Raw genomic sequence first — 240,531 nt, 5'->3', positions numbered from 1 at the left:
CCCAATAGGCATTTATATATTATGATGTTCCAACAATCATAGGCATCATAAAAAAAATTAATTCTGGATACAGCTGAGGAATAATTAAGCACGTACGGTAAAATTGTATGTATGAACATTTGAAAGCTTAAAGTCGATGTCTCAAATAGACTTAATGCGGAGAAGGTGAAAACACATTCCATTGTAATCTCCAACAACCAGGTTTCTTAAGGAAGCTGTTGATCATCAAACTAGGGAATAATTAATTCAATGAAGAAATCGCTAATTCATGGCCGGCCAGTTTTCTAGTTTTGTGCTCAGGTAAATTTCTTTCAAATTTACATGTGCTTAAAAATTATTGTTACCTTCATTATGTTCATGTTGGAAGCTGTGTGCAAGAGAACTTTTTTCTTGAGGAAGCATATAAAGATAACTGTGCGTTAATATCTAATATGGTGATATTATTTTGACCGCTGAGGCACAACCTAGCTAGCATTAGAGTTCACAAGACAGTTTGTCAACTTGAGCCAGCTTGAAATTAACCTCAAAATTTCACGAAACCCAAGTGGTTTTTGTTAGTTTTGTAAACCCTGGCTAACAGAACTATTGTTGATTCACCATAATTTTGTTGGGTATGTTCTATCTCCGAGTACAAGCAATTAAGACGGACACGTGCACTAACTACAACACATATCGTAGGTGCGTTTAGAACACACCTAACGACATTGGAGGCATGGCCTCATGTACGACAGTGGATCATAGTATAAAACACCGGATCGGGGATCAACCCGTCCCAGCCACCAGTTTACCGGTTCACCGATCGAACCGCCGAGTCACCTGTGAAACTGGCCGTTTTTACTTATTAATATTATATTTGATTTGTACTATTTTTAATGCACACCAGCACAAATTGGTGAAAATATGTATAAATAAACCAATATATTTATTATTACGTAGCCACAACATAAAAAAAATGTAGTGTGGTAACATAATAAATTCATGATACTATGCTGCCATTGGACAACCATTGGACAAGTAAAAAATTGGTTTTATTCTAAAAAAACCAGCACCGGTTCGCCAGTTCAAAAATAACGCATGGTTCAGTTTTTTACTGGTTCGATGGTAGGGACGGTCTTTAAGCATAACCGAGCCATCAAAGTCACCGGTTTGGGTTTTTTTCCGGTTCAACTGTCGGCCTGATTCGGTTTTTTGCACTATGGTGTGAATGCATCCTTAGGTTACCACTAAACACACTTACGTGTGTATGTACTAACTTTGAACCGGGTGGATAGGTTCCATCCCAAGGGTCCTAGCTCAGCTCCCAATTATGCCAGAGTAAGTAAATTTCCCGAGCAATTTTACCATCTTTGAGAAGGTATCACTATTTTATATGTAAAATTTGGTATCTCTTGGTATCTTAGATACTAGAAGGTATCAAATTTTATATAGAAAACCGTGGTACCTTATGGTACCTCCTCAAGTATAGGAAAAATGCTCTAATTTTCCTATTTACAATTTTCTCTCTCTAATAATTAACTATCATATGAAAACTAACATTGGCGCATATTAATAGAGTACACAATGTATGCCCTTTGAGTCATTGGCTTTGTCGTCCAAACGTAGCTTGGGGGCACTTGTTATTTTTATACTAATATATTCATTCATGAAATATACTAAAATTTTGTTTTACATCATTAATATATACCAAGGTGTAGAGATAAAAACAATACCTAAACTTTATTTTACTTCTTGCTAAATAAAATATATCCACAATCAAGTATTTTACAAACTATTCACTTAGCAATGTTTTTGGCATGTGTGCCCGAATATGATTCAATGTCCTTTCCCTTTCAATTGATTACATGTTTCAAGTACATGCATGTTTGAATTGGTTCCTTTCCAACTTAACAGTGACTTGTACAACTCAAAACGCGGTCAAGGCAAGCCGCAAATCAACCACTTTAGGCGCGGCAAATATTAGGATTAATTGCAAGTATTTGACTGCACTATGGTATGCATGCAACTGTGCCAGCATCATGCAAAAAACTGTGTAAGCTAAACCTTTGAATTGAAAATTTTAACCGGCAGAGACAGTTAGGTCAAGAATCATTAGGCCCTAGGAATATTTTATATGATTATCCTAGGAACTTATACAGGGCATTCCTACCTAATCTTTGCTTACTTACCAGGGTGCTGTCTCCAAAGTTCAGTGTTTTATTGGCTTTTCAGGAGAAAGAACTACAAAGCTATTTGCTTTGCCAGCAGAAGTCTCGCTCTGATTGATTGCTTATTCTTTGCTTGAAATAGACCGTACCTCATCTGGCTACATAATTCTAGTTCAAACTGGTAAATTAAGAAGCGGATAATTATTCTGATTGAACGCATTTTTCAGTAGCCATAGGCCTATAGGCAGTTAGCTAGTTGCAAGCGTGGAGAGACATTTGCATTATTTCGGTACCATAAAGTGTACTAGCTTTCGAAAACACACTAATGATTTGGTGTAATAAAATAACTAGTAATTCATGGATAGAACTCTTATTTCTATCTCATCAGTAGTTTACTAGTCAATGTTGGAAAACATATTACAATGAAAAAAACATAATTTTAAATCTACAAATTATCCATGGCCAACAAGCTAGCAATCAAACGATGAGGAATATTGTGGGATATGGATTCTAATCTCGAGCTCGAGGGAACATTCCTTTAGTTTTGTCTGTTGTCTAAATAATTATATTTTTTTAAAAAATAAAGATTAATATCTGACATGTCACTTCAGAAGCATTCGAGTTATAACACAAAGAACAATTACCTCTAATTAGTGTCCGTCTATTCATAGTCATTCTTATGTTTTTTTATAACTTGTAGGAGTCAAATCTAATTTATCTCGTCAAATTTTTCGACAAAAATTTAGATAGCATACAAAAAACGAGGAAATATCGTCTCAATGATTTAAAAGATTTTTCCCGTTGTGTACATATGTCTATTTGGGATTTGAGCTTATCACGAAAGGATAATACATATAATATTCCAAAAGAAACAAAAAGAATAACGTTTTGCATTCCAACTCTTCTTTCTGCAGTGGAAAATAAAATAGGAGAGGTGGTGTGGTTCAGCATGCATATATGTGTGCATCCAACAATTTGCTCATCTCTCCATCCACTCTCCCTCTCTCGTCTAATCCTAACAGTGCAAGGGTGACAAATTGTTCAGTCAAACACGCTTCATGTAGGAGAGAATCTAAAGATCAGTGGGCACTATTTCTCTCTCTCACCTCCATAGAAAAAGAAGGAAGCTTTGACAGATTGCCCTGACCTTTTGGTGTGTAACTACACTACACAACACTTGTCTTTCTTCTCTTCTTCATCTCCCCCCTTTTAGTTAATTTCTCCCCCCAAGAAGCTAATTAAGCCTCATGATCTTCTCCCCTACAAGTACTTTTCAGTCTTGATTAGGGGCAGTTGCATGCATGCCCTCAAAAATTCCCTTCATATGATTGCCACAGGTCATTATAAAAGTGAACATATATACTACCACTGAACTCAAGCAGCTATCCCCACCAATAATAACTTAATTCATCTCTCTTTCTGTGCATGAAGCAAGCTAGGCCATTGCCATCTATCTATCTATCTATCTCCTCTTCCCATAGTTGATAGTCTCTTCTTGCCTTGTACTTCTCTCTAAATCTCCTAGCTGCCTGCATCCCTTTTCTTCCCTAATCTGCTAGACAGTTGAGAGTACTTAAGGCAGCTAGTCAGCTAGTAGTGGTACACATGGCTATATATATGCTTGTATGAGTTGCACCCTCCAAGGGGATCATATCATCTCACCCACACCAACTGAGACCAACATTTATAGAAGATAGATAAGCTAGCTGCAGCTGCAAAGGTAGACAGCAATGTCGCAGAGGAGAGGTGCAGGGCCCATGGGAGGCTTGGGAGCTGCTGCTGCTGCTGCTTCTGCAGTGATGAGCAAGCAGCAGCAGCAGCAGCTGGAGGCAGATGAGATGATGGAGCTGAGGAGAGGGCCCTGGACCCTGGAGGAAGACAACCTGCTCATGAACTACATTGCTTGCCATGGCGAAGGCCGCTGGAATCTCCTCGCCCGCTGCTCCGGTGAGTCCATCTCGATCTGCGTCACCTCCACTGCTTCAATCATCCAGGTGACCAAGTAGAGTTTAACTGATCATGTGAGTTAATCAATTAGGGTTGAAGAGGACGGGGAAGAGCTGCAGGCTAAGATGGCTCAACTACCTGAAGCCGGACATAAAGCGCGGGAATCTGACGCCGGAGGAGCAGCTGCTCATTCTCGAGCTCCATTCCAAGTGGGGAAACAGGTACGCACAATTATACATCGATATGTTGCAGATTTTGCATGAACAATCGGTTGATTGATCGATCAATCAATCAATCAGGTGGTCGAGGATAGCGCAGCACCTGCCGGGGAGGACGGACAACGAGATCAAGAACTACTGGAGGACGAGGGTGCAGAAGCAGGCGCGGCAACTCAAGGTGGACGCCAACAGCACCGTCTTCCGCGACGCCGTCCGCTGCTACTGGATGCCTCGCCTCCTCGAGAAGATGGCCTCCACCACCGTGCACCAAGCAGCTGCTTCTGCTGCCGACCCGCCGCCGCCGCCGCCGCTCCACCACCACCTCGCCGCCATGGCGGCCTCCTCCTCCTCGCCGTTCGACACCCACCTGCAGCACGCAGACACGTGCGGCGGCGGCGGCGGCGTCCCGCCCAACGTGTACCACCACCACGTACAGGTACACCCCATCGACCCGAGCCCGAGCACGTCGACGTCGGCCGGCTCGACGGCCGCGCTCCCGCCGGTGCCCTGCTTCTCCGAACTGAGATGGGACCAGCTACAGTCCTCCGGCGAGTTGGACGGCGCCGCTGGCGTGTTCGACTCGGCGCTGGGAAGCCTCGGCCTCGACGGGCTGGACCTGGGTAGTCCGGCCGAGTACTACTCCGACTCGACGCTCCTCGACTACCTCAACTCCAGCTGCACCGGCAGCGCCATGATGACGATGATGACGGCCTCAGGCCATGGCGGCGGCTACAACTACTGCGGTGGCGCCATGGACGGCGACCACCACGGCGGGTCGACGTGGAGGGCCGACGAACTGTGCCAGGCGGCCAGAAAGCTCGGCGAGTGGGGAGGAGGAATCTAGTAGCTAAGGTAGCTACGTAATCCATGCTTAGCTGTAGCTAAAGAAAGGCTAAGTGGATGGATGGATCATGGATAGATGGTAGTACGTTGCTTCTTGTGATGTCTCTCCATTAAAGCAAGCGAGATAGATAGATAGATAGATGATGATCATGATCATGCCGTCACATTAGTTAATGGAGCTAGCTGATCCATCATATCGATCGATCAACATACTAGTGATCTATATCGATTGATCAAAACCAACTAAAAGTATATGAGCGGTGATCGATGATCCGATCGAGCATATATTATTATTGATGCTGTTTAAAACTTATTAGCTAGAGCTAGCTTCTTGTAGTAGTAGTAGTAGTTGTTGTTGTTGATCGATGGTGCATGTAACTATTGTTACTTTTGTTAATGTAATTGCGTACCTACGTGTGTGTTCTTTCTTTCTTTCTGTGATCCTTTTTTCTACTTAATTTGTTTGGTTCAATTAGTTTGTGAAAGAGATCGATCAATCTTTGTGCTAGCTATATATGTGTATGGATTGATCGAAGGAGAGGTCGTTGTCTCCAAGTGATCTAGATCGTTTTATGTTGGTGGGGTTGTGTACGTGGTGGGTGCTTTGCTTTGCTGCAATTACATCTGGAGATGGGAACAATATGGGTCAGAATCATGCTTGGTGTGTGTGAGATCGATCGAGTGTCTCTTTTGCGTGCTAGCTTTTCTCTTGCAAGGGAAAGTCGGCAATGACATGTCGCTTTGAGATGCATGGCTTCTCTCAATCTATCTATATGTATGTATATATGTGGTTGACAATAAAACTCTAATTGCCTTACGCAATTTAGAAAAATTAATAATATAGAAATTAAATGTGATCACTGCTGGTTTGTAACTTACAAACACTGCATATATGCCCCAAATTAAGCCAATATATGTGGTTTGCTATCGCAAGTTGCCACACTATATAGACATTCAGAAGTATGGGTTGGTGGTACAATTTTAGGTACATTCTTTCCATATATATCTTTTAACAAATGAATATGAGTTCAGTTACTCCCATCGATTTTCGGTCCTAAAAATATGCAATTTTAGACATGGAAATGACTTTTAAAATGAAACTTTGATCATTAATTTATATTTATAAAACATTTACAAACATAAATATTTTTAATGAATATAAAACATGATTTTTAGACATCTAATCTAAATATTATTTTCAAATATATATTATCAATCTGGCAAATTTTGATTATAGCTTAATTTTAGTGCGTACTTATTGAGATAATACTTTGTTAATTAGAGAATGAGTTGCCTTTCGAATTTGATCGAGTTTGTTGCTACATATAACCTAGGATATAGTTATTTAATGATCTATATATTCCAATCATGTTTCTTTATGGGAAAAATTGCCAGTCGTACTCTAGATCAATGGAAAACGACGATGGATGTAACATATCGTCACATCAAATCTAACGGGCCAGAGAGGGAACAATTTTACAATCATGGATATCTCATCCAATATTTCTCCTCAAATATATGTTGTATATTTATATGGATAGAGAAAGGTGGAGGAAGAAGAAAATGGCAGTAGCTAGAGATGATTATTGGAGCTGGATATTATTCCAACTTGAAAATTGGCTTTGATAAGACTCATGGAGCTTTCAAGAGCACTGTGCTAGTAGACTTCCTCTTAAAGGAAGTGGGACATGGCATTTGATAGAGAATATAATGGCGAGAAAAAAAAACAATAAAAGCGTTGTGATAGACTGGGAAAAGGAAGAGCGCTGATAGGTCCATACTAATTTAAGGGAGATTCTTTTTTCCTCTCCAGGACTTAACTATATATGTGAATTGATCAGAACACGTGTCAGAAAATTAATCTAATTATGTGGGGATCAGATAATTTGAAGGGCATGAAATATAATTTTTATTTTATAAATTTTAGAATCCATGCATACATATGTCTCTGTGAGAGAGAGAGAGAGAGAGAGAGAGTGCCTGCTAATGTACAATATTGATATTTTTCTAACATTATTTTTGTGTGTCAATGCACACATCATATTATAAATAAAGTGTCACATTAATTAATAGGTATGATATTTCAGAAAGTGGCTAGCTCATTTTCGTGACAAATTAATTGATGGAAAGAAAGACCTAATTAAGTTATATACGGTGCAATGAAACATAATTATGTTATTTGCAACGGAACTCAGCTGATCTGTAATGGGGGCATGAAAAAGCTAGGTAAGCCAACATGCTTTGTAATATCAGTTTAAGTGGCACTACTTTGGAAATGGACATTATATTCTGCGTGAATATGTTTAGGGGAGCCATGTGTCAGCTGACAGTAGGAGTAGGTAGTCGAAGATTCATAACTTTATGCATGACCCCACATGTCAGTTGGTGGGTGATGACATATTTATTGCTTATCACCACCAGAAGTCTTTTAAAGGAGTATAAATATACTGTAATAATTGATGCCAATGCTAGACTATCCTAGCTTAATTATTAGGTATACAAGTTATATATTCTTAGTTGTCAAACTTAAATTCTTATATTCCATCTATTATAATATTAAAAGATATCCACGTTGGCCAAAACTGCAACATCTCAAGATCATATCACTAAAAATACTAAAAATAGTTTGATGTATTTTTACTGCTGCTTGTTACTTAAAAGCACATAAATTTGAGGTTAAGGTTACACCTCAAAAATTAACGACCATATTAATGGTCCACGGGATATATAGAGGCCCTACTCTTTAGTCTTTAACGTTAGTATATAATTAATCTGATCCATCGGATTCCAACAAGGCCTCCATGCATATATATCTGTACGTAGAGACGAGCACTGACAAGATTTTGTTCTGCAAACAGTGGTGAGTTTGCATGCGCTACAACCGTAGGATGTAATGTGTGCATGCATGCATACCTCCAAACACATATATGTTGTTCATCTGATATATGGTAGGCGAGAGAGAGAGAGAGTACGTATCTGTTTGGTAGCTATAACTAGCTTCTCATAGAATCCACAAAAATCAAAACTCTTCTAAACAACACTCAGTTTATGAGAATATAAAGTTACAAAACCAAAAAAATAAACTAGAAATAAAAAAAAGCAAAAAAACACAGAATTTTTTTTCGAGTATGGCTTTTCTGTCCCTGCTTCTTATAATCTTAAGCTTCTCAACCGTAACAACAAATAGAGCTTCTGGCCTGCTGCAAGCTGATCAATCAGCTGCTGGCTGGCTAGCTGACCTGATCTGACAAACACAGAAATATTCCGCCCATGCATCAACTCTCCATGCACGTAACTTTCGTCCTGCAACTGTTTGCAGAATGGACGGAGCTTAGAGGCTTCAAGGCAGGCCATGTCTCCTTGCCTTGTTCATGTTGACCGACACGGACAAACACACATGTCCAATTTTTGCTGGGCACTGTTGCGTGCTTTTGTGCTAGCTACCTACTCATTCATTGCATAACTACACCGTTTTGCTTTTTTGCACCAGAAAATATTAGCTACTCCCTAGCTAAGTGGTCCCAAGATACAAGAATTTATAGACAGCTAATGGCCCTTAAAAATATACAAAGTTAGAGCAATTTTACAGTTATTTAGAAGTTACAATTAGGTGCAACTTTTTTCTATATAAATTTTGATACCTAAGGTACTAGGAGTTCTAAATTTTACAATAAAATATTGGTATCTCTCGGTATCCACTCAAGGACTATAAAATTATTCATAAAGTTAAATGCAAATGAGTGTGATTGGTTGCGATAAATAAGTAGGCAATAGACAATTTGCTATGCATGCTAAACACTATAAACTTTTTTAACATCCTTAATAAAATATCTCAATGTATCCTATTTTTCAGTGTAAAAATTAGTATGTCGAGTTGCAATGTACCTTGAGTACTAAAATTTTGCACTAAAATTTTTGGTAACTCAAGTTACTCTTCAAATATGGTAAAAAAACACATGTTTTTATATTTGGAACTTAGCCGGTACTGGCCTGACTTGAGGATTTGCTGACCAAATTTTATTACTAATAAACGCAAGCATGCACACAAAATTAACAGAAACTGAGTTTCTCGTGGATATGCATCCTCCACGGATTCACATGTGTGAATGCAAAAGAAAAGGAGGAAGAAACAAAAGGATGTGAAGTAAAAGACGATGGATCAAACATACACACAATAATTTGCAGAATAACTCCTTTTGCATAATGATTAATAGTGCTTCATCAAAGGTAAATTAGGAGGCTATATATAGCTACTGTACTATATTCTATATATACAGTAAGTCTATAGCATGCATGTCTTTGTCCCATGATCGAATAGAAAAGGCAGCTAATTAATTCATTAGTTTTACAAATATAAGCAAACTTGGTTTCTTTTTTGTTTGTATGGATGAGAATAATTATGAAGTCATTGTCATATATCTAATCCATCTTCCAGCCCAATAAAGTCAATTTTTCCAATGAGCACTTACCTGTAAGCAAAGGCAAAAGTAGCTTTGCTAGTGTACTTCCAGTGATGGTGTTGACTTGTTGTTGGGGAGTTGCTAAATTTAGAAACAATAATATACACCAATTCAGCCATTGTAAAATGAAAAAAAAGAGGTAAAATTTTCCACTCATAACAGTAGTCAAATATCTGATTATCATATATGGTCCATCCGATAGTGCCACTGTTCATAGAGAACTCTATACATACGACCATCAAAAACTTCGTGGAGCATTTTGTTCTTAACTTGTATAAACATGCGTACATGGTTTCGTTTATACGTACCTTAATTTACCTTGTAGGGTTCCTCTAAAATTCTATTCAACTTTAACTACTACTCCCTCCGTCGCCTCCACTTTCAAAAACAAAGTTGATGAAATAAATTAGTGGTGAGGGTAGAAAACCAAAATGTCCATTATTAATAAAAAAAATGTAGTACAATGAACATCAAGATAAAAGATAGGTAAGTAGCATCGAAGGAATAAACCTTCTGATTATGTGAACTAAAGGTAAACCTAGGTAAGATGAAGATAGTAAAAATAAAGTATTTTGGATAAAATTAAAGTAGTTTTTTATCGTCCTTAAAAATATCTTGAGTTATCATATTTTTTTTAATGTAAACATTTATTACCTTAAGATGGTATCAGAATTTTGCACTAAATTTTTTTAACATCAAGGTATTTTTTAAAAAAAATGTTTAAAAAGGCTAAATTTAAGGGATAAAACTTCCTAATTTTGCGAACTAAGGATAGGTCCCTATGCCACACACACAGAGCACAAGTTACGCGCACAATGGATTTAACAAATCTATGTCTATTTGAATGTGTGTTAGAGGGTTTAGTCATGGGTACGGCAATGTGGTGTGCGTGTGTATTGGTGTATGTACATATATATTTTTGTGTAATAAAAACTATATATTCAAAACAGAGTGGAGAATTAGCATATTATTAATTAACTATTATCTATAGAACTTGAAACATAGATTGATATAATTTTAAAAGCAACTTTTCTGTATTTTTTATATAAATCACATCGTTAGTTCGAGAATTGTGTGCAGAAAATAAGAGAGTAGAAGTTGGAAAGAGTGGCAAATAATCACTATAACTCAATTTTACCCAATAACAATAAAAATGAACTGCTGAAACTTTGGTGAAGAGAAACAAGTATTTATGAATGTGTTGGAGAACCTCCCTGCAGTGAATTTTTTTAGATTGTGATCTTTTTAAAATCTTATTTCATAAATATACTCTTAATAAATAGTCTAGAAATGGACACTTTACTCGGCACTAGGGTAATTGGTGCCAATGTCGAACATTTCGGCACCCTCACCCCTCATGGCTATCGAGTGCTAATGTAAATGTGGTTGGTACCAAATAGATTGCATAACTTATTTACACATATGCCATCAGGAAAGTCAAAAAGTAAATGAGTTATTTTACAAATAGATCCTCGGCACGCACTTGGCATAAGGACCTATTTTACAATAATTTATTTTATAAATTGGTCCTAGGGACGCTGAAGAAATTGGTACCAAAAATATGTTTGTAAAATAAGTTATTTATAAGTAGATTATGCCAAAAAGATTGGCGATGATCCCTTTATGTTAGCTGCCATGTGGGTGGGTGGAGGTGTTTGGTATCAACATCGTTGGAGCTGAGATATTGGACCTCGAAGCTAATGACTTGGGTGTCGAGAACATTGACATAAGTTTTTTTTAAAAGGTTTATTTGTGAAACATAAAAAAGGGCTAAAGTGGAAAGAAAATACTGCTGCAGTGAGTGGGTGACAAAACGGGGTTACACTGAAATGCCAAATCGGTGAACATAATGCATATACTCTTGTCATATTAACAGTGAACCATCCCATCTGGTCAAGTCAGGACCATATCCAATATCGACCATTCCTTGTCATATTGTTGAGATCGATCGTACCCTTGATTTGAAATGACTCAACTATAAGCCAGTCTGAAAACCCATGTGTGTATCAAAAAGAAAAAGAAAACATCAATCATGGCGGGGCCACATCCCAACTTTTGACGCACCAACTTCACGTATGTAGAGTGTATTCATTATTTATTTCGTTCCAAAATAAAATTCTTTAATATAAATTTTTATTGAATAGATTTGCTTCGGTCCAACAAAAAGTAATAAAAAGTATCTCGAGATACCGGTACCTCGTGATACCAAATCGTTTCTAATCATTCGATCTAACCGTGCACATTTTATTGGACTCATTCTACTCAGCTAGATCCAACGGTGAGAAATAATTTGATATCTCGAGATATTGGTACCTCGAGGTACTTTTTATTAGACCGGAGTATCTCTTTATTAAAATGTAAATGTTGATGGTTATATATATAATACTATTTATCTTATTAATCAGTTTTATTATATCTACACCCAACCTCTCATGCTTGTTTGTCTCTCATTTGTTAAGTGACATTATAGTCTTTTCTTTTCCACCGTAGTCCTTACTTTGGAACCTATAAATTCTTATATTTTAGAAAAGAGTCCATACTTCCATGTTCCAAAATTTATAAATATTTATAGACTACTTATTCTATCGGTCACTTTACATTTAAATTTCTTTTCATTTTTTCCCTACTTAGTCTTACGCCTTCATTCATTTCATATTTATTGATGTAAAATATTTTATTTTAATTTTAATTTGTGCTAAATAACATAAAAATGCTCATGTTCTGAGCATAAGGATTTCTAGTTCCTTAAGCAAAAACCAAGGTAGAGGAAAAATATTTTTTTATTACCTTCAGTGATCAAATTTTAAATTTTTAATTATATAGATTTCTTTCCCCAGCATCTCATTGGCTGAATATGTATGTTTTTTAGCGTCCAAAAACACTTGTATTGTGATACAAAGCTTAAATACTAGGACCACTTACACTCCCTTCGTCACGTAATATAAATGATTTTGGGTCCTCTGGATTGTCCCATAACACTAGTCATTTTGCTAAGCTAGTTGTTTCCCCAATCAATTCTAATTCTAGCTTCTTCTTATGTTACCTCCCAATTAGCATCCTACTTCCAACAATATCTCTTTTAATAAGGGCAACCTCGCCTTTTGCCTCCAACCTTAACTTCTCTAAAAGAAACATCGTAATCCTTTATATTATGAGACACTCAACTATTTTGGAATGGAGGCTCCATCTATCTAGAATTTTTTTTACAAATAGGTCCTCAACGCCAATGATATTGGCATCGTCCTTCTCCTATCAATGACTTAGCCGTCTTGGGGGCCAAGTTTGTCGACATCATCGTCTTTGACGCCGAGACATTGGACCACGGCGCCAATATCATTGGTGCCGAGCTAAAAGATCCAATTTTAGTTGAAGTTTTTTTAGGATCTATTTATGATTAAAGTTTTTTCAAAGGACTACAAGTTAATTAAAAATTCCAGTAGCTCAAGCCAATCCCTCGCATGACCTTCGCAACTCCCTACATTGCAATGTTAATGATCAAGCATGCTTTTGTTTAGCAATATTGAAAAAAAAAATAGAAGAAATAATAGTACAGCATATTACTCAGCATAGCTAAGCCAGTGGAGCTAGCTAGTGATTTGAATTACTCAGCTTGGGCTTATAATTACTACTTCGTCCCAAAAAAAAAGATAATTTCTGGGTTCTGTATATTGAGCGTTTGACTATCCGTTTTATTTGAAAATTTTATTAAACAATTGAAAAAAATAGTCGTACTAATGTACTATTTATGTTTTATCATATAGTAACAATAAAAATATTAATCATAAAAATTTAAATAAGACAAAGAGTAAAAATTCTATAAAAACATGGAAATTTATTTATTTTGGATGGAGTTCGTACAAGCCAGTAAAGAAACAAATTTGAGCTGTGATAATTACTTCTACGGTCCTAAGGATAATGTAAGTCAATGCTAGAGATAAAAAAGAGAATTTAACTGTCCTATGATAGTGTGTGTACTGCAGAGATAGTAACGGCCTAGTCAAATCAAATGACTCTTGGTGATCATCAAGTATACAAGTGTGTGCATGCGTCTGTGTTCACTGAACCTGAGGAACTAATTAAACTAGTAATTAACCTGCATGATGCCACTGATCGATGATGCTGCCATACTGTGGTTGCGAGAAAACATGCTTACTGACTTTTCAATCAGCTTGCATATGCATGGTATTTTTGCACGTTTGTTCCCTAGCTAGCTAGCTTTACAGTGGCTGTTGACTGCTCGCCTAACTTTGAACGTACTACTCCAGATGCGTGCTTTACACAAATTAATTAAAGTAATTTGTACTGGGTAGATTTATTACTTGTTGTGCTCAACAAAAGCTAGCTTCAGTTAAAAGATGCAAGATTTTGTTTTATTAAGCTAATACGTACCCGAGATGCATGCAAGCTTGTATGCCAAGCTCTCAGCTCTAGCTCTGCGTGCTCTCCAGCCCGTCATATGCTAGACATCCGTGACATGATTTCAACTAGATCATGGTAATTAGTTAGTACTATTACCAAAGCTCTGGCTTAGCTACCTTCGTCAAGCTCTGATCATACACTACATTTGAGGTGGCTGCAAACTGATGATGATATGATGCTGATCGCCCATGTACTCTGTATGATCCAGAGAATCAAGATGCATGTCTACAGCTAACTTGTGGTGGTGACCCACTAATTAACCTCTTGATCCATAGAAGTGATCCAAGAAGACATTCTTCTTCCACACATGCTGGAAAACAACAGGGCTGAAATTGAATCACCTGAAACTTTGCTGTCAGGTGAACATCAATACAACATATACACATAGGAGAGTAGCCATCATCCAAAAAAAAAAACACAGAATACCAACCACACACTGAAAGTCCACTACTTGTCCAATGTGAAATGACAATGCATACTTAGATCAAAAGTCCCAGTCTTTTCTTTCCCCTGATGCGGCCTTCACCACCAACTTTGACAGAGAATTAGATATGATATGATCCCAATGCTAGCTAGCCGGCCTCCTCTAACCCAGTGGTGTCAGTAACTATTTAGTATAGTAATAGCAGTAGTAGTGAGTTGACAGGAAGAAAAAGCATGCACACTTGCACAGATTAGACAAGTTAAGTACGTAGATGGCTTAGCTGGTGTTGCTTCGCCCTGCGAAACTCTCTATAGCTTGTGCCTTTGAGTCTGCTTTGACGTACCGCACGGGATTGACGGCTGAATTGGCCCACGTTTTTGCTTTAACAACACGTAGAAAAATAAAGTGGATATCCACTGCTGCTTCGTTCACAAATATGAACACTTAAGTGTATCAATATGGTCTACGATATGCTGTTTTTACTGCTACTATCGACAAAGATATATTGTTTTAAATAGAAAGAATTATATGTTACAATAGTTTGTTTCACAATAAATAAATCTAATAACATCTTTCCAACGTTGTCGATCTTTATATATATTTTTTACTATTGATAATTAAAATTAATCAGGTTTAACTTATGACAAATTTGTCTATATATTCACGGACAGAGTGAGTATTATACTAGCTTGCACCCTTATTTTTTGGTTTATGTTTATACTTATAAGCTAAATTTTAAATTTTAACCTTAAATTATGAGTTAATTTTATGGTTTTTTTTATCAAAGTTTATTTTTCAGCATTAACTTTTAGATCGCTAGGAATACATATATAAAATTTTTATTTATAAAATATTTTTTGTTTATAAATATACCGTTCAATCACTCCCTTGTCAAAGTGTAGCAGCCAGGCCAGTCACTGCAGTGTCCATGTAATTGCTAAACCATAGATGCAGGTACAGAGGGGCCAGCAGGCAGCAGGGCAGTTCAATTTTTTCCCTATACATCCTTTGACGAGGAGGTCAAGACATTCATCGGCACGTGGACGGTTCACGTCCCAATTCTTGACGACGAGGAGGAGATTACGCGTGTAGCCATGGTCTGAATATTTCTGAAGGAAACATGGTGTACAGATGGGATAGGAAGCCAGCGAAACCAGGCAGGACAAAATGGTCAGTGTTTATTGGAATTGACGAGTCGAGATGAGTGGTGACAAGGTGACCATTCTTTTGCAGGTTTGTTTGGCTCTGGCACTGATCGATCCATCGAATTCCAAGAATTTTTTGTAACTTAGTTCCTCTTCGATATTAGTATATTTCAGTTGTTTGATGTTAGTCATCAGCTATGATATTAGTATAATTCAATTGGCCGATCGATAGTTGTCATGTTTTCTGGTTTGAAAAAGAAAAGGAGAATAGGCAATTACAAGTAAATATGGGAGTGTCCTATACTTCTATCTGTCGTTAGACTTGTATTCTATATAGTTTTCTTAATCAAACATGATTTTGAAGTTTGCAGTCTTATCGACCTATAACCTTTCTAATAATTGATTATAGTTTTTTTGAACAAATACCGAAATATGACTCCAAGGGCATATATGCACCCAAACAACCTGTACGTGTGTGTCCACGCTATTAAAGAACCGTTTTCGCTAAGACAAATCAGGCCATGCATGAGAACCAGAAGAAAAGGATCTGCAACTCTGGCGTCCAATCCAGTGTTGTTTGTTTCTTCTCTTCTTGGAAACAAAGGCCAAAAGCCCATTGGGCCTCCTCGAAGTATATATGTAAGGATTAAACAGATTTCACTCAATGAAAGCAACACCCATGGTAAGTAGGAAACAACAAAATGGCCTTGCAAATTGACATGCACCAAGCAATGGTATCCACAATACCAAAGGTCAACACAGACAAGAAAATTTCTCTCAGGTCGTCCAGCCTAGAAGGCAAAGCAAACAATGAAGAGAGACAGTGCATGCAGCACGCCTGTAAATATTTCCAACTATATTTCTGTGTCAGAGAGCAGTTCACATTTTGGTTCTGAACTACAATGTAATGAAATGGCTGAAATTTATTCTGTAATGTAATCCCCTCCACATCAGATAGATTTGAATGGATGAGGATGGATATGGTGTAGACTTCTTTGGAAGAAGAAATAATCAAGAGATGAAGGAACCGGCTTATTCTTTTGTTGACCTATACAGTATAGGGTAACTTTTGCTAACTAATCATATAATTTCACTTTGTATTTTAGCACTGATTTTTTTTTCCTAAAGCAACTGTGTGTGGTACACTTTCAGCGGTCACTAATTAACTGAAGAATCTGCTATTGACCCCAGCCCTGTACAGCAGCATGCACTCAGGACCGGAGGCAGAGAACTTAACCTCGGTGTGTGCAGGAACGAAGAAAACATCACCTTGTTTAGACTTTTCACCTTCTGGCATGGAATCTACCTGAATTTCGCCTTCACCGGCCATCACTAGGTAGACGGATGGACCTGGCACTGGGGATATCACAACCAATTCTCCTGATGGTAGCGAGCAGCAGTCAACTTCAAACTCATCAAACGGAGGGGTATAGCGTCTTACATGCGGCTCCACAGGAACCCCCCGTAAGATTTCTGGAAAGACCTGCAAAAGGGGATTTGATGACCATTTTCACAGCTGAGTTGACTATGGTATTCAGTAAAGGTCACAGAAGCATAGCAAAACAAATGTCAGTGCTGATTTTGTAGCCTGGGATGGCTGATTCTTAGCAGTTTCAAGACTTGGGATAGCATCCTTTCTAAGATCCTTCTTCATGTAATCAACAATAGAAATTTTGCTGTCTCACTTCTTTAACTCACCTGTTTGTATGTTAGCATAGAGCAAAGAGTTTGCACATCTCTGTACTTAGGTGTCAAACCAGCACGAACAACATTATCTGAAGTGGCCATACATTCAATGCATTCCCCAGATAGATATGCATGTGGTTCGTTGGCACCAATGTAAAGTGCTTCACCAGGACTGAGCTTGATATAATTGAAGAAAAATGCTGCTAGAACGCCAACATCTTCTGGATATTGTTTCTCCAGAGACAAAACTAGATTTTCTTTCTCAGTCAAGGTCCTAACCTGAATACAGAAGGACATCATTATCAGTAAAGATAGAATCTCGGCCCTAACAGCTGTATTCATTAAATGCTCTTAAAATACAAAGTTGTGCTTCATATTGTTGTTGGAAAAGGGTTATTTGGCTAGATGATAACTCCTCAGGGAATGTTCTATTTATGGGGATAACAAAACATCAAGTGTTTTATGCTATGTTCAACAAAATGGATTATTTAAGAACAATGATAGCACGCACTGCTCCACATTGTTATTGTCTATAACTAGCCCAAAAGTCCATGCGGATGAACAAAATAAATTAATCATGGAAAACAATGATTGAACAATGGCATTTTGTAAGTTACATTTTAACCCTATGCACTGTGTGGCTACACCATATGTTCAGTTCCACGTTTCTCAGAGGTCTCAATCAAGGAGAATCCATGAAAGCATACTAGATACAGCCTCATAAGCAAGAACAATGCATATGGCATAGTGAAGGTAAAAAAAAGCATCCAAGCCATTTAAGCATCAAGTATTCACTTTAACATCTTGTTAACCACTGTAGCATCTTATTATACGAAAGAACCACCTCATAACTTTCAAGCAGGAGAGGAACTGAACCTAACTTTCATTTGGAAAGATAATGAAGAGACATTTTCATGGCACATGGGGTAAGAATGTAAGATTAGTTAAATGCAAAGAGAAGAACCAAAGAACGAAAAGCCTGTGTTGACATAAAATATAGGGAGGTTCTAATAATTGATGTCATATGAAAATTCAGAAACCCACAACCATTCTAGTTTAGATATTTTTACCTTGCTCTCAGCATCGAGGCGACAGATCAATTTTGCTATTGCTTCAGAAACTGCTTCTTTATTAGCCATCATTAGCTTAGTAAAAGCTGAACAAAGACTAGATTTTACTTCATTGACACCATGGTACTCTTTCACAGACAGAAGCTTGGCAGCATCTTCAGGCCCAACCAGGTCTTCAACTTCAGGCACAGTTCTTAAAACGTCTTTAAGTTCCTTCAAAATTGTATAGTCAGAACATTAATTAACAAAGCAAATTCACACCTGCAGTTATTAAAAAAGAGAGAACTTTTGCTGCCAATGAAATTGTGTAGTCTTAAAAAAGACACGCAGTTTCTGTCAATTAATGAAGTGATTGTGGTAGGCTGTAAGCAGCTATTCGGCTCCCCTACAGCACTCTGTATACTCTGTTCCTGTTGGCATCAAGCATATCTCAAATAAATCCCAGCCAGAACATAATCAGGAAAATAACTAAAGGTGGGTTAAGAACCCAAGATGTATGCCGTCTGAAACTACAATAACAGAAACTTTTGTTTTTTTTCTGAAATAGATAACACATAACTCTTGAGATCAAAAGCTATGGATTATATGACCAGAGTTCCAAATCTCAGAATGCAGACAAATCCTGCAACATTCCAGGAGGCCACTGCCTGATTATTTCCTGTGGACTCTAGTGCAATGCTTCTGATTTCCATTTTATTTGTATTTTCCTTTAATTTTATTCAAGTATCATAGATCTACATACACCAAAGAAAAACTATGCTTCTTGAATTCTTCTGAAACACCACATAAATTCACTAAAGATAGTCATGGTTGGATTCTACTCGGGCATGGTAATGGGACAGGGAGTAGATAAAACGATATAATATATGCTAATATGTTGCCACCAATGCTTTAAGAAATCTTGAAACCATATAAGTGGGTTTCCATGGTGTTGAGTTATGATTTAAATCCCTAGTATGAGAGGCCGACTTCGACAGAGCGAAGCGGAGGCCCGTCTCCGGGAGGCTTGGGCCGTGTGCTCGGGGACACCCAGGGGTGCGGGGGCAGAGCCCCCACGGTACGGACTCTACGAGTTTTAGGGTTTCGCCTTATATATACCTCTTGTAAGCCGTCGTGTGACGTTGTAACCTCATCTCGAAATAGTGAAGATATTTTGCTGGCTGGCGTCCGTGGTTTTTTCTCTCCTACCTTAGGAGGGTTTTCCACGTTAAATCTTGTGTCTTCTGTGATTGATCTACTGTGTTAATCGTTTTTTTGCTTGTCGTTATTCTAACACATGGGGAGTGTCTCTAACCAGCTGACCAGGTCCTACATGGGGATTTGAGGATTTCTCACATGCACGCCTGCTTCCATGGGAAAATTGCCATGCCTAATTCTGGTAAATGGACAGTTAACACTAGGTTGGAACACTGGTTCTGGCCTGACGATAATTTCTTGAATTACCCTTAAATATCTACGCATAACCTACATGCCTGCACTCAAATTCCACATATATTATGACTGCTTCCCAAAAGAAAGAAAGAACAAATTCAACAATCAATTAGAAGGCCAAAATTAAAAGGAACAATAATGAGGAATGTTAATATTATGAATAACAACAAATATGAAGAGTTCAACAAACATGAAATGCAGGAGTTTAAAACTGTACAACAAGCTTTCCTAAAGCTTTCTAAAATGCAATTTATATAGAGAAAATTATCTTTCCAATATTAAAGGATTGTTAATCCAACTATGCTCTCTGAAGAATTTCTTAATCATATGCAACAACATATGAAACATAAATTACGATCTTATGATTTTTTTCATAGCTTCAACTTATAGTCATAACTCATAACTGAACTATATAGTACATATGTGATTTATTATCTCCAATGAATTATCACTGCACTAGATTTGCTCGTATTACCTCCTATGGATTATCAGTGCAATAGATTTGCTCCAACATAGTTCAATTTTATTAGTCCCCAAATTTATCATCATATATAGATTCCTAATAACTGCTGTTTTTTGTATACGAAAGATGCCAAAAAACACCTCCACGTGTATCATAAGATATCATTTCGAAACATAGGTCCTTGGATGAGATGAGTTCCAGATGGACTCCATGACCGCACAGCCATGAAGTCATCGGTTTGACACCCATTCATGCAATGATGAAAACACCTTTTTGTTTTTTTTTTTGGTGGGGGGGGAGGGGGGGGGGGGGGGGGTTGAACCATAGGGAGATAATCCATTTCCTGAACTGCCACCTCAATGCTATGTAGTAACCAAAAAAAGTGGAACGTAGCAGAATGGAGATAATTAGTGCACTCTATGACTTTATTCGATGCAGTATTTTTTTCTGATTTATTTTGTAACTAAAAACCCTATTGCACATTTTAATGCACAAGGTTGTCAATTTAGCACAGCTATTCATTCCACTTGTGACATGAACACGGCATCATGTATTTATTTGTCATGTCCATTAAATACACCGGAACCACTCCTTGTATGAACAAATTTGTCCATGAGAATGAAACCTTCCAATGATCCCAATTTATTCATCAGTTCACTAAAGTCCAATAACCTCGAGAACTCCACTCAATTCGATTTTGGGTGAGGAATTAAAAAATAAGTATATATGTGAGCGACTGTAGCGTAACAATTCATTTGTACATTTGAATGAGTCAAAGTTTACTCAGCCTTTTCAGGTGCATTTGAAACTGAAACTTATTAGGAAAAATTCAAAACACAAACAGTGGCTGATAAAATATGAAAATAGAAATTCCAAATTCCCAAATGAAACCGGCGTGATGGGTGGGGAGTTTTAAGATTCCTAGTTTGAACGCGCACCTCGATACCGGCAAAGCCGCAGAGCGCGCGGAACTCGGTGACGGCGATGGCCATCTCGGGCTTGTGGTTGCCGTCCTTGTAGGTGGCCGGGCGCAGCGCGTGCAGCACCTCGGCGAGGTCCTTGTCCGGGTGCGCCTGGATCGACAACGCCTTGGCCACCGACAGCACCTGCGGCGAAAGTCAGCGGCGTGAGGCCGTCGTAGGAAGAGATAAACGAGTGTTTGACGCGGCAAAAACCCAGATTGGAAGGAGTAAGAAGCAAATGGCGGGCGGGACCCCGTACCTTGAATAGGAACGGGAGGTCGCCTCCCCACCGGGCGGCGACGGCGGGGCCGAGCGCGGCGGGGTTGCGCAACAGCCAGTCCCGGAGGAGGACGACGTCGTCGTCGTCGTCGGCGAGGAGGAGCGTGGAGGGCGCGGAGGGGTGCGTGCCCACCCACAGCTCGGCGTATGGCTGCGCCGGGTCGGCTCCGCCTGCGTCGGAGAGGCGCGCGACGAGGGAGGCGGCCCCGCGGCGGCCCCACTCGTAGTGCTGCACCGCGCAGCGCAGGCGCAGCGGCGGAGGCGGAGGAGGGTCCTCCATTGGAGCGGAGGGGGAGGGTGGCGAGGCGAAGCGCGGGATTTGCGGCGGTTGCGCCTTGGGTTTGGGAATGGTGGAGGTGGAGGTGGAGGTGGAGGAGGAGGGGGTTTGGAGTTTTAAAGGGGAGGGGGGAGGAGGGAGGAAGACGAGGAGTCGGGGGGATGCGGATGCGCGGCGTGGGAAGGAATTGACCGCGCCCGGTCGGATCGCAACGGAAAGCCATGGCGTTGTTGGTTCATGGCCACGCTGTACTCCTGTTCGCTGTAGCTGGTGGGGACGCCTCTCATTTTTTTTTCTCGGAAACACCCCTGTGGTATTGCATATCTATACTATTATATACTGTTATAAAATGATAGTGCCATCACCACCATCTCCGTTAACACCACCATTTAAGTAGGGTATGGTATCAGTTCGCTGTTTTTTTTATTTACGTAGCTCTGCAACTCAATTTTCTAACTATGGTTATGTTTTTGTTTTTAGATGAAATATTTTTTGGTATTTTTAAACACAGTACAACACATATGCAATCTTGTTTTAGTCAATCAAAATATTTTCCAACAAAACTTAATTTTGCTATTTTCGATAACCTGTTGCAACGCACGGGCACTTAGCTATTATATATATAAAGTTGCATGTCATGTGTTTTATTTGTTATAGAAAAAATAATTCATAACAGTGAGGCTTTTTGTCCCAAAAAACAGTTTTTGCTCCAAACAATTAATTAATATTGCCATATTTCTCCCCTTACGATCATGATCATCTTGTATGTTCAACCACTCTCCTTCCATCCCTCTCCCTCCGTTTGTCTTACTTGTTTCATTGAATCCCTATCCCCTTATCTCTCTCCCTCATCGCTCTATATATTTGTTCTCTCCGTCTTATCTCAACGCATACGGATGTTTGTGAGACGACGACATTAATGGATGAGGACACTTTGATGCAGCCATAGAGACGAAGGTGTGTCGACTTATAGTTGTGTTGCAAGAATAACCACTACCATAGTCGTAAAGTATATATTTGGCTCATGAATATCCCTATATTTTTAATATTATTCTTTGTTTGTTAATAATGCTTTCATACATTATCCCCTATTAAATGGCATTAACTAGATAAATTTATGGACAAATGGAGGTATTTATTATCATATATTACCTTTATCCCATAATAAGTGCATTCCTAGAATTTAAATTTGTCCACAAAGAGTGTATTTATGGGTGATAAGTATCCTATCAATCACCTAATAATCAAATCTCTATTCATTTATCACTACCTACCTGTCACTCTATAATCTTATTGTTTAATAAGGCTATTTACGTTTCTTTAACTAATTTATCTCTATGGTGCTAGATATGCATTATATTGAAATGGTTGGAGTAATAAATACGGAGTCTATACATATTAACTAGGGACGTATAACAAATCCATTTTGCTTGCATGTCGATGTCTTCCCTTGGCTTGTTAATGAGAGACAATTTTTTTAGTTTAGTGGTTTCTTCTAGAATAAGTGTGATGGCAAAACATTGTGGCGTAATCAATCAACATCAACATCCTTATAGGACCTTTTCTATGTACTTGATTTCAAATTGATATCCTTACGGGACCAGGCCAACCCGTCCATGCGCGTGCGTGTGATGTGTAAAAACCCAAAAGAAGAGGGGGCTAGTTGTGAATTTGGCTGGATCTAGAGGTTGGAGGGCCCATTTTTATAACGGAACGAACAGAATACGCTTCAACTAGTGCTATGCAACCTCCGAATTTATATGTTTTTATAGAATATTTGACACTTTGTTTTATTTGAAATTTTTTATGATTAATATTTTTATTATTACTGTATGATAAAATATAAATAGTACTGACTATTTTTTTAATTTTTTAATAAATTTTTCGAATAAAACGGATGGTGGACATATAAAACCCAGAAATTATTTTTTTTAGGTACGGAGTAGTATATCGGTAGAATCAGCCGGATTCCACGTATCTCGCTTCCTCCGATCCTCGCCGCAGTCGGATTGGATCGATCACATCGGCGTTTTTTTGGGGGGCCAGGCCAACACCGACCATGGCATGCATATATAATATCCACTCATATTTTATATTCTACTTAATTATATATACTTATAATACGAGACAAAATTTTATTTTTTAACTTTAAATTTAAAATTGATTTTAGATTTTTTTTCACCTATATTTTTTTCTGATCTTTGCTTTTAATCACTAAAAATAATACGTATATAAGAGTTTTAATTATAAAATTAAATAATTTTAGTTTGTTAATATATCGTTTGGAAAAGCCAAATAACCATTACCTCTATCACATCATATATATCTATCTGATCAAGATCAAGATCGATCATATATGCATTGACTTTGCGTGCTTAATTGCATTTTTTGTACGCACGCGTACATATCATGTACCTGCAAGAGAGAGAATAATCAGCTGCATCGATCACTAATTCACTATAGATCGGTGTATCCAATTGCAATTCGAAGACATGAAAGCAGTTCCATAGATAGATAGTTATATCATTTGTTTGACATATAAGTATAAAGCTATCATATCCTTATAATTTTATATCTCAGACGATCTTAATCCGGATAGATAGTTATATCATTTGTCTCCTGACTGCTGATGTAGCAGCAGCAGCAGCAGCAAACACGTCACGTGTAGATTAGCTAGAGATGAATACATCAAGCATGCATGCCACTTGTTTCGCTTTCAGCCTTAATTGGTCCTCTAGCTTTCGATCTTTTATTTACAAACATTTTACACAAAATATATCGTTTACAAGTTTAAAAATATATAATTTGTAAGCTACTTATCTCAAACGCATGCAGCTAGTTAGATATTCATCGATCGGTTATCAAGGGTCCTTCCCTAGCCAGATCTACCCCTTTAATTAGTGTCGGTGACAAACTGTTGATCACCTAGTAGCTATCACTGCTACTGCACATTATTTCTTTTCTTAAAAAGAAAAAATAAACTAACTGCATTCCTGATCGCATGCTAGCTAGCTTGTCGGTGAAAACATATATAGATGCCAGTAAAGCAAGGAACTGCTCGATCTCGTGATAGGTCATACCATATATGCAAGGAAGAAATTGAAGGACAGCACGCATAGTGGGTGCACAACCGCCGCACATTCATGCAGCCTGCATGCACTGTATACTCCTTCCGATTTTTTTTTAAGTTATTGACTTTTTATTTATATTGACTCTTCGTCTTATATAAAATTCTTATTAAAATATACAAAATTATAAATCATACTTAAAGTTATTTTAGTATAATCAAATTATAATAAAATAGTCGATAATTGTATAATTTTTTAATAAGATACAGTGTCAAACGTAGATAAAAAGTCAACGGCGTCAAAAAAAAGTCGGAGGGGTATATATTACGCAAATCCATGGATTGATCGTCTGACGCTCCAATTAACCTAGCTAGCTTGATTCTGAATTTTGACTCCTGCCAAAATTGCTGTAACCCCCCTTCCCAATGCAAAACCTTTTAGTGTTTTATAGATTTGGATACTAATTTATGTAAACATATATTCAAATAATATATATTCATTAATTAATAAATCTAGATTAAGCTAACATATTGTTACAATCATTAATTAATATGAAACAGATGTAATATATGTGTGTGATCTTTTCGTTTTTCGAAGAAAAAATCAAATGATATATTTGCAAATGAAAAACATTCTATGCATAAAAATTTCACATGAGTATTTTTAGTGATGAAAAATAAACAGGGATGAAAAACATCAAAAATCAACTATTTAAGGTTGAAAATCAAATTTTGACTATACTTAAAAATGAAAATATGATTTTGCATTTGGGCTCGGTCGAAGAGACTCGAAGCCATTGCCAATGGATTGGTCGCGCGTACATACGTAATACTAGTAATTCAGTTTCAAGATCTGGATTTAAAGCCTCTGATCTGCATGAATGTCCGTCAATGGCTCAATTGTTGATCAGATCTTGCGTGCGTGTGAATATAAACCCGTTGACGTTCTAATATTAATTGTAAATCCAATAACTTGTGTACAGCACAACCAGAATCTTCAGCGTTAGTTAAAGGTGCTTGCCTGCCCATCGAAAAGCTAATGTTAATTACCTTTTTCAGTCCTACTCAACTCTGTCGTCTCTACTGGTTTTGGACTTGTTTATGGATCCAAACTCAGCTAGCTCTTGCTTTACGTAATGTACTGTAGTTGTTTAATCTAAGAATCTAATATATGGTTCTCCGTTTCTAAAAGGAAATGAAGACTCGGTCTGATTAATCCAGCTCAAGGACGAGGTTTCAGGAGAAGATGGTATGCAACCATGACCCCGTCTTTTCGCTTTTGTTTATACTTACAAATTGAACTTTCAATCTTAAATTTAGAGTTTTGTTTAAAGACTTTTTTATCAAAGTTTATTTTTCAGCTTAACTTTTAGATAATAAGAATAGATATATAAAAAATTTATTCATAAATTATGTTTTTTACATATATGCCAGCTAAGCAATCACCCCTTATATTTGAATGGAAATTAGGATGTCATCATTTGGCTTTCTATGTATTTACAAACGAAAAATAATTTATAAACAAAAATTTTATATGTGTTTTTAACGATCTAAAAGCAAACGTTAAAAAATATACGATAAAAAAATACAAAATCAACTCCAAATTAAAATTTTTAAATTTTAATTTTAACTTATAAGCGTAAACATAATCGAAAAGATGGGACCGTAAGATTTCAAGTCATCAAGTGGCACACTTACAGCATCTTGGAGTCTCTACTAGCTGCCTGATCGTACAACTAGACGAATTAAGCACACTTGAAACGCGAGGTTCTCAAATCTGAATGATTAATTAACTCTAGCTAGCAACAACCTGATGATGTGGGTAACTAAGTGTCATTGTCTTTGAAGCTATAGTATAGCTTCCGATCGATGGCATCTCACGGACCACTCCTTGAGTCCTGATCAGCACCTAGCTAGCTTGATGGATACTGTTCTTCCAGGATTACCTGCCGGCACAGCAATTCTTACAAATGGAATGGATATACATGATCGGTCATGGAGTACACCTCATAAATACTTGTATTTACAATTTGCAAAAGTTATATATATATATATATATATATATATATATATATATATATATATATATATATATATATATATATATATATATATATGACATGGATAATCAATCCAACCTTATCGCATATGTCACCTTCGTACCTCATCCGTCTCATAAAAAATCAACTTCTCTATAAATTTGGACATATATATATATATATATATAAATTGATTTTTTTTCTTTTTTCACAAAAGGAATATGTGCTCGTCAATTACTACGACTGCACCTTTCGTTTTCTCCAAATTCAACTTGATGGTCTCTAGAAAATATAGATACGAGGAAAAGTTTATGTAGAATTGTGCTGATGAACTGATCCATATATGCGGCTCGATCTGTGGATGCGTCACAACAACAACGTGGAAAGCTGTTGCTGCCCATGAGCTGATCGATCGATCCGGACTTCAGAATTCAGTACAGCAGCATATAACCTATCGTTGTAACTTGGGAGATAAATTCATTCCCTGCAGAGAATATTATGCTTGGAACCTAACCATGCAGGAATTATACTGTAGCATCTAAATAATTTCTGCAAATTGCACTGGCAAAACGGCCTAATTTCTAGAAGCTGTACTACTTGCTACAATTAAATACCCTTTGATCTGCGTGTGCAGAGGTCAAAAAATTCAGTTCCTACTTGCTACCGGAGGATTGGCAATCGTTGGCAGTGACAGTTTACTAGTTGCAACATCAGGAGTCATCCCCTCTTTATTTTTATATCATCTAAATAATTATAAAAAATAAAAAAATAAAAATATATTAATATGATATATTTCACTTCATACATATGCAAGTTCAAATATGACATCTACAATTTATAAAAAAATAACAAATTAAACTATAAATAGCATATCTATATTTATAGCAATACTTGTTATTTTCATTATAATATTTAGAATTTAGATTTGACCTTGAATGTTTGTGGAGTGGTATATTTATTATTAATCTATTGTTATATATATTAAAAAATTAACTGTTTAAATAACATGCAATCGATGAAATGATATTTCCTTAAGAGTTTAGAATTGTTTCCCAAATATATGCCATGTCTGGGAACTTAGAAGTTGTTCATCCCTTCTCCATTATTGTCATACTGCAAATTAAGTTACTCCTTGATTAACTATGTGAGCTATATATAGCATATATAAAGATAGCTCGATCTGTATATTACAAGCATGAATTTGTAGCGTTAGGGAGAGAAAAGACACGCACTGACGCACACACACATGTATGTATTCTCACGTAAAGCTATTCTGATTTCTCCCTTAAGCGGAACACAAGCACAGTGGACTCTTCTTGATAATACCAAAGCCCAAGAAGAAAGCACTTGCTTAGTTTAGATACAGGGGCATACAGGTATCGACGTATCATTACATTTCACCGTTCATCTTAAAAATATATATAATTAACTATTTATTTTGTTATAATTTAATTTATTATTATGTAAACTTTAGGTATGACTTATTACTTTTTATATTTGGATAAAATCTTTTAATAAGATAAATGATTAAATATAAACATAAAAGGCGTCACGTAAAAAAATATGAAGGGAGTTTTTTTTTCTAGGAGAAGCTCACATTACACGGGAAGAAGAGGTTAGCAATGTGCTAAGGAAAAGGACCAGGGTGGACTTAGTTTGAGTTATGTGATTAATGGGCCGAGTCAATTACACTTGTGCAGCCTAGATAGAGTCCACTTTGTGCCCAGCCCAGGAATCATGAAGAAATCGGACCACTCCAACAGGCCCACTCCGAGAGATTTTGAGAAGCCAACTGGTGAAGTGGTGAGAATCTAACATACATGTTTTGAGTTTCTAGCTTGTTGTTAATTTAGTTTTTTTTCTTTTAGATCAACATATTTTACGAATCTAGGTAAGAATTTATAATGCTTTGAACAGTTGTAAATTAAGAATTTATAATGCTTTGAAAAGGTTGGAATTTGCTTGTAAAATCTCCCTCGTGATTCCCACACCGATCATCCAAACAGCACAACTAACATCCCCTACCCTTTGAACTTCCATTCCATCGTGACAATTCCCCAAACAAAATACATCAAACTAATTCCTTATTTCATATCACACCACCATTATTTCGATCAAAAATTGCTATTCATCATCCTAAAATGAATCTTTACTCTACCGGCCTTCGGTGGTGAAGGAGATCGAGATGGAGTTCCTGGAGTCGTCCTCGGCAATGCCGCCGAGCGCCGCCTCGGCCCTGGTCGTCGTCGTCGTGGTGGTGGTGCCGGTGCCGGCCGTGGTGGTGGTGGAGGCGGTGGAGGACGCCGTGGTGGTGGCGCTCATCCAGCGGCCGACCCGGCCGTGGATGGCCGGCTTGCCGGGCTTGGGCAGCGTGAAGGAGTCGCTGGAGAGCATGAGGTGGACGCTGTACATGTCCGGGCGGTCGGACACGACGGCCTGGCAGCACAGCAGGCCCAGCTGCACGCACAGCCGCGCCTCGTCGGCGTCCCACTCCGACAGCGCCGTGTCCACGATCTCCATCTGCCTCCCTTCCTCTGACAGCTTCCATGTCTGAAAATTTTCAATTTTTTTCCACAAAATGATTCAGTCACAGCTCACAATCCTCCTGCATGCTGCTGCCACGCGAGTAACTAATAAAGTTCCACATTAATAAGCTTTTCTGAAGCTGGACACGAGAATTAACAAAGCACGTGGGATTTAAACAGTGAAAGTTCATGTCTCGTAAGAGAAAGTAGGCGAAGAAATTAAAATGTGGATGGTTGTGATTGGTTTCGACGAAACGGTCAGTGAAAATTTGCTTTATTCTAGGACAAGCTTTTACCGGTAGAAATTTTGAGATGAAAAGGGAGTATTTCGCTTACGTAATTCAGGAGGTCGGTCTTCTCAGCGTCTTGATGTTTATCGATGTTCTTTCTCCCACTGACGATCTCCAGCACCAGCATCCCAAAGCTGAACACGTCGGTCTTTGTTGACAGGTAGCCGTTCATCGCGTACTCTGGAGCCATATAACCACTGCAAAACCGAATCATCACGCAATTAAGAACACAGATGTTCTTTTGGATGGATCAAGTGAAGCAGCAACGATACGATGGATTGATTATACTTAGAGCTTTTTAAACATAGTTGAAAAATATCTCAAAGTAACATATTTCTCAGTATAAAAATTTAGCATCTTAGGGCACCACGTAACTTGGAGGTATTAGAATCTTACATTGAAAAATTTAGTACCTTTTAAAGATAGTAAAAAACCTCTTATACTTACTATGTGCCGGAAATCCGAAAGGTGTTGACATGCGTGGCGTCCTCGAGGAAGAGCCTCGCCATGCCAAAATCCGAGATCTTTGGGTTCAGCTGTTCGTCTAGGAGCACGTTGCTTGCCTTGATATCTCGGTGGATGATCTTGACAGGGGACTCCTCGTGGAGGTAGAGGAGGCCTCTTGCCAGGCCGAGTATTATCTGGTACCGTTTTGGCCAATCCAGCTGCACGCTCTTCCTCCTGTCTACAAGTATATCAGGTTACTGAGTGTCGTTGTTTTTTCTATGTTTTACTGAATATTGAACTAGTTTTGTTTGTATGGATATACACAGTTGGAGTAAAGTAATAGTGCATGTGAATCTTTCATGTTTAACCTGAAAATTGTACAGAAAATCATTGGTTTTGCAGTTGGTGTCGAATAGTCCTACCCGGATTGTGGAAGTGCAATGAGGTGGAAACACCTTCTACCGCTCTACGGTCCAAAAATTGCTTTATGCATTTTGTTTAAAAAATCCTGGAACATTTCAAACTAAAACAGGTCGATATTTCACGTTAGTGAGCACTCCTTTCTACGCGGTTATCATAAAGACTGGTGCATGACTTTTTTGTCTTTTTTATTTGTATGCAGAGTGCCTTTCAGGTTCAGACAACTGTTAATCCAGCTCAAGAAATGGTCAATGCAACGACATTGCACGGAATACAGCAGTACCGATCTGATGTGATATGTTGAACCTTTGATGTTAAGCAATCTAAGTACTTCTTTTGACACAGTAAAGGTCAGTTAAAACGTCAAGGTAGATTTTATTTTCCTGACATCGACTGAAAAAGAGACATTTTGAAGATTCGGTGCCCTGCCTAATTGACTGAACTACTACGTTTCTGGTATGTAAATATATATGCTTTGCCAAAGCTAACTCACCTTTTTGATCATCTTGAAAGTTGAAACCACCAGGCTACTTTTTTTGACACCGAAAACCAATAGGTTACAAACCATGGAACTGCAATGGTTACTCTCCATTTTGATACTTGAAAGTTTATCTACCAGAAATACTGTTCCAGCTATATGCTAGTCTTTTGCGTATTTTCGAAAAGGAAATATATAAGCACGTATCCATGTAGTTATTTTTAGAAGTACTACCTCTGTTCGTAAATGTTTGACGTCGTTGACTTTTTTATACACGTTTGACTATTCGTCTTATTCAATTTTTTTATCAAATATGTAAAACTATATATATATATACATAAAAGTATATTTAACAATAAATAAAATGATATAAAAGTAATTAATAATTGTGTAAATTTTTTGAATAAGACGAGTAGTCAAACGTATATACAAGAGTCAACGGCGTGAAAATGTTTAGGGACGGGGGAGTATACTATAATATAATACAGGCTATAGTGCACTACAAACTCTCTTGCAATATGGCTTAGCTTCCGAGTTTACACGCTCTGTTATTAATAAGAAAAGTATTGTGAGCTGTAGAGTTATACTACTAGTAAAGAATGACCAAAATGTCAGGTCATTATGCTGACAATGAAACCCCATCCGTAATTCAGAAGCTAGGATATGTCTGATGGCAATTGATAATTGGCAACATGGCATGGAGAGCAGAGAGAGAGAGAGAGAGGGAGGGGTGTGTGAGTCTGACCGAAGAGAATGTGGTCGAGGCTGCCATTGGGGAAGTAAGGGTAGACGAGCATCTTGTGGCCGGCGGAGGCGCAGCATCCCAGCAGGGACACCAGGTTCCGGTGCTGCACCTTCAGCAGCAGCCTCACCTCGTTCAGGAACTCCCGCACGCCCTGCCGCGACTCCAGCGACAGCTTCTTCACCGCGATCTCCTGCCCATTCCCCAGCACGCCCTGATCGAACGGACACACATCCATCGATGATCAGATCGATATGATCCACAGATGCATCTCAAAAAGAGAACAAAAACACAATTGATGCATCATAGTAGTAGTATTAATTTGCTTGTCTGAAAGTATCAGAGTGGTGCAAAAGAAGAGCTTGTTGCAGAGAGTATAAAATATTTCTCCATCAAAGGCGGAAAAAGAATTCCTACGTAGAGGTAGAGTAGACCGCTTGTTAGAGTCGTTTTGGTTGGTGAGAAGGAAAAAGAAAATGACCAAAAATCAGGAGGGAATATGCTTGTTTTGACCAATAATTTTTTACAAAAAAACCATCAAGATTTAATTTGTTCATCTTACGGGATTAGAATTGCGGTTGCAAGAAACAGTACAGCTTGCCTTGTAGACGGGGCCGAATCCGCCGCGGCCGAGGAGGTTGTCGTCGGAGAAGCCAGCGGTGGCGGCCTCCAGCACGGGCAGCTCGATAAAGAGGCTCCACTGCTCCTCCTGCTCCCTCGACGCCGCCGCACCGCCGCCGCCGCCGCCGTTGGCCTCATGATGATCCGCGCCTCCTCCTCTCGTTCTCCTCCTCCTCCTCCTCCTCCCGCACCACCCGCACGACGACGACGGCCACGGCATGGGTGAGCCGAGGATCGAGCTGGGTAGTAGGACAGGAGAGAGACGGCACGAACAGTAATGGCGGCTCCAGCTGCGTGCGACGTTTCAACGCACACGAACGGCCGGCCGGCAGCGGCGGCTTTGCTGCTGCAGGAGACGTGAAGGAGAGTAGCTAAATGTTTAGCCAGGGAAATTTTTTTTTAATGGCACGCTACACGTTTGACGGAATATTGTAACGGATTTTTCACATGAATGGAAAAACTGATTTCATAGTTAGTCTTTAAACCACGCGAGACGAATCTTTTGATCCTAATTAAGCCGTCATTAACACCTATAGGCTACTGTGGTACTTATGGTTAATCATAGGTTAATTAGGCTCAAAAGATTCGTAATATGATTTTTCACATAATTATATAATTAGTTTTTTGTTTCATCTGTATTTAATGCTCTATTTAGGTGTTTAAAGATTTGATGATATTTTTTTTAAAAAAAATTAGGAACTAAACAAATTTCAGCAGCAACCGCGTCTCGTCTCGTCTCCGGATGGGAACAATGGACAACGACTCGTTGCCTTGACTACTACTAGAGTGCTGGCTCCGTTCAAACCGTGATACGTGGCTGGCTCTAACAGTGTGGTCCTTTCTTCGTTATAAAAATATATTTATGTTTAAATATAGATTAACAAGAATTTAGTTCGCAGTATCGTATACTCTCCTCAGTTTTGTTTATTTGATATCGTTGGTTTTTCTATCAACGTTTAACATTTGTGTAAATATACAAAATCATCACTCATGTTTAAAGTACTTTGTTAATAAATCAAACAATAACAAAATAATTAATAATTTTATAATTTTAAATAAAATAAATGATCAAAAATTAAACTTAAAAGTTGACAGTATTAAATAATAAAAATGAGTAGATTGGCTTATTTGTAGCTCTCGCTACTAAGATGGTCTTTGTTTGTTTTTTTAAAACAAATCAGACAATATATCTTCAAACGAAAAATATTCAAAAATTAAAAAAATATATGGATGTTCTTGGTTATTTAAAGTAAAGTTGATAAAAAATCTTAAAATTAAATTTAAACATAGAATTAAAAGCGTAAATTTTGACTTATTAGCCTAATCAAGAGAAAAGAAAAGAAAAAAAAAAGAGACATCCGCTCTCACTGCTTGTTCATCTTTTCACTGGGTGGGTCCGTCTCGACTCCCAGACTTGGACGCACAGACCAGGTCGTCGTCAACTGCCTTACAGTGCTGTGTTTCTCTTGTGATTTGGCCACAAACCGCAGGTGGGAAATTTCCCCCGTACCATTACTCCTCCGACGCTCCACTAGTTGATGATAACCGATGGTAGCGACCCAAGTTGGCCCATTCAGATTACATTAGATTTTCTCAGCCCCATGTGTGTGAAGAGGACCCCGAACGGAAGGAGATTGTGTTTTACTACTCATGCAGGAAAAACACGGCCCAGTCTCATTTATTCGGTGCAGGGAAGGTTTGGCCCCTGAAGAGCTCCTTCTCAAATGGCCCATGAAGTATGCATATTTCGGAAATATAAATGTTGATAAGATCAGAAAGTCTTAACATATAAGAACACGCAATATGTGATATGTCACATGAGCCATAAACGCATGATCCAGTTGTTGGGCTAACTGTGCCCAAATCGACCTTCGCCATCTCCCATTCATGGTAACCTAGCTTAGGCTATGTTCACGATAAGAAAGAGGGGAAGAGGTCGTCGCTGGTATGATTGGTTTCATCCGTAATTTGATTTACTGTGATAGATAACCCAACGCACAAACGATAAGTCGATTACCGAAGTTGGACAGAACAAAAACCGATCGATAAAAAGACCGAGGAAACAGAAACTTCGGCTCGGTTAAGTTGCAGTTTCGGTTCTGTTTTCATATCATTAAAAAAAGAAAATTACAAGGTTATCATTATAATTTTACTAAATTAAAAATATGTCATCCTGGCTCACGTGTCATTAAGATATCAGTGACATATCTCTAACTTTATAAAACCATAATGGCATGGTTCCAATTTCCTTTAAAAAATTACCCACCCTAACCAAGGAGGGAGTTGTTGGGGGCATAGTCAAATAACACTAAGAAAATAGAAAAAAAAACTCAAACACCCGGAGAATATGTTATGATATATATAATACACCAGACTAACTACTAGCTCAAAAAAAATTCATGTCATTAAAAACCAGCATAGAGTTAACTCATAGAATAGTTACACACAAACATATATTATATCATTAATATATGGCCCATCTCTTATATGTCTTTGAAGTTTGTAGTGTAGCTGGTTGTAAATCTGTAGTCCGTTTTTATTTTTTCTTATTTTTTGTCTTGCTCTATGTGAACATAAATATGATATAATATTTTTTAGAGATCGCTTACCTCACTTATTATACTGGTTCTCAGGTCAGATCTCTCGTTATTAATCGATGTATGACAATCAGTGTATTAGTTAAAGCCAAAGGGTACTGCAACACAATAAGCTCGAACACTTAACAGTTAACACAGAGTACATCATTAATTAAACACATAGGCATTAACACAGGGAGCAACATTAATTAAACACATGGGTAAAACACACAAGTAAACAGCAACGCTGGTTGATCGGATACGTGCGTGATCTGGGTCTTATTCGTGGTTGGATCCCATGTCCAGTTGCATGTAGGGGAGACGGAGTACTATGAAATTTTTTATCTTTAAACTTTTTAAATAAATAATTTTATTATTAAATCTCGAAGAAAATATTTTCATCATCTGAATCTTTTTTGCCATGTCACTGACAAAAATAGCTGCATCAGGCTTGTCATGCCACGGCAACTATTTTGCATGACTGTGTTATCTTGTCACGCTAGGAGGGTTATCATGGAAAAAAAGGTTTAGATTATAAAAATATTTTCTTTCGAGACTTAGTAATTAAATTATTTATTAAAAAGTTTAAAAAATAAAAATAATTCGCGTACTAGTGACACTTTGGCCCGGGGGAGCCGTGGTAACTGTCGAGGCACCTGAAGCGGGAAGGGCGCGACGACACCTGCTTGCACTGCACGCACCCGCTGCCGCACTTCGCCACCGTGTCCGTGCAGCTGCACGTCGGCGGCCGCGACCTCGTGCACACCGCCGTGTCGCAGCACTCCCACGGCCTCCTCTTCCCCGGCGACGGCGCCGCCTCCGATGATCCAGTCAGCTCGTCGTCGTCCTCGCCGGAGCAATGCTTCCTGCTGCACCTGGGCCCGGGGTTGGAGCCGACGTACCAGTCGCGGCAGACGAACCGCCGCCTGGGGATGGGACTCGGCACCGGGTCGCACTGCTGGCAGGCGGCGGCGCAGCGGTCGACGAAGTCGTTGCAGCGGAACCTCGGCGGCTGGATCCTCACCGGCGACCGCTCGACGTTGTCGCAGCACTCCCACGGCCGACGGCCATTGTCGTTGATGGATTCCTCGCCCTCACCTTCGACCACCAGCACGTCGGTGGGAAGGAGGATGTTGTCGTCGTCGTCCTCGGCGGCGACGGCGGCGGAGATCCCAGCGAGGAGGAGAGCCCCGAGGAGGGACAGCGCCACAAGGCTGCACCTCTTCATGACCATTAGCGAGTATGCTTAATTAGCTCTAGTTTACGTAGCTAGTACTGTGGTCTGAGCTCAGTTAGCTCGTTTTGTGGGGGTATTTATAGCCTGCCTGGCCATATGCCCATGCATGTTAGAACTAGTCATGTATTAATTAAGCACGAGCGCGAGGAGAAGTTGATCGATCACCAACTTGTCAAGTTGGATGCATATTGAATCGAGGGAGACGCCAGATTAAGGGCGACACAACGTAGCTGATCGAGTTGACAATTGACAATTTCCACATTAATCACGCGTACACACGTACTCTAGCTGAGTTCAGTATGATTGCACTTGCTGGAGAAGTCACTGACACAAGACATGTGGACCTTAAACCGCAAACTAAATAATTTATATTGGGAACATATACTTTTGCCCTAAATTTAGGACAAGAAAGAGAGTTGACTTTAGCAATTCGTAAATATTAATAATTAATAGACTTGAAAACTTGTTGGAAGTATGTTTTATAGTCTAATTTCCCAATTCTATTTTAGGGATCAACTGTAGATGCCTTGTGGAGATGCTCTGGTCCCTATTTTACCATGTCAACATTATCTTAAACAACAACGACCATTGACGAGCCACTCAAGATATGCTACATTATATATGGTTCTCTCTTTATTCTCATCCTTCCATATGCTTGGAAACTGCAATGCCTAAACAGGAACATGGATGAGCTTCACGAGAGGCAGCTTCACGTGCATGCATCTCACGACGATGGCATGTGTGTTTTACCAATAAAAAATATCATATAGCATGGTCATGATGATGAATTGATGATGGTGATCGATCGATGCAACGGCGTTTACTTATCTGCAAATTTGTGGGGGTGACTGATTAATCAGTGTAATTAATTAAGCCCACTTTCTGCAGATGTGGAGCCAAATCCGTCGATGGATAGATCATGCCGATCGAGCAGCACGAGAAGTGCATATATTTAACAACACACTTCCGTTATTTATTTAAAGCTGTTGACTTTTAGATACGAGTTAATATGATCCTTTATTATTTAATAAATTTATATAATTATTGATTATTTTGTTATAATTTGATTTATCGTTAAATTAATTTTAAGTATAATTTATAATTTTTTATACTTACATAAAAGATTTAAATAGGACAAATGATTAAATATAAATTCAAAAATCAACTATGATCAATTAAAAAAATCAGAGGGCATATTAATATTACACAGGTCAGCGCTACGTATACCTGCTCCGTTCGATGCTCCGGCACCTACCGCCGGCCGTCGTGAAGCATGCCGGACGGAGCTGATGCCTGTGGACCCTACAGCCCCGTAAACGCGGACCAGTGATTTGATTGGGCTTTAGTGGGCTTATTAGGCTTGGAAGGAACCGGTTCCATGGGCTGCCTCGCGTGCGGTGCTTCTCGTTCACGGCCTGAGACAGCCCACCTGAATCTCAAAGCCGATGTTACTGGGCCGCAACGGCAGCTTCGGCTTATGTTGTTGGGCCGCCTTGTACATGCGCTGCTCCCAGGATATTTTTTATTTTCCTTTTTAAAGTGTCTACCAAAATACACCATCCATCCGGTCAAACATGTGTATTGTTTAGGATAAAATTTGATTAAACTTATAAAATTTAAACAAATAATTTTATAAAATGTAATGAATTTTTGATATTACGATAAGTACTTTTGCGAGGAATCTACGTGTATTATTTGTCATGTATTTAAACAAAGTTTTTTTAAAAAATTATGGATTATTGCAATTTTAGAATTTTAACCAAAATTACATTAGACGACAAATATTTTGAAACAGTAAAATATTGGGTCCGCCTAGTGATCAAATGTTTGTAAATTTTGATTCCATAATCAAATCCGGTTACTGTTGTTGGACGATAATTTGAAGGCATACACGCAAGTTAAAAAAAACCCCATACATCTCTCCCCTAGTCCCTATGCATTGGGCGCGTGTTTAATAGAAAAAAAATCAAATATTTGACCAATAGCAAAAGTGTAAAATATTTTTTGTTTAGCATATCTAGAGAGGGTATTCTTTGGAACGTGGCATAACGTGAATTTTGCAGTCGACCACCGAGGGCTACAAGAGACCTCGCAAATCGATCTTATTTATTGAACAGTACGGAACAGCAACATCACTAACGATCGAGCAGATAAAACCAAAACCAAAACCAAAACCAAAACAAAAACACACACATGCATGCACGCGCCTACGCCTACCGTGTGGGCAGCAAAGCACCGTCCCTGACTGATCGAGCGGTCACCGTGTGAAGCGCTGCTCGATGCAGCTCTCTTATTCACCTAGCTAGAGTGACACTTGGGCCCCGGGAAGCCGTAGTAGCGGTCGAGGCAGCGGTAGCGCGCGGGGCTCGACTCCACCCGCTCGCACACGCCGCACTCGCCGGAGCACGCACGCCTCCACCTTGTCCAGGCAGCTGCACGTCGGCGGCCACGACCTCGTGCACCGCGCCTCGTCGCAGCAGTTCCACCGCCTCGACCTCATCTTCTCGGTCTCGACGTCGTCGGTGCACTTCGGCCCGGGGCTGGCGCACCAGTCCCGGCAGACGTACCCGCCGCCGCCGTCCCGCAGTCCTTGCAGGCGGCGGCGCAGCGGTCGACCTCGTCCAGGCACCTGTACTTGGGCGGCCAGATCCTGAGCGGCGACTGCTCGAGGTTGTCGCAGCACTCCCACGGTGGAGCCGGCCATTCGCCGCCGTCGCTGGGGAGGCGAATGTTGGTGGCGGCGGCGGCGGAGGATGAGATCCCCGGAGGAGGAGGGCTCCGAGGGAGAGCGTGAGGAGGATACGATTGCCCTTCTCCATGATCGATTGCTTGTTCGTTGCAATGCTTCCCGGTTTGAGTGTGATGCGAGAGTGTGGCTGGCTTTATATATAGCCTCGCCATGAGGACCAAACTGCACGTGTCCACGAGGGATTGAGATTAGATCATGGTAAGAGAGACGTCGGTGCGTGGCTGACAGGTGGGTCCGTCAGTAGTGGGCCCTATGTACCAGCCACCACATCAACGACAGCACAGGAGCCCCGTCACCTGCGTCCACAGCGGGAATTTAATTTATTTTTAAATTTCTTATTTCATTTTACCACTGAACATTCTCGACAATTAATTTTCAAATATGAATATTTTTACAAAGTTAATCATGATTAAATAACGATATCACGTTGGTCTAATTTGTGTGGTAGGGTTATTTCACCGCATAGGTCTTATTGTTGGGTTTTTTTCTGTAAAATATCAAACTACATATTTATAAATGAAAAAATATAAATAAAAAATATATTTTTATTAATAATTTAAAAACAAAGACTGAAAAATAACATATGATTAAAAAACCTTAAAATTCTAAAGATACAATTAAAAATTTATATATTGATATAAATAAAAGAGAAGAGATTCCATTATTTGATCACTTTTAACGGGGTAACCGATGTGACCAAAACATTCAAAGTAAGAATTATGTTTTGCATGGGATTTAGTCTAAAAAATAAAATGGTCCAGAAGTAAAAGAATTAAGAAAACCCCATTCAGCAACGTGGAGTGCATCTGCTTCTGCAGAAGACATGCCTGACCTGACCGGAGCATATCGACAATCAGTATGCAGCGGACACCATCACATGCACGCACGCATTCCGAGGTTGTCTCTCGTGAATCTCATGTCTCCTACTGTTGCCATTTGCCCTTTCAATACATGGAGAAGTCGATCCCATGGATGTAGGAGTAAAAGTCGTGTTTTATTGTTTTTCGTGTTATAATCCGCTAGTGTACGGACAAATCTGGAAAGGGGTTAAACCGACGAGATATTTTTTTTCTTCACATTATACTAATATATTATTTTAAAAAATCAAACAGTCCGTTAACCAATCTTCAAGCTGCACCGTTTCAGTCGTAGTATTCCAATAATCCCTTCCTTTCATACTTTCTAGTCTTGCCTATATTCATATAGATGTATATATAAATATTATATTAATTAATAAATTTAGATAAAACTAGAAAGTATTACAATTCATCAATCGGTGAATTTTGATAAGACTAGAAATTTTCAAGAAATAAAAAAACCAGTTACGGGAAAAGTACTATTCATGATTTATCATATAATAAAATAAAAATATTAATTGTAAAAAATATTCGAATAAGACGAAGAATCAAACATTATATGTAAAAATTAAAAGATTGATTTATTTTGGAACGAAGGGAGTAGATATTTTTACCGATAAATTGCTCCGTATTATTAGTGGTTAACAAGCAGCTAAGCTACAGATCATAATCTGCTGTAGGCAAAACGATGTTGCTAACAATTTTTCAAGCGAGCAGCCAGGTTATGTGAATGATAGACAACACACACGAACTGATTATAACATTATAGCATGCTAGTAATTAATGTTTAGTCACTTCATTTAATTAATCAAGCATTAGTAGCATAGCTAATCAGTAGGCTGCAGCTTAGTTAATTTGCAGGAGGGAGAGGGAGGGGGAGGAGGCCCTTGTCCTGGAAGCTCTTGATGCAGTCGTCGAACATCTGCTGCAGGGAGAGGAATGGCGGGAAGCCGAGGGCCCTGATCTTGGTGGTGTCCATCCTGTGCGCCCTGTCGTCCCCCTTGTGGCCGCTGCACTCCGCCGGCAGCCTGTACTGCGGGTGCCTCTCCCGCAGCGCCTCCACGATCTCCGACCAGTGCGCGACGTGGCACGAGCAGATGAGCCGGCCCGACGCCCTGGGGTCCTCCATGGCCAGCACGTGGGCCAGCACGGCGTCGTCGACGTGCACGAACCCCACCGTGGTGTTGGGGTACCTGGGGAGGTCCCCCCGGAGCAGGGCGAGCACCACCAGCGCCGTGCTGGTCGCCGCCGGGCCGAGGACGGGGCCGACCACGAAGGACGGGTTGACGACGACCATGTCGAGGCCGCGCTCCTTGGCGAGGCGCCACGCCTCCCGCTCCGCCACCGTCTTGGCGTAGGCGTACCAGAGGCCGTGCGCCGCGCAGTAGGCGGCGTCGCTCCAGTGCGACTCGTTCAGCGCCGTCGCCGCGCCGCCGCAGTAGCGGACGCAGGAGCAGGAGGAGGTGAACACCACGCGCCGGGGCCGCGCGCGGGCGCACGACCGCAGCACGTTCGCCGCGCCGCGGACGATCGGCTCCACCAGCCGCTGCCGGACCTCCTCCTCGTCGTCCTGCTTGCTCGGCGGCGCCGCCTTGCCGCCGCCGCCGCCGCCGCTGCCGACAACGACGACGGGGGACGCCGCGTGGAAGACGCCGTCGACGCCGCGGACGGCGTCGTCGAAGCTCCCCTCCACCATCAGGTCGGCCCGGAGCAGCTGCAGCCGCTCGCTGGCGCCCTCCAGCTCCCACAGGAACCCCACCTTGGCTTCATCCTCTGCACCCCATCATCCATTCGCGCGCGTGCTCACATCGTCGTGTTCGATCATTAGCCAGCTGAACGATGCGTCAGTGTTGATTGATTACCTGGGTCTCTGACGGTGGCGCGGACGGTGTGGCCGGCGGCGAGCAGCGCGCGGATGAGGTGCGACGCGATGAACCCCGTCCCGCCGGTCACGCAGTACTCCGGCATCTCTCTCTCTCTCTTCTCTACCTTACCAAATGTTGCAACATGCATAGTTGCATACGCCTCGATCTTTATACATATATGATCATCAGACGTGTAACAGCAATCGAAATGTTAATTGTTTCTTCCTTTTTACAACGAAAGAAATGCTTTGCCGGTTTGAATTAGGTTGGTCATGGCAAGATCGAGGTGTCTCCACTTACAGTTCACTGCCTTCGTTTTTTTTTAGTAAACTAGTTTGCCCGTTGAGAAGGTTACTGTGCATGATGGTGAGATTGAGAATGTAACTACTGAACACCAAACTTCTCTTGGAAAAGAGAGGCAGGCTTCCAACTTGCTTATCATTCATCACCATAATATATCTGATTATCAAATTACACTACAATGCTAGCTAGTACTGCTACTAGCTTGACAGATTGAACAAAATCACCACTTAAACTTGTGCATTTCATTGCTAAAACCTGTGCTTCTGTCCAAGCAACTTAAACTACTGATGTGTGTAGATGTAACTTCAAAATGGTGGCGCCAAAAGAAATTTGGCCTGTATAATATACCATCAGCTATAAGTAAGTAGGATTCCACTGCAGGATCATTTTTGTGGAATATGTACATGACTACAAAATTTGGAGCACTAATCTGCCAGAACTGAATTCTACAATCTTTTAGTTGCACAGCTAAATTGTTAAACTAGTATGCGCTGCTGAATAGGTTGCCTCCCTAGAACCACGAGACTGCACAGGGTATAGTCTAAGAGGTCTTTTAAGATGATCAACTCCTTGCCTTCTAAGAGCATTTGGGTTGACACCTGCCTTATGAGCTGCGATTACTCCAATGGCTTCCCAATAGTTCTGGACATTTAGCTGGTAACAAAAAGGATCAACAGTGCATGATTTCTAAGTGTTTCTTGCATAAGTCAGAAAGAGGGCTTTGTAAAATTGTCGAGATATGTTGCGTACCGCCTCTATATTGAATTTGTCAGGGGTATCATCAAGAACTGTTTCATTTTCCTGAACTGTAATGATTAAGGGCTGCAAAAAAAAACCTATTAATGAGGATAACAAAATCCGAGTGGAAGATGGAACATCACTCATCACTGATACAGAGAGAAAAGGTCTACCTTGTTCTTTCTAGAAGTTTGAGCAAAGGCAATTGTACCATCTCCTCCGCAAGCATCTTTTGGAAGAATCACACTATCAACATCACCAGCCACTATGCAACCATTACCCATGTTTCCGTTCCTCCTCATCACATATTGAGGGGCATTACTTAACCCGGCAAGCACACAGGGTAGAAAGGTATAGCCAATCTGTTCCAGAAAGATCAATGAGGAGTGATACCGGAAAATGATACAAAATTAACGAGCCCTGCTTAATTTGACATAGGACAGTACTGACTGACATACGCTAGGAATGGATGCAAACAGGTTAATTTGTACCAACTCCACCCATCCCAAAATAACTTCATTTTTCACCTATTCCACACATACCAATACAAAGCAAAAAGACTAGAATACCCTCCACTTTATCAAATCCCAATTTCATGTAATTGTCCCTAAGTTTATCTAGTTCCAATGCATTTGATCCTTAATTTCATAAACTGTGATTCAATGATTGTTCTTTCAACTTATTTTGGGACAAACAAGAGTAGGTAAAGATGACCTTATTTTGGAATGGCCGTAGTATAAGAAACCATACATGGCTGTGTGCATCTTAGTTATGCAGATTTTTCAGGACAATTATATAACCTCGATGTAATTTAATGAGTTCAATAAAGCTTCCATCATCTAAAAAATAAGAACCATGCAACTAGCAGATAGTAAACACTTGGAATTAGCCTGATATACAACATTCCATTGTTCTGTCATTACTAAGCATAGCCCTGGTAACTCAGTTATGCACCGGTGTAGTTCAGCAGAAAGAGTGGAAACCTCTTCGGCAGCAGATCTTGGGGACACTGATGGGCTTAGAGCTGGGGGTAACACTGCAGGAGCATGGGCAGCAGGGATCTTGAATTTTTTCACAATTAGGTGGCTTATAATTGCTTCAACTCCTGCCAACAGATCAACTCCCTGCATTGATATGGTATTGAAAGAAAACCAAGATGAGAACGGCGATAACGGAAATGCTGAACAACACTCACAACGATAACCTCAGCATGTCTCCCGTGGTAACTCCAATCAGTTAGTTACATCAATAATTAGAGAGTTTCATCAATATAAACATTTGGACAACAGCTTACATTTAAATGTAGAAGAGGTGTGGTAACAGATATGCCTGACTTTATGTGGAATTTAAGTGAGCGTTTTCATAACTTGCAAGAGCATTTCAGATGGGCCAAACAGTTGAACTTGTAAATCAAAGAGCATCTCAGAACAAACTAAATTAAGAAACTAAGGTGTAAGGTGTTTCTAGAATATTAAATGGCATAATAATCACTAATCTGTTAAGAAAAGTAATAAAGCAGCCAAGCGAACAGACAAGAATTACCTTCCCTTCCCGATAACAATCTGAATCTTCTGGATCATCATCTGGAAAGCGTGCAACGACTGCCACAGCATTCACATCAGAACGGTTCACTAGGGCCTCAACTGCCCTTAGGAGAGAATCAGAGTTACCAACACTCCCTGTAGACTTCCCACATTCCGGATCAAACCATGTCTTGATCTAGACCATAAATGGGCATGATTACTCCTCACTTCCACAGGCACTGAATTATACATTCTTTTTCACTCACAGCGAAGAAAAGGATAAGAGCAGAATGTGCACCTCCAGAGGAGTATCAGTGACAATGTACTCAACTACAGGGAGCCCCAGAGAAGCCCTCGCGGCATCCGCAACCTGCAAGTGGCGGAGTCGAAGCTCCTCCTCGATTCCAGAATCCAACACCAAGCCTACCTAGGTTGAAGCAGCTACAATGTGTCAATGTACCCCCTCTGTTTTTATTCACTTGTCACTGTTAGCCATCACTATTTTAACTGACCATTAACAACTTCTAAACGATCAATTGATGATTAGTGAAAGTTGTACGCTTGTATATCTGTCACATCACATTACTACTATAACATACTTTTAGACATACATAACTTTTTTTACAGAAAAGACAAGCGGTTAAAGTTAACACAATGTGTGAGCAATCTCCAGAGCCACTAACTAGTAGTAGTACCTTGTTCTGATGAACTGGTTGGAGAGCCCAAGATCCTTCTGCGAATCTGTCTAGGGCGTAACCCTCAACGTAGAGCGTGTTGGGCATCGGCCAGTAGAGCATCGCGGCGTTCAGCACCTACGATGAGAAGAGAAGGCAAAACCCTCAACCTTTGAGCAGACAAACAAATCCTAGCGTAGGTACAGATGTACATGTGCAAGTGAAGCTTTGGGAAGATAGTAATGATTACATTGGGGTGGGAGATGACGCAGTCGGCGACGGCAGCGAGGGCGCGCGCCACGGGAAGGGCGTCGCCGGCGAAGCCCCCGACGGCGGCGCCGACTCCGGTGGGGACCACCAGGACGGACGTGTAGGGCCTCGTGAAGCAAGGGGCCCGCGCGCCGGCGGATGAGGCGAGGCAATGAGCACGTGAGCTCCGACGCCGCTGCGGCGGCGGCGGCCGGAGCCGGACGAAGGGACGGGTGAGCTGGAGCGCCATTGCCGCGACGAAACGAGCTCGCGAGCGAGTGAGCTGTGAGCGGGGAGGCGAACGGATAAGGCTGCAACTGGGCCGCCTAATTGGGCCCCACTACAGTGGCTCAATTCTGTTCTGAATCTGAGGCCCATTTCAGCCCATCGGAAACTGGGGCCCACCTGTCATTCTCTCCCTAGAAACCACCAAACCCTTCACTGGTGGAAATGGAAGTCATCCCCTCCGCGGCCACGAGACGAGAAAATTCGCGCGGCCGCTCGCCATGTCGTCGCCGTCGCCGTCGCCGGCGCTGTGCGCCGCCTCCTGCTCCAGCCCGCTCCGCATCGCGTCGCCTGCCGTGCGGTTCCGCCGCTCCGTCGTATCCGCGGCGCGCGCGGCCCCGGCGGTCTCCGACGACCTCGTCCTCCGCATCGCGGAGCAGCTGGAGGACTCGGTCGCGGCCTCCTCCCCGCTCCTCGACCCGGTCCGCTACGCCTCCGCTCTCTCCCTCCTCTCCACGCGCTGGCCCACCCGCCGCTCCAGCGAGGCCTACCGCTTCACCGACATCTCCTACCTCCGTTCCCTCCCCATCTCCCTCCCTTCCCAGGCCCCCGCCGTCGCGCCGCTCGCCTCACCCTACGCCTCCCACGTCCACTTCTCCGATGGTGTCCTCACCTCCTCCTCCGGCGCCCACGTCGCCGCCCTGGCTGACCTCCCCGCTGGCCGCGTCCGGGACCGAGCGGCCGCTGCTCTCGCCGCCTCCGCGGAATTCGCCGACAAGGACCTCTTCTACGACTTCAACGCCGTTGGCGCGAAGGATGTCGCAGTCGTCCACGTGCCTGAGGGGGTCAGTATGGCCGACGACCCGGTTCACATCATGTTCAGTTACAGCGGCTGTGGTGATGGTAGCATGATGATGTCGAACCCAAGGGTTCTGGTTGTGGCGGAGAAGGGGGCGGAGGTGGCCATCATCGAGGAGCATTTTGGGGTGGGAGAAGAGGGGGGTGGATGCTACTGGGCTAACCCGGTGATGGAGATCATTGTGGAGGAGGATGCAAAGGTGGTGCATTCCTATGTGCAGCAGCAGTCGGCTGCGGCTGCGCATACGAAGTGGACCGTCGTACAGCAGGTGGAACTTTCTTGTGCATTTTGCATTACTCTGCTAATTATGAATTCTGGATCGATGTCTTAACCGTGGTAGTTGCTAAGCTTCAATGCGTTTGCTTGTTATGTCAGTTGGACTAAGATAGTGGTGGTGATGATGGGAAAATACAATTTTGGTTCTATTAGGATGATAAATGGTTAGAATTACTCAGTTGATAACTTGATAAGAGTACCAGTCCCATGTTACAATCTATATGTTTCAATAATTTTACCCAATACAATTGTGCAGCTAATAGGGGTGTCATGACATTTTCTCTTTCTCTAGTTGGGTGGGAATATGACAGATCAATGAGGAATCACTTTGCTGACTTTCTAGCTAGAAGCCTGACACACAGAAATAAAGTATAAACCTCCTAAAGTTAATGTAAAAGGGATTCCTAATTGTCAAGGGTGCATTATGCCACTTTGTACTTTGATGTTTCAATTGAATATTTACAACCATGAAACACAGTGAAATAAATCACCCTTGTTTAGAACAACAAGGCACATACAGAATTCATGTGTTAGGTGTATTAGATTTGGACACCACTTGTCATCTAAGCTGGCAATCTGTGGAATCAGAAGGTTTGAGAGCCGCCTGATGCTGCTTCAGTGGCCTATGGGAGTAGACAATACCAAACTGTTCAATCCTAGAAGAGAAAGAATGCGCAATCAAGAAATTGTAGCTGTGGAGGAGCCAGAGATTCATCCTAAAGTGCAGGATGAGAACAATGTGATAGCAAGGAGAGATGATGCGGCAACTTCCCTATAAGTCCTCTGTGGCAGAAATCACATTAACGGACTGTGACTTCCATGAAGGTAGTAGGCAGTGGAAATCCCTCAAGTTCTCACATCCCGTGCTAGTCTGTTGGTTTTCTATGGTGGCAGAATTGTGCTAGGAGAATGTATGTATGGCTGTGGGTTAGGGACACTAAGGTTAGCGGCTAGTTTGGCTGACCCAATTTTACATCTTTGCTACTTTGGCTTTAAATTTCATCAGACAGCATATGATAACTGAACACTACTAATCATTTCACAAAGTTATATTTTGTTACACTCCGGAAGGGACCTGTATTCGTATGTTCAATTCCAGTATAGGAATGTTCCATGCTTGAATGGCTTTGGGATGAAATTGACAAATATGGTATTACCTATTATTCTCATTTCTCAATGATGAAGCTTAAACCAAGTCCTTATTTGAGGAGGAAAAAAACAGTACATTAGTCTTATAGTTTTGTCATTTTTTTTGCAGAATACATCTAGCCACTATGAGTTTGTTGAGGCAAGCATTGGAGCCAGATTAAACAGGCACAATCTCCACATCCAACAATTGGGCCCAGAGACAAACACACAATTGTCGACTTTCCACTTTTCGTGGCAGGATAAGCAGATACACGATCTTCATAGCAAGCTTATACTTGATCACCCAAGAGGTCGTTCACATCATATCCATAGATGCATTGCTTCTGGTAGAGGGAATGGCATATTTGATGGAAATATTAAAGTGAACAGGTATTTTATTAGACTACTCCTGTTGTTGTATTTCAATTGTGTTGTTTTGACAAAAATATTGCTAATCCCTAGCTGTTTTTGAACCAGCAGTGTAGTTATGTAGGTCACCACTTTTTTATTAATTCAATAATAGATTTTCTAACTGCTTAGCATTTAATGGTGGCTGAGTTCTGACACATCCAAAGTTTTTATTGTTTTAGTATTTTTTTTGTTAGGTTAAATGCAGTCAAACCATCTGTATCTATATTCTTTTCATAGGTAGAAATGCAGAGCTGTTAACGTAGCATGTTTCCATATGGGATTAGGAGACTGTGCACAATTATTGTTTGTTTCACCTGTGAGCAGTTTTGGTATTATGATGATGATATTTCATGAAGTTCTGTTTATGCATCCCTGTTTCTGCCTATCCTAAACTCTATGTTTGTCATTGGTTCACAGATATGCACAACAGACTGATGCAGGGCAAGAAACCAAGTGTCTTCTGCTGTCATCGAAGGCGCTTGTTAATGTAAAACCAAACCTTCAGATCATTGCTGATGATGTCAAATGTACGCATGGGGCTGCCATCAGTGGTGAACATGATCCAAATGCGATCTACTTCTTCCGAGCAAGAGGCATCGATGTCAAAACAGCAGCTGATGCCCTGAATTTCGCCTTTGGAGCCCATGTTATAAACCAAATCCCATTTAAACCCATAGAGAAAAAGACATTAGCTTATTTCAAGGAGTTGCTGACTTCCTTGAGACAAAATGACGAATAAGGCCCTCATTAGTATTGTGAAATCAGATCAACAGTTTTTTGGTTGAAGTTAGAAAGATAAAACGAACATTAGAAAATTTTTGGTGAAACACGACGGGAAACAGAGGATTGTTTCGCAATGCTACGAGTTATGCTATTTCAGCCTGTAAAGTCAATTTATTTGTGAACCAACTGTTCATTACATGTTGGATCGAGCATACATGAAGCTTCTGAGGCAGATTTTATATATCTTTGCTAATGGTACATAAGACTGAAGTATCTGTAGAACAATAACCTGTTTAACTTCTGAATGGTGATGGTTTGCAGCACATGAATACGTGGCTGCTGTGTGCTTGAGAATCATTTATGCAGACGTACGAGAAGCTCCCAAGAGTTTGAAATGCAAGCTGGGGTCTTGTTTTTTCACAAGCATTTTTCTGTGCTACGAAAGCACCCAAGATACAGTGTAAGCTTCCAGGTAATTTCATCCCATGGCATCGGAATATGTACACATGGTTGATTCGAAAGTATCGAAACTGTGCATGTATGTGGCTATTATCTTCGTCTTTTCGCTTCTGTTTATATACTTGTATGTTAAAATTTGAATTTTCAATTTTAATTGGAGTTGATTTTAGGGTTATTTCATCAAAGTTTATTTTTTAGTCTTAGCTTTTAGATAACTAAGAATGCATATATAAAATTTTTATTTAGAAATTATTTTTTTATTTGTAAATATGCCATTTATTGTACTGTTGATTTATTAATAAGTACTACGGCTGAATCTGTGACCAATGAGATTTGTTCTCCGTAGATTTAATTTGCTTAATTTAGCCCTAGTCAGAATCAGCAGGGCCACCGAGTAGCTGGGGTGGTTGAGTTTAAAACTAGTACACGATTAAATTAACAGCGTGTACCTATTGTAATGCATGCCTAGTGTAGTGTATACCTTACAGATACGTAGTTTTCGGTTTGCTTGACCTAACGATTAATCTGTGTGCTCCTAGTAAATAGAAATTGATCGAGTCAAGAAACATGGATGGATGCCGAAACCAGCGACATGCACATAGATTCATCGTCCACCATTGCCGACCTTTGGAGTTTGGAGCCATTTTTTCTCTGACGACGTATGTAGTAGACTAGATCGTGCTCGTTTCAAACAACTTGTTTGCCCCTACTAAAATTGTTCACGTGGGTGCATGCGTAGCAGGTGAAAGCCAAGGCAAAACTGCCATGTATTTTTGAAAATTTGTAACCATTTATATAGATATGTCATTGATATCTTATTAATAATATGAAATATATATGAGTCAATGACACATAAATCAGGATGACATATTTTAATTTAGCAAAATTATAATGGCGGCATTGCAATTTTCCTATATTTATTTGTATTCTATCACAAGATTCTGTCACGGCCCTATTATTTCCAGCTTAACGAGCGGAATGGATTGACGGTTATGTTTCTCGAACGTGTAATTTCTTTTAAATTATCCAATTTCTGAAAACTCTGTGTATATGAAATTCATGTGATGTTGTTTTAAATCCGTTTCTTTAATTTTATAATAATTTGTCCACTCATTTATACCTTCGAATAATGATCCCAAATCATTTAATTTAACTATCCAAATAGATCAGCTATTTAGACGTGTGTAAAGATGCATCCACAAATGAGTAAAAATACTGCAATCACTTGATGAATAAAATGTCCTTATTTTTAATTTCAAGTCGCCAAATTGGAAAAATTATGCACCCAATTCTTCATGATTAATTTGACCATTTGTCTTTATCCAGCTTCAGTATGTAATTAGGTAATCGATACTTGTTGGTTGTCTACACCTATATGTGATGCATAGGCAGGACTGTTGTACTCTTTTATTATCAAAACAATTGTTATGAAATCGATCGATCCATTTGTCCTTCCAATGGGGTGTAAACAAGTTGTTATATAAGCAAATGTTCGCAATATACATTTGTATTCTGTGTAGACTAGTTGACTAGTGTACTTGTTTGATTTAGATTATTTAGCAGATTATAACAATGGATTATTGATTTGGCTATAGGGATAAATTGTATATTTTAAGAAATAACCTTAACAAATAAATTTAAAAAATGGTCGGAGTAAATAATCCATTTCTGTAATTAAATAAATAAGCTAAAAATAAACATGGCCCAACATTTTTCTAACTCTAGTTACAAATAAATGGTGTTTCGGAAATCGACAAAGTTATCAACAAACTATTTCCTCCAGTTTGATAACTACTGTCATTTTAAATAACGACATTGTCTTTAAAACTTATATTTAACTATGATTTTCTATTATAATAAATAAAAATAAATTAATGTTTGCGTTATTAAAGTACTTTTAAGGATCACCTACACATATTGTTGTATTATATTTAAACTAAATCTTTTAAAAGTTATTATAGCTAAAGTTCTAAGAGTTTGTCCTTAATATTGTTCAAAACAACAACAATTATTAAACTGGAGGGAGCAGTTTGATTATTACTCCATCCTTTCCAAAATATAAATATTTTTATGCTTCAAGTTTGGTATTCAATCATTCCAAGTGACTAAAATAGAAACTTTTAACACCATAGAAATACTTATATTTTGAAACTGTAATCAGTAGTATAAAACCCATAATAAAAGTATATAATTTTTAGTACTTTCAAACTATTTTCCTGAAAACAGATCTAGCCATACCATTTCCAAAATTTGATCGTAATATTTAAAGAGATAGTTATGGTTAAGCTTAAAGGCATCGATTGCATGCATTCTAAAATGTCACCTATTTGTGGCTGGAGTAGTAGTACATGTAACTAATTTGAGATGATTCAATTTGCTGTCATTAATCTAGTGTCATGGGTCAGTCAGGAGGTGTTACACATTGGTTATAATTGTTTTATTGTAGCAACATGTCCTTTCGCACATTACAAGAAGGGCTAGGAATCTTCTACGCATGAATCTAATTAACCTACTGAAGGACAACACGATCCAAGTGGAACATTGTGCCGAGTACTGAGTGATGCACATGATTTCTCGATTATACCAGGTATATAGATGTACTCCCTCCGTTCTAAAATAAACTAATTTTTTACTTTTTACATATAATTTTTGACTCTTCGTCTTATTAAAAAAAATTTAGATTGATATTTTTGTTTTTATTAGATGATAAATCATATGTGATTGAGAGGTTGCGTTGTTTGCTGAGGAAGATGAGGATATGATCAAGACTCTTATTTAATTTTGTTGTTTCATTTATTTTTTTATAATTTACTGGCTGTAAATCAAAAGAGTAGAGTAGAGACAAAGAAGCTACGTGAAGCTCTGGAATCAAATCGATCTTTTCGCTTCTCCTTACGTGTGTAAGATAAAATTTAAATTTTCAATGATTTTAAAGTTGTTATATCGTAGTTTACTTTTAAACCACTAAGAACACGATATATAAGTTTTATTTGTTAATTTTATTTTCATTTAGAAATATGGGTTTCGTTTGTTTTCCTCCAAACAATTAAAAAAATGACCACCTTAAAAGTAGAACCGTTCGATGATATTTAGCAGTTGATATCACACGGTTGACTCACCTATGGTACAACTTCTAGGATTCGCGTTGATAGTACCCTTTGTCCCAAAATATAAAAATATGTAAGTTTTAAATCTTATGGTACAATATAAGGATTTATAGCACTATTTATAGAATGCTAATCACTTTTCATTTAAATTTATTCATATCTATTCACGTCAGTTGTCACATGCATGCACTACACATCACGATCGATGTGACGATAAAAATGTAATATATGTTTGCCGTACGAGAGGAAATAGAGCCAAGATTAGGACAAATTACAGGTAATCAGTACTGATCAATTAGCTGCTGTATCTCAGTTCAAGTTTTGACCATATATCTCGCAGTCGCAGATCGAGCTTAACATGCAGCGCCATCTCTTATTTAAGTTTAAAATGGGCCGTGTGTAGAAGAAGCTTCTTTAGTTTGCTGTGTTGGCCAAACTCCAGCAAATTAATCAGCCAATTAGCATCATCGATCCGTATGTCACTGACCTGTCAGACCAGTAATTAGCCCTTCACCTTGCTCAAACTAGCAGTAATAACGTCCTATAAATAGCAATCCTCCCAAGAGCATCAGCCGTGTGTCAGCCACACGCGCGCCATTGCTGATCTTAGCTAGCTTGGCTGATCTTTCTTTCCATCTCCTCCATTGATCATCCTCTGCATGCCCCTCTCCAGCTAGCTACTAAGCTAAGGCAAGAAACTGAGATCACAGCTTGATTAAGAAACTGAGTAAGTGTATATTGGCTAATTTGTATCGCTGACCATGGCTGCGTGCGTGCGCGCAGATGGGTCCGAGGGTTCGGCGGCTGGCCGCCGTGTTGCTGTTGGCGGCGGCCGTCGTCGCCGTCACCGCCGGCGCCGCCAGGGACGGACCAGGAAGAAGCAACCAATGGGACGCAGTCATGTCAATGCTTAACTGCAGGAGCGACTCGTTGATCCCTAGCTACATCTGCGGCGTGATTGGCAAGAGCCGCTGGGGCTGGGGCTGGGGCTCGGATGACCCCGACGAGTACACGGCACCGGCGGAGGATCCGTCGCCGGCGGCGGCGCGGCGGTGGCCGGTGATGACGAGCTTGAACCTGAGCAAGTACGTGGACGTGCTGCCGCAGATGCAGAGGATCCAAGGATACAACCTGTGGAACGGCATTCCCGTGCCCACCAGCCTCAACATCGGCATGTACCAAAAGACTTGGGTACGTACGTGTATGCCTTATTTTACTCACTATAATTAAATTTATGGACTAGTGGTGGATAATTGGGCCCGCAGCCCAATCCAGTTTATCTGATAGAGATGTACAATAAAATTTTAAATTTATACTTGTAAATTTAGAAAACCACATATATTTTGATCCAACTATCACAAAACAATGGATTTAAGGACATATATAACTAGAACAGTTTTACCGTCCTTAATAGGTATTGAGAGCTAGGTACAAAAATTTTAGTATAAAATTTGGTACTCCAGTACGTAGGTACAAGAGGTACCAAAATTTTACACTGTAATTTTGGTACTTCCTGGTATCTTCTCAAATACGGTAAAATTGCTCATATAACTAAATACAGATTTGTCATAAAACTGTAGAATTGCTAGTATAGATATCAAAGGTTTTATAGTTCCCTTTTGAGTTTATAATTTACATACATAGCACTGCTTTTTTCTTAAGTTACAACAACATATTGTTTAATAATAGAATTATTGTTAAATCTACAGACTTAATTTGATCTGTAGTTAAATATGTGTTTTTTAATTACATGCCGTTAAATGAATAACTTTGTGATAGTTTGATTAATCTATGATTTTATAAAATCTACTCACTGATATAAATTTAAATTTAAAATGGGATGCTTTCGTGCATGCAGAAATTCCACCGCGACATGCCACCGACGCCGGTATTCGTGTACGGGGAGTCGCCGGAGAAGGCGACGTTCCCGGGGCCGACCATCGTGGCGCGCCAGGGCGTGTGGCTCGACGTCAAGTGGGAGAACCACCTCCCCGATGCCCACATCCTCCCGTGGGACCGCACCGTCCCCACCGCCATCCCCAAGAACGGCGGCGTCCCCACCGTCGTCCACCTCCACGGCGGCGCCCACCCGCCGGAGTATGACGGCAGCGCCTTCGCCTGGTACACCCGCGACTTCAACGAGACGGGCCCTGCGTGGAATCGGACCACCTACCGCTACCCCAACGTGCAGGCGCCGGGCAACCTATGGTACCACGACCACGCCCTCGGTCTCACCCGCGCCAGCCTCCTCGCCGGCCTCCTCGCCGCCTACATCATCGAGAAGCCAGAGATCGAGATCCCCATGAACCTCCCCTCCGGCGAATTCGACCTCCACCTCGTCATCGCCGACCGTGAATTCTACGCCAACGGCTCCATCTTCATGGACACCAAAGGCGTCGTGCCCAACATCCACCCGCAGTGGAACCCGGAGTACTTCGGCATGACCATGACCGTCAACGGAAAGGCATGGCCCTTCCTCAACGTCCAGCGCCGCCGCTATCGCCTCCGCATCCTCAACGCCTGCAATGCGCGCTACCTCGACCTCAGGCTCTCCGACGGCCTCCCCTTCCACGTCATTGCTGCCGACTCCTCCTACCTCTTGGCGCCGGTCACCGTGACCCACCTCGTCCTCTCACCGGCCGAGATCTTCGACGTCATCGTCGACTTCTCCCTCTCGCCAACGGCCACCGAGATCGAGCTGCTCAACTCGGCGCCCTACCCGTACGGGCTGAACGGCACTCCCCCGGACCCGAATCTCGACGGGAAGGTGATGAAGTTCATCGTCGCCCCCTACGCAGCACAGCTCGACGGCACGCCGGACAACTCAACGGTGCCGGAACACGGTGTGCCGTACGCAAACGTGTCGGCGCTCCCACCGACGATGATGACGAGGTACATCGTCCTGTACGAGAACATGACCGCGGACAACAGGACAATGAACCTGTACATCAACGGGCTCCGCCTAGAGGACCCGGTGACGGAGACGCCGAGGTCAGGGACGACGGAGCTGTGGCACGTGATCAACCTCACCAACGACAACCACCCGCTGCACGTCCACCTCGGCACGCTCCAGGCCATCGAGATGAAGGAGCTCGTCGACCCCCTCACCTTCAAGAACTGCATGATCAAGAACAACAACACCGACGCGTGCAACCTCCTCCAGCACGCCGTCGGGGGCACCTTGCCAGTGCCGGAGGAGGAGAAGACGTGGAAGAACGTGGTGAAGGTGCCGCCGAACTTCGTGACGTCGGTGGTGGTGGCGTTCTTGCTCGTGGAGACCAACCAGTTCTACCCCTTCGACGCCACCACTGAGCCTGGTTTCGTCTACCATTGCCACGTAAGCGCCACGTCCTTAATTACTAGAGCTTTTTTATTATCATAAAAAAATATCTCAAGATATCATAGTTTTTGGTATAAAAGTTTAATATCTTGAGATACGATATATATATTTTAAGATGCAAAAATTTTATAATGTATTTGTTAAGGATGATAAAACGTCATAATTATTATTATAATCACATCACGCCTGACATATATACCTAATCCAATTCATTTTGTAATCTGACATGCATGCCTGCAGATCCTGGATCACGAGGACAACGCCATGATCAGGCCACTCAAGCTGAAGAAATGGTGACCACGACACACTAGCTCGACCTACTGTGCCTGGTGATTGATGAGGAAATCAAGATAACTCACCGGCCGGGATAAATTACTCTAACTAAGCCTTTTTCCGTTGGTTTGGAAGTGATGTTGTCCAAATTAAAATTTACTACTCGATCGTGAGGTTGTGCATTTGAGCCGGGTATTTGCTGCTTCTTGTTGGCCATGGCGCTGTGTCCCCATGCGGCGACAGTAGCATTTGTAGTTTATTGTATGTGTGGCATAGTGAACTCTCCACTCCAGCCTTGAATAAAATTTAGGCCGGCGTTCCCACCGCTGGCCTATGCGATTTTCATATAAGGTACTCTTTTTCGTGTTTATTGCGTTGTGCAATCGATTTTTTAAAAGTAAATGATAAGTAAACTTTGAAGAAAGTGAACTAATTATAATAAAGTCTTTTCTAAATTCAAATTTTATACCATAATATAAATATTTATGCACAAATCATATGGTTTCAACCATTCCAGTGACTTCAGAGCCCATCAATGTTTAGAAAGGGGATCTAGTCAATTCAAAATTCAAAAACAAACCACTGAAGTAACTAAAACAGAAACATTTGTCATCTGTGTAATCTATGCTAAACACCCGAACGGAGATCGTAATCGATATTATAAAACCCATAATAAAAGATATAGAAACTTTCAATATTTTCAAACTGTTTTCTGAAAAAAGATCTAGCCATACTGTTTCCAAAATTTGAATCGTAAGATTTGAAAATATAGTTATTGGATAAAGCTTAAAGGCATCGTTGGCGCGCATTCTAAAATGCCACCTATTTGTGGCTGGAGTAGTAGTACATGTAATTAGTTTGAGATGATTCAAATTTACTGTCATTAATCTAGTCTTATGGGCCAGTCAGGACGTGTCAGAGCATCCCCGCGCACATCTATCTCGTCTTTCATCCTAGAAATAGAGGATGAAGATTAAAACTTGAGTTATAACAGGACATCTATTCCATCATTTATTTTTAGATGTAATTCATATTAGAAGAGAAATTCTATATTTAGATGTTCTCTCTCCATCTTCCAAAGAGATATGAAAGATGTCATATATATGGATGATCTGCTGGGATAAAAAAGATCTTTCAAAGCTAAAACTATTTTAGATGATTATCCAAATAAAGATATAGATGACTAAATTTAGATGAGCTGCTATATACGATGGTCCTGCACCATGTTTTATCGTGGCAACATGTACTTTTGCACATTACAAGGAGTGCTAGGAATCTTCTGTGCATGAATCTAAACTACTGAAGGACAACGATCCAAGTGGAACATTGTGCCGAGTCCTGAGTGATGCACATGAGATTTCTCGATTATACCAGGTATATAGATGTATTTATTGGCAGCAGAGGGTGGTTTCATACTCGTGCTTGACATTTTCTAACTTTTAACGTCAAAGTTCTTTCTCGGTTTTCTAGCCTTTTTTTTTCTTTATTCCCAGTTTCATATGTGATGGAGAGGTTGCGTTGTTTGCTGAGGAAGACGATGGTCAAGCCTCTTATTTAATTTTTGTTGTTTCATTTTTTTATAATTTACTGGCCGTACAAACGATTAGAGTAGAGACAGGGAAGCTACGTGGAGCCTCGTAACCTTATCTTTTTCTCTTATACTTATATTTATAAACCAAAATTTAAATTTTAACAAATCTAGAGATAATTTTGAAGTTATTTTCAGTTGTTGCTTTTAAACCGCTAACAACACATATATAAGATTTATTCATTAATTAATTTCCCTTTGCCAATATGAGTTTCATCTTTTTGGTTGATATCACACGGTTGACTCAACTATGGTACATCTAGGATTCACATTAATAGTATGGCGTACCCTTTATCCCAATATGTCCCAAAATATAAGAACTTGTACAGTATAAGGATTTCTAGCACTATTAACGTTAATCACTTTTTATTTAAATTTATTCCTATCTTAACTACGTGGTCTTATATACTTATTCATTAAGGGGCAAGAAAGTATGTTTTTATTAGCCTTAATCTTAGCTAAATAATTTAGAAATGTTTATAGTTTGGGTATTTCTATAGTTTGGGATGGAGTGGGTATAGTGCATGATTTATTACTTTGTTACCGTCAGTTGTCACGTGTATGCACGATCGATGTGACGAGGAAACAGAGCCAAGATTAAGGCAAATTATAAGTATGGGTCCGCCTAACGATCAAATATTTAAAAATTTTAATTCCATCGTTCAAACCCGTTACTACTGTTGAATGATAATCTGAAGACGTGCACATAAGTCAAAAGGCTTATACACGTCCTTCTCTCAGCTCCATACATTACACGCATGTTTGACAGAAAAAATCAAACGTTTGATCCATAACAAAAGTGTATAAGTATTGACCATGTATCTTGCAGTCGCAGAGCTCAACAGCGTCATCTCTTATTTAAGTTTAAAACGGGCCGTGTGTAGAAGAAGCTAGCTAGAATCGGCGACTAGCTAGTTTAGGTTGCTGTGTTGGCCAACCCCAGCAAATTAATGAGCCAATTAGCATCATCGATCGATCCATGACCATGACACTGACCTCTCAATCTCAGACCAGTAATTAGCCCTTCACCTTGCTCAAACATCCTATAAATAGCAGTACCCTCAAGAGCATAGAGCATCAGTCGTGTGCCTCGTGTGTGTCAGCCACACGCGCGCCATTGCTGATCTTAGCTAGCTTGGCTAATCTTTCTTTTCTTTCCATCTCCTCCATTAATCATCCTCTGCATGCCCCTCTCCAGCTAGCTAGCTAAGCTAAGGCAAGAAGCTGAGATCACAGCTTGATTAGATCAGTAAGTGTATTGGTTAATTAATTTGTGTCGCTGATGGCTGCGTGCGTGCAGATGGGTCGGAGGATTCAGCAGCTGGCCGCCGTGTTGCTGTTGGCGGCGGCCGTCGTCGCCGCCGTGGCCGCCGCCAGGGACGAACCAAGAAGAGGCAGCCAATGGGACACGGTGATGTCCATGCTTAACTGCAGGAGCGACTCGTCGTTGATCCCTAGCTACATCTGCAGCGTGATTGGCAAGAGCCGCTGGGGCTGGGGGTCGGATGACCCCGACGAGTACACGGCACCGCCGGCGGCGGAGGAGGATCCGTCGCCGGCGGCGCGGCGGCGGCGGCCGGTGATGACGACGTTGAACCTGACCAAGTACCTGGACCCGCTGCCGCAGATGGCCAGGATCCAAGGGTACGACCTGTGGAACGGCATTATTCCCGTGCCGACCAACCTCACCATCGGCATGTACCAGAAGACTTGGGTACGTATGCCTTAATTACTCACTTAAATTAAATTAGTATGTGCACGTAAGATTCATAGTTAATTACCCGATTATTTACAAGGAAGAAGGATTAATTATATTCCGGCTTAATTCTGCTCGATAGATTTTTTTTTTCACTGGAATCAGAATGACCTGTTCGATGAATAGCAGAATTCTGGCTGTTTCTGAACATGGTTATTCTACGGCGGGCTCTGATTCGGCCTAGTGGTGGATGATTGGGCCGCAGCCCAATCCAGTTTATCTGATAGAAATGTAAAATAAAATTTTAAATTTATACCAGTAAATTTATAAAACTAAAGGTAGTTTGATCAAACTATCGTAAAACTACGAAATTAAGGACATATATAACAATGTATTTTTTTAATTACATGCCGTTAAATGAATAATTTTGTAATAGTTTGATTAAAGTAGCTACGGTTCTATAAAATCTACTCTCAAATATAAATATAAACATAAATTTAAAATGGGACGCTTTTGTGCATGCAGAAATTCCACAGCCAGATGAACGAGACGCCGGTGTTCGTATACGGGCAGTCGCTGGAGACGGCGACGTTCCCAGGGCCGACCATCGTGGCGCGGCAGGGCGTGTGGCTCGACGTCAAGTGGGAGAACCACCTCCCCGACGCCCACATCCTCCCGTGGGACCCCTCCGTACCCGTCGCCAAAGCCACGAAAGGCGGCGTCCCCACCGTCGTCCACCTCCACGGCGGCGCCCACCCGCCGGAGTATGACGGCAGCGCCTTCGCCTGGTTCACCCGTGACTTCAACGAGACGGGCCCAGCGTGGACGCGGACCACCTACCGCTACCCCAACGTGCAGGCGCCGGGCAACCTGTGGTACCACGACCACGCCCTCGGCCTCACCCGCGCCAGCCTCCTCGCCGGTCTCCTCGCCGCCTACATCATCGAGAAGCCAGAGATCGAGATCCCCATGAACCTCCCCTCCGGCGAATTCGACCTCCACCTCGTCATCGCCGACCGCGAATTCTACGAGAATGGCTCCATCTTCATGAACACAACAGGCACGTTGCCCGACATCCACCCGCAGTGGCAGCCGGAGTACTTCGGCATGACCATGACCGTCAACGGCAAGGCATGGCCTTACCTCAACGTCCATCGCCGCCGCTATCGCCTCCGCATCCTCAACGCCTGCAATGCGCGCTACCTCGACATCAGGTTCTCCAACGGCCTCCCCTTCCACGTCATTGCCGCCGACTCCTCCTACCTCTTCGCGCCGGTCACTGTGTCCCACCTCGTCCTCTCACCGGCCGAGATCTTCGACGTCGTCGTCGACTTTTCCCTCGCGCCGACGGCCACCGAGATCGAGCTGCTCAACTCGGCGCCCTACCCGTATGGGCTGAACGGCACCGCCCCAGACCCGAATCTCGATGGCAAGGTGATGAAGTTCAACGTTGCCCCCTACGGACAGCTCGACGACACGCCAGACAACTCCAAGGTGCCAGAACACGGCGTGCCGTACGCAAACGTGTCTGCACTCCCGCCGACGATGATGACGAGGTACATCGTCCTGTACGAGAATATGACCACAGACAACAAGACGATGAATCTGTACATCAACGGGCTCCGCCTAGAGGACCCGGTGACGGAGACGCCAAGGTCGGGGACGACGGAGCTGTGGCACGTGATCAACCTCACCGGTGACAACCACCCGCTGCACGTCCACCTCGGCACGCTCCAGGCCATCCAGATGAGGGAGCTCATCGACCCCCTCACCTTCAAGGACTGCATGATCAAGAACAACAACACGAACACGTGCAACCTCCTCCAGCACGCCGTCGGCGCCACGTTGCCGGTGCCAGAGGAGGAGAAGACGTGGAAGAACGTGGTGAAGGTGCCGCCGAACTTCGTGACGTCGGTGGTGGTGGCGTTCTTGCTCGTGGAGACCAACCAGTTCTACCCCTTCGACGCCACCACCGAGCCAGGGTTCGTCTACCATTGCCACGTAAGTGCCACGTACTTAATTACTAGAGTTTTTTTTATTATCATCAAAAAATACTTCAAGATATTATATTTTTCAGTATAAAAGTTTAGTAACTTGACATACAATGCATACATGTTTAAGATACCGAAATTTTATAAGTATTTTGTAAGGATGATAAAGAATCATAATTATTATCATAATCCCATCACGCCTGACATATATACCTAATCCGATTCATTTTATAATCTGACATGCCTGCAGATCCTGGATCACGAGGACAACGCTATGATCAGGCCACTCAAGCTGACGAAATGGTGACCACGACACACTCGATCTACTGCGCCTGGTGATTGATGAGGAAATCAAGATGACTCACCAGGATAAACTACTCTAATTAAGCCTTTTTCCGTTGGTTTGAAAGTGATGTTGTCCAAATTAAAATTTACCACTCGATTGTCAGGTTGTGCATTTGAGCCGGGTATTTGCTGCTTCTTGTTGGCCATGGCTATCCCCATGCGGCTACAGTAGCATTTGTAGTTTATTGTATGTGTGGCATAGTGAACTCTCCAGCATCAATAAAATTTTGGCCGGCGTTCCCACCGCTAGCCTATAGCGATTTTCATATAAAAGGTACTTTTTTTGTGTGTTTATTGTGTTGCGCAATCGATTTTTTTAAAGTAAATTATAAGTAAACTTTGAAAACTAATCATAACAAAGTTTTTTATTACTATCCTTAAGATATATGTTATTTTAAGATACTAATTTTTATACTATATTTAATATAGTATCTCGAGATAAATTTTTAAGGATGGTAAAATGATCTTATAATAAACTAATCCTCGAAATTTGAAAAAAGAAATAGAGGTAACGCTGTCCATCAGTCGTCGTCGACAATGGTCAACGTTCTGCTTTTCGTAACAGCAGCTGGGCCAACCCTGAAACAATAATCCCACGGGCCTGTCAAGCCCATGTGATTAACCACACCCCCATTTAATTAAGGCCATGCATACAAGAAAAAAAATAGAACGCATTAGAGCAAGTTCAACAATAGTATACCCACATACTACACATACTAGCTCTATTACATCTATAGTCAATCTAATAGCTAATTCATACAGTAGTTATCTATAAAACATATACTACTATATCCTGTTATACACACGTCGTGTCTTGGAATCCGTGCTGTAGTTAGCTACAAATTTATAGCTCATTCTTTATCCTCTCTTATCTTATTAAAATATATTTACAGCCAACTTATAGTCTGCTACTGTACCGCTCTTATATTATATTATTTCGAAGAGTTGTTGCTTCCGAAGACAAAACGATGAATGAGGTCGTCTTCTCTATTGTTATCAAGTCAGTTCAAACAAAAAAAGACATCACTCCGCTTTTTAAATATAGTTATTTTTAGAATAGTGCCAAACCAACACTTTAAACTTTGACTATTATTAATAATAAGAAAAACCAAAACATCAGCCTTTTTATTTACTTCAATTGGTGAAAGTAGCATCTCAAACACCATCTCAAAATCCAATATTAACTATATGTTAAAATAAAGGGAGTATATTAAATTTTGGATCGAGCAAACATAAAGCTTGTAAGTCAGATTATATACTTACGCCGCGTTCGGCGCGAGACTAACTTATCCGCGTAGAGACATAATAATATATTGGTACATAATTAATTAATTTTTAATTAAAAAATATAAAATACATTAATATGGTTTTTAAAGCAACTTTCCTATAGAAAATATTTATAAAAAAAGTTTAGCAGTTCGGAAAGCATGCATGTAAAAAAGAAATGAATCTAAATTAGTAGCACTCCGGCCGAACGCGGCTATTCTATCCCGTAATACAAGGTATTACACTATCTTTTATAATATTTGTACTTAATAAATTTGGGTTCTGTAGTTTTGATGGTTTGCAGCGTGAATATGTATCACACCCCAACCCTAGGAACCCCCCTAGGTCGGGCCTGTGCTCTAGGACATCAAAACTTCCCTCACACAACCAACACACATGTCTTTTCTGCGCACTTTGTCCTCACTCATGCGCACCCGTGAAATGACTTCCCAACCTTGGAGTTCTCTCGAGATAAGCTTCCGGAAAAGAAGTTGCAACTTGTTGGTATGAGTATCAGTATCTATCAAATCCTATTAAGCCTTGGGCTGGGATGTTACACGCATCCAGATCAGGACTGGGATGTGTGCTAATGCAAGAAGGAAAGGTGGTTGCTTACGCCTCTCGTCAGTTGAGACCATATGAGGGTAACTACCCGACTCATGATTTGGAACTAGCAGCTGTGGTGCATGCTCTAAAGATTTGGCGACACTACTTGATCGGTAACAAGTGTGAAGTATATACGGATCATAAGAGTTTAAAGTATATCTTTACACAACCGGATCTGAATCTCCGCCAGCGAAGATGGTTGGAATTGATCAAGGATTATGATTTAAGTATCCATTACCATCCAGGCAAAGCAAATGTAGTTGCAGATGCTTTGAGCCGGAAGAATTACTGCAATGTTACGGTAACAACAGAAGTTTGTGAGCAGTTGCAACAGGAGTTTGAACGACTAAATTTGGGTTTGGTCGAAGAAGGCTTTGTGGCAGCTCTACAAGCACAGCCTACTTTGATGGATCAAGTTCGCCAATCCCAAGCAAATGATCCGGAGATAGCCGAGCTAAAGAAAAACATGCGAGTTGGTAAAGCTCGAGATTTTTCGGAAGATGAACATGGGACAATCTGGATGGGAAACAGGTTGTGCGTACCAGATGACAAGGAGTTAAAGGAGTTGATACTCCAAGAAGCTCATCAAACCCAGTACTCTATTCACCCCGGGAGTACCAAGATGTATCAGGATCACAAGGAAAAGTTTTGGTGGGTCAGTATGAAGAGAGAAATTGCAGAATACGTCGCCTTGTGCGATGTTTGTCAACGAGTCAAAGCAGAACACCAAAGGCCAGCAGGACTATTGCAACCTCTCCAGATTCCAGAATGGAAGTGGGAAGAAATCGGGATGGATTTCATCACTGGTTTACCAAGGACCGCTGCCGGTCATGACTCGATTTGGGTAATTGTTGATCGATTGACAAAGGTCGCTCATTTCATACCAGTTCACACTACCTACTCGGGGAAAAGATTAGCCGAGATTTACTTGGCTAGGATCATGTGTCTACATGGAGTACCTAAGAAGATCGTTTCTGACCGAGAGAGTCAGTTTACTTCAAAGTTTTGGCAGAAGCTACAGGAAGAATTGGGAACCCGACTGAACTTTAGTACGGCTTATCATCCACAGACAGATGGTCAGACAGAGAGGGTAAATCAGATTCTTGAAGATATGCTCAGAGCTTGCGCTCTCGACTTTGGTGGAACGTGGGATAAGAACCTACCGTATGCAGAGTTCTCATACAACAACAGTTATCAAGCCAGTCTGCAGATGGCACCTTTTGAAGCATTGTATGGGCGAAAGTGTCGTACACCCCTCTTCTGGGATCAAACAGGAGAACGCCAAGTTTTTGGGACTGAAGTTCTAAGCTAGGCCGAAGAGAAGGTCAGAATAATCCGTGAAAGGTTGAAAACAGCTCAAACCCGACAGAAGAGTTATGCAGATAATCGTCGAAGGGACCTAGCCTTCGAAGCAGGAGACTATGTGTACCTCCGCGTCACACCTTTGCGAGGAGTGCACCGGTTTCAGACCAAAGGAAAATTGGCACCACGTTTCGTGGGACCATACCGGATAGTGGAACGCAGGGGAGAAGTTGCGTATCAGTTGGAACTCCCCGCTAACATGGCCGGAATCCATGACGTGTTCTATGTGTCGCAGCTCAAGAAGTGTCTCCGTGTGCCTGAGGAACAGACCAACTCTGAGCACATCGATCTGCAGGAAGATCTAACTTATGTGGAGAAGCCAGCACGGATTCTAGAAACCAGTGAAAGGAAGACTCGGAACCGTGTGATCAGATTCTGCAGAGTTCAGTGGAGTCACCACTCAGAAGAAGAAGCGACATGGGAAAGAGAAGATGAGCTCAAGGTCGCCCATCCGCACCTCTTCGCCAGTGCCTCCGAATCTCGGGATCGAGATTCCGTTTAAGGGGGTAGGTTTGTCACACCCGGAGTTTCGTCCTAAGCCTAAATCGTAAAAAGAAATCCGTAAATAACAATTGGCTTAATTAACTCAGGAAAAATCCCTCTAAAAGGAATTAATTCAATTAAATCGAGGCTCGCAAATCGACTAACATGATTTAAATTTAAATTGCAGAAGTATAAAATTTGGCCAAACAAATTAATTTAAAACTCGGCAAAAGTGGGGTTTTCCTTTTTCCCTCCTTTTTCCTTTCTTTTTCCCTTCCTTCTCAAATTGGGCCAAGTCCAATTTTCCTCCCTCTCTTTTTCCTTTTCTTTTTCTTTTTCTTCCCGGGCCGGCCCAGCCGAGCCGGCCCACTCCTCCTCGGCCAGACCAGCCGCGCCGGCCTCTTCCCTCCGCCCGCGCGCGCTCCCACCTGGGCCGCCGCTCGGCCCAGCTCGCCGCGACGCCCGCGCCGCGAGTCCGCGCCGCCTCCCTCCTCTCTCTCGCGCCACTGACAGGTAGGGCCCACCTGTCAGTGACTGCTTCGCCCGCCGCGCCCGCGCCGCGCCGCGTCCGAGCCGGACTCCGCGCCGTCGCCGCAACCGCCGCCGCCGCAACCGCCGCCGCCGAGACCGCGCCGTCGCCGACTCGGTCTCCAACCTCCGCCCGCCCTAGCCGGTGCCGCCACCCTATAAATCCCGAGCCGCCGCGCGCCGTCGCTCACTTTCCGCCGTCCGCCCGAGTCGCCGCCGCGCTGCTGCCTCTCGCCGCTGCCGCGCAACTTCGCCGTCGGACGCCTTCGCCGCTGTCCAGCCGCGTCATCACCTCCGCGCCGCTGTCGCCGACCGGTCGCCATCCTCGTCGTCGCCGGTGAGCGTCCCCACGCCGCGCATTCCTCCGTCGCGCCGTCGCCGTCGCGCCCGGTCGCCTCGCCGCCGCCGATCGATCTCCGCCGCCACCGCCGATCTCCCGCACCCACCCGCGTCGCCACCTCCGCCTCGGTCTCGCTGACCCGCCCGCGCCCTCGCCGCCGCCGGTGAGCACCCGCACCCTCCTCCCCTCTTTCTCCCCCTTTCCGGCCGACCGCCGCCGAGTCGCGCGCCGTCGCCGGACGAGACCGAAGCTCGCCGCTCCCGCCGGCTGCCGTGGTCGTCGTCGCCGACGTCTGGCCGCCGTTGCTTGCGCCCGCGCGTGCCGTGCCGACGCTGCTCGCCAGCCGCCGTCGCCGCTGGTCTGCCGGGTTGCGCCCGTGCGTCGCCGCCCCGGCCGTCGTCGCCGTCGCGCCGTCGCCGTCGCGCCGCCGTCGCCGTGCGCCGCCGCCGCCGCGTCGCCCGCCGCTCCCGCCGGTCGCCGCCGTCCGCCCGAGCCGCGCTCTGCTCTGTTCCTCTCTCGCTGACGAGTGGGCCCCACCCGTCAGTCCCCCCCGCGCCCCTCCTTCCTCTCTCCTCCCGTGGGTCCCGCGTGTCAGTCTCTCCCTCTCCCTCTCTCTCACCGACAGGTGGTTCCCACCTGTCAGTCGTCAGCTTCCTCTCTCCTCGCTGACGTCAGCAGCCCCATTAATTGCGCAATAATTGATTTAGGACTTTTCTGTTTAGCTAAAAACCCAGAAAACTTCTAAAATTCATAAGTAATTCATCTAGTCTCCGTTTAGGTCCATTCAAATTTCATTAAATTCATAAAATTATCAAGAATCCATTAAAAATAGTTTCTTTTGCTGTTTCAGTAGAGTTTGTGCCTGTTTTATTTATTTTTGTGCTCTGTCGCCTAGATTCGGACCCCGCTGAAGAGCCGGTTTACTTCGAGATCGTCGCCGAAGTTCCCCAAGGGCCAGAGCAAGGCAAGTGACACTCATCCTTGAACATATTGAACCCATTATTGCAAATTCCCCGTTTATTTATTTCAAATATGCATTGTTTTAATTAAAGTACTTACTTTATGCTATTTTCGGGTAAACCTTATTATTATGCCGTTGTTTATCCAACTTTATTCATTGCTGGACCAGGGGTAAATTGACTAGAATTAGGCCTAGGTTAATGCTTAGCCATGCTTAGAACAAATAGCTCATGGGATCACATTTAATCATGCTTAGTTCTGAATAGCTCAGATATTGATTCACTACCCGGTTCGGGTTAATGTCAACTAAAATATTGATAATGGTGGGCTGTGGGTGCATGGTTTTGAGAGTCGCACCCATGGTAATTAAGGACCGGTTCACGGGAAACCCTGGAAGTAATTAAGTGCTAACCACATGCCGAAATGGGTAAGGTGGGATTTGGAGCATGACTTCGAACTATTTGACGTACCCAGGCAAGGGTAGGCGTGATGGAGTATGGACGGGCAATCGTGGTGTAACGAAAGCTTCTCCTGCTTCCGGATCTACCAAGGCACAAGAGGGGACTGCCCGACTTGGTGTAAAGGAGGGGGTGAAACCTGAAGTGTGGTGCGATTAAATAGGGAGGGTTGTGTAATGGGTCCTATCACGGTCTCCTTTCCGGTATGACGTGGTGGTATGTCGGCGCACGTTCAAGTGTAGTGGAGTCGTGTCTTGTGGGTACAGTAGTACACCTCTGATCAGAGTATAAACTATTCGAATAGCCGTGCCCACGGTTACGGGCGAACTCCCAGCTTCACTGTGATTAGTAAACCTTTAATAACTTGAGTAATTGGTTTTCACTCGGGACTACTGCAACGTGGTGTAACGTTGAGTAGTGGTTGGGCCTGTTGCAACGTGGTGTAACGTTGAACAGTGTTGTGGTACTTTACAACTGCTTATTTTATTTATGTTTTACTGTTCTTAATTACCTTTATTCTTTAAGCTCTGTTATTTATTTAAACTGCTGTCTTATCGCAACTATCCCTAGCCTGTCCTTGTAGATCCCGTTGCATCATTTATTCTCCCCTTGTCCGTGTTACTTGTTGAGTACGGTGGTTTGTACTCAGCTTTGCTTAACTTTCCCAACCCAGAGCTAGAAGCAGAGTCCGATGGAGGTGCCTCTCTGGAGTGAGCTGTTCCGCCGTCGAAGTGTTGCCTGTGGACTGGAGCCGTACCCGCTGGAGCTAGTCTACCCTTTGTTTTTCTTTCCGCTGCATTTTCGCTAAAATAAGTGTAATTTTCAGTTGTTTCTAAGAACGATGGTTATGTAATTAACATTGTCTTTTTTGTACCCTGGCTGGTCCTGGACAGGGATTTAGTACACAATTAAATTCAGAAATTCGTGTGAGGAATTTCTGGGCGTGACAATATGATCAAGCGCTGCCTTTGTTTTGAGAATGGTTATGCAGGCACATACTACGTATCTATACTAGTGTAAAGATGAGTAGTCGTGGTGGGTGGTAGTGAATCTGTCACCTACTCACTACCAACTCCCTCCTATTTTTTAAAAGAAAAAGTAATTAAGACATATATATCAAACTATTTTTATTAACTCTACTTATTACATGCTAATGATATTTTTTTAATAAAGTTCCGTTGTAACGCATGGGCGATATGCTAGACAAAATTTTTAGAGTTTGGTTCCAAGTAGCAGAATTGCGGCCATGTATAAAATGAGATGCTAACTAGATGAAATTAAGGCACAGCGTCAGCGTCGAATTATGATTGCTTCAACACTAATCAAAACACCGTGTGTCTGTGTTTTTTTTAATTATTCTTTTGATGAATGATGGTAGATTCATTGATCCTGCTTTTGGAGAAATCTTACGAACAACACAGCAATAAATCTTGTGTATATGTGCAGATGCATTGTTCTCTTACTGTTGACATATCACTGATTACTCTGAATAATGAGTCCGTGGCCAATAATTCGCTTTGCACGGTCGACCTTAATTTGCCTACTTCTCTGTCAGATATGTTGATTTTGACATTCTCTTGATCCCAGTCAGAATCAAAAGATAATTTTGGCTAAAGTTTGAACACGTCACTTGAGGATTGAATTGATCAAGTCCTGAAATTAACATGCATCGATCCTACAGTGGTGCGAAACCGGGGAAGTTACACATAGATTCGCCGTCCTCCACTGCCGACCTTTGGAGCACTTCTCTGACGACGTATAGTACGTGTGTAGCTAGCTGTCTGTTTCAAACAAGTTGTTTCCCCTTACTATAAAAAATCGTTCATGTGGGTGCATGCGTAGCAGGTGGCTGGGTTAGAGCAACACCAATGTATATTATCAACATGGGTATTAGCGTGGGACCTAGTAACAGGCGGCAGTAGGAGGAGACCCCATCCACAATGTTTATCTCGGTGAGGGGCAGTAAGGTGGGGTCTACAGGTTAAAAAAAAAATCAGCGCTCAGTTCCTTCGCGCGAGTTCTAGCCAGATCGATCCCCGATTCCTCTCTCGTTGTTTCCACCGGCACAGCAATCTCCTTCTCCGCCGCCGTAAAATCCTCTCCTACTCTGCCACGGTGCCACTGGCCGGCGCCGGCAACCCCTCCGTCCCCACTATCCATCCGGCAATCCGCTCCCCCTCCCCCAAAATCGACGGCACAAACCCCTCCGTCCCTCCACCGATGTCGGGTTCCTCTCCGCCACCCAACCCCGCAATCCCCTCTATCCGACGTCGCAAATCCTTCCTACTCTGCAATCAGGCGACACTTTCCCCTTCATCCATTGCCGCTATCCCCGCTGCCTGACGCTGCAAGCCACCTCCCTTATGGCGGACTGGTGCTTCAGCCCGACCGGAGACTGAGGAGGTCATCTTCTCTGGTGTGTGATCAGCTTGGGCTTCATATCCTCCTGCGGAGATCCGCGACGGAGCTGCAAGAGACCAACTGTAAGGCCAACTAACCCCTATGCTTGTGATTTAAGTAATAGAATAGCGTATGTGGTTGCATGATAAATATTGTACCATGCACCTCTCTTTTGATGTTGCATATGTTCTTTTTTCTAGTTCAGTTTATGAGAATCGGAGTTGCTATAACTATGTGGATAGGTTTTTTGTTTAATCACGGTCGGAGTTGCTATAATTGTGTGGATATATTTTTTTTGTTTAATCACGGACAGTTGTTTTACCGTTTGATCTGTGTTATGGTTCGTGCTTCTATCCAAGTAAAGAACACAACACTAGTTTTCCCCACTTTATAAGAGCCCTGCATATAGCAGTTTAAAACAGGTAGCTACATTAACCTTCTATATCAGGAACATATGTAGCTAGCACTAACCTTTTATGTTCTTGCTAAATATTATGTTGCAGAAAATTTAATTTAACTCTTTTGCCATCCAAAATATATCTATTTGCTATGTTGCCGGCCTGTTAACAGCAACCGACTGTTTTTTTTTCTCAAAAATACAAGCTACATGATGATGAGATATAATTATGTTTAATTCTTGCAACACTAATCGAAAGTAAGCATCGGAGTTCGATTAATCTGAAAACTTCAACAATATTCGATATAGCTAGCGGAGTATATGTTTGTCTGGGCTCTAGCTGATTATCGTTTCTCGATCAGCTAGCTGCAGGGGAGTATACTTGACACCAGTGCATTTGTGTTAGTGTAAGTAAGCCTGTTGCTATGCATCAACGCAGTTGTTTCGTGTTTAATTTTTTTCAGGAAAAAGGAACCACATTTTGCCTCTCTATTGGTAGTTTTGCTCTCCTATTTTCTTCAGGCTACTAGCTGTATACAGAACATATATATAGTTCTTCAGAAATAAAAGGCAATCCATTTTTGTAGGTATTGCAAGATAACTAGTGTACATAGTCCCTATTAGAATACGTATCTGATAAAAAGTAATACATTTGACATACAAATACAAGTACTTCTGGAAGCAAACATTTAGATTCTAAATTGGTAAAGACAAATCAAACTAGTAAAATACAAGGTTGATATGGAACTATTAAAATCTAATCTTATTGTTGCTGACCACTAAATTTCTGCCACACGTGCTCTATCAAATCTCCCTTCAGACGCCGATGTGTTTGTCGGTCATGGATAGCCTTGTTTTGCTCTAAAACCTCTTGAAATCCATATATTGGTCCATGGTCAAGCCCTGTCATTTGAGGAGAATACTGCCCTTGTTCATATGTATTGTCATCCGGTATATCATATGAACCTCTCTCATCCTCAACTATCATGTTGTGCAAAATAATGCATGCATACATTATATCTGCAAGCTCTTCCCTTTCTCAAATACGCGCCGGGTGACGTATGATGGCCCAACGTTTTTGCAAAACCCCAAAGGCTCTTTCCACATCTTTTCTTGCTGATTCTTGACGCTGCGCATATAATTTGTGCTTAGCACTTTGGGGCCTGGTGATTGATTTGGCAAATGCAGCCCACTCCGGATAAATTCCATCAGCTAAATAGTATCCCATGTTATATTGTGTACCATTGATGGTAAACTGAACAAGAGGTGCTCTTCCTTGTATCATTTCAGTGAATAATGGGGACTGGTCCAACACATTAATATCATTGTTTGAACCAGCAGCACCAAAGAAAGCATGCCAAATCCATAAATCTAAAGAAGCAACTGCTTCAAGCATAATAGTGGGTACTCCATAGTCGCCACGTGTGAATTGGCCCTTCCATGCAACTGGACAACTTTGCCATTCCCAATGCATGCAGTCAATACTCCCCAACATCCCAGGAAATCCATGCGCCTCTCCAAATTGAAGTAAACGTTGAATATCCTCTGCGGTAGGCCTGCGCAAATATTGTTCACCAAATAAATGCCGCACACCTTGAACAAAATTTATCATGCACTCCATTGCTGTACTTTCTGCAACCCCAAAGGTCTCATCCATAAGATCAGCCGGTGTACCATATGCCAACATTCGCATGGCAGCGGTGCATTTTTGCAATGGTGATAGACCCACCTTACCAAATGCATCTCGCCTTAGACGAAAATATGGAGACCAAACACCAAGAGCTTGTATAATGCGCAAAAAAATATGCCTTCTCATGCGAAATCTCCTCCGAAACTGATCATCTGTGTACAATGGACTCTCAGAAAAATATTTAGCAAATAATCTGTTGTGGTCCTCTTCATGATCTCTACTAATGTACCTCCTTGTGTAGCCCCCCGGCTGATTAGAGCAACCAGCTAGGTGAGCCATCAATCTCGCTTCAAGTTGAGCTTCCAACCGAGCTTCAAGCTGAGCTTCCATAGGGTCATTAATTTCTTCCCATGTCATATCTTCAAGCTTCTCACTAGTGATGGACTCATCGGAATGACTAGAATTATCTTGTGACTCAGTGGACATCTTTTTTGAAGATGAGTTGCTATGTTGGTAAGAAACTGAAGGAAAGGAAGGGGAATGTTGTCTTCCTGAAGTGCATGTCTTATTTATATATGGTTCATCCTGCTAGCTATGTGTAACATTGATGCATTGCTTTTGCTTCCATTGCAACAGCTAGTTTCCAACAGCTAGATTTTGAACAGCCATGTCTTTCTTTTTGGATGTATTCCAACAGCTAAATTTTAGACAATTGTGTCTTGCTTTTTGGATGTATTCCAACAGCTAGATTTTAAACAACCATGTCTTGCTTTTTGGATGTATTCCAACAGCTAGATTTTAAACAACCATACCTTCCTTTTCTATCTATTCAAACCACCATATTATAAAATGTTGTGCTAATTATTATCAATGTATATTTTTCTGCAGGCTGCTAAAGAAACGATTTGCTGTTGTTATGGGACAAATCAGAGACTACAGAGCAGAAGGTTCAGACATATTATTATTGTGGACAAATATTATCACTTCATATGCCTTCTCACTAGTGAAATATTACATTCATCGTTCACTGAGTTCACAATACAACAATTACTTGCCCTACAAACCTATCACATGTCTAAATATTACTAGCAAGTTAAACTTAATGAAACAGTGACACACTAAGTACTAGGGGTTCAAACATAACTTAGGGATCTTTTATTCTTCTGCAAGTTCTGTAGCTAGCTTTTCGAGGACAGCTTCATGCCTCTTAAGTTTTGCATCACTAAAATTAGCAGTGTCTTTGTCCAACAACTTTAAATATGTCTGATACTTCTCTATCCTAGTTTGTTCCTTCTTTGCTTCCGCTGATTTGGTGGTTGCTTCTGCAGATTTCAGCACTGCTTCTGCTCTCAATTTTACAGCTTCGTTGAAGAGAACAAAATCTTGAGATGGCTGGTCCCCCAAAGGAGACGGTGCAGGTTTTTTTCCCTTCCCTTTAAGCTTGGCTTTGGCTTTTTTCTGCCCTTCAGGACGCTTCTCTTTTTGGCTGGTCTCCTCCTCAGTTTCTTGGTTGGATGATGATGTATATGCACCAGATTCAGAAATCTTAGTCCTCTTGTTATTGCTGTCCTCTTTAAGTATCCGTCGCCATTTTGGTTGATCCTTTAATTCTCTCCACATATACTCTAATGTGAAAGTTTTATCATTGTTTTCCGATTTATATAATGCATGGGCTTTCTCCATGATCATATCATCAGAGAATCCACTGCTCCAGGTTCTTCTAGCTCGAGAATAAGCTCCACAAAATTTTGCAATGTCCTTCTTAACACCACCCCAATGTGCCTTGCATTGCACGACTGTCCTTTTGCGGTTATTGCTAGATGTATTACTGTTGTACTCTGCAGCAACCTCCCTCCAATAGTATTCTCTCTTCTTGTCATTGCCATTTATAGAATCTAGTGAGTTATTCAACCAAGAGCTGAGGAGTCGTAAGTTTTCTTCTTCGGTCCAGTTGACGCATGTCCCTCTTCTCCCTGTCTCCTGGCTACTGTCACTTGACTCTTCGATGTTAACCAAATTGTTCTCTTCCTGTCTTGCAGGGCACTGAGAGGCTGATTCGGATCCATGAGATGAGGCGGACCCAACAACTTGATTTGGTGAGTGCATCCAACTTTCTTGAGGACGAATACCTTGAAAACTTATTGGTGTAGATTGTAACCAGCTTGCTTGCTGCTGAAAACCTTGAAAGTTTGGAGGAGAACTACCATATAGGTGATAGTTGGCTGGAGGACCAAAAGGGTTGAATGTTTGGAAATTAGGTGGTGAGGCTTGGGTAAAATGTGGGGATTGGGGAAATTGTGATTGGGAGAAAGTTGAGGGGAATTGAGTAGGAGGGGAGTTTTGGCTAGAATGTTGGCTTGGGGAGCCTTGGTTTAACAAGTTCATGGAACCTCTCTTGGAGGGATCCATCTCAGGCCCTCAGCTAGCAAAGTTTCACAAAATGTGTTTGTGTTGATTGAAAGAAATCCTGAGCCATCTCTGTTTTTGTAGGGGATGAAGATGGCAAACACAGACCATGCAACGGTTGGCTGGGGAGGGGAGCAACGGTTGGAAGCAGCAACGGCCACTTGCAATTTAAAATTTGTTGTCAGAAATCAACTCTGTTGTTGCCGACAGTAGTACTAGTACCTGGTTGTAACGATGTACTACTAACACAATGGCTAATACCAGGTAGTAAGGAGTCATTTAATGCTTAGTACCTGGTTTTTTACAACATTGTGGATGCCTGGATGAAGATGAAAATTTCCATCTTTTTTTCTTTTATTTATATTTATAAGACAATTTAATTTAAAATTAATTTAAAGATTTTTTTCACCGTTGTTTATTTTTTAGTCATGCCTCTTAGATCGCTATGGACACGTACATAAAAATTTTTATTTATAAATTATTTTCTATTTACAGATAAAATTTTTATTTAAATTATTTTCTATTTGCAGATATTCCGTTTGGTCTTTTTTCTTTAAAAAGTTAAAAGACGACCCCAGAAGATGAAAGATTCTCTAACCTTCATGAAACCTATTCAATGGTATAAATGATGGAATTACCTTTAAAAAATAAAAATCTATTTTATAAATATAAGATGATAAATTTCTCTAAGAAACTTTTTTTAAAAAAATACACCATTTAACCATTTGAAAAGCATACATGTAAAAAAAATTAAAAATCTAGAGAAAAATCGGATAAAGGAATGCAACCTTTAATCCTGCCATGGATTCTAAAAGAGGACTCTGCCGCGGCTCTGTTATTTTGTGCAAAGTGGTGGAATGGATTAACGAGCATGCTTCTCGAACATTTACGATTTCTTGATAGCTTTATGTATATGATTTTCTTATAATGCTGATTTACACCTGTTTTCTTACTTTATAACAATTAATCCATTCATTTGTATCTTTGAATAATTACATATCATTCATCTGTTCAACCATTCAGCTATCATCGACAAACACTTAATTATAAGAAATGTCATCGACGAGTGTGAGTTCTACAAAATGCCATCCCGTTAGGGTTTCGTCAACTTTTTCCGTTAAGTGCTATAGTAAACACAATGTGTTTAACGGCAAAAAAAAATGGACGGAAACCTAACGGCAATGGCATTTCTGAGACATTCATATGTACGATAGCATTTCTTAGAACTCACGTTCATCAAATGATATTTCTTAGACTTATATGTTTGTCAATGACACTTTTCCACAGATAAGGAAAAGGACCATATTCATTTTGTGAATAAAATTGTTCATGTTTTTCTTTCAAGTCCCCAAATTGGAAAAATTAGGAACGCAGTTCTTCATGATTAATTTGCCCATCTGTCTTTATCCACCTCGCTATGTAATTAGGTAATCGATACTTGTTGGTTGTCTACATCTATATCACTATATGTGATGCAGAGGTAGGACTGTTATATTCTTTTTTATCAAAACAAATAAACAATAGTTATGCAATCGATCGATCCATTTTTCTTCCTATGGTGTACAAGTTGTTGTGTAAGCATGTGTCCTCAATAGGCAGTTGTATTCTGTAGAGTAGTTGACTAGTTATGCCCTGTTTGATTTAGATTATTGAGTAGATCATAGACATGGATTATTTGTTTGATTATAGAGATAAATTATATGTTTTAAGAAATAATCTTAACAAATAGTTCTAAAAATGGAAATAATCTTAACATTTTTCTCAAATCGTGGTACAGCTAATCTGTTCTTTTAGTAATCCTATGAATAAGGTAAAAAGAATATGGATCTAACATTTTACTGACTCTAGTTACAAATAAATGACATTTTGGAAAGCGGCAGAGCCATGGATAAACTAGTTTGGTTATTAGTAATCAGTGGTATAAAACCCATAAAAATGCACTCCCTCAGTCCCAGATTATATGGGATTATGACTATTCACTCGTAATTTTTAACCATTCATCTTATTCAAAAATTTAGTGCAAATATAAAAATTTATAAGTAATACTTAAATTATTTTTAATAACAAATAAAATAAATAATATTTTCAATTTTTTTAATAAGACGAATGGTCAAACATTACAAACAGAAAGTCAAAATCTCATATAATATGGGACGGAGGGAGTAGCAAATTTTCAGTAATTCCAAACTATTTTGTTGAAAACAATTTTAGCCATATCATTTTCAAAAGTTGAATCAAAATATTTTTAAAAAGCATGCACTCTAAAATGTACTTGAGGATTGGAGTAATACCTAATTAATTTGAGATGATGCAAAGTTGCGGTCATTAATTTGGTCTCATGGGTCAGTCATGCATGGAGGTGCTACACGATTGGTGACAATTGTTTTAATTGTGGCAATGTCAATGTATACTGTATCGCACACTACAAGATCGCTTGGAATCTTCGATGCATCAATATCTAGCACACTGAAAGACAAAAACGGTCGAATCCGAACCTTGGGTGCAGTGTCGAGTCCCGATACATGCACATGATTTCTCGATTGGGATACTAGATTATTTCAGGTACGTGTAGTGGCAGGAGCGTGTGGTTAATTTCGTACTCGTGTTTGACATTTTCATCATAAATATTTCTCACACCAAGTGTTTCCTCGGTTGTCTAGCACCTTTCTCTCGTTATTCTGATGTTCATATGTGATACGCGTCCAGATCTAATGCAGAAAGTCACTGTTCTGAATCTCAGTCATCGGTTTCGATCCAATAATTACGGGATATATCAAATTCACTACACTACAGCCCATGCTACTGCAGACGAGATCTTGTTCTATGTGACAGAGGTTGTGTGGTTCACTGAGAAGATGTTCAAACCTCTCATTTTAGGCTTTGTCGTTCTATTAACTTCTCTGCTCACTCCATTTTATATTATAATTTTTTTATCTATCATAAATCACATCTCTTTAAATTTAACTAATTTTGTAGGAAAAAATATACTAACGTTTTCAAAATAACTATAGTACAAAATATGATGTATTCAATTAAACTAATTTGGCATCTTATATGTTCAATTAAACTAATATGATGTATTCAATTAAACTAATTTGGCATCTTATATGTTCAATTAAACTAATATGATGTATTCAATTAAACTAATTTGGCATATTCTATAAATACAACCAAAATTAAAAATATTTAATTTAAAATAAACCTAAAGTGATTTATTATGATATAAAATTTGAGTATAATTTTTAGCCATAATTCAAACGATCACAGAGTAGAGACGGTGGATATCACACGGTTGACTTTCCACTCGTACATCTCGTATGAGATTCGCATCGATCCACCGTACATTATAGTATAATGTAGCACTACACTACATATGATATACTCCTTTAATTTGTTACCGTCAGTATATACGTGTGTCACATGTATATATGCAGTACGATCGATGTGACGATAAAAATGTAATGTTTGGCCGTACGAGGTAGCTGAGCCAAGACTATGACAAAAATTATAAGTAATCAGTGCTAATTAGTAAGAAACTGTTCAAAAGGACCAGCTGGTTGCTGCATCTCCGTTCAAGTTTTGACTCGCAGGCAACGCAGAGCTATCTCTGGATTTAAAATAAGCTGTGTGTAGAAGCTCAGCTAGAATCCGAAACATGATTTCTACGTACTTTAATTAGTTTAGGTTGCTGTGTGGCAGGCAGCAAATTAATCAGCCAATTAGCGTCGATCCATGTCACTGACATGACCCTGCACGTTCGTTTAATTAGCCGTTCACTAGCTTAATTAATTGCTGACCAAACTAGTAATGACATTCTATAAATAGAAGCCCTCTCGGATTTGGCAAGAGCATCTATCAGTGTGTGATAGCCACACTGACACCATTATCTTAGCTAGCTGATCTTTGTTTCTTTCGATCTCCTCCATTAGTTAGTTCTCCTGTGCATGCCCCTCTCCAGCTAGCTAAGGTGAGAAACTGATGAACTGAGACCACATCTTGATTAGCTACCTACTCCCTCGGTCACAGAAAAAAAAATCAATTTCTAACTAAAAAACATCTGAACATAACATATACTCATATTCATCCTTAAAAATTGTTTTTTTCTTCGATAAGGGAGTGATTAGATAGTATGGTAACACTGCGACGTTAACTGATGCATGCATGCATGATATGATTAGTATATAGTTAAATAAAGAAAAAATAGCAAGTAAACGATGTATTAATTTTGTAGTGTTGTTGTTGATTGCGTGCAGATGGGTCCGAGGATTCAGCGGCTGGCCGGCGTGCTGCTGTTGGCGGCTGTCGTCGCCGTCGCCGCAGCTGCCGGGGACGAACCGAGAAAAGGCAACCAATGGGACACCGTGATGTCCATGCTCAACTGTCAGAGTGACTCGCTGATCCCTAGCTACATCTGCAGCGTGATTGGCAGGAGCCGCCGGGGCTGGGCGTCAGATGATGATGGCCCCAGCGACGACGACGGGTACACGGCGCCGGCGGCGGCGGAGGAGGAGGAGGAGACGTCGCCAGAAGAGGAGCGGCGGCGGCCGGTGATAACGACGAGCTTGAACCTGACCAAGTACGTGGACAAGCTGCCGCAGATGCCCAAGATCCGGGGCTACCGCCTCCGCCATGGCTATCCCGTGCCAACCAAGCTCACCATCGGCATGTACCAAAAGACTTGGGTACGTATGCATGCCTTATTTGCTCAGTTAGTATATTTCAGATTCATCGTTAATTATATAGCATTATCTCCGTTCGGGTTATAAGATCTCTTGGTTTGCTTTAAATTTATATGGATACTAGCATATTGCCCGTGCCTTGTACCAAGATCTAATTTAAAAACATCATTAATATTATTTTTTTACACGTGTTATATTTTAATTGTTATGTGTATTTGTTATTGACATATGGATCTATTATTCATGATCTCCCCCGGTGAATAAAAAAAATGATCTATTGGTCTTCTCTCATAATAAGTAGGGTTAGTGGGAACGGTTGATATGTGAGATCCACTATCATTTTTGTAAGTATAGACAAAAAAAAACAAAAAGTTAGTGGTGACCACCACCACTAGCAATGTTTATAAGAGTATAGATTAATAAATATACATTGATTTAGAGATGAATCTATCAAAAATTAAAACTTGTTATGAGTAAAAAGGAGTAGCATTTAGGAACTTTAATTACTTAATTAGTATTTCTAATCCATAGCTGTTTCGCCTTAGTGGGCCATAATTCGGCCACAGCCCAACGTTAATTTGGCCCAATCAAATTTACCGGTTAAATATGAAAAAAGAGGGAAAATATAAAATTAAAATGAAATGGATGCAGCAATTCCACCGCGACATGCCACCGACGCCGGTGTTCGTGTACGGGCAGTCTGCGGCGACAGCGACGTTCCCCGGGCCGACCATCGTGGCGCGGCAGGGCGTGTGGCTCGACATCAAGTGGGAGAACCACCTCCCCGACGCGCACATCCTCCCGTGGGACCCCACCGTGCCCACCGCCATCCCCAAGTACGGCGGCGTCCCCGCCGTCGTCCACCTCCACGGCGGCGCCCACCCGGCGGAGTACGACGGCAGCGCCTTCGCCTGGTTCACCCGCGACTTCCGCGAGAACGGCAGCGCGTGGACGCGGACCACCTACCGCTACCCCAACGTGCAGGCGCCGGGCAACCTGTGGTACCACGACCACGCCCTCGGCCTCACCCGCGCCAGCCTCCTCGCCGGCCTCCTCGCCGCCTACATCATCGAGAAGCCTGAGATCGAGGCCCCCATGCGCCTCCCCCGCGGCAAGCACGACCTCCACCTCGTCATCGCCGACCGCGAGTTCAACGTTGATGGCTCCATCTTCATGGACACCAAAGGCGCCGTGCCCAGCGTCCACCCGCAGTGGCAGCCGGAGTACTTTGGCATGACCATCACCGTCAACGGCAAGGCATGGCCGTACTTGCGCGTCCACCGCCGCCGCTATCGCCTCCGCATCCTCAACGCCAGCAACGCGCGCTACTTCAACATCACGCTTTCCAACGGCCTCCCCTTCCACGTCATTGGCTCCGACTCCTCCTACCTCAACAAGATAGTCACGGTGCCCAACCTCGTCCTCTCCACAGCCGAGATCTTCGACGTCATTGTCGACTTCTCCCAGTCGCCGACCACCGAGATCGAGCTGCTCAACTCGGCGCCCTACCCGTTCGGCCTCGCCGGCACTCCCACGAACCCGAATCTCGACGGGAAGGTGATGAAGTTCATCGTTTCGCCCAAAAAGCACCTCGACGACATGCCGGACAACTCAAAGGTACCGGAGCGCGGGGTGCCGTACGCGAGCGTGGCGGCGGTGTCGCCGACGATAGAGACGAGGTACATCGTCCTGTACGAGAACATGACCGCGGACAACCAGACGATGAACCTCTACATCAACGGGCTCCGCCTGGAGGACCCGGTGACAGAGACGCCGAGGTCGGGGACGACGGAGCTGTGGCACGTGATCAACCTCACCAACGACAACCACCCGCTGCACGTCCACCTCGGCACGCTCCAGGCCGTCAGGATGCAGCTGCTCGTCGACCCCCAGAACACCTTCAAGAACTGCATGATCAAGTTCAACAGCACCACCGCGTGCAAGCTCAACCAGTACGCCAATGGGCCCATCTTGCCGGTGCCGGAGGAGGAGAAGACGTGGAAGAACGTGGTGAAGGTGCCGCCAGGGTCCATAACGTCGGTGGTGGTGGCGTTCTTGCTCGTCGAGACTAACCAGCCCTACCCCTTCGACGCCACCACCGAGCCAGGATTCGTCTACCATTGCCATGTAAGCATTCTAATCTGAATATAATTCTAGCCAAATTCATATCATATAATTAGCAAAAAAATAAACTTTTTGTCGGTTCGAATATAATAGTCGAATTCATTTTCTCTAATCTGATGCGCAGATCCTGGATCACGAAGACAACGCCATGATCAGGCCACTCAAGCTGCACAAGTGATGAACAAGACACACGTACTGTACCTGGTGATTGATGAGGAAATGCAAGATCGATGAGTCACCAGGATAAATAATTCTGAGCTTTTTCCCCATCGGAGTGGAAGTAATATATATGCCATGTTATCCAAAATTTGCTAGTCGTTAATTAACTCGTGCATTTGTGAGGTATTTGCTCCTCTTTAATTGCTGGCCGCGGCTGTCTCGTGGCTACAAATAGCAATATGTAGTTACTGTATCCGTGCCTTGTGAACCTTTTCTTGTCTCAATAAAATCGAGGCAGCCGGCCTGTGGTATTTGTGTTAAATACTTTGCTTATATAGTCAATTTCTTTTCGACATAAAAATCTCATATGTAAAATTTCAAAAGTAGCCCAACCGATTAGATTACTTGGGGTGGAACATATCCATTCAGGTTTAAATTATAGATTTAACACATGTGCTTGTATTTATGGCTAATTACTCTTTTAGGGATAGTCAACGTACCCATAGACTCGGGGTTCGATGAGACTTTGCCAATATTAAGATATCAATACTAAGATACTTTGGATGGGCTAGTAGTTTAGTGTGCAGGTTCGTAGGGGTGAGTGTAAGTGTACTATATGATCATAATGTGTTTTGAAAAAAATACCATCAGGTAAAAAAAATTGTCATTTAGGACCAGACTTAGTAAAAACTATAAAATTCCAACAAACTATTCTGTGTTCTAATAAATTTATAAAATATAGGTTTATAAGTTTATAATAGTATGAGAGTATTTTTTAAAGGAAAATCTACTTGTATCATTTATCTGTACTTAAAGTAAGCATTTAAGAAAATATTAATGGTAGGGATTATAAAAGTTTAACTTAATATTATTCTAAACGACAAATATTTTTGACTGAAATATGTAATTTCCACTTTAACTGTAGCCCTAAAAATTAAAAATTAACGGTACAGCTCATATTACCGTCGGGGGCGGATCACCTCGCGGGCCGCGCGAGTGCGATGGATCAACGGGCCGGGGTAGGCCGATGGCCCAACAACGGGCCCTGAAACAATCATATGGGCCTTTGAAGCCCATTTAGTTAACCAAACCCCGTCTAATTAAGCCCAATATAGAAAATGATCGTTATTATAGTTCAACATAAAGAAGAAAACGGAAATTAAAATAAGAAATATAGGCAGAGCATTTCGCCCATCTTTTCGCTTCCGCTTATGTTTAAGCCAAAATTTAAATTCTCAACCTTTGGAATTGATTTTAGCGTTTTCTTTTCAGCGAAGTTTATTTTCCAGCTTTGGCTTTTAGATCATTAAGAGCATGTATATAAAAGTTTTATTCATAAATTATTTTTTATCTGTAAACATGTCTAAAGTCAGTAACCAATATTTTTTTTGGGTGAGATTAACATAACTGCTTTGCGGTGGTACGAGTTCGTGATGTTATTCTAGCCTATGGAGTCAGTTTAATTTATTTGTGAACCACTTGCTCTCTTATTACATGTTGGATCGAGCAAACATGAAGCATATATACATACTCTCTCTCTCTCTCTATATATATATATATATATTGGAGCATCTTTGCTAATGTGCATGTTGCTCAAGTGTCTATAGAGTAACATACACAAAGTTTAGCGCAATATATATGTAATCTTCTAGCTTATTAATAAATTTACCTTCTAAATTTTGATGCTATATGTGCAGCATGAATATAAGACTGACGCTGGCTTTGTTTGAGAGTCATTATGCAGGCACATCTGCACATATATGACAAATCCCAGGTAGCTGAATCCTTCCAATGTATTTTCTGGAGCAGATAAAATATAATGAGCCGCCAGTTGAAATCAAGCTGTGATCTTTCTGATTTTTCCCAATCTTTGCTAGCTTGACTAGCTAGCAAGGCGTTCAAGGCAAGCGTCAGGTCGAAACATGATTGCTTCAGCACTAATAAAAAAACCGTGTATGCGTATGCATTTTTCTTTAGATAATGTATATGTGTATAGATAGATAGATTCCACGGTTGATTACTGGTTACTCTGACTAATGAGTCCGTGATGAATGATTCGCTTGCACGGTCGACCTTAATATGCTTACTGTCTCTCTCGATACTTCAATTTCAATTTTGACATTCTCATGATCCTAGTCAGAATCAACAGAACAGGCACGCCTGGTAGCTGGAGTCGTTCACTTTCAACCTAGCTAGCTACGAAATTAAACTGACCGTGCGTATGCTTTTGTATACCTGTACATCTACTACTTATGTAGACGTACTCTGGTTTGTTTGACCTAACAATATCTACTGTACCATTACGCGTTTATCTCCGATCGAAGAATTCAAGAATAGGTAGGCGCCGATCAACAAGCATGCATTAATTTTCTACAGACAGCAGTCGTTCCAAACTAGGGACACCAGCACACAGATTTCACCGACAACCATTGCCAAACTTTCTCGAACACCTTCTTGTTTTCTGACGAACGACGTGTTTGCAGCTCGATCAGATGTATCTTCGTTTCAGTATAGTTACATAACGCATGGCCAGTTTGTGTTCCTAAAATATGCCTCCTCTTCTTGTTTGATCGATCCTAAAGTACGTAGCACAATGCATGCCATTATATTATTTTGTCACAGGATCGCAGCTGATAGCTAGCTCCATGAAGACAGGATGGTGTTTGCGATCCTGCCAATTAAATTAACCTTTGCTTAATTTCTTAGCTTGTAAGGTGCCAAAAGACAGCTTTTTTTTTTGAAAGATCCCAAAAGACAGATTGAGGGTGTACGTCTCAATATGTAGCTATTGATCCTGTCACGAGAGGACAAATTGACAATGGATCAGCGTCAGTAGAAAACTTGGCTTTGGCTGGTGTACGGTTGCCTACTGATCTACTGCTCGATCGATTGCGCTGTCGCAATATATATCAAGGTTTCGTTCAGCATTTCGCTTCTTCACGTGCATTCAGATAGCAGGTATAACTAAGACAAAATTAAACTGCATGCCATGTGTTGTGTTCTTTCAGAATTCAGAAAACCATATATGTCTCCAATTCAGAGACACAGATGGATGCATCCACACATAAGCAAAAGCAAGTCATATATTTTGATGAATATAAATGGTCTTTCCTCTCTTTTTTCTCCAGAACTTTTTACCCTAAAAGAATACTGTCCACTCAGTTTATCACTACTAATTATATGTCCCACTTCAGTTTGATACTTGTTGGTTGTGTGCATCCATCGCAGAGGCCAGATGTGTTATGCTCTTCCATTATTCTATAGAGTTTTTTTGTCAGGCAACTACTCTCCCTCCTCCTTCCTTCCTATGGAGTGCAAACAAGTTATTTTAAAGCATGTATGTACTGTACTTGTGTTGATTGCTGATTAGTAGCTCTGACCAGAGTCCAATGATTTGCAAAGAGGGGTCCTTGTTATTGTTTTTCCCTTAATTCTGTACGATTTTACTATTTGTTAGTCACCATCAACAGGGTCCATTCTGTCCTTAATTTTGGTTTTTTTTTGCACATATTTTATTGCACTGGAAATTGTGTGTACGTAAACCATCTAGCCTTCTGTATTTCTGAACTTCTCTGAAGATAGTTATCTCTTTCTCTGAAGCCACAAATCACACGCTATGTGGGCACGAGAAACATAACTGAACAAGTACTAGTAGTCATCAAGCAGGCATATTCAGTTAGTGAAAGTGAAACTAGGAACAAATTTGCCCACAGATTCACTAACAACCATTGCCAACTTTTGGAAGAGCTAGCTTTGCGTTCTTACCAGACGTGCAACTCAGATTCTTTGACAATACGATGGATAACAACATGTTGTTCTAATTAATTTTCTCCATGCATAATGATATAATTATCAACGGTAGCTAACTGATCAAATCATGTATAGATATGTACTTGTTTTTGTACAAATAGTACACGCGTATATTTGTGTATCTTCGATCGCTGCAACTAATTCCGCATTTCTCGAGCATTTTTGTGGCAACTTGCATGTTACTTGTACCCAATGACAGATATATGCCAAACAGCTAAGAATTATTCAATAATCTGTATTGGAACGCTTATGATCTGCCACAGATTCGATCCAATTGGCAACAACATCGATCGAGAATTTGCAGTAGAATGTCAACGAATTATCCTGCGTTTTCATTGGATCTTAACAGCTTGATCACTCTATGCATTATGTACGTGCCTAGATTTCTCTTGCATTTTGCACAAAAGAATCTTTTATAAGAACACCATGTCTGCACCCATCTATCACACACCAAGTTGCTATATATAGATAGATATATAGCTAGTATATAGCATGGCTGTTTTACAATAGTGAGAGTGGTTAGGAGGTAATTAATCCTTGACTTTTTTGAATACATATTATTGAGATGATAGTGGAAATGTGCAGTCCTTTTGGTGTTGATCAGGGGGAGGTGTGCAACATGATTGATGTTAATTGGAGCTAACTAGCTATGGGTAGTAGGTACCAATCTGGCCAGCTTAATAATTGTTATCATCAGCATCATGTTTGATCATGTACCATGTAGCATATGGAATGTATTATACTAGCAACGTGCTCATAGCTGCCACATGCGTACTACTGCAAGTACGATGTGTGACTGTAAATATGCAATGTCTGCTGAAACAACGCCAAGATTACTGGCTCACGCACGTTAATTCCCCTGTTCAACAAATTCAACGGTTGTTCTTCGCTTGACATGACAGGCATGATTGACACAAATGTGGACCAGATGACAAAAGGGGTTAGGACAAAGTGGCTGTTTGTATTTTCAGAGACTTTTTTACTCCCTTATCACATCGGATATTAGACGTTAATTAGAAATATTAAATATAGACTGATAATAAAACTAATTGTATAAATAAAGACTATTTCATTAGATAAATTTTTTAAGCCTAATTAAGCCATGATTAGCAAATATTTACTGTAGCATCGCATTCGTTAATCATGGACTAAATAAGCTCAATAGATTATTCTCGTAAAATAGTCCAGAGTATGAGGTGGATTTTATTAATAGTCTATATTTAATATTAGGAACTTAAAAAAAGGTTCCGGTGAATCAAACAGGGTCAAAGTAACAAGTAGTAATTAACAAACTGTTCAAATGGGCCTGTAGCTGTGGTTCATCTGTCTTCGTGTATTTGACCATTCATGCATCTCAATTCTCAAAGCTTAGTTAGTTAGTTGGCCTTGTCTGCATTGCTAGCCGGCTCTGGATTTAAAATGGCCTGTGTGTAGAAGCTCTCGCGTGCAGCTTTGCTAGAATGCACACACAACTAATTAATTTTTTTCTTCACTTAGTTTAGTTTAATTAGGTTGGGTTGGCCGTCTCCAACTAATTATTCAGCTTGTTGCGTTGCGTCGTCGGTCGACGAATCGATCGTTATCCGTCTCGCTGTCCTGCACGTTTAGCCGTTTACTTACTCAAAACTATTCCTAATTTCCTATAAATACAAGCCTTTCGTCCCATCGCCAAGAGCATCAGTACGTCGTGTGTCTCGTGTGTTGGCCACACGCCAGTACTGTCGACCAGCACTAATCTTAATTTTCTTTCTCCTCGATCCATTGATTGATCATCATCATCCTGTGCATGCCCCTCTCCATCTTCTGTTCTTCCTCAAGTAGCTAAGGTTCGATTAGATCATCAGTAAATTAATCAGCTACGAGTAGTATAACAGTACTTTGCATTAGTTTGCTGCAATGAAATGTATGTAGTACTGATTTGTCTTGGTGATCATGTACTTGCAGATGATGGGTCGGAGTCGAGAGAGGATTCTGCAGGTGTTGGTGGTGGCCGCTGTGGTGGTTGCTGCCGGCAATGTCGCGGCGGCGCAGGCGCCGCCGGTGACGGCGGCGGACCTGCAGAGGGTGGCCGGGTCGCTGCAGATGTACGTGGACGCGCTGCCGCAGATGGCCAAGATCCAGGGCTATGGCTTCCAGCGCGGCCAGGCCGTGCCCATCAACCTCACCATTGGCATGTTTCAGAAGACCTGGGTACGTAATTACCATGCATAATTACTACGGAGTATACTATACTCCTTGTGACCATGCATCTATATCATCATCATCATCTATTCAATTGAATTATCCAAATTAATTTAGGATAAAAATCATTTTTTTCATATATCAGAAACAAATTATGTTGTCAGTACTTTTTTTTTTGTCGGCATGCATTCTGGGATGGATATGTTCTTAAATAAGATGAAATAAAAAAAAAAGTATTGATCATGTCGGTAGCTCAAAATCATTGGTCTTTAGCCACAAGGCCCCCAAAACAGCCAATCCAGGTCACATCAATTCATGATTAGTAGTTAGGCTTGAGTGATGCAAGTACAGTACTCAAAATGCATGTGTTAGGTTCTTCACAGCAGGATCACTCTAATTTTTAAAGCTAGCGATATATTATACAATAATGCAATGAATTAACGGACAAATACATAAATGTATTGAGTAAACTAATTAATTGAACAGTAAAATAAAATCAAAAAAAGAAAACTGAGATGGTTTGCATGCATGAATGCATGCAGAAATTCCACCGCGACCTGCCGGCGACGCCGGTGTTCGTGTACGGCCAGTGCCCGGACTCGGCGACGTTCCCGGGTCCGACGATCGTGGCGCGCCACGACGTGCCGCTGTTCGTGAGGTGGGAGAACCACCTCCCCGCCGCGCACATCCTCCCGTGGGACCCCACCGTGCCCACCGCCATCCCCAAGAACGGCGGCGTCCCCACCGTCGTCCACCTCCACGGCAGCGCCCACCCACCGCAGTCCGACGGCAGCGCCTTCGCCTGGTTCACCGCCGACTACCGCGAGAAGGGCCCCGCCTGGACGCAGGCCACCTACCGCTACCCCAACGTGCAGCCGCCGGGCAACCTGTGGTACCACGACCACGCCCTCGGCCTCACCCGCGCCAACCTCCTCGCCGGACTCCTCGGCGCCTACGTCATCGAGAAGCCCGAGGTGGACACCCCCATGGACCTCCCCTGCGACGACGACGACCTCCACCTCATCATCGCCGACCGCAGCTTCAACGTCGACGGCTCGCTCTTCATGAACCACACCGGCGTCGCGCCCAACATCCACCCGCAGTGGCAGCCGGAGTACTTCGGCGAGGCCATCACCGTCAACGGCAAGGCGTGGCCGTTCCTCGTCGTCCACCGCCGCCGCTACCGTCTCCGCATCCTCAACGCCAGCAACGCGCGCTACTTCAACGTCTCGCTCTCCAACGGCCTCCCCTTCCACGTCGTCGGCTCCGACGCGTCCTACCTCTCGGCGCCGGTCACCGTCAGCAACCTCCTCCTCTCCCCGGCCGAGATCTTCGACGTCGTCATCGACTTCACCCAGTCGCCGACGGCCGAGATCGAGATGCTCAACTCGGCGCCCTACCCGTTCCCGACCGGCACGGCGGCCGGCCCGCTCAACGGCAAGGTGATGAAGTTCGTGGTCCAGCCCAACGGGCCGCGCGACCCGCCGGACAACTCGACGGTGCCGGACCACGAGGTGCCGTACGCGAGCGTGACGGCGCTCCCGCCGACGACGATGACGAGGTACATCGTCCTGTACGAGAACCTGACGTCGAGCGGGCAGTCGACGCGCCTCTACATCAACGGGCTCCGCCTGGAGGACCCGGTGACGGAGACGCCCAAGTCCGGCACGACGGAGCTGTGGCAGGTGATCAACCTCACCGGCGACAACCACCCGATGCACATCCACCTGGGCATGTTCCAGGCCGTGAAGATGCAGCAGCTCGTCAACCTGCAGGCCTTCACCGACTGCATGACGGCGCTCAACGACGCGGTCAAGTGCAACATCGACCAGCACGCCGTCGGCCCCGTCGTGCCGGTGCCGGACCACGAGAAGACGTGGAAGAACGTGCTGAAGGTGCCGCCGGGCTTCCAGACGTCGGTGGTGGTGGCCTTCAAGCTCGTCGACACCAACCAGACCTACCCCTTCGACACCACGGCCGAGCCAGGATACGTCTACCACTGCCACGTAAGCGCCACGTCACGTGCCACGTGCACCTCTCTCTCTCTCCTATTCTCTATTTTCCGGTCGACGAATTTATCTTCTAATAAATAATGTAATAATGTTGCAGATCCTGGATCACGAAGACAACGCCATGATCAGGCCACTCAAGCTGCTTGCATGACAAACGACGGCGTGATCGATGCCTCACTGGGATTAATAATTCTGAGGACTATTCGTTTGCGTTAAAAATGATTTCTGTTGTCTGAATTTTATATTGATTCGATTCATTCTGTAACTGTCTTGGTTTCATGCACTGTAATATCACATCGATATATGATTGAGGGGAATGTGTTGTACAACCACTTGATTGATTCTTTCAAGTGAAATATACGTGAAAAAAAGCATTCATTTTTATCCTGAGTTGCCTCTGTTTTCTACTCCCATATGCAGTTAACACTGCCTACTTGAGCTCAATGTGATATGGATTATAGCAAAATTGAGGCGCATAAAATGGATTAGTAGTATACTGCAGATGATTAGCAAAAGAGCACAAGCACACATGCACCAATAAAAATGTACTACAACCAGATCAGCAAGCACGTGGAGAAAAAATTAACAGCAGTGGTCTGTATAGCCTCGTCTTTTTTCTCGTGTTTATACTAATAAACCAAAATTTAAATTTTTGACCTTATATCTAAAATAAATTTTGGATTTTTTAGCGTATTTATTTTCCACCCTTTACTTTTATATCACTCATAATTTGATTTTTTTCTCTAAATAAGCCAAATAATCACATTTTATTTTCCACCCTTTACTTTTATATCACTCATAATTTGATTTTTTTCTCTAAATAAGCCAAATAATCACCCGTAAGTATCTCACTGACCGAATGTTCAGAACTGTTGCAGGGTGAAGAACCACACAAGCATTGCAAAACAGATCAAGATACTCCTAATGAACAAGTCCAATCGAGCCGTCAATCTCTCCAGGATATGCCGATCAGGCTTCAGAGGTACTCGTAGGGGTAGGATTTACGTGCGTTCTCAAAAAAGGATATGCGTACTGCAAAACGCAGACGACGTTGTACTGTGTTCTTAAGAAAAAAAGTCCAATTGGCCGATTGTTTCTGCAAGTTCTCATCTGCAACATACCTACAAAACAGCAAACATGTAGGCACTAGATAGAACGAACCGTTCAGTCTTAAATTAGAAGGCATTCACAATGTCCATTCATCTATGTCCATGCTCTGTAACAACGCCGGAGAATCCAGCTTAAACTCCGACAAATAAACAACAGTTAGTCAGACTAGCCGACCCATCATTAGAGTTACACCACCACTTAACACGGTACTGATAACTAGTAGCACCATGACGGGTGCAGATATGTAGGTCACGAAAGCAAAGACAGTATATATAGCCCAGCCATATGAATGAGCTCAGGGCGTACGCTTCCTCTTGTGCGTCCTCCACTGCTTCAGGACGTATTGGACGACTTCTTTGAGTGTTGCTCTCCTGCCCTCCTTAAAGTTCCACAGCTCTGGTACAGGATAGCGGCCACTGGGATTGTACTCGTTAAGTTCTTTCAGTGCCTGTGTTACCAACGCATATATTGTTTCACCGTGCTCTTCTTTAAGTTCGCGAAGTTTCTCATCATCTTCAGAAACAATTTCCTAAAATCAGACCACGAACCGTTAGATGGTACGTTCATGCAAGTAGCCTGAGTGCCTCATGCACTGCGTGGGTTAGTTTAAAGCATCTCATTCCTATTCAAAAAATGCAAGATTAACAGCTAGGCTAGCAGTGATCAAGACCTTGCCACTAGTTTAACCAGTAATCCATACAAGAAAATGCACAGTAGACCATTTTGCAGTCTCCAAATGTTTTCTGAACCTTAGATGTGATCCTAATTTTGTAATTCCTACCACAGTAGGTCACGTGGGGCAAGAGATGCATGTTGCCATTCAGACGCACCTACCTCACTATACGTTCATGATTACTAGTATAATTATGTATATAAGTTGTACATTTGAGGATAATTATTTATTATATCCTATATTTTAGACCTTAACTGGGATCCATTGCAAAGCAAGGACATTATGCAAGTATATGTAGATGTACCATTGCAAGTAAAACTGGAATTCCTCTGTAAAATTGAAGACTCAAGATTGCAAACAACCCCACAGCAAGGAAGTATGTAAAAGCAGTAGTAAAGAGATTCCTACCGTCTCTTTTCCCTTAATCATGACAACCCTAAAAGGGTGCCAGTCTGGATTTTTTATCTCATCTTCCCACTGAGAACAAAGCATGACAGCAGTTTCATCTACATCCCCTTTTGAAAATCTCTGTTTGCAAGCATTTGCAAATGCTTTGAGATCAAGCTCACCCATTCTCTTGATGCCGATATTTGTTCGACCAACTGTAATCTCTTTGAAGCCCTACAGAGCATACATCATATCAAAAGTAGGAATGGTCTTTAGATGCTATGTCAAAGCAACGAAAACATGGTGTCATCAATAAAGCATCACACAACGTAATATTGGACATGTGGTCAACTAGCAGAGGTAACTTACATCTATCAGCTCCTTCCGGGCAAGTTGTAGCTCATCATTGCTTTGTCTTTCCTTGGTAACCAATATTTGGTTAAGTGACTCCATTTCATTCATATCATCATACTTACTTTTTAGCTCTTCATTGAGTTCATCTATTTTCCTCCTCGCTTCGGAGTCTTCTTCACCTGGCATATGCTTCATTACTTCCAATTTACCCTGCAGCTGTTGTATTTCTAACTCAAGCTTCTGCTTGGCATTCAACTGCTGCTCTAACTTGAGAATCTTATCTAGAGCAGCTTGTTTCTCCCTCTGCATTTTGCACACGTCAGACAGTCATTCGATATGGGTTCTTATAAACTTAAGTGAACAAGATCCAAACCTTGTGTTCTTCCACAAGCTTCAGCAAACTTTCATCTGCCCTTTCTTGCTCCAACGTTGCCATCTTGAGATGCTTAGCTTTAGTATTGTTCTGTATGCAAACCACAGCGTTACTGCATATTGCAAATCTGCAATAGAGAGGAATCGACAAGCAACATCCTACATGTGTCACTATTTAGTACTCCCTCCGTCCCTAAAAGAGTGTAGTTTTAGCTAATCAAAGACAAACTAAGCAGGAGGTTGAAAGACTATTATGCCCATAATTAGCGTGTAGAGAAAACAAGGAAGAGGAGGGAGAACTATTGGTTCGGTGGCTAAAATGAGAAGAAAAAGATAACTAGTATTAAAGAGGTCTAGTGGAGGCCAGTCTAAAAATACACTCTTTATGGAACAGATTGTTAAGCTAAAAATACGCTCTTTTGGGATGGAGGGAGTAGTCATTGGCATCATTACCTCATTAGAAAATAAAATGATACATAGAAAACCTCTGCATTGCATGAATATCCTATTGCTAAACATTCTGCTGTAAAATCCCATAAAAAACAAAAACAACAAATGCTAGTAATGAAAGAATGATAGTAAGGACACAAAAGGGAGGTAAGACTTGATAGTTGTTTGTGAGGAAAAATAACGAATAGAAAACAGGACATCACGTACCTTTTCCTTCTCTAGCTCAAGGTTCCTTCTGTCAGAGTTACTTTGGGCAGCTAGGGCATCAAGCTCCTTGGATCTTGAGTCAAGTTCTTGCATCTTGGACTCAAAATCTGAACGCCGTTTCTGATTCTCCTCCATAATCATCTGTGAATGTCTGCGTGAAATGTCTTGTATCTTGCGGATTTCTGGTTAAAAACGTTAAGAAGATCATTAAACAATTCAAAGCCACAGGTGTGCTAAAACTGAGCGAAATGCATATGTGATGATAACTAAGGACACAGCAGAACATGGAAGCAGCAAAAGATCAACACACACCTTCATTGTAAGCCTGGAGTTGCATCTCCCTTTGCTCCATCACCCTTTCAAGTGATGCGGTTGTCTCACTGAACTTAGATTCAAGCTCCTCCACGTCCCTGTTCTTAACCTCAACCTGGCTGGCCAAATTGGCAACGAGCTTGTCAGTCTTTCTTGTTCCTTCGTTTTCAAGATCAGCAACAGTCTTCAGGTCACCATTCTTCCGCAAATAATCCCCAATTGGCCCTAGAGAATGGTAATCATCGGCCCTCGCAACCCACCCAAACATCTCAGACCCTCGGTGCTTCTTCCCCATCCATGCCTTTCTGCCATACCCTTCTTGCTCAAAGTGGTTCTCGAATGCGCTCGCATTGGCGAAACCAGTCCAGTCCTTGGCAAACTCAACAATGGCGTTCCCCGTGTGACCCCAGCGGTTCCAGAGAGGGACGACCTTGTGTGGGGAAAACTGCGAGAATCTCTCCTTCAGCCGGTTCCCACTCTCCCCAACATGGCGCCCGTTCTTCCGTTCGGTGGGCACATTGACAAGGATCCCCATCCATGGGAAGACGAACCGCTCGTCCCTGCTCTGGTGAGGCTGAGCCCCCAAACCCACCGCCTGTGAGTGCGACTGCTCGTCGGGTGAATCTCTCTCCATGTGGCTGGGGCCGGCACGGTGGTGGCGCGCATTGTCTCTCGCATTCGCAGCGGCCGACCGTACGTGCGGCATGGAGGCACAGCTGCAACCCAAATCCAATGCAATCGGTGAGATGAGATGGTATAGTTTAATCGGTGGAGAAAACAAACACACAGAGAGAAATAAATCAATCCAAGTTTGAGAACGATTTGGGGCAGGTTGTTCAAAAACCCTCATCAAAACCACATAAAAGGAAGCTAGGGTTTCTCACCTGCGAATGATATCAACCCGGAGCAGAGGAGGAAGACGAGGAAGAGGAGGAGGACGGTGGTGGGAATCGATACGGTCTCCGGCGAGATGCGACGGCGGCAGCAGCGGTGGTTGGGTTGGCGGCGTGATCGACGCGGCGTCCAGCGAGTGAGACGGACGGAGAAGCCGATCAGCGCCGCCCGTCCCGCTGGTGCGAAAGGGTTGGAGATTTTAACGCGAATCCTCCCCTCTCATCTCAAGGACCCTGTGCCCGTGTACCGACACGTGCCCCCGCGCAAATCTCAAAGCAGCCACCGTTGTCATCAAAGCCCCAGAGCTCAAATCGTCCAAGCAGAGCACTTGTAGTGGTAGTACTATCGTCGATTTTCACATGGTTTTTTTTTTTGCATCAAAACTACAGTAGCAAAGATATAGTATGACGCATGCAAACGAAACGAGAATTCAGATTCATATGGTTACACGACTTTGGAATGCAGTGCACATGTCACGTTCATTCATGTGCCTTGCCTAGCTAGGTACATCCTGCAAAATGACGGTTGCCGCGATGCAAATGCAAATGCAAGAACATATATATACAGGGAAATTACTAGAGCTATCTAAGCTAGTAGCGCACAATCTTCATCGGCCTCATCATCTCGTTGTCTTCGTGGTCCAGAATCTGCATTTCAAATCCAATTTGATCAGGCAAAAAAAAAAACAAACAGAGAGCCACGGATCGATTTAAGTGGTGATTAGGAAAAACCAAACGTATTTGTGCATATTTGCATATGAGAAATAATACATGAATAAATTTTTAAAACAAGTATGCTTAGCCATTTAAAAGTCAGTGCTGTGAAATAAAATTTGAAATATTAAAATTAACTCTAAATTTAAGGTTTAAAATTTAAATTTACTAGAGAAATGTTGTGTGCTTACGTGGCAGTGGTAGACGTAGCCGGGACCGGCGGTGACGTCGAAGGGGAAGCGGCGGCTGTCCGGCGGCGAGAGCGGCCGGAACCGCACGAGCACCCTCGTCACCGTACCGGGGCGCACCTTGAACACGTTCTTCCACCCGCGCTCCTGCCGCGGCACCACGTGCCTCCGCCCGCCGGCGAGGTGCCGCTCCAGCCCGCACGCCGCCTCCGCGCCACCGCGGCCGCCTGCTGCCGCCTTCGCCTCCCGCATCATGCACTCCCTCAGCTCGTCCACGCGCCGCAGCGACCGCTGCTCCACCGCCACGAACAGCGCCAGGTGGAGGTGCAGCGGGTGGTTGTCGTCGGTGAGGTTGATCACGTCCCACACCTCCGACGTCCCCTCCCTCGGCGTCTCCGTCACCGGGTCCATGTACGACCGCGCGTTCAGGTACAGATGCGTCGGCTCGTCGGTGCCTTCCTTCGTGTACTCGTACATGGCGATCCGCCGCGTCACCGTCGCCTCCCTCACGTCCGGCTTCGGGTAATGCGGCATCAGCGTCGCCGGCACGCTCGACGTGTCCGGCTCCGTCGACGCGCCGCGTTCGATCACGAACTTCATCACCGGCACGGTCTCCGCCTTGTCGCCGGGGTCACCGGGGTACGGCGCGGGGGCGTCGGAGCGGAGGACGATCGACGTGGCCCCGCCCGACTCGGCGAAGTCGACGACCACGTCGGCGATCTCGGACGGCGCGAGGAGGAACGCGCGGGTGGGCACCGGCCTGGCGAGGTACACCGAGTCTGACGCGACGTGCACGAAGCGGAGGCCGCCGGAGAGGGACAGGCGGAAGAAGCGCGCGTTGCTGGCGTTGAGGATGCGGAACCTGTAGCGGCGGCGAAGGACGCGCAGGTACGGCCACGCCTTGCCGTTGGCGACGACGACGGGGCCGAAGTACTCCGGCTGCCACTGCGGGTGCACGCTCGGGTTGTTCCCCGTGCCGTTCATGAACAGCGAGCCGTCGGCGCGGAAGTCGCGGTCGAACAGCACCAGGTTGCGGTCGAACGCCTCGCCGGAGGGCAGGTTGAGCGCCGCCTCCTCCGCCGGGGAGGCGACGCGGTACGCGCCGAGGAGGCCGGCGAGGATGTTGACGCGGGTGAGCCCCATGGCGTGGTCGTGGTACCACAGGTTGCCGGGAGGCTGCTGGTTGGGGTACTCGTACGCCGGCGAGGAGAAGCGCGGGCCTGTGGCGGCGAGGCCGGCGGTGAACCAGGCGAGCGAGTGGCCGTCGGAGGCGGAGTGCTGCACGCCGCCGTGGAGGTGGACGACGGTGGGGACGCCGCTGCCAGGTGTCGCGGCGGTGAGGGTAGGGTCCCACGGGAGGAAGTGACGTGGCGGAAGGTGGTTGGTCCACGTCACGTAGGTGGGGACGCCCTGCATGGCCTCGATGGTGGGGCCCGGCACCGTGGCGGTCTCCTTGCTGGTGCCGTACGCGAAGACCCGCGTCGCCGGGAGGTCGCGGTGGAATTTCTGAAAATAAAAGGAAAATAAAAAATACAGTTGTTCAGAGCTCAGACGAATGCTTTCACGATCTCACTTGCTATACTTTATCTGCTGCTCTTTTACGGTTCTGAACAACGACACGTGTTTAAAATATTTTTATTATATATTTTATTAAGAATATATGTATAAATATTTATTTTTAATACATTTTTTAAGACCACTTAATACATGTTTTCGTAGTATCTTCAAACTAATTATTTTGAACATTATTAATATTTAAAGTTTTTGAAGTTTGATTATCAACTTATCCTGAACAATAGGAATTATACAGCTTTTAGTACTGCATTTACATAATAGCATTAAAGATTTATTGAATCCTAATATGAAGTCGATGCATTAGTGCTAGTGCATTACTGCAGTATATGATATTGACGCTATGAGCGAGACACAGCACAAAACGCACCATTTTGCTGCAAGAAAGTCTAAAGAGGAATAGTGGAAGATTCAGACGAAGGAGAAATAGATTGCGAAACTCTGAACTAGATTTTGCCGTGATGACTTGACACAGTTAGGGCACAAAACTCATTGCGATTTGGTCGTTGACAAGGAGTTATATAGCTTCGTTGCGATTTGGTCGTTGGGATGCTGACACTGAATTCGTGAGGCAGGGCACAAACTCACGATGCTGCTAGAAAGTCTTCGTAAAGTTTTGACGTGAATGAGAATTCAGAGAAAGCAGAACGGATTCCATCCAAAATGTCTGAACAATGGTCTGCCATTTTCATTTCTGACGATAAGGCATGGGGCCATGAGCGACACAGACAGAGGCTGACTTGTATCACGACTGAATGCGATCCATTTCATCACTCGTTGGACACAATTGTTTGAGTAAAGAAGATGGAAAGTTCTGAAAAGCCAGATGCTGAAGAAATTCTCGCAAGTCCTGACGCACAAGTGTAAGGAGGAGGCCAATTCTGAAGACTGAAATTGTAACATAACTGTAGAACAGAATCAGCATCATCTTATCCCAATTTAAAGAATGGAGTGAAATTCATCTCAATTTAGGGGCTGTTTAGTTCCAAAAATTTTTACCTAAAAACATCACATCGAATCTTTAGACATCTAAATAAAGTATTAAACATAGATAAAACGAAAAACTAATTGCACAGTTATGTGAGAAATCGTGAGTCGAATCTTTTGAGCCTAATTAGTACATGATTAGCCATAAGTGCTACAGTAACCTACATGTGCTGATGATGGATTAATTAGGCTTAAAATATTCGTCTCGCAGTTTCCATGCCAGCCGTGAAATTCGTTTTTTTCATTCTAGTCTGAAACCTTTTCCGACATCCGGTCAAACGTATCTGATGAGCACGAAAAAAATTCCCACGTCTAATCAGCAGAGGTCCCCTCCACTGTGCAAAGACTCTGCATGACAGCGCAGAGTAGCCCTACTTTTCTTATGCAAACATCTAGCACTAATCAGATCAAATTTGGGGAAAGTGGAAAGGAAAGGTGATATTTTTGTAGTACTTGTTTTTTTACCCATCGGTTAAGCAAAACGGACTACAAGTAAACATGACTCTGTACTGAAATTTTAGCCAATAATAGTGCTAAAAAATAGGGGTTAGTTGCATGCGTTGCTTTCAGAAGCTGAGCTTAGTCTTACCCGTATGCATTATGAGTCGGTAGAATTTGCAGAGTTGGTTTGCTCAACAGTGAGTGATGCTCAGCATACGACTTGTAATTTGTGAATTGGTCTTAAGTCCACAAGAAAGCTTCCCAAATTTCTTACTATTCTTTTGACTAATGATATATTTGTTTTTTTTCAAAAACGAATCGATTATTTTGACAAAGGCTCGTCATTTTTTTCCCTCTGCGTACATAAACTTGTAATTTGTGAAATGTTATCCACTTGAGGCTATCTCCGGTGTATTCTGCTGATACTATAATTTAGCCAATAATGTTGACATATTTTTATCAGATGATTATAATTAAATTATACAACCAATAAAATTAGAAATAGTAAAAATTTAAAAGGGTAATATTATTATTTTAATTGTGAGCTTATTAAATCTAAAAGCAATTTTACCATTCTTAAAAAGGTATCTTTTGTTATCTTATGTACCGTTAAATTTTACGTATATAAAACGGTGTAACTACTCAAGGATTAGAAAAAAAAACTGTAAAACTAATATATGTCCTCTATCCGACTGATTCGTCGCGCTCCAAAGAAATCTGGTGCTATCTACTATCTCTTTACCTACCGGAATTAAAAGCTGAACAACATCAAGTCCCTGTTTAGTTTTCAAAAATTTTCCCCCTAAAACATCACATCGAATATTTGAACATTTAAATATAGCATTAAACATAGAAGAAACGAAAAACTAATCACACAATTATGTGAGAAATAGTGAGACGAATCTTTTGAGCCTAATTAGTCTATGATTAGTCATAAGTACTACAGTAACCCACCTACGCTAATAACGGATTAATTAGGCTCAAAAGATTCATCTCGCAGTTTCGAGCCGAGTCGTGAAATTCATTTTTTCATTCGTGTCCGAAAACCTCTTCTAACATGCGATCAAACGTTCGATGTGTATAGCAAAATTTTTTGCTTTCCTATCTAAACGCGGCCCAAGAATGAGTACAGGGGTAGTAGCTCAATATGGTAGTCATGGACAGGACCGCCATGCCGGCCGACGTCCTGATCACAACTCTCGAGACGCTAGGCATCGGTGACCTCGTCCTCGCCGGCGCCGGTGGTGGAACGCCTCGTCGTCGTATGTCCGCGGCCAGCACCACCTGCGCTCCCGCCCTGGGACGCCCTGCCTGCTCTACACCACCGCAGGACACACCGGCGACGACCCCAACGCAGGGGTCAATGTATTTGATATCGTGATTTATTTCGGGGACCAAAATTCCGAAATTTCGGATGAATTTTTCAAACAAATTTTGTTATTTCAATTAAAATTCGATTGATTTTTTTGAAATTTAAATTTTAAATTAATAATACATCAACTTCTTAAATCAATGGTAACAACAAACAACATTTGAATTCATAAAATTGCATAAAAAAAGAAAATATAGGTTGCAATAGTTCAACCGAAATTTTTGGAACCTGCCGATAAACCTTAAATTTTAAACTACAATTAAGTTAAAAATACGGTATTTTTTATTTATGAAGAACGTGTTTTCGCGTTTTCGTTTTTTTATGCTTACAATGCAAAATTCGGTATAGAGTTAGAGCTATAGTATAGGCAATGTCCTTTTGTCCTAGAAGAGCTCGAAGCCTAGAATTTAGCAAAGACCATTCGGTAGCTAGTCTGCTACAGTAACAGGCTTGAGACTTGAGAGTACCCGAGGTGAGTGACGAATTTCTGCTCAGGTGGCGGCAACTAGTGTCTGTTCTTGACTGTTAGTTCTGGCACTAAACTACATGCAGTAAATCTTCAGTGTTTCTGCTTACTTTTGTATGAACTGTGCTCGGTTTTCAGCTACTTTTAACTCCTGAGAATTTTTACTGCTGAGCTTTGAGTAAAATTAACGAACAGAGTACTCTCTTAAACTTAGTTAAACGGCAGTATAGTTTATTCCAAACCCAATCCAAGTGCAATGCAAATAATGGAGAAAAAAAAACAAGGAACAGGAACAGTGTATCGTTTCACGTGGTACTACTTACCCACATGGTCTCGTACATGCCGATGGTGAGGTTGCCGGCGACGAGCTTGCCGCCCTCCGTCACGCCGTAGCCGCGCATCCTCGGCATGTCCGGCAGCTCGTCGACGAACATCTCGAGCTTTCTCGGGTCCAGCAGCCGGCCGCCATCGTCGTCGTCGTCACCACGGCCGGGCAACGCCGCCTGGAACACCAGCAGCAACACAAGCAAGAACAAGCCAAGAAACCTTCTCTCCTCCATTGCAGCTAGCTGCTACATACCAGTTTCTTTGGATTCAGTGAAGAAGAGATATTTATCTTAGAGCTGAATGGGACAGTTGGACATTTTCAGCCTTGTGTTTTGTCTCCTAAAAATCTAGTGGATTGTGAGAAGGGGAAGAGAAGGCCAGGAATCTGTTTATAATGGGCATCGAATTTCACTTTAGTAGGAGAAAGATGTGGCCTTTTGTTATCCTCTTAAATCTATCAATTGTCTGCTTATTCTGAAGCACTGAAATGCTAGCATGGAATTATGCCGTTTGGATTCTTTTGGCTCTTTATGGATTCCGCATTTTTTATGGACTCAAACGCACAACTTTTTTTATCAGTATAATTTAGTTATATGTGAATAAATGTTTAAAGCAAGTGCGCGATAGCGAGTTAGCAACCCAATGATTTTTTTCCCTCTAAAAGTAGGTGATTGCTTGGGTGTTTCATGAAAAAACTAAACAACATATTTACAAATAAAAAATAATTTATGGATAAAAATTTTATATATTCTTAGCGATCTAAGAGCTAAGGTTGAAAAATAAATTTTAATAATAAACCCTAAAATCAACTTTAAATTTAAGGTTCAAAATTCAAATCTTAGCTTATAAATATAAACAACGATATGATAATAGGGTTGGTTGTGTGCGGATAGATATGCCAAATTGCCAGATTTCCATCCATTATCTAAAAGGGTATAACGGTTTACTGGAGTGGACTGGGAGTAAATTAATGGGGAAAACTGAAAATGGAAATAATAAGTTTTGTTTATTGGCATTTATCAGAATGCATGAACAATATACAGGCCAAGAAGAAGAGCTTTGACAAACTTAGGAGACAGTTTTTGATTTTGCTTATCTGTCTCGTATAACAATTAACAAATGCTCACTACACCTACAACACATGGCCTACAGCTTATAAGTTATGATGATACAACATCTCAAAATAATTTATAAAAATAAAATTTAAATCTCAAAGTACAATATCCCATTTACACTTGTAGGAGTACTAGATTTCTTCTTGTACCCTCATGATCCTTACAGATGTTTTCATTTGATCAGCTTTAGCGGGCGTATCATGGCGTTGTCCTCATGATCCAGAATCTGCAATTAATCAATCAATCAGTAATAAAAATAATTTGTTAACAACAGCTCTTAACTGTTATTCCCTCTATCCACAGTGAGTGTATTTTTATATTTTTTATGTTTAAAGTTTTATCGTTCATCTTATTTAAAAATATTTTATCAATTTTTATTGCTATTAGACGGTAAACGTAGAGCTTTATATAACTATTTTTTAAAAAAATTTATAAAATTTTTAAATAAGACAAACGATCGAAAACCCATGAATTCTGATATACACGGGGACAGAGTTACTAATAATTAATATATAATTAAGCGGCAGAGACTGCTTACGTGGCAATGATAGACGTAGCCGGGCTCTGGCGTGGCGTCGAACGGATACGGCTTGCCGGAATCGACCATGAAGAACTTGACCACGATCGTCGTCATGTGCGACGGCGCGATCTTGACCACGTTCTTCCACCCCTTCTCGTGCTCCGGCACCGCCACCTCCTCGCCGACGGCGTGCTGGCTCACGTTGCACCTCACCGCGTCGTTGAGCCGCGCCATGCAGCTCTTGAACGCGTCGATGTCGACGAGCCCGCGCACGCGCACCGCCTGGAACGACGCGAGGTGGAGGTGGAGCGGGTGGTTGTCCTGCGTCAGGTTGATCACCTCCCACACCTCCGTCGTCCCCGCCCGCGGCGTCTCCGTCGCCGGGTCCTCCAGCCGCTTCCCGTTGATGTACAGGTGAGTCGGGTTGCCGGTGGCGGCGTCTTCGTACTCGTACATCACGATGTATCGCTTCTGCACTGCATCTTCCTCGGCGACGGCGACGTAGTCGAGAAGCTTTGCCGGAACCCTGGAGTCGTCCCTCGCCTTCGCCGGCGCGATCAAGAACTTCATCACCTTGCCGTTGAGGTCGTTCGGCGCGTCGCCGCCGGGGTACGGGTACGGCGCCGTGTTGACCAGCTCCGCTTCGGAGGTCGTGGACTCGGAGAAGTCGACGACGACGTCGAACGTCTCGGCGACGGAGACGAGGATGTTGCTGGCGGTGGCCGGCTTGGAGAGGTAGTTGGTGTCGGAGCCGACGACGGTGAAGGGGAGGCCGTTGGTGAGAGAGAGGTTGAAGAAGCGCGCGTTGCTGGTGTTGATGATGCGGAATCGGTAGCGGCGGCGGGCGACGGCGAGGAACGGCCATGCCTTGCCGTTGACGGTGATGGCCTCGCCGAAGTACTCCGGCTGCCACTGCGGGTGGATGTTGGGGTTGTCGCCGGTGTAGTTCATGTAGATGGAGCCGTCGGCGTAGAAGCTCCGGTCGGCGAGCATGAGCACCCGGTCGAACTCGTCGCCGCAGGGGAGGCCGAGCGGCGCCTCCACCGCCGGGTTGCGGATGACGTAGGCGCCGAGGAGTCCGGCGAGGAGGTTGGCGCGGGTGAGGCCGAGGGCGTGGTCGTGGTACCAGAGCACGCCGGGGGACTGCGCGTTCGGGTAGGTGTACGTCGGCGTGGACCACGCGGGGCCCTTCTCGCCGAAGCCAGCGGTGAACCAGGCGAAGGCGCTGCCGTCGGACTGCGGCGGGTGGGCGCCGCCGTGGAGGTGGACGACGGTGGGGACGCCGCCGCGGCGGGGGATGGCGGTGGGCACGGTGGGGTCCCACGGGAGGATGTGGCGCGCGGGCAGGTAGTTCTGCCACGTCACTGACAGTGGGACCCCCTGCGCCGCCTCGATGGTGGGCCCGGGGAAGGTGGCGGTCGCCGCCGACGTCCCGAACACGAACACGGTGCTCGCCGGCAGGTCGCGGTGGAATTTCTACAAGCAAAACGTACTCTAAACTTCACCAAATTTCAATGAAATTTATCAAAAAGCAGCTGAATTTTCTCCGTACCCATTTCTTCTGGTACATGCCGATGGTGAGGCGAACGGGCGTAGGGTGGCCGTATCTCATGGAGAAGCCGTAGATCTTGGGCATCTGAGGGAGCTCGTCGACGTACATTTCCAGCGACCCGGCCACCTTCTGGAGCGTCTCCTCCGACGCCGGCGGCGGCGACGACGGCGGCCTGGTCGCGCCGGCGACGCCGGCGACCAAGAGGAGGACAGCTAGCTCCATCACTTTGGTGCGCATTTCCAGTTGCATTGCTACAACTTTCTGCTTCCCTCTGCATGCATCAGACAAAGCTTCATAAGTATACTTCCACCTGATCGATAATTTCTATGGATTTGGATAATAACATGGTCTCCAAAATATATGTTCAACTATGATTCTATTATATTGTATACAATAACTAATGTTTGAGTTTACTCAAGTACTTATTTTTTATGACTAATATACATATTTTGTTGTTCTAGTACTACAAAATTTCCATTTTTTTTAAATTTCTTGAGAGAGAAAAAAACAAGGGCATGCAAATATTAGATAATAGTAATATGAGTGCAATTGTGCAAAGACACTAGTGCTGTGTGTGTCAAGAGACAGGAAACAATGTGCCTCCATATGTACATTGATCCTTGCACTTTTGTGGTACAACATGCATGCTAGCTTGCACTATATATGTATATATATGTGGAGCTTCCACTAGCTAACCGTATCATGCATCTGATCTCAAGAAATATATGGTCCCACTATGTAAACTTTGGTACGATTTGTTAAACTAAACCACGCGTGACACAAACTACATATGTATGTATATGAATGATTAACAACTTAATTAACCAAGTGTATATATGCAGTGCAGTTCTATCGATCGATCTGCTGCCAATGTATATGCCTGCGTGCAAACAGCTAGCTAGACAAGGCGATAACGCACTATCTATCACGTCGGACAAATATTAGTAGTGGCTACCATGCATGCTTTTGGGATAATGATGATTGCATTTGATAATTGTCAATGCATGATCACGGCTTAAAATTAATATACACTACTTGATACTAGTATGTAGATAGTAGTGTATATTAATCTTATACCACACGCCTTGATTTCTTTGGGAGGAAAAGCTGAGCAATTTCAAAAAAATCAACCATGCATAGATACACTACACATCCGAATTGAAAGAAAAATTACCATGGTTACATCACTCCAAATAAATATCAATGGAAGGAACTTATGACTATATACAAATTTAGAGGCAAATAACACACACATGCATGCATGTGTATAATGAATCGAAGAGAAAATTAATTAATGGGAAAACGAAAGCAAAGACAACATGAGACGAACCAATAATAGTGAATTAGGCTACGAAATGAAATGCTTTTTGTTGGAGAGAGGAGGCACCACTACTTAACCAAATGCAACTTTTGGTTTGGTAGGCATGGACTTGCACAAGGAACCCCTATATATACCATTGGGTCCAGAGACTGCCAGTTGGGCCCCACAAAAATGTTCAGAAGCCATGGTATTTTATTTTATTTGCAGCAGGAAAGCCAAAACCAGACAGGATTAACAATGGCGTGACTTGGTTGGTAAGAGAGCTATAGCCGGCAACCTAAACTGGTCATAGATGACAAGGACTCCAATATCATCGATCGAGAAGTGTGTGTGGATTAGCAAGATTCAAATTTTGTTTAGGAGTATCTGTTGCAATGAGAGGATGGAGATCGATAAGACGAGCTAATTAATCACTACTTCTTCATGTTTAAGGAACATGCGTTTATGTTTCCTTGAATATTGCTAGCTTTCATTAGAGACAATCAACTTTATGCCACTAAAATTAATTTGCACCGTTGCAGTAACTTTTTGTCGACATTGTTTTTTTTATAAAACCACTGATTTAATCAATTGTTATACGAAGGAATAAAACCGATGGCAAATTTCTGAACTAGTGCGAACTCATTGGCATGAAAGATGAAACAGATTATATCCTTTGATTAATAGGCACATGCTTTTCATCACCTACAAAACCTAGAACAACATCTATTCAAGAAAAAAAATTAAGTTTCATGAATACGCAAAAGCTTACGTCTTATTTTTTCGCTTTCGCTTTTGCTTATAAGCTAAAATTTAAACTTTTAACATTAAATTAAAATTTTTCACCAAATTTTATTTTTTAGACTTGGTTTTTAGATCACTAAAAATATATGTATAAAAGTTTTATTTATAAATTATTTTTCGTTTATACGATAATTTGTGTATCAGAATATATATGGGAAGATTCCCATTTCCCAGTTACTACATCGGTTCTGTCAGCGATATGACATATATGCTCCTTTTGCAGTATATGTCAAAAACGCGTTCTTCATGTAGAACGAGTCATGAACACGAAAGCAAGCTTATGGCACAATCTCAAGAAGAAGAATGGATGGACGGAACGGCATTTTTGGCACTAATATCTGAAGATATCGACTAGTCAAAATATGCAGTATTTATAAGTTATCTTTGCAATAAAAAAATTAATGACGGCTCCATGCTTCCTTGAGCTAGCACCAAATGCATGCAGCTCCTGCATTTTGCTTAATTAAATAATTAATCGACTTGGGTCGCCAAGAATGATAATTAGTAGTTGATTAATGGATCATCAAAATCGATCGATCGTTTGCCTTTTGTCTCGACGTCGATCGGTCGAACGGATAGATAGCAGAGATGGCTTTGAGTGACATCCGTCCCTAAATATTCGAAGGCCATTGAATTTTTGACATATGTTTGATCATTAGTTTTATTTAAATTTTTTTATAAAATATATAAAATTATATATATAAATATATTTAACAATAAATAAAATAAAATAAAAATAATTAATAATTATGTAATTTTTTGAATAAGACGAATCAACAGCGTAGGGACGGAGCGAGTATGTGCGTGTTGCACGACGCGTTGCTTGTTAGTGTCACAAAGCATATATTTAGATCGATGATCAATACAATGTAGACATGCATACGCATGTCGATCGTCATGAACAATTTTACAGCATGTAGTAGAAAAGTTGAGATGCGTGATGGAGTGAGACGCAATTAACTAATTCTGGATTATGCCTGTTATTAGAAGCTGTGTGAGTATTTTGTTAGGAACATGAGTCTTAATTTGACGATCGACACGTAGTACAGGTTAGTCTTACTGTTCTTGAAAGATTAAGGAGGTATCGTATTTTTGATAGCAAGAGTAAATACTCTTACGTGAAGAAAACATATGTTGCTTTAGATATATATCCACACGGCATCTAAAATATACTACCGTTTCACTATACAAGATTTCTATTCATATGGTTGCAATAAATTTAAACATATATATATATAATATTAATCAATAAATAAATACAGGCATAGCTAAAAAGTCTTGTAATATGAAACGGAGAAAGTAATTTTGACACAATCAGATGCCATTTCAAAATATTTTTAAAACCATGACGAAATTGCAATACATGATTTATAAAAAAAACTTTTCAAGATAAATCTACTCGTGAATTCTCCTACATCCAACTAGACATTTGCAACTTTATTTTTTTTCTTCTACTTACACTTATAAGAAAATTTTAAATTTTCACCGATGCACTTATAGTAAGTTAGTTTTTGATCGTAGTTTATTTTCAATATTTGACTTTTAGATCGCTGAAAACACTTGTATAAAAGTTTTATTTATAAATTATTTTTTATTTTCAAATATGACTTGTTTTTTCATGAAAAAACAAACAATCACCTATTTGGAAAAAAAAAGAAATTTCGTGAAAATGATTAGTTTTCTTAATGGGAAAGAGCAGTAACTAAGCATCCCTGTCGACGAGCTACTGCCAATTTGGTGTTGTTAAGTCTACAGTACTGTGCTGCTACTATCTCAGCATCATTCACCGTCAGTCAGATAAGATTGAAGAGACGGAATGAACACCAGAGAGAAATCTGTGGATTTGATTGTGATCAATCGACAGATGCAACAACGTCAGATTTGACGACATGATGCTGAGCGAGTAGAAGATGCCCTAACAGAACGTCTTGTCGGCATTATGCAATTGGTAGCATTCAGGAGTAGCTTGTGAGTTGTGAGCCGTCTCTCTTTTTGACTCTGAAATCGCCATGAAACGCGTCGCCACGATCGATCAGTTAAGCTCACGCAAATGCAATGGACCGACGTTTCTGACGCCAGCTAACTCTGAATAAATATTGTTGTAGAATTTCAATGAAATCTAGTATTTGGTATAGCTACTAATGTTGAAACCGGGTGAATATTATATATTTGTATGCATGCTGCTAGTAGTAGCAAAAGAAAGTCTGAAAGGCAATTACTTGTTCATCTAGCTTTCCATATGATGTTCAATTGTCGTTGAAACCTATCCGGTACAGTAAAGATCTGTTTGATGAATTCAATTCTACTAGTAACTTGTTAGGTCATTTGATTGACCATCTTTCTTCTTCTTCCAAAGAGAAAGATGGAGAGCACACTTTTGATGCTCCGACTCATCTCATCTTCTCCATTTGTAGCCGGCCGGACAGGCCTGTGCTGGGGTAGGTTAATTAAAATTAGGCAGAAAAATGTTGCTTAGGGTTGATCAAAGCCTTACTTGTTGGACTCTCCTAACTATCAAAAACTTTTAATGCCTGTAATTAACCCAACTTTTTTTTTCTGTTGTTTTGTTTGAGAGAACTGGATGGATTCAGCCTCTGTCCCCTGGTATTGAAGTACTCCTACCTAGTTTCACAATTTCAGTTACAACCAAAAAGAGGTAAAAGAGTTCGGCCTTTGAGGACAAGAATCTGAGCACAGTTGCATTGCATTTGCAGCTTCAAGTCTTGAGCCAGGTTGTATCCAGACTAGTTTGACCAAAAACGTTAGGTCAAAATCACAGGGTGTGAGAGATTGAGAAAGTAGTCATCCACACATAGATAAAGATGACGGCTCAAGAGATGACTCTTCCATTTATAAATATTTTTGATATTCCGGCAGGAAATTGTCCATTCTGGCTGACACAGGATAATGGTATATTGTATTGTAAAACATTCTATCCAAGCTGGAAGTGAGGGGAAAAAGACATTAAACATGTCAGAATGGATGGGTGTCTAACGGCAGAGGCTGGAGATGTAATACTACATATATCTTTTATGTATATAAACCAAAATTTCAATCATTAAGCATGAGGATGAGATGATGAGAATCTCTGTCTCAAGCTAATACTAAAATATGGCCATTGACAGTTGAGTTTTCTTGTAGAAGGGTGAACAGCAGAATAAGTGAAAGGTGGTGTTAGCATCCATTAGTGGATTACATATCCATGTCTTCTGCAGCTTGACCAAGAAGAGCAGTTCAATGCCCATTTCGATTGGTATTCCCTAAAAAAAAACAAGTTTGATTGCAACAGACGGATTCATTTGGAACCGCATTTTATAGATGTTCAAATTGGAGAAGTAAACAAATGTTGAGTGGTTAAACATGGGGATAATTTTATCAGTTTGTTCCTGTAAACCTGTAATCAACCATGTCAAAAAAATATTTCTAATGCAAGCTTGAAGCCCACCAAACTGAGTTCACTGTCTACCGTTTTGACTCTAAAATTGTCCATTCTACTGCTCATCGGATTAACCCTTCAATTTGCTAGGATTCATGAATGTTCATCGCATCCAGTCCAATTAAATCTTCATCAGATGGATCCACTATTTAATCCGGAGCAATGTATCTGTGACAGCTCTGGAAATATATACATTTCAATGGATTTTTCCCATGAAACTGTGCAAGTGGAAAGTAAATTCTGTACGACTTTGCCACCTTGAAATCCTGATTTAATGATTTAATTTAGATCATGACATATCAATCTGAACTCTTCAGAACAGTGCGAGCACGATTGAATCTCACAAGTCGGTAGCCAAACAGATTTGTCTGTATCAAATCATCAGTGTCGCAGGGTCAAACAGATAAGATACGTACTACACTTCTTAAGAAATTCGTTCACCAACAAACACAATTTAATAATATTCCACGGCAGTCAATTACAGAGGACGACGATTAATCAGTGATAGTAGAGTACATTATAACCCACGCTCGAATTAGCATTCAACCAAAACTGAAAAATGAGGGGATACCAGTTCATCATTATGGCATGTTTAGCCGCTGATGAACGAGCGTATATGTCAGTAATTGTCTGGTGAATCATACTTGTCCAAGGTTGGCTCGGTAAAAGAAATTACCCATCCATTAGATTTCACATCTCTATTCCTGGAAATTCTAGGCCTGGTTCAGAGTTGGCATACTATCCTGGCCATAAAGAACCCTGCAAGCTTAAAAAAACATCAACTGTACAGGGCAGCTCAGCTCCCAGTTGAGAAGAGATGAATACATTTGGAACCACATTTTCCAAATGTTCAAATAGAAACAAGAAACAAATGTAATGTACATTTATACGAAAACATCAGGTAAGGTGATCATTCTTTCTGAAATCAAAAATGATTTGAATACAAGTCACTCAGTGTTCAACTTCTTGAGCAGTTTCCGTTTTCCCGAGGTGCTCGTATTGGTCGCAATTTGCTCCAGCGTCCTTTAGAGCTGTAATCAACCGTGGCAAAATTTTTGCTAATGCAAGCTTGAAACCCACCGAGCTTGACTGCTCTTTGCTTCTCTCAGTGGTGCACGCATCGTCTGTGAGCGTCCCAACCCCATTACCTTGTAAATAGGCATCACAAGCTTTGAGAATGTAATTGCCACGCTTGGAGAAGTGGCTTTTTACAAAGTCCTCGAAATGCTGCATGGATAGTACATTAAACAATCAGAATGTAGAAGGTTGTAAGCTTCTGTATGGTACGTTAATGTATTGAGAGTTAGTTAAGTACTATACATGACAACATAATTTCATACATTGTATACACCTGCCAGAATCACGGCTAGCAGCGTAAACAATGGGATGAATGTAAAGATTCAAGATTTAGCGTTCAAACAAGTAATCAACATAAAGATAAACACATAACGATATAGCATGCATGTATCATGGTTTATGATAAACAAAGGCTCAAGATGGAAAAGGAAAATAATAGATTACGAATACAGGTGAATTGAATTATCTGAGAAATAACATATATGAAATAGCTATCAAAGGGGGAAGAGCTGTGTTACCATTGGAGGCCGCCTCAAGATATACAACATGGATTTCAAGCTCAGCAGATATGTGTTCTCATTATATGGCAATGCATTCTTCTCCCCTTCAACAGTACCAACTTGCTTCTCATAGCCAGCTTCATTAAAATAGGGCTTTTCATTTAGAACCAAGCCCTGAAGTGAAACCAGCACTTGGAGAATACTGGATGATGATGGATCCCACACTTCATTCCCTCTGCCCGTCCATGTATTCAAGAGACTCAAGCAGACCTTCCCATCCACATAGAGGTTTGGATTTACACGCAAGCCTCCAGAATGGTAGTATGCCGACTGCAGATTTGGTAACAAATGCAAAGAAAGCTCATTTACAATGTAAAAAAATTATCAGCAGATATAATAAGAAAAATAAAGATGAAAATAACAGAAGGATGCTATGGCAATGCAATTGTCAATTACCGGAGGGACTTGTGGATATTCAGGTGGAAGGTGGAAGTCAAAGAAGAAAAGGCCATCTTGGTATGGTGTTCCACTTGCTCCAACAATCACGGCTCTAATGAGGTCCATACGATCCTCAAATACCCTGACATAAATATAGTCTACCATTGCAGTAAAAATAACACCAGTCAGACCACACCACGTCTGTTTCTAACATTTTGATTAGCATTTGAATGAGGTGCAGCTCAGAAAAGCATGGCAAACCTGGTAGATTCTTCTCAAGTATACTCCATTCCTGCTGTACTTTTTTGACCCACTTTCTTCCACCAGTGCCCTGCTTAAGCATTTATCAGCTACTGATAAGCAAGAAATCTAAAATACAAACAAAATATTAAGATAGCCAGAGAAAACTGAGTACAAGCACATTCTTGCAAGCCGGTACTTCCGAAAAATGTAATTTGAGAATGTTAACAAACATATGGACATTTAGCAACAGCATAATATATATACGATATGATAAAATTTTACCTGCGCCATGTTTTCCAGGTAATGATGGTCTGGAGGACACTGCTGAACATCAAAGTGTTTGAAGCCATCTGAATCTCCAGGCTTCTCAGCCATATCCACATCTACAGACTTCCCAGCGGAAGAGTCATTTGTTGTCACAACAGTACAATCTGGTGTTACCACATTGTTCTCCCCCTCGGCTTTATCAATATCATCACCCGATTCTGAAATCTCATTAGACTGGTGAGATTCAACTTCATCCATAGCATCTGAGTTTGATCCATCTAAATGCTTTTTACCTCGAGCAAAGAGTTCACTCGCGAGACGGGTCACAAAGCCAAAAGCAACAGAAAGTGGACCAGTTGCAACAGAGCTTCCATCCTGGGAACTAAACGAACCATTTTCCCTTTCGATGTTACTCTCAGCTACATTTTGTGAATCGTCCTGAAAGAGAATGCAGCGATCAACAGATGAAACTATAGGAAACTAAAAGGTACTTTGGAAAGAAATGGCTGGGCAAACAACAATAGATGCAGACAGCAGATAATACCTGTGCAGAATCATCAAGCAAGTCCGTTTCATTGTCCTCAACAGTCTCCCAGCTAGCGCCATCACTCGCAGTTCCATCATCTAGTGAGGCACCATCATCGTCCCGCCCAACAACATATATTTCATGTGGTCCAACCTAAAAAAAAGGAAATGAAGTTATTTTTGGCACAAATATTATTTTTGGCACTAGAAGCTGTTTCCAGAGCTAATAGAAGTCAAGAAATCACCTTTGACACTGAACCATCGCCCCAAATGACTTTAATATCGCCGTCTTGAAAACCAACTATATTACCAGCCCATGAAAGGCTAGTAAATTCCAAACTGGACTCCTGCTGTGGAAACTGTTCCTCTGCATCAGCTACAGGGGTTGCGGATGCTTCTGTGGAATTCAAATTCTTATCCAGTTCCATGGTGTTGTCTCTATAGGTTGATTCAAGAGGAAGTGAAACAGATGGCAAGCGAACAACAACATCTCCATAGCAATAATCATAATCTGGATGGCCATCCAATTCATATGCACTCACAATTTCATTGCACTCGATTTCTCTAGGCTCCTCTGGGTGTAATGAAGGCTTAAACCATGATACAGACGCAGTTCGGTCCTTTGCATTAACACTTCTAACAAGACCCACACGTTTTGTTTCAGAAGAATCATCAACATCATTACCAACCTTGTCCACGACATACTGCTCCGGGAAGAATTCATGGTCATTTGGACTGTGGATTGGGATGAGCGATGTGGAGCTTGTTCCACATTCTTTTGTCCCATCTTGCCAGATCACATCGACCTTCGTGTATGTATTTGTGATAAGCAGAGCCCTTTCAAAGCTATCATCTCTTCTTCTTGTTCTTTTATCCTTTTTGACAAAAACTTTCCTAAGTTTTTTCCTGTAAGTTGCATTGTCCTGTGATCCCTCCTTTGGAACACCTGATCCCATGCCTGATTCTGATTCATTGGCTATGCGTGTGTTATCTTCATGAACCATGTTTGATCCATCAGCAGAAGCATCACCATCTATCATTGCAGGGTTTTCATCCATATCCGTCTTCTCCACTAGTTCCATTTTAACATCACTGGCTTCAGGAATATCAGATGGTGGACCTAAAGGGTCATCAGAGTCCTTTATTTCTGAATTTTCAATCAAAGAATCATCAGTACATGATGATGTGTATTGGTAAGGAAGACACCAATCAGTTAATTGCCAATTTGAATATGAAAAACAAGACAAAAGAGTCAGATCCTTTGGGTTCTGCTCTTCAGGAGGAACAGATTCTTGATTTGTTGCGAAGTGTGCAGATGCAACCCAATAGACTATAACAGCAACAGTTTCCACCTTTGTGACGGTACCTTCAAGACGACTTGCTTTCCATAGTCCATTGAGCCACCTGGATGTTTTGTAAACAGATGAAGACACTGCCTTCACACGCTGTCCTGGATAAAAGGGGCAGCTTGCATTTGGATTCAGTGGCCCTGATGCTGGCCTTAGCCGCATAGGATCTGCCCTGGCTACTTTACAGACAGAACCGTCATCAAATAACACATTAACATTATCCAACACCTCATCAACTCGGCCAAGCCATGCCCCGGAGACAACATAATCACCTACGTTAAATTCCCTGATTCGTCTCAAATCTTTAGAGGATACACCCTTTATTATGTCTCCATGAGGCCCTTGCAAATCAACCACAAGGCTGACATCAGCAACAAGTCCCATCTGACCAGTTGGATCTGAAGCAGAAGCTACGATATCTCCATGGAGAAAACTTCTGTCCATGACAACCACGCTGTCAATATCTTCTGTCTTCTCCACACCATCAATCCATAGAACCCTAACCTTGTTGTCAGGCAATGAACTCTGGCTATCAACATCAACTCCATTACTGCCATTATCACCATCAGCATCACCATTTTCAGTCCTATGAGAAGTTTTGTGTTCATGCTCCTCAGTATCAGTATCATCGTCAGTGATGCTACCTTCAGAATCATATTCTCCTGCTACCTCCATCACCAACCCACGGGCATCTTCTTTTGACTTCAAGCTGACAACATCGTCTCTATAAATAAATATATTTGCTACTTCTTCAGGCTCACCAGCATCTGCAGACCTCTCATTGTCCTGATTCTTCTCATCAATATTTGCTGAGCCATTTGATAGGTCGTCCATGCTTGACGTAAGCTGTGTAGGTAGATTTCTGAAACCCTATATTTAACTGAAGCACAGAGAATATGTTCCATATTAGAAAGACAATGCAGGTGTGAGCCTTAACTAAGTAATCATAAAACATGACACTAGCAGTCTAGATGACAAAACTAGCAACAACCAGTAAGCACAAAGAAAAAGAAGCAGACTGACACTTCTCTGTAACAAAACGTGAGGCAAAACCAGAAACACACATATAATTCATTTCCAAGAAAAAACTAGACGTTTCTGTCATCATGATGACAAGCATCAGTTAGTAGAGGAAAATGCTTGTCCCTACTCCCTATGTACACGAGAACTTTTTGCACAAGATTTCAATACAGTGCAAAGGTAGAGAATTGGGATTCAGTTAGAAGTGACATTACATTAATTGCACCAAAAAATTCTCAATCGTCAGAGAAAAAATACGAGACATTAGGCCGGATGCATTATATGAGTATCTAATTTGCCTCTATGCATACTCTCTGGGATCTTTTGATTCACCTCATGTCCTCACCATTACTAACCGCTCTATTGATTCACATCATGTCCTCACCATTACTAACCGCTCTAAACATGTAGCTGTTTACTTGATGCAGATCCTGAAGAAAGTACTACTAACATATCAAACACATGACATCTATCTTCACCGTTGATAAGGTATGACACTGAATTTAATCCACTTCAACTTTAAATATAGGGATAAACATAATGACAGTAGCACAACCACAGAGCTAACTAATGGACTAATCTCACATGCAACATTGATCATACAAGTTAGCAATTTTTGTTGCTTAACAGTCATGTTATATTGGCATGATTAATGAGCACTACTAAACACTCATGCTCGGAATGGAAAAGGAAACATAAAGGAAGGTGCATGTTTGTACTGGTTCACCCATGATTGTAATCAGCAACCTACAAAGGAGATCTTATCTAGTTTTCTACTAAGAAAATGTTTCCTATTTACTACTATCCAATCCCAATTCCTAACGAAACAAATCGTCAAAAATCACACTCTGCACATCTGAACTCCTAGACGCGATTGCTGCCTAAGCACCACAAACCGGCCAAAACTAGAAGAACAAATATTACGCAAGCAACAGCATACGCAGGAATCAAGAGCTAGTGGCGTAGCAGAAGCAACCACGCTTGTACGTCTCCGCGGCAGCATCAATCTAGCCTAGAGAAACCAGAGCACCCATCCATCAGCGGCAGCGCACGACCAATCGTCGCAATAACCATCCCATCCATCAGCTCAACTGCTACAGGCGCTGCCGGACGAAACAAAAAAAAAAGGGCTCGGAAGGAAAAATAAAACCCAAGCGCATCTACCTGCAGTAATCGCCCGCTCGAACAAGAGCGGGGAGATCGGGGACGGGCGGCGCCGCAACGCGTCCCCCGGAGGACCCGGCGGCGATGGGGGGAGAGGCCGAGAGGGACGAGGGGAAGGGGAGCGTGGCGACCCCGGGCGATCGGGGCGGGGGCGATCGGGGAGAGGGGGAATCGCGCGGGGAGGGGGAGGGGGCGGAGGCGGCCTTGAGGCGGCGCGTGCCCTAGGCGAGACGAGGAGGGGGAGAGGAGAGAAGAGAGAGAGAGAGGGGAGAAGGCAAGGCAAGGGTAGCCGAACCGTGGAGGAGGAGGCGATGCGAAGTTGCGAACTGAGGCGAGACCACCAAAAAGACAGAGAGAGAGAGAGAGAGAGACTGAGAGAGAGAGAGAGAGAGACTGAGAGAGAGAGTGTGTGGATCGCGTAAGACACGAAACGGTGGTGGGCCGTATTTTGGTGCGCATCGGGCCTAGATTAGATGGGCCAGCCTTCTTTCTCGGGGCTCTGGTGAGTGGGAAGGCCTCCACCAAGTTTGGTAGAAGCCTTCGGTTCGATTATTTTGTCTCCTTGAGATTTTTCCAGAAGCGGTCACTGATCCTTGAATTTTGATCAGAATATCTAGATCCGTCAACTTATAAAATACGTATATAAGTGATAAGTCTGTAATTTTTAGTTTAATATGCCACTCGAGATTTAAAGTGCATATGATATGTGGTTGTCTGAAATAGCGAAAATATGTATATACATTAAATTTAGATTAAGAATCTAAAATGTGTATTTTATAAGTTTACAGATCTATGATACCTCAGTCTAAGTTTAATCTCAAGAGGCAAAGAAGTGATGTTACTCATAGATGGTTATATGAAGTAAATTTTCCATCTTACCAAGAAAACTGAAATTCTTAAAGCATTCATCTGGGGAATTCATGCGTAACCCACTATAGCATGGTTTTGTTGTGTTCAATTGAATTAGACAAATGGTAAAAGTGTAAAAATGAATGGTGTCCGGTGTCAATTATTTGAAAACAAAGTGAGCATAATCAGAACGCCTACATCAGAAATTCAGAGTATATTCAGGTTAGCCAGCAATTATCCCAGACCGTGTTCTTTTCTTTACCCTCCCATCAGTGGGGAGAATTGTATGCCCTGCAAATATTATGCTGATGCAAATTTCTATATTCACTACCAAGAAAAGAATGCAAAAAAGAATGAATTTTTTCTACTTCATCAGCTAGAGCTTATACATTGCTTCATATCTCGGGTAACATTAGGAACGAAAGAGTTCCAAGAAACAAAAGGAGATAAACGGAATCAAGACATTACATGTAACAGGCAGTAGAAGAAAGCATTATGCTGCTGACCGGTCAAAATTACAAACAGATACAGCCATGCAGGTTACAAGCGGAGCAAGGGAAAAAGACAGCATCCCTGTATACTCAAGTTCCTAGCAAAATCAGATGCAGGGATGAAATAACAAAGTTCTTCCAGAAATTCAACAAAAAGAAAATGCAGCTCAGGCCAACTGGCAACATAGAAAAACAAGCGCAGCACCCTAAGGGATAAGTGCAAACACTGTTTTATTTCAATCAATGACGAAGACATGACCCACAGGCAACATCAGGGAGAGCATCTATTGTGGCACCAGCTTCCAAACTCGGATGCATGCATCCTCCCCAGCAGTCACCAGACTATCATTATCGACAAAGGTTAAACCATGAACTCCACCAAGATGAGCTCCTTTTATGGTGATGCGGCTAGATGCCGGCTTGTCTATTTCATATACAATTGCACATGTGTCCAATGACCCTGTGGCGACCAGGCGATTGTCGGGAGACCAAGCCAGGCAGTTTATCCGAGCTGAGTGGAACAGCATGTTCTTCAGCTTGACCTGTTGAAGAAAACAGTAGTGTTCAAACTTCAAAATAGTAGTCATCCCCCCCCCCCCTCCCGAAGAAAGACATAATAACAAATCCACAGAGTTGTTTCAGTTAACCATACAAGTTGCTTGCTAGGGCAATGTGGGTCAGAAATGTAATATGAATATGTCACAGCCCAATGGCCATGGCAAAATGAGAACAAAAATGCAAATCATACAAGGTGCAGACAAACTTCCACCTCTCCTCCAATATGAGCAAACATATTTTCAGTAAATCTTGAGGAAAATATTTTCAGTAACATAACTTTCAACAAACGATACATATCTGTCAATGGCAAGTTATTTTTATAATTTACATTTTCTATTTCACAACAGTAAAGAAAAAATGTTAGGGTGACAAATCAAGATAGTAGATGTCAGTCAATGTGCATGCCATTGCTAAAGCAGTGTATCATAAATCCATGACCTTCACTGAATAAAGTATAAGCTGAGGAAAACAGCCAGTAAAAACAATGCTACTGTTGTGATTTCAAGGTTAAGCAAATGTGTTGCAATGCATAGCACTCCGCTAGAGAAGTTTTGAGCTAAAAACAAGAAAAGAACGGTCTATATTCCCTTAACAGCTAGAAAAGACCAAAGTTGATCACTGGCAGTACCTCTCTAGTTGACCGATCCCACACAACAGCTTCCCTGTTGGCATCAGCAGAAGCAAACATGGAAACATCTGGCGAGTAATGTATGCAAGTAATAGCACCCCGGTGCTTCTCAATCATTGCTTCTTCTGTAAGTGTATCCCCACTGATGGAATAGACACGCAGTTTCCCATCTTGTGCACCAACAATGGCTTCAGTGCCGTCAGGAGAAACAGCAGATGAAGTGACAGTATAATTAACTTTGGTTGTAGAAATGACCTTTGACTTATCCAGCAACACTATCCCAGAATCTGTTGTGACCAGTACAAATTCAGGTTTTTGAATAGCAAGGTTTAAAGCATTTGGCTGACCTCCTACATCCATTGATTCCGCATCTCCACACTGATCTCCATTTAGAGGAATTCTGAAAACCTGCTTTCGAGAAGATATTAAGTTTCTCGTCACTAAACTCCATTGTTTAACCAACAAAAAAAAGGCAATTTAAATCTTAAACTGAGAGGTCGATGTTGTAAGTATCAATAAATAACACTGTATTCTGATCATATCAGGACTCTGGAATCAATTATTGTGCATTGCGTAAGGTACATCAAACTGTATCACGACCAGTATATGCATCTGTATAAAAGTGTTCCTGAAATTTGATGCAAATTGGAGACTGCAGACTTTTTAAGTTGTTACTGTTTTGGCGCATTGAAGAAACAGTTATGCAGATCTCATACAAACTACTTGCATTTTTCATCCAGCAAATTCCAAATTAATTAAGTTAAATACATACACCGTAGGACCAACAATAAAAACCATGCCAATTTTCCATAACAAGTGGACCATAAACACATGATCTCACAATTAGCCACCCATCATAGTGGTAAGACATGGGATAATATGTTGAGTGAAAAGGGACTAAAATGCTCAAACATGTTTCTTTAATAAACCTATAATTTAAGCATTCAGAAACAACGTTCACCACATTGTAACCTCTATATGCCATGGAGGAAACGTTCACAAAGAAGGCAAAACAGTACATATTCATGTGTATTCAAGAGAAACACAACAATACATATTCTATTACTTTAACAGATATTTGATAAACACTAGGCATTTATACTACGCATTGTTTGACTCACCTTGTTATCATATCCAGAGGTGACCAGCTCCTCTTCTGCTGCAGCAAAGCATTTAATCTGGGTGTTGTTCTTTCGCACCAACCTGCCACCATATCCAACACCCTGTATCCATCTCATGATGACACCATCGTAACTTGTGGACAGTATAGTTTTGGGGTTACTTTGTGGACAAAAGGCCAAGGAACTAACAGTCTTCAAATGTCCTGCAAAGGTTACTGGCTCTTTGTCTGGATTACTTGCAGAGAATACATTAAATGTCCCACCAAGAGAGACTGTCACAAGATAATCATTCAGCCAGAGGCAACCAACAAGCATGTCATCTACACCGCCTGTACCATGACAAGCCAAAGTTCTGTTCAATTTCCCACTAGCATCCTCTAGTATGTCCCATACTTTGGCAGTTTTATCGGCAGAAACTGTTAGAACCTAAAATTATGGGTAAATGAAGAAATCGTCATTAGAAATGGATTACATAGTGAAAAACATATGAAGTTACCTGGAACAAGAATTTAAACATAAAATATATGTCAACATGGCCATAATATGCCGGTGTTCCATGCAAGCTAAAATGTGCACGGATGAAAACTGAAATCCATTTTTTTCCGTTAAGAGACAAAATGCATAAGCCATGCAACTAATGGGTAGGATGATTCTCGGATCTAGGCGGCAACCTTATACTTTGCCGACAATCCAGTAACCATATAGGTAAATTATTTATAATTAATAATATTATATGCTGTGAAAGCATTTTCTGAATCTTCTCTTTTATTCTTTACTGCCACCTACTGAAGGAGCTTCACACCTAGAACAATTTAGCTACACCAGAAATTCAAAACTTTCAGTATGGAACTATGGATAGAACAATAATAATTAGCAATAAGAAATGACTAATGCAAAATTACTTGTTTGCTGTCCGGACTCCAGCTAACAGCATATATACTCCCTGTGTGGCTGCCTTCGCTGGACAACTCTCCAATCTTTTCTCCAGTTTTGCCATCATATATCAAACCCTTCTTATCTGAACTCACACTGATAAACTTACTCCCATCAGGAGCATACCGGATACAGTTCACAAAGTTTGAGTGATCCCTGAAATTTGAAGGAATCTTGTAAAGATAACGATTCAGAAGCGACAGAAAGAAAAAAAAAAGCAAAATTACAATATAAAACATAAATGCCTACAAATAAAAGGTAGAAGGGATTACCATGAAATATGCAGGGTACAAAACATGTATTAGTGATACACTGATGGAAACCACATGATTATTTTTTAGTGTTGAACATTCATCTTTAGAATTCAGATAAGAGAAGTTTCATAAGGATAGGGTTGGAGGAAACAGAATAAATTTGTGAGGACAATAGGTTACCATATAGTATTTTTTACGGAGATGTCAAAATAGCAGAAATTCTGATTAGTGTCCCTCTTTGTTAAAACAAGGTATATACCAAGGAAAATGGAAGTTTCATGTATGCAAACGTGATGCATGTAGTATCAGAAGAAATATCAAGTGATCTTTTCCTTATGCCATTAACATCCAACAGATTAAACAAACAACCTTAGAAGCAGAGTACTGCAACTATCGTAGGTATGAAAGTGACAGACTAAGAACGTCAGAAATATTTGACTTTTTAAGACCTTATGGAATGCTTGAATTTGAATGGTGGTCCTTCATAGTAGTTTGCTAGAAAATCTTCACCACATGTCACAATGCGGAACGGTCGTGTTGGCTTAAAGTCACAGCTCAAAACTCTTTTTGAGTGCCCATCAAATTCACCAACGGTGCTGCCAGAGTCCCACCTACAAGATTCGAGGAGCCGGACAATGTAATTATATAACAGAAGAAATGAGAATACATGTAAGAACTTCATGATGGAATAAACTTCTAAACGAACCCCACAGTAATCATGATTGCAGGGACAATATGCCCATCCAGTGCCAACAAAAATCAGTGTGATCATCGATTACTACTTGATAAATAATAAGTATTTGAAGATAAGCCAACAACAATTGCAAGTGGTCCTACTAATCTACACGCACCACCCAAGTAAAAGAGGAGGAAGGCAGGAGGTTATCCTATAATCCCTATTGCAAAGCACCCCAAAATTACCTTGGCTACAAATCTTGTATCACGAAAGCAAATGTACATCTCCTTATCGCAGATGTTACAGAATACAAAATGGAAGAAGGTTTCGCATCCCCGACCCCCAAAATCATTCCCGTGAGATTGTGAGCCGAGATCGAAATGGAAGAGAAGAAGAGATCGAGGGCGTGTTCGGCTTACACAAACGCGCGGACGAAGGACTTCCCCTTGCCATCCCCGGAGACGACGATGCGGAGGCCATCGGGGGACCAGCGGAGATCGTCGACGCGGCCGGAGAGGGGGCGGAACTCGGCCTTGAGGGCGCGGTCGCCGTAGCGGCCCCAGACGCGGACGCACCCGGAGGCGTCGGCGGAGGCGACCCACTCGCCGTTGGGGGAGAACCGCGCGACGGTGGTCGGGTAGGCGTGGTCCGGGTAGGCCCAGGCGTCGAGCGGCGCGTCGAGGCGGCGGATGACGACGCTGCGGCCCGTGCAGTAGGCGATCGCCTCCGTCTTGGGGTCCCCCCCGAGGAGGATCCCGCGGCCGCGCTCCGTCGCCGGCGAGCACGCGTACGTCTCCTGCAGCTTCGCCATTTTTGCCTCTCCTCTCCTCTCCTCTCCCTCCTCCGCTTGATCTGAGCGGTCGCTAATGGTGGAGAGGAGGTGGTGGTTATTAACTGGTTAATACGGTTACGGCACGGTTGCTGTGGCTGACGTGTGGGACCGGAGGAAACATGGGCCCGCTGTCAGTGTGATGCCTCCGAGGAAACAGGGCCATGAGATGATGATGAGATTAGAGCATGGTGTGGTGGCACACCTTTGCAAAAAAGTAGAGAATTTGACAGTTTTTAATGATAGAAATGGCGTAATTCATTGTTTAGTTTTGTTTGGATCATGCTCATCGTGGTGAACACTGTGATTAAAAAGGGCGACAGTTTTGTTGTGAAATTTAGCACTTAGTTTTGCAATCAATTTAGTTTTTTTATTTGTTTTCATCACTAAGGGCAGGTCTGATTTTAGATTATTATTTGGATTATCGCCGTGGATTACCTATGTGATTATAGGGATAATTTAGGTATTTTAAAAATAAAGTTAGCAAATTAGCTTTATGTTTGTATGTTTTAGCTTAGGATTATTGTAGTCTTTATTGTAGAAATAATCTAAAACAAATGATATATTATTGTGATAGTTTATTACTACCTACGTTTTATATTGTATGTATTTTTGGTTTTGGCTAAATTCATTGATTGATGATTGTATATACTTTATATATATGTCTAGATTCATTAGTATTTATATGAATCTAGGCAATGCTAGAAAGACTTACATTGCGAAACGGATGGAGTATAATTTATAATCAAGATTACTATAACGTGACAAACTCTCGTAATGATGCTTTTTTATATTAATGGATGACTATAAACCCACTCGCCTTAGTACTTTAAATTAATTATTAACTTTGCCATCAATGACATACTTAAATTATATAATAAAATATCTTATTAATTTGGCTTAATAATCTAGATCATATAATGTGATAAGCAGTATCTCAAACAAGTAGTCTAAAAGCGAATAAGGAAAACAACAAAACAGGTCCAAACAGTAGAGATTATTGATCAGGCAGATTGACCTTGACCTTAAACAGGTCCAAACAAACAGACATATAGTACATGCAAATCAAGAAGAAAGAGTATTTAGGTTTGGAATAACTTCATCCAAGTCCGTCAACTTAACATCGAGTCCGTCTAAGGTCCCTTAATCCCAAAATTAGAAATGTGTACCCTAAACTCTTATAAACCGTTTAAAAAAGGTTCCTCGACAGTATTGAATTCATTTTTATTTGGTTTTTGCTGATGTGTCATTTGAGAGGTCCCACATGTCAGGGTATAATTTTTTTTCTTTCCTTTCTTTTCGAGTTTGGACAAGTGTCTCCTCTCTCTCTTCTTCTTCACCTCTTCTCTCTTAGGCTGGGGCAGGGCCGGCTGGCGGCGGCCGGGCTGGCAGCGGCGGTGCAGGCGGCCTCGTCGAGGAACCGGAGCACGAACTCGTCTCGATCCTCCGGCCCTGCCTAGTAGAGATTCTCGCTGTCCATCCTCTCGATTCTCAAAGGCGTCGCCGGGGAGGATCAGGTAGATGAACACGATGCGTTGTTGGCTATTGGGGTCGGAGTATAGGACGCGACAGACGTTTCGCTGCACGGCGGAGAAGCTGGGCTCCATGGCGCGCTCGCTGAAGGCGTTGTTGCAGTTGTCGGTGAAGGTGGTTGCCGCCAACATCTTGGAGACGAGGTTGGCCTTGCTGTCGATGGCATCCATGCACTGCTGCACCTCCTCCAGCGTGGCCACCATGCTGTCGTAGCCATGGATGCAGGTGTCGCAGTCATCGGTGAAGGTGGCCGCTGCACCTCCTCACGAGCATCATATAATGCATCGATCCATGCCATGCATGTATGATGCATCAGAATCACACAGACAATTTCTTCCTCTTCTTCTAAACATGTAGTTTTTTCTCGATCGAGCTAATGTCGATCACTCACATGTTCGCAGGCCAGGTGCACTCGTCGATGGCAGCGGTCATCTTGCCGCCATTGTCGGCGATGGCGTTGAATGACATGTTCAAACTAGTCAGAGCGACGATGGGGTGGACGACGCGGGCCTCGACGACGGTGAATGCGGCTGCGACGACGACGACAACGGAGATAATGACAAGCGGGCGAAGGCCGCCGCCGCCGCTGCCCGTGCCCCAGCAGCCAGCCTAGCCGCCCGGCAACCACACCTCAGACCGCCCGCCGCAAGTCACCACTGCCCGCACCCTAGCCGCCGCCGCGCGCGCAGCTTCCTCCTCCAATCCATGCCGACCTGAGAGAGAAGAGAGGAACAAGAGAAAAAAAAAAGAAAAAAAATCCAATATATGAGACCCACCAGATGCCATGTCAGCAAAACTGAGTAAAAATTGAGTCAATACTGCCGAAAGATCTGTTTTAAACGTTTTATATGATTTTAGGGGTATATATTTCTGATTTTGGGTTAAGGGACCTTAGACGGACTCGACGTTAAGTTGAAGGACCTCAGATGAACTTATTCCTTTAGTTTTAAAGCCCAAATTAAAGTCCAACACCAGCATGGGAAAACTGGCCTTTTTAAGCTCTAAAAAGGGCTCTTGGATGGGCCGGGCCTTCGGTTGAGCCCATCCCACCTCTCGAAAAGGCGCGAATTGGGCCTAGCAACCTGTTTGTCATTCCCCTCTCCGACTCCGCCCCACCGCCGCTTGGCGCCGGCCGCTCCGCTCCCTCCTGCCGTCGCCGAGCTCTGCTCCGCCGCGCGCTCCGCCGTCGTGTTAGCTTCCTCTTCCATCCCCCCAAACCCTCTCCAACCTCCGTGGGCGCCACTCCATAGCGCGCTGGTGTGGCAGCACCCACTCCCGCCTCCGCCCCCCGCGCGGCCCCGCCCCATGGCTCGCCGCCTCCTCGCGCGCCACTTCCTCCCGCATCTCCGCCTCGGCCTCGCCGCGCGGTGCCCCGGGCCTCTGCCGGCTCTGGCCATCACGCGCTGCCGCAGCGCCGGTCCTTGTTTCGCTCTGATTGGACCCCCCGGAGGTGCGTTTCCTCCAATTCGATCCCTAGCGTGCTTTTTCTTTGGGGGCGCAGTCGTTGGTATACTCGCATGTGTTGAGGTTGTGAAGAAATTCTATGGAGCTGAAGTCTGAAACCCAGCTTCATGGCTATATTTGTGTCTGAAGATAACTCGGCATTTGGCATTTTTCTGAGGTAGCCAAATTAGGAGAAACATATTATGATTTAGTTGCATATGTTGCACATAATCATTGAATAACCAGGTGCTCTGATAATTTTCTTCAGTGCCACCTGCTTAGTGCATGTTTATTTCCTAAACATACATTTTCCAGCCGTGGCATGCCCAGACTTTTCTATGGCCATACAAAACTGATTCATGGGACTAACACAGTTAGGAAGACAAACGAGTGGTGGATGATAAACTAAAAGCTATCTAAAAATGTGCAACTCTAACTTAAAGCCAGAGACCCCCTGAAGGCCTAGTATTTTTTTTTGAAACTATGTCATAAATAGTGGGTGTTTTTTATTGGAAGTAATGTGTCTCATCATTGTATAAATCAGTAGAGAGAAATACATTTGGCCACCATTTTAGTCATCATTCACACTCCACAATCCCTGTGGCTGTAACTTTTCACTTCTTTGATGAGCGACATACCTTACGGTATATACTACAACAATACTAAAATGGTGATCACGACAACTAAAATTTGTGTGATACTGCAATAGGTCTAAAAGAGTGTATTTCTTCATGTCAATGCATGAGGTCATCCTAAGGAATTATCTTTTTTCCAGGGAAACGATTCTTTGCTGATGATCGCTCGCACTATGACCTGTTTGGTAAAAGAAGGCCAGGCGATGAAGAGTTTAGGAAAGCTTGGCAAGAGCATGTTGACGAGGAGGACTGCCTATGGACCGGTAGTGAGGATGATGAGGAGGAAGAGAACGATACAAAATTGCAGAGGGAAATTAAAAAAGTGAAGAGACAAGCCAAGGAAAATGCAAATCTAATTGATGCTGATGACAGTGATGAATTAAGAAGTATATGCTCTGAGAGTGATGTAGACGATATGGCGCTCTGGAGTGGCAGTGAAGATGACGACGATGATGACATTCCTACTGATGCACACCCCAATGAGCGCAGTGATTCTTATATAGACAAGGTGTTTGAATTTGATGAAGCACCTAAATATCGCACGATCTCAGAGTTGTTAAAAGCTGAGAAGGAGCCGCCAGAGCTCTCTCCAGGAAAGCAAGCAAGGAAGCTTGCTGTAGAAAATGCTCTGAAGAAGTTGAAGAAAGGGCCTGATGGACGCTACATTAATGTGTTTGATGTTGTCACTGATATAGATATCCTTATTGGTGCGTTTGAGAACATTGTTTCAGGACCAGAATACGCTGAGCTGCGGGAGGGTGGACCAAAGAAGCTTAATATACAGTTCTTTAAGGACATACAAGCACGCATGAGGGACCCAAATTTCAAATTTTCTCCAGAGTTAAAACTAAAGCCCAAGAGTAAGTTAGTGCCTAGGAAAAAGTGGCAGAAAGCACAGGCAAGGAAGAGGAAAAATGAAAGACGTTGAGTCCAGATCAAATCATAGTGTATTTCTCTGCCTCTTCAAGTAGTAGATGTTAGTCTGTCTGTAGTGCTATTTTAGAATGAACATCTTTTGTGCGATGGCACAAGTGCTTATGAAAAATATTCTCTTATAATTCCCATATCTCTTCCAATCAAAACAAAATGTGGTTCTGAATTGTATAGTATATCCTAATTCACCAAGCAGAGTGTCTGATGCTGACCATTTATGCTTCAATTGTGGGCATCCAGTGTCTAATGCATGTCTCATTTGGTGTTCTTCGATGCTTGTTGTACCTTGAAGCCTTGCGGAAGTGATCTACTCAGATTGTTTATCTGCCATTTTTCCCTTTTGTTAAGGGAAAAATAGCATTTGCCTTCACTCAATATATGAGTCAGATCAGCTGTAATAATACACTATCGGATCCACCGCTGATTATTTTTGCGGGTAACCTGGAGTTGGTGCCGAGGATTATGGATGCCATTAGGTGAGGCTTTTGCAACTCAGATTTAATTTCTGCTTCCACATAATTGCTGCATGTTTTCTTATACTATTCTAAAACCGAAGTTCTGAAGAGTTGCATTATTTTTCTCAGGCTTTTCTAGTTGACTGAAGGAACACGCGAAAAGCCTATGAATGATATGACATTGAACTTACTATTTTCTTCTGCAATAAACCTATGCATTTAGAAGATCATACTTACTATGAGGCCTGTGTCTGAACAACCTGTTTTTGCTTATGGAAGTAGTAGTATGATGTTAGGTAGCACACTATCTCTTCAACTTTGTAAAGGACATATGGGTGATTATTGCTAATACTAACCTTCTCGTGAAGGCTGTTGCTATACCACTACACCATGTCTGATAGGCTGGACAGATTCAGTCTGCATGCTAAAAAGTTGAATTTGTCGCAGAGCAGTCCAAGGTTTCTCAGCCTGGCCGTCTTATCGTGCTAGCTGGATCATATTGTCATACTAACTGTGCACATAAACAAGCTGGCGAAAGGTTGTATGTTTGCATCAAAATATTTTGCCGACAAGTCAGAACTTAATGAACTTTTAATATGGCACCTTGATTCAGTACCTAGTGCTGAGATATTTTATGAGAACTTACTTAATGCACATGATTGGTGAAATCAACGACAGCAGATGTTTGAAATTACAGTTCGCTGCATTATAGTATTTGATGTTGATGAATATGGTGTCGTGGAAGAGTATGTGCAAATGGTTTAACCTGCTTATGTTTACTTCTGCTTTTCAGGAAGAGCAAAGGAAATGAAGCTTCCTTTGGGATCATGCAGACAAGTGTGCTCCTGTCCTCCTTGTAGTTACTCTTTATTTTATCTGCACGTCTCGCCTCTATTAGAGCAAGGCTAATAATATAGCCGACAAGCTGGTTATAAGATTTCTTATAGTCTTCTTTTAGCTCATCCATATAGTAGTAAACTCTTTATCATCAATACAGGATCCACATGTCACTCTCATATAATTTTTTGGTTCTTGTGTTCTCCCTTCTCTCCTCCATATAAGCATTTAGCCAGCTTGTAGCCTGCTATTATACTTGCTCTTATAGCTCCATCCATATTAAAAAGTGCAGCTAAACAATATTATAAGATTGGCCGTGCCAAGTTTCTTTTCTGGAAGCACGGCCTGGAATCAATAGTTAAGTTCTTGAATCAGTTGTTACTTCCTAAAATGCTATTCGTACTTTTGTAGGGTCTGAAAAGCATCTTGTTGAAGTTTCCTGCGTCGGTGTTGTGGTAAGTTGGCTCCACTACCTATTGTCTATTGATCCTTTGTCTAAAGCGTCCAAACTTTATTTTAGGAACTATATAACACAACACAACAAATTCATCTAGATTTTTGGGTGAGAGAGACACCTTACTTTAAACTAAGGCAGTCTGTTCAAATTACTCTGTTAGTAGGAGCTATTCCTTAGGATGGTAGTCCTAGACTACTTTAATAGGGTAATTACTGCTTCAATCATGAGTTTAGCATCATTTCTGCCATGGTGTCTAATAAAAGGTCTGAGTCATGAATCTTTTGGTTTTTTTTGTAGAAGTAATTTTGCGGAGCTTTCATGAACTTCCATTTCGTTCATTTATGCAATATAGCCATTTTGCAAGGTTGCTGCATGGACATCATAATTTGAAACTTCCAAATATATGTAACTTGACAGCTGGCTATATGCATCTTGTTGGACCTAGAGGCCGGGTATTAATTCACTAAAAGTGTAACTTGACAGTGATGACTCATATGGCATATGGCCATGTAGCAGAGTCCTGTAATTGAACACTATCATGTATTGATGTCTGTCCGGGTGAATGTTGCATCCCAGAAAGAAATCACATCACCTCTCCCGATGGTTCTTTGCTTGCTTGTTCATCTTGCAGGGGCCAAGTTTTCTCGGTAGTTGCAAGCACGAATTCACTGTGCTTCGCACCTGCAGGTCAAAAGACATGCCCCTATGGTGCTCCTGTGCAGGCCGTGCTGTCTCAAAGCTTACTCTTTCCTGAACGTTTTTTTTCCTTTTCATGCTTCTCGCACTGCCCTTTTCTGTCATCATAATCCCTTGTACTAAAAGCAAGTAACAACCTATTCTAATGATATACCAAAGCTGCCTGCTAAAGTCTAAAGATGATCTTTTGTGTTTATAGTTTACTGTGTTTGGCTTTCTCTGCCCTCAGCTGAGTCCCAGCTTTTGTCCACTGCTTCCGGTGTCCTGGTCCCTCCTCACTGCCTCACTGATGTACGTGGGTCTCACATGGATGTTGGGAATCCTGCCCTCTCTCCCACGCACGGTGTACATACTGCATACAATGGAAAGAGAGGTGTTGACTGAAACGGAGAGAGGGCTCTCTATCTCAACTTCACCAGCATGGTGTACGATGGTAGTGTCTATTTCATCCTTTTTCTGTTGGGGAAATTCATCTTTCCCACAAAGTGAGTGTGCTGGGTACCAATAAGGCAAGGAGCTGGTAGCTTTTGTTACATCTATGAGGGAAAGAAAAACGGGCTGGGTGATCTAGCATCTATGCTTGGCTTGTTTGCTGGTGCATATGGTTTTGTCCTCTACCAATTCGATTTGGGAATTGGGACCATCAATTTGGTGTAATCAAAATATGGGTTTGGAATTTATTCTTTTGTCCCTGGTGGGTTCAATGTGCTTACTAGTTATTATAGTATATTTATTTTTATAGAAATTAGATGCATTATGCATACATGTATAACAATGGTTTTTATCCTTGCATTAATTCATTGAATCCCTTATCTGCAGGTTGCATTGCACGTTACCATTTACCCTGACGATATATCCATCTGGATCTTGCATTGAGCTGACCGTCGTTGCTGTAGACTGTACGCGTGCTTGCTGCACGCCCCCTGTGACTCTGTGAGTGTGCAATATTATAACCCTTCATCCATTCCACGGTTCCACCCATCCGTGCAAGATTAAACAAGCAAATTGTATGCCAGTTTCTCTTCCCGAGAACCCTATGCATACATTCTTTATAAAGGGAAACTGACTACTGTGTACTACTACAAAAGTATTTGCCTTTGTAGCTCGCACAGTTAGTTAACTGAAACTGCATACCTAGGGTTTTCTTAAATAGTTAATTCTATCTTTTGCACCATGCTCACCTCAGCCATCTCATAGTATCCTGTAAACATGAAGTTAGTAAACCTCTAATAATATGCTTTATATCACCGGTTCATTTTCTTTTTCAATACACATCTTTTTTGGTCTATTTGGTGGGTGCATTATGATTTCTGTACTACAAGTCTGGCAAAAGCAGTAAAAAGGACAGATGGAAAATCAGAATTTATTTTGGTTAGGGACCAGGACCAATGAGTTCATGAAGGTAGCAACAACCATTATGGTGTGCATTCATTTTCAACTACCTTTACCAGCATACACTTTCATCATGAACTTCAATCATAGTTGGCGTTTTTAGCAGACTCACTATTTGCTTTAATCTCCAATGGAATTTCTCTCTTGCAGCAGATTCGCAATGAATCGTCAGTCTTACAGGTAAGAAGGATTCTCATTTCGGTTCTGAAATCATCTGTTGACTGATATACTCTCCCGCAGTTTTTCCCCCAAAAACACTACCCAGGTAAAAATTGCAACCTGATATAGAGGCCATAACTTAAACGAACAAGTCGTACATACTTAATTAACCAGTTTAATTCTGTTTTCTGTTCACATGGGCATGCTCATTAGCTCCACTTCTTTCTCATGATCATGTTTTGGGTGGCGTGCGACTATTCTACCAGTTAGGGCACATCCATTATGCAGCATCCCCAATGTTGAGTTGCTGACTGTTAACATTGAGTTATTTACTGTTTACTCCGATGCCATGAGCACCATTGGCGGCAAATAAGTCCACCACAAACAGCAAACCAATATACAAAGTATAAACAAGCCAGGCAGGGCAAAGCACTAGGCGGTAAAACTATTACATTACAACGTTGATCATCCTCTGAAGTGCTACTACTTTCAAACAGGACATCTAAGTCAACATGCATGATTCATTCTTGATACAGGAGAAACCAATAAAAGCATAAAAACAATGAAGAGAAAGGAAAAAAGAGAAAGAGAGGAGAGAGTAGTAGGATTGCATAACCATTCCCATGCTTCATTACCATCCTCTACATTTTTGTAACACTGTAACAGCATCCCTACATGACAACACAACCCTTGGTATTCTCATCACTGAACATGGTCTCCACATCGCCATTGCTGGCGGGATGATAACCGGCAGCGCCAGGGTGGTAGTAGTAGCTGTAAGGGTTGTAGTAGGCCGTGTAAGGGCTGATCTGAGGAGACCGGTGGTACATCATCTGGGGCTGCTGCTGGGGCTGATGCATCATCATCATGTTGTTATTCAGACCCCTCAGATTGTTCATCATCGCCGCCGTGGCCGCTGGGTGATGATGGTACCCCTGCATGCTTGCCATGAGGTTGTTGCTCTGCTGTTGCTGAAGCCCTCCATAGCCGGCTGAAGCATAGGATGATGGGTGGTTGAAGCCGGTGTAGCCCTGGAAGCCGGCGGCACCTGCTGTTCCCAGGCCATGGTTGAGGCCCATCATGCCATTGATGGCGCCAGTGTTCTTCTGGGCGCCATTGCCCATCTTCGCATTGGCTGCAGCCATGTTGATCACATTGGGGGTCTTCTGGTTCTGGTGGTGGTTATTCTGATGGTGATTTCCACCTCCACCGCCGCCGCCGCCTTTCTTGGCGTTGGTGTTGTTTTGGTGGTTGTTGACGCTGGCAGTGTTGCCATTCTTGTTCTTGGCATTGGCCACCGCTGCAGCTGCAGCTTCCTGCCGGAGGAAGCCAAGCTGGCTCATCTTGTCCCCAAGGAAGCGGAGATCGTCCTCATAGTCATCGTCAAACTCGTCATCTTCGTCATCATACAAATCGTCATCCTCCGAGTCGAGCTCAGGGAGCTGGTTCTTGCTGTGCTGGTTCTTGAATGCCTTGAGGCCCTGGATGAGGCCTCCCACACCTCCTTGCTTGCCCTGGTCCTTGAGGCTGTTGTTGTTCTTGTTGCCATCCTTGCTCTGGTTGGCACCTTGCTTCTGATGCTGCTGCTGCCCTTGCTGCTGCTTCTGCTGGTTGTTGCTGCCCTTGTGGCCCTGGTTGTTGCCACCCTTCTGCTGTGACCACAGCTCTGCATGCTTGCCCCCTCTGGTGAGCTTCCTGATCAATGTATCGGAGTCCACATTGCCAGTCACTGTGACCTTATGGTTGTCTACATCCAATGCCACCGAGTACACACCTGCAACAAGATGCAGATAGTTCACAGTCTGCTCGTGAGCTACGATAATTGCCAAGTACTGGTCAGCAATTACGCATCACAAGATGTGGACTTCTGCAGTGAGTGGGCGTGGAGATGATCTTCTTCATCGTCAGAAATTTCTAAGCTTTGCACCAGAATTACCTCTACTACACGCGCGGTGAAATTTTGGCCTATTTACTACTACGTAGCAGTTCCTGAACAAGTTTGGTATGAACATTGGCACGGGCACATCAAAAGCAGAGATTTCTAGTTGTTCTTATGCATTTAACTGTGTCTTTTGAAGATGCAAATGGACAAAGCTTTAAGCTGCCGAGCAGAAGATATTTTCATTAAAGTGGGTGTCAAGAAAAGGAGAAGTAAAACAATTAGGAGTACCAGCTAAATACCACTGGGGCGACACTTGTTCTGGAAGCAAAGAAATGGAAGGCCGTAACTTCGAAAAAGCTGTGTGTTCGAGAAACAAATGGTAAGTACCTTCGATCTTCTGAAGCAGTTTCTTCACCTTGTGCTTACAGCCATCACAGTGTATGTTCACCCTCAGTACATGGGTCTGCAAGAATCAAAGAAAGTCCCTGCTGAACTCAAGCACCACCACCACCACCACCATAAAGCCTAGAGAGAGAGAGAGAGAGATACCTGGATCTTGACCAGCTTGAAATCCTCATCTTTGGTCATTCTGCAGAGCACTGTTTGCAAGCTGCAAGGATGAGAATGGGAGAAGAGAGGAGTAGACGCAGAAGAAGAGTGGGAGGGAGGGAAGGAGGAGCAGTGGCTAGTGGAGTGGTAGGGGAGTGATGGTGGTTCTTGTACCGTTGCAGGAGGAGAAGCCACACTTCAATGCATTTAAGAAAGAGGGTTTGTTTCTATCTCCTCCCCTTCTATTTCTACCCTTGTTGGTCCCTTGTGCCTCTCTTCTATAATCCCACTGACCGTCCCACATGGGTGAGGGTCTTCTCTTGCCGACCCCACTGCCACCAGTACAGTAAAAATACTTCCACCGTTCTAAAATAAACTAATTTTTCATTTTTTATCTACAATTTTTAACTCTTCATCTTATTTAAAAAATTTTTATGTTTGATATTTTTTATTAGATGGTAAATCATGAATAGTACTTTACGTGTAACTAATTTTTTTTAATTTCTTGAAAATTTTTCCAATAAGACGGATGGTCAAATGTTGGACACGAAAATCAGAGAATTGATTTTTTTAGGACGGAGTGAGTATGTTGTAAGGTTCTGTTCCCTCAGACTCTCTCTCTCGTTAGAATAGGGGGTGTTTAGATTGAGAAAATTTTTAGGAGAAGTGTCATGTCAAATGTTTGACCGAATGTCGGCAAGGGGTTTTAGATATGAATGAAAAAACGAATTTTACAGCTAGCCTGGAAACCACGAGACGAATCTTTTGAGCTTAATTAATCCATCATTAGCACATGTTGGTACTGTAGCACTTATGGCTAATCATGAACTAATTAGGCTCAAAAGATTGTCTCAACATTTCTTCCGTAACTGTGTAATTATTTTTTTATTTATCTGTGTTTAATATTTTATTTAGGTGTCTAAAAATTCGATGTATGCTTTTAGAAATTTTTTTTAACTAAACAAGGCCATAGTGTGGGTAAAACTTCACTTTTTTAGTCTCTCCAGAACATTGTCTAAAGAGGCTGGCGAAGGCCTGTTGGGAGCTTTGAAGTTTGGACATGGCAGTAAAAAATATCACTAAGAGAGTTTTTTTAATCACTTCTGTAATACTCTTTTCATTTCACAATATAATACTTTTTAACATTACCTATATTTATATAGATACTAATAAATCTAGATACATACATAAATTATATACATTTATCAATGAATGAATAGACAAAGCGAGAAAGTCTTACAATATGAACTAGAGTAAGTATTTTTTATGGAAATTGAACTAGTTTCTATAATCTTTTTATATAAAATCCATGTATTCTAAGGGTGAATGGCTAGTTTTTTTTTTGCCCGAAAACGGGTTGAACCCATTTTGTATGGATTATTTTAAACTTGAAAAATAGATTTATTTATGGTTTAAAAGCAATTTTGTATAGATTTTTAAAAATAATTAATTATAGGTTAATGACTTAATTTGCATGAGCAAATTGTTTCAACCCGTCTCAACCCAAAAGAACTTACCCGAGAGAACCCAATGTAACGTTATAAAACGGCTGGACAATCAGCACATGCTTTTAGTTACTTGTTGGGTTTTCAGCAACCTTATTGATCGGATCTGTTTGATTAGCCACTTAATCTTTCTTTGGCTGTGGATGTAAGGTAGTACCTTAAAGTTGTTTACTTTAGATCAATAGCGATGTCAAATTCCTAGTTACGCTAGTAAACAGCTAGTATGCTTTAAATCATGCAATTGTTAACTGTAGAATGCAATCAATGCATAGGTCACATGGGAAACTGGGTGATTATAAATACCAAACCTTTTATGTAAAAACATCTTTGTTTTCTTTCCTTTCTGAAAAACCACACTACTCCATCAAACTGGTGAAAGTACATTCTTTAGCAGAAGTGTTGCTAGCCTGTTGCTACTGTCTACTCCCAAAACTGCCAGGTTTACCATGTCACCAAAGATAATCTGTCAACAGTAGCAGAATCATTCACACAAATGGGACACTAACATGGGGGCCTACGTGTCGGTCTTGCAACGGCACAAACACCTTGGGCCTCATCACTGTGTGTGCAGTGAGATGTGCATGCAGACAGAGAGGCAGAGAAAGAAGGAGAGCAGGTGTGGGTGATGGAGACGTTTATTACTGAAGAGTGAAAGACCAGTTGAAAGCAAGGCAGCAGCAAGCAAGCAAGGAAGGAATTGAAAGCTAGCCGAGTTGATGAAAAAGATTTTTGATAAAAGAGCCACGAATATTAGAGGAGGTTTTTTTTTGACACGAATAAAAAAGAATTTCACAGCTCGTCTGGAAAGAATTTCTTGAGCCTAATTAATTCGTGATTAGTACATATTGGTTACTGTATTACTTATAGTTAATCATACACTAATTAGACTTAAAAAATTTGTCTCACGATTTTTCCATAACTCTACAATTAGTTTCTATTTTTATATATATTTAATATCTTATTTAAATGTGTAAAGATTCGATGGGATGTTTATAGAAACTAAACAGGACCTCAAGTGTTATAGTCTCCAGTAGTATCGTCGTACAATGCTGCTGTAGATTTTTGCTTCACGTTATGCTGCTGTTGTGCTATGTCGTGTGGAAGGCAGTGGGGTAGCAGCAATAGCATCAGGAATTCAGGATTGCTACTAGGAGTACGAGTATGAGTCGTCTACTTCTGATCGTCCGGAGTGCAGTCGAACAGGTATTTGTTGGAATTTGGAGTTTGCACTTGAATTGTTGAGATTTGATGCTGATGCTGCCATATGGAGTATTGCTCTACTTGATTACTCGTTGTAAATGTTTCCAATGTTCTGAAACTGACGCAGTTTCGGTTTCTCTACCCTGCAGTGTTGTACGTACTGAACAATAATATTGATGCCATATGGGAGTATCTGTCGACTTCTGAAAACGTACAAGACAGGCTTGGTGTAATACCAAGATTTTTCAGAGGATCCATGGGATGGGGATCATGGGAGCATGAAGCAGAGCTACAGCGATCCATCTGTTTTGACACCAAGACAACGCATTTGTTAGTCCGTGGAAGCATCATCGGTAAGCACTGGATGGCAAGTGTAAAATTTACACAGTACTTGCTTTGAAATGTTTCATCATTTCACGCCAATGCATGTAATCACATCAGAAGTCATGAAGTCAGTTGCTACTACTCCTAGCGGCTGCAAGATTTCAAGAAAGTAGTATTGGGCTACACTATTCCAGTACTGGAGCACAACACTGCAGATGATCCAAACTCTTTTACTGTCTGCCACTAATTAATAAATTACCATGTATCTACCTTAAATCACCTCCCCTGCTGTCCTGCACCTGGCACTGCACCTGCATCCTCCAACCGGTAAGAAAAGGGCCAGGCAAATGTGGGGCCCACAGTGGCAGTGTCTCCAATGCAATGACAGTTAGCTAGTATTGCTGAGTGTGATCCTTTGCAACAGTATTATGATGGTGTTACTCCAGCTTAGCTTGTGTCCTTGCATGGATGCTTGGGGCGGTGAAAGCTGATCATGAATGGAGAGGTAAAAAAAAGTGAGTGCGTGAGTGAGTGAAGTGAAGAAAGGCTGGGCCCTGGCTGGGGTGGTGACAACACCCAACAGTGCCTGAGTTTTTGCTGGATTTCAGGGCTTGGTTTTGGCATCTCTCTGTTGGCTGCAGCTGAAACATTTTTCCTTCACACATGCTACTCCTACTAGTATATCAAAGTGTTTTTGGATCATCTGCCACCGGCTATATATCCGCACATGCTTCATTTTTTTCTTTTGCCCCAGCCTTGTACACAAGTTTGTCGAATTGGACCAAGAAACGGAGAGCAAGTTGCAATAATTCCATGCTTCTCCTATGGCTTTGTTCTACTCATTCATTTCCGATCGGACGGTCCAGAAAGTTTCGTTTCTGAAGCTTTCGAGATTACAGGGAATTTTGCATAGAACACCCATGAAATTTCCATGCGTTCCATCTGATGCCATGTTGCCAGCAAGATCTTTTTGTGAATTGCATTTGTATGCTGGTACTGTCTGCCCAACGATTTGATATGAAGGTGATTTGAAAGAGCGCAGAGTTGGAGTGCACAAGCACATTGGATAGGAAGCAAGAAACCGAGTGGTTACTGGGTCCTATCGAAAAGACGAAGCAGCCAAGTGTAGCAGCCGGCCATAAATTCAGGCCTTGTTTTTTTTTTCCAAAAACATTACATTTGAACACCTAAATAAAGCATTAAGCATAGATGAATCAAAAAACCAATTACACAGTATAAAAGAAATCTTGAGACAAATCTTTTAAACCTAATTAGTTCATAATTAACCATAAGTACTACATTAACTAATGACAGATTAATTAGGCTTAAAAGATTCCTTATTTTTGGGCAGTCCTGTCCATGCTGTTCCAAACGATGCGATTGATTGCAGAGTTTCTAGATTGTGTATTTAAGATGTTTCCAATCGATGTGATGGAGTATCTTATGTTTGGGACACCCAAATTTTCAGTTGACAGCATCATGATGTCTCTCTGTCGCACCATGGTACGCAGGCTCCTCTCCTCGTTATTGTTGGTAGTACTTCTACTCTGGATTTAATCATTTATTGATGTGAGCATAATTATTTAAAAAGTAGGTCAAAATAATGGAAGGAATGTTATTATTTGTTGACAATAGAATATATATATATGTGTAAAAATCAAATTAAGAATGATTACATTTGATTGGGATGAGTGATTACGTGGAGAACTAGTATATATTGGGACAAAGGTGGGGTGATAGAAATCATTTCGGGAGGTGAACGAACTGCTCTTCCATCACAGAAAAAATAACTTTCAGGGATGAAAGCTAATTCATTTTGGGACAAATGAATTACTGTAGTACTTATACTATCTGCTGAAGATATTTTGGACATTTGGACTCAAGTTTGCCTCTTGTTTGCATATTTGTGAATTTCTGATCTCACACACGTCATATGTGCTCTTCGCATCAACAAGGAGCCTTTTTAGCAAGACGAGATTGTTTACTACAATAATAAGTACTAATATGATCCCAAATTAACTCTACTCATGTCCAGTCTTTTCATGTACTCGTATCTTTACCCGCACTACAACTCTAGTTTAATAATGGATAACAACACGATCTTCAAAACATATAACTATTTTCTCTACTAAAATATATAAAAAGAACAAATAAATGTTATTTCTATTAAAATGCTAGTCTCTATACATATTACATATTCCCTCTATTTTACAATATAAGACTTTCTAACCTTGTTTAGATTCATATGGATGCTAATAAATCAAAACATATATATAAATTATATGCATTCATCAATTGATGAATTTAGGCGAGGCTAAAAAGTCCTATAATATGAAACGGATGCAGTAGTATTTTAAAATTAAATATTTTAAAATTATCAATAGTTAAAGTTTTAAAGTTTGGCGTCTAAAACACCCAGTATTATAAAACTAGAGTGATTAACAAACAAGCGATCTAGCATGAAAATGCTTGCTTGGAACCAAAAAAAAAAAATCAGGATTAGCATGGCAGGAGGACGTCTGAAATCTGTGAATTTCTTTGGTCTGGTTGAGCACTCATATAGTATATCTTAATGTACTATATATTTTATATATGTATATAAATTTATTAGTAAACGTATGCAATTTAGGGAGACGAGAAATAATGGACGTAGGAGTACTCTCCGTCTCTAAAAAAATCAATTTTTCGGTTTTTATGACGAGCGTTTAGTCATTCGTCTTATTTAAAAAAAATTTAAAAAATTATTCACACATAAAGTACTATTTATATTTTATCATCTAATAAAAATAAAAATATTAATCGTAATTTTTTTGAATAAGACAAAGAGTCAAACATTATATATTATATCTAAAATCTGAAAACTATATTTGTTTTGAGACAACTGCATTTTTCGTTTTTTCATGTTCAACATTTGACCATTCGTCTTATTTAAAAAATTTATAAAAAACTTAAAAAAATTAATTACGCATAAAGTACTATTCATAATCATCTAGTAAGAATAAAACATTAATTACAAAAAAGTTTTAAATAAAATAAAGAGTAAAATTATTATATAAAAAACTAAAAAATAATATTATTTCGAGATATGTTCAGGAGAAAAACACGGAGGGAAACATATAGGAGTACAGTAGTAGTGTAGCTGCTGGCTGCTAGCTTTGCTGGTGGAGAGAGACGAGAGTTTCCTTTCGGTGCCACTGGTTGTTGATGCGGTCACATCAAGCCAGCTATAGGCCTATAGCTCTTGCCATTGCAGCCATGGCGATGCGCCTTTTTGTATTCATGGCAGCGAGGCACTGTAGCCAGCTTGGTGACTTGAGAACACAGTCGAGGGCGGCGTCAGCTCTCCGCTGAGCATGACCGCATGGACGGCCGGCGGCGATATCACCGCCGACCGCAGATCGATCGATCTTGTCAGGCGGCGGAGGATCGGAGGTGGCGTTGATGGGACGCAGGCACGAGACTTCCATGGCGACGGTGAGGGACATGAGCCGTGTAGCCGGAGGGGAGTCGGCGTCGTTGATGAGCCTCGTCTCTCAAGTGCGATTGGATTACATATGAAAACTGAGTTTATGATAATCACTATCTCCGTCCAAAAAGACTCTCTTAGTCCACTTAGAGCATCTCCAATAGCTTACCTAAACTTAGTCATCTATATCTTTATTTTTTTATTTGGATGATCATCTAAACTTGTTTCATCCTTTATATCTCTTTTCATTCCACTAGATAATCTATATATGACATCCTTTGTATATGTTTGCAGGATGGAGAGAAATCATTCAAATATGAAGGTTCTCTCTCCTAATATGGATGCCATCTAAAAATAGATGATAGGATAGCCGTTTTGTTGGAGCTCCATTTGTAGTCTTCATCCTCTATTTTCAAGATAGAGGATGAGATAGATGAGTTATTGGAGATGCTCTTAGACCGTGTTTGCCCACCGCACGTTTCCCGAACTGTTAAACGGTATATTTTTTTGCAAAAATTTTTTGTAGAAAATTTGTTTAAAAATCATATTAATCTATTTTATATTTTTTAATAATTAATAATTAATTAACAATGTATTAATCTATTACTACGTTTTTCGCGCCGGATAAGTTAACTTACACCCCTCCCCAAACACGGCCTTAATAACAAATACAAAAGCAAAGACAAAAAATACTAAAACATCCTCTATTTTTTTAATACTCCAATGTTGTTGTGTTCTACTTTTATAAACTCAAATAAATCTGTTCTCCACTTCAACGAACACCAACACAGTCAACCCCACAGTATTGTTGTTAGTTCTTCTAAATGTAAAATAGCCGTGTGGTTAAAGTGTGAGAGTGAATAGCGCATGCTATCGATTATTTAAAAACAGAGGAACGAAACACTAGAAAAGAATTTGAAGAGCTGCTTAAAAACATTCCTTAATAAAAATTAAATTTTACGAAATTGTACTACGGTTTAGAAGTTTATGAGATAAAAAAGAAAGAGAAAAAGAGCACGCCCTAAATCAGGTCTAGTCGTCCAATAGGGACCATTTTATGAGAAGTCCGAATGCTACAAACAATCATTTATGGGACTATAGATAGATGTAAAATTGTCGAGTTGCTACCAATAATCACGATTTCATGAGGAATAGTAATTTCAGATCGCTATCAATAATCGGAAAACTTGTCGGTTAAACACGATCCACTGGCGCGGCCCGCCACTTTCGGCCCACCGAAGATACCTGGATAGGGCTTGGCCCAAGAAAGAATCCTGGATGGGCCTGAGGCCCACTCCAATTCCAAGTGTTCTGAATTCTGAAAGACGGTCCTGTGTTCGTTCCTCTGATCTTCTCTTCTAGCCAGAGATTCGACAATGCCAGCAAGCAAAGCAAGAAGAAAACAGAACAAAAATCACATTGGATCATCAACAGGTGATGCATTGATGCGTGGCTGTGGCACCGGCTCACTCATTACACTTAAATGATCTGGTTACCTGAAACAATGTTCTGTCAGCTTTAAACACAGCAGAATTGCTGCCTCTGCCACCTGACAAAATGCAAAAACTACTCCAAGGATTGTGATCAGCAGCACAGCAGATGCTACTAGTACTAGATTAACTAAGGCAGTAGTAATACCGATTAACTGTTAAATTTATCCAACTAGTTGCTCCTTAGCCTGAGATCACCGCTGCGTGCTCGTCGCCTGGAGACGTCGAAGGCGGAGACGACGACGCTGGCGGTGGCGGGAGGCTGACCAACCTTGGGCACCACGAACGCGTAGCTGTCCACCGGCAACCCGTCGGAGAGGCTCGTGCTCCTCACCGCGAACTCCGACGACTGCCGCGAGCCCGTGGCGCGGCAGTAGAACGCGACGTGGCACTCGAACATGGGCGGTGCGGGTGTCGACGTCGCGCCGACGCGGGGCTCCACGAGGAGCACGGTGCCGACAGCGACCCCGGCCGGGCCCGCCGGTGCGACGTTGAGCAGGAACAGGTGGCCGCCGTCCCCCTCGACGTCCAGGAAGTGGAGGACCCGCCTGCCTTCCTGCAGCTGGAGGTCGACCGCCCTGTTGTTGCGCCTGATGACGGTGAGCGGCCAGCCGTGCCTGGCGGTGAAGTGGGCGAGCAGCTCGGCGGTGCCGCCGGCGAAGCCGCAGCCGGGCTCGGGGCAGAAGCACGGCGCGTGCGGGCACTCGTCGGCGTGCCCTTCGCCGTCGTGGTAGGCCGTCTTGGCGGTGCAGCCGTGGGCGGCGTTGGGGCAGGGCACCAAGATGGACTGCAGGATGTGCTCGACGGCCATGCAGCGGTTGTAGCCGCCGTCCATGTTGCAGAGGTGGCACCTGATCCTGTCGACGAGCTTGCCATGGCAGCACGAGCAGATGACATGCCCAACTCCACACTGCATAGATATACATATAGCTCGATGCATGAGCAGCTTCAGGAATGATGAAACCACAAATCTTTCTGCCACAAAAAGAAAATGCTTCTTTATCTGTAGGAAGACGAAGGAGAAGGAAGAAGGCACTATCAATCGTCTACTTGGTTTGGTGGCGATTATGGTGGGGGGGGGGGGGGGGGTTGAGGGGATTATGGTGCAGTCGAGAGCTTCGAGGTCGATGGTGGCATTGGTGGCGACGGAGCTCCTCTGCATGGCACCATTGCTCGGCGTCTCCATGGTTTCTCTTCTCCTCCTCCCTGCCTCTTGCTTCCCTAGCTGATGCTCATGGCCTCCATAGCTCTACTAGTGCAGGCCAGCAGTGTTGAGCTAGGCGGGCGGGTCTGACGGATTGGACGTTTCAGGGGACGCGGGAACCAACGGATGGAAGTAGCTGCCGCTTTTAATTTCGAAACCTAAGCTATTGTTAAGACCGTTCACCTCTGGAATTTCTTTTTAAAAAATCATCGTATTAAATATTTAGACACATAAATACAATATTAAACATAAATAAAAAATTATTTACACAGTTTATGAGAAAATAGTAAGACGAATTTTTTAAACCTAATTAGCCCAAGATTAGCCATAAGTATCATAGTAACCCGTGTGCTGCTAATGACAGATAAATTAGGCTCAAAAGACTCGCCTCACGTTTCCAGGCGAGATATGAAATTAGTTTTTTTCGTTCGTGTCCGAAAACTCATTCTAACATCTCGGACCAAACATTCGATGTGACATTTAAATTTTTTTATTTCCTAAACTAAATAGGGCACTCCCTCTGTCATATTACACTCAATATGACACAACGAATTAAAAATCACTCTACGGATGCCAATAAAGTCTGATTACCCGTTTAACCGTGCTTAAAAATCTTATTAAAGTCGAATATGATCTTTATTTTATATTTGTGGTAATGCTGTCGGGTCAAAACCTATAATCCGATGGGATGGGTAAATGGTATGGGTATAGGTAGCCACTGACCATGCCCACTTCATCCTTTCACCCGCCAAATCTATTCGACATGTAGGTTTTATTAGTCTATAAATATTTTAATGTATAATTAAGCTAAACATTAGTTTATATCTTGCATTATGATATGATCATTTTAAAGTTAAATTTATGTTTAAATTGTCGACAAGATATTATAGTTGTTCAGTAATCCATAAGTAGGCTGTTTATTATATAAATTCTCTATCGTTTGTATCATTTATATAGTGATGGGTAAATAGGTAAACTCATGGGTATGTTGCGCCAGGGGATAGTGGGCATGAACAAGATTTCATATCCGTCACGGGTAACAGGTATACCCATGGGCACAAAATGATGTAGCAGCCCATGACTGCCAGACCCGGTTGTCATCCTGTTGATGCCAAAATTGATTTCTCACGCATCATATACGAAAGCCTGGAAGTCTCTGTATCGCTTCAGTGTAGGACCTAAACTCAAAGAATCTTAACTGAAAATAGGTGTGTCAGTCAGTTTGACCCTAGAACTGATAAGATATAAAACATAGAAGCAAAGTTAAACCTAAAACGTTGATTCGGCTTATTGACCGACAACATGTTTAGGACCTTAGCCGATGAAACATATGCATCAGCTTTATAGGAATTTATGATTATCAAATATAATATACCTTATTGGCTAGAACATAATATAACAATTGATAAATCACATGGATTATTAAAGAAAAAACTTAGAAGATAGGACCCAGTTCAATATTGAGGTCAATAAACAATAGATTTACCATTCATTATATCATTAAGCATGAGCCAATAGGGTTATTCATAGAATTATGAGTAAAAGCCTAAATTACTAGCTTAAGAGTCAATTATACGTAATATCGGACAAGCCGATGACCACTTATCATAAACCTAGAAGATCAGACCGAACAGGAACAATTCAAGTTTAGAAATAAGTGCGGACAAGCTCAGATCAATATTAAGCGTCATTAATTCTCAATTAATAAATAGGGTGACTTATCGGCTTGTTTCACTAGATTTAACAATTTTAAAGGCAATCCTAAATCATGTTGAAGATAACTATGATAGATCGGACAAAACCAAGACAATATATGGTTAAAATCAACATAATCAAGTATGAACCAATGACTTACAAACCTAGCAAACCAGCCGATAGGTCGAATTTTTTTAGAAATAACATTATTTTAATAGAAAATCACAAGATAGAGGCCATGCATGAAAAGTCGCAATTTTAGGGATCTATCGAACTGCCATAGTTCGATAGGCCCCCTATCGAACAGGGGCAGTTTGACAGGCCCTCCACAGGTGCTTGTCGAACACCACATCGTTCGACTGAGACGGTAAGGGGGTCTGTCAACCTTTGGCAGTTCGACAGGTCCCCGCAGTCAACGTTTGGCAGTTTGATAGGGGTCTGTCAACCTTTGGCAGTTCGACAGGCCCCTCAACGGCAGGTGGTGGGCCCTGTCGAACAGTGGATGTTCGATAGGGTCCCCTCTCGAACAGCAGTAGTTCGACAGGCCCCAAATCGAACATCCATGGTTCGACAGGGTGTTAAAATTGCGATTTTCCACAAATGGCCTCTAATCTTGTGATTTTCTATTAAAATAATGTTATTTCTCAAAAAGATTCCGATAGGCCACTATACATCTTACTGGCTATAACTCCAATAAAACAACGTATGCATGCATCTTAGTCTAATCTATAAATATGATTGTGCATAGATACGATTAATCAGACCTAACTAAGCCAGAACCATATTCATTAGTCATTACCCTCACATATACAAATAAGATTAATAACATGCATGAATTGTGAGACGAGAATTGTAATTATTCCAAAACAAGCAACACAGGTTAAAATAACTACAAAACTCTAGGTAATGCTATCAAATAGATCACATAGAATATCAGACTAAACCAAAAAGATCCTATTCTATCTACTCGATGTATTTACATATACGAACTTACATCTCAAAGTCGATTAACCTCGATCCGATAGCTTGCTTCGTCTAATCAAGTGGCGATGCACCGAAATATGCTAAGACCGTGTCATTATTAATTAATAGAAAACAAACATATCCTAAATGGTTTTATAAATTCTTTGTGGGTGGCTTAATGTTATAGAACCTATCAAAATATATTTAAAACTGTTTTGTACAATCATTGAATGGAAATATTCTAATTTGAATGTATACCATAGTGGAGATTGGTGGTAGAATTGGATATGATAGACCATATCATAGTTCAAAAGAGCATGTATTTATTACCCAAGAGAATATATAGGAAAAAATAAACACAATAATATACTGTCTATCATTATTTAGCTATTGTATTAAGGACCAAGAAGACGTTACGGTAACCCACCATCTATTTTTAGCAATGACATCAAATAGAGATGATAAGATTATGCACCATCATTTATTCCATTAATATATTACAAAAATAGCCAAATGTTTAGGATAAGCCTTAAATGTGGAGGTTATTAACCCATGCCAAGATTAACTTTGGGTAGTTAATGCTATTGTGCTATATATACATCTATGGAGAAAATAAAAGGGATACACAAGCCGCAGTTTCTTACAAGCAAATAACATAGAGATGAAGCATTCTAACAAAGGACTCTTGGTTCTATTATTTGTGCTTCTAGATTGTTTTGCCATTCCTCTTCTCGTAAATGGTAACTTTCTATCTATTGATGCTCAATGAGTAACCCGTTGTTTCTTTCCATTTCAAAGTTTTATTGGTAATCTCAAATAGTCATTGATATATTTCGTTGATGTATTCCCTATGTTTTGTTTTACCTTTTCCATTTTCTCGTAGACCTCCATCTTCACATATCAACGTATTAATGTGCTTTTTACTTTTTTATGTTTTCTTATGAAATCATCTTGTGTTGGTTTGAAGGTAAAAATACAGATATCACGTGGACTGAAACCAAGAGTGGAGAAAGTTATGGAACAAATGATGATGGTTTGCAACCAGTAAAATGTGACGTTTCCCCATCAGGCAGCTGCTGTGATAATGTGAAATCCAAAAATTTCAAGAAGTGTTACCCCAGCGTATTTGAATGCACAAGGAATTGTGTAAATTAAGCTCAAGTTTGATTGACTGATCTTACTTTTATTTGTAAAGACATTATAATATTAATAATATTTTCTGGTGTTCACCAGTTGAGATAACAAACAATGTGCTAGCCAATGAAAATAGATTTCATTCAGTTATCAGGCAGAGCCAAGGCTTCTGACGATGTCTTACCCCAATTTAACAAGATTCATAAAATTTTAATAAAATGGTTTATTTGGAAAAACGGGTAGGGAAACTATGTTGGATATTGCATGGAATTTTTGTTATAAATCAATTTAAACACTATTTCAATGTCAACATCAAGCGCTTTTTAGTATTTCTTTTCATACGATGAACAAAATCCCGACATGATGAAACAAATAAATTACTAACATAAAAATGTGAAGCATATGCTTTAGTATATATTAGTTTGAGCATGATCCAAATGTTATGATATGCCTAGAGAAATAAAAACACAAAGCAATATAGAAGTTAAGCATTATGTGTAAGTAACCTGCAATCGTTTTTGTTGCACAAGTTTAATGTGTGGCATGTAAAAGTTTACGTAACCAAAAAATAACGGTGACTATTGAAGAGCAATACTGAAAAATATATATCTTACACTCCTGAACTTTTGCTATGATCTAAAAATTATTTATCGGTTTTCCATTAAGACGCTATTTAACACCTTTTGTTAAACTGTTTTTGTTTACACATGCAGAACAAAACAAGATTGATTTAATCCTAAAGGTACTGACCTATTCAGATGGAATCTTATAGTTCACCCGTTTTTTATGATGGCCTACTAAACGATACATAATGGGGTTACACTTATATAATCAATGCCAACAAAGTATAGGGAAAATTGCAAAGATGTCATTGTAATTTTGCGAAATCGTAGATATGCCATGCTGACCCACATGTCATTGACTCATATGGGCCCTACATGTCATTGAGATACCAGTGACATATTTCTAAATTTACAAAATTATAATGACACTGTTACAAATTTCACCAAAATGGGAAAAATGCAAAGATGCCATTGTAATTTTGCGAAATCGTAGATATGCCATCCTGACCCACATGTCATTGACTCATATGGGCCCTACATGTCATTGAGATACCAGTGACATATTTCTAAGTTTACAAAATCATAATGGCACTGTTGCAAATTTCCCCAAAATGGGAAAATTGCAAAGATGCCATTGTAATTTTGCGAAATCGTATTGGTAAAATTATCCACAAAGTTTTTATTAATTAATATATATGAAATAATATATCAAACACAACTACACGAGCGTGTATTTTGCACGAAAAGTTGACACGAAAGAAATATAGGATTATGTGCTATAGCAAAATATGCTAAGACTCTAAGACTGCAACATTATTATTTTTAAAAAAAACTAAACAGACCCTAAATAATTTTTTATTATTTATGGACATGTTAATATTATAAGACCCATCAAAATGTATTTAAAACTGTTTTGTACCAGCATTGAATGGAAATATTGTAATTTGAATGTAAACCGTAGTAGAGATTGGTGGTAGAATTGTATATGACAAACCGTGTCATAGTTCAAAAGAGCATTTATTTATTACCAAAGGGAATATATAGCAGAAACTAAACACAATAATATACAATCTATTATTATTTAAATACTGTATTAAGGACCAAGAAGACGTTACGGTACACCACCATCCATTTTTAGCAATGACATCAAATAGAGATGATAAGATTATGCACCATCATTTATTCCATTAATATATTACAAAAATAGACAAATGTTTAGGATAAGCCTTAATTGTGGAGGTTATTAACCCATGCCAAGATTAACTTTGGGTAGTTAATGCTATTGTGCTATATATACATCTATGGAGAAAACAAAAGGGATACACAAGCCGCAGTTTCTTACAAGCAAATAACATAGAGATGAAGCATTCTAACAAAGGACTCTTGGTTCTATTATTTGTTCTTCTAGGTTGTTTTGACATTCCTCTTCTCGTAAATGGTAACTTTGTAACTATTGATGCTCAATGAGTAACCCGTTGTTTCTTTCCATTTTAGAGTTTTATTGGTAATCTCAAATAGTCATGATATATTTCGTGTCACACCCGGAGTTTCGTCCTAAGCCTAAATTGTAAAAAGAAATCCGTAAATAACAATTGGCTTAATTAACTCAGGAAAAATCCCTCTAAAAGGAATTAATTCAACTAAATCGAGGCTCGCAAATCGACTAACAGGATTTAAATTCAAATTGCAGAAGTATAAAATTTGGCCAAACAAATTAATTTAAAACTCGGCAAAAGTGGGGTTTTCCTTTTTCCCTCCTTTTTCCTTTCTTTTTCCCTTCCTTCTCAAATTGGGCCGAAGTCCAATTTTCCTCCCTCTCTCTTTTTCCTTTTTCTTTTTCTTTTTCTTTTCCTTCCCGGGCCGGCCCAGCCGAGCCGGCCCATCCTCCTCCTCGGCCGGCCCAGCCGACCGGCCTCAAACAGGTAAGGAACGTATGTTTGATATTGCATGTATTTTTTTGTTATAAATCAATTTGAACACTACTACAATTTCAACATCCCGCACTTTTGAGTATTTCTTTTCATGCGATTAACAAACAAAATCCCGACACAATGAAACAAATAGGTTACTAACATAAAAATGTGAAACATATGCTTTGGTACAGATTAGTTTGGGAATGATCCAAATGTTATGATATGCCTAGAGAAATAAAAACACAAAGCAATATAGAAGTTAAACATTATGTGTAAGTAAGCTGCAACTGTTTCTATTGCGCAAGTTTAATGTATGGCATATTAAAGTTTACGTAACCAAAAAAATATAGGCGATTATTGAAGAGCAATACTCAGAAATGTCTATCTTACACTCCTGAACTTTTGCTATGATCTAAAAATTATCCATCGGTTTTCCATTCAGACGCTATTTAACACCTTTTGTTAAACTGTTTTTGTTTACACCTGTAGAACAAAACAAGATTGACTTAATCCTAAAGGTACTGACCTATTCAGATGGAATCTAATAGTTCACCCATTTTTTTATATAAGCAATGCCATCAAAATATAATGGTGAAATTATCCATAAAGTTTTTGTTAATTAATCTAGCATAAGTAATATATCGAACATGAGCATGTATTTTGCATGAAAGATCATCATGAAAGAAATATAGGATTATGTGCCATAGGGAAATATGCTCAGACTCTAAGATTGTAACATTGTTAATTTTTTAAAATATAAACATACCCTAAATAATGTTATATTATTTATGGACATGTTAATGTTATAAGACTCGTCAAAATGCTTTTGAAATTGTTCTGTACAAGCATTGAATGGAAATATTATAATTTGAATGTAAAACGTAGTGGAGATTGGTGGTAGAATTGTATATGAGAGACTGTGCCATACTTCAAAAGAGCATTTATTTATTACCCATGGGAATATATAGCAAAAACTAAACACTATAATATGCAGTCTATCATTATTTAAATGTTGTATTACGCATCAAGAGGATGTTAAAGTACACCACCATCCATTTTTAGCAATGGCAGCAAATACACATGATAAGATTATCCACCATCATTTGTTCCATTAATATATGACAAAAATAGCCAAATGTTTAGGATAAGCCTTAACTGTGGAGGTTATTAACCCATGCCAAGATTAACTATGGGTAGTTAATGCTATTTTGCTATATATATTGCTTTGGAGAAAACAAAACCGATACACAAGCCACAATTTCTTACAAGCAAATGAACATACAGATGAAGCATTTTAACCAAGGAAAATGATTGTGCAAGTTAATGCTATCGTGCAAGTTGCTTTTATCCGATTGTAGGAAAATGATTCATTGTTTATTTAACTTCTAGCCAATCCAAGCCTTTAACAACCGATTGTTCAACCTATTGGATAATTGTTGCCACATCAACATATAATCGATCATGCTCTTATTTATCTATCGGCACAATAGCTGATCGACTTCTTTTTATTCTTCATCTTATCAGCTGTACGATCAAACTGATTAGCGTGTCTGCACCTCATCAAGATTTAGGTCCTGCACTAGAGCGACGAAAAGACTCTTAGGTCTTCGCGTGTATTCAATACGCTAAATCAACACGTTTTTGTCTATCCAAGATATGCTAAATTTGGCATCAATAGTGTTCTAACGACGTCTCATGCCGGCTTGTGCTACTGCATATTCCACACCGATGTTGTGATTAAACTTTGATTCTAAATGTTTATAGTGCATATTAATAGAAACTTTATGATTGAAAAATCTATATATTTATATTTATGTAAAGTCTCTAATATATAGTGTTAATTTCTAATATATGTAACCTCTATAATTGGTGACATAATTTTTAATCTAGAAAGTCTCTAATATATAGAAAGTATGTGTAAGGAAAGATGGAGTTTGTCCTAGCCTCCCGACCTTAATTATGAAGAAGATTTTAGCCGTCGGATTTGAAAAATGATAAATGAAGGACGAAAAATAAAAAAAATCTATTGGTGCACTAAAGGGTAGATTACTTAGAACTTCAATCAAATGCTTTATTGGGAAAAAAGTAAGGAACATATGTTTGTCAGCACACAAAATTTTTTGTTATAAATCAGTTTTTAACACTATTTCAATGCTAGTACCATGCACTTTTGAATATTTATTTTCATGCGATGAAGAAAATCCCACCGCAACAAAACAAATAAATTACTAACATAGAATTACAAAACAAATGCTTCCGTGTAGATTAATTTTAGCATGAACAAAATGTTATGATTTGGCTGGAGAAATAAAACACATAATAGGATAGAAGTTATACTTCATTTGTAACTAAGGGTGTGCTCAGTATGCAAAATATTTTTGCAAAAACAACACATCAAATTTACGATCACACATTTAAAGTATTAAACATAATCTACTACCTCCGTTCCAAAATAAGATCATTTTCACTTTTTTTATACAATATTTTGACTCTTCGTCTTGTTTGAAATTTTTTTACGATTAATATTTTTATTCTTATTAGATGATAAAACATGAATAGTACTTTATGCGTGACTAATTTTTTAAGTTTTTGTATAAATTTTTTAAATAAGACGAATGGTCAAATATTGGACATGGAAAAACGAAAAATAAAGTTATTATGGGACGGAGGTAGTAATTACAAAACAAATTTCAGATTCTATCTAGAAACCGCGAGACGAATCTTTTGAGTCTAATTAATCTGTCATTGGCACATGTTGGTTACTGTAGCACTTATGGCTAATCATATACTAATTAGGCTCAAAAGATTCGTCTCACGATTTTTGCCATAACTGTGTAATTAATTTTAATGTTCATGTATATTTAATACTTTATTTAGGTGTCCAAAAATTCGATGTGATGTTTTTGGGAACTAAACAGGGCCTAAGTTGCATTCATTTATATTATGCAAGTTTATGTGTGGTATTTTTAAGTTTACGTGACCAACCAATTAGGCAAAAAAAAAATCAAGGGACCGAGGAAGAGGAAAACTGAAAAAAAAATTGAAGTCAATCTTACACTCGTGAACTTTTGCTACTATCCAAAAACTATTCTTCAATTTTCAATCCTGACGCTATTTAACACCTTTTTGTAAATTGTTTTTGTTTACACCTATGGACTAAAACAAGTGGTATAATCCTAAAGGTGTCAACCTATTTAGACGAAATTTAACAGTACACATGTTTTTTATGAGATGTTTGTTACCATACTTGAAAAAGTATGTCAAGATACCACAGTTTTTAGTATAAAAAGGATGGTACCTTGAGGTACATTGTACCTTGAGGTACTTTTCAAGGAGGATAAAAATACCGTTTTTATGATGTCACCTCCTAAAATACTTATTAGGTTACACTTATGTAAGTAATGCTAACAAAATATAGATGGTAAGATTATCCATAAAATTAAATTTTAACTTATTAATCTATCGCATTATGTGGTATAGCAAAATATGCTAACACGGTAACATTATTAATTTATAAAAAAAAAGAGATCCTAAATGCTTTTATATATTCTTTATGAGCACGTTGATGTTGTCGGACTTGTCAAAATATATCTCTTATTGTTTGTACAAGCGTTGAGCAGAAATACTATAATGTGAAAAGTATACCACAATGGATATTGGTGGTAGAATTATATATGAGACACCGTATTATAATTCAAAAGAGCATGTATATGTATTTCCAAGAAAATAAATAAAATCACAATAATATGTGGACTATCATTGTTTAGCTATTGTAATAAATACCAAGAAGACGTTACAATACACCACCATCCATGTTTAGCAATACCAACAAATATAGATGATTAGATTATCCACCAACATTTGTTTCATTAATATATGACAAAAATAGCCGAATGATTAGGATAAGGCTTAAGTGTAGAGGCTATTAATCCCATGCCAAGATTAACTTTGGCTAGTTAATGCTATGGTGTTATATATATATATATATATATATATATATATATATATATATATATATATATATATATATATATATATATATATAGCCATAGAGAAAACAAAAGCGATATACAAGCCACAATTTTATACAAATTAAGCAAATGAACATGCAGATGAAGCATTCTAGTCAAAGACTCTTGGTTCTTCTAGGTTGTTTTGCCATTCCTGTTCTAGTATATGGTAATTTACTAACAACCTTTGATTCTCAATGGGGGACCCACTGTTTATTTTCATTCGAGTGTTCTATTGGTAATGCCAAGTAGTCCCGATACATTTCGATGATATATCCTTCATGTTCTGTTTTGCCTTTTCCATTTTCTTGCAGATCTCCATCTTCACATTTCACACATTGATATGTTTTTTTTTCATTTTTTTTGATATTTTCATTATAAAATTATCTTGTCTTAATTTTAAGGTAAAAATATGGATCACACATGGACCGAAACCAAGAACGGGGGAAGCTATGGAATAAGTGACGATGGTTTAGAACCAGTAAAATGTGATATTTCCCCATCAGGCAGTTGTTGTGATAATGTGAAATCCAAAAATTTCAAGAAGTGTTACCCTAGCGCATTTGAGTGCACAAGGAACTGTATAAATTAAGCCTCTTGTTTGATCAACTAATCTTCTATGTATTTTTAAAGACATATAATAATAAGATTATTGTTTGGTATTAACCAATTAAGAAAAAAATGTGCTGACCAATGGACATAGATTTCATTGAATTATCGGATAGAAGTGATGCTCCGCTTTGTGAGGACACAAAAAAGTTCAAGAAATGTTTTATTGGGAAAAAGTAAGGGGTATTTGTTTGTCAATGCACTTAATTTTGGTTGTCAACCAATCACTTTTTAACACTATTTAAATGTCAACATGACACACTTTTAAGTATTTCTTTCCTTGCAGTGAACGAAGAAAGTCCTGTCGGGAGGAAAAAATAAATTGTTAACACAAAATTATAAAACATATGCTTTGATGCAGACTTGTTTGAGCTTGAACAAAATGGTATGATTTGTCTAGAAAAAAATAAAAAAATAGCAAGATAAAAGTTACGCTTCATTTGTAAGTAAGCTACAACATTTTCTTTTGCGCAAGTTTTATGTGTGGCATGCTGAAGTTTATGTGACTAATGAATAATACTGAAAAATGATGAAGGGACTAATGAAGAGCAAAGCTAAAAAAATGTCTATCTTGTAGTCCTACTCTTTTCCTAACATCTAAAAAGCATTCATCAATTTTTAATCCATATGGTATTTAACACTTTTTTTTGTAAATTGTATTTGTTTACACCTGAAGACCAAAACAAGATTGGTTTAATACTAAAGGTGTCTAACAATCCATATGTATTTCATGACATGGCCTCCTTTCTAATACTCAGGTTGTGTTCTTTCTTGATAAAATATTTTCTGATGTTTGTTATACTTATTTAATGATATAAACTACAAAATTAACTATGAAAAAATTAAAATTTTGTTATACAATGATGGGATGATGAACTTCTATATAGAGACTTTTTGAAAACATGAACCATTTAATAATTGTCATGTGTGCGCGTAAAAACCAAGGAAAAAAAACCAAGAATAAGCTGGCTTGAAGAACACAACTTTATTTAATTATACTTATGTAGGCAATGCCAATGTAAAATGTCAGTTCCAAAATGTAATCATTTATGGGTTTTGAATCTTGTACAAAAATATAAATATTTTCAGTATTATTCACACTAGTAGTAACATCAATTACTTCTCATTCAAAACTATTTATATTTTATTCCCAAATACCCTTTCATCCACATCTATTCCTCATTTATTAAGAGGAAACCGAGTTGCTATTTTGTCAACCTTAATCACGGCTAAACAAGTTACAAATGCTACATTTGGGATAGTTGTAGTAGATGATAAGATTATCCACATAATGATAATTTATTAATCTAACACAAAAGGTATACCAAACGCAAGTACGTATTTTGCACAAGAAATCAACATGAAACAAATTTAGGATTATGTGCTATAGCGAAATATGTTAAGGTTGTAACATGACAGCTTTATAAAAAAAAAGATTCAAAACACTTTTTGTTATTTATTTTAAGTTAGACGTTATCAAACCCATTAAAATATATTTCTTACTATTTTGTACAAGCGTCGTGCAGAGATATTGTAATTTGAAAGTATACCACAATGGAGATCGGTGATAAAATTGTATATAGGGGATCATGTCATGGTACAAAAGAGCATGTATTTGTTACCCAAGAGAATACATAGCAAAAAATAAACACAATAAAATGTGGACTATCATTATTTAGCTAGTGTATTAAGGACAAAAAAGATGTTACAATAAACCACCATCCATGTTTAGCAATGCCAGCAAATACAGATGATAAGATTATCCACCATCATTTATTTCATTAATATATGACAAAAATAGCCAAATGTTTAGGATAAGGCTTAAGTATGGAGGCTATTAACCCATACCAAGAATAACTTTGGCAAGTTATTGGTGTGGTTCTATATATATAACGATGGAGAAAGCAATATGCATACACAAGCCAAAGTTTCATACAAAGTAAGCAAATGGACATGCCCATGAATCATTCTAGCAAAGGTCTCTTGGTTCTGTGCTGGGTTCTTCTGGGTTTTTTCGCCAATCCTGCCCTCGTAAATGGTAACTACCTAAATTATATTGATGTTCAAAGGGGAAACCATTGTTTATTTTCATTTTAGAATTCATTTGGTAATCTCAACTAGTCCCAATGTACCGAGATGATGTATACTCTATGTTCCCTTTGCTTTTTCCATTTTCTCATAGATCTCTATCTCTCATATCCATGCATTGCATTTTTTAGGATTTTATGTCTTTTATATGAAATTATTTGTCTTGATTTATAGGTAAAGATAAAGATTACACATGGACCAAAACCAAGAGTGGGGGAAGCTACGGAATAAATGAAGATGGTTTAAAACCAGTAAAATGTGTTATTTACCCAACAGGTAGCTGCTGTGACAATCCAAAATCTAAAAATTTCAAGAAGTGTTATCCTAGCGTGTTTGAATGTGTGAATAATTGCATTAATTGAGCCTCATGTTTGATCGACCGATCTTGGTTATATTTATAAAGACATTACAATATTAATAATATTGTTCGCCATTCATCGACTGATATAATAAACAATGTGTTGACCAATGAGCATAGATTCTATTCAATTATCAAGCAGCAAGAATGATGCCTTTTGTGAGGATCACTTACCTCCATTTAACTTCATTATTCCTATAGAAAGCTCATGATTATTTTGTAGTGCGATTTCTGTTCAAATAAGTTATGCTTCTAAGCTAATGGAAACAATAGAAATCATATCCTGAACATATGACCTTTCAACCTTGCCCATGATCTTCCGCATCGATGCTAAATTTTGATGCAATTTTCTGTATTTGGAAAAAAAAGCTTGAATGAAGTGATCTTTACGTTTGCAATTAAGCTTACACATTTCCTTTTCTGTGATTTTCACATCATGGAACTATCTGTTAGCAACTTAGCATTATTGTTTTAGCTATGAGGCTATCAGAATATTTGGACTGCGTTCGAAGTTAGCAGCTGCCATTAGTCAAATCAAATCACGTAAAACGAGAAAAGCCATCAGTACATGATTAATTGCGTATTAATTTTTATAAACTTAAAAAATAGATTAATCTAATTATATATATATATATATTATTTATATATATATATATTATAGTAGTTTGGGAAGTGTGCGTGTGAAAAACAAAGAGTAAAAGTTTTATTTTTTTTTCCGTCGGCGAGTATAAATACGTAGAGCCCGTCGGACTATACAAAATTTGTATATATGAAAGTTAAATGGCTGGGCGGCCCCCCGTCGTGGCCACGTTATCCTTTTTTCCGTCGGTTGTTCGATCTGGGATGGATGGCTGGCTAGGCGGGGGGCCGCCAGTCACACGCGTGGAGGCAGCGCGTTCGTGCTGTCTTGGCCGCGCGCGCGACGCGTGCCCCGCAGGAGAGAGGGCGCCGCTCTTTCCCTTTCCCTCGCCGATCTCGCTCCACCTCCGTCCTCTAGAGGGTGAGATTTCCGCCGCGTGTCGCTCCCCAGTTCCTCTTGGTCACCAGCTTGCTCCCGGCCTGCCTATCCGTCGTTCGCTTCGTCCGTGCTCGGTGGGGGGGTGCGTGGGTCGGCCACCTAGCACGGATCTGCACGCCGGAGGCCGGCCGGCCCATTGTCCTCCCTGTCGGCGCGGATCCCATGGCACCGTGCCTGGCGTACACCTCCGCCGGTGGCAAGGTTGAGGGGGAGGTCGATAATTTGTTATAACAGTAGTTTGGTTGAAGTTGTGATTGTTGAGATAACTTTAGCTTGTTAGATTTTGACGAAAATACTCCAATCCTTATCCGGTTGCTTTATACATAAAGAAAAAGATGACGAAGGAGAGCTCGCGCTTATAGATTGGTCACGCGCTGGACGTCGTACCCATCGCTGATGGTTGCATCGTTGCTGCTGCTACCTCCGCCGCCGTTGTATGCTCGGCATACTGCAGCTGCCCTTCTGCTGCCTTGCCAACATGGTGGTACGCTCTGCTGCGTGTCCTGCTCCTTGGCTGCACTGGCTGCGTCTGTTCGGTCTCTGTGCTGGCCAATGGGAACAGACCAGAGGACAGAGAAAGGAGGAGTTTGGGATAAACTCAGATAAAAATATCTAAAATTATAGGTTAAAATTTAAATTCTGATTTATAAGTATAAAAAAAACAAAAAAGATAAAACCTGTAATTCCATCGGTGTGACTCAGTGCGTCTCTTTGTCATTTTTTGTTTTTCGATGAAAAGTCAAACAATATATTTATAAATAGAAATAATTTATATAAAAATATATACGTACTAATAAAGATTTAAAAATTAAAACTAAAATTAAACTATAATAAAGAAAATTTACAATCAACATTAAATTTATAATTAAAAGCTTATCCGCCTCGCCACGTCCGGTGGACCCAGGTTCACCCTCGACTACGACAAGGAGAAATTACGTGAGCGAACAAAGCTCCATTTCTCTCGAATTTTGGGTTCACAATTTACTTGAGGATTTCCTAGCCGTACGTCTCGTCGCAATCTAAATTACGTGCAGAAATCTGTACGTACGGTCGTGATAACACGTGATGGAAATTGCCAGATACGAAAGCATATGCAATGCAACCCCGTGGCTAAGATATTTGTTTTTCCTTGATTTTATATGATACTAAAGAACCTAAATATATTACCTATAGTATATAATACTTTTATGTTTTAAGAAATGATATTGTTAATTTTTTTATATATGTGACTATTCGTCTTATTTAAAAAACTTATGTAATTCTCATTTATTTTGTTGGGATTGGATTTATCCCAACAAAATAAATTATATTTTTTTACGCATTTGTATAAATTATTTAAATAAGACGAATGATTAAATGTCTAATAGGAAATTAGCATCGCTATCTATTAAAATACGAAGGAAGCACGGTGGTTTATAATTTATTACAAATGAATCTAGCAAAAACCAAAATCTTATAATAGAGAAACAGTGTTATATATATAGATCCCTGTCTTGTGAGTCTTGTGTTCTGTTGATCGAAAGAAACAAAACTGTCAATCTTTGTACAGTACATGCATATCTTGTTGCTTCTAACGTGTTGACCCATCCTCCTCATATATATCTCATATTCTCATACCTCAACATATGGTTGCACGGAGATATACGTATGTGCTATAAATGTGTAGTTTTTGCAGCCCTTTTTCCATGGACCAAAGCACTAGACAAGTACTATCTCGATCCATATCTAAATATAATACATGACTGACTTATTCGTTATTTGATTTGTACTCTTATTTGACCACTATTTCGCATTTTGATATCATCTAACTAAGAAAACTATAATATTGTAAAAGCACTTATATAAAAAATCATTCATACGATTTTGATGTTTTTAAACTACATGTTTTAAGAGAAAGTTTCGAAATTTTAGCTAAATATATAATCAGTACGTATTTTCATACTTTTTATATACGGCATGGAAAATTAATGTTAACAAAAATATAGCTGGTGTTGCTTGTTAATTGCTCTCTCCATACCAGGAACGAGCTGCCACGTGCACTTATCCAGATAACTAAAGTCAGTCAGCTTTATGATTTATAAATAACACCCTAATTAAGTAACGACGACCATACCATCGCCTACTTGAGTTGGGACGAAGATGAAGGTCGCCATGGCTACTTCCATGATCTTCTTCTTCCTCCTCGCCGGCGCCGCCGGCGAAGCCAGCAGCGACGACATACGCCTCTCCGGCGACGGAGGAGCGGCGGAGCAGCAAGCCAGGCCGTGGAAGTGCTGCGACAACATCGAGAAGCTGCCGGAGAAGATCTTCCCACCGCGGTGGCGGTGCAACGACGAGCTGGAGGCCAGCCAGTGCGTGGACGCCTGCGCGGTGTGCCGGGAGGCGCCGGGGCCTTTCCCGGGGCCGCTCATCTGCGACGACGTGTACTGGGGCGTCGACCCGGGCCCCCTCTGCACGGAGCGGCCGTGGGGGAGCTGCTGCGACAGGGCCTTCTGCACCAAGACGAACCCCCCGACCTGCCGCTGCGCCGACGAGGTCGCCTCGTGCGCCGCCGCCTGCAAGGACTGCCAGCCGGTGGAGTCGTCGGAGCCGCCTCGCTACGTGTGCCAGGACCAGTTCACCGGCCAGCCCGGGCCCAGCTGCACGCCCGACGCGTACAACTAGCTAATTGGTTGACCCTATAGCTACGTATATGATCGATCTCGATATATCTGTACTTCAATATATATGATCTAGCTAGTGATCGATCGATCGACCAAGAGGAAAATAAATGAATACGCAAGCATGCATCATGTGTGTATGATGTTCAGCCGTCATCATGAATAAAAAGATGAATAATGAAATCTAATCAATAATAATCTAATCTAATAAATTCTAGAAGCTGTTGAATCTATAACTATATATTATGGAAAATAAAAGAAGATGGAGAAGCTAGGTTCAGAACCTTTTCCACATTTTTAGAAGCTGGTTACCAAGCAGCTTGTTAGAATCTAAATCTCTCCCAATCAGGTTTAATGTAAGTATGACTTATAATTTTATCTATTTATAATTTTTTTATTAAAACAAGCTATTAAACATAGGTTCAAAATAAATGACATCCCGTAAGAAATCGAAGAGAGTAATGGTACGGACGGCACCTCCGTCCAAGTCAAAACAGTAGCCGCGTCAGTCAACCCAACCAAACCGAAGGTCAAATTAGGAAAACGTGGCGATCCAATCTGAGCTGTCCTGCATACGCGAAGATCTTAATGGGCTGATGGCAAGGTCAGTAGCCCAGTTCATACGAGCTTAGTTACTCGCAGACTTTAAAGGCCGTGCTTGCATGGGCCATAATAGACCCATTTATTGGATTTGCCGTCGAATGATTTCATTCATGAAGGACAATAAGATATGGATAAACGAAAAGCTCGAAGTCGGTGATTTGGACAATAGTATAAAAGATTGTTAAAAGGTCCATATTGATGCATGGGTTGTGTGCCATGGGCTCAATCTGGCATTGTCCAACTTGAAGCCCAAAGCGAAGCAAGAGGGCAGCTAGACTTATTGATCAATCATCATCATCAAAAATTTTATATATGTATTAATAGTAATCTGGCAGCTAAATTTGTAAAATAAAATTTGATTAAAAAACTCAAAAATTATGTTCAAATTTGAGGTTAAAAAAAATAAATTTTACTTATACGTAATTTTTTGTTTATTAATAAATTATATGGATAAGCATAAGCGAGAGAATAATGTTTTTATGCAATTCTAAATCAAAAGAGTAAATGCTTGGTCTACCTCAAACATTCAATAAAACTATCTATACTAAAAACTATGTAGGGGCAGAGTGTGGGATACCTGTACTAGAGGTATCCGAAGACCACACGAGTATGTACGATCAAAAGAGTACCGAATAGAAAAGAGTTTGTATTTATATGGTGTCGGCTATGAGTTCGGTACGTACCGGATTGCATGCTGTGTACTCCAGACTCAAGTCGTAACCGAATTGGGATAGATTTTAGTCCTCCACGTCAGCCACTCAATATCACCGAGAATGTCACAGGACCATGTCACCGAATCCGGGTCCGTCACCCAGTAGATTCCCTGCTATCCTGATCTCCGTTGGGGCCTGGTTTCAGTAAGCCATGGTCTTGGTATGGTTTAAGAAAATTCATGAGATTTTAATTTTGTTAAAATGGTAAAATTCTAATAAAATTTATGGTGATATGTCGTAATAATCGTGACATATCGCATGCTTTTCATACCCAAACAATAATTATCGATATTGATTGTGCCATCACGATTATCAGCATATATATCACGATTAAAAATATCACAATAATCATTGGATATTGCGTAATTTCTCTTCCAAAATCACGACGGTTTCGTTTAAATTTTAGAATTTAAATTTATGCACGGCGTAGGCCCAAAAAAGATATCGTAGACCTTGTCTGCAACTCACACGAAAACACAAGCCATCCCTCAAACCAGCCCTTCGATCGTGTGCAAGTCGGGGACCGGCTTGCTGTCCCATTAGGCCTTTAAAATTTACCCTTACGAAAACTACAAAATCCCAATAATACTAGTATATAATTCATTTTATATTTGCCCTTTACCAAATTTATTACACCTAATGCCATGTGTAGTAAAAAAGAATCATCCTGATAGTATATATACACTCCCTATAAATACATCCCACGGGAGATTTTGTCTCCCAAATCACACGAATAACTTCGGATGAACCGTAGTCGTTATATCTGGATTAGGGCCACATTCGGCTAGGGCAACCTGTTAACTTAATCCTATCGTTTTCTGTACGTACGTTTTTCAAACTATTAAACGATGTATTTTTTAAAAATTTTCTATTAAAAAATTGTTTTAAAAAAATCATAATAATCTATTTTATATTTTTTAATAATTAATAATTAATAAATCATGTAGGTACTTACCTAACTCCTTGCCAAACGCAGCCTAGGCGGACGCATGCAAGGTCGCGATCACGCATCACATGCCCGTGGAATTTAAGGAACGTGACTGTACGTCCTGATGCATGGGTAAACCGTCCACGTCTCTGTATTCTCCTCCTACTCGTATCGTAACAAGTGGTCGAGCAAACCGAACAAGTTCAACCTCGATACCGATGTATACAACCATACATGTATACACACGCGCCAAGACGCTTGTGCTTGTGCTTTACAAACTGGGTAAAGTTGTGTACTCTCTCTGCTCAGCAAACATTAATCTTTTCGTTTTCGTGTCTACGTTTAACCATGTATTCGTTTTATTTAAAAAATAAAGTAATTTTTAAAAAAGTTATAATGTTTTATTATCTAATAAAAATAAAAATAGTAGTTATAATTTTTTTAAATAAAATGAATAGTCAAATATTATATTAAAAACTAAAAAATAATTTGTTTTGGGACATGGTGAGTATTAGCTAGCGTTGCGGGCTACTATCTCCGTTTTATATTATAAGATTTTTTTGGTTTATATATATATATACACATACATACACATATATATATATATATACACATATACATATATATATATATATACACATACATATATACATATACATACATATATATACATATACATATACATATGTATATGTACATATATATGCATACGTATATATGTATATATAGATATGTATTATACATATCTATATATACATATACATATATATATATACATCTTTGTATTAATATATGTGTCTAGATTTATCACACACATGAATTTAAATAAATTTAGAAAATCTTGTAGTGGCGGGAATAATTAATTGCTCTCTACATGCATGCATGTTTGCGTGGCAGTGTGAAAGCCTCCACGTGCTCTTATCCTCTTGCAAGTCAAGCCTTCTCTTTGATTGTGGATGGGTTAGCCAATTAGTTGGTCGATCTCTCTATAAATAAACACTCCACGACCCATCATTAGCATCACATATCACACCACAGCCGAGATGAGCAGCAGCACGGCCGCCATGGCTACTTCCTCCATACTGCTCATCTTCCTCCTCGCCGGCCTTTCCGCCGCCGACGCCAACACCATCCGTCTCCCCAGCGACGGCGGTACACCGCCACGGCCAGCGAAACCATGGGACTGCTGCGACAACGCCGAGCAGTCGCCGTTCGAGGTCTTCCCCCCGCTGTTCCGCTGCAACGACGAGGTCCAGCAGTGCGCCGCCGCCTGCAAGGAGTGCGTGGAGGCCCCCGGCGACTTCCCCCGCGGCGCCTTCGTCTGCCGCGACTGGTACGCGACGGAGGACCCCGGCCCAACGTGCGCGCCGGCGCCGGGCAAGCCCACGAAGAAGAGGCCGTGGAAGTGCTGCGACAACGTCGTGCAGCTGCCGGAGAAGATCTCGCCGCCGTTCTGGCGCTGCAACGACGAGCTGGAGCCCAGCCAGTGCACGGCCGCGTGCAAGGTGTGCCAGGAGGCGCCGAGACCTTTCCCGGGGCCGCTGATCTGCGAGGACGTGTACTGGGGCGCGGACCCGGGGCCGTTGTGCACGCAGAGGCCATGGGGGAAATGCTGCGACAATGCCGCCTGCACCAAGTCGATCCCTCCGATCTGCCGCTGCGCCGACGAGGTCGCCTCGTGCGCCGCCGCCTGCAAGGACTGCCGGCCGGTGAAGTCGTCGAAGCCGCCTCGCTACGTGTGCAAAGACCAGTTCACCGGCCAGCCAGGGCCCAAGTGCAAACGCTAACTGATCGATCCATTTCAGTTTCGTCCAGAATTAATAAAACGCAGCAGCTGATCGTTCCATCGTTCGTCAGAGTTTGCTGTAGCTAGCGACAGCTCCATTAATTCAGAGCTTGATCTGCTTGTGCTTCTCTTTGTGAGTCATGGGTGTGCATCTGTTCTGTCGGATGTGTGATCCATGCATGTACTAGTGTGGCCAAGAGGAAGAATAAAATATGCAATTATCCCTGAACATGGGTTGAGTTGTCTCATGTCACTAAGGTGTTCGGTGAAATGAAAATTTTTGCGTGAAACGAAAATTTTTGTATATTACACATCTGATGTTGAAAAGGGTTTTTGGACATGAATAAAAAAACAAATTTCACGGCTGACGTGGAAACCGCGAAACAAATCTTTTGAGCCTAATTAGTTCGTCATTAGTGCAGGTGGGTTACTGTAGCAATTATAGCTAATCACATACTAATTAGGCTCAGAAGATTCGTCTCACGATTTCTCATATAACTGTGTAATTGTTTTTCGTTTTGTCTATGTTTAATACTCTATTTAGGTGTTCAAAAATTCGATGTGATTTTGAAAATTTTTGGGAGCTAAACAGCCCCTAAATAAGAAATGAGTGAGCCAGATCTACTCAAATACTTCTATATACTTGTCTGGTCTTGTTCAACTTACTACTGTGTTTATTCTATAATAACTTCATTTTTTATTTTCCGGTGCTAACGTTTGACCATTCGTCTTATTCGAAAAAAATATATAATTTTTTTAAAAAATTAGTCACGCATAAAGTACTATTCATATTTTATCATCGAGTAAGAATAAAAATATTAATCATAAAAATATTTTAAATAAGACGAAGAGTCAAAACATTGTATTAAAAAGCTAAAAATGATCTTATTCCGAGATGGAGCGCGATGGAGGTAGTACAACTACTTGCGTTACAACGGAATTTTAATAAAAAAAAGAAAAAAATCATTAACTCAGTGATAATAATAATAATAATAATAATAATATTTAATTTATTTGACACAATTGACTTTTGAGTTCATGTATGGTATATAACTACACCAATATACAGGATCAGATGCAAAAAAATATAGATATAACACTGGATATGGATATAGTAATTAGAGTTTAATATGTTCTCTTTGTTACAACGTACATTGAATGAATGTGGATATTAATATTTAGGAAAAAGTACGAATTACCCCCCTGAAATATCATGGTCGGCCGAATTATCCCCTAAACCCGAAAAGCAGACATCCTTTACCCTAAACTTTCAACACCGGGCAAATTACCCCCCTCACACAATTCAAAGCGGTTTTATCCAACGTGACGTACACGTGACAATCTAGTCGGCATTTTCTTTTTTTTTTCAAACGGTGGGGCCCACCTGTCATAGCCTTCCTCTCTCCCTTTCTTTTGGCTGGAGCACAGGCAGAGGCGAGGGAGGCGGGCGGCGATAGCGCGGCGACGAATAGCGGAGGCGGCGGCGCGACGTGCGGAAGACGGCGGCGGCGCGCGGAAGACGACGAAGACAGCGGCGACGACAGGCCGATGAGGTCTCACGGTGGCGGTGACAACGGGTTTCATCCCCGCGCGCTGCCCCTGAGCTGTCCGCACGCTGCCCAAGCACGGCGCCGCTCGTCCGCACGCCGCCTCCGTGCCGCGTCGACCCCGTCGGCACACCCCCGCGCGGCGCCGGCCATCCGCACACCATCCTCGCGCGGCGCCGTCCCCAGGCTATCCGCACACCGCCCCGCGCCCGTTGGCCTGCCACCCTGCCTCCCCACGCGCGCCCGTCCGCACGCCGTCCCCGCGCCCATTGGCCCGCCCCAGCACGGCGTCGTCCCTGCGCCTGTCGGCCTGCCCCAGTGCGACACCAACCATCTGCACTCCGTCCCCATGCGGCGCCGTCCCCGTGCCGTCCGCACACCGCGCCCGTCGGCCCGCCACCCCCGCAGGATGCCGACCACCTGCACGCCGCCCCCGTGCCCATCGGCCCGCCACCCCAGCGCGGCCTCACCATCCCGCTCACTGCCCGCACGGCGTTCGCCCTCGCTCGGCTGCCCGCCGTGACCGCCGACCGCCGATGCCTTGCCCTGTTTCTCCGAGAGAGAAGGAGAGAGGGGGAGAGAGGGGGAGGAAGGCTATGACATGTGGGGCCCACCGGTAAAAAGAAAAGAAAATGCTGACTGGATCGCCACGTGTACGCCACGTAGGACAAAACCGCTTTGGATTGTATCGAGGGGGGTAATTTGCCCGGTGTTGAAAGTTTAGGATAAAGAATGTCTGGTTTTCAGGTTTAGGGGATAATTCGGCCGACCGCGATACTTCGGTGGGTAATTCGTACTTTTTACTAATATTTATGAAGTACTTATATCATATATTTATCTATTTTGTTAATCTTTTCTGAAAAGTTCCAAAACTATTTAGATGACGGCCTGTCTATACGTCTGACGGGTGATTTTTTTCTCAAAATAGTACTCCGTTTTTTTCATTGATACGGTTAACTTTTAAATCTATGTTTGATTTATTATCTTATTTAATTTTTTTATTTAAATATATAAATTATAAATCATGTTTAAAGTTTTTAAAGTAATATATTAATTAATAACAAAATAATTAAGAATTATATAAAGTTTTTAAATAGGACAAATGATTCAACGGCACCACGTAACAAAAGAAGTGAGCACGAATTTTGGATGAACCGTAGTCGTACTAATACGTGTCATCAGTATCTGAGTTAGGTGGACGTAAGGATCGCGACGACGCATCACATGCCTGCCCGCATCGCTTGGCTGTGGAATTTAACGGCACGTGCGTCCAAAGGGATAATTTGTGGACCAAAGGGATAATTAAGAACCATGTAGCACTTAAATACTCTTTACAATTCCACAGTACTCAACATTTTAAATAATAATAATAATAAACAATATAATTTAAAGAAAAAAATTGATGTTTCTATTTAAGTACATCCACAACGTTAAATCAATCTTGCAAATCCATCATTAAATATACTTTTATAATATGTGTAACTATATTATTTTCTACAAACTTGATTAAATTTACCGGTGCTTAACTTTTTTAAAAAATCTTACCGCTGCTTAACTTAGAACAAACAACCTAGAATAACCTATACTCCTTCAGTTACATAATATTCGATATATCTTATCGTTTTGAAGTGTCAAACTTTTTAAACTTTAACTATTAATACCTTCAAAATTTATAGTTTGAAAATACTAGGATTATACGTATAGACGCGTCATAAAGAGTACTTTAACATAAATAACATATATTTACTTTTTAAATACTATCTCCATTGTAAAAAGACTCTATTTTTGGATTTTTTATCACGTGTTTGACCATCCGTCTTATTTAAAAAAATTATTAAAAAACTTTTAAAAATTAGTTACGTATAAAGTACTATTCATGATTTATTATCAAATAAGAATAAAAATATTAATCATAAAAATTCAAATAAAATAAAGATTCAGACATTATATCCAAAAACTAAAAAAATAAATTTATTATTAATTATATTTCTACTTTGATTTTTTTAAAAAATTAAAGGTAAATTACTTAGGCCAGTCTCAATGCATGTTTGATAGGGGTGTCATGCACATTAAATAGGATGTCACATCAGTAAAATTGCTGACTTGTTATGGCCATTAAATAAGGGAGTTTCATGAGATGATGAAAAAATTTTATCCCCATAAAACTCATCTGGCTCAGTACTAGTTTATAGTCTGGATAACTATGTCACGAAACTATGCATTAACACTAATCTTATGCGTAGTCAGGTCCCCGTAAGAAAATCCAGCACGCGTTCAGGGGCGGATCCAGAAAAAAATCGTAGGGGGGCTGACCAAACCGGCTGCCATGTGCGGGTGCACCCCTGTCGCCCTCTGCCGTGCCACGTGTGCCGGGCTCCCTGCCATGCCACGCGCCACTACCGACCCCTACCGCGTGAATATATAGGCCACTCACCGCTCGGCCCGCTCCTACGCGCTCGCCGTCGGCTGCCAACTGACGACCGTCTCCGCCTCTCCGTGCATATATCGTCCATCGCCAGCCGCCTGGGATTGGGTGGGTGTGAGTGAGGATTAGGGTATTATGGTGGGGACAGGTGTGGATTGGGATGAAAATGGATGGTTTGGATGGAAACAGATGAAAATGGATGGCTAAATGTTGATGGCTGTACTTTAAGTGGGCTAGGCCAAGAAAACAAATTTGCTAGGCTTCTTTTCATAACGGTGTAACTAATTTTATCTTTTACCTTCAACCACAAACTGAAGTACTCCATTTGCATCCCACGAAACCATGAAGAAAATTTATAGAAGAGGCTTAGAAGGGGGCTTAGAGGGATCTTCGTGGATCGGCGCCGATAGCGGAGGCCGAAGACCCCAGCCCCCTTGCCGCTGCACGCGTTAAACGTGCTTGGGCTGTCATGGAGACCGGAACCTCGGGTTCCTAGGAAAGCACCATACCCAGTGGGCCGGGCAGGAAAGCATTTCTATATTGTAGGTGAGATCGAGTAACATGCTAACATGGAGTCCATCATCCATAACCGAACAGATTGATGGAGGATGGAACAGTTTCAATAATATTTTGTGTGTATATATCATTAAAAATATTTTTATAATATATTTTTTTGTTTTGAAATATTGATATATTTTTCTAAAAAAGACCTAAAAATATTTAACTTAGGATAAACCTAAAATAATTCAGAAATGGAGTAAATGGTGTATACGTGTTACATGCTAGTTAATTAATTGCTCTGTGCATGCATGCATGTTTGCGTGGCAGTGGAAGCCTCCACGTGCTCTTATCCTCGTGCAAATGAAGCCTTCTTTGATTGGGGATGGTTTAGCTGGTCGATCTCTCTATAAATAAACACCCCGACCCATCACTAGCATCACATCACACCACAGCCGAGATGAGCCGCATCACACTCGCCATGGCTACTTCCTCCATCCTGCTCATCTTCCTCCTCGCCGGCCTTGCCGCCGCCGACGCCAACACCATCCGTCTCCCCAGCGACGGCGAATCCGGCGACGGTACACTGACACGGCCAGCCAAACCGTGGGACTGCTGCGACAACGTCGAGCAGTCGCTGTTAAGGATCTTCCCTCCGCTGTACCGCTGCAACGACGAGGTCCAGCAGTGCGCCGCCGCCTGCAAGGAGTGCGTGGAGGCCCCCGGCGACTTCCCCCGCGGCGCCTTCGTCTGCCGCGACTGGTACGCGACGGTGGACCCCGGCCCCACGTGCGCGCCGGCGCTGGGCCAGCCGACGGACAAGAGGCCGTGGAAGTGCTGCGACAGCGTCGTGCAGCTGCCGGCGAAGATCTCGCCACCGTTCTGGCGCTGCAACGACGAGCTGGAGCCCAGCCAGTGCACGGCCGCGTGCAAGGTGTGCCAGGAGGCGCCGGGACCTTTCCCGGGGCCGCTGATCTGCGAGGACGTGTACTGGGGCGCGGACCCGGGGCCCCTGTGCACGGAGAGGCCATGGGGGAAATGCTGCGACAACGCCGCCTGCACCAAGTCGATCCCTCCGATCTGCCGCTGCGACGACGAGGTGGCGTCGTGCGCCGCCGCGTGCAGCAAGTGCGAGAGGGTGGAGTCGTCGAGGCCACCTCGCTACGTGTGCAAGGACCAGTTCACCGGCCAGCCAGGCCCCAAGTGCAAACGCGCGCTAGCTAACTGATCGTCGTCGTCGATCCGTTGGAGTTTCGTCCAGCAATCAATAAAACGCAGCAGCCGATCGATCCATCGTTCAGAGTTTGCTGTAGCTAGCAACAGCTCCATTAGTTCAGAGCTTGTGCTTCTCTTTGTGCTTGAGTCAGTGTGTGGGTCATGGGTGTGCGTCTCTTTGTGTGTTCCGTCGGACGTGTGATCCATGCATGTAGTAGTGACCAAGAGGAAGAATAAAATATGCAATTATCCCTGAACATGGGTTGATTTGTCTCATGTCACTATAAATAAGAAATGGGTGAGCCAGATCTACTCAAATACTCCTATGTACTTGTCTTGTTCAACGTACTAGCTTATACCACTTATGTTACAGCGAAATTTTAATTAAAAAAGATAAAAGATCATTAACACATTATTATTATTTATACATTATACAATAACTGATGTATATATTGTCACAAAGTTTTTTGCTTGGTATACAAAATAGAGAGTTGGTGGAGGATGTTGGACATATAGTCGCTCTGCTATTTTTTCTGTAACATGAGAGTTGATTGTGGACCATCACCTCTACTTTTTTTTTAAACGAGTATAAATAGTAATGTTCAAGAAAAAAATATAATAATAATATTTATTAAATATTGTGTGGTTACAAGTCAGTGGGTAGTTAGGGGCACAGAAGGAAGAGATTTGAATGAGAGTTATAGGATAAATTATAAATTATAAAATGATAAGTATTTTGGAACGGGGCAGTACCATCTGGTAATAGAATATGTCAATAATAAGTACATCAGCATCTTTCACTAAAAAAATCAAGTTAAAGCTTTGTGTTTTTAGGAGGGATCGAGTTCAAACTTGTGATCATGAGAAAAGAAGATAGATTCGAACACGAATAGTATCTATATATACTATCCGTACGCTTGATTTGTTTACGAAATTTGTAGATGTATGGATTGAACTAATTTAGACATGTACTTGATATTTTGTAAATTAATAGTATGTATGTATGCTGTATTGAATGTTGCTAAGTTTTTAGATACTTTTTATAACTCGTTAAATGACGTTCGAACAACCATTTAATATCACCAAAAGATGATCCAATGGTACCTCGATTCTGAGATGGGCTGCAGATGCGTACGTCTTATGGGCTGGAGAAAGGAGAGTGGCCCAGTTTATGGGCCTCTAGTTATTCATCGACGGGACAGGAGGGTGATGCCTGCCCTTCATCACCGTAACTCCACTGCACCAATCAAGCTATGACTCGTCAGACGCCATCAGGATTAAGATGGTGCTGACGGTGGCTGCCAATGTCATGCATCTCATCCCTCCTATATTTCTTCTACGCAGTACAAAAAAAAAAACATTAGGATCATCTTATCCTATAAACCAAACAAAAAGATATATGAGATCAACTCATCCAGTAAAATAAGGATGTGCTCGTTCCACGCCATCTCATCTCATCTCCCAAACAAACGCCCTTAAGCTATTCCTTGGGATGAGACTGTTATCTCTTTATGTTGTTTAAAAGAAAAGGACGGACATCATATTTACAACCAAAAAATAATTTGTAAATAATTTTTTATATGTGTTTATAGCGATTTAAAAACTAAAACTAGAAAATACACTTCGATGAAAAACCTTAAATCAACTCCAAATTTTAGATTAAAAATTTAAATTATTAGGTTATAACCGAAAAAAAAGCCAAAAAATAACCCATATTCAGTCTCTCTCCGAAATGGTCATCTTCTCGAAATGGAAAGGAATGGCAGCATGGAAAGCGTTCATGTGTGTCTCTGTCAAACTGCAAGCAACAACAACAACAAACGAGCAAACATAAAAAACTGTGCCTTCTACGTTTAGATCCCTACTCCCTAGCTTTGGTCCCGATGTGGCGACTTGACGACGTTGAACCATATATATGGCACGTATCTTCATGATATCTTGGGTATATCCAAACAATTAATAATTCTCTTTGCATATATGATTTTTTTTCTTCAAAATATATTTTCTTATATTCCCTTTTGAAGGAAAAATGAAAAATATATCCATATCGCCATAGCTTGTGACGACAAGCCTTCCAGGCCACCATGTCGCATGGGTGGTACTATGGACATGGCCGCATGGGTACAGTTATACTCCCAATTTTCTTTGTATTTTTTTTATATAATTTACTTTCAACTATTTTCATGCTAGTTTTTTTTACATAGATCTTCACCCATTATATTAAGTAATAAAATTTTTAAACTTCATACCCTATTTTCAAAATCATGCGTCCGCCACTGCCATGTCACCACAGTGCGGTATAGCAACAACTTGCTCAGGTCAGGGTTCTATGGTTCTATGGAATGATAGCCTTGTTTGTTACCGCCAGTGCGACATGGAGACTTGTTGTCACAGCAACCGGATCGACATAGTTATATTTTTAAAATTGTGAGAAAAAATATATTTTTAAAATTTTAATTTTTCATATATGTGCACAAACGCATCGTCATCGGGCATGTTTCATGTAGTGTGGCAATGGTAATCCTGGCGCCATGTGTTCTTATCCACACTTCAGCTCTCTGTGGTTGGCTTAGCTGCTAGAAAAAAAATAACGCCTCATTTTTACCACAACCGAACTGAATTTAAATGGAAAGGAATGGCCGAAAACGTGCCTTCATGTCTGTCTTTGACGTACGCAAGAACAAATCGAGCAAACATACAGAAACTCTGCGTTCTACACATTTATATCGCTTTGATCCTGACGTTGAAACATATATCCTCGTGATATATATGGCTCCCGTGGTTTAACTTTTTTGGAAGAAAAAACGGAACCGTATTTTTACAATTGAAAAATAATTTACGGTTAAAATTTTTATATAAGAGATTTGCTTTAGTCCAACAAAAAAGTAACAAAAAGTATCTCAAGGTACCGAATTGTTTCTGATCATTAGATCTAACAATACACATTCTACAATCATGGGAACCGATTTGGTACCTCGAGATACTTTTTATTGGACCGGAGCAAATTTTTTATATAATTGTGTATATTGACTTAAAACCAAAAAATAATAAATAAATTATGATAAAAAACCTTAAAATTAAGTTTTATGATTCAAATTTTAGCTTACAACCGTTGCAACTATGAAAGGACTATACGGTATACGGTACTAGTTGTCTACAGCAACACAGATATATGTAGATCGAGAGACGTACGTATACATTCTTGTCCGTTTTGCTCTTCGTGTGTGGCAACGGAACAATGCGCCAAATTGTTCTTATCTATCCACAGTTGAGCTAGCTAATTAAGCGATTGGCTTACTAATTAGTTGCTCCATAAATAACGCCTCATGCATGTCACCATGACCAAACAACACCTACACCAATCAAGATGAGGAGCGCCATGTCCATCCTGCTCGTCTTCCTCCTCGCCGGCGCCGCCCACGGCGACAGCATTCTTCTCGCCAGCGAAGCGGAGGCGGCAGCAGCTAAGCCGTGGGAGTGCTGCGACCACTACGTGATGTCCCGCCTGCGGATCTTCCCGCCGCTGTACCGCTGCGAGGACGCGGTGAAGCAGTGCGCCGCCGGCTGCCGGGACTGCGAGCAGCTGGTGGCCGGATCGAAGAGGACGTCTACGTCTGCAACGACTGGTACTCGACGGCGGAGCCGGGCCCCTTCTGCACGCCCTGGCCGTGGGGCGACTGCTGCGACGCCGCCGTCTGCACCAGGGCGTACATCCCGACCTGCGCCTGCGCCGACGAGGTGGAGTCGTGCGCCGCCGCGTGCAAGGACTGCGAGGTGGTGGACTCGTCGGAGCCGCCTCGCTACGTCTGCAAAGACCAGTTCAAGGGGCAGCCAGGGCTCAGGTGCACACCCGACGACGACGACACGACGGACTACAGTAATTCAGTCTGATATTCTGATTAGACGATAGCATGCAGCTGGCCGATCGATCACCAATAAAACGAGCTTAGCTGATCGTTCGTTCGATCATTCTCTCGATCTACTTGCATTAATTGTAATTAAGCACACGTCTCTCCTCGCTTGTCCCGTATTCGTGCGTGTCCATGTTTCTGTGTGCTCTATGTTTCGTGTGGTACGTCGATGTGTGTTGGTAAGAGACGATGGAGTCGAGCCCAGGAACTTGGGTGCTACTAAGGCTCTTATAACCACTAGACTATATATCCTTTCGCATAGGGTGCAACTTAATTAAGTACATAAAACATATACCTCCACTGAGAAATTAGTCCCTAAATGTAAGACATTCCATCATATTACTTATCGAGTAATTTTACATTACTTGAGAAGGTACCAGTAGGTACTAAAATTTTGATATTTCTTGGTACCTAGGTACTAAAAGGTATTAAATTTTACACTAAAATTTTAGTATCTCTCGATGTCTACTCACCTCTTACTTATCGCATCCATGACTTTTTACTCAAATTCTTTTTCATTTTACTCCTAACCATCTCTACTCCATGCATCTTACTGATATGAGCAATTTTACAGATCTTAAGTAGATACTGAGATACCAAACCTCATGGTACCTTCTCAAGGACTGTAAAATTATTCTAATAATATTATAACCATTGTTCTCCAACCTTACTTTCTCCAAAACAATATGAAATCACTTAATCCGTCTGTTTCAAAAATATAAGTACTTATATGATTTAAATTGTGTACCCCCATTATAATAATTCCCATGATTTTAACTATTCCAATAACTCCAGCGCCATTCAGATACTTAGAAAAGAATCTACTCAATTCAAAATTATAAATTGACCACTAAACTGACTAAAAGAGAAATTTTATGGTCCTTGAGAAGGTATCAGGAGGTATCACAATTTCAGTGTAAAATTTAGGACTTTTTAAAGCAATTTTACCGTCCTTGAGAAGTATCACGAGATACCAAAATTTCAATATAAAATTTTGGTACCTCTTGGTACAGGTACTAAGTTTTACACTAAAATTTTGGTACCTCTTAATACCTACTCAAGGATTATAAAATTGCTCGGCTTTTTACCATCTTTGAAAATTACCTCAAGGTATCAGGAATTTTAGTACAATTTTTTGGTACATCGAGGTACCACATTTTTTACACTAAAAAGTAGAGCATTTTTTTCATCCTTCAGGAGGTACCATAAGATACTACTATTTTCTATGTAAAATTTGGTACCTTCTAGTATCTAAGGTAACAAGAGATATCAAATTTTACATAGGTACCTTCTGAAGGATGGTAAAATTACTCTAAAAAGTATGGTACATTAAGCTACTTTTTCAAGGATGTAAAAAAACTCAAAATTTGGTATCTAGGTACTGGTAGGCACCAAATTTTATACTAAAATTATGGTATGTCTTAATACCAACTCAAGAAATATAAAATTGCTCTTTTAGTATATATTAAATAACCTAACACGTATATTTTTAAAACAATATAGTATACAAAAGGACATAGTGAGTAATTATATACGCTAACGTTGTTGGTGTTAATACACTAATCTTGCTTAATTTCTAGTGTCGTTGTCTTTGTTAAATAATTTTACTACAGATTTTCCGTCAAAAAATTTTACTGCAGATTTCGTGAGAGAGATCATCGGAATCATGTCAGAACACTGTAGAAGCATGAGTGGCGAAGGAATGTGCCATATGTTCTTATCTACTCACAGTTGAGCTTTGTGATTGGTTCAGTTGTTCGATAAATAACATCCTCGTATCAACACGACCAAACCACACCCTACATCAGATTAAATGTGTAGCCAAGCAAGCAAACACCGATCGGCCATGAAGATGGAGAGCACCCCTGCAGCTTCCGTACTGCTCTTCCTCCTCCTCGCCGGCGACGGCGACACCACCATTCGTCTCCCCGGGAACGACAGCGAAACCCACGTCGGAGCAGCTGCACGGGCAGGCAGACGACCTTGGGATTGCTGCGACGCCATCGAGATCAACCCAGCGCCGCCGACCAACCCGCCGTGGTACATCTGCCACGACGTGGTGGAGCAGTGCTCCCCGTTCTGCCATGACTGCCAGGCGGTGCCGTCGCGGCCGTTCCCGGGGGAGCTCTACCTCTGCAACGACTGGCACCAGACCAGCGACCCGGGCCCGTCGTGCACGGGGCCGGCGGGGAGGCCGTGGGGGGACTGCTGCGACAGCGTGGTCTCATGTCCGACATCATGTTCGTCCCGCCGCTGTACCGCTGCGAGGACGTGGTGAACCAGTGCTCGCCGTCCTGCCATGACTGCCAGGAGCTGGTGCCGGGGGCCGGCTTCCCGCGGGGGCGCTTCGTCTGCAACGACTGGTACAGCACCGACGACCCGGGCCCCGTGTGCACGGAGCGGCCATGGGGGGCTTACTGCGACAGGAAGAGCATCCCGACGTGCCACTGCGCCGACGAGGTGCAGTCGTGCGCCGCCGCGTGCAGGCAGTGCGAGATGGTGGAGTCGTGGTCGTGGCATCCTCTCTTCGTCTGCCACGACAGGTTCACCGGATTAACAGGGCGCAGGTGCACTCCTGACACGCGCAACAGCTAAGAACTATAGCAACTACTAAAAAGCTAGCTGAGCTACCTGATCAACTTGTGATTATGATGATGATGAATAAAAAATTGGCTGAAATTTGTCGATGTTTTCGTGTGACTGAAAATATTGTGTGCAACGCACATCCCTAGCACGAAAACGCGATCAATTGGAGTCAATCAAACAATCAACAGAAGCAGAACAATTGGAGTCAACTAAGTCTTAAGGTCATGAAGATACAAAATCCCTGCAACGAATTAGCAGTTTAAACAATGGTATACAAGTGAATCCACCAATTATCTTAGGAGAATTCAACATAAAAGGGTTCATCAATATTAGAAATTCAATTCCATTCACACCATTTTTGCCTAACCATACTTTGAAGCTTTGATAATCCTTGTACCAATGCCTTTCTTCCTTAGAAAACTGAGAGACTAGCTGAGACTTGAGCTTTGGAAGTATTAGCCTTGTTTCCTTCTTATTGATGAGCGTTGGTTGGCTTCTTCTTGGAGCTAGAATACTCAATACTCCCCCTGATAGAACTTCCTTTTCCCCTTAGTGTTAGGATTGAGAAGGTTCAGCTCATTATTGTGCTTTTGTTCTTCAGCTTTCATACACTCTTCCTCCTCAACTAAGTTAGAGATAAGCTCTAGTATAGTCCAATTTTCTTTCTTTGTGCAGTACCTCATTCTAAATGGATCATAGGTAGGGGGAAGTAAACTTATTATTAGAAGTACAAGGAAATCATCTGATATTTCCATGCCCATGGTCTTTAACTCATGTGCCATATGAGCCATCTCCAAAATGTGCTTTCTAATGCCACTCTTACCATCATAGCGGCTAGTCATCATGCGCTTTATGACCCTATGAACATAAGCCTTATGTGAAGTCTTAAAATTTTCTTTAATATTTGCCAAGTATGTCTTAACATCACCAGAGTCAGTAATCCCTCCTATAATTGTAGGAGAGATGTTACTCTTGATATACATGAGTGACAACCTATTGGATTTCTTCCAAGCGGTTAATTTATTATCATAAGCCCACTTGAGATCATTATAGTTTGGATACTTCTCATCAAGTTGAGGCTCCTCTGGAGGATCCTCTCTAATAGCTAAGTCACAATCCAGTATGGCTAAATTCAGAAGCACAATGCTCTTCCACTTGCTAAAGTTATTAGTTCCATCAAGGGGTTCAACGGGACTAAGCTGCACCATAACTGAAAATAATTAATTAAACATAAGTAAGACTATGTCTGTAAAAAGTCTATGTCAGCATAATTATTCACATACTAATAGATTAATTAAATTTACACTATCAAGTCCACATCGAGCATGGAGACCTTAATAAATAATTGATATTGATTTTTTCCTTAATCATATCATGAAATAATCAAGGAACAAATTATCACAAGGAATTTGACATGAATAAAATCACTACATAAAGAAGTTTTGTCATCATTCTTACCAAATTTGTCTGGAATATGGTCAGCTCCATAAGATATGAACTTGTCTACCAAGTTGAGGTGTTCAGTCATAAAATCGCTCCTCAATGTCGCCATAGCTTTTCTTGCAGTTGCATCTGTTGGCTCAAGTGTGCTGATTGCACGATTGATGTGCCTTGCACAGTTTGCATCGCACAACCTTATAGCATTGATGCAAGGAGATGCACTCTACAATATATATAGACATAATTAAGATACTAGGTGAGTTCATAAGACAGTAATAAACAGAGTTTAATGTCAGTGTTCTTACCAACGAAGGGTGTCTGTTACGTAAAGCAGTAGAGAATTCCTCATCAACAGATTCACGCTCCTCAGGTGGAGCCTGGTTCACCACAGGATCTGTACCGGACATGATGTTCAAGTCTGCGAATTAACAAGGAATTTTTTTTTTCAGTGGCTGTGCTCTGTGCATGATAACAATTGGGAGATCTATAATTATTTGAGTCTTCATCGAAGAACTTGAGAAGTTTGTGAAGGAATAAAGATTATTACCTCACCTAGCAAATCTTCGGAGGACAATACAAAAGATATCCAAATCCCACTAACCAGAGGGAAACAAAACCAGGCACAAGGAAAATAAACAGAGAGAAATTGTATGACCATCAAAATTTAGAAGAAAACACCACAGTTTTGCCAAAAGATCAACATTTAGAGCTCTAAAACCAAAATGAGACGCCATATAAATAGTGCTCGCTCGATTAAATCCTTTTGAAACCGATCGAGCCAGCGATTGATTTATGGAGTTATATTGAGGAGTAAAAACAGTTATGTACTACAGTGCCTTGGAACCAAACAATCACAGGTACGCGATATGGGTAATCAACCGACGAATGGTTAATTTAAGATATGAACTGAAATAGATTAATCTGTACGTATCAACCCATCAGTACACCATCCATGCATTCATCCGTCGTCACAGACTAATCAATCAGCAGAGTGCAGGAGGCAAGTTTGCAAACTCATGTCACCTGGCCGGCCGGATCGATCGCCGGAAGCTGCAGACAGTCACCGTCGCCGGCGGGCGAGCAGAGAGGCGGCGGCGTGATCGCTACGCGCTCTCGATCTGGAGCGTTTAGGGCTTGGTCTTCTGGAGTATATAAAGGCTTCATGCGTGGACTGGGCCTACGTATCACGGCCTTATCGACCAGGGTTTTTTTCTTTTTTTCTTAACGAAAGAAAAGCTCTCAGATCGATATTTTACCGTGGGCGTATGTATCTCGGTGTCAGGGGTGTATCCGATACGTGCACCGGAGGCTTAAACACACGGGCGGACCCATCCATGATGCACGGTGAATTTGGTCTTCAAAATGATTAAAACATAAGCATATTATTTTTATAATAGATAAGAAGGTAGCAGTGTTTTATGGGTAATAATATCATGCATTGAGAGACCTTTCTCAGTTAGGGTATAATTAAACGAAGAATAGTTATAGTTGGTTGAAATAAGAGTGTAAGCGTAGAACGAGGTTTATTGTAGGGTAAAAAAAGAGTAGTAAAAATCACTTTATTTTGAAACCCAACGGAGCAGTTCACAGGTATCAACTGCAAAATGGAGGTAACTGTGACCCAATAGAAAGGTCTCAGTAACCTGGACATGGCAGACGATGATGGAGTTTTCTTGAGAAATAATATTATTTTAATATAAAATCATAAAATTAGAGGTCATCTGTGAAAAATCACAAATTTAGCATCCTGTCAAACGATGGTGTTCGATTGGGCCCTGTTGAACTGCTGCTGGTTGGCAGGGACCCCATCGAACACCCACCGTTCGATAGGGCCCGCCACCTAGCGCCGCGAGACCTGTCGAACTGCTGTTGGTCGACAGGGCCCTCCCACCGCCCTTGTCAACCAATGGTGGTGTTCGACAGGCTCCTGTCGAGAACTGCCGAGGAGAGAAACTTGGCGTCATCAGAACTCCTACATTCTGAGCTGCGTGAGATGAATAGGGTGTTGACTAAGAGTGGAAAATAATACTTCATGACATTGATTGATGATGCTACTAGATTTTGTTTAAGTGTATTTGCTAAAAATGAAAGATGAGGCTCTAGACTATTTTAAAATCTATAAGACAGTAGTTGAGAACCAACTAGATGAAAAGATAAAAAGACTTAGGTCAGATCATGGTGGAGAGATTTTCTCAAACGAATTTGACTTATTCTGTGAGGAACAAACTCTAGACTACTTTAAAATCTATAAGGCAGAAGTTGAGAACCAACTAGATGGAAAGATAAAAAGACTTAGATCAGATCATGGTGGAGAGATTTTCTCAAACGAATTTGACTTATTCTGTGAGGAACATGACATAATACATGAGAGAACGCCTCCCTATTCTCCCGAATCCAACGGGGTTGCCGAAAAGAAGAACCGCACGCTAACTGACTCGGTAAATGTCATGTTAGATAGCACAGGACTACCTCATAAATGGGTGGAGGGAGATATTGTTGACCTTAAATCATGTACTTAATAGAATTCAACACTTGTAGCACTCAGGCTGGTGTTATATCCCAACAAACATATGATACGATCTTTATACTGCAAGATCAAAGTGCACTACGCTGCCTGCATAATTGCAAGTCATTGCAGTGTTGCAGAGAGGCATCATCTCACCCAGCATGTCCAAACAAATGAGAAGTCATTGTAGATTCTGTTAATGTAGGAACTCAAATAATCAATGTTTCTTGCCCAAATTGATGACTATTCATTCATTCAATCCAATTGATGACGACGATCAAAGACTAAGCACAATAAATTCAGCTATCCAGGAGCAGTCGCTGTTACTTCTGCCTGTGTACGGTATGATCAGGCACATGAACAAAATTAGGGCTAACCAAAATACAAATTAAGTTCCTCCTAATCTTACCACAACCATTTGATTTTCTACGAAGCTATGTTGAGAGAGGCAGAAAGATTAGTTCTTAGGATCATTGGATGGGATGCGTTGGCGGCGCGGAGCTTGTCGATGCGGACGCGGAGGTGCATCTCCATGGACGCGCCGTGCAGCATCCGTGGCGGCACGAGCAGCATCGTGCCTTCCTCCATGGCGACCTCGCCGGGGACGGAGCTGCTCCTCACGTTGGCCTCCATCATGATGGTGTCCTTGGACCCCGTCTCCGGGTCCGCCGGCGCCTGCGTCCAAACCTTGCACGTGTACTGCGGCCCCGCCGCCGCGTTCGCCCGCACGCACGACACGGACACGGTGGTCGCCGCGCCGTGCGCGCCCATGGCGAGGAGGAAGACGCGGCGCTCATCGCCATCCCCTCGGACGAACAGCAGGCGGCGCCGCTCCGACGCAGGCACCCAGAGCGGGTGGACCGCGCGGTAGGTGATCTCCTGCGCGGGCCAGGAGTGGTCGGCGGTGAGGTGGGCGAGCAGCGCCGGCGGCGCGCCGAGGAAACCGCAGCCGGGCTCCGGGCACGAGCATGGCGTGTGCGGGCACGCGCGCTGGTGGTCGGCGACCTCGCAGTAGGTGACGTAGATGTCGCAGCCGTACTTGTCGTTGGGGCAGCAGATCTTGGCCGAGCGGGCGAAGGCGTCCAGCACGGGGTTGTGGGCGTAGGCTGCGCCGCCGTCGCCGCACGCCCGGCAGTGGACGTCGGAGAGCTTGCCGTGGCAGACGCCGCAGGCCAAGTGCCCGGCGCCGCACTGCGCAGCGCATCACCAAGAAAGACGACGACGCATCAATCAATCTAAGCCCAAAGAAGAAAAACAAAAATAGGAGCTCACCTGAAAGATTGGAGGCTTCAACGGGAGCAAGCAGAGCGGGCAGTGCAGCACGGCGGCGTCAATCCTCACGGCGAGCTCCACTCCGGCGGCCACCTCCGCAGCAGCCGCAGTCGTTGTGGCTGCTTCCCCGCCGCCGTGAGCATCTTCGGCCGCTTCTTGTTTGACCCGCACGTTGGTGACACTGGCCGAATCCTCCACCCGCAGCTTCTTGGCGACGGGGTCGGTGTTCTCCATCGTCGCCGTCGGCGGCGGTGGAAACCAACTGAATGAAAAACGCCAGTAAAAAAACGCTCATTTTCTACTGCTATAAAGAGAGAGAGAGCGGTGGTGAATCTGCTACTGCCCACCACCGACTTTCTCCTATTTTTTTTAAAAAATAACTTTGACATATATATCAAACTATTTTATTAACTCTACTTTAATAACTTGCTAATAATATTTTTAGTAAAATTTCATTATAACATATGGATAATATGCTAGTGTTCGCTACCACAGAATAATAGCTGTATTGATGGAGATTGAGAGGTTGGTGCAAAACTGCAAATGCCTGAAACTTTGGCCTTGAAAAACTGTATTTTTAGGATCATAAACTCAGATTTCAGTACCGAGAAATGAAATACTTATCTATGTCGAGTGTATAGTGATGTGCTCACTCTCTCCTTAGCCCCTTTGATTTAAAGATAATTCATATGAATTTTAGAGAATTTTATTCATATGAGAATTTTTCCTACAGAGTCCTTTGAATCAAAGGAATGAATCATACGAAATTCTATAAAATTTCTATGAAATACCACTTTTCATACAAGTTTTGAAGAAATTTTAACATGAGGTAGAACCTCATGAAAAAATTACTATGAGTCTTTATCTCTCCTTAAATTTCTGTGTTTTTCCTGTGGTCCAATCAAACGGTTATTCCTATGTTTTTTCTGTGTTTTACGATCCTCTGTTTTACACTTATATTCTTATCAAAATCCTATGTTCTTTCTATTCCTTCATTTTTGTATTCCTGTGATTCAAATAGACCCTTAGTTTTATTTTAAATAGGAAGGAGAATAACCAACTCTAGCAAATGGATGTGAGATACACTGAACACTTCTAAAGTTTGTTAGGTGGAGTGGCCAAATTTTTCATTACATTTTGTGTGAAGCCCCATCAAAATTAATTTGTAAATAGATCTGTGCTTTACGTATAGTTCCTGCATACATTTTTTTCAATATAAATTTATGTATAACTATATATACTGATCAATGTACACCATCCTAATATGAACTCGTCGTGATCAACATATACACCGGTTAAAAATCCTTAACCCTGAATTTCATGTTCATGCACGCCTCATAAGAAATGGATACTCGCCAATCTTCAGGAGCAATAGTTTCAGACATATCTTCAAGGCAGTGGTCACAAACAATACAAAGTGCTGCAATGGTATAACATTACATCCAATACAGCTCGTCTTTCTTAGACAGTACTAATAAGAAGCATATAATACCCTCGTCTTTTCGTTTCTACTTATACTTATAAGCCAAATTTTAAATTTTGAATATTAAATTTAGATTTGGTTTAGAGTTTTTTTCACCATAATTTATTTTTATTTTTTAGCATTTGCTTTTATATCGCTAAGAAGACACATATATAAAAATTTTATTCATGAATTATTTTTTATAAATATGTTGTTTGTTTTTTTTCTGAAAAAACAAAAAAAGAAAGAATGCTGCAATAGCAATCTGCTCGTACTACTTGGATAAATAAATGTTTGCTGCCCTTATGTTTACATTCTAGCATAAAAAGACATAAGTGAGTTAAATTCAGATAGATATATGAAGAAGTATCACAATTCAAATGTTCCAACAACAATTTCAAATGTAACATCGAAATAATGGTCATAGAACAGCCCAATGGTAGCAGCAGACATTTCTAAAAAAGAGTTCAACATCCAGTTGTCAATTGGTACCATTAGACCACACTGAAGAATGCTCGCTACAAAAGCCGATATATATAATATAGAGTTGTGAGATACTACTGGTCAGGTACAAAAAAGTAGAGAGGTTATTCAACCATCACGAGTTATAACTATCTCTAACATCAGGCACAGCAACAGCTACAGAATGACTCTAATCGTATGCTCAGCAATTCAGCTTTTCTATCTCATTTTTGTGATGTTACCTTCAGGATCCATATGAAGCCCAAAAATCTCAAGACACCATTGCTTGTCAAGATAGCCAAGTGATCAGATCAGGGCTTGATCTTGTCAATTCGAACATTTACGGTGAGCTCGTGTGTTGACTCATCAACTAGTTCTGGAGGGACTAATAGAAAGAATTTGCCCAATCGAACTCCACCCAACAGTGAACTGCTTGCCACAAGAGGATCCATCTGAAACACAAACGTGCCTTTCTCACGGGCAACACGGTCAACAGCTGAGATCTTGGATGAATAACTTGGACCAGAATCGTGAGACCCGATGCAGACCATGGTGAGAGCATTGCCGATGTCAGTCAAAATGTTCGCTAGGAGGAACATCGACAAGTCTTCCCCGACAAAGAGAACATATTGACGGTCTTGTGCCATGGAAATCTTCTGTGGTTTGTTGTACTGAAAATTGGTAGGTGACCATTCATGCTTGGTGATTAAGTGATCTAAAAGTGATGCTGTTGACCCTCTGAAAGAGCAGCCATTCTCTGGGCAGAAGCATGGCACATGTATACACATGTTTTCATGTTTCTCTTTCTGGTTGTATGCAATGAACTTGTCACAACCATATTTTGCATTCGAGCATGGCACCTTGATGGCGTCGACAAATTGCTCAAGTGCAAAGCAACGGCTATAGCGAGTTGCTTTGCAGCACATGTGACAGTTTTCGCCTATTTTTGGGAGGCACACAGAACATATAACATGTCCAACCTCACACTGTAGAAAAGAAATGCAACACATTGTTAAACAACAACCAGAAGACGATGATAAACAACACAGACACAACAAAACACAATGAATTCTTGGTACTTTAAGTACACGCACAAAAATAAAAAAACATCCAATGTATTCCTGAGCATGAACCATATGAAGGAGTATATTTCCCTCAGAAATATATCATTTTTCCCTTGGGAAGTTCAACGAGATAATCACATCCAATGGGTTTAACATTACAGAAAAGGAGAAAAAAACACCTAAAGAAACAAAAGATCAATTATCACTAAAACTACTACACAATGGTCCACAGTTAAGTGCTCTACCTTATGGCAAAATGAGGGTAAAGATTCAGATTTCAGACAAAAATAATAAGATTCTTTCAGTAAAAAAAAAAAAGATCCAACAAGGTGAGATTTGCATATCATACCACGAACAGCAGTCGCACACTCAAGCATGCAAATGGAACAGTTGCAGCAACAAATATCTTAATGCCCACAAAACATTGATCCACTTATATATGCCTCCTAAATCCAGGGGCACTGGCTAACATCATATCATTTCTAAGTTTACAAAGAACTCAAAGTTCAATTTAAATGCAGCTCTGTATATATATTTCATCTAATTTAAGGTTATACTTATACTGAATGCTCAAACTGATCACTCACATCCAGAAAACTCGACGTCTCTATCCCTGTTCATAAAAAGAATCCCATGTATAGGACCTCAAAATTCCAAGCCAGAAAAAATCAACCCATGTCAAAGTCTCTAGATCATCAAACAAGCTAAACAGTTTTCGGTCCCAAAGTGCCTATCTAGGATTCCAGGTAGTACAAAGTTTCAATATTTTTTCATGGCATAACTTCCCTGTCAATCTTAACTCTACATCTCCTGAGATGCAGCGAAGAGAAAAGGACAACAAAAAATGGAGTTGATTGTAACAACAATACAGCGTGAGGCGCTGGTCGTCACCTGAAAGATCGGTGATTTGAGGGGCTCGAAGCAGATGTTGCAGTCAAGAACGTAGGAATCCATCTTGACGGAGATCTCGCTGTGTGGGCGCCTCAAAGCAACCGCCTCTTGTTCTTCTTGGGCTGGTTTCTCGGACGAGCGCAACGACATCTTCCTCCTCTTGCTCTCCTCCTCCACTTCCTCCATGGGAGAGCTTCTCTTGCTGGGGAGGGGGGGCGACATGGCCTCTCTCTCTCTCTCTTCCTCTGACAAGGGAGGGAGGGGGCCTTTTCCTCTACATGAAATTGGTATGCGTACCCGCAAACAAAATTCCCCGTTCCTGTAGTACATTACTGTGAAAATACTACTCCACTGCCATTTGTCACCCTTTTGAAGACTAACTTTTTAGATTTTTTTCAATCAAATATTCGGTGGTTCCTGTAGTAACAAGATGATGAAACGAAATTGTTATATGTCGAACTAACACGTATAACTCGTTGTATGTCGTCTGCCACGTCACTTATCGTGGGTTGTGTACTGTCTAGCCTTAAGTTGTCATGTTTTGCCACTTTGAGTTGTACGTGAGTCGTACGCGTTAGTCGAACGTACAGCAGCGTTCATGATGAAAATTGTCTATATCTCTAGCCTGGGTCGTTTTAGGCTTAGCAATGAAAAGAATGTGATATGTAGTTAAAACTTATATATATATATATATATATATGGTCAATGATTTAAAAATAAATACTATCAAATAAAGTAGGGTAAAAACAAGGCAAAATCAATTTTTAAAATTCAAAATAATGGCTTACAAGCTAAAAACGAAACTACGGTCATGGCAAAAACGTAAAATGCTTTGCTGAGAGCCTGAGATAAGCAGCATCAGTACATTTTGCCAAAACGCAAATGGTATGCCCTAATTCCCATGGTTCATCTCTTGTTCATGTGATTATGTGAAGCTGTGAACTGCTGTCTGAAATCTGAGCTACATTACTGTTGTTAACAAAGCTAGTGAGTACTTAGTGAAGAACTCTTAACATAATCATCTAGTACTGCTGTTTGGCATTGCTGTTTGCTAGTGCAAAATGGCAACTGTCAGGTTGATCAGGTCGTCTTCTTGTCAATGCAGATGCCCAGAACGATCTCCTCGGACTCTTCTTCCCCGTGCAGCATCTTGGACAGCACCGCCAAGAACGTCGCCTCCTCCACGGCGACGCCGCCGCTGCTCGCCACCTCCATGTCCACCGTCGCAGCCGGGTTCGCCAAAAGCAAAGCTTTTCTGTTTGCTTCTCTTGTTCGGGACCAAATCAAAGCTTGCCTGACTCTGAGCAATGGCTGGTGATGAACAGCGATTCCCTGGCTATGGCTGCCCAAACCTGCAGTATTGCCGTGTGTGAAGAACGAGTGCGACTGATCCTACAATGCGTCCAATGCTGAACAGCAGAAAGCCGAGGAGTACTGAGAGACTATTTGTCAGAGACAAAAGCCGGGATAGATATCTTTGAGTGCATTTTTCTAGACAACGTTTTCAACTAGGGGTTAATTTAGTTGTCTATACACTCAAATAATTATTGCAAAAGTAAGATAGTTCATCTATAGAAATGATAGGACTGAAGAAAGAAGAGGAGGCAAACCCACTAATGTTAGTGAGAAATTTTGATCCTACGCCATCGTTACAATGGGCTTCGCCTGAGATAGCATCCTGCAAACTGTAGTTTGTTCTCCCTGTAAATATCAAATTGCAGAGCCTGCTGGAACTGAATTGTTAGTCAAGGTGATCAGACAGACACACATCTCTGAATAATCTCTGAATTCACCACACCCCAACTGCTTCATGCACAGTATGGGATAATGGGACTACTGCTGAAAATGATATAATTTTCCATCCATTTTAGCCCCTACAGAAAATGAGAATCATCGTATTTGGAAGAGATGTCACGTCAGACGTTCGACCAGATATCGGAAGAAAGTTTCTTAAATAAAAAAACAAATTTCATAGCTCCTGGAAACCGTGAGACAAATCTTTTAAGCCTAACTAACCCGTCATTTAGCACATGTGAGTTACTGTAGCACTTATGACTAATCATAGACTAATTAGACTCAAAAGATTCGTCTCAATTTCCCTCCTAGCTGTGCAATTGGTTTTTATTTTCATTAATGCATAATGCTCCATTAGGCATCTAAAGATTTGATCCGATGTTTTTGGAAAAACTTGTTGGGAACTAAACAGGCAATGTGGCTCCTAGTAAACTCTTTCGCATCTGATTTGGGAGGATTAACCAGGCAGAAAGAAAGTAATTAACCACTCAAATTACTAACTTGAGTTTTTTCCATACAAACTAGAGTATAATTTAGAACATGCAGGTTTAAACATTCAAGTAGAAAGTTTTAGGCTTTTAGCTTAGCACTACAAATGCGAAAGGGCCTGTAATCTAGTGGTTACATAAGATTTTAGTAGCACTTAAGGTCCTGCTTTGTGATTTCAGTGGGAGACTTTGAGCGTAACCTTAGCACTACAAACTTTCATCTAAACTATGAACCGCATCATGATCAGAACACTGGTTTGTCTGTGTCGATCGATCAAACGATCATGGCAGGTAGATGTCAATGCTGAGCCTGAGAATCCTCTCCTTGGACGCCCCGGCCTCGTGTAGGTGCAGCAAGCACGGCGGAACCGTCAGGAACATGGCATCCTCGTCGACGGCGACCTCGCGTGGCGCAGCGCTGCTCGCCACCTCGGAGTCCATGTGGACGAAGTCGACGGCGCCGTCGCCCGGGGCGTGCGCCCAGAGCTTGCACCGGTAGCGCGGCCCCGCCGCGGCGTTCGCCCTGACGCACGCCACCGAGACGGCTCTCGCCACGCCGAGCGGGCCCACGGACAGGACGAACACGCGCTCGTCCTCCCCGGCGACGACCAGGTGCCGGCGCTCGGACTCCGGCACGTGGATGGTGAGGGCCTCGCCGTAGCGCACCTTGCTCACGGGCCACGAATGGTCGGCGATGAGGTGGGCGAGGAGCATCGGCGGCGAGCCGAGGAAGTCGCAGCGGGGCTCCGAGCAGGAGCAGGGCGCGTGCGGGCACGCGCGCTGGTGGCCGCCGACGTCGTAGTAGGCGACGTAGCTCCGGCAGCCGAACATGTCGTAGGGGCACGGGGCCTTGGCTGCGCGGAGGAAGGTGTCCAGCGCCGGGCAGCGCGCGTAGACGCCGCCGCCGCACGTGTGGCACGCCCTCTCCACGGCGCCGTCGCCATGGCAACTGCTGCACGCCAAGTGCCCGGCCGCGCACTGCACGACATGTCGACATGGACCAACAAGGCCAAGAGAATTTCGCGCTAGCTCTCACGAATCGAATGCAAGAAGAAGAAGACCTGATGGGTTTGACGAATACCTGGTAGGTGGGAGGCTTGAGGAGGAGGAGGCAGAGGGGGCAGTGGAGCACAGCCATGTCGATCCGCATGCTGATCTCCACCCTCTCGCCATCGGCCGCCGCGACCGCTATCATCGCTCCTTCTCCGGCGGCTTCGTCGCCGTCTGCCGCCCCGCGTGGTTGCTCCACCACCTCACGCTTCACTTGGCCGCAGGGTAACACGACCCATGCCTTGTTGCCGCCGTCGTGCCGGTGCTGCATCGTCGAGTGAGTGTCGCCGGCGTGCTGTGTGCTTGCCTTCTTTGCGAACTGCAATAGCATGAACAAACAACCGGTGGTTGCAGGTTGCAAAAGATGGACGACTCTGACTAAAATTATTGAGGAAGTACAGAAGAACTCAAAGGCATGAACTGTTAAGTAAAACGTGCTGGTGAATCAAATGACAATTTTATTCTGTTTGAATTTTTATGACAATCGAGAAATGCAAATGCCCAGTAAATCTTCGTGCTTTGGTTCATTTCACCCGTCAGTAGTGGTTAAGCTGAACCCATTTTCAGTAAAGAATCTGAATCGTCTTTCTTTCTTCTTCTTTTTTTTAAAAAAAAAAACAAAAAAAACACTATTCCTGTTCACTTAAAAGAGTCGGTCTTTACAGCGGCGGGTGTGTAGCTTGGTAGCAAGTTATTGTGAAAAATGTGACAAATAGTACCGTGAAAAAAAATAAATTTACCACACCATCAGCGGCAGCGTTTGGCAGTCGAAAAGATCAGACCCGAAATTCAGAATGCAATTTGAAACCTGTACATTTGTACTCTGATTGTGCACTTTCTTTTACAGATGTGGACCTGAAACCACTTTCCACAATGGTGTCTGTATCACACTGGCACTGTTCCTCCTTTTCTTGGACCGTCCTACCCTGCGATGCAACACTAGTAGACATCAAATTCATGTGAACGTCCAATTTCCTGGATCAGTAGAGCATCAGATATGAACAGTTCAACACAATGAACAATGGAGTTTTTCCAAACTTCGGGGGCAAAATACTTACAAAATTCATATACAATGTCATGAGTTAGACCTTGCTACGCAGATCAGCTACAAAAGAACACAATCTAAGGCCAATAACCATACTTGACTACTGGCAAAACATGGAAAAGATGGAGGATTAGTAGTGGGCTAATCTCTTCACTGCGTTCTCCTCTGGCACCTAGCTCGTGGGGTGGTGGATTTGGCGGCAATGGCGGCAGCACCAGCTTTGTCAATGCGAATGCTAACGATGGGCGTCTCGCCGGACGCCTCCTGCAGCAGCTCCGGCGGCACCACCAAGAACATGCCCTGGTCCGCCGCGGGGAACCCGCCGGAGAGGTTGCTGCTCCTCACCATCGACGTCATCATGACCATGTTCTCCTTGTTGGCCGAGACCTCCACCCAGAGCTTGCACCTGAACTGCGCCGAGGCGTCGCCGTTCGCCGCGACGCACACCACGCGGACCGCGGTGACCGCGCCGACGGCGCACGGGGACACGAGGAACAGGGCGCGGTCGTCGTCCCCGACGAGGACGTGGGGGCACCGCGGCGGCGGCACCGCGAGCTTGCACGGCTTCCCGTAGCTGATCTCGATGACGGGCCAGTGGTGGTCGGCGGCGAAGTGGCAGAGGAGCGCCGCCGGCGAGCTGGAGAAGTCGCAGCCGGGATCCGGGCAGGAGCACGGCGCGTACGGGCACGCGCGCTGGTGGTCGGCGACCGCGGCGTACACGACGTGGCTGTCGCAGCCGTACTGCGCGTAGCCGCACTGCACTCTGGCGGTGCCAACGATGGCGTCCAGCTCGGCGCAGTGGGTGTAGACGGCGGCGGCGCGACCGCAGAGCTGGCCGTGGCCGCCGCGGCAGCCGGAGCACACCACGTGCCCCGCCTCGCACTGCAACCACAGAAACCCATCAACGCACACAAACTCAAAAAAAGTAAAAAAGATGCAATCTTTGCTTTCCAATCCAAACACAAACATACAGAATCAACATTTCTCTGCAGAGATGAGAAAGAAAAATGAAGAGAGGATTCATCATTGTTTGCATTGCACCTTGAAGACGGGAGGCCTGAGGGGGAGGAGGCAGGCCTTGCAGTGGAGCAAGGCGACGGCGATCCTCACATTGATGTGCGGCTCCTCCATCTCCATGATGGACGCCATCGCCACCGGCACCAAAGGTCCAGTCTTTCCGGTCTCCTCCTCGTGGCTCACCACTTCTCCTTCCTCCTCCTCTTCTTCTTCCTCGCGCCGCTCCTGCTTCACCTCGCCGTTGCTGCCCCTCGCCCTCTTGTTCTGCTCAGCCATGTCGCCGGAGCCGATGTGCCTTTCCTCTTTGGGTCCGACGAACAGGTGCGCTCAGGCTGGCCGTGCCCCAAGTATATGATACTAGTACTAGCACTGGTCAGTTCGCTGCGTTGCAGTTGCAGTAGAGGAGCTGTTGCTGTTGAGTCATGTGGTGTGAAGAAGTGGATGAGCATGATGACAGCACACTGGTCAGTTACTATCCTTCTCTCGATCGATCGATCGATGATAAAGTTCGATCATCAAGGCCTTTGCCGTTGAGCATCTTGTTAAATTCAGCGATACACAATTTCGGTTCGCAGGAAACAAAAGAAGACCGGCACATAGCAAAGTGGATGTTCTACTTGTGGCATAAAAGTGAGAGTCGAAGTTGGAGTAGGGTGGTGGTGTAGCGTTGTTGACGAGTTGTCTTTTCTCGATCTTTCCGCTTGACGTCTCAAGATCATGTACGCACACACCTTGTGCCACTGCTTCCTTCGATAGTATTAAAAGTGTCGGTCCATAGTCCATACTAATGTACCACGTATATTATTGTTTTTTATTGTTTGGGTTAATTGCAAGAGCAATTTTACCATGGGTTAATTGCAAAAACAATTTTACCATCCTTCAGTTACCATGGGTTAATTGCAAAAGCAATTTTACCATCCTTTAGTAGGTACTAAGAGGTATAACTGTTTTCTATTATATAAAATTTAGTATCTTCTGGTACCTTAGATACTAAGAAAACAAACAGTGATACTTATGGTATCTCCTCAGGAACGAGAAAAAGGCCCTAATTACAAAACACCATCTATAAAGCGAGCATTCTCCAAAACACCGTTATTAAACAAGTATCCAAAACATCGCTCATTTAGCCATTGTGTATTTCATCGTACTATTTTCATTTTTTTTCTTTTCTCTTTCTTACCTTTTTACCGAGAGACAACGACTCTTTTACCCTCGGTTCTAAAACAATCACCATTTTTTCTTCTTCTCTTCCCTGCATGTTCGACGGGTCTAGAACCCTAGCCGACGGCGGGGACGCGGGCGCACGGCGAGCAGGTGGCCAGGTGCGGCGTGGTTGGACGCCATCGGCGGGGGCGCGCGCCGCGCGCTAGCGGGAGGGGCAGGGGCAGGCGACGAGGAGACGGCCAGGCGCGACGGCTCCTACGGCGGTGCGGTTGGACGCCGGCGGCGGGGGCACACGTCGCGCTCTATCGGGAGGGGCGGGAGGCAGGGGGCGATGAGGCGGCCAGGCGCGGCGGCGTGGTCGGATGCTGGAGCCGGGGGCGTGCTACCGGGAGGGGCGGGGGGCAGGGGCGAGGAGGCGGCCTTCCCATCAATGGTGGATTTTAGGATGGCTCTAGATTTTTTAGATATATGTTGCCAAGTTTGATTTTTTGCCACTGACCCAGCCACTTGTATGTAGGAAAAAGAAGACACAAGAAAAGAGGAAGCCAAAATGACCAAAACAGGTCCCTGCTAATATTATCTCACCTGTTCTCTCACTCGAAGAATTGTCAACCTGGTCCATGGAGATGATGAGGCCGGTACTTCTACTTCTAGCATTTTAGCTAAGAGGTTGTTGGTACTTTCCCAAGATGAAGAAAGTGGGTTTTCTTGTAAAGATTGCACCGATAGTGATATTTAAATTTTATGTTTGGATATGATGTATGAAACTAGGATGATCCGCTGGGGAAGGCTGACGGGGCTTCAGCTCCTACACGCTGGATCCCATGTGAAAAATAAGGGAGAGGGAAATAGAAAGAAGAAGATGAGAAGAGCTGAAGAAGGAAAAAAGTAACCAGTTCCTAACATTTAAATTTAGATCCGTCATTATAACCGATAAATATTTTTGATTGGAGCGAATAATTTTAAACGGTAACAATGCCGTCCAAATCTGTCGATCGATTTTGACATCAAACTATAAGAACCACACAAGTTTCAGTAGACTGAAATGAACTTGTAATGGTAGCATGCATGCAGCTAGGAAAGTTTCAGTTGAGCTCGGCGAAGAGTAACAAGCTGGAGCCCTCATGGTGGCGATGAGAATCCAGCATGGCGCCGGGGACGAAGAGGAAGGTGGTCGGCCTGTACGGCGCCGTCAGCCGCCCGACGGTCGGCACCGTCTCGCCGACCAGCGACAGCACGCCGCCATTGCCGGAGACCATGATCTTGTACCTGAACTCCTCCTTGGACGACGCTTCGCTCTCGTCTTCTTCTTCCTCCTTGACGTCCGCCGGCGGCTCGGCCTTGAGCCGGACCATCCACAGCGACCGCCCCGTGGCCGGCGCCTCGCACTGGTCGACGACGAGGAGGAACACAGCCACCGCCCTGTCCTTGTCGTCGGCGAGGCACAGCAGCCGGGCCAGCTCGCCGCCGCGCATCATGATCGCGGAGAGGCTGCCGCGGTCGACGCAGGTGCGGCGGATCTCCGGGTGGTTGTGGCGGAGGTGGTCGAGCAGGGAGACGCCGGAGTAGGGGGAGGAGCAGCCGCGGATGGGGCAGTAGCACGGCGCGTGGACGCAGGTGGCCTCGTGCGCCTCCCTGTCGCCGTAGGGCACCATGGCGGCGCAGCCCAGGTGGGTGAAGGAGCACGGCACGCTGACGGCGGCGAGGAAGTGCTCCATGACGCGGCACCGCATGGTGGCCTCCGTCGAGCGGCACCACAGGCAGCCCTGCCCCGTCTCCTCCATGCACGTCGCGCAGGTGATGTGCCCTCTCGTGCACTGCATTCACAAGATGATTCACTGATCAATGTCTCATGGTGAATCGTCACTAAGCTCGATCACTACCAGATTAATCAAAATTCAGGATGATAGTATGCAGTGTGCCCAAAAATTCAGGATGCAGATATGAATGAACTGAGATGAGCATGCCAGATCATGCATGAAAACATTTCAGCCAGACATGGTAAGCCATGTGCTACTAGTTGGTAGCTCATAAATACAGGGAGACTACTGCAGAGAACTGATGCCGCAGATTATGCTGAACATGCCTAAAGTTCTAAATAATTAAGGAATAAACTGCTTGGGGATGCATCAAACTTTTCACCCAGCTGGTGAACTGTTTATATGCACTGCCTAATATAAATGGTTGAGTGCTCATCAACTGTCAACAATGAAAATCAAAGAAACGCAAACTCTAGGTGAACTTTCTGAAACACTGAACTTGTAACAGGAAGAGCTAGCAAACCGATTCTTGTAAATAATTTCAACAAATGGAGTCATCATCAGCAAGGTGCATATGTGTATGTATGTACCTGGTAGAGTGGGGGAGCCAGAGGTCCGAAGCAGGCATCACATTCCAAAACAGCAGGATCCACAGTGACAGTCAAAGCTCTCTTGTCATGAGCTGCAGCAGTCTCACCATCCTCCTTTGTCTTCTTTCCAGAGCTGCTCTGCTGCTTGTCCGAAGCTCTCGGCACACACCTCTTCTCACGAGCCATCTGTAAAATTGCCATATCACAAGCAATGGACAGTTGATGGCACAGAACAAAGTGAAAATACTGCTACATAAACATATGAGTAATTTTACCGTTTCTATTATATTAGTGTAAAATTTAATACTTCTGGATACCGTAGGAAGATACTAAATTTTATATTAAAACTGAGATAACTACTAAGGACGGTAAAATTACTCTAAACATATACATACATACAGATCAGATGTTCCAGAGATTTCAGGGCTGTGGATACCAAATCGAAATTAGGATGCTAACCTTGGGGGACTAGTGGTTATCGAAAATTTTTCTTTTTGAGCCCTAATAAAACTGACGCTCCTATCACACACAAACACGCAAAAAAAAAAAAGACTCTGACGTTTATAGTATTCTACACGATATCTCAAATTATAGCACAGTTTGGCCTGTTTTCTTCCATGCTTTCCAGACCATGACAAGGCCTCACGAAAGTAACGAGATAATATAATAAGATTGTAAGCGAAATCGATGATTTAGTAATACGCTATAGGCGTACATATACTGAGTATATTATGTGCTCAAATAGAAAGCTTAAACTTAACTTGGTAATGTTTGGCAACTCAAAAGTAGATCTAGATCTACAGACAAAGAAAAAAATTAAATCATTTAGGTCATTTGGAACACATGAATTTTATGGTATCTTTATAGGAACTAGTTCAATTCTTTCGAAATCCCTCTATTTTAGTGCCTCTGATAATTCATACCAGATCTGCATCTTTTTATCATCGAGTTACAAAGAAGAACCCCCATTTCCTATGTTTTAAGATTTCAATTTCATGTGTTCCTGTTGTAGCTTCCCCACAAAAAGAATGTAGCTTCTCTCGAAAAGAAAGTTATTGCCCGAGTACAAAATATACATACCAAAGGAGATTCTAAGAAAAGAAAAATCAACAACCGTTGCTTAGAATGAAAAAGGAGCAACATATCATACTTACCGTCAAAAACCAGCAACTCGATTTAAACACGGTAGAGATTGTATCGATTACGCACTTCTTGGAGGTAGACCTTACGAGATCCAAAGCCCCAACCTCCTAGAGAAGTAGGTTGTTGGGCGCCGCAAAGAAGGGGATGGCCGCTAGGGTTCTATATAATTATCCCCTCTTTTTTTTATAGTGGTTTAGACCTTTCGTAAATGGTAAGAGGACTAGTGGAGAAAATCAATGGGCTATGACCCACTAGAAACTCAATACCTTATTGGTAGGGCCATAATGCCATGTGGATCCTCCCAAATAAAGGCCGAATATTTTATCTCTTGTGTTTCTAAGGTTGAGGTTTAGATGGTGTCGGCATCGCGGAGCAGGGATTCCCAACCCATCTCAATGTAGCTTGGGAGTCAAGGCCTTGGCCCACCGGTAAGTGCCACGTGCGCCATGGCTCGGTGTGGTCTCAACAAGATAGAAAAGAAAATTACTAATATCACAATGTTATTTGAAGTGTAGGATTTAAGTAATCATTGGGATCTTACAAACCAAATATATATAAAAAAATACAATTTCCTTGTTCAATTATCCTCGATTGGGGATTAATTTTGAGCTTCATTACTTTGACTTGCTTTGGACTTAGCAAACGAAAGAACAAAAAAATGCCTTAGGATTTCTTTGGACCGTAGGCTTTTCACACGAATAATGAAAGATTAATCCTAAAAAGGATTTTTTTTCCTACGGAGATAGTTTAGATTGTAGGATTTGTAATTCTCAAATTCCTACATAATACAACCCTATGCCTCAGTTCCATAGGATTTGAAACATGAGCTCCATCCTCGTGGATATTTCCTTTGGCGAAGTCCCACTCAATCTTAATACACTCTCTAAAATTCTTGTATTTTCCTGCAAGTTATCCAAACACATGTTTTTTTAGTCATCCACACAACTTTTTTTTCTGTGCATTTTGAACACATGTTTTGAGCAATTATTATTATATACATTTCTGCGGGATTTAACACGTCATGACATGCCAATCCGTGTTTTTCTTGTGAGTCATCCAAACAAATTTTTTCGAATAATTTCTATTACTGTAGTTTTTGCGGGATTCAACATGTAATGATATTCTAGTCACGTGTTTTGTCTATCCCAGTGTTCCAAGGGAATATCTATGGCGAAGAAAACTTTTCCTGTATATTTTTTCCAATGCTCCAATCCTTCATTCCAAAAATGAATAGTTCCGAATCCAATAGAAATTGAATTCATCCATTGTTGCTAAAAAAATCATATAGAACAAAGGATCCCGTAAGATATGGTTTAATGGGCTTTTATATTTGGATTTAAAATACCGATGAACACAACCGTACTATTTATGGTCCCTTGTAAAACAATACATAGGATTTTATGGGAATAAATTTAACTTATGTTATATTTTTCATAAAAAGTCATAGATTCCACAAACTCTTCAATGGACTTTTTACTTTTGTTTTTCTAAAAGGGTTGGGGATTAAATAATACTAATATACACTAGCTAGGGTTTATCGAGTTAATAAATAAAAATGTTTTTTATTAATGAAATTTCTAGTTTTGTATTTAAGAACCTGGAATCTTTGTATTTTTTCATAAATTGCAGGTCTTTTTCAAAAAAATACATTTTTATGTGCTACTAATTATTTATATTCATTTTAATTTTACTGTTTACTTCAAAAATTGTTTTAGTTTATTTTTTTATTACCGGACACATTTTTGACAAACCGATGAAGTTAATATGTATTGTAGTATATGGGTGTAACATAGTATCTAAATCAATGCAAACTGGATGGTGTCTGAGATAGTTAAGATTGACGGATTAAAAGATTATTTAGTTTTTATTATAACTATTTGAGGATATCACAGACCCAAGCCAATTGGATAGTAAGGACACCTTGTTTTAGGAGGATGATGATTCATGTGACTTATATGAAATATGAAATGGAGGGAGCGGTAACTAGGAAGCTCGATGACTCAGCTGTTGTTTCAGAATTTATGGACAAATGTGCCTCAGTTGGTACACCTACAAATCAACGTCCATTTTTTTCTAAAAAAAATGGGCGATGTTTCATGACAAACTGAAATAACTGTTCTATTATTCACTAATATTTTTCAGCTATAAACATGATGAGACATAATTTAATCATACTGTGAAATATTTTCGCTATATGCATGAAACATTGAATTTTATCAACTGAAACATTAACCGGTCTTATTCATCAAAGAAAAAAAAACATCGTCAAAATAGCCACTGCAACATTTTGATTTTGTACCAATGAACATCGAAAGTATATTGACTGAAACATCGAAATAATTTCAAAATAATATTGTTCTAGATTTACTTCCTCCTCTCCGGTGATCATGAAACAACATAAAAAAAATACATAGTACAACGTTTCAATCCAATACAAAAAGGAACATCGAAATAGATATCAATTTTTTTATGGGACTTCACTTGGTTAATATAGTAGAGAGAAGAGAGAGTAGGCAGCCATTGCAGGTAAGAGAGAGGGATGGGTAGATGTACAAGGGAGGAGCTTAGCATCCTACCATATTTGGGGGAGCCGAAGATTCTAAAAAGTAGTAACTACTTAACAATCTAGACTGTTTAAAAGAGCCGGAGAATCCCAAAGAAGCTACAGCTACCATAAAATGCCCAAGCATTTGCCTAGTACTCAAATCACTTCATATTCATTTACTGCACTAAATTTTCTAATGACACAGGGCTCATTTCATAGTCCATCCCATGCAAACAGATCCAAAGTAGAGTATGTGAAGCTCTAAATCAGATGATTAGCTCACCCTGTTACTAAATTCCGGGCAACGCATGAGATCAGAGTGTAGTGAGGTAAACTGTGTGCACAGATGACACAGGAGGGGGGAAAAAAAATCTGTAAGCTAGCATTTCTATTAACCACAACAACAATAATCCAACCAACATTTGCCACTCTTCATTTTTCTCAATTCTGTATGGGAGCACCCATAATTCCATCAGTTCTATAAACAGTCACACAAGTCATTCAACTGATCACTAATAATTACACTGCCTATTAGCTTCGGTGCTCCAACCATAAGCTCTCTGGCTTCCAACCAAGCTAGTACGCACTATGCACTGAGGCCCTTGAAGCCATGACAGTTACCAAAAAATCTGGAAAGAATAAACCCATCTCACCTTTGGACGTGTGCTTGTAACCCAGGTGCAAAAATGTTCGCTGTGGAAGCAAGTGCCGAAGTTCTAGAGACATGGAGAGCCCCTCTGTGCAAAATGAGAAAAGCTCATCGCTTCAACTGTGGGAAGTGAAGTCTCACGCTTCAATTCTGCTATTGTGTGCATGAGTTGTTGCCTGACAATGATTCCTCTAAGATCTGATTCATATGTTTGCGGAACTTCTCAGCTTGGGGGCCAGGTCTTACAATGTTGACATTGCTCCACTGGGAGCATGGATCGTTGAACCACTTTTTTCTGCCTGTGCACCAGGCACCAGGTACAGGTCTGTGACGCCAACGCCGGAGTATTCTATCATCAATCTTGTCAAGCAGTGGCTCATTCTCCCGAAACTTTCTAGCAAAAGGCACTCCACTCTCCGCTATCTCATCATAATGTGTGATGTTCAGAAAATGGGGTTCCATCTGAGGTGGATCATCCCACACCATATAGTGCATATCGTTGTTAACAGTGGAGTTACGGAAGCCTGAGTTGCATACAACTGAGTGGAAATACCCTTCCTGAGGAAGCATTACGTTTGTGAAGTACATGAGAAGAGTTCGAGGGAGATTCTCCCAACCAAAAATGCAATATTCGATAAAGCGCCGATTCAGAATGACCCATGGTGAACCTGTATGAGAAGAAACCCATGAGTCACAGAGCTAGTTGATCAAAGAAAGAAAATGAAGGGAAAGGAGACGGAAAATGCCTGTGAAGAATTTGAAACCATCCGGAGTATCACGTTTTTCTGTTGCTTGGAAGAACTGGTTTCTTCCTGCCAAGTATATTCCAGCATCTACTATGATTGGTTGCACTCTCTGAGATCTGCAGTAGTATTATATTGGTCAAATTAACACCAGTGCAGTTAAATTATTTCTAAGTTCATATAGAACATACTCTTTCCATCCAATGTCACTACTGTGATCGATGAAGTTGAGATGCCTTGGCACAGAGGAGAAGACATGAATCAAGTCTGTAGCAACGGACAACATAAAAACATAAATATCTGAAAAAGCAAGGGCTTCGGGCTGTATCAATCACGATAGACATGAGCTATCAGTCAGAAATAAATACACACATGCAGAAAGCATCAAAGCACAATGTAAAGGTCATATACAAATCCAAAACAACTGACAGGTTGACGATATATAGTAGTTCAAACTTCAAACCAAGTCAACGATATAACTGAAACAAAAAAACATAAGTCGGGTAGGGTTCATCAGAGAGAGAGAGAGAAAATGACAGGCAGCACAATATGTGGAGACTACATATTGCAATATGGAACTAGTATTTTAGACATATTTCATAAAGAAAAATACAGGAATTTCATCGTATTAAATGGTGGGATCCAGAATGGGTGAAATGTAGGTGTCATACTAACAACTATACAGCAAGAACATAGCAGTGTAATGTGTCTGTCTTTACATAGAGGAATTCTGACGGAGTTCAGGAAAGGGTAACTCCGTTAGTTTGCCAAAGCCAGGAAGACAGAAAGAAATATCTAAATTTTCAATGATAAGCAGAGATCGACAAAGGAACTGATGAAAAGGATTCAGCAAGTGGGTATCCTTTGCTGTGCAGATTGGTTCCAGTAGTGGTGAGAATGAAATTGGTGAACCTGCGGTTCTCCAGTTCATACTTTGTCTGTTTAAGTTGGAGCGTGCCTTCATTACGTCTAGAGGTGCAATAGTAATGTGCTGTTCCCATAAGGTCATAACCATGATACATTGCACAAGCTAAGAACAGATACGTTATATGTATAGAGAATGGTAATAGCGTGTGGCCCTTGTGTGCAATGCAGATTGATTTATTCAACAATTTGGGGAGAGGAAATCAAGGGAGGATGACCTGGGAACAAAGAAGAACAAGAATATTCTCTGTTTCCTGGGTCCATCACAATCACTCTAGATAAAATTAAAGTTTCTACACTTCCACTGACTTGTCTACTCCATCCATCAATCCGACACCAACTAGACTGCAACTCATGCACCCTATAGCAGGGTAATTATTTGCATATGAGAAGCAACTGAAATCTAGATGACACAACCAGGATGCAAAACTGAAGTACAAGAGCCTTAAAAGGTGAACTATTCAAGACAACCTACACAAGAATACAATATATTCTCTATTGAAAGATCATGTTAACTTCCACTTGTTTTGTCCCATCCCCACCTTCTCACTGCCTTGGTTGTACAGGAGGTCCTCATTCGGTTGTTTGTAACAAAGCTGCATGCTAAAAGTGAAAAAATAATACCAAAACCAAACTTGTATAATCTGTTAACTGTGTAAAAGTGAGGACTTAAACGTATTTGTATAAAAGATACGCGTATTGGTTATTCAGACACAAGATGACCCCATAATTGATATGCAATTTCCTCCAAAAGAACTTATTTATATGAAACAGTTCACAAATTTCCATCTGAAATCTTGCCCTGGTTTAACAATGTGCCAGGTTGTAATGAATTGTGTGAAGAAAACAGTCATGGGAAAATGAGCTGCCATATGGGTGATGTATGAGAAGAGCAATCACAACTAGAGTCGCATAGCTCATGGCTGACAACCATGGGCATGGTTCGTGTGTCATGATTGTGTTGAGGAACTTCAGTATGAAAAGAAGAGGGGAAATAAGTCATCGAGTGGTTGAGTTACATGACACCTAGAAACTGAAAACATGCCAATCCAGCATTGTAGTATTAGATTCCACCTAGCTAGGACAGCTTTTGGTACAAGTGTCCAAAAAAAGTAGACAACAAACAAAGAAGTTCTTCCAAATTGTCCAAACCTAACAGCACCACCAAGCTGCTCCCTAATGTCCTGGTCCTTTCAGGTAGTATATTGTTATGCATATAAATGTACAATGTGACTAGAAACATTAACTACCACTTAAACCAAGTCCACCTCATATATATATTGTATAAAGACCGCACAATAATTTTTTGCTAGCTCCATCAGCTCCTGTACTACACTAAAAGATGCTTCCGGTGCACATTTTTACCTCCATCCTTGATCTCAAATTGAAAAAAGAGAAAAAGATACCGAAATGCGTTTTAGTTTGGGGTAGCTGGAACGACCAAGTAAAGGCGTCGGATTTGTACTAGATCCAGGCAGGCCGTGCAGAAAAACAGCGTTTTTGAAAACAAATCATGGTAATTGGAGCCATGGATTTTTTGAAGCTTACCGTCCTGGGTGACAAGGGGATAGTCGGCGGCGTTGAGCGTGACGAACCAGTCCCACTCGGAATCCAGGCGCAGCAGCGCGGCAGCGGCACGGAGCGTGGCAGCCAGGCCGGAGGATCCCATCGGCGTGCCAGCGGTGGGGCGGCCGACGACATCGACGTTCCCGAAGGCGCGGACGGCGGGGGCGGAGCGCGCGACGGCGGCGGCCAGCTCGGCCCGCTCGGAGTCCGGCGCATCCGCGGAGAGGTGGAGCAGGTAGCGGTTCCTCGGGTGGTAGACCGCGAGCATGAGCCGCAGCAGCTTCCTCCCGTCCCCTCGGCCCCCGGAGAGCAGGTACGCGAAGGACGGTGGCGCGGCGGCCCCGCGGCGGACGTAGGACGGCGGCGGGAGGCGCGCGAAGAGCGCCGAGGAGGCGGAGAAGCCGGACAGCGCGGATAGGAAGAGCAGCAGCGAGACGAACGACACGGACACGAGCGGCAGGAGCCACTTGTCGGCGGCCCCCATGGCGGCTGTCGCCCCGGACCTCACGGCCGCATCCGGCCCCCGCCCCCCGCCTACCACTCCGGCTGCGGCGCCCGGCTGGTGGCGATTAGGGTTTGGCGAGATCGCATCGGGGCGGGAGCGAAATGGCGAGATCGGAGCAGCTCTCCCCTCCTCCCCTCTCCTCTCCCTCGCGTACGTTTCTCTCTCTCTCACGCTTCGCACCCACGAGGCGACGGAGGAGAGAGAAGACGAGGCGGGGAGGGGGAGGGGGAGGGGGACGGAGGCGACAGCGTGAGCCCCGCCTCTCTCTACCCCGTCCACTCCTAGGCTCCTTCCCTCCACTGTCACTGACACGTGGGACCCCACCTAGAGCGGACCCACCTGTCGATGAGGTTCTTCTAGCTGGGTTGGGTGAGGATATGGAGAAGAGGGGTGGGTCCCACGGATCAGGGTAACGGGGGGGCGGGTGGTGCGTTGTCGGACGGGGCCAACGGCGCTTGCCTCGCGGGCTCTGACGCGTGGGTCCCACCCTTGCTGTCGTGGCATGGGCCGTCGTTCCTTGGGTCCCACCTGGCGGTGACTCGGATGCTGATGCTTCCAGAGAGGGTGAGCGATTTCGCTGTCATTATAGTAGTTTTCCCTTGTTGATTTAGGTTGAAACTGTTCCGTGACTTAAGTGGCTATCAACTGACGTGGCACTGATCCATTGGCTCCACAGATACTAAAACTTCAGACCATGCTATTGCTACTACTACTATCTGGCTAGTGGCTACACTAGAAACGGCAGTTTGCAAAGGCTACCAAGCTCTCGATTTGTAGTGAGTAGTACTACTTTGTTTAGTTGTCTGATCCCAATTTGATCTCCATGGTGATCACCTCCTGGTCCTAACCAACTTGGAGTTTCAAAAATGTATATACACTAATGATCAGCCAAACACACTGCAACTGGGGCTAGTGGCTATTCTTCTCTTCTCTTCAGTCTCCAGTTAGCCAAGAAGAACAGGACGAACGGTGTCTGAAAACCAAATGTCAGAAATCTCGTTGGTTGGTGGTTACCGCCTTAAATCACGTTTTAAGAATGCGAATTAATTACGCTGCTGCTCTACTTAGTAACTCGGACGATCCAAAAATGGGAAAGATTGCTGCTGACAGCAGTGAGGGTGCCTGTAATGTACACTGTACTACAGGAGCACTTGAGCGTCACGGGCCACTCTCCTCTCTGTACCTGAAATCAGCAGCAAGTCAGCGATGGATTCAGATCAGGTGAAGTGCTATTATTACTGCAATTTTGGCAGTAGCAGCTGATCTGGCCATTCAACAAGCATCGGACGTGTATAAAACTAACATCCTTTAGTCTCTGTCTATGCTTCCATAGTGAGCAAACAAAGGCGGAGAAAGCAGTGGGTGTGATATATGAGAAGGGCGGAGATAGATTTTTTAGCATACGAGTGAACTGGTTCTTGCATGTGACATAAATAATAATGCAAAATATATTAAATTGATAAGATAGATTAACATATTATATCACTTAATTTATAATAATAGTGGTAAAAAAAGAAAAAAAATAAACTAAACTATATGCAAGAAACGGGTGAATATCCACCCATACGTTAAAAAAAAGTATTCTGATGCTTGTGGTGTCAGCGTGTAAGATGGGCTTAGGATTAAGATTTTTTATTTTTTAAACATTTTTAATAACAATTTTATTATTAAACATCGAACAAAATTTTTTTACCGTATGAACCTTTTGGCCACGCTACCAATTAGCATGACAAGATAGCGCTGTCACGTAGAGTGTTTGATGCCACCGACACTGGCGTGATAGTGTTGTCTTGTCACACCGCCAACGCTAACTTGACCAAAAGATTCATACGGTGAAAATACTTTTTCTTCGAGGTTAGTAGTAAAATTATTTATTAAAAGGTTAAAAATTAAAAATAGGATGTGGTGTGTTTGTGGGCAGAGTAGATGATCAAGTTTACACGTAATTTTCTTTTAAGTACAGAAGAAATACATCAGAAAAGTTGCCAAGTTTTACAGGACCAAAAATTCTCTACTTTGTACACTTTGCGCTCGCGTGAGTTTTTAGCCTTTGCCGACGGCGAGATTACTGGTTATACTCCAACATCATGCGAACCGTGCTGATGAGTCTGGATGATGTTTTGTACAAGGTGTCATGTTGCCATGATCTAAGGAGAGGAATAGAATTGTTTCCTTAACAGGAAGAAGACAACATTACACGCTCATTGGGGTTTGATGTGAGCCAGCCGTTTGATCTCTTAGGAACGATTCGGATCGACTACTACTAAACTTACAGTAACCATAGAGACTGCACCCGATCCAAATCCGTCAGCGATGGTGGCATCTCTGAACCTCCTGAGTTGGATTGTCAGGTGGCACAACCTGGCTGGCTGGCTCTCTCACTCGCTCGAGTCGTTTTTACCGTTTTTCTGCAGCATTTCGATTTTTACGGCACCAGCAAACAGTTGTTGGATCTTATTCAGGTAAGGTGAGAATTGGATCGTCCAGAATGAATTTTCATTTTCAGTGACGTAAATCCAGCCAAGCAACAAGCAACTGCAGATGTCCGATGAGCCAGATGCACACATATATATAGCACTATTATATGTGTACGGCATCCATTGCTGTACGCACTTGTTGTCGTCAGGTTATACACGCGTTCAGCATGAGTGCAGAGCGGCAGATACACACACCAGGATCAAGATGATGTCGACAGCGATGTGGTGTGGCTTTTGAATCGCGAGACACCGGGAAAATGGAGCGATTTTGCGCCCAAATTTCTGCAGTTTTGCAGCTGCCGACCAGATCAAGCAAGCCCAAGATGGTGAAGGCACGGGGCTCTGCAACATAAAGAGGACCAAGAAACCACTGGAATGGGCGCCGCGGCCTCTGCTCCGTCGACCGGCGTTACCCATTTTCTATTCTCAAAGCGTTCTTTGGTTCGGCCATCGGCGTATACGGATAGATGCATGGATAATTTGTGGTTTCACTAAATAGACTAAATGTTATTTTTGAGTTGACCATGGTAATATGTGGATGAATCTAATTTAACTAACGGAAATACTACCATGCGGTATCCCGTCGAAGCGGGATTCTCTACAGCGACGGCTCGCGAGTAGGTGGACGTGACCCAGAACCTAGAGTGCGTGAAGCCGAAGTCACAGAGCTTGACATCGAGGTTGGCGTCAAGCAGCACGTTGCACGGGGTCCCAGCTCTCGGTGGAGGTCGCCGTTTGGGGCATACTCGAACACCAAGACTCCCTCATTTGCACACATACGGAAACAAGTTCATGCAGCCGCGCTAGCTCAAACCGAGCAGAGCACATGCAACGGCGGCGACGACGGCGCTCGCGGCGTGCTTAACCACAGAGGACGCCACGTGTGTTGATCCATGACGGTGTCGAGGCAGGCGAGATCGAGTGAGTCGAGTCGGCGTTGCGCTAGGGAGCCCACGACGTCGGCGTTGTTGACGATGCCATAGAGGTGGTCGTGTCGTGCCACCGTGAGGTCGATGACTGTAGCAACCTTAGTTACAAGCTCACGACGGTGGCAGCGATGATGACGGTGGCGGTCGATGGCGATGACGACAGCGGCAGCGACCAAGAGCAGCTAGCTGCGGTTGATAGCGGCGGCGGCGTCGTCGACGACGACGACAACGATGGCGACGACAAGGAGAACTCATTAGCTTTTTGGGTGATACTAACCGAGTATCATATGTTACCGCACTGGTATCACTTACTAGTGCGGTATCAGATCTGATACCAAGAGTTGTCATGTTTGATACCTCGTCGAAATCATCGCGTTTCAGTATCAGATCTGGTACCGATGACGTATCATGTTCGATACCTCATCAGAATCATCCCGTTTTTATTATAAGATCTGATACCGATAAGGTATCGTGTTTAATATCTCGTCGAAATCATCTCGTTTTCAGTACAAAATCTAATACCGACAAGGTATCGTGTTTGTTACCTCATCGGAATCATCCCGTTTCAAAATGAGATTTCGTGTGGTAGCAGTCCCCTTTTACTAAATGAATTAAGTTTCGCTTTTCAGAGTCGACGTGTGAGTAATTCGTGAAGGGCTTTGGTCTAACTAAATAAATTAAATTAAATTTTTTGATTTAGAAAATAGTTCATTTAGTTAAACTATAACCAACCACAAAGACTTATGTCAACTCTATCGGCATCTGGCTTTTCCTCTAGCCACGGCCTTACCTTATCCTAGGGTTGCCTTGCCTCATGCATCCTACATCCTAAAATTTCTATTTAAAAATCTAGAAAATACTACCTCCGTTTTCTAATGTAAGATGTTTGACTTTTTTGGTTGCAACGTTTGACCATTCGTCTTATTCAAAATTTTAGTATAAATATAAAAATGACAAGTCGTGCTTAAAGTTCTTTTGATAATAAAGTAAGTCACAAGAAAAATAAATGATATTTCCATAATTTTTTGAATAAGACGAATGATCAAACATTGCAAGAAAAATGTTACATTTTACATTAGGAAATGGAGGAAGTATATCCTTAGCCAAATAAAGTAAGCATTCCTGCACCACGGCATAATATGCCTTATGTTCATAACCAACTACTTTTATTTATAGGGTTTGCCAACTCTTTTACATATCCATGCAACTTTGCACAATGGTCCCTGTTTTCTATACTCATTTAAAAAATAGTTACGGTGAATCTACCACCTCCAACTATACTCATGGTATTCTTTTTCAAATTATCTATCGAACATCTTAATATTAGATAAAGATGTAAATATAAAGTGACAGCCCATATAAAATAAAATTAAGGAGAGTGTAACCTAGAAAAATGATGGTAACATATTTTATGGAAAAATATATCTTGATTTATTTTAGACGTTATATTTTTTCACCATAGCAAAAACACGGACATTCAGAGCTAGCGGGTAAGGAAAATATATAGACATGGGCCTACAGCCCACGAAACAACTGGGCTAGCAAGCATTTACAAGGTAGGCCAATGGACCCACCGATAGAAGTCCACGACCTCCTGTAGTGCCACCGCTGTGGCGCGCACATACACACGAGAGAATTGCTATTTCAGCCACAAAACCATGCTATTTCAGCCACAAAACCAAACAGCTTCGCTAAAATGGTCTCGGAACCAGGAACTTCTCTAAAATGACCTTATATCCGGTGTCATTATTTTAAATAGCCATCAACTAAATTAGTGACTGAATTGCCCCCCTCTGTCCTGCTTCTGCCTCTCTTGCTCTCTGGAAAAAAAAAAGCCAAGTTTATCACTCGCTATATATCATCGATATTGGATCTTTCGTACTGCAACTAATGCATATAAGTGAGGGATACTAACAAAGCCTTTTGAGCTCCAGTATTTTCTTACTTATCGTACACAAAACTTTATGTCTGGGATCAGAGGGGGACTAGTTGACAGGGACCAAAGACTAGTAGTAGATGTGATCAGTAAAGCTGCAGTACTAAACCATTAGCAAAGCTTCTTTTCGACTGCTCCCGTTCCCAGTGTTTTACTACAGGCAGGCAGGCAGCCAACATTTCCAGCTTTGACTCTACCAAGTTGGGTCTAATCTCTCTTTCAGAAAAGTGAATGCCCGTTTAATTTTAAGTATTTATAATAGCTTAATGAAGCGGCACAGATGTGTTCGTAGAGTTCTATTCAAAACACAATTGCTCCAAGAAAAGTACAATCCATAAATAACTCATTACTACTGCACTGGCTAGATCTATGATTTATTTACAATTGTTTCGCCGCAGCAAACCAGGTTCCATTAGTTCATTGCAGTCCAAACACTGTCTAATGCCATCAGATATTTCAGTCAAACTGCATGCAACTGCTGTAGTACCACTGGCCATCCATAATACAGTAATAACAACTGAAAGTTGATCCTCTCTAAAGACTTAGCAGTTCAACTCAGTTACTCAGAGACACAGAGCCGCAGATACAAACTGACATTCCTTCACCGCTTTCCAACTGAAACACCTCCTAACTTCTTCCTACAAATCAAGAGAATAATGCAGTGATGGTCTGAAGAATACAATGATAGTTTGATAGTAAATTTCTGATCAAGTCATCTTACATGACTCTCCAAATCTAGTTTCCTGTTGACCTATCTGCCAATTTATTCGAAAGCCTAAAAAATAATCAGAGTTAGCTTTAAAATATATCATATTGAATTTGATGAAGGCAGGCTAAAGGTTACACAACTTACACATCAATTATATACTGCCTTCCAAGGGGCTGTTTTTGAGCAAGGCGTGCCAGATTTAATAATATCATGGGAAGAAAGTTTTTCAAGTTGAATGATAACGCTGCCTCAACTTGATGTAACATGAACTATGTAGGACAGGAAACATTAGACAGATGTTTAAATTTTGAACTGTAAAAGAGAAATGGGAGTAGTATTGTACTTACAGAGTTTGGTGCATGTTTCAAGAAGTTGTTTGCAAAATGAAGACACCCTTTTGCATCATCAGTATACAAGGTATTTAGATCATACCAAGTTCCATTTAAGAAGTATGCATCTCCATTAGGACCATAAACAAAAACGTCATGGAGTACTGGAGCTGAGTCTGCTAGGGGATACCAAGAATAATTTCCCATAGCAGATTCATTCATTTTAGAATGTCCAGGGTGTCTATGCCACATATTAGCAAGATGCTCTATTTGTCCCATCCTACTTAAGTAAGACTGGAGACAAGGATGATTAATGATGAATGCTACGATAGCTTCGTCATTGGAATTAGCTTTATCGGGACAAGTCTCCAAGTAGCCAAGTAAATGATCAAAGTAGAGAGGAATATGTGGTGCGAACTTTGCTTTGAATATGGAGTACAGTTTATAAAAATCTCCCGCACATGTATCTTTAGTAAATTCCACTGTAGGAATGCCAACTATACTAACAGCACCATTCTGAAATATAATGTTGGCACTAGTAAAAGCGCCATTATAGCTCTTCTGGTTCTGGTGAACCTCAGAAACATGATTTAAAACGGCTTTGATGTTGTATGAAGCGAAGTATGAGAAGAAATTCACCCATCGATGTCGTTTAACCGGTGGGTGGCTACTTTGGCCTTGAAGATCAGGATCAATAGCAACTTTATAGAACCATTTAGCCATGTCATTACGATCAAACTTCTCATCAAAAGTCATGGACCTGCAGCGAAAAACACACAATGTTACAATGTTAAAGACAGGTATAAAGAAAGAAAATTAACATCAGTTTAAAGTAGATATTACTTACTGTCCGCCTCTTCCTCGGTATCGGATTTCAATGGTTGAGTTTCTACGTACAGGGTACTCTGACAGTGATTTATCATAGTCCAAAATTTTTTCACACAGTAGAGCTTAGGTGTCCTGAGCATTGACTCCTATACTTTGACAAGCAGATATGACAAGAGAATCAACCTTGGTGTTAAATACATCAACTTGTATAGGTATACTAACACCACATGCCTTAAGAAACACTGATTGCAACTCCTGCAGAGAAAAAAAAAAGAATCATCGTAAACAGCGGCAGATAGCAAGAAAGATCGAATGCAAGATTGATCATAGCTTAACAGTAAGGCAAAGCGTAACAATGCATCAAAATAGTATTATTTCCTTTGTTCTATATTGATTCATGCTAATGAATCTAGACGCATATTCAAAACATATACATTGATATAGACAAACTCAAAAAATTATAATATGGAACGGATGTTGTGCACTCAGGAACACGAGAGCCCATTCTCAGATGCGAACACGAGAGCCCATTCTCAGATGCGAAGCGCGTTCACAGTGCGGCGGACGTGGCGAGTGGTTTCACCCCGCCACGATCCGCCGCCGCCGGTCGCCGTGGAGAGAGGAGGCTGCTCGCGTCTTCGCCAGGGCGCGCGGAGCCTCGCAGAGGATGGCGCAAGGGCACGGCGGGGGTATGCGCTGTGGAGATCGGAGCTCAGCCTCGTGCCCTAGCGCGGGACCCACTGTCGACCATGAATGGAGAAAGAAGAGAGCGCGGCGGCTGGACTTACCTCGTCGCCGCCCACCGGACCAGCACCGTTCGCCCCAAGATCTCCGCGCCGCGCCTCCCGACCGCCGGCGCCGGAGCTCCGCTGCGTCCGCCCGATCTGGCCCTCCGTCGGCCGATCTGCCTCTCCGCCGCCCGATCTACGCGCCGCCGTCGCCTGAGGTCCGCCGCACCGCCAGATTTCCGCCGCCGCCCGAGCTCCATCGTCGTCGCTCGATCTGCCGTCTTCCTCTGCTGCGCCGCCGGGAGGGAGGTCAAGGAGGGAGGAAACCGTCGCCAGTGGGGGGAAGAGGAGGAGGGGACGCGATGGACTGGCGACGGAGCAAGGACGAACCGATGAAGTGTTCGGCTGTATTTGGCCCACGTGTCGTTAGGGAGGAGGCCCCATAAAATGGTTTGGCCTTCACTGTGACCATCGTCGATTCGGCCCAGTCGGCGATGCGGCAGTTTGTCTTTTCGTAGTTTCTTTTAAAACTAGGAAGATGAGCAGAGATAAATGCGACGGCGGGACCAGCGAGGAGAAGAAGGAGGAGGACGCACCGCTGCGGCAACGGCAGTGTCCCCGAGCAGGACGCGCGGCGAGGTGGGGGAGGGGCGACGCTTCTTCGCATCCATCGATCGCCCGGCGGAGGGGACCTTCCTGGTGGCTATCAACTCGATACGAACCCCAGCCAGGCGCGCCGGCGGAGCCTTCGTCCTCGCCGGAAGGCCGAGATCGAAACCCTAAATGCTTCCGGGTTTCTCCAGGGTTTTAGCTTCGCGAGCATACGCAAAAACTACACGACAGTAGGATAGGACGAGGAGGGGGGGCCCACCCAACCACCCCATCGCGATCACTTTTTTCCTGTCTACAATACTGGAGATTATATATATATATATATATATATATATATATATATATATATATATATATATATATGTGTGTGTGTGTAAACTTTAGACATATAAAGTGAAAAGAAAACCCTATATACCATAAAAGGGCTGGCCTATGACTTAAACGAGCTGTTTTCACCCTGGGTCGAGCGTGTTCACGAGGAGAGGCAGCTAGCGCGCGCGCGCAAATTAGTCTTTCTGGATAGGGGAGAGGGGACAGAAGAAGTGTCTCGCTACTCGCTTCGCTACGCTTTGCTAGTGTTCTACGGATGGCCCGGCCTATTCACGATCGAAAAGGCTATTTCGCGTGCGCTCGCGCGGAGAGAGCATGCGCGAACACTCTCAAAATAGCTGTTTTTGCCCACGGTTAAGCCCATGGTGGAAAAACGACCCATTTCTTGTATATACAGTTCATGGGCCGGTCTATTTCTGGTATATATGGTTTTTTTACTTTATAAGTATAAAGTTTTTTTACTTTATGGGTATACCCATAAAGTTTACACGTATAAATTTATATGTATAAAGATTTTTCTATATTAAGTTTATATCAATAATATATATATAATATTTATATCTTTTTTTATTTGTATGTATGTATATGGATATGTTTGTATATAAGTTTGCATGTATAAAGCTTATATATCTAAAGTTTACATGTATAAATTTTATATGCCTAAATTGTGTTGTGTGTGTATATGTATGTATCTTTTTAAATGTCATCTATCCCAAATATGATTTATGAAATTAAATCCAATCATAAGAAGCAACAAATAGAAATGAGAACATAATTTGTCTACCTCCTTAAATACTTTTGTGAACTTGAAAACCACTATGTTTTCCGAAAAAATCATCAATAAAATCTATTAATTTAATGAATAAAATAATTGCCACAATACTATATTTGAATCGGTCTGAGCATTTCGATAAGAAATGAACATGCACATTTGTAGAGTGGACAGATTGCATATGAAAATCAAGCGATACGTAGAATAATCAATAAACACCTAAACACCCAGCTGGCCAGCTGGATGAATTTGGTGGAAAAGACTGACCAAAATCCAGTTGCCAAAGGTCCCCACCTGCAAATATCTCAATTCATTAGTATTGAGACAGGAAGCAAGCCCATGCCATTTAATTAGAATATATAGTAGAAAACAAATGTGAAAATTCATACACACAGGGGATTGCTAATTCCCATGGTAGAATTAGATAATGTCAATGCACATTAGTGTGTATTATTTTGAACGTGGAAATGCTACGGCATATACCAGTGTTAGTAATAATATGTTCTTCCATTTCATTTTTTGCGCTGATCGAGTATATAGAAAATGAGAATATTTATACTACAGGATAAAATGAAATGGTAGTGCTAAAAATGCATTGCAAGAGTTAGCCAAATATCAATGATACTATTTACTACTACCTGGAGAGTCTGACTTTTTGATAAATGTCCATCCATCAAAATAGATTATGATAGCTGGCACAAAATAACTCCAAATTCTATACGAAATCCTGCACACTACACAAACAAAAGGATGTTAATATGTGATGTACATGTACTAATCTCTTATTACCCTGTAGAAACAGGGTAGCATCGTACTGATATGATTTCATCTACAGCGGTTCAGAAAAGCATCATTCAATTATTTTTTTTTGAAAGTAGGGCAAAAGCTTTGTCTCTATATATTGATAGAGAAGAAGAAAAAATACAAGATAATGGCCCATAGAAGGACCAGAATCAGGAAAGGAAAAAACCACACACCACGCGATTACATCAGGGGCCTTGGTGCTAAAACCCAAACCAGCTCTTTGACACTCCTAATGTACGAGTTCTTCGAAGCGACGCCTACAGCAAGGAAACGACGATTGCGCTGCAGCCGCCCGTCCTAGGCAGGACACAGTTTTCACCTAAAGAAGCCCGCAGGAAAGTGTGGGATTAAACAGCAACGTCTCAAGAGAAAAACGATGCCCGCAGGCGACGTCGTTGCCTGCCAAAAGGCTAGACTTTCGTCCGTAATCAAACAACCCTCCCGTGCCAAAGAGCAGTCGTTGAGCTCAGAAGCCACCGCCATATAGCAACCATCCACGCGTAGCACCCCGCCTCGTCGTCTGTCGGCCATCCAGAAGGAGTCCAAAACTCCGGCGTGCCCCGATCCATCCACATTGTTGGGTAGGATGGGGAGAGGGTGATAGAGAAGAATGGATCCCCTCTCTCCATCACTAGTCCTCCGAACGTGGCCATCTTGAGACGGCAAAGGCGCTGTCCAAGAGAACGATCGTCTGGATTTGGGCTCACTGAAGGCTTGCAACGCCCATCTCACGGCGCCACCGTCGTCGCCCGCCATGCGGCCGCCGTCGCCACTGCCGCGCCTCCACTGCGCCGTCTCGCGCAGCATGCCGTCGCACACTGCCGCGGCCGCAAGCGCAACAAACGGTCGGCGCCGCCGCGCGCCACCATATACCGACGGTGACCCTTCACCGCGCCATCCCCATCCACACCCACGACGGGACGGCGGTTCAGATCTGGCAGCCTGCGGCAGAGAGCCCCGGCGCCGCCGTCCCTGCAGCCGGCCGGCTTGCCGGCGGCGCCACCACGCGACGTCGTCGCCCCCTTCCTCCACGGTCCAGCCGTCGTCGTGGACACGCCGTCGGCTGCCGCCGTCTTCCGCTGCCTAGCCCGGAGCACGTCGTCGGATCTGCGCAAAGGAGCACCAGATCCGGCCGTCGCACGTTGAGGAGCCCCAGATCCGGCCGTCCGACCGTCGTCGTCGACAAGCCGCCGGCTGCCGCCGTCTTCCGCCGCCGCCCGGCCCGGTGCACTTACGCACCACCCCTGCCCTTCAGAGTGGTGGCCATCGGCGGGAGAAGCCTCGCTGTCGCCGTCCTTGCAGCCGCTCGGCTTGCCGGCTCGCCGCTTAGGCAGCGGCGAGGTGGGGGTAGGTAGCTAGGCAGTGCGGCGACCGGCGGACTTGGTCCTCGCCCAAGTCGCCCTGGGCTCGGCGACACTCTCCCATCATTCAATTATCACATCTGTATGCTTCTAACTTCCTATGTTGCCATTTCATCGGACAAGTTAGGGCTATGGAAAAAGCCCGAAGCAAAGGGAAGGAAACAGTAGGCACAAATTATCGAGTTTTTGTTGCATATGCACGTAAGACTATCAAAAATTGGTCGGTAGGAAACATGGAAAATCTATTGGAGAAATTAAATAACGAAATCAGACATATAAAACATTACCTTTAGCTCTTACATATAGGCGAAGAGATATCCACTCCCACTGTTCCCTTAACCTTGTCTATGGATGGAAGAGGAGGCAGGGCTGCCAGTCGTCGGATTTGCGGCAGGAGCATTTGTTGGTGCCGGCGCCGATCGGGAGAGTGGGCGCAGGTGTGGGCGCGGGCGCGGCGGTGGCCAGGAGCGGCGGCGGCGGCCTTTGTGGGCACCAGAGGTGGGCGCCGGCCAGTCGGAGTGGGGTGGGCGACGGCCAAGATATCGGCGACGGCGACGTGTGTTGGGCGCTGGCCGGTCGGAGGTTTAGGACCATCGGTGTCCGGTCGGGGGTAGGCGGCGGCCGGTAGCGGTGGTGGTGTTTTGCGCTAGGTGGCTTGCTGGAGGGATCACTTTCGTTTCATGAGTCACGACAGCGTCCAGGAGAGCGTGGGTGATTTTGGTTCACGGTGATGGCGCTGAGGCGCGTAGTCAGGGGGTGCATAGTCAAGGGTGTGTCTAAGTAGGATTGCAAGAGAGAATTGTTTCAGATCATTCTAGGCTATTGGATATGTACATCTGCCAGTGAAACATAGGTCGAGTAAATTCTATGTATATTTGTTGGTGTGGCCATAAAAAAACTTCTTTTTTATATTAGTATAGATAAACACGTAAGATAAAAGATTATATTATCTTTGTCATAACTTATTTTATAGTACAAACAATTAAAATTTAATTCTGAAATATAGGATGATCAAACATTTATATAGACACTTTTCGTAAAGGGATAATTGATTATTTGATCCTAGTTGGTAGATGAAATGCCAAAATGACCCTACTTGTTATAAACTTTATATGTAGATAAAATATTTCTTGTTATAAACTTTATGCATATGTATTCATAAAATTTAAACAAAAAAATTCTATTCATAACTTTATGCATAAATAAAATACTTATATGTAGAAATATGTTTGACCACAACAATCAAAATAATCTACCCTAAAATCACAATAATAATTACTTGATTTAAGAATTTATTTATGTATCAAAATTTTGATGTTAAATTTGCAATCTATTGTCTAATATATTTGATAAAAAAACACTTTAAATTAAGACTCAAATCTAAATTTTAATTAATTAGTCAGCCGCTAATCCCCTAATCAGGCTAGCTGCAGCTAATCCCGCTGCCAAAACAAGATATATAGACTCGGCGTTGCTTCCCGAGGAGTTTGGGAGTCGAACTCTGAACCGTCAGGTTGCGAGACCTGCGGGTGGAGCGCATTAGGCCACCTCCAATATCCAATAAATATCTATAAGCTATAAGATGTACTGTATATTAAAATTTTTAATAGAGGAGAGATAAAAATTATCTTTTAGTCTCTTACATATATTTTAATGTCGAATAAGAATGACTTATAGGGATATTTATATTATTTGCTAAGAACTGAAATCATTAAAAAAATTATCTTTTAAATGCTTAGAGATAGAATGCTATCTCTATCGTTGGAGGTGATCTTATAGTCCGAGCATAGCTTATCTCTGTTGTTCAGAATGAGTATGGTCTGACTACAGAGATACATTATATACTTGTATACCTGTTTGGTTATTTGTATTATTCTTGACCAATATCATAATGTGTTTGGTTAAATACGGTTGACTAAGTCTGGTTGGTCGCAACTATCAAATATATGAGACATGTTTACTTAACTTAGATGTCAAATTAACTTTAGTTGCATCTGTCAAATTAACTTTGTGACAATCAAATACGCGGGACTCACTATACCAGCCAACTCACATTATAATTATATATATATATATATATATATATATATAACTATTTTTCCCCTTATAACATTGGAAAAGGATAAAAGAAAAAAATAAAATGGAGGATGCGGCAGCGACGACGGATTTGCCGCGACCACCGGCGTCGAGCAGCCCCCGTGGGCGTCGAGCGCGGCCACCAGCGTCAAGCGGCGGCAACAGCTGATCTAGCGTGGCCACCGGCGTCGAGCTCGGTCGGTGGCCGCCACCGGCGATGAGGGCGGATCTGGCGAGGACTTGGCGGCGACAGATCTAGCACGACGTCGAGTGGCGGCGACGACGGATCTGGTGCGGCCACCGGCGTCGAGCTCGGTCGTGGCGGACGGCGGATCTAGCACGGCGTCGAGCAGCTCCCGCCGGTGTCGAGCGCGGCCACCGGCATCGAGCGGCGCCGGCGACGAGCTCCGACCTCCCACGACGGCGCACAGGAGTCCTAGATTTTTCTCCTGGGAGTGAAATGAGGAGATGAGGCGAGGAAAACATTCTCTCCTTTGCACGCACGGCTGCAGATGCAATGTTGGAGCGGTGCGCCAAACCATGCTCACGTGTATTTGCTCGGGCTGTCCCAAGGTACGTTCTTTTGCACCTCAGCCTGGCTCACGCGCTGGCAGCGATATTTGCTGGCTTGATGCAATGTTGGAGCGGTGCGCCAAACCAAACACGCCCTTATCGAGCGCAATCAATATTATAGACATATGTTATAGGGATTAACGAACGGCGCAAGCATTACTCTCTTTTATAATAATAGGTATATTACTCTCTTTTATAATAATAGGTATAGATGGTTTGGCTATTCAATTCGTGACTTTCACTGTAGTATTGGACTAGAAATAATTGCATTTGTTTTTGCTAGGAAATGTTTATATGTTATCTTTGAAGTTGACTGAAGTTGTTGCCAATAACTTCTTGTTGGACTGGTATATTTCTGTACAATGGTAACCTGCTATAGTACTTACCGGTGGGAAGCACATCAGCCAATGGGCATACTGTCTGCATCGACGGATAAGGAGTGTCTAGTCGATGAAATGAAATTTTTGAATGGCACATCAGACGTTTGACTGGATGTCGGAAGGGGTTTCGGACACGAATAAAAAAAGAATTTCACGGCTGGCCTGTAAACCGCGAGACAAATATTTTGAGCCTAATTAATCCGTCATTAACGCATGTGGGCTACTGTAGTATTTATGGCTAATCGTGTACTAATTAGGCTCAAAAGATTCGTCTCATGATTTCTCACATAACTTTGCAATTGATTTTTCCTTTTATCTATATTTAATACTCTATTTAGGTGTCCAAAGATTTAATGTGATGTTTTTGGGTGAAAATTTTTGTAAACTAAACCCCCGAAGATGATGATATGAAAACCGAAGAAAAATAATGGTCTTAGGATAATAAACTATGGGGTTGTTTAAATAGGGCTAAACTTTTTAGCCCCATATCACATCGAATGTTTGGACACTAAAGTATTAAACATAAACTAATAAAAAACTAATTTTATAAATGAGTGGTAATCCGCAAGACGAATTTTTTTAAGCCTAATTAATCCATAATTAGAGAATGTTTACTGTAGCATCACATAGACTAATCATGAATTAATTAGGCTCAATAGATTCATTTTACGAATTAATCTAAAATTATGGATAAGTTTTATTAATAATCTATATTTACTATTTATAATAAGCGTTTAAACGTTCGATAAAACAAGGACTAAAAATAAATCGCTTTTGCCACCACCTATGTGAGTGTTGCTAAGTCACTCAATACTTGGATTCTATGGTGGCCTCTGTGGGAGCCTGATGGGGAATCTATTCTTGCATGTGGGTATGATGTGTCCTTTCGTATATGGAGAGATGGTGAAGTAGTTCTGGAAACTAGCGTGTAGTTCAATCATATCATTTTGTACCAGCATATGCTTAACATGGTCAACATTTAGTGAATATTCATTATCCAAAGTGTTTAAAACAGTTTTTAATGCATAGACAAAGTTAGTTGAACGAAATAACAAAACAGAAATTCAACGGAACCACCGGGTGCGTTCGAGGGAGGAGGTCGGGCCATGCCATGCCTAATGTACAGAGAAGAATAAGGCCGGGTTCACGCTGCACCTGGTCCAGGAAGACCTTTTTCGTGGGTTTGTTGCAAGCAGCACATCCACCGTCCAGCGAATCCGACCAACTCAGATCTCCGTCCGTGTCCCTCGCGGCCTATCCAAGGAATTCCCCCAATCTTCTCCTTCTTCCTCGACCAAACCCTAGCAAAGCAGCCATGGCAACCCCTAGGCCTCCCTGCGTGTTGATGAATCGCGTAGTGTTCTTCGTGGGAGACACGCTAGACGATGGCACGAGCGGAGATGCCTTCGCCGGCATGCCCATTGGATGGAGCAAAGCGCGGGCGCTGAGTCCCCGAGAGGCAATGGAGGCCATGGAACCCATCACGTTCCTCGCCGAGCCTCCTGAGGTGAGCTACCTGCAGATGAGGTCGCCGACGCCCGCGCACGCGCTGCAGATGGGATCCGTCAGCCAGGGCGACGTCTCCGGCACCCACAAGGGCATCGTCGTCATCTACGCCGACTTCTACCGGCCGGGCTGCTGCAATCTGCACGGCTGCTACCTCCTCTACGACGCCTCCAAGCCGAACAATGGCGACGCCCTCACCGTTATCCCCCAGCTGCCCGATTCACGCAGCGACCCCACGCTGGTGTACCTCGGCAACAGCGCAGTCCTTGTCACCGACCCGCACTCCGCCGCCGGCGATGATGATTACATCCTCGCCGATATCGTCACTTCCCCTGGGCCGGAGCTCGTGGGGCATGGACTCCCCGAGGCCACCATCTTCACGTGGTCATCGGCTGCCGGCGGCGGTGAGTGGGTCAGGTCGTCGATTCCTCAGCTCCCTCTCCCCGCACATCTGTGTGGTCCGAACCAAATGTTCCAGATCGACAGAGCCTTCTCCTTGGACAGCGGCCGCATCTGCTGGGTTGATCTCCTACAGGGCATCTTGTTCTGCGACGACCTCCTGGCACCGGAAGGGCCCAAGTTAGGCTTCATCCCGTTGCCTGCTGGGTGCTGCAGCGATGTCGATACAAGCTCCGGCATCAGAAGATGCCATCGGTCCACCGTTCCATCGCCTGCGTCTCTGGTGTCATCAAGTTCGTCACCTTATTCGGCTGTGGTAGAGATTTTCGTACCCCTGCTGAGGCGATGCTCAAGACATGGGCACTGTCCCCAGATTTCAAGGAGTGGGAGGAGGATACAAGGGCATTATCTATTGCAGACATCTGGGCAAGTGAGAGCTTCAACCAAATGGGGTTGCCACATGTCATTCCGGTCTCCCCTGTCCTCAGCATCACCGAAGATGGGGTCATGTATGCCGTTCTGAATGATATCGAGCGTGTGCCTGCACAATTTGATGAATTCGGGAACGTTGTTCTTAGGGGTCATCTGGTGGCCAAAGCAAATTATATGATCCGCTTCGACATCAATCAAAACAAGGTCCTGTCCTCCACAAAGTTATCTGAACTCGCCAGTTTAAGCTGGACAACACCCAATTTCTTCGCTACTGACTTCACGGCATACCTATCGGACCACAAGGTACTTGCTACTACTTCTAGCTTCACCTCAACTGTTTCTTCACCTCAACTGTTTCACTGTGGTACACTTCATTTCAGGCTTAATTCACACCTGGACACTTGTTAATTTGTCACATCAAGTTAGTTTCCTCCTGTACAACTAAAAAAATCGGCTTCTTAACTTTGTCAGACATTTATATTGATCTATTTAACAGAGCTATGTGTGTCGTATGTGTGCCAGCCTCATGGCTCATGTTATGTTTTCATTGGTGGAGAAAATGTTTTCATAGATGGTTTCACTTCCTTCTCTTGTCTAACCAATAAGCATTAATTACAAGGCTTAGGTTAAACTTTGCTTGTACTAATTTTCAAATTAAGAATTGGTAATGTATCAGCCTAAGTTTGTTCGATGATTTGGTAGAGTATGCACTAAGCATAGGCACAAATTTGAACTGAATCTGAAAAAAAAAAGCAGCTTAGCTTTAGTAGCTTTTTATTGCTATATAGGCAAACAAGTACAATACCCTTATCAATTCTAGCATTTGCATTTGTGGCTTACTATTTTGGCGCAATACTTATCTTAATTGACCTTTTTCTTACTTTTAGCCACGTGCTATTATGCTTTCAACCTATTCCTATCTGGGACAAGCTTAAGATATCCATGTTTGTGGAATGCTTTATTTGCTAGAGAATTATTTTGAGTGTATGCTAAGTTTCACTTCTCGAATACAAACCTGAGTGAATTGTTTAATTAATGGATGAATGAATGTAGGGATTTGGAAATTAATTTCCGAGTGTTTAGTTCATATTTATGGTTGGTGTTATGTTTTCTTTGGGAGATAATTTCTTTATAGTTGGTTTCACTTATGCAATATAAGCTCCTTCTCTTGTCTTAACAAATGAAAATTACGCCGCTCATGTTGAACTTTGACAGTAGTAATTTTAAAATTGAGAATTGGTATGAGCTATGCTTGTTTGGTTATTTGGTAGTATGCACGCTATGCAAATGCACAAATTTATGCAGAGCCTAAGCTTGAGTGTTTCTTTTCAGAGTCTTTTTCACTTATCCAATACAACACTGAGTGAACTTGCTAACTAATGAATATAGAGGTTTTGAAATCAATTACGGAATGCATTATTGATACAAGCCTAAGTTGATTCTAAAAGATGCAGCATGCTGAAGTGCAAGATGAAAGCTAACAGTGCTCTCAACTGATGCTGGAAACAGTAACAACCTTTGTGCATTCACCTGTAACTACATTGATGCCATGCATGGCTACTAACCTCATTAGCAACATGCCTTGAAGTACTGCTGACTGCAGGCAAGGTAAGGTAGGAGCGAGAGCCAAGGGGAAGCGCAAGCAGATGGAGTACTAATGAATGCTACGTAATATATGTCTGCTATTTATCTTGTGCGCGGTGCGCCTAACATGTCGCTTTGTTTTGCTTACATCCATCCCTGTGAGATGTAAGGTTAAAAGTGTTTTACGTTAACCATCAGACCTCTTGTTGGCACAATCAGACCATATTTTAATCACTATCAACGTAGCAGTTAAACTGACTGGTAACCATCCATGTGTCTGATCATCGTGGATTTATATCATATCTGTGACTTGGCATGCATTTTCTTGGTGACTGTTCTTGAAGTTCCAGTAACTAATACTACTACATGGACACCAAGCCCTGGGTCCGGCACCACCTCTGTATTTTGCCTCTCGTGCTATCTAACAGATCCAAGGATAATTAGGGTCTACTATTTCATCTATAGGTAAGTGGGGCATACTAAAAAGACACTGAGATTTGTTATAAAGTCTTAATGTTTGAGTTTGTCGGATATGTTTGTTCTGTTTTTGGTAGAGAGCAAAAGTACACGGATGACCGAGTGATCGATCTATTTCTGGTATTTATCATATCTAATCACTTTCGGCCGAGCAATTAAACTGAACGTTAACCTGCATGCATGATCATCGTGGATTTATTCATTATCATATCGTATATGATTCTACGGTACCGCCATATTTAGTGTGCAGCTCTGAACTTGATAATTTGGAATCTCTCTGCTGCTATCTAATGGCCGACCCAGATAATTGGCAGTGACAGAAAAGCCCAAAGCCCAATTCATCTCGCTAAAACTAAATGCTGCATCTTGGTCGTCAGGTTGTTTGTAGTATGATACTTAGCCCAGTTTCCACGGGCGAATTGCGAAAGGGTATATAGCCTAATGGTTACAAAGACCTTAGTAGCACTTGAGATGTTCATAGGAGGGGTAGGGTGGGAGACGACGTGTCCGTCCTCAGCGAGGTGCTCATAGGGTGTGCTAAGTGGGAGACGACGTGCCCGTCCTCAGTGAGGTGCTCATAGGGGTAGGGTGTGCTAAGCAAAGAAAATTCTAACGGCTTTATGCTTTTAGTGGGAGACGACATGCCCGTCCTCAGCGAGGTGCTCATAGGGGTAAGGTGTGCTAAGGCTTTATGCTTTTAGTGGGAGATGATATGCCCGTCCTTAGCGAGGTGCTCATAGGGTTAGGGTGTGCTAAGCAAAGAAAATTTCAATTAACGAACAATAGGTGCTTTTTCTTCCTTGGCCCATCTCAGCGCTATGTAGGCTCTCGGCCGTTACCTAAATTATCCTTATGTTCGTCCTCTCTACGGAAAGAAAGCGATTTTATGCCCTCTCGAAGGAAAACACGTTTGGGTCGACTGGAGCTCGACACGGAGCAAAATGTAGATGATCTCCACAAATGGGCGAGGTAGGAGGATGTGGTTGGAAGTTTTTTGACACGAGGCCTTGTGCAAAAGACGAGTACTTTAGAGCCCACCAGGAAAAGGATATTGGTTCGCATCTCTATATTGATCCGCGTCGCTTCTATGAAGTTTTCCTTGTCTCCGATTTTAAAGCTAAATGGATGACTGAATTTGTCGAAGCATCATTTGATATTTGCAGATTGACGTAATGCTATGAGGAGTTAGAGTCTTCTGCGGAAAAGACATTTCTTGTAGAGTTTTTTAGATCCTTTTGCTCTACTTTTTTTAGTATTCCTCACATAAGATCTTGGAAGAGCCGATGTTTCCTTCCGCTTTTCTTTCATATTTTCTTAAATCTTTTCGTTTTTTATCGGACCAAGAGAAAAAACTGTTAGACCTAAACTCTTTTAGGAAAAAAAAACAAATGCATATACAAATGTATGATGCATATATCATAAAGAAGGGATATGGAGCGGGTAGTGGGAATCGAACCCGCAACCCCATGGTTATGAGCCTTGTCAGCTACCAAACAGTTCCGAAGTTTTCCCCGGGGCCCTTAAATCATTGAATTTATAGGCATAGGGGCGTCCCAGGCAGTGGTTCATTCAATGAGAAAGAAAGACAGAAGGGCAGGATTCGTCGCGTCGGGCGAATTCATTCTGGGAAAAAAGGGAGAAGGGAGTCAACAGAGCTATGCGAAGGGGAGGAAGTCATGAGCTGAGCCGGGGGTCACTTTTCCCGATCCATCCCAAGACCTTCTCATCAGGAAGCCCGGAATCACTATTTAAGGTGCCCCATGGTTTCCCACCATTCCCTAATGTATTAGGAAAGTTAGTATAAGCATGTTGAGACATTTTAGTGGTATCAGTTGAAGGAACACCATTAATTACATTGGATTCCATCAAGTTTTGATTTCAGCAGCCATTAGCATAAAAATTCTCACTGACTTTCAAACAAAGGACCGTGGCAAGTTGTACGCTGGTCATCAAACATCAAAACATTTTCAATTTTCATTTCTATCGTTCGTGCAAGGTACTAAAATAAGAAGGGGATCACTTCACTCGCTAGCAAGCAAATGTGTGGATCAACTTAGACTTAAGCTAGAGCTGCTCCTTCTATCAACAGGAATGCGGGAAAAGCTTCTTCTGGACCCAGAGTCCCTAGCAGCCTTAAGCCCGTAAGCTAGTTCCTTTAGTTTAACTGGTTGCTTTATAGGTCAATTGAATCTTAGCCAGTTTCTTCTTACTCCTTTTGTTCCCCTCATCCGGCTCTCTGCAGGGGAATCTCCACTCACTGCTTCCCCTAATATCCCCCTTTACCACATCATGGGGGTTTACGGGAGATCCCAGAGACTCGCACGGAAAGGCTGCTATACCTTAACTACAAAGAAAGAAAAGACTATAGTAGTCACTGGACTGACTATAGTAGTCCGTCTGGCTACTCTTACTTAAATCATTACTCTTCATTTTCCCGTGCTCTAGCAATTGCGCTCCCTAGACCACTACCATTTAGTTAGGTATCCATAGTTACGGGAATTTAGCTGTGCCCCTACTCGGGCAGCGTGTGCTTTTTTCTGAGGAGGAAGTTTCTAAGAGTATCTAAGAGCTATCAGATGAGGCCATCCTACCAGGGAATTAATATCACAATTGGATTGAAACCTCACTAAAGCATATCTGGCTAGAACCACACGTGCAAGTTTCCCTGCATGTGGCTCGTCCGTGCTTTTATCCGAGGCGCTGCCCGCGACTCTGCATTCTGCATGGCACGTCCTCAGCGAGGTGCTCACAAGGGTAGGGTGTGAGCGTCTACGTTATACTGTGTTTAAAAAAAAGTTTCCACTAGCGAATTTAGGCAGGGTTAGGCACCATTTCGACGCAAATGATGCATGGATTTTTTGAATTTTATTTATTAAATAATTTATAAATTTAATTTTGCATTTCAAAAAATAACAAAACTAACATCTTGTCGTCCTCTAGGAGGACGGAAAGGTGATGTGGCAAACCGCCACTCGATCGCGAAGAACGGCGGGAAAGGCGGCAAGACCAATTTTGCATTTAGACCCTTACCATCCTCTGTAAGGGTGGCAAACGCCTAAAAACAAACTTTGTTGTGCTGTCCAGAAATTTTGCGGCATAGTACTAGACCAAAGGGGCCTATTAGTCAGCCTTCTCCATGCTTTACACACTGAAAAAAAAGTACAAGAGAAGAAAAAAACAAGGTTGAAAAGAACTCAAAGCCATGAGTTAAGGAGAAATAAATGGAGGTGGCTTCCATGAGGCATTTAACTTTTCTGTCACTTTTAAAATTAGTTGATAATAATTTTGTCATCTACTGTCTATAATATGTATACTATCTATAATGTGTAGGTACTCATGTTTCTATAACATATGGGTCCAATAATAAATTTGGTATAAGCAAATATAAGAGTGACGAAAAGTTAATTATTTCGGCCGATAGAAAGTGGATTTTTATCGGAGGCCCGCTAGGACGAGATCATTAGCCCCGGCGGCGTCGCGGCTGACGCAAGTCACGCAACGGACAAAGCAACCGCCGCCACACGAACAGCTCCACCCTCCCACCTCCACCTCCTCGAGCGCCACGAGAAAACCTTCGAGAACCTTCTAGAACCCTTCGTTGGGCCCTCTCCGCCCGCCCGCGCGCGAGAGGACGATGGAGGTCAGGGGTCTGGGGCAGCTCCTGGCCGCGCTCGCCGCGGCGCTCTTCGTCCGCGCCATCGCCGGCCCCGGCCCCGCGCTCCTCCCCACGGCGGCGGCGGAGGAGGACGATGACGAGGACGTGGAAGCCGGAGGGGAAGGAGGCGGCGTGCCCCCCGTGACGATAAGGTGGGCCCGCATCACCTGCGCCCTCAAGAACAAGCGCGGGGACGTGGTGAGTCGCTCCTGTCTGCCCGCAGCCCGCCTCCGCCTCGAATTCATCCGCTCCGTCTCGCCGCCGTGCGCGAGCCCTCGCATTGGTCGAAAAACTCATCCGCTTGGGATACCCAAATGCACCAGCCTGAGTGGCTGACACTGGGCCCCATGTCGATGTGGCAGTGGCACACTGGCACTCACGCTGCCGTGCTCACCTTGTCGATGAACAAGTAGCGATTTTGTTTCCACGATTGGCTAACGGGATAGCTAACTGCATCGAAATATGTTGAGATTGGCATGCCGTGTCTGCAGCTTCAATCTGTTGATGAACACACCGTGGTCGTGCATTCTGTATGTAGAATTGTAGATTGAAATCCATCGATAATCTCCCATATCTTGTTTATGTGCGTCTTTGTGATAACGTTTATAACGTGCTGCGCCATTGCCAGGCGAGGTTTTTGCTGTCAAATGCGTCCGGGGAGGCGAAACCAGGGCGGCTGCTCGCACTCATGGGGCCATCTGGGTCCGGTAAAACGACTCTGCTCAATGTGCTTGCTGGTCAGCTCACAGCATCCCCTTCTTTGCACCTTTCTGGGTATCTGTACATCAATGGCCGGCCTATGTCAGAACGTGGCCATAAGTAAGCCGTGCTTCTTCAGTTTGCTTTCATTTTACTCAGGTTTAAGGAGAAGAAACTATAGTAATTGCTTTTCCTTGTGTAGGATTGCTTACGTGAGGCAAGAGGACCTTTTCTTCTCACAGCTTACTGTTTGGGAAACGCTCTCGCTTGCTGCTGAACTTCAGCTTCCTGACACATTGACTCCTGAGAGGAAGGAAAGCTATGTTAATGACCTTTTGTTTCGGCTTGGGCTGGTAAGTTAACCATGATGGTTGAAAACTTGAAATATTTGAAGAAGCTGAACCAGATTTAATCAAGTGCTGGATAAGAACTTGTAGTTTCTAGTACTGGTGGCATGGAAAATCTGTCAAACCAACATGAAAAAGGGCATGATTACTCTGGTGACCGATTGATAGATGAGTAGTATGCTATGTTTTTCGATTGATGGAGGGCAACCTACACAATATCTGTCACTCTCAGTTCAATTATTTTCCTTTTTATTACTTTGTATCACCAGGTATTTATTTCTTATTATTATAACTGTTTGAAGGTTAACTGTGCTGACTCAATTGTGGGTGATGCCAAAGTACGTGGAATAAGTGGGGGTGAAAAGAAGCGTCTCTCACTTGCATGTGAACTGATTGCTAGCCCTTCTATCATCTTTGCAGATGAACCAACTACTGGTACTTTACCTAACAAGTAGATTTTTTTTTCTTTTCCTGGTTGAATAAGCTCTCTCTTTTCCTGTAAATGCTTTCTTTAGGAAAAACATGAATATTTTCATGACACACTGGAACAAATGTTCTCTTCAAATATACTGTTTGTTTGTAAATTAGTAGCCCTACTGGATTCAATCGGATAGTCATGTTAAAAAGCCTCAATTGGGATTTGGGATATCATCTTTTTCTCATGTCACAAGAATTGCTTGAAGAGGATGTGTGATTTGAGCTTCTCTTGTACGGAGACTGCTAGTCTAATGGTTAATACATGATGTACCATAATCTTGGCGCTATCTTGAAAATCTTTCTTTTTTCATACACCATCATATTGAGATTTGCTAAATCAGAATTGTCGTTGAATGCTCAGGACAAAATATATTATTATATGCTCCACAAGCTATATGTCTTCTGGTCAAGTCTTGAGCCATTTTTTTAGCCAAAAGTGTTGAGCTTTCATGGTTACAGTTAGCACATTTATAGGTGATTTGCATATGTTAAAACTGTAAGACATACATTTTGTTCATGTTTGTGGCCATCCTTTTAGGCCTTGATGCTTTCCAGGCAGAGAAGGTCATGGAGACTCTTAGACAGCTTGCAGAAGATGGACACACAGTGATCTGCTCTATACACCAGCCTAGAGGTTCAGTTTATGGCAAATTTGATGACATTGTACTACTGTCAGAGGGAGAAGTTGTATACATGGGGCCAGCAAAAGAGGAACCTCTAACGTACTTTGCGTCATTGGGGTAGTTATTCTGTTGCCCTTTCCTTTACTTAGCATTTCTTGGTGTTTGCAATGTGTGCGCTTCTTATTTATAATGTAATAAAATATTCTACTTCCATCTTGGTGCATAACTTTCCATAGCCTTTATTTATCCTTATTAGCAATACCATCTAGAATTTTAATGTATAGTAGTTAGAACTTTAGGCCTGCAAATTCTGGCCTGTATACCTGCTTACACCATGATATGGATTATTTTGCCTTTAAAAGTTTTTTTATCCACTATCAAATGTGTTGATTTGTATATGCTGTGCTGATTATTTTTTCTGCTTGCTATCATTACTAATCAATAACCTGAGTTTGATTACATTGTGTTCTCTTCAGGTATCATTGTCCAGATCATGCGAACCCTGCTGAGTTCTTGGCTGATCTCATTTCTGTGGATTATAGCTCTGCTGAAAGTGTGCAGTCATCACAGAAAAGGATTGCAAACCTTATTGAAGAATTTTCTAATCAGGTTACAATTGCTGAATGCAACAGTTCGGTAACAAAACCAGAGGGCTCTGAATTTTCTGCCAAATTTATTCAGAAGTCCAGCTTCAAGCATAGACGTGGGTGGTGGAGACAATTTCGTTTTCTGTTTAAGAGAGCATGGATGCAGGTTTGTTATGAAAATCCATTTGATTCTGTCTTGCAGCTTTCACTTTTAATCTGTTCCATCCACTGCTGTCTTAAAACAACTTATAAGTGTATGTATTCTTTGCTGTGAAAGTTATCAAATACTTATAAGGATTCCTTTCAAAATTTTCATTTTCCCATAGATTCGTTTAGCCTAAGTAAACTACATTTGTTATGTACATAACAAATTCAGGAGGATCAGGTCGCACGTGTTCCTAGATTTTTTACTTTGGAACCATGATTTAGCTTTTGCCAGGTCTATGCCTCCCATGAAACATACTTAACCCAAAAAAGACTTTCATTATGCTAATGAAAATATGAAGAATTGGATTGCTATTTGGCTAATGTTCAAGCCTTTAACAGTTTGTCTGGTTAGCTATGAGTTATCTGAGTGCAGTCGTGTAGATGGGATTTAGTTGAAGATCAACTGCCACACTATTGTATCTGATATCGGAATAGGACCTTCTGTATCTTAGGCTTTCCGTGATGGACCAACAAACAAAGTGAGAGCAAGAATGTCTGTTGCTTCAGCAATCATATTTGGATCTGTGTTCTGGCGAATGGGGAAAACTCAGACCTCCATACAAGACAGGATGGGCCTTCTTCAGGTAGAAACTATTGGATTTTTGATGACTCATTGAGTTGAATTTGCTCAGTTGCACACGTTTCAGATTTTGGACCTGTGCAGTATACTTCATCTCTTTAATGTTGAGTTTGCCCACAACTATTCCATTCTGGCTTTGAGAAAAACTTCTCAAAATGTTTTCCAACACTTTATGATGTTGATCTCTCCCTTTCTCAATTTATGAGTCAAGGTAACTGCTATAAACACAGCAATGGCTGCACTGACAAAGACGGTGGGAGTTTTCCCAAAAGAACGGGCTATCGTTGACAGAGAATGGGCAAAAGGTTCCTATGCACTAGGACCATACCTTTCTTCGAAGTTATTGGCCGAAATCCCCATTGGGGCAGCATTTCCATTGATATTTGGATCCATTCTATATCCAATGTCTAAACTTCATCCTACATTTTCTAGGTGAGAATCATTCTCTTTCAAATTTAGAGATGAATCTGATGAACCTAGTTGTATGTCATATACTCACATAGTAGAATGTTGACACTATTTTGTTTGAGCTCTATCTAAACTAATATTCCATGCTATGGTTTCAGATTTGCCAAGTTCTGTGGCATTGTGACTGTTGAATCATTTGCCGCATCAGCCATGGGTCTTACTGTTGGAGCTATGGTTCCCACAACAGAAGCTGCAATGGCCCTTGGACCATCCCTTATGACGGTTTTCATTGTTTTTGGAGGATACTATGTTAACCCTGATAATACCCCTGTCATTTTTCGCTGGATCCCCAGAGTGTCCCTAATTAGATGGTAATCCTCTTTTTTGTCCTTTTTAATTGGCTCCTGGGTGAGATGGGACTGTGGTAACAACCGTTTATTTTTCAACCTTGCCAGGGCCTTCCAAGGGCTTTGCATTAATGAGTTTAAAGGTTTGCAATTTGAGCAACAGCATTCCTATGACATTCAAACTGGTGAACAGGTATGGCTATTCATGTGCCAGTTTTTCACTTTTAGTGTCAAAACAACAGAGACACAAACTTGTTGGAGTGCCAGATAAATGTTGCTTAACCTAAGTTGATATTTGAATGCTAATATACTCAAATAGAACTTTGGTCCATATTAGACATTATTCAAGTATAGAATATTTATCAATATTTTATATCAAGGTAGAATCACACTCAAGTAAAAAATCTTAATAGAAAATTTCTTTGATTTTAATTGGGGCCTGTATAAAGAGGTGAACCTTTCGCGTATCTTTCTCTTTGGAGGGGAATGATCTGCTCTTGATGCATTTCTTCTGTGGCAGGCTCTTGAAAGGTTTTCATTAGGAGGAATCCGCATTGCAGACACGCTTGTTGCGCAGGGTAGAATTCTGATGTTCTGGTACTGGTTGACCTACCTTCTTCTGAAGAAAAATAGACCAAAGTACCAGCAGCTTCTACCGCCCTCCGAGGAAGACCAAAATAAGCGGAAAGTGAAGTGAGTGTGATCATCAACATTGGCACTTTGGCAGCAAAAAGGTAAGATGGCATTGGTATTAACAATTTCACACAATGGTCCTAATCTCATGAAATGTTGTTTTGTCGGATATACTGCAGTTAGAAACGTAAACACTGTATCATATTGAGCATTAGTATCTGTATGGGCCTTTTATTAGTTCTCCCTTTGTAGCGTCTGGATGGGACATTATAGCTTAAATAAATTTGAGATAATAAGCATTTTTTCTTTCTACAGTCCTGCATCTATAGAAGACCTATTTCTAGTCCTAGAATGACTGTCTTGTTATCAAGTACACGGTCTTTAGTTGCTCAGACGTGTCTTAGCTGTTATACCCACTTAGATTAGCACTGGTAGCTAGAAGGTAAGAAATGTGCAAGTTCTTATAAGGTTCGGTTGCTAGATACATTGTTTTAGAAATTTAGTTGAGAATGGCATGAACCAGAAATCATGACCCTGTTGTAAACTTCAAGATCCATCGTGTTTCTAGTGACCTCTTGGGACTTAACTCTGCAATTGCTTGAACACATTAGAGTAGTTCGAGACCCTGCCATGTGCCAACTGATGGCAGATAGGGATCCGCACGAGCATTCAGGCAATGTGATAAACAACTAGTAACCCAATATGATAGTACTGTAATTTCTCCTCTCTGACTATTCCTAATTGTTCTTCCCTTTTCTTTTTCTTATCAGAGAAGCTAGCTGCACCTTCAACACAGCATCTCGGCATGAGAGGATCCCTACATCATTCCGCAATATAATAATTCGCCGCCCAAGCCCATCACTTTGAAGAATTGAGCTAGTACATCAACTCGACTGAATTATTTCCTCATTCTTTTTTTGTCAGACAAGTGCTTGTAGAGTAGTATTCAAATCAATAATGGGAGATGGCCGATCACCAGACAGAGGCCGGTGTTAGTTGGAAGAGACAAGTCGCTGCATCGATGTGATTACTACTCGTATTATTGTTGCCATGATCCCTTCACTGTATCAAGTCTGATAAATCACCGGCCAAAAAATGTGCCATGTGGGCCTAGTACTGCTTGGTTGGGCACACGTGTCGCCGTGTGATTGGTCATACTGAGGACTAGTCGGTTAATCGTCACGCGTTTGCTTGTTCTTATATATAATCTACCCATTTGAGCTCGATTCATCAGCTTCATTTGCTTGATTGCTTCTTCTCTCGATCGCTTGCTACTTTGCCAGCAATTTGCGAAGAAAGTTTTGATTTTTTTTCTTTTGGAGGGCCATGTCGTTGTCGTCGTCGGTGTCACTGGTGATGTCGCCGGCCGAGCTCCGGCACGGGGCGTGGCGCGGCCCGGCGTTGAAGCCGAGGAGGAGGACGGCGGCGGCGCGGCGCCGGTGCGCGTTCCAGCGGGACCAGTACAGCGGCGGCACGCTGGTGGACGAGAGCATGGCGGTGCTCCGGCGGAGGATCCGGGAGGCGAGGATGGCGGAGACGAACTACGAGGCGCCGGCGGGGTGGTCGGCGTGGGAGAAGCGGTACTACCCGGCGTACGTCTCCGACGTGTCCGGCCTCGTCGGCGCGCTGCAGCTGCTGCTCATGGGCACCCGCCCCAGCCTCGCCATCGCCGCCGCCGCGCTGCTGCTCGCCAGCGTGCCGGTCTCCGCCGCCGCGGCGGCGCACCACCTGGCGCAGCTGGCGGCGGAGTCCGTCCTGCTCCTGCAGCACCACGTCCCTTGACCGGATCATCATATGTCGTCTCTTGCAGCTACTGCTGCTGTTTTGCATGAGAAATCGATTTCCATATTTGTAAAGAACACTGCATTATTTATTATTATCATTGATATTGCATTGTTAAAAGAAGCTACACGTAGAATATATGATATACTACACGCTTTCTGACATTGAGAGCCGATCATGTAGGATAGTTTGATCTTGAATTCGGCAGTAACACTAATAACCCAGATCTCCTTAAAAATTATTTTTAACACTAAAGGATAAAGGACAATAGAATAGTTGGTAAAGAAAACAAGATACGTGATGAAGTGATAGGTTCACTGTCATCACTATTACTTTTTTTAAAGGAGTATAGATAACCGTTGAGGTATGTAAAATTAGTCGATCACCAGAAAATACTATTAGTCGTTAGATGGACCGTCAGGTGGATATGGTTGAACAAGATGTGATATGATTATTATTATTTTTTGATTTGGAGATGTGATATGAAATTGAACACCGATCAGATACAACTGATGTCAAATATATTTCAAATGACGAAGCGGTAGCAAAGGAGTTTGAAATAGTATTCAAATATCACAGCCAACGCACGAATCCCACTTCTATGTGGAAAATGTTAATTGACAATTGGAAAAGGGATGACAATATGAGAAAAAATAATGTAGAAAGTCAAACAGATATGCTAAATAAAACGTGCAATTTGACCTCACTCAAGGAATCTTTAAGGGAAATTATATCCACAATTGGTTGGATATATAGAATATTCATTTCTGAAAGAAATTAAACCAGCAAAATAATTAGCGGTGGTGCGCGCTTGATCCAGGTGGGTCCAGCCATGACCTTGCTGTAGATTAATTCGCCCAACAAATACTAGGAGTATATATATAATACTGTAACACATGTAGTATGGTCAAAGGTAAAGCAAATCAGCATGGAAATAAAACAAAAAAAAAGCATGTCATTTGTGCGTCAGGCAGTATGTCACATGAAATTTATCTTCATATATTGTATGATTAATCAAACAAAACACAAACAGTAGGATCCACCCTTGCAAATAGCTAGCCTAGACACATAATATAATGAGCCATCTAATCAAAACTAGCTGCCAGCATTGTAGATCGGTACCGTTTTCTCCGATGCATCTAGGACGCCGGCGACATCATATATATATATATATATATATATATATATATATATATATATATATAAACATATGCATTAATCCATAGATAAGTTTAATTAGGACAAAAAATATCATAGTATAAAATAGATGTGACAAGTAACTAATTGAGATTCTCTGCATTAGCATATGCTAGAGTAACGGTATCATGAAGTTGGACTATTGTTTAATCGTTGGATAAAAATAGATGACCAGATCGAATGCTACGGTACCGTGTCACCGTTCATGGTATTTTCTACCGTTGCACATACGTGAACGATGTCTGCACGTATTACAGCGGACGATCCGGACTCGTAAGTAACTATGCTATGCTAGAAGAGAGTATATATTTTCCAAAATCCCTGTTACGATGAAGAATTTTGCAACGATTTTCGACCAATCTCAGTCAGAAAAAAAAAAGATGATGAACTGGTTTCATACCGTACCGTGTTCAATTTGACGACGTTTCAGAGGAGGATTTCCCCGTAATTACATGACATAATTAATGCATTAACATCTGTGATTGACAAAGTGGGCAAGCAGGATATAATTAACTGAGAAACGCGTTGTTTGCGTACGTGATGCAGTTGCTCCTTGAGCTTAGCTTATACGCTTACGGGTGGTAATAGATCCATGCTTTTAAAAAAATTAATTAAGGGTTAGATTTAAAATATGGTGGGCAGAAATTTTATAATATTTTGAGGTAATAATTTTAAATGGTTAAGTAGGTTGTGAAGATCCAAGGACCTTGATCCATTACCACTCTGTATATGGGTTCTGCGCGGTAGATTTATCGTCGCTGTTGTTTAATTAGGAGTTTTGTTGCATCCAAATTTTTAACTAAAAACTCCTTATTTTAGATTGGGATTCGTATTAGCCATCCCATTATAGCATCATCAACGAATTGGCTAAATTTCATTCCTGGAATTTTGTTTTGGGAAATCCTAAACAAAATTTGACTGTGACAAAATTTATCCCTTTAAAATATTGCTAAGATATGACCGGTTAGTTGGATCATATCTTCGTCCTCTTGTATCACGCACACGCCGGAAGGACCGAAGGAGTGGTGAACGTCAAATTGGTACCAAAAGTGACTCTGGACTTCTGAAGAGTGATTTTAACAAGAAGGGAACCCTAGTTTTTTGGGGTTTGTTCGGACCTAAAGCAGAGTGGAGTTAGGATTTAACGGCATTGGTGTCATCTCTATTATATTATTGGGTTATTTCATAAATATATATTAGAAAATATCAATTTGTAACGAAGATTATAAAAGATCATTGGTGTCATCTAACACCACGAAATAGCCCTGGCTCCGCCCCTCCGCGGCTGGAAGATTTGTTGAAAGGAGTTTTTTCACCAACATCCCCTGTTGGTGTTGCTGACAACCAATGCATTGCTAACTGTAGCTCGATGTGGATGTCCGCACCCAAAATGAGGTGATATAAGATTAATTATGTTTTTCATGTTAGATAGTTGAAAATAGATTTATTTAATTAGTTCAATAACTATTATATGAAAAGTTTTTCAAACAATATACAATTTAGCATGTTTGGAAACATATGCCCGTGATAATGCATAATTTATTGTTTTGTTAAAACTAACATGGGAGGAATGACTTATTAACGATGAAAAAATAATATGTGGATAAACTTTTATATACATGTTCTTAACGATGAAAAATTATTGGCAAAAATAAACTATGATGAAAAAATCTAAATATTTTTAAAATTTAATTTTTGGTTTATAAGGATAAGAATGAGGGCTCAAACTTCACACACATGAACGGGCTAGTCGTCCCCCATATATATATATATATATATATATATATATATATATATATATATATATATATATATATATATATATATATATATATATATGATTATTTGTTGTGCCAGCCAGCTAGGCGCTTACTTATAAGGCCAGTCTCAATACATTTTTATAGGGTGTCATGCACATTAAATAGGGTGTCATATTAGTAAAATTACTGACTTGACATGGTCATTAAATAAGAGAGTTTTATGAGATGAGAGATGAGTTTCATCCCCATAAAACACATCTAGCTTGGTTATCTAGTTTATAGTCTCGGTAACTATGTCATAAATCTATATAAAGCTATGTATTAAGACTGGCTTAGTGAAATAATGTGTTGCAACTTGCAAGCTACTACATGCTGGTGAAGAAGAAAAGTAGTGCAAGCAAAGCAATTAAGCAAGCAGAAAACCGGGGAGTTAAGGAAACGCGTTTCGTGTCCAACCAATCGCCGGCCGGCCGCCCAGCCACAATTCTAGCTAAGCTACTGTTGTACTCTTCGGTGACCATGTTGATGCACAGTTAATCATTTGTCTTATTTTTAAAAAATTTACATTATTATTATTATTTTATTATAATTAAATATATTCTAATTATAATTTATATCTTCACATATTTGCATAGAAATGTTTAAACTATACAAATAATCAAATATATACTATAACGACAATGTCTATCCGATAAAATATGAAGAGGGTAATGCTTACGACTTAGGCTAAGTTTGGCTGCCCCTTTTCCTTTTCTTTATACATTCAATCTATCTTGTTTTTCGTGTACACGCTTTCTAAATAGTTATACGGTGAATTTTTTAAAAATTTTTTATATGATAGTTGCTTAAAAATCATATTAAGCTATTATATATTTTTTATAATTCATAATTCATTAATTATGTATTAATATATTAGTATTTTTTCGGTGCCGCGTAACTGAACCTCATCTCGCACGCCGAACGCGGGCTTACGACGCCAACTTATCCGCCACTCTAATTGATGAATAGCAACAGCGCTGCATATATGCGTACACACAAAAGCACAGCACGATACAGCAATTTCCAACGAATTTCGATCTCTTTCTCTCAACGCGTATATCCGGCCGGCGTCACATCGTCCAATCCAACTGTGTCGCACTTAATTTCCTATGTACCAGCCGCCATATTTTTATTTATACTTATACCTATAAATCATAATTTAAATTGTTAAATTTTGAATCTAGAGTTATTTTTGTTTTTTTATCGTAGTTTGTTTTCTACCATTTGCTTTTATATCGCTAAAAATACTTATGTAAAAGTTTTAATCGTTGAATTGTTTCGCTTATGCTTATAAAAGAAAAGAAAAATATGAATCTAAAAAATGTACGAGAAACACTTAGGGGTCTTCTGACTAGCTTCGGTGGACTGGTCGGCCTATGCTCGAATTCTCACTTCTACCTATTTAATTGATATTAGTTCCTTCCCTAATATTTAAGTTTTTTGAGTCTATAAATCTAGCTACGCCATTTTCACAACTAGCTCTATGTTTCTGTCATGACCCTATTTTTGGTACAACTGCTTGTCCGAGAATTTTTTGAAAATGGGTAGTTTTAATAGCGGCATAAATCCATGAAATTGGATCATACATAAATAACATATGAATAAATTATATTTACATTTTTATTAAATTTAAAATTTTAAATCACTTTAATTTAGCTTACAAACTGTAAATTTAGTATATATGAGCCATACCAAACACAACCTATATACGCTCATTTTCATATGTGTAAATGATGGATTCTACATGGCTCTACTTATCCGAATTTAAATTCTAGTATACGTAAGTACGTTTATAATAGAGATTTGATGGGATCAAGGAGCAGGAATTTAGTTTATGTTATTGATTTACCGTTGGTCTCTTGAGCTTGAGCATTTCCGATGGAGAAACACTCACGTTTATATGTGCGTGCATCTTCAAAAATAACAATTGTAGTCGAACATCAAATAATTAGCTATTACCTGCATGGTATTAATATTTAGTGTATAAAATGAATCTGAAAGTGGCTATGTAAGAATGGCTCCTTAATAGATCTTTCATAAAATTCTATACTATCATTTTCTCGTATATATAATTATAAAATGCAGGAGCAAATCGGAGTTCTAAATAACAAGGAGATCGAAAAGAAAAAGAGGGACTCCCTCTATCTCCATCCTAAAATATAAAACGTATATACGTAAATGAAACAATTATGCCTGTCATTTTTAAAGGTGGCTTCTATTGATAATTTAGAACAGAAGAATTAAAATAACTTTGGGACGACATGATCATATGGAGCCTGTTATTATATGCATATCTAGAAGAAGTCTCCTTTATGTTAAAAAAAACTGTGTTATTTTATTTGTGTATATTGACCCAAGACTATCCTGAAATCCTGAATGCCACAATGCTTGGACTTTGTAATAAAAAAAAATTGCAAAATTGAAGGGAATCACACGGAATCATCCATGGAACGTTCCTGCCACGCGTACCTTAATTTTGCCCCTTTTTTTTCTTACATTTTTTTCCAACAAGGACGCACTATATATATATAAACCCAACCAGCACAAGCTCCAAATCAATCCATCTCTTCAATCTCATTCATTCCTCCTCGACTAATTCGCGAATTCTGATCCTGATTCTCTCGTGAATTGCGTTGTCTGAATCAGAATCACTGAATTCGTATTCTTGGAATCCCAAGAAGAAGAAGAAAAATGCAACTTGCGAGCTGCGAGTTCCCGGCCGCCGTGGTCCGCCGTGCCGGACCAGCGCTGCCATGCCGGCGTCGAACCAGGACGACACTGAGGAGGCCGGCGTGGGCGAGGCCGTCCCGGCGAGACGGCGCGGAGTTCTCGGGCGGCGGTGGAGGGGGCGCGGTGGACGAGGGGATGGTGGTGCTGCGGCGGAGGATCCACGAGATGAGGGCGGCGGAGCGCGGGTGGGAGCCACCGGCGGAGTGGGCGGCGTGGGAGAAGGAGTGGTACGGGAGGTACGACGCCGACGTGTGCGCGGCGGTGGGCGCCGTGCAGGCGTTCCTGATGAGGTCCCGCCCGGGCGTCGGCGTCGGGATCGTGGCGGCGGTGGCGGTGAGCGTCCCGGCCTCCGCCTTGCTCCTCCTCTTCCACCTCCTCCATGCCTCCCAGGCTCTCCTCGCCAACTAATTAATTGTTCTTCATTTCTACTACTACTCATTTTATTTTTTTATTTTTTATCTAATAAAGACTAGTAGTAGTAGATAGTGTTTTTTATTTTGTTTATCATCTTAATTATTACAGGATAAAAAAAGACTATTAGTATATGAGCATTGAGCAATTCTGTAATATAACATAATGTTCAAGTGAGCTAGCATGGCAGGACTTGGGCCAAATGGTCATGCATGTTTCTTCTCTCATTTTTTGTTAGTGCATGTTTGGATCTGAGTATCTTAAAATTTTCCCGTGGAGCGATCATGAGATGAGAAATAAAGTCTAAAATAAAATGATGCAAAAGTGTAGTGAAAAGACATGAAATGCAGCTCACCATTATAATAACCGGGCCGGCTCGCAATGGAGGCCCATAAAAACGATCGAAGACGCAGCCGGCCCACAAACGAGTTGCATCATGGAGTATATACCCTAACCCTAACACCGCCGCCTCGAGCGATCACCGTCGACCGTGCCGGCTCGCCGCCGGTGACAGCTCGGCGGCGCATGCACAAGCATCAACGGTACGCATGCACGTACGTTTTTCTCACTCCCGTTTTTACTACGCTAGCCACAGATGGAACCGGACAAAATGCACGTTCCTCTCTTATTTACTTGCTAGGAGTTCAGTGGCGGATCTAGCCAACGAGATTAGAGAGCTCTGAATAACTTTAGATAGAGTTTCAGTCTCTCTTTCTATTAATCTTTGCTATAAAATCTTAGAAGGATTTTCATGAGGGCTCCAATAGCTTAAGGGGGTAGTGAGGGCTCGAGCCCTCGTCTCATGTTGGATCCATCTCTGAGGGGGTTGATTGTCCGGGAGCAAAAAATAATGTGTTCTTAGCGAAAAAATTGCAAAACTAGAAAATAAATTATGACAAAAAAAATTTAAAATCAACATCAAATTTAAGTATAAATTTCAAATTGAGACTTGCCTGTATAATAAGAGAAAAGATTGCTAACGGTGTATATCCAACTTCACCAAATTTCAACGGAGATTGAATGCAAATCAGACAGATAACCACGAGGAACCTAATTAGCTACACATGCATTACAACACCAGGGTAAAGTAAAATACAAAGTTGAGAGCAGAGCATCTTCCAGAGAATTCATCAGGTAAATTAGTTCAGTTACAGTAATTAATGGTTTACAAATCTCTTACATTTGAGATCTAATAACACTTCTTTGAATAATGTTCTCTTCATTATGGATCCAACATGGAGAAAAAACTAGACAACACTCCTCCCTTCTTTGAATTAATTAAGAAAGTTCATTCTCTTCTCCTTTAATTTGCCGGCCACCTGCGACGACGCGAAGCTTTCCATGCAAGTGCCTCCCGTATTTCTCCCCTTCCAAATATTCGACATCATCACATGTCAGTAATGCTACAACAAGACAAGCATAATTACTGTGTAAGAATCATTAATTAACAGCAAAAAAACACATCTCTTCGGACGAAGAACGATAAACATGAGCACATGACGCACGGTTGCCAACAAGGCTAATAACTACGGTACATCTACATATACTGTCAGATACCAGTATATAATACTCCAGTATACATATACATAAACAGAAGAACATGTGATGACTGACGACGAATTGAAGCAAGTAACGAGACACTCGACAGCATCTACTGTAGATCCAAGCATGAGGTTAGTATATCATATCTGATGCAAATCTTATCTTCAGACAGGTGAGAAAAAGAAGAAAAATATTGGCCACAATTTAGGTGAGCAATGTAAGTAGATCTATAGATACAGATAGGGAGCTAGAGATCAAGGTGTGTGCAATAAGAAGACGAAAGCAAGATCTATAACATCGAGTCCCCACAAGCAGATGTGCAACACTCTAGTACAAACAGTGAAGGAATAACCCAACAGTGACATAACATCTCACCAAACAAAGGAATAAAGCCAGCAGAAAAGTACCATTCAACGCACTGATAAAAGCACCAGCCTGAATCTTTGATTAGCTAGGCAGATTATACTTTAGATTGAATAAAACAATACATATATACTAGAAAGAAATAAACTTCAGGAGTAAAATATAATAAGTGGCCGGACAGATAACTACAGCAGCCAGCAGGTGACAATCAAAACGCTGCTGCAGATATGTTCACATATTGCTTGCTCCTGCTGAAGCACAAGCATTATGAAATATGGATCAATATCGTCAGATCTGAAACATGGGGAAACAAGGAGAATAAATCCAGCATAAAACATGGAGCAAATATGCAATCTATCAGCAGTGACATATGGGATCAAGATGCAGAGCTCCCTTCAATCCAAAGAGTGGTCAGCAAGGGGATGATGCAGCTCCTTGGTCATGCAAACCACAAGCCTATCTCAAAAGCCTCAAATATCACACACATGAAACACTCCTTTTTTTTTTCCTGATGATGAGATAGGATAGTGGGAACCATGAACAAGCAGCTGTGCCACCCTTCAGATGAACCTTTCATTGGAGTGAAAAGGAGCTCCACTTCAGAACCAAAACGCAACCAGAGATTGATTCAGTCAAGAACAACGAACCAAGAAACGAAGTACAGATCGAGCAAGAGAGATCTGAAACACCATGACAGCTTAGCATCAACAAAGACAGGATTGCAGTATCAAAAGTACATAGAAAAACCAGCTTCAGAAACACATACTGTCACAAAAAAGAAACTAAACTATGCATATACTGAAAGACTGGAAAGACTGTGGATCAAAAGAGCCATGAAATCTACATCTACCCCTAGAGAGGGAGAGAGATGGAAGAACTATTGTTTGATGCTGTTGATGTGTGAAGGGCTGCAGGAGGAAGGGGTGCTTTTATAGAGGGGTGAAGGGAGCCTGTTTGGAATGCATTTATGCCTGCCATTTATGAGTCCTTCCACCCCCCCCCCCCCCCTTGCCACCCCTGTTTCTTACCTTCTTTCTTCTTTTATTTTTCTACCATGAGTGACAACTATCTCATTTAATTCTTTCTTCTAAATATAGCTAGGTGGAATCTAAATTATGAATAAATACCATATATGTATGTAGATCATGGAACGGTCTAGATTTCGATTGAGATTCCACTCAAAACTATCCATCTCTTTTTGAATGAATTCCAATTTGTATTCATACTTGCATCCTAAACTGTATTTGTACTTAAACTATTTTCTATATAATATTTAATACTTAATTTAAAATGTAGATACTTTCAAATTGTATTTATATTTTCACTCTTTGTCTTAATATTACTTATTTTGACTGGAATGTTTCCAAACTGCACTTATAGATAGACTATTAACTCAATACTAATTATTTTTAATGTTTTAATCCTAAGTTTTGAATAATTTTTCTAAATTGTATTTACACATGTACTATTTTTTGTATATCTCTTTATTTTTAATTCCGAGTTGTATTTCAAATCAATTCTATAAATGACTTTTTTTGCTAGTATTATTGTACATACATGGTTGAGCGCAAATAT

General features: G+C 41.8%; 33 protein-coding genes, 2 long non-coding RNA genes and 4 pseudogenes across 41 annotated transcripts; 17 read left to right on the top strand and 22 right to left on the bottom strand.

The window, feature by feature from the left end:
- The first annotated feature begins 3,874 nt into the window (after positions 1-3,874).
- On the top strand, positions 3,875-5,555 carry LOC102699347 (transcription factor MYB2-like). The gene is made up of 4 exons (XM_006643637.2): positions 3,875-3,908; positions 3,942-4,091; positions 4,183-4,312; positions 4,391-5,555. The coding sequence occupies exons 1-4, from the start codon at positions 3,875-3,877 to the stop codon at positions 5,151-5,153; spliced, it is 1,077 nt and encodes a 358-aa protein (XP_006643700.1). The 3' UTR covers positions 5,154-5,555.
- Positions 5,556-16,411: 10,856 nt separating this feature from the next.
- Positions 16,412-21,849, bottom strand: LOC102699629 (mannose-6-phosphate isomerase 1). The gene is made up of 5 exons (XM_006643638.3): positions 21,472-21,849; positions 21,189-21,356; positions 18,357-18,569; positions 17,299-17,565; positions 16,412-17,083 (listed from the first exon to the last, which is right to left on the bottom strand). The coding sequence occupies exons 1-5, from the start codon at positions 21,769-21,771 to the stop codon at positions 16,763-16,765; spliced, it is 1,269 nt and encodes a 422-aa protein (XP_006643701.3). The 5' UTR covers positions 21,772-21,849; the 3' UTR covers positions 16,412-16,762.
- A 6,938-nt stretch (positions 21,850-28,787) lies between these two features.
- Positions 28,788-32,766, bottom strand: LOC102703262 (putative receptor-like protein kinase At4g00960). 3 transcript variants are annotated; one of them, XM_040526285.1, is made up of 5 exons: positions 32,371-32,766; positions 31,780-31,990; positions 30,137-30,370; positions 29,736-29,886; positions 28,788-29,424 (listed from the first exon to the last, which is right to left on the bottom strand). In XM_040526285.1, exons 1-5 carry the CDS (start codon positions 32,615-32,617, stop codon positions 29,029-29,031), a joined length of 1,239 nt encoding a protein of 412 aa, XP_040382219.1. In that variant the 5' UTR covers positions 32,618-32,766; the 3' UTR covers positions 28,788-29,028. The 3 variants fall into 3 exon arrangements, with proteins under 3 accessions (XP_040382219.1, XP_006645459.2, XP_040382226.1); XM_006645396.3 differs by having other exon boundaries at positions 30,137-30,374; positions 32,378-32,766; XM_040526292.1 differs by having other exon boundaries at positions 30,137-30,374; positions 32,371-32,565.
- A 2,306-nt stretch (positions 32,767-35,072) lies between these two features.
- Positions 35,073-36,243, bottom strand: LOC102699903 (Bowman-Birk type trypsin inhibitor-like). The gene has a single exon (XM_006643639.1). It carries the CDS (start codon positions 36,205-36,207, stop codon positions 35,584-35,586), a length of 624 nt encoding a protein of 207 aa, XP_006643702.1. The 5' UTR covers positions 36,208-36,243; the 3' UTR covers positions 35,073-35,583.
- Positions 36,244-38,441: 2,198 nt separating this feature from the next.
- On the bottom strand, positions 38,442-39,080 carry LOC102702989 (annotated as a pseudogene).
- A 1,328-nt stretch (positions 39,081-40,408) lies between these two features.
- LOC102702707 (tetraketide alpha-pyrone reductase 2-like) lies at positions 40,409-41,874 on the bottom strand. The gene is made up of 2 exons (XM_040529958.1): positions 41,679-41,874; positions 40,409-41,589 (listed from the first exon to the last, which is right to left on the bottom strand). The coding sequence occupies exons 1-2, from the start codon at positions 41,827-41,829 to the stop codon at positions 40,667-40,669; spliced, it is 1,074 nt and encodes a 357-aa protein (XP_040385892.1). The 5' UTR covers positions 41,830-41,874; the 3' UTR covers positions 40,409-40,666.
- A 320-nt stretch (positions 41,875-42,194) lies between these two features.
- On the bottom strand, positions 42,195-45,430 carry LOC102700184 (uncharacterized lipoprotein syc1174_c-like). The gene is made up of 8 exons (XM_015840244.2): positions 45,170-45,430; positions 44,941-45,057; positions 44,544-44,672; positions 44,265-44,441; positions 43,706-43,846; positions 42,896-43,084; positions 42,735-42,806; positions 42,195-42,638 (listed from the first exon to the last, which is right to left on the bottom strand). Exons 1-8 carry the CDS (start codon positions 45,416-45,418, stop codon positions 42,453-42,455), a joined length of 1,260 nt encoding a protein of 419 aa, XP_015695730.2. The 5' UTR covers positions 45,419-45,430; the 3' UTR covers positions 42,195-42,452.
- A 209-nt stretch (positions 45,431-45,639) lies between these two features.
- On the top strand, positions 45,640-49,022 carry LOC102702427 (protein ABCI7, chloroplastic). Its single transcript, XM_040520183.1, has 3 exons — positions 45,640-46,520; positions 47,787-48,046; positions 48,485-49,022. Exons 1-3 carry the CDS (start codon positions 45,675-45,677, stop codon positions 48,804-48,806), a joined length of 1,428 nt encoding a protein of 475 aa, XP_040376117.1. The 5' UTR covers positions 45,640-45,674; the 3' UTR covers positions 48,807-49,022.
- A 4,117-nt stretch (positions 49,023-53,139) lies between these two features.
- LOC102702147 (multicopper oxidase LPR1 homolog 5-like) lies at positions 53,140-55,993 on the top strand. The gene is made up of 3 exons (XM_006645393.3): positions 53,140-53,547; positions 54,215-55,693; positions 55,937-55,993. The coding sequence occupies exons 1-3, from the start codon at positions 53,140-53,142 to the stop codon at positions 55,991-55,993; spliced, it is 1,944 nt and encodes a 647-aa protein (XP_006645456.3).
- Positions 55,994-58,857: 2,864 nt separating this feature from the next.
- Positions 58,858-61,585, top strand: LOC102701875 (multicopper oxidase LPR1 homolog 5-like). Its single transcript, XM_040520111.1, has 3 exons — positions 58,858-59,271; positions 59,779-61,254; positions 61,495-61,585. Exons 1-3 carry the CDS (start codon positions 58,858-58,860, stop codon positions 61,549-61,551), a joined length of 1,947 nt encoding a protein of 648 aa, XP_040376045.1. The 3' UTR covers positions 61,552-61,585.
- Positions 61,586-69,596: 8,011 nt separating this feature from the next.
- Positions 69,597-74,742, top strand: LOC121053275. Its single transcript, XR_005810986.1, has 5 exons — positions 69,597-70,075; positions 72,908-72,966; positions 73,348-73,437; positions 74,059-74,115; positions 74,510-74,742. It is a non-coding gene; the product is annotated as an uncharacterized LOC121053275 (long non-coding RNA).
- Positions 74,743-78,678: 3,936 nt separating this feature from the next.
- Positions 78,679-81,640, top strand: LOC102701596 (multicopper oxidase LPR1 homolog 5-like). Its single transcript, XM_040520129.1, has 3 exons — positions 78,679-79,107; positions 79,756-81,231; positions 81,353-81,640. The coding sequence occupies exons 1-3, from the start codon at positions 78,679-78,681 to the stop codon at positions 81,404-81,406; spliced, it is 1,959 nt and encodes a 652-aa protein (XP_040376063.1). The 3' UTR covers positions 81,407-81,640.
- A 5,302-nt stretch (positions 81,641-86,942) lies between these two features.
- On the top strand, positions 86,943-89,772 carry LOC102701316 (multicopper oxidase LPR1 homolog 4). The gene is made up of 4 exons (XM_040519874.1): positions 86,943-87,023; positions 87,142-87,387; positions 87,921-89,384; positions 89,488-89,772. The coding sequence occupies exons 2-4, from the start codon at positions 87,142-87,144 to the stop codon at positions 89,539-89,541; spliced, it is 1,764 nt and encodes a 587-aa protein (XP_040375808.1). The 5' UTR covers positions 86,943-87,023; the 3' UTR covers positions 89,542-89,772.
- Positions 89,773-90,480: 708 nt separating this feature from the next.
- Positions 90,481-94,307, bottom strand: LOC102701041 (factor of DNA methylation 1-like). Its single transcript, XM_006645391.2, has 7 exons — positions 94,140-94,307; positions 93,256-93,971; positions 92,944-93,125; positions 92,288-92,377; positions 91,930-92,217; positions 91,582-91,794; positions 90,481-91,029 (listed from the first exon to the last, which is right to left on the bottom strand). Exons 2-7 carry the CDS (start codon positions 93,959-93,961, stop codon positions 90,796-90,798), a joined length of 1,713 nt encoding a protein of 570 aa, XP_006645454.1. The 5' UTR covers positions 93,962-93,971; positions 94,140-94,307; the 3' UTR covers positions 90,481-90,795.
- Positions 94,308-94,394: 87 nt separating this feature from the next.
- On the bottom strand, positions 94,395-100,558 carry LOC102700757 (multicopper oxidase LPR1 homolog 2). The gene is made up of 3 exons (XM_006645390.3): positions 100,212-100,558; positions 95,054-96,556; positions 94,395-94,796 (listed from the first exon to the last, which is right to left on the bottom strand). The coding sequence occupies exons 1-3, from the start codon at positions 100,446-100,448 to the stop codon at positions 94,740-94,742; spliced, it is 1,797 nt and encodes a 598-aa protein (XP_006645453.2). The 5' UTR covers positions 100,449-100,558; the 3' UTR covers positions 94,395-94,739.
- A 701-nt stretch (positions 100,559-101,259) lies between these two features.
- On the bottom strand, positions 101,260-103,739 carry LOC102700465 (multicopper oxidase LPR1 homolog 1). The gene is made up of 3 exons (XM_015839772.2): positions 103,403-103,739; positions 101,869-103,326; positions 101,260-101,556 (listed from the first exon to the last, which is right to left on the bottom strand). Exons 1-3 carry the CDS (start codon positions 103,649-103,651, stop codon positions 101,503-101,505), a joined length of 1,761 nt encoding a protein of 586 aa, XP_015695258.2. The 5' UTR covers positions 103,652-103,739; the 3' UTR covers positions 101,260-101,502.
- Positions 103,740-109,749: 6,010 nt separating this feature from the next.
- LOC102700744 (probable ubiquitin-conjugating enzyme E2 23) lies at positions 109,750-115,811 on the bottom strand. 2 transcript variants are annotated; one of them, XM_006643641.2, is made up of 9 exons: positions 115,526-115,811; positions 112,238-114,221; positions 112,012-112,146; positions 111,761-111,905; positions 111,483-111,685; positions 111,219-111,288; positions 110,976-111,115; positions 110,538-110,849; positions 109,750-110,169 (listed from the first exon to the last, which is right to left on the bottom strand). In XM_006643641.2, exons 2-9 carry the CDS (start codon positions 114,173-114,175, stop codon positions 109,894-109,896), a joined length of 3,219 nt encoding a protein of 1,072 aa, XP_006643704.1. In that variant the 5' UTR covers positions 114,176-114,221; positions 115,526-115,811; the 3' UTR covers positions 109,750-109,893. The 2 variants fall into 2 exon arrangements, with proteins under 2 accessions (XP_006643704.1, XP_006643703.1); XM_006643640.2 differs by having other exon boundaries at positions 111,483-111,905.
- Positions 115,812-116,838: 1,027 nt separating this feature from the next.
- LOC102700480 (actin-interacting protein 1-2) lies at positions 116,839-121,924 on the bottom strand. Its single transcript, XM_040524135.1, has 6 exons — positions 121,455-121,924; positions 120,809-120,970; positions 120,075-120,261; positions 119,173-119,598; positions 118,052-118,459; positions 116,839-117,407 (listed from the first exon to the last, which is right to left on the bottom strand). The coding sequence occupies exons 1-6, from the start codon at positions 121,844-121,846 to the stop codon at positions 117,150-117,152; spliced, it is 1,833 nt and encodes a 610-aa protein (XP_040380069.1). The 5' UTR covers positions 121,847-121,924; the 3' UTR covers positions 116,839-117,149.
- Positions 121,925-124,702: 2,778 nt separating this feature from the next.
- LOC102700196 lies at positions 124,703-126,652 on the top strand. The gene is made up of 2 exons (XM_015836945.2): positions 124,703-124,847; positions 125,616-126,652. The coding sequence occupies exons 1-2, from the start codon at positions 124,703-124,705 to the stop codon at positions 126,401-126,403; spliced, it is 933 nt and encodes a 310-aa protein (XP_015692431.2). The 3' UTR covers positions 126,404-126,652.
- Positions 126,653-130,811: 4,159 nt separating this feature from the next.
- LOC102701208 (heavy metal-associated isoprenylated plant protein 37) lies at positions 130,812-133,061 on the bottom strand. Its single transcript, XM_006643642.3, has 3 exons — positions 132,836-133,061; positions 132,674-132,749; positions 130,812-132,178 (listed from the first exon to the last, which is right to left on the bottom strand). The coding sequence occupies exons 1-3, from the start codon at positions 132,872-132,874 to the stop codon at positions 131,076-131,078; spliced, it is 1,218 nt and encodes a 405-aa protein (XP_006643705.1). The 5' UTR covers positions 132,875-133,061; the 3' UTR covers positions 130,812-131,075.
- A 7,931-nt stretch (positions 133,062-140,992) lies between these two features.
- LOC121054739 (E3 ubiquitin-protein ligase SINA-like 2) lies at positions 140,993-142,006 on the bottom strand. Its single transcript, XM_040525255.1, has 2 exons — positions 141,884-142,006; positions 140,993-141,730 (listed from the first exon to the last, which is right to left on the bottom strand). Exons 1-2 carry the CDS (start codon positions 142,004-142,006, stop codon positions 140,993-140,995), a joined length of 861 nt encoding a protein of 286 aa, XP_040381189.1.
- A 16,477-nt stretch (positions 142,007-158,483) lies between these two features.
- Positions 158,484-159,175, top strand: LOC102701483 (Bowman-Birk type bran trypsin inhibitor-like). Its single transcript, XM_006643643.2, has one exon. It carries the CDS (start codon positions 158,515-158,517, stop codon positions 159,037-159,039), a length of 525 nt encoding a protein of 174 aa, XP_006643706.2. The 5' UTR covers positions 158,484-158,514; the 3' UTR covers positions 159,040-159,175.
- Positions 159,176-162,316: 3,141 nt separating this feature from the next.
- LOC102699639 (Bowman-Birk type bran trypsin inhibitor-like) lies at positions 162,317-163,123 on the top strand. Its single transcript, XM_006645386.3, has one exon. The coding sequence runs from the start codon at positions 162,323-162,325 to the stop codon at positions 163,064-163,066; it is 744 nt and encodes a 247-aa protein (XP_006645449.2). The 5' UTR covers positions 162,317-162,322; the 3' UTR covers positions 163,067-163,123.
- Positions 163,124-167,995: 4,872 nt separating this feature from the next.
- On the top strand, positions 167,996-169,042 carry LOC102706156 (Bowman-Birk type bran trypsin inhibitor-like). The gene has a single exon (XM_040530034.1). The coding sequence runs from the start codon at positions 167,996-167,998 to the stop codon at positions 168,761-168,763; it is 768 nt and encodes a 255-aa protein (XP_040385968.1). The 3' UTR covers positions 168,764-169,042.
- Positions 169,043-172,058: 3,016 nt separating this feature from the next.
- LOC102705872 lies at positions 172,059-172,983 on the top strand (annotated as a pseudogene).
- Positions 172,984-174,474: 1,491 nt separating this feature from the next.
- Positions 174,475-175,332, top strand: LOC102705591 (Bowman-Birk type bran trypsin inhibitor-like). Its single transcript, XM_040525233.1, has 2 exons — positions 174,475-174,858; positions 174,891-175,332. Exons 1-2 carry the CDS (start codon positions 174,475-174,477, stop codon positions 175,254-175,256), a joined length of 750 nt encoding a protein of 249 aa, XP_040381167.1. The 3' UTR covers positions 175,257-175,332.
- An 82-nt stretch (positions 175,333-175,414) lies between these two features.
- Positions 175,415-177,799, bottom strand: LOC107305496. Of its 3 annotated transcripts, none has more exons than XR_005812578.1 (4): positions 177,711-177,799; positions 176,993-177,105; positions 176,706-176,910; positions 175,415-176,446 (listed from the first exon to the last, which is right to left on the bottom strand). XR_005812578.1 is itself a non-coding variant. In XM_015843470.2 (4 exons), the coding sequence occupies exons 2-4, from the start codon at positions 177,092-177,094 to the stop codon at positions 175,763-175,765; spliced, it is 1,002 nt and encodes a 333-aa protein (XP_015698956.1). In that variant the 5' UTR covers positions 177,095-177,105; positions 177,711-177,799; the 3' UTR covers positions 175,415-175,762. The 3 variants fall into 3 exon arrangements, 2 of the variants coding, with proteins under 2 accessions (XP_015698956.1, XP_015698957.1); XM_015843470.2 differs by having other exon boundaries at positions 175,415-176,457; XM_015843471.2 differs by lacking the exon at positions 177,711-177,799 and adding an exon at positions 177,235-177,262 and having other exon boundaries at positions 175,415-176,457.
- Positions 177,800-179,832: 2,033 nt separating this feature from the next.
- On the bottom strand, positions 179,833-180,722 carry LOC102705311 (E3 ubiquitin-protein ligase SINA-like 10; the record flags this gene model as incomplete). The annotated part of the gene is made up of 2 exons (XM_015843468.2): positions 180,466-180,722; positions 179,833-180,384 (listed from the first exon to the last, which is right to left on the bottom strand). Coding segments are annotated over exons 1-2 (786 nt in total), but the record flags the coding sequence as incomplete, so codon positions are not given.
- A 1,595-nt stretch (positions 180,723-182,317) lies between these two features.
- Positions 182,318-184,605, bottom strand: LOC107305499 (putative E3 ubiquitin-protein ligase SINA-like 6). The gene is made up of 2 exons (XM_015843473.1): positions 184,345-184,605; positions 182,318-183,375 (listed from the first exon to the last, which is right to left on the bottom strand). The coding sequence occupies exons 1-2, from the start codon at positions 184,564-184,566 to the stop codon at positions 182,701-182,703; spliced, it is 897 nt and encodes a 298-aa protein (XP_015698959.1). The 5' UTR covers positions 184,567-184,605; the 3' UTR covers positions 182,318-182,700.
- A 1,997-nt stretch (positions 184,606-186,602) lies between these two features.
- On the bottom strand, positions 186,603-188,242 carry LOC107305498 (putative E3 ubiquitin-protein ligase SINA-like 9). The gene is made up of 2 exons (XM_015843472.2): positions 187,708-188,242; positions 186,603-187,604 (listed from the first exon to the last, which is right to left on the bottom strand). The coding sequence occupies exons 1-2, from the start codon at positions 188,005-188,007 to the stop codon at positions 186,909-186,911; spliced, it is 996 nt and encodes a 331-aa protein (XP_015698958.2). The 5' UTR covers positions 188,008-188,242; the 3' UTR covers positions 186,603-186,908.
- Positions 188,243-188,705: 463 nt separating this feature from the next.
- Positions 188,706-191,106, bottom strand: LOC102705037 (putative E3 ubiquitin-protein ligase SINA-like 6). The gene is made up of 2 exons (XM_040520803.1): positions 189,763-191,106; positions 188,706-189,603 (listed from the first exon to the last, which is right to left on the bottom strand). The coding sequence occupies exons 1-2, from the start codon at positions 190,012-190,014 to the stop codon at positions 188,872-188,874; spliced, it is 984 nt and encodes a 327-aa protein (XP_040376737.1). The 5' UTR covers positions 190,015-191,106; the 3' UTR covers positions 188,706-188,871.
- An 881-nt stretch (positions 191,107-191,987) lies between these two features.
- On the bottom strand, positions 191,988-193,438 carry LOC107305495 (E3 ubiquitin-protein ligase SINA-like 11). The gene is made up of 2 exons (XM_015843466.2): positions 193,253-193,438; positions 191,988-192,719 (listed from the first exon to the last, which is right to left on the bottom strand). Exons 1-2 carry the CDS (start codon positions 193,436-193,438, stop codon positions 191,988-191,990), a joined length of 918 nt encoding a protein of 305 aa, XP_015698952.2.
- Positions 193,439-197,345: 3,907 nt separating this feature from the next.
- On the bottom strand, positions 197,346-201,508 carry LOC102704767 (beta-glucuronosyltransferase GlcAT14A). The gene is made up of 4 exons (XM_015843474.2): positions 200,805-201,508; positions 198,524-198,599; positions 198,336-198,451; positions 197,346-198,257 (listed from the first exon to the last, which is right to left on the bottom strand). The coding sequence occupies exons 1-4, from the start codon at positions 201,304-201,306 to the stop codon at positions 197,743-197,745; spliced, it is 1,209 nt and encodes a 402-aa protein (XP_015698960.2). The 5' UTR covers positions 201,307-201,508; the 3' UTR covers positions 197,346-197,742.
- Positions 201,509-206,907: 5,399 nt separating this feature from the next.
- On the bottom strand, positions 206,908-209,949 carry LOC102704479 (annotated as a pseudogene).
- A 1,134-nt stretch (positions 209,950-211,083) lies between these two features.
- Positions 211,084-213,641, bottom strand: LOC107305497. 2 transcript variants are annotated; one of them, XR_001551750.2, is made up of 3 exons: positions 213,430-213,641; positions 211,613-211,711; positions 211,084-211,271 (listed from the first exon to the last, which is right to left on the bottom strand). It is a non-coding gene; the product is annotated as an uncharacterized LOC107305497 (long non-coding RNA). The 2 variants fall into 2 exon arrangements; XR_001551749.2 differs by having other exon boundaries at positions 211,616-211,711.
- Positions 213,642-217,375: 3,734 nt separating this feature from the next.
- On the top strand, positions 217,376-219,956 carry LOC102715819 (annotated as a pseudogene).
- Positions 219,957-224,048: 4,092 nt separating this feature from the next.
- Positions 224,049-229,989, top strand: LOC102699358 (ABC transporter G family member 7). Its single transcript, XM_040525346.1, has 12 exons — positions 224,049-224,422; positions 224,853-225,043; positions 225,126-225,276; positions 225,573-225,705; positions 226,286-226,487; positions 226,847-227,123; positions 227,617-227,748; positions 227,956-228,176; positions 228,311-228,523; positions 228,608-228,692; positions 229,020-229,233; positions 229,903-229,989. The coding sequence occupies exons 1-11, from the start codon at positions 224,204-224,206 to the stop codon at positions 229,194-229,196; spliced, it is 2,001 nt and encodes a 666-aa protein (XP_040381280.1). The 5' UTR covers positions 224,049-224,203; the 3' UTR covers positions 229,197-229,233; positions 229,903-229,989.
- A 454-nt stretch (positions 229,990-230,443) lies between these two features.
- LOC102701761 lies at positions 230,444-231,388 on the top strand. The gene has a single exon (XM_006643644.3). It carries the CDS (start codon positions 230,459-230,461, stop codon positions 230,912-230,914), a length of 456 nt encoding a protein of 151 aa, XP_006643707.1. The 5' UTR covers positions 230,444-230,458; the 3' UTR covers positions 230,915-231,388.
- A 5,061-nt stretch (positions 231,389-236,449) lies between these two features.
- On the top strand, positions 236,450-237,276 carry LOC121053239. Its single transcript, XM_040519813.1, has one exon. It carries the CDS (start codon positions 236,602-236,604, stop codon positions 237,046-237,048), a length of 447 nt encoding a protein of 148 aa, XP_040375747.1. The 5' UTR covers positions 236,450-236,601; the 3' UTR covers positions 237,049-237,276.
- Positions 237,277-240,531: the final 3,255 nt, after the last annotated feature.

This window comes from Oryza brachyantha, chromosome 1, assembly GCF_000231095.2.
Source record: "Oryza brachyantha chromosome 1, ObraRS2, whole genome shotgun sequence".
Classification (NCBI taxonomy): Eukaryota; Viridiplantae; Streptophyta; class Magnoliopsida; order Poales; family Poaceae; genus Oryza; species Oryza brachyantha.
The sequence above is the reverse complement of the archived record's forward strand: the minus strand, read 5'-3'. Positions and strand labels throughout refer to the sequence as shown.

Excerpts from the sequence above, each read along its gene's own strand:
- LOC102699347 (XM_006643637.2), top strand. The coding sequence starts at position 3,875 with ATGTCGCAGAGGAGAGGTGCAGGGCCCATGGGAG. Across the intron at positions 3,909-3,941 it reads AGGTGCAGGGCCCATGGGAG|TGATGAGCAAGCAGCAGCAG; the intron begins GCTTGGGAGCTG and ends CTGCTTCTGCAG. Across the intron at positions 4,092-4,182 it reads TCTCCTCGCCCGCTGCTCCG|GGTTGAAGAGGACGGGGAAG; the intron begins GTGAGTCCATCT and ends TTAATCAATTAG.
- LOC102699629 (XM_006643638.3), bottom strand. The coding sequence starts at position 21,771 with ATGGAGGACCCTCCTCCGCCTCCGCCGCTGCGCCTGCGCTGCGCGGTG. Across the intron at positions 21,357-21,471 it reads ACCTCCCGTTCCTATTCAAG|GTGCTGTCGGTGGCCAAGGC; the intron begins GTACGGGGTCCC and ends CTTTCGCCGCAG. Across the intron at positions 17,084-17,298 it reads CTATGCTAACATACAAACAG|GTCTTTCCAGAAATCTTACG; the intron begins GTGAGTTAAAGA and ends CCCCTTTTGCAG.
- LOC102703262 (XM_040526285.1), bottom strand. The coding sequence starts at position 32,617 with ATGCCGTGGCCGTCGTCGTCGTGCGGGTGGTGCGGGAGGAGGAGGAGG. Across the intron at positions 31,991-32,370 it reads CCCCGTCTACAAGGCAAGCT|GGCGTGCTGGGGAATGGGCA; the intron begins GTACTGTTTCTT and ends CCGTTCGATCAG. Across the intron at positions 30,371-31,779 it reads CCTCGACCACATTCTCTTCG|GAGGAAGAGCGTGCAGCTGG; the intron begins GTCAGACTCACA and ends ACTTGTAGACAG.
- LOC102699903 (XM_006643639.1), bottom strand. The coding sequence starts at position 36,207 with ATGGTCATGAAGAGGTGCAGCCTTGTGGCGCTGTCCCTCCTCGGGGCT.
- LOC102702707 (XM_040529958.1), bottom strand. The coding sequence starts at position 41,829 with ATGCATGTTGCAACATTTGGTAAGGTAGAGAAGAGAGAGAGAGAGATG. Across the intron at positions 41,590-41,678 it reads CGCCACCGTCAGAGACCCAG|AGGATGAAGCCAAGGTGGGG; the intron begins GTAATCAATCAA and ends GATGGGGTGCAG.
- LOC102700184 (XM_015840244.2), bottom strand. The coding sequence starts at position 45,418 with ATGGCGCTCCAGCTCACCCGTCCCTTCGTCCGGCTCCGGCCGCCGCCG. Across the intron at positions 44,673-44,940 it reads AACCAGTTCATCAGAACAAG|GTAGGCTTGGTGTTGGATTC; the intron begins GTACTACTACTA and ends GCTTCAACCTAG. Across the intron at positions 42,639-42,734 it reads ACAAATTCAATATAGAGGCG|CTAAATGTCCAGAACTATTG; the intron begins GTACGCAACATA and ends TTTTGTTACCAG.
- LOC102702427 (XM_040520183.1), top strand. The coding sequence starts at position 45,675 with ATGTCGTCGCCGTCGCCGTCGCCGGCGCTGTGCGCCGCCTCCTGCTCC. Across the intron at positions 46,521-47,786 it reads AGTGGACCGTCGTACAGCAG|AATACATCTAGCCACTATGA; the intron begins GTGGAACTTTCT and ends TTTTTTTTGCAG. Across the intron at positions 48,047-48,484 it reads GGAAATATTAAAGTGAACAG|ATATGCACAACAGACTGATG; the intron begins GTATTTTATTAG and ends ATTGGTTCACAG.
- LOC102702147 (XM_006645393.3), top strand. The coding sequence starts at position 53,140 with ATGGGTCCGAGGGTTCGGCGGCTGGCCGCCGTGTTGCTGTTGGCGGCG. Across the intron at positions 53,548-54,214 it reads GCATGTACCAAAAGACTTGG|AAATTCCACCGCGACATGCC; the intron begins GTACGTACGTGT and ends TCGTGCATGCAG. Across the intron at positions 55,694-55,936 it reads GTTTCGTCTACCATTGCCAC|ATCCTGGATCACGAGGACAA; the intron begins GTAAGCGCCACG and ends GCATGCCTGCAG.
- LOC102701875 (XM_040520111.1), top strand. The coding sequence starts at position 58,858 with ATGGGTCGGAGGATTCAGCAGCTGGCCGCCGTGTTGCTGTTGGCGGCG. Across the intron at positions 59,272-59,778 it reads GCATGTACCAGAAGACTTGG|AAATTCCACAGCCAGATGAA; the intron begins GTACGTATGCCT and ends TTGTGCATGCAG. Across the intron at positions 61,255-61,494 it reads GGTTCGTCTACCATTGCCAC|ATCCTGGATCACGAGGACAA; the intron begins GTAAGTGCCACG and ends ACATGCCTGCAG.
- LOC102701596 (XM_040520129.1), top strand. The coding sequence starts at position 78,679 with ATGGGTCCGAGGATTCAGCGGCTGGCCGGCGTGCTGCTGTTGGCGGCT. Across the intron at positions 79,108-79,755 it reads GCATGTACCAAAAGACTTGG|CAATTCCACCGCGACATGCC; the intron begins GTACGTATGCAT and ends AAATGGATGCAG. Across the intron at positions 81,232-81,352 it reads GATTCGTCTACCATTGCCAT|ATCCTGGATCACGAAGACAA; the intron begins GTAAGCATTCTA and ends TCTGATGCGCAG.
- LOC102701316 (XM_040519874.1), top strand. The coding sequence starts at position 87,142 with ATGATGGGTCGGAGTCGAGAGAGGATTCTGCAGGTGTTGGTGGTGGCC. Across the intron at positions 87,388-87,920 it reads GCATGTTTCAGAAGACCTGG|AAATTCCACCGCGACCTGCC; the intron begins GTACGTAATTAC and ends GAATGCATGCAG. Across the intron at positions 89,385-89,487 it reads GATACGTCTACCACTGCCAC|ATCCTGGATCACGAAGACAA; the intron begins GTAAGCGCCACG and ends ATAATGTTGCAG.
- LOC102701041 (XM_006645391.2), bottom strand. The coding sequence starts at position 93,961 with ATGCCGCACGTACGGTCGGCCGCTGCGAATGCGAGAGACAATGCGCGC. Across the intron at positions 93,126-93,255 it reads ACTCCAGGCTTACAATGAAG|AAATCCGCAAGATACAAGAC; the intron begins GTGTGTGTTGAT and ends GTTTTTAACCAG. Across the intron at positions 91,030-91,581 it reads TGATTAAGGGAAAAGAGACG|GAAATTGTTTCTGAAGATGA; the intron begins GTAGGAATCTCT and ends GTCTGATTTTAG.
- LOC102700757 (XM_006645390.3), bottom strand. The coding sequence starts at position 100,448 with ATGGAGGAGAGAAGGTTTCTTGGCTTGTTCTTGCTTGTGTTGCTGCTG. Across the intron at positions 96,557-100,211 it reads GCATGTACGAGACCATGTGG|AAATTCCACCGCGACCTCCC; the intron begins GTAAGTAGTACC and ends TTTTATTTTCAG. Across the intron at positions 94,797-95,053 it reads GCTACGTCTACCACTGCCAC|ATTCTGGACCACGAAGACAA; the intron begins GTAAGCACACAA and ends TTTGAAATGCAG.
- LOC102700465 (XM_015839772.2), bottom strand. The coding sequence starts at position 103,651 with ATGCAACTGGAAATGCGCACCAAAGTGATGGAGCTAGCTGTCCTCCTC. Across the intron at positions 103,327-103,402 it reads GCATGTACCAGAAGAAATGG|AAATTCCACCGCGACCTGCC; the intron begins GTACGGAGAAAA and ends TTTTGCTTGTAG. Across the intron at positions 101,557-101,868 it reads GCTACGTCTATCATTGCCAC|ATTCTGGATCATGAGGACAA; the intron begins GTAAGCAGTCTC and ends GATTAATTGCAG.
- LOC102700744 (XM_006643640.2), bottom strand. The coding sequence starts at position 114,175 with ATGGACGACCTATCAAATGGCTCAGCAAATATTGATGAGAAGAATCAG. Across the intron at positions 111,906-112,011 it reads TGCTTGATGATTCTGCACAG|GACGATTCACAAAATGTAGC; the intron begins GTATTATCTGCT and ends ATTCTCTTTCAG. Across the intron at positions 110,170-110,537 it reads TCTTGAGGCGGCCTCCAATG|CATTTCGAGGACTTTGTAAA; the intron begins GTAACACAGCTC and ends CTATCCATGCAG.
- LOC102700480 (XM_040524135.1), bottom strand. The coding sequence starts at position 121,846 with ATGGCGAAGCTGCAGGAGACGTACGCGTGCTCGCCGGCGACGGAGCGC. Across the intron at positions 120,262-120,808 it reads AAATTCAAGCATTCCATAAG|GGATCACTCAAACTTTGTGA; the intron begins GTCTTAAAAAGT and ends TTCAAATTTCAG. Across the intron at positions 117,408-118,051 it reads GGGATCGGTCAACTAGAGAG|GTCAAGCTGAAGAACATGCT; the intron begins GTACTGCCAGTG and ends TTTCTTCAACAG.
- LOC102700196 (XM_015836945.2), top strand. The coding sequence starts at position 124,703 with ATGGCTCGCCGCCTCCTCGCGCGCCACTTCCTCCCGCATCTCCGCCTC. Across the intron at positions 124,848-125,615 it reads TCTGATTGGACCCCCCGGAG|GGAAACGATTCTTTGCTGAT; the intron begins GTGCGTTTCCTC and ends TCTTTTTTCCAG.
- LOC102701208 (XM_006643642.3), bottom strand. The coding sequence starts at position 132,874 with ATGACCAAAGATGAGGATTTCAAGCTGGTCAAGATCCAG. Across the intron at positions 132,750-132,835 it reads TCAAGCTGGTCAAGATCCAG|ACCCATGTACTGAGGGTGAA; the intron begins GTATCTCTCTCT and ends TGATTCTTGCAG. Across the intron at positions 132,179-132,673 it reads ACTGCTTCAGAAGATCGAAG|GTGTGTACTCGGTGGCATTG; the intron begins GTACTTACCATT and ends ATCTTGTTGCAG.
- LOC121054739 (XM_040525255.1), bottom strand. The coding sequence starts at position 142,006 with ATGGAGACGCCGAGCAATGGTGCCATGCAGAGGAGCTCCGTCGCCACC. Across the intron at positions 141,731-141,883 it reads CCCCCCCCCCCACCATAATC|TGTGGAGTTGGGCATGTCAT; the intron begins GCCACCAAACCA and ends ATATCTATGCAG.
- LOC102701483 (XM_006643643.2), top strand. The coding sequence starts at position 158,515 with ATGAAGGTCGCCATGGCTACTTCCATGATCTTCTTCTTCCTCCTCGCC.
- LOC102699639 (XM_006645386.3), top strand. The coding sequence starts at position 162,323 with ATGAGCAGCAGCACGGCCGCCATGGCTACTTCCTCCATACTGCTCATC.
- LOC102706156 (XM_040530034.1), top strand. The coding sequence starts at position 167,996 with ATGAGCCGCATCACACTCGCCATGGCTACTTCCTCCATCCTGCTCATC.
- LOC102705591 (XM_040525233.1), top strand. The coding sequence starts at position 174,475 with ATGTGTAGCCAAGCAAGCAAACACCGATCGGCCATGAAGATGGAGAGC. Across the intron at positions 174,859-174,890 it reads CGGGGCCGGCGGGGAGGCCG|TCCGACATCATGTTCGTCCC; the intron begins TGGGGGGACTGC and ends CGTGGTCTCATG.
- LOC107305496 (XM_015843470.2), bottom strand. The coding sequence starts at position 177,094 with ATGTCCGGTACAGATCCTGTGGTGAACCAGGCTCCACCTGAGGAGCGT. Across the intron at positions 176,911-176,992 it reads GTAACAGACACCCTTCGTTG|AGTGCATCTCCTTGCATCAA; the intron begins GTAAGAACACTG and ends TATATATTGTAG. Across the intron at positions 176,458-176,705 it reads CCATATTCCAGACAAATTTG|TTATGGTGCAGCTTAGTCCC; the intron begins GTAAGAATGATG and ends AATTATTTTCAG.
- LOC107305499 (XM_015843473.1), bottom strand. The coding sequence starts at position 184,566 with ATGTCGCCCCCCCTCCCCAGCAAGAGAAGCTCTCCCATGGAGGAAGTG. Across the intron at positions 183,376-184,344 it reads TCAAATCACCGATCTTTCAG|TGTGAGGTTGGACATGTTAT; the intron begins GTGACGACCAGC and ends TCTTTTCTACAG.
- LOC107305498 (XM_015843472.2), bottom strand. The coding sequence starts at position 188,007 with ATGCTATTGCAGTTCGCAAAGAAGGCAAGCACACAGCACGCCGGCGAC. Across the intron at positions 187,605-187,707 it reads TCAAGCCTCCCACCTACCAG|TGCGCGGCCGGGCACTTGGC; the intron begins GTATTCGTCAAA and ends CATGTCGTGCAG.
- LOC102705037 (XM_040520803.1), bottom strand. The coding sequence starts at position 190,014 with ATGGCTGAGCAGAACAAGAGGGCGAGGGGCAGCAACGGCGAGGTGAAG. Across the intron at positions 189,604-189,762 it reads TCAGGCCTCCCGTCTTCAAG|TGCGAGGCGGGGCACGTGGT; the intron begins GTGCAATGCAAA and ends CTGTGGTTGCAG.
- LOC107305495 (XM_015843466.2), bottom strand. The coding sequence starts at position 193,438 with ATGGCTCGTGAGAAGAGGTGTGTGCCGAGAGCTTCGGACAAGCAGCAG. Across the intron at positions 192,720-193,252 it reads TGGCTCCCCCACTCTACCAG|TGCACGAGAGGGCACATCAC; the intron begins GTACATACATAC and ends TTGTGAATGCAG.
- LOC102704767 (XM_015843474.2), bottom strand. The coding sequence starts at position 201,306 with ATGGGGGCCGCCGACAAGTGGCTCCTGCCGCTCGTGTCCGTGTCGTTC. Across the intron at positions 198,600-200,804 it reads TCCCCTTGTCACCCAGGACG|ACTTGATTCATGTCTTCTCC; the intron begins GTAAGCTTCAAA and ends CCGTTGCTACAG. Across the intron at positions 198,258-198,335 it reads TGGTTTCAAATTCTTCACAG|GTTCACCATGGGTCATTCTG; the intron begins GCATTTTCCGTC and ends CTTCTCATACAG.
- LOC102699358 (XM_040525346.1), top strand. The coding sequence starts at position 224,204 with ATGGAGGTCAGGGGTCTGGGGCAGCTCCTGGCCGCGCTCGCCGCGGCG. Across the intron at positions 228,524-228,607 it reads AGAGTGTCCCTAATTAGATG|GGCCTTCCAAGGGCTTTGCA; the intron begins GTAATCCTCTTT and ends CAACCTTGCCAG. Across the intron at positions 228,693-229,019 it reads ACATTCAAACTGGTGAACAG|GCTCTTGAAAGGTTTTCATT; the intron begins GTATGGCTATTC and ends CTTCTGTGGCAG.
- LOC102701761 (XM_006643644.3), top strand. The coding sequence starts at position 230,459 with ATGTCGTTGTCGTCGTCGGTGTCACTGGTGATGTCGCCGGCCGAGCTC.
- LOC121053239 (XM_040519813.1), top strand. The coding sequence starts at position 236,602 with ATGCAACTTGCGAGCTGCGAGTTCCCGGCCGCCGTGGTCCGCCGTGCC.